This window comes from Neofelis nebulosa, chromosome 3, assembly GCF_028018385.1.
Source record: "Neofelis nebulosa isolate mNeoNeb1 chromosome 3, mNeoNeb1.pri, whole genome shotgun sequence".
NCBI classification, from domain to species: Eukaryota; Metazoa; Chordata; class Mammalia; order Carnivora; family Felidae; genus Neofelis; species Neofelis nebulosa.
In genome coordinates this window covers 50,661,085-50,949,442 of record NC_080784.1, presented here as the reverse complement: position 1 = coordinate 50,949,442, position 288,358 = coordinate 50,661,085, and the positions used below count along the sequence as shown (strand labels likewise).

The 288,358-nt window shown below is 39.4% G+C and overlaps 2 protein-coding genes, 1 long non-coding RNA gene and 2 pseudogenes across 10 annotated transcripts; 2 read left to right on the top strand and 3 right to left on the bottom strand.

The window, feature by feature from the left end:
* The first annotated feature begins 36,206 nt into the window (after positions 1 to 36,206).
* Positions 36,207 to 37,749, top strand: LOC131506792 (26S proteasome regulatory subunit 4-like; annotated as a pseudogene).
* A 74,467-nt stretch (positions 37,750 to 112,216) lies between these two features.
* On the bottom strand, positions 112,217 to 211,958 carry ELP3 (elongator acetyltransferase complex subunit 3). Its single transcript, XM_058720771.1, has 15 exons — positions 211,842 to 211,958; positions 208,693 to 208,792; positions 205,839 to 205,977; positions 188,423 to 188,493; positions 187,577 to 187,640; positions 186,117 to 186,185; positions 182,825 to 182,979; positions 166,168 to 166,329; positions 163,644 to 163,770; positions 153,098 to 153,291; positions 139,914 to 140,004; positions 137,147 to 137,212; positions 135,301 to 135,528; positions 134,290 to 134,371; positions 112,217 to 114,589 (listed from the first exon to the last, which is right to left on the bottom strand). The coding sequence occupies exons 1-15, from the start codon at positions 211,858 to 211,860 to the stop codon at positions 114,513 to 114,515; spliced, it is 1,644 nt and encodes a 547-aa protein (XP_058576754.1). The 5' UTR covers positions 211,861 to 211,958; the 3' UTR covers positions 112,217 to 114,512.
* Positions 193,882 to 202,719, bottom strand: LOC131506790 (general transcription factor IIF subunit 2-like; annotated as a pseudogene).
* Positions 211,959 to 212,061: 103 nt separating the features above from the next.
* NUGGC (nuclear GTPase, germinal center associated) lies at positions 212,062 to 267,418 on the top strand. 8 transcript variants are annotated; one of them, XM_058720762.1, is made up of 20 exons: positions 212,062 to 212,810; positions 220,629 to 220,750; positions 222,959 to 223,047; positions 225,748 to 225,852; positions 226,466 to 226,574; positions 227,391 to 227,613; positions 228,095 to 228,325; positions 232,457 to 232,666; positions 238,442 to 238,617; positions 240,178 to 240,196; positions 240,491 to 240,580; positions 248,870 to 248,975; positions 250,171 to 250,304; positions 254,438 to 254,602; positions 258,340 to 258,497; positions 260,181 to 260,319; positions 261,501 to 261,609; positions 262,320 to 262,456; positions 264,722 to 264,812; positions 267,175 to 267,418. In XM_058720762.1, exons 3-20 carry the CDS (start codon positions 223,005 to 223,007, stop codon positions 267,312 to 267,314), a joined length of 2,385 nt encoding a protein of 794 aa, XP_058576745.1. In that variant the 5' UTR covers positions 212,062 to 212,810; positions 220,629 to 220,750; positions 222,959 to 223,004; the 3' UTR covers positions 267,315 to 267,418. The 8 variants fall into 8 exon arrangements, with proteins under 8 accessions (XP_058576745.1, XP_058576750.1, XP_058576748.1 ...); XM_058720764.1 differs by lacking the exon at positions 212,062 to 212,810 and adding an exon at positions 215,350 to 215,469 and having other exon boundaries at positions 220,629 to 220,737; XM_058720761.1 differs by lacking the exon at positions 212,062 to 212,810 and adding an exon at positions 215,350 to 215,469.
* On the bottom strand, positions 252,379 to 261,117 carry LOC131506788 (uncharacterized). The gene is made up of 3 exons (XR_009259140.1): positions 260,374 to 261,117; positions 258,336 to 258,689; positions 252,379 to 252,624 (listed from the first exon to the last, which is right to left on the bottom strand). It is a non-coding gene; the product is annotated as an uncharacterized LOC131506788 (long non-coding RNA).
* Positions 267,419 to 288,358: the final 20,940 nt, after the last annotated feature.

Sequence of the window (288,358 nt, the reverse complement as noted above, 5' to 3'; positions counted from 1 at the left end):
GTTTCCAGAAAGCCCCCAGAGATGAAGCTGAATGGGCAGATTGCACCAGGTGGTGAAGAGTTTTTATGCTAGATTGAGAAGTTAAGATCTTATCTGAATGACAACTTTAGACATTCCTAAGGACAGAGATCAAGATGAAGGCTCCTCAAATAAGAAAAGAGGTGTTTCTTGAAGTTTCACTTTGAAAAGATTCCAAATAATAAAACTAGAGCCACATTGATAATTCATCTCAATGGGATCTGGGACTAGGGTTAATCCCAAGGATCAGCTGGAGATAGGGATGCCGGCCAGATGTGCTGTGGGTTGACTGACTTTTATTTATTTTTTAAAAAATTTTTTAATGTTTATTTATTTTTGAGAGAGAGAAAGAGACAGACAGAGCATTAGTGGGGGAGGGGCAGAGAGAAAGGGAGACACAGAATCCAAAGCAGGCTCAGGCTCTGAGCTGTCAGCACAGAGCTTGACATGGTTCCTGAATTCACAAACTGTGAAATCATGACCTGAGCTGAAGTTGGATGCTTAACCGACTGAGCCACCCAGGCACTCTGACTGACTTTTAGATGCTTGGCTTCTGTCTGTCAGAGCTTGACAGAACATATGTTTCACTCTGGTAGAATTTTCAGCCAGTTGAGCCAGAAAACTGGTGAATGATTTTTTCAGGCTGAAGAAACAATGTATTTGTCTTAATACTATTTTGAAAAAGAGCATCTAGTGGATTAAACATAATGATAATATAATTTCTGTTTTCTGATTTATTCATTTAAAAGTTAATTTTTGTTATGAATAAGCACACCCCTCTTTAAGTAAATTAGGAAAACACTAAAAAGTAGAAGAAAAAAGTCACTCATTATTACTTCCCAAGCAAAATACATTACTTTTTTTGATTTTTAAAATTTAAAAAAGTTTATATTTTAAATAATTTCTTATTTGATGTTGTTTCCTATTTGGACTGGCTGTTTGCAAATGTCCCCAGCTTATCTCAATGAATGTGACTTTTAAAAAAGTTGGACCTGAATTGATGACCTAGTTTAAATTATATTCAATTTGACAATATCTACTGAATGCCTGCCATCTGCACCGTTTTGAGTTAGATCCTGTGGTGGTTACAAAGATTAACAAGACATAGCACTTGACTTAAGTAGGTTATTAGCTAGTGAGACAGCCAGACCTGTGTAGAACACAATAGAAAGATAATATGGCGGTCAACAAAGAAACAAGCTAATTCCAGTTGAAATGTTTATGTGTAGGGTGGAAATGAAGTACACAAACAGAGGTTTTTGAGAAGTTCCATTGAGCTGGAACTGAAAGGGTCCCTTGGCATTCAAGTATAATCTGAAGAAAGGAGAGCAAATATGTGAGACCACATGGTACTGGTCTTGGCAAGTGTGGTCATCATGCTTGAGTAAGTCATGAAGTAGAGAATGGGTCCATCTGAATTCTGAGTGGCTCTCCCTGCAAAAAAAGAAGAGTCAGTGAAGGAGAAGAGATTATATTTCCCATGGGGTGTTGGAAAGCAGTGAGGGTCTCTGGGCACAGAAATGATGGCCAGGACAGGGAGAGGATGTGCAGGGAGAGTGATGTGTCAGGGAGGTAGGGAATGTATGTGTGTGCTCTTGTGTACACGTGTGTGCAGTGTGTGTGTATGTGCACGAGCTCATGTGTGCGCACGTGTGTATGTGTGTAAGCAGAAAAAGGGAGGGTGAGAGATTGATTTTTAGCAGTTGCTGTTGTGAAAAACATTTGATAAAGAGAGACTCTAAAGAGGATTCTAGAAACCTTTTCCTTTAAAAAAATTTGTTTTTACATTTATTTATTTTTGATAGAGAGAGACAGAGCACAAGTGGGGGAGGGGCAGAGAGAGAAGGAGACTTGGAATCTGAAGCAGGCTCCAGGCTATCAGCACAGAGCCCGATGTGGGGCTTGAACTCACAAACAGCGAGATCATGACCTGAGCCGAAGTCAGACGCTTAACCTACTGAGCCACCCAGGCACTCCTAGAAAGCTTTCTATATGACATACCTTATAAACTCCATAAGTCACTTTTTCTCACCTTTTAAGAGTATCCTTGAAGAATGTGGTGTCAGATAATTGCTGTTTTGGGATGAGTTGACATGCAGAGTCAGATGGCCCATTATAGTCTGACTTCCTGTATGCTTTCTAAGATTGGGCCCTGAAAACTTTCCATTGATTGAGATGTATTTTCATTTTCTTGTTCTCTCACACTGGGTCAGTTATCTATTGCTGTAGCAGAGCACCCCAGATCTCTGTGGGTAAAAACAACTGTTTTGTTGCTTGTGAATCTGTGGGTCAGGAATTTGGGCAGAGCTCTGTGAGGACGGCTCATCTGTTTCATGTGGTGTCATTTGAGATCTAATATACCTCCCTCACATGGATGGAGTCCCAATGTGGTTGTCAGCCCAGGGATCTTGGCTTCCTTTCCTCTCCCTATAATTTCTCATCCTTGAGGATCTCTCCCTCTATGTGGCCTTTTTCTCTGGAAGGAGATCCTGGACTTCTTTACATGGTGGTTGTGTCAAAACAAAGAGCAAGTGGAAGCTGCAGGGCTCTTAAGATCTAGAACCTCACAGTGTCCCTTCTACCACATTCAGTTGACCAAAGTAAGTATCAAGACCAGTCCAGATTCAAAGGATGGGGGAATAGACCCTGTGTCTTGGTGGGAGATGCTGAAACATGCTGTGGTCATGATTTCCAATCCCCCAAATTTCCCAACAGCATTCCCAGGGGCTTCTTTTTACCAGCCCTGGCCCTGCCCTCCCAGCGAAAGTCTCCAGGTTCTCAAGCAGGCAGCCTCAACCTGGGGTCCCACGCTTGCTCGACAGCCACCCCAAACCCTCTGCGGATGGGCTGGGGCCCAGAGTAGAGACTCCATATGTCGCATCTTCACGGGTCTCCTCTCCCCTTCCAGGGAAGAATTCAGTTTCCTGGAGAATTAGGACATCCCAAATTGTGTTTGGGTTACATATATATGTAGTAAACTCCTTTTTTAAAAAGCCAGGGACTGGGGCACCCAGGTGGCTCAGTCAGTTAAGCATCTGACTTCAGCTCAGGTGATGATCTCATGGTTTGTGGGTTTAAGCTCCACATCGGGGCTCTGTGCTAACAGCTCAGAGGCTGGTGACTGCTTTGGATTCTGTGTCTCCCTCTCTCTCTGCCACCCACCCCACTTGTGCTCTCTCTCTCTCTCTCTCTCTCTCTTAAAAATAAACATTTAAAAAAAAGGCAGAGACTAATAAACACAACATTCATGATGACGACTGCCTCTTGGGGGCTATGGTGAGGAGGCGGGGAGCTGGAATTAGGGAGAAGCTACCAGTAAAAAGATATATATGTGTGTGTGTGTGTGTGTGTGTGTGTGTGTATACATGTGTATGTGTATAAACACATACACACACACACACATCTGGGAAAAGTTCAAGCACTAGAGAAATGTACAAAATAAGTAAAAGTCTCCTTCCCTTCTCAATCCCCAGCCTCATAGGTAACTACTGTTAATAGTACCCTTCTGATAAATTTTCAAAAATATTTTATGCACATCTCAGGCAGAGGGAACATCCTCCATGGGTGCCCAGAGGCAGAAAGGAGCTTGGTGTGGCATAGAGCTGAGCAGCGAGTGTGCCTGGCGGAGAGTGAGCTGGGGAAAAAGAGGCATAAGGCCTTGAAGCCATGGTGGGAAGTTTGGATTTTAAGTGCACACAGAAGGGTTTCGAACAGAGGAATGAATGGATCTGATTTGCATTTTTACCAGGCTCATTTGGCTGCTGTCGCAGAAGGGCTTCAAGGGACTTCCTCTATCATTGACAAGTCTTTACAATTTCTGATTGAATTTGTAACCTATTAGCTCAATCGGACATCAAATGGGCTTTGACTTGCATATTCCCAGAATTAAAACTGACTTAAATTTAATCACTGATGTTTTCTGCTGCTTCTGATACAAGCACATCGCTTTGACTTATTTCTCTTCTATACTCAGGCACTTGTGTGTGCTCATTCTGGTTAGTCCAGGAAGACTCAAAAATCCCAGTGTGGGGCTGCAAAGTCCTTTAGGACTCCATGTAAGTGACACTCCTTCTTATCTCAGGGTCATCCTGGGTATCTTTTCTAAGAGCCTGGAACACAAACCCTACCCCTTGCCCACACTAACCTTGTCCATACAAGCCTTATCCATCTGTCAGCTTCAGCTTCACCTCACTTCTTTCCAGAAGCCTTTGCTTCACTCCAAAACACTCCCGCCTACTATGTGTGCCCAAACATCCTGCCCTTCTCCTTTGTAAGACTCAACACTTCTGCACTTATTTAATATCTGTCTTCCTTGTTAAGCAAAAGTTCCATGAGGCTGGAGTGTTTGTTTTGTTCACTCTTGACCATTCTCTGAAAGAATCGTTTTGTTGAAAAAATAGTTTCCCTGTTTATTGTTGTCTGTGTGGGTCTTGGGGCCTCGTCCACCTCATTTATCATTGTAGTGCAGCACCTAATAGGCCCCGACACAGAGTAAGCTCTTCCAGAAGTTATGAATGAGAACACAGGTGTTGTGGAAAGGGGGCGGGGGTGGAATCACTCATGCCTGTGTGCTGGTCCCAGGTCACCTCTTACAACCTCTTACACCTCTTAACTTGGCCAAGTCTCAACCTCTTGGAACCTTAATTTCTTTATCTGTAAAAGAAAAAATTAAGATGGACTAATTATGCTTCAGAGGATCGCTGTGAGAATCAAATAAGGTAATAATTGTAAAGTGGCTTATTCTCTTGAAGCCTGCTGAGTTCCCCTTACTTCCCCGTTTTAAGGATTGTAGGGTTCCCAGTTGGGAGGGTACTATGGCAACACTCCTGCCCTAGCCCTGCTGAGACGCATCACCTGCCAGAATCCAATTTCCTCTTCCTCAAAGACTTTACTGTCAGTCGCTGTCTCTTGGCCAATTTTTTCCCTAAGGAGTCTGCTCTCTGAGATGTGAAAATTAGCTCCTTCGCACCATTCTGGGGACTCCTACATTGGACCCTGCTGGTCACAACCAAAGGGGATTTTTTCCCCATGTGAAGGGTCCTAGGAGTTGTCTTGCAAACAGCACTAAATTATGGTGAGTGGCTGGTGTCAGTTTCATTCATTCAGCACTGCAGTCACCCTGTAAGCCTGATAATTATCTTCATTTCACAAATTTTCCCGTTGTCCCTTCTCAAAGCTAGAAAGTGGTGGCACCAAGTTCTCTGGTTCTGGAGCCCTTGCTCTCACCCTAAACCAGAGGGTTGATAATAAAGCACTTACCTGATGGTCCTGGGTGCTTGACCCTAGGGGGGAGTATGGAAATATCTCTGAGAGGAATTTATTATTTTATTTTATTTGAAATTTATTGTCAAATTGGTTTCCATACAACACCCAGTGCTCATCCCAAAAGGTGCCCTCCTCAATACCCATCACCCACCCTCCCCTCCATCCCACCCCCTGTCAACCCTCAGTTTGTTCTCAGTTTTTAAGAGTCTCTTATGCTTTGGCTCTGAGAGGATTTTATAGTGACAGGATATCAAGGTGAATTGACCTCATTTCCAAATTCATCTGATTGATTCACAATAAATGTCCACAGTTTTGATCTGGATTTTTGAGCCCTGCATGATTTTGATGATAGACTCCTAAGGCTGTGATTCTGAATTGATGGCTCCTACTTTGAAAAAGTGTGGTGTCTAGGGCCATCCAATAACTTCTGAGGACTCTTTGTTTTTGGAAAAGTGATCTATGGATGTAGTGAAGTGGAGTTCTTGGCCATAGTTTTCCTCATTGTTACAGCTTCTCTGCTGTCGAGGCCTCTCTTTGCACAACTTGTTCCCATCTTGGGCTCACTGGTGCTAGAAGAGCGTATTAGTCAAGGTTCTCCAACGAAACAGAAACAGAATACACATCTCTGTCTCTGTCTTTCTCTCTGTCATCTATTTATCATATCATCATATCATATCATATCATATCATCATATCATATCAATCAAACATATCTATCTATCATCTATCTACCTATCTATGCATCCAACCATCCATCTATTTAGATTTATTCTAAGGAATTGGCTGATGTGATTGTGGTGGCTGGCAAGTCTGAAACCTGTAGGGTAGGCTGGCAGGCTGGAGATTCAGTAAGACTTGATGTTGCAGTCTTGAATCTGAATTCCACAGGGTAGCAGGCTGGAAACTTAGGTAGAAATTCTGTGCTGCAATCTTGAGAAGAATTGCTCTGGAAAACCTGTCTTTGCTCTTAAGACCTTTGACTGATGCATGAGGTCCACCCATATTATGGAGGATAGTCTGTTTTATGCAAAGTCTACTGACTTAAATGCACTCATATCTAAAAAATAACTACACAGAAACATCTAGACTAGTGTTTGATCAAACAACTGGGTACTAGAACCTACCAAATTGACACTTAAAGTTAACCAAAAAAAGGGAACGTGGCACACTCTGACCCCAGTGTCTGTTGCTGCTATCCATGTTGGTTCTCCTCTCCCCCACCTACTACCAACAATTTTGCCAAAGTTTGGATGACTTCTTACTTTATTTTCTCCTTCCAGAATAATGATGGGGGCCCTCTCTTTGGCTCTTACATGTTTCCTGCCACCCCACCTGCTCAGCTTACCACCTACAAAGCTCTGAGGTTGCTCTAAAGTAAATCAGATCTTTTTGAATACTTCTATTTGCTATACCTGTCCGAACTTTTCCAATTAACTCTTTAGGAAACTTAGACTGTCCAAACCATCTTCTCAAAGTTTGTCCAGATACCAAAAAAGACAAGGAAAGTTAGTATTAATTCTGTGTTTATAGTTATTATGGTTAATATGTTGTGGATAAAAAATTATGATAAATAGATTCATACATTCACGTATGTTTATGAGTGTTCTATGGAATCCCTCTTTTAATCAGTATGTATAGAATATTTATAATATATTTATGCCAATTCTTGCATACATTTTTCTTGTAAATAATTAGAGCACTATTTTATAGGTAGCATATCTTTGCTTTCATGGTATATTAATGGTACTCAATCAACTTCCAGTTATAATATGGTTTTCACCTGGAAAATATAATCTGCTTTATGATCTGTATGAAATAATTTTCCAGAATTCATTTTAGCCATCATGTGGGTGTCTAGTGCACTTTTCACCTCTGACCTTGGACCTCCCTTCCTTATTCTACCAGAAGCTTAGCTTTCCTCTAGCATCATTGAAGGCCAGCATCTAGTTATCTCTGGTGTAGCTTGAGAGAAAGTGGCACAGATATATTTTACTACGTACCTATCCTGAGGATCAGATTTAATCCATAAAAATGGAATGTTTGCCTTCTAAGAAGAAATTTATATTTTTCTTGCTTTCAGAAGGAAGCCTCAAGCTAACATCCCTGTACATTTTAAAATGAAAAAGAGTCTTCAAACAAATCTTTGAATTCACCTTTTACAAAAAAGCCGTGGGTCCTCGTTACTAATTTATTTTGAAAGGAGCTTTCCATCAAATGGAAGCAGTGTTTGTGAACATTCTGAGTCATGGGAATGGTAAGGCAGTGCAGGGTGATCCCTGAACAAAGGGAATAATTGTTCAATGAAATTCAGATTCAGGCAGTTTTGAGGCATATGGAGCTTGGAAAGAGAGGTGTAGCAGAAGTCCAGGAAGACTTCAGAGAGAAATAAAACTGGCCTTGTATAGTTACGCTTGGTGTGAGAGGAGAGGGGAAGAAAAGCAAGAGCAAAGTGTTGAGTGTGGCTGAAAAGAGAGAGCTGGGAAACGGGCCCCACAACCTGGAGGGGGCTCACAGAAAAGGTAAACAAAGGTGGTGACGCTGGCTGTGGAGCCAAATGAAGGACATGATTTCCTTTACACATCAGGTGTAAGGGGGGGTTGGGAAAGGTTCTTGGAAGAGACCAAAAGAAGAGACTGTTTTGGAAGAATGAGTCTAGATGAATTTGAGGGGCAGAGATATATTTGAGTTATGCTAATATGGTAATTAAGGCTTAGTCTAGTTGGCAATCTGCCCAAAGACTCTACCCACACCAGAATCAGGACTCGAACTCATGTCCTTGGACTCTAGGTCTGGGTTCTCCTGGGTGGTGGGGGGGGGTTGGTAGAAAGATAGCAGTCATCAGGTACCTGACAGACACCTCCTCTAAGCAAGGCATGTGTGAGAGGGAAAGTCTGCTCATTTATTTCCTTCCTCATTCTGGAAAAAACTTGTTATTGTTCCTTGTTTTAGGATATGGTTCCCTTCACATGGGGCTTTTAAAGAATTAGAAATGTTTCTGGCAGGCAGCCCATTCCCAGATTCTTTCTCCCTTTAGTGAATCAAAAATCTCTATGGAAGGCAACACAGTTGAGGAGCTCCTAAAAACTGGATTAGGAAATGTGGAACATGAGAGGAAAAGGGTGTGGGGGTGCAGCATTTACTGATTGTTCTTTTTCATGGTGCTCAATCTTTTACACATTTGTACTCACATCACCCCATCAGGTTGATGGTTGCATCCTCATTTGCAGAAGAAGAATGAAGGCTTACATATCTTGGTCCAGAGCCAACTTGGAATTCTTGGCCATGAGTCAAGCCAAGTAAAAATTCAGAGTCAGAATTCAGATTCTCAAGATACCCGTACCTTTACAAGGAAACAAAATATCTGGGAAAACTCTTCCTCTTACAGTTAGGTATTGTATTTATGTTCCTTCTTTTCAAAAAAGAAAAAAAGAGTATATATATTTTTTTTCCTTGGGAGAGGAGAAGGTTCTGTGGAAAGAAGTAAGGGAGAGACTCAGTCCAGAATTTGGGGCTTTGGAGAATGGGGTTGTGTTTGTTTGCTCAGGGCTCCTGAGACAGTACCCGTTGGAGCTCTTAGCCATAAGACCTACAGAGGGAGAGCAGGATTCCAAAATCATCAAGAGGGAAAAACACAGGGCTTTAGGATTGGGGAAGTACACCCCTTGTACCGTTGTCTGTGTTCTGCTTTTATAAAGACTGGTAAATCTACTACTCAAAAGATGGGGAGGTACTCTTTACACTTAGAGGTATGGCAAAGAAGTAGTTAAAAGAGTGGTTATTGCCCTGTGAGTTGGGAGGACTCCTTTGCTTTTAATTTTGAAAATTTAAGCAAGTTTACAGATTAAAGAACCTCATAAATGAAACATTTTCTTTCTATTGCTACAGTTTCATCTTGGGTCTGTCAGTGCTGGTTGATTAATGTTTGCGTAGACACAACCTTTGTGGGTGCAATCATGTGTCCTGCTTTTATCACTTGGTATTTTTCAAACACATTCCCAGTGTTAAAATCATTTATCTATTTGACATTATTTGCAGCTTCAGAATAGACCAGCCTATTGATTTATTATCCTTTACAATTTCTCTAGTTTTGGTGGGGGTAGTGGCTGGGGGTGGGGAGTGGTGGTACATGTTGAGGTGAGTATTTGAGTTATTTCCAAACTTTCAGTTTTCTGTATGAAACCACCATGAACCTCTTTGTACAAATTATCTTTTTTTCTTGGGGATTTTCCTGGAGGCTCTTCCCCAAAGTAGAATTACTAGGTCAAAGAATGCAAACACTTTTATAGCACTTACTAGATGGTTTGTAAGTATTTTGCAAACAGTCATCACCCTCCCTTTCCCTTTCCTCCAATGATAGAGATATAGTTAGCTCTGTATTTTGTTCAAATCCTTTAGATTTTCCTATGTTTATCTTTTCTATTTTAACTGAAAATCAAGTAAAACTCAGATGAAAACGTATGTAAAAGTACCAAGAAATCTACAAGTGAGGATCGTTATGTTTAAGATCAGGAAAGGCAAGCGATTATATGCCTTGCAGGTGTCAGGCACGTCTTAAACTTCACCTTATTTAATCCAGTCTCATTGGATTATTATTTGACCTTGCGAGGTAGGAGCAAGAAGAAACTAAGATCCAGAGACAGTAGGTCATTTTCCCAAGTCACACAGCTAGGAAATGGCAGACACAGAATTCTAACCCAGGTTGGTTTGATTCTGAGTCCAGGCTACATCCAGGTTAGAGTCCTCTGGGACTGTTTGCTGTATCTCCCTGGCTGACAATAAATTGAAGACTTTTTATTGATTCATTGATTGCTTGATTGATTTTTTTCTTTTTCATTTTTAAAAAATATAATTTATTGTCAAGTTGGCTAACATACAATGTATACAGTGTGCTCTTGGTTTTAGGGGTAGATTCCCATGATTCATCACTTACAACATCCAGTGCCTATCCCAACAAGTGCTCTCCTCAATGCCCATCATCCATTTTCCTCTCTCCCTCACCCTCCATGAACCCCCAGTTTGTTCTCTGTATTTAAGAGTCTCTTATGGTTTGCCTCCTTCCCTCTCTGTTTGTAACTATTTTTTCCCCTTCCCTTCCCCCATGGTCTTCTGTTAAGTTTCTCAATTTCCACATACGAGTGAAAACATATGATATCTGTCTTTCTCTGACTGACTTATTTCACTCAGCATAATACCTTCCATTTCCATCCATGTTGCTGCAAATGGCATGATTTCATTCTTTCTCATTGCCGAGTAGTATTCCATTGTATATATAAACCACATCTTCTTTATCCATTCATCAGTTAATGGACATTTGGGTTCTTTCCATAATTTGGCTATTTTTGAAAGTGCTACTATAAACATTGGGGTACGTGTGCCCCTATGAATCAGCACTCCTGTATCCTTTGGATAAATTCCTAGTAGTGTTATTGCTGGGTTGTAGGGTAGTTCTATTTTTAATTTTTTGAGGAACCTCCACACTGTTTTCCAGAGTGGCTGCACCAGTTTGTATTCCCACCAGTACAAGAGGGTTCTCATTTCTCTACATCTGCACCAGCATTTGTTGTTTCCTGAGTTGTTAGTTTTAGCCACTCTGACCGGTGTGAGATGGTATCTCAGTGTGATTTTGGTTTGTATTTTTCTGATGATGAGTGATGTTGAGCCTCTTTTCATGTGTCTCTTGGCCATCTGGATGTCTAAATTGAAGACTTTTTAATGGAGGGGGGTTCAAGGTAGATGTGTTAATTTGCTACGGCTGTCATTACAAAGTACCATAGCCTGGGTGGATTAAACAACAGAAATTTATTTTCTCATTGTTCTGGAAGCTGGAAGTCTGAGATCAAGGTGTTGGCAGGGTTGATTTCTTCTGAGGCCTCTCTCCTTGGCTTGTAGATGGTCATCTTCTCACTGTGTCCTCATATGGTCTTTCTTCTGTGTGTCTGTGTCCTAATGCCTTCTTCTTGTAAGGACACTAGTCATATGGGCACAGGGCCCACTCTAATGACCTCATTTTAATTTAGGTTAATTTTTAACTGAATCTTTAGGAGATAATCTTTAAAGACACTATCTCCAAATACGGTCCCATTCTGAGGTTCTGTGGATTAGGATTTCAACATAGGAATTTGGAGGGGACAAAATTCATCCCATAACAGTAGATAGAATTAATTCCTTACTTCAGCCAATTTTAGTCAATGAAATTGTGTGTACTGAATTTATCTGAAACAGAACTACTTTATAATTGCATACTACCTTGGATTTACAGTGGATTACAGATTGGACACACCTTGCCATTTCAAGCCTTATTTAACAATGCTGTGAGGCATATAGGAGAGATGTTATTAATCTTCTGAAGAAACTGAGGCTTAGAGGTTTCATATGACTCATTCATGGACAGATTAAATTGGGTGTAGTTTTTGCTAGTCTTGCAGTAAAAAGTAAAACCTGGCGTTTGCATATGAAATGTATTGAGTACAATATATTGAGCTATTCTCCAGAATGCTGTACTATATACCTTAGACAAACTATTAAAGATGGGGGGGGGAGATAATCACAGTTTTACAATTTTAGGAAAAATATTCTCTGTAATTCTACTCCGAATACACCTATTCCCAGTTTTGTGTATTTTTTCTAATCTTTGCACATATTTTTACATAGTTGCAATTATTGTGTATAGCATCTATATACTGTTTTCACTGCATTTTTTTGGTTTTACTTTCTATTTTGAGATAATTGTAATTCACATGCACTTGTAAATAATACAGAGAGATTCCATATTCCCTTTACTCAGTCTCCCCCCATGGTCACATTTTATAAAAATCTAGTACAATATAACAACCAGGATATTGGCAATGATATAATCAAGGTACAGAACATTTTCATAGCCACAAGGATCCCTCATGTTGCTCTTTGATAGCCACTGGCATCTCCACTAATCTGTTCTATAATTTTGATTCTATTCTCTAATTTTGTTATTTCAAGAATGTTACATAAATTGGCTCATGCAGTATATAACCTTTTGATATAACCTTTTTGTTGCACATGTACATGTGTTTCTCTGGCATATATACACAGGAGTGGAATTTATAGAGTATGTGTGTCTTATACTATATAATAGCAACTTGTTTTCTAAATTGATTACACCAATTTATATTCCTACTGGCGATCTAATTTTCTACTGCTCCATATTTTTTTTTATAACATTTTATGTTTATTTTCTGAATTCTAATTTTTGTCTGTCTGCTGGGGGTGCAGTGGGTTCCCACTGCGATTTAATTAAAATTTCTCTGGTTGTTAATGAAACTCAGCATCTCTTTTCATATGATTATTATTGGCCTTTTGGATTTCCTGTTTTTGTGTGAAGCGTTTGTGTAATTCGTTTTAATAGTTCCTCCCACCCCAGCTTTGTCTGTGTTTTGAAGTTTAATTTTTTAACCTGAGGTTGTCCAGTTGCTCCAGCATCAATTGTTAAAAATGATATCATTCCTCTCTTGGGTTCCTAGGTGACCTATGTTGATATATGTTCCACAAGTACTTGAAAAGAATGTGTATTCTGTTGTTTGATGGAGTATTCTACCATTGATTGGATCCTGTTGGTTGATGGTTATGTTGAGTTATTTTATTTCCTTGTTGATTTTCTGTGTAGCTGTTCTATCAATTGTTGAAGTCTCCAACTATAATTGTGGATTCATTTATTTCAATTTTACCGGTTTTTGCTCTATGTATTTTGTTTTGTTTTGTATGTCTTCTTGGTAGATCGACCCTTTTATCATTATGTAAAGTCTCTGTCTCTACTAATTTTCTTATTTTGAAGTTTATTTTATCTGCTATTAATATAGCCACTCCTGCTTCTTTTTATTAATGTTTGAATCATATATCTTCTTTTTATTTTCAACTTGCTTGTTTCATTATATTTGAAATGTTTTCTATAGTCATCATAAAATTGGGTCATGTTTCCTAATTTACTCTGCCAGTCCCTGTCTTTTGATTGGTTGTCTGGACCATTTACATTTAAAGTAACTATTCAGATGTTAGGTCTTAAGTTTTTCATTTTATTTTTGTTTGTTCTTTTTGTTTTCTTTTCCCCCTCTGTTTTCTGTTTCCTTCCTTTATGTGGAACACTTGGACATTAAAAAAAATTTTTTTTTTCTAATGTTTATTTATTTTTGAGAGAGAGACAGAGATAGAGCACCAACAGGGGAGGGGCAGAGAGAGAAGGAGATACAGAATCCAAAGCAGGCTCCAGGCTCTGAGCTGACAGTACAGAGCCCCGTGGGGCTCAAACCCACCAACAGTGAGATCATGACCTGAGCCGAGGTCAGATGCTTAACTGATTGAGCCACCCAGGCACCCCACCACTTGGACATTTTTAAAAGTTTCATTTTTATGTTGTTTTCTGTATTTTATATGTTTATTTTATATTGTTTTTGTGTGTGTATGTAATACACAACTTATAACAGTCTTCTGGTATCAACACATTACCAGTTCAAGTAAAATGTAGAAACATTAGCTCTTTTAACTTTGCTTTATCTTTTTTGTTTACAATAGAATTGTCTTTAATACTTCCTTTACATACATATAGAATCATATCAGACAAATGTTATTATTTTTGCTTCAATCATAAAATATAATTTAGAAAATTTAAGGAGAGATGGAAAGTCTCTATTTACTAATATTTTTCTTTATCATGTTTTTTTCTTACTTCCTGGTATTCCAAGGGTTCTTTTTTTAAATTGTTTCCTTTCTGTTTAGGAAACTTCTTTAGCCATGAGAAATCCATTGTAATTTGAAATGTTTTCCCTTTATAGACAAGGTGTCATTTTTTCCCTCACTGCTTTCAAGATGTTTTCTTCATTTTTAGTTTTTAGAAATTTGACTATGATGCATCTTGGTATAGATTTCTTAAAGTTTATTTTCTTTGGGATTTGCTAAGTTTCTTGAATTTGTAGGGTTAGGTCTTTTGCCAAATTTGGAAAGTTTTCAGCCATTATTTCTTCAAGTAATTTTTCAGCCCAGCCCTTTTACATCTCTCCTGTTGAGACTCCAATGACAAATGTTAGATCTCTTGTTCTGGTTCCACACTTTACTGAGGCTCTGTTCATTTTTTGTCTACTCTATTTTTGCTTTGATGTTCAGACTGAGGAATTTCTTTTTTTATGTTTATTTATTTATTCTGAGAGAGAGAGAAAGAGCCTGAGTGAGGCGAGTGAGAAAGATAGAGGGGGAGAGAGAATCCCAAGCAGACTCCACACTGCCAGCACAGAACCCCATGAGGGACTCAGTTTCACTAACTGTGAGATCATGATCTGACCTGAAATCAAAAGTCAGATTCTCAACCTACTGAGCCACCCAGGTGCCCCAGACTGGGGAATATCTATTGTTTATATTCAAGTTCACTGATTCTTTACTGTTTCTCTATTCTGTGTTGAATCTATCTATTGAGTTATCCTTGCCCAGCCTTACTGAGGTATTAGTTGACAATTTAAAGTTACATATATGTAAGATGTACAACTCAATGATTTGGTATCCGTATATATAGTGAAATATTTACTATAAGCAGAGTACTTAACATATCCTTTATCTCATATTGTTATCATCTCCTTTCTTTTGTTTTGGTAATGAGAATACTTAAGACATACCCTGTTAGCAAATTTAAAGTATAAAATACAATTATTTATTTATTTATTTATTTATTTATTTATTTATTTATTTTTGGGACAGAGAGAGACAGAGCATGAACGGGGGAGGGGCAGAGAGAGAGGGAGACACAGAATCGGAAACAGGCTCCAGGCTCCGAGCCATCAGCCCAGAGCCTGATGCGGGGCTCGAACTCACGGACCGCGAGATCGTGACCTGGCTGAAGTCAGACGCTTAACCGACTGTGCCACCCAGGCGCCCCTAAAATACAATATTAACTATAGTCACATTGTTGTTCATTAGATCTCCAGAACTTATTCATCTTGCAAAACTGAAACTTTGTACCTCTTGACTAACATCTCCCAATTTTCCTTTCCCCTCATCCCTTTATAATCACCACTTTATTCTCTGTTTCTATGAACTTGACTATTTTAGATTCCACATGTAAATGAGACCATTAGTTTCAGATATGCAACATAGTGATTCAACAACTCTATACATTATAGTATGCTCACCAAAAATATAGCTACCATCTGTCACCACATAATGCTATTAAAATACCATTGGCTATATTCCCTGTGCTGTAAATTTTATACCCATGATTTATTCATTCTATAATAGTATTTCCCCCTTTCCTTCACCCATTTTGCCCATCTCTCAAACCCCCTCTCCTCCAGCAACTATCAGTTTGTTCTCTGTGTTTGTAAGTCTGACTTTGATTTTTGAGTGTTTATTCATTTGTTTTGTTTTTTATTTTTCAAAAAATTTTTTTTAATGTTTATTCATTTTTTTTTAACATTTTAACCATTTTTATTGTGGTAAAATATATATGAAATAAAAATTTACCATTTTAAACATTTTAAGTGTAAATTTCAGCGGTATTAAGTGTGTTTACATTGCTGTGCAACCATCACCACCAACCATATGCAAAAGAATAAAGTTGTACCTTATCTTACAACATATGCAAAATTAACTTTTCATCTTCCCAAACAAAACCTCATACCAATTAAACAATAATTCCTCATTCCTCTATCCCCCTAGCTCCTCACAATCACCATTGTACTTTATCTATGAATTTGACTACTCTAGGTACTTCATATAACTGGAACCACGAGGTATTTGTCTTTTTGAGAGACAGAGAGACAGAGCATGAATGAGGAAGGGGCAGAGAGAGGGAGACACAGAATCTGAGGCAGTATCCAGGCTCCAAACTGTCAGCACAGAGCCCTACGCGGGGCTTGAACTCATGGAGTGTGAGATCATGACCTGAGCCCAAGTCGGACGCTCAACTGACTGAGCCACCCAGGCGCCCCCATTTGTTTTGTTTTTTAGATTCCACATGTAAGTGGAAGATAAGGTAACACTAGATGTATGGATCTATTTTGGGGCTTTCCATTCTGTTCCATCAGGCAATATGCCTTTTTTTTTTTTTTAACACTATTACCCGTAGTGTTTTGATTACTATAGCTTTGTAATATATTGTTAAACCAGGAAGTGTAACATCTCCAGCTTTGTTTTTCTTACTCAAGATTGCTTTAGTTATTCAGGGTCTTTTGTGGTTTCATATAAATCTCAGTATTATTTTTATCTATTTCTATAAAAATGCCACTGGGATTTTGATAAGGATTGCATTGAATCTGTAGGTCACTTTGGATAGTATGGATGTTTTAACAATGTTGGTTCTTCCAATTCATGAACATGGGATGTCTTTCCATTTATCCGTGTCTTCTATAATTTCCTTCATCAATGTTTTCTAATTTTTATAGTATAAGTCTTTCACCTCTTTGGTGAATTTATTTAGGTTTATTTCTTGTTGCTCTTGCCATTGTGAATGGTATTATTTTCTTAATTTCTTTTTCTGATAGTTTGTTGTTTGTGTATATGGAAATGTGGTTGATTTTTGTATATTTATTTGTATCCTGCATTTTTACTGAATTTATTAGTTCTAATAATTTTTTGTTCAATCTTAGGATTTTCAGTGTACATAATCATATCTGCAAAAAAAGATAATTTAACTTTGCCTCCTCTGGTTTGGATGCCTTTAATTTTTTTTTTTTTTTTCTGTCTAATTGCCCTGGCTAGGACTTCTAGTACCATATTGGAAAGGAGTGTTGAGAGTGGGCATTTTTGCCTTTTACCAGATGTTAGAGGGAAATCTTTCAGTTTTTCCCTATTGATTTTGTTGTTATCTGTGGGTTTTTAACATATGGCTTTATTGTGTTGACACAAGTTCCTTCTATACTTATTTTGCTGAGAGTTTTAATCATACGTGAATGATGAAAGTCATTCATACCAGGAAGTAAGAAAAAACATAAAGAAAAATATTAGTAAATAGAGACTTTCCATCTCTCCTTAAATTTTCTAAATTATATTTGATGACTGAAGCAAAATTTATCAAATGCATTTTTCTGTGTGATTGAGAGATCATGTGGGTTTTCTTCTTCCATTTTGTTAATGTGTTGTATCATATTTTTTAAAAAATTTTTTTTTCAACGTTTTTTATTTATTTTTGGGACAGAGAGAGACAGAACATGAACGGGGGAGGGGCAGAGAGAGAGGGAGACACAGAATCAGAAACAGGCTCCAGGCTCCGAGCCATCAGCCCAGAGCCTGACGCGGGGCTCGAACTCACGGACCGCGAGATCGTGACCTGGCTGAAGTCGGACGCTTAACCGACTGCGCCACCCAGGCACCCCAATGTGTTGTATCATATTGACTGATTTCTGAATGTTGAGCAATCCTTGCATCTCAGGGGATTATTCTACTTCATCATGGGAATGATCCTTTAGATGTGCAGCTGAATTTGGTTTGCTAGTATTTTATTGAGAATTTTTACATTTGTATTCATCTGGGATGTTAGCCTGTAGTTTTCTTTTCTGCTAGTTTTTTTTTTCTTTTTTTTTTTAAATCTAGGTTTGGTATCAGGGTAAGTCTGACCTTATAAAATGAATTTGGAATGTTCCCTCCTCTGATTTTTTGGAAGAGCTTGAGAAGGATTAGTGTGAATTTTTCTTTATACATTTGGTAAAAATCCACCAATGAAGCTACTTGGTTCTGGGATTTTCATTGTTGGGAGATTTTTTTTAAAAGTTACTGATTCAATCTCCTTACTAGTGGTTGGTCTGTTCAGATTTTCTATTTCTTCATGAATCAATCTTAGTAGGTCATATGTTTCTAGGAGTTTGTCCATTTCTTGTAGGATTTCCAATTTGTTGGTATGTAATTGTTCATAGTAGTTTCATGATCCTTTGTATTTCTGTGGCATTCTGTATATTCCAGTTACAGCATCTCTTTCATTTCTAATTTCATGTATTCAAGTTCCTTTTCTCTTCTCTGTATGTCTCTTTGGTGAGTCTAGCTAAAGGTTTCTCAATTTTGTTCATTTTTTCAAAGAGCCAGCTCTTATTTTTACTGATATTTTCTACTGTCTTTTTTAGTCTCTATTCATTTATTTCCACTCTGATCTTTGTTATTTCCTTCCTTCTGCTAACTTTGGGCTTCATTTGTTTTTCATTTCCTAGTTCCTTGACGTGCTAAGTTATTTGCGGATCTTGTTTCTTAATGAGGGCGTTTATTGCTATAAACTTCCCTCTTAGAACTGCTTTTGCTGCATCTCATAGGTTTTGGTATTGTAATTCCATTTTGATTTGTCCCAATTTTGATTTCTCTTTTATTTTTTAAATGTTTCATTCATTCATTCATTCATTCATTCATTCATATATTGAGAGAGAGGGAGAGGAGAGAGAGAGAAGGAAAGGGGCTGAGAGAGAGGGAGAGAGAGAATCCCAGGCAGGTTCTGTGAGGTCAGCACAGAGCCCAACATGGGGCTTGATCTCACAAACTGAAAGATCATGACCTGAGCTGAAATCAAGACTTGGATGTTTAACCAACTGAACCATGCAGGTGCCCCTGATTTCTCTGTTGATTTTTTCTTTGAACCATTGGTTTTTCACTAGCATGTTGTTTAATCTTTACATATTTGTGAACCTTCCAGTTTTTTCTCTGTAATCAATTTCTAGTTTCATACCATTGTGATTGGAAAAAACACTTGATATGATGTTAATCTTCTTAAGTTTATTAAGACTTGTTTTGTGGTCTAACATGTGATCTATCTTGGAGACTTTTCTTTTCTTTTTTTTTTTTTTTCCAATATATGAAATTTATTGTCAAATTGGTTTCCATACAACACCCAGTGCTCATCCCAAAAAGGTGCCCTCCTCAATACCCATCCCCCACCCTCCCCTCCCTCCCACCCCCCATCAACCCTCAGTTTGTTCTCAGTTTTTAACAGTCTCTTATGCTTTGGCTCTCTCCCACTCTAACCTCTTTTTTTTTTTTTCCTTCCCCTCCCCCATGGGTTTCTGTTAAGTTTCTCAGGATCCACATAAGAGTGAAAACATATGGTATCTGTCTTTCTCTGTATGACTTATTTCACTTAGCATCACACTCTCCAGTTCCATCCACGTTGCTACAAAAGGCCATATTTCATTCTTTCTCATTGCCATGTAGTACTCCATTGTGTATATAAACCACAATTTCTTTATCCATTCATCAGTTGATGGACATTTAGGCTCTTTCCATAATTTGGCTATTGTTGAGAGTGCTGCTATAAACATTGGGGTACAAGTGCCCCTATGCATCAGTACTCCTGTATCCCTTGGGTACATTCCTAGCAGTGCTATTGCTGGGTCATAGGGTAGGTCTATTTTTAATTTTGTGAGGAACCTCCACACTGTTTTCCAGAGTGGCTGCACCAATTTGCATTCCCACCAATAGTGCAAGAGGGTTCCCGTTTTTCCACATCCTCACCAGCATCTATAGTCTCCTGATTTGTTCATTTTGGCCACTCTGACTGGCGTGAGGTGATATCTGAGTGTGGTTTTGATTTGTATTTCCCTGATAAGGAGCGACGTTGAGCATCTTTTCATGTGCCTGTTGGCCATCTGGATGTCTTCTTTAGAGAAGTGTCTATTCATGTTTTCTGCCCATTTCTTCACTGGCTTATTTGTTTTCCGGGTGTGGAGTTTGGTGAGCTCTTTATAGATTTTGGATGCTAGCCCTTTGTCCGATATGTCATTTGCGAATATCTTTTCCCATTCCGTTGGTTGCCTTTTAGTTTTGTTGGTTGTTTCCTTTGCTGTGCAGAAGCTTTTTATCTTCATAAGGTCCCAGTAATTCATTTTTGCTTTTAATTCCCTTGCCTTTGGGGAAGTGTCGAGTAAGAGATTGCTACGGCTGAGGTCAGAGAGGTCTTTTCCTGCTTTCTCCTCTAGGGTTTTGATGGTTTCCTGTCTCACATTCAGGTCCTTTATCCATTTTGAGTTTATTTTTGTGAATGGTGTGAGAAAGTGGTCTAGTTTCAACCTTCTGCATGTTGCTGTCCAGTTCTCCCAGCACCATTTGTTAAAGAGACTGTCTTTTTTCCATTGGATGTTCTTTCCTGCTTTGTCAAAGATTAGTTGGCCATACGTTTGTGGGTCTAGTTCTGGGGTTTCTATTCTATTCCATTGGTCTATGTGTCTGTTTTTGTGCCAATACCATGCTGTCTTGATGATGACAGCATTGTAGTAGAGGCTAAAGTCTGGGATTGTGATGCCTTCTTGGAGACTTTTCTATGTGTGCTTAAGAAAAATATGTACTTTGCTGTTCTTTGATGGATTATTCTGAACATATTTGTTAAGTTCATTTGATAAGGTATAGTTTATTTCTAATATTTCCTTATTGACTTCTGTTTGGATAATCTATCCATTGATGAAGGTCAAGTATTATAATCCTCTGTTATTTTTGTATTGCTATCTATTTCTCTCTTTAGGTCTGTTAATATTTACTCTATATATTTAGGTACTACTATGTTGGGTGCATGAATATTTACAAACACTATATCCTCTTATTGGATTGACCCCTTTATCATTATATGATGACCTTCTTCGTCTCTTATTACAGACTTTGTCTTAAAGTCTGTTTTGTCTGATATAAGTATAGCTACCCCAGATTTTTTTTGGTTTCAATTTGTCTGAAATATGTTTTTCTATATCTTCATTTTTAGTCTGTGTGTGTCTTTAAAGCTGAAGTGACTATATTACAGGCAGCATATAGATAGGTCTTGATTGTTATACATTCAGCCACTTTATGCCTTTGATTGGAGAATTTAGTCTGTTCACACAGTAATAAGTAATAAGTAATTATTGATAGCTATGAAATTATTGTTATTTTGTTAATTGTTTTCTGAATGTCTTTAATTCTTTTGTTCTTTTCTTCTTCTCTTATTCTCTTCTTTTATGATTTTATGATTTTCTATAGTGGTATGCTTAGACTAGATGCATGCAGAACCAGGGTCCAAAGTGAGGGTGTGTGTATGTGGAGTAAATGTGTCTCCAGGGTCCAGGACACAGGTGCTCCCTCTATAATAGTGGCTCCATCCACTGAATTTTTGTTTGATTATTTTACTTTTCAGTTCTATATTTTTTATTAGATTCTTCTTTATATTTTCTATTTCTTTCTTGAGGCATTCTAATTTTTGTTCCTTAAAGTGCATTTTAAATTGCTTATTGAAACACTTTTATGCTGTCTTTTTCAACATCTTTGTCAGATAATTCTAACATCTCTGTCATTTCACTGTGGTCATCTATGATTTTTTTTTTTTTAGATCTTCTTGGTTCTTGGTAAGACAAGTGATTATTTTATTTTTTGATGTTTTTATTTATTTTTGAGACAGAGAGAGACAGAGCGTGAACAGGGGAGGGGCAGAGAGAGAGGGAGACACAGAATGTGAAGCAGGCTCCAGGCTCTGAGCTGTCAGCACAGAGCCCAACGCAGGGCTTGAACTCACAGACTGTGAGATCATGACCTGAGCTGAAGTCGGACGCCTAACCGACTGAGCCACCCAGGCACCCCAAGACAAGTGATTTGTAATGGAGATATTCATTTGGGTATTATGTTATGAGACTGAATCTTTTTAAGCCTTCTGTTTTTGCCTTCCTCTGACACCACTCCATTAAGTGAGGGGAGATGTTGCCTCACTATTTCCAGTGGAGGTAAAAGTCCACATTCCTCTCAGCTTCTGATGATACCTCAATGGAGATTTCCTCATTACTACTGGAGACATGTAATAGCTGTATCTTCCTACTAGGCTTCTGCTATTACTAACTTGGCTATGAGAGGCAAGAGTGCCTTGTTACTGCTCCCCATGTAGTCTCCACTGACACTTTTAATGGGGGAACTGGTTTTGTTTCTGAGGTATGGTGATGAAAGTCCTGATTCTCCATGAGGAAAGCTCTGATAGCATTCCAGAGGGGAGAGGCAGGGTGCTTCTTTACTACCAGGTAGGAATAGAAGTCCAGACTCCCAGTATAGTCTCCGTTGACACTGTGGGGAGGGGTGGTGGTAGTGAACACCATTATCCCCTGGCAGGGTTGAGCACCCTGGTCAGTACTCAGCCTTTTCTGACACCACCATGGTTGAACAGGGTATGTGTTGGAGTGCCTTGCAACAGCCTGGCAAGGTAAAAATCTAGGCTCTCCATTTGGCCTTTGCTGGCACGGGTGGGAGTGGGGCCACACTTTTTAAAGTGGTGTTTCACTGGAGAAGAGTGATTCTAAATGCTTTCTGTCTTACTAGGCTGCTGTTTACTGGTTTTGGATAGAGAGAACAAGCTTTTTTTTGAGCTTTTTCATCTGCACTCATTTGTGTTTCTGAGTTGGTGGCTTCTTAGCTCCAGGTCTGTGATATGTGAAGCAAAAAGAAAACCCAGGGAATACACCACTAGGTTTCTTAGTAACCAAAGTCCCTACATATTTGACCATATTGTCTCCACCTTTCAGGGTCTTATTTTTTTTTTCCATATATAATGTTCAGAGTTTTAGTTGTACTTACCAGCAAGGATAGGGAAACGTCTGTCTTTTCCATCTATCCAGAAGTGGAAATCTCTACTGCAGATTATATCACACAATAGTTTATTTTTCAACATTGTCTTCATGACCCCAATTTTTCTATATTTGAGGTCCATCCCTGGATATATCTAAAGCTGGAGTTTGTTCAACATTTATTTTCGTATGGGTTTCTCTCCAAATAATGGCTTATACATTTTATACATTTTCAAAGCATTTTTGTAACCCATTTTGCCTTTCTAGCTTTGCTTTCTTTAGCATAAAATTTCTTTCCCGACATGACCAAATTCCTCTGACTTAGTAGAATGCTACCTCTATCTAAAAGTAGACTCTCTCTTCTGAACTTCTGTATCTGATCTGTTCTTGTGTTCTAGCACCCACACCATCCTTTGTTGTTTCTGTATTTCACATTTACCTTTCTGGACTACACATTCCTTGAAGGTAGAGACAGTTGTGCCTTTTCATCTTTCTATGCTGCATGTACTCACTGGTTAAGTTTTGTTTTGTTTTAAGAGAGAGAGAGAGAGGGCACAAGTGAGCGAGGGACAGAGAGAGACAGAGAGAGGAAGAGAGAGAGAGAGAGAGAGAGAGGAGAGAGAGAGGAGAGAGAGAGGAGAGAGAGAGACAAGCGCACCTCATCCAGGGCTCTTGCTCACTGGATGTGGGGCTCGTGTTCACCTGATGTGGGACTTGAACTCACAAACTGTGTGATCATGACCTGAGCCAAAGTCAGATGCTTAATGACTGAGACACCCAAGACATCCAAAACTCATTATATTATGTGAATGAATCAATAATCTTATCTGACCCCTTACCTTATGTGCTGTGAGGTAGACAAGATTTACTATCTTCTCTACCAAGGGGGTTTCCATGTGCTCCCAATATGTGTATATTTGACTTTGAGGAGATGTGGTAGAATTCAAGGAGAAGGACCTTTGTGGTCAGACAAGTTTGCATTGTAACCTGGTCTCTTCTCTTACTGTGACCTCAAGTCCCTCAACCTCTTAGAACCTCCCTTTTATCATATGTAAAATGTGGACAATAACACCTGCCTCTCAGGATTGTCCAGGGTTAAATTAAATATTATTTCTTTTATTCTGTCTGTTCACTTTACTTTGTTACTTCATTTTTATTCAGTGTCTCTGCACTAAATAATTTGCCATCACTTGGGAGTTTTATGTAAGGCCTTAAAAAAACACTTCTTACTCATTATTTGCTCCCACCTCCACCTGCCCCCATACTCCTTGGAGTAAAAGATGCCGAGCTTTGGGACTCCTCAGCAGCACCTGAGAGGTTCCTGAACCTCACAGATAAGGCCAAATCTTTCTGTATGCTCCCAGAGGGAGAGATAACAATAGCTCTATATACAATGTTACTGTTAAAATGGTGCATTGTAAAATGAATCTCCTTGTAACTGTAAGTGAAAGAACAATATATCTCTTTGGGTTTCTTTCTAAGTGTCCTCTTCCTCATTCAGATATCCTTACGATTGTATCAATACTTTTTCTACAGTGGAAAATGGGATCAAAGTGAAGGTCTGATTCCCAGAGTGGCATTAATTTGTTGCATTAATTGGTTGCAATAATACATGATTTACTTTTTATTTTATTATCAGGATGCTAGTAAGATCAATTCTTTGGATCGAAGACTGACTGTCTATGGGTTTTTAAATGGTTTGACCTTGAGCATAGGCCTGACGGAAATAGACTCAAGATATAAAAATCTACCTACCCTCACCCTCTCTCTCAGGAAAGGAGCTGCAATTCATATCCACAGGCAGATCAATACTGTTGTGTCTTCAGCTGTGCACATTTTTCACACAACAATTGTACCCATAGCACTTACGCCTGAGGGAAGTCCTGTAATTCCAACTGTTTCTTTGGCCAGTTGAGGAACGTAAAACTGTATATTTCCCAGACAAGGATGTATTCTGGTGCAGAAGGTGAGAGGGTATGTTGGTACCCTATGGCTACTGTATCAAACTATTACAAACTTGGTAATCTAAAATAACAGAACTTTGTTCTCTTACAATTCTGGAGGTTGGAAGTTTGAAATCTATTAGGGTTGTGCTCCTGTAGGGGCCCTAGCAGAGTCCATTTCTTGACACTTCCTGCATTCTTGGGCCTGGGGTTGCCTCACCCCAGTCTCTGCTTTCATCTTCACATCATCCTCTCCTCTGTGTGTCTGTGTCTTCCCTTTTGTCATCTTTTTTTAATGTTTATTTATTTGAGAGAGATATACAGAGAGAATGGGGGAAGGGCAAAGAGAGAGGGAGACACAGAACTCGAAGCAGGCTCCAGGCTCCGAGCTGTCAACACAGAGTCTAATAATACAGGGCTCGAACTCACAAGTGGTGAGATCATGACCTGAACCAAAGTCGGACGCTTAACAGACTGAGCCACCCAGGCGCCCCTCCCTTCTGTCTGTCTGAAATCTCCCTCTGCGTTTTTCTTGCAAAAACACCTGTGGCTGGATTTAGGGCCCACCCGAATAACCCTCATTTCAAGATCCTTAATTATATCTGCAAAACCCTTTGTTCCAAATAAGGTCACATTCACAGGTTCCAGATTTGATATAGATGTCTTTGGAAGGGTCACTGTTTTACCCCACCACAGAGGACTAAGAATGACTTTGAATTGAATAACTTGTAGATATTTTCTCATTAGCTTCATGCTTTGATGTTTGGGATGCAGCAAGATCTACTCACATACTAGACAGTTCCTGGGAAAGTACACAGTTATGTAACTAATATTGGCACTATAATTCTGATGATTTCTCCAATTCTGACAGTGAAATCTCACTGATTATAAATATCTTGTAATATGTGTGATTTCTAGGACTCACAGTATGCAAAAAGGAAACCCTTCATTGTTTCCCTTTAATTTCTATCTCAAGCTTCATTTACCTGACTGAAATTCAATCAAGCCACTTCGAAAAACTCAACCTCTTCAGTGATTTCTCAGTCCTTTAAGACTTAAAGTTAGTTAAGGATTTCTCCCACTCTGCTTTCTTCTCTGCAGGATTGATTCTAATTCTCAGCTTAGGCATGCCAAAGAGTGTAATTGTTTTGTTAGCTTTCAAATCCATACTACCTGCACGGAAAACCAGCATCCTTACTTAGTAGCTGTGCAATCTGGGTGCTGCAGATTGGGTTCCCAGGGAGCAGACTATGAGATGTGAGAGATGTTTGCTAAGGAGTGCCTTTAGGGTCAATACTGTTGAAGGGTGGTGTAGGGAGCAGGAGTGGACACAGGAAGATGTCCAACTGAGATGCAGGCTCAGTGGCGGCTTTGGTCAACCCCACAGAGAGCTCTGGAGCTAGGAAAGCCTTCAGAGCTGCCCCAAGTTGAGCCCAGATAGCCAGATCTTTATACTGTCGCTGGCTAATCATTGGATGTAAGCTGCCCTGGGAAGAGATGTGATCTCTGGCAAAGCAGCTCTCTGCAGTTGAGGCAGAGTCCCTTAAGGGGCTGACAGTTGAAAGCTAACTGCCAATAGCCACCCAGTAGGTGCAGATCTAGGTGATGATTTACAGGGTCCACTACAGCCCATTGCGCTGCTTGGAAACACTTTCCCATCTATGTGTGGGATGCCAGTGTACTTCTCCTCCTGGGGGAAATTTATAAGGGGAATGTTTCTGGGAGGAACTACAACACTACTTCTGAACTGGCCTCCGGGCCATGCTGACACTCATCATCTCCCTCTTCTGCTCTCCGTTCTAGGTTACCCTCAAACTCAGCTAGCACCTTTGCTGGTCCCAGTGGCTACCCTGGTAGCATAACACAGACTCTCACCTCTAAGGGGGTCTGAGCCCTTGTCACCAAATCCCACTCAGGCTGGGATTCCTGCACTTGTCCATTTTTGTTCGTTCATTCTTTCTTTTTCTTCTTTCATTTTTTCAAGTTTTTATTTAAATTCCTGTTAGTTAATATACAGTGTAATATAGTTTCAGGTGTAGAATTTAGTGATTCATCACTCACATACAACACCCAGTGCTCATCACAAGTGCCCTTCTTAATGCCTATCACCCATCTAGCCCACCCCCCCTCCCCAGTAACCCTCAGTTTTTTCTCTGTAACTAAGAGTCTGGTTTGCCTCTCTTTTTTTCCTTTTCCCCCTATATTCATTTGTTTTATTTTCTAAATTCCACATATGAGTGAAATCATATGATATTTGTCTTTCTCTGACTGACTTATTTCACTTAGCATAATACTCTAGCTCCATCCATGGCATTGCAAATGGCAAGGTTTCATTCTTTTTGATGGCTAATATTCCGTTGTATATATATATATATATATATATATATATATACACACACACACCACATCTTCTATATCCGTTCATCTGTTGAAGGACATTTGGGCTCTTTCCATAGTTTGGGAGTTGTTAATAAGGCTGCTATAAACATCAGAGTGCATGTATCCCTTTGAATCAGTATTTTTGTATCCTTTGAGTAAATAACTAGTAGTGCAATTGCTGGATTGTAGGGTTTTATTTTTAACTTTTTGAGGAATATCCATACTGTTTTCCAGAGTGGCTGCACCAGTTTGCATTCCCACCAACAGTGTAAGAGGGTTCCCCTTTCTCTACATCCTTGCCAACATCTGTGTTTCCTGTGTTTGTTCCCTGTGTTTCCTGTGTTCAGGGTCTTTTGTACTTCCACACAAATTTTAGGATTGTTTGTTCTAGCTCTGTAAAAATGCTGGTGGTATTTTGATAGGGATTGCATTAAATGTGTAGATTGCTGTGGGTAGGATAGACATTTAAAAAAGTTTGTTCTTGCAATTCTAAAATTCATATGGAACCACAAAAGGCCCGAATAGCCAAAGTAATTTTGAAGAAGAAGACCAAAGCAGGAGGCATCACAATCCCAGACTTTAGCCTCTACTACAAAGCTGTCATCATCAAGACAGCATGGTATTGGCACAAAAACAGACACATAGACCAATGGAATAGAATAGAAACCCCAGAACTAGACCCACAAACGTATGGCCAACTAATCTTTGACAAAGCAGGAAAGAACATCCAATGGAAAAAAGACAGTCTCTTTAACAAATGGTGCTGGGAGAACTGGACAGCAACATGCAGAAGGTTGAAACTAGACCACTTTCTCACACCATTCACAAAAATAAACTCAAAATGGATAAAGGACCTGAATGTGAGACAGGAAACCATCAAAACCCTAGAGGAGAAAGCAGGAAAAGACCTCTCTGACCTCAGCCGTAGCAATCTCTTACTCGACACTTCCCCAAAGGCAAGGGAATTAAAAGCAAAAATGAATTACTGGGACCTTATGAAGATAAAAAGCTTCTGCACAGCAAAGGAAACAACCAACAAAACTAAAAGGCAACCAACGGAATGGGAAAAGATATTCGCAAATGACATATCGGACAAAGGGCTAGTATCCAAAATCTATAAAAAGCTCACCAAACTCCACACCCGGAAAACAAATAAGCCAGTGAAGAAATGGGCAGAAAACATGAATAGACACTTCTCTAAAGAAGACATCCGGATGGCCAACAGGCACATGAAAAGATGCTCAACGTCGCTCCTTATCAGGGAAATACAAATCAAAACCACACTCAGATATCACCTCACGCCAGTCAGAGTGGCCAAAATGAACAAATCAGGAGACTATAGATGCTGGCGAGGATGTGGAGAAACGGGAACCCTCTTGCACTGTTGGTGGGAATGCAATCTGGTACAGCCACTCTGGAAAACAGTGTGGAGGTTCCTCACAAAATTAAAAATAGACCTACCCTATGAACCAGCAATAGCACTGCTAGGAATGTACCCAAGGGATACAGGAGTACTGATGCATAGGGGCACTTGTACCCCAATGTTTATAGCAGCACTCTCAACAATAGCCAAATTATGGAAAGAGCCTAAATGTCCATCAACTGATGAATGGATAAAGAAATTGTGGTTTATATACACAATGGAGTACTACATGGCAATGAGAAAGAATGAAATATGGCCTTTTGTAGCAACGTGGATGGAACTGGAGAGTGTGATGCTAAGTGAAATAAACCATACAGAGAAAGACAGATACCATATGGTTTCACTCTTATGTGGATCCTGAGAAACTTAACAGAAACCCATGGGGGAGGGGAAGGAAAAAAAAAAAAGAGGTTAGAGTGGGAGAGAGCCAAAGCATAAGAGACTGTTAAAAACTGAGAACAAACTGAGTGTTGATGGGGGGTGAGTGGGAGGCAGGGGAGGGTGGGGGATGGGTATTGAGGAGGGCACCTTTTGGGATGAGCACTGGGTGTTGTATGGAAACCAATTTGACAATAAATTTCATATATTGAAAAAAAATGTTTGTTCTTCCAATCTCACATCTGTCGGAATGGCTAAAATGTTTTCAATCCATGAGCATGGAATGTCTTTCCATTTCTTTGTGTCATCTTGACTTGTTTTTTATCAGTGTTTTATATTTTTCAGAGTACAGATCTTTGATCACTTTGGCTAAGTTTATTTCTAGGTATCTTAAGGTTTTTGGTACAACTGTAAATGGGATTGATTCCTTTATTTCTCTTTCTGCTGCTTCATTTTTGGTGTATAGAAATGCAACAGATTTCTGTACATTGATTTTGTATCCTGTGACTTTACTGAATTTGTGTATCAGTTCTAGCAATTTTTTGGTGGAGTCTTTTGTGTTTTCTACATAGAATATCATGTCATCTATAAATAGTGACAGTTTGATTTCTTCCTTGCTGATTTGGATATCTTTTATTTCTTTTTTTTCAATATATGAAATTTATTGTCAAATTGGTTTCCATACAACACCTAGTGCTCATCCCAAAAGGTGCCCTCCTCAATACCCATCCCCCACCCTCCCCTCCCTCCCACCCCCCATCAACACTCAGTTTGTTCTCAGTTTTTAACAGTCTCTTATGCTTTGGCTCTCTCCCACTCTAACCTCTTTTTTTTTTTCCTTCCCCTCCCCCATGGGTTTCTGTTAAGTTTCTCAGGATCCACATAAGAGTGAAAACATATGGTATCTGTCTTTCTCTGTATGGCTTATTTCACTTAGCATCACACTCTCCAGTTCCATCCACGTTGCTACAAAAGGCCATATTTCGTTCTTTCTCATTGCCATGTAGTACTCCATTGTGTATATAAACCACAATTTCTTTATCCATTCATCAGTTGATGGACATTTAGGCTCTTTCCACAATTTGGCTATTGTTGAGAGTGCTGCTATAAACATTGGGGTACAAGTGCCCCTATGCATCAGTACTCCTGTATCCCTTGGGTACATTCCTAGCAGTGCTATTGCTGGTTCATAGGGTAGGTCTATTTTTAATTTTGTGAGGAACCTCCACACTGTTTTCCAGAGTGGCTGCACCAATTTGTATTCCCACCAACAGTGCAAGAGGGTTCCCGTTTCTCCACATCCTCGCCAGCATCTATAGTCTCCTGATTTGTTCATTTTGGCCACTCTGGCGTGAGGTGATATCTGAGTGTGGTTTTGATTTGTATTTCCCTGATGAGGAGCGATGCCGAGCATCTTTTCATGTGCCTGTTGCCCATCCGGATGTCTTCTTTAGAGAAGTGTCTATTCATGTCTTCTGCCCATTTCTTCACTGGGTTATTTGTTTTTCGGGTGTGGAGAGCTCTTTATAGATTTTGGATACTAGCCCTTTGTCCGATATGTCATTTGCGAATATCTTTTCCCATTCCGTTGGTTGCCTTTTAGTTTTGTTGGTTGTTTCCTTTGCTGTGCAGAAGCTTTTTATCTTCATAAGGTCCAGTAGTTCATTTTTGCTTTTAATTCCCTTGCCTTTGGGGATGTGTCAAGTAAGAAATTGCTACAGCTGAGGTCAGAGAGGTCTTTTCCTGCTTCTTTTATTTCTTGTTGTTGTCTAATTGCTGAGGCTAGGACTTCCAGTGCTCTGATAAATAATAGTGGTGAGAGTGGACATCCCTGTTAATTTCCTGACTGTAGAGGAAAAGCTCATAGTTTTTCCCCATTGTGGATCATATTAGCTGTGGGTCTTTTGTATGGCCTTTATGATGTTGAGGTATGTTCTCTGTATCCCTACTTTGTTGAGGGTTTTAATCAAGAATGGATAATGTACTTTGTCAGATGCTTTTTTTCTGCATCTATTGAGAAGTTCATATGGTTCTTATTCTTTCTTTTATTAATGTGGTATATTACACTGATTGATTTGTGAATATTGAACCACCTTTGCAATGCAAGAATAAATTCCCCTTGATCGTGGTGAATGATTCTTTTAATGTATGTTGGATTCAATTTGTTAGTATTTTGTTGAGAAATTTTGCATTCATGTTCATTGGGGATATTGGCCTTTAGTTTTCTTTTTTAGTGGAGTCTTTGTCTTGTTTTGGGATCAGGGTAAATGCTGGCCTCGTAGAATGAGTTTGGAAGTTTCCTTTCATTTCTATTTTTTGGAATAGTTTGAGAAAAATAGGTATTAACACCTCTTTAAATGTTTGGTAGAATACCCCTGTGAAGCCATCTGGCCCTGGACTTTTGTTTGTTGGGAGATTTTTGATTACTGATTCAATTTCTTTGCTGGTTATCGGTCTGTTCAAGTTTTCTGTTTCTTCCTATTTCACCTTTGGTAGTTTATATGTTTCTAGGAATCTATCCATTTGTTCTAGATTACCCACTTTGTTGGCATATAATTTTTCATAATATTCTCTTATAATTTGTTTGTATTTCTGTGGTGGTGTTTGTTATTTCTCCTCTGTTATTAGTGATTTTATTTATTTGGGTTCTTTCTCTTTTATTTTTGATGGGTCTGGTTAGGAGTTTTTTAATTTTATTAATTTTTTCAAAGAACCAGCTCCTGGTTTCATTGATTTGTTCTACTGTTTTTATAGTTTCTATATCATTTATTTCTACTCTAATCTTTATTATTTCCTTTCTCCTGCTGGCTTTAGGCTTCAATTGTTGCTCTTTCTCTAGCTCTTTAGGTGTAAGGTGAGGTTATATATTTGAGATTTTTCTTGCTTCTTGAGGTAGGCCTGTATTGCTATATATGTCACTCTTATGACTGTTTTGCTGCATCCCAAAGGTTTTTGACTCATATTTTAATTTTCATTTATTTCCATGTATTTAAAAAATTTCTGGTTTAATTTCTTGGTTGACCCATTCATTCTTTTTTTTTTTTATTTAAAAAATTTTTTTTAATGTTTATTTATTTTTGAGAGTGAGAGAGATAGAACACAAGTGGGGGAGGGGCAGAGAGAGAGAGGGAGACACAGAATCTGAAGCAGGCTCCAGGCTCTGAGCTGTCAGCATAGAGCCTGATGTATGGCTTGAACTCACAAACTGCAAAATCACAACCTGAGCCAAAAATCGGACGCTCAACTGACTGAGCCACCCAGGCACCCCACCCCCATTCATTCTTTAGTAGGATGTTCTTTAACCTCCATGTGTTTGTGGCCTTTCCAATTTTTTTCTAGTTTCATAGCATTGTGGTCAGAAAATATGCATGGTATGATCTCAATCCTTTTGTACTTGTTGAGGCCTTATTTGTGACTTAGTATGTGATCTATTCTGAGAATGTTCCCTGTGCACTCAAAAAGAATGTGTTTTCTGCTGCTTTAGGAAGAAATGTTCTGAATATATCTGTTAAGTACATCTCGTCTAGAGTGTCATTCAAAGCTCTTGTTTCCTTGTTGATTTTCTGCTTAGAATATCTGTTCCCTGATGTAAATGGGGTATTAAAGTTCCCCACTGTTGTTGTATTATTATCAATGAGTTTCTTTATGTTTGTGATTAATTGATTGATATATTTGGGTGTTTTAAGTTGGGGGCATAAATATTTATAATTGTTAGATCTTCTTGTTGGATAGACCCCTTTATTAAGATGCAGTGCCCTTCTTCATCTCTTGTTACAATCTTTGGTTTAAAACTGTCTGATATAAATATGGCTACTCTGGTTTTCTTTTGACATCCATTTGCATGATAAATATTTCTCCATCATCTCACATTCAATCTGCAGATGTCTTTAGGTCTAAAATGAATCTCTTGGAGTGCCTGGGTGGCTCAGTCAGTTAAGCATCCTACTTTGGCTCAGGTCATGATCTCACGGTTCATGAGATCGAGCCCCGCATCAGGCTCTGTGCTGACAGTTCAGAGCCAGGAGCCTGCTTCCAATTCTGTGTCTCCCTCTCTCTCTCTGCTCCTCCCCCACTCACTCTCTGTCTCTTTTTCTCAAAAATAAATAAACATTAAAAAAAATTTTTAAATGAATCTCTTGTAGGCAGCAAATAGTTGGACCTTGTTTTTTTTTAATCCATTTTGACATCTTATGTCTTTTGATTGAAGCATTTAGTCCGTTTAAATTCAGAGTAATGATATGAATTTAGTGCCATTTAATTACTTGTTTTGTCATTGTCTCTGGATATTTTCTCTGTTCCTTCTAGTATTTGTTGCTTTTGGTCTTTCTTTTGCACTCAAAGAGTCCCCTTTAATATTTTGTGCAGGGCTGGTTTAGTGGTCATAAACTACTTTAGTTTTTCTTTGTCTGGGAACTCTTTATCTCTTCTTCTATTCTGAATGATAGCTTTGTTGGATAGAGTATTCTTGGCTGCAGATTTTTCCCATTCAGCACACATGATATATCATGCCACTCCCTTCTGGCATGTCAAGTTTCTGTGGACAGATCTGTTTCTAGCCTTACTGGTCTTCCCCTACAAGTTAGGGACTTCTTTTGTCTTGCTGATTTTAGGATTTTTTTAAATCTCTATATTTTGCAAATTTAATTGCAATATGTCTTGGCATTGGCCTGTTTTTATTGATTTTGATAGGAATTCTCTGTGCTTCCTGGATTTGGAAGTCTGTTTCCTTCCCCAGATTGGGGAAGTTTTCAGCTATAATTTCCTCAAATAAATCTTCTGCCCCCATTTCTCTCTTTTCTTCTTTTGAGACCCCTATAACACAAATGTTATTACATTTCATGGAGTCATTGAGTTCCCTGAGTCTACTTTCATGATCCAAGATTTTCTTTCCCTCTTTTGATCAACTTCATTATTTTCTATAATTCTATCTTCTATATTACTTATTCATTCCTCATTGTGGTCAGTTTTATATCACGGTTATTGCATTTTTCATTTTGGCCTGATTGGTTTTAAGCTCTTTTATCTCTGTGGTAAGGGTATCTCTGATGCCTTCTACGCTTTTCTCCACTTGATCTTAGCCAAAAGGCCGAGAAGCAATTCTATGCTTTTCTCAAGTCTAGCTAGTATTAAGATTGTTGCTTTAAATCAATCTAGGTATGTTGGATTAAGCATACTACTTATATCTGTTTTGATTAGATCCCTGGCCATGACCTTTTCTTGTTCTCTTTTGGGATGAATTTCTCTGTCTTTGCATCTTATCTAGGTCTCTGTATTCTTCTGTGTGTTAGGAAAGCCTGTTATGTTTCTTGATCCTGAGAGTAATGGCTTTATGAAGAAGAAGTTATATAATATCCACACTTATAGGTTATATAATGCCTAGCACTTCAGGAAGTGTCTCTGGTGTATGTTGTGTGCATTCTGCTATTGTGTTATTGCTGCTCTATTCCTCAGGTCAGTCCTCTGCAGAGTTTATCCTTGCTGATGGTGGGGAATGTTTGGATCATGGCCAGAGTATGGTGTGTTTTAACTAGGTGTGCTCTGATATAATTGTTAAAAGAGATATGATACTATTTCCACTAGAGTTGAAACTTTGGAGAATTCTATGGTCAGTAGACATGTTGCATGTGGGAGTTTGTGCTGGTCTTCTGGGGGAAGGGACCCACTGCACTGGTTCTTAGGCACACTTGCCCAAGAAAAGCATTGCCAGGATAGTACAGGGGGGTGGGAATAGGTTTAGTGTAAGCAGATTAAGCAGCCAACGTTGGTACTATCCTGTTTACTGAAGTTAATTTATGCTGAGGGGCAGGGGAGAGAAATGGTGCTAGCCAGCTCCTTTGTCCCTGGAGAGGCAATGCCACCTCTCTCAGATGTGCTCCGAGAAGGAGGAATCTTCTCTCCAAGTGCATCTCAGACGATCCTCAGACGATTATGCCTTCTGCCCCCAGGTTACTTGCCTGCCTTCTCTACAGGAGCACTGCAGCACTTTCAGGGCTCTACACCAGGACTTCTAAAACTACAGCTTTTAGATTTAGATTTAGATTTAGATTTAGATTTAGATTTAGATTTTATGGTTGCAAAAACTCATAAAAATCAGCCCCTCTTATTTTCCCAGTCAATGACTTTGTGGAAGTGTTTTCCTTGTGTGATCCTTTGTGCACTCCTCTCTCCTTTCTCTCTTTTCTCTCTCCATGACCAGGGCTCTCTCCCCTCTGCAGCACCCACAATCCATTTCTCCCCCAAAACATGTCTCCACACCTCCTACCTTCCATGATGTGGCCTCTTTTCTCCCTCTAGGTGTGCAGTTTGTTCTGTCAGTCCTCAGTTTCATTTGTTGGGTATTTAGAATGATTTGTTATTTATCTAGCTGTGTTCAAAGAACAAGCAAGCCCAGGGTCCTTCTACTACTCCGTCACCTTAGCTCCCACCCACACTTGTCCATTTTCTATCCAAACTGAACAAAGGAAATGCACCCAAATGGATCCTTTCTCCCTCCATTTTATCACAGCAGACATATCCTACTAATGATCAGTGTCAATTAGCCTGCCAGACCAAAACCAGATAAGAACACCACCAAAAAAAAAAAAAAAAAAAATTACGGGCTAATTAATGTCTCTGATGAATATAGATGCAAAATCCTAACAAAATATTAGCAAACTGAATTCAACAATACATTAAATAGCTCATACACCATGATCAAGTGAAATTTATTCCAGGGATGCAAAGATGGTTCAACAAATCAATCAACATGATGTACTACATTAACAATAAAATGAAGGATAAAAATCACATGATCATCTTAATATATGAAGAAAAGCATTTGACAAAATTCAACATTCATTTATGATAAAAACTCAACAAAATGGATATATAGGAATGTACCTCAAGATAATAAAGACCATATGTGATAAGCCCACAGCTAACATGCAAAATGGTGAAAAGCTGAAAGCTTTTCCTCTAGTTAGGAACAAGACAAGGATGCCCACTCTCACTACTTTTATTTAACACAGTATTGGAAAGCCTCATCAGAGAAATTAAGCAAGAAAAAAGAAATAAAAGGCATCCAAATCAGAAAGGATGGCATGATTTACAGATGACATGGTTTTATATATAGAAATCCATAAAAACTCCATGAAAAAACTGTCAGAACTATTCAACAAATTCATAGTATAGTCACAGGATACAAAATCAATATATAAAATCTACTGTTTCTATACACTAACACTGAGCCATCTATCAGAAAGAGAAACTAAGAAAACAATCTTAATTGCATCAAAAAGAATAAAATACCCGTTTGAACGGCTGAAGCAAGACGTGTCAGAGTCAGAGTGGTGATCATGGCCCTGGAGGTGGCAAGAAGGATGACAAGGACAAGAAAAAGAAATATGAACTTCCTGGGGCACCTGGGTGGCTCAGTGGGTTGTCTGACTTTAGCTCAGGTCATGATCTCGCAGTTCATGAGTTCAAGTCCCACATCGGGCTCTGTGCTGACAGCTCAGAGCCTGGAGCCTGCTTCGGATTCTGTGTCTCCCTCCTGACTCATGCTCTCTGTCTCTCTCTCTCTCTCAAAAATAAATAAACATAAAAAAGAAATAGGAATGTTCTGTACTAACTAGAGCGGGGAAAAAGAAGAAGAAAACAAAGGGACCAGATGTTGCCAGCAAGCTGCCACTGGTTACACCTCACACTCTGCTGGTTAAAATTACTGAAGTTAGAATTAAAGACTGTCTTCTCATGGAGGAAGAATTCATTAGAATTCATGAACAAATGAAGCCTTTAGAAGAAAAGCAAGAGGAGGAAAGATCAAAAGTGGGTGATCTGAGGGGGACCCCAAAGTCGGTAGGAACGTTGGAAGGGATCATTGATGACAACCATGTGGATCATCGTGTCCACATCTGTGGGCTCAGAACACTATGTCAGCATTCTTTACTTTGTAGACAAGGATCTGCTGGAACCAGGCTGCCAGTCCTTCTCAACCACAAGGTGCATGCCATCATAGGGGTGCTCATGGATGACACGGATCCCTTAGTCACAGTAATGAAGTTAGAAAAGGTCCCCCAGGAAATCTATGCTGATACTGTGGGTTGGACAGCCAAATCCAAGAAGTTAAGGACCTGTGGAGCTTCCTCTCACTCATCCTGAATATTATGAAGAGATGGGTATAAAGCCCCCAAAGAGGGCCATTCTCTAAGGTCCACCTGGCACAAGTAAAACCTTATTAGCCAAAGCAGTAGCAAACCAAACCTTAGTCACTGCCCTAAGAGTGGTTGGCTCTGAACTTATTCAGAAGTACCTAGGTGATGGGCCCAAACTCGTTTGGGAATTGTTTCAAGTTGCAGAAGAACACGTGCCATCCATTGTATTTTTTGATGAAATTGATGCTATTGGAATAAAAAGATAGGACTCAAATTCTGGCGGTGAGAGAGAAATTTAATGAACAATGTTGGAACTGTGGAACCAGTTGGATGGATTTGATTCAAGGAATGATGTGAAAGTTATCATAGCCACAAACTGAATAGAAACTTTGGATCCAGCACTTATCAGACCAGGCAACATTGACAGGACAAATGAGTTCCCCGGCCAGATGAAAAGATTATGAAGCACATCTTTCAGATCCAGATAAGCAGGATGACGCTGGCTGATGATGTAACCCTGGATGACTTGATCATGGCTAAAGATGACCTCTCTGGGGCCAGCATCAAGGCAATCTGTACAGAAGCTGGTCTGATGGCCTTGAGAGAACATAGAATGAAAGTAGAAAATGAAGACTTCAAAAAATCTAAAGAAACTGTTCTTTATAAAAAACAAGAAGGTACCCCTGAGGGGCTCTACCTGTAGCAACCACATTTGCCTTCAAGGAAGTGGTCAGGAGTGTCCCGACTCTTTAGAGGGATGAGGTTGGGGAAGTTGTCCAGAGGAACCCATGTTCCAGTTGATCTTTCTTAGCAAAACCTCCTGTGTACATTTCTAAGTGTTGTGTGTAGAATGCCCACCAGGCTGCCTTCATCTGTTGGCCACGTGCAGTGCCCTCCCCCGCAATAAAGTGAGCTCCTCCTAAAATAAATAAATAAATAAATAAATAAATAAATAAAACCTAAGAATAAATTTAACCAAGGAGATGAAAAACCTATACACTGAAAATTATAAGACATTGATGAAAGAAATTGAAGAAGACACACATAAATGGAAAGATATTCCATGCTTATGGATCAGAAAAACTAATATTGTTAATATATCTATGTTACTCAGAGCAATCTACAGATTCAGTGCAATCTCTATCAAAATTCCAAAAGCATTTTACACAGAACTGGAACAATCTTATAATTTATATGAAATGAGAAAAGACCCCAAATAGATAATGAAATCTTGGGTAACAAAGCAGGAGGCATCATGATACCTGTTTTTGAACTAAATGACACAACTATAGTAATGAAAACTGTATGATATTGGCAGAAAAACAGACACATAGATCAACTGAACAGAATAGAAAAACCTTGAAATAACCCACATAGATATGGTCAATTAATTTACAATAAAGGGGCCACGATACAATATGGAAGGACAGTTTCTTCAAAAAATGATGTTGGGAAAACTGAACATCCACATACAAAAGTATAAGACTAGACTATCTTACATCATATACAAAAATTAACTCAAAATGGACTAAAGACTTGAATGTAAGACCAGAAACCATAAAATTTTTAGAAGAAAACAAAGGCAGTAGACTCCTTGACATTGGTCTTAGAGATGATTTTTTGAATCTGACTTTAAAAGCAAAAGGCAACAAAAGCAAAAGTACAGTTAATTCTGAACTGCATGGGTCCACTTACACATGGATTTTTTTCAATAAACACAGTACAGTACTATAAATGTATTTTCTCTTTCTTATGATTTTCTTTTATTAAAATGTTTATTTTCAGAGACAGAGATCAAGCACACATTGGAGAGGGACAGAGAGAGAGGGAGAGAGAGAGAGAATCCTAAGCAAGCTCCACACTGTCAGCAGAGAGCCTGACATGGGGCTCGATCTCACGATCCATGAAATCTGAGCCAAAATCAAGAGTTGGTTGCTTAACCTACTGAGCCACACAGGTGCCCTCTTTCTTATGATTTTCTTTTCTCTAGCTTTATTATAAAAATATAGTATACATGTATACAAACATACAAAGTAAGTATTAATCAGCTATTTATGTTATCATTAAGGCTTCCACTCAACAGTAGGCTGTTAGTAGTTACATTTTTGGGGACCAAAAAAATCCACACATGGATGGATTTTCTACTGTGTAGGGTGTCAGTGCCCTAACCTCCACATTGTTCAAACTCAGCTGTGAACAAGTGTAGCTATATCAAACAAAAATCTTCTGAACAGCAAAAGAAACCATCCATAAAATGAGGAGGCAACCTACTAAATGGCAGAAGATATTGGCAAATAACATATCTGATAAAGGTTAATATCCAAAATGTATAAAGAACTCATACAATTCAATCACAAAAAAACAAACAAACAATCCCAAACAATTAAAAATTGGGCAGAGGATCTGAATAGTCATTTTTCTGAAGAAGACACACATATTACAAACATGCACATAAAAAGATGCTCAACATCACTAATCATCAGAGAAATGCAAATCAAAACCACAATGAGGTATTACTTCATACTTATTAGAATGGCTAATATCAAGAAAATAAGAAATAACAAGTATTGGTGAGGATATAGGGAAAGGGACCTCTTGTACATTGTTGGTGGAAATATAAATTGATGCAGCCACTATAGAAAATAAAAAAGTTGCAAATACAACTAGCATATGATCCAACAATTCCACTTCTAGGTATTTATCCAAAGAAAATTAAAACAGTAATTCAAAAAGATATATGCACCCTTCTGACCTTTGCAGCCAGCATTATTTACAGTAGCCAAGATATGGAAACAACCTAATTGTTCACTAACGAATGAGTGGATAAAGAAGATTCCATATGATGGAATACTACTTAACCATAAAAAGTTACATCTTGCCATTTGAAACAACATGGGTGAACCTAGAAGGTATTATGCTAAGTGAAGTAAGTCAAACAGAGAAAATGCCATATGACTTTGCTTATATGTGGTCTAAAAAAACAAATGAGAAATCAAAACTCATAAATACTGAGAACAGAATGGTGGTTGGCAGAGGGGACCTTGAGGGTTAGGGAGTATGTGAAATGGGTGAAGACAGTCAAGAGATACAAACTTCCATTTATAGAATAAATAAGCCATGGGATGTAATGCTCAGTATGGTGACTGTAGTCAATAATATTGTATTGCATATTTGCAAGTTGCCAGGAGAGTAAATCTTAAATGTTCTAGTCACGAAAAAATTTTGTGACTTTATATAACAATGGATGTAACTAGACTTATTGTGGTGATTATTTTGCAGTGAATACAGTTATAGAATCATTATGTTGTACACCTGAAATGAATATAATGTTATGTGTCAATTGTACCTAAAAACATAATAGCCCTGCCAGACTGGTGTCTCCCCTTCTTCCCTGGTGGTCCTTTGGCTCAATTTGCTGAGATACACAGGTGGCAGTCACAGCTTAAACTTGAAGGGATTTTTGCTATGTCTCCTGGAAGAGATGTTCTCCCTTTGGGAACCAGGAGTTGAAGAGCCCAGAGTTGTGAGGACAGGAAGCACAAATTCCCTATGTGGTTTACTGAATGCGGTGGTAAGTGATGTCACTCATTGGTTCCCAAGCCATGTATTCTTTCTTTGAGGGCACAGCCCCATATAAGGGTTTTGATTAAAAGTGGGTACTGCTTTGGGGGCACCCCATCATCTGAAATTATTACTGGCCAGCTTTGGTATCCAATTTGCCATTAATACCAGGCCCTATTCCCAGCAGAGTGTAATCACTGGGCACTGTTCCCTCTAATCCTGTCAGGTGGCCTGAGTAGTTTCCTCACTTGTGTGCACTATCAATGCTTTGCTGAATACTTGTGGGAGACACTCTGCAGAGCTCCAGAGTTCTCTTCCTGTACAGCTCTGTGTCCTACAAACTCTAGCCTCCTTGGTCTCTCTAGATTCTCTGGTCTGTCTTTCCAATTTAGGAGGTCTGCTAGGTTTTATCTGATCCCCCACCCTTCACCATGACTTGGAAACTGTCCCAAGGCCTTATCTGGGGCAATTGTAGGGCTTACCTATTTATTTCCTATCTCGGAGAGCACTCCTTCCCTACCTGATGTCCACTCTCTTGAAAATCATTTTTCATGTATTTTGTCCAGTTTTTTTTGTGGTTTCGGAAGGAACAGAGGTCTGTGTAATTCTCAGTGTGTGAAGAATTTAACTGGGGTTGTGTAAACCTCAATGTTCTCTCCAGTTTCTCTATCACTCCTTTTCCATTGGATCAATGTCAGCCTGGGATTTCCTGGCCTGCAAAGCAAAGGCTCACAGGTTAAAATAATAGCAGGACAATAACAAACAAAAACAAATATTCCTTAATGACATCTTTCCTGAGGAAGAGATGCAGAAGATTCTGTTGATTTCTAAACCCTATTTATTCTTGGTTTTGTTTTGTGGGGGAAATTATCCAACCACACACGTGAGGAACAAAATTGCCCAATTTCAGGAACTTCAAATGTACCTAAGGAGAGTCCATTGTGCCCCCTGATGCTCTCTCCTCTCAGTAAGATCCATTTCTGCTTGCTTTAATATATAGAGAGTTTAGTTTTTGTTTGTGTATTTTGATCTTTATAGCCCAGTGTCAGTCTCTGTAGTATTGCAGGCACTTTCCTACGTGCCTCACTGATGCAGGGGAGAGAGAGAAAACTGGCCTGGCTCCTAGTGGGGTTCCCATAAACCCTGTTCTCTGTGGGCATCACAGGGAAAGCAGAGGCTAGAACCCTGAGCATTTGACCCCTTACAGCATCTCTGGCTGTTTATAACCTATTCTGTGGCATTGAACTGATATAGAAGTGAAAGCCCAGCTTCTTTGAACTAACACTGTAGGAGAATGAGTGCTTTAAGTGGACTTCACTGAAGATTCATTTTGGTTGATCTCCAAATAGCTCAGGGAAAAAATTCAACATTCAGCTAAAATGGAGGCAGAAGCCTCCTATCTTACTCCTATATTGCTATCATATAGTAAGAACTTAGAGGATATAGAATGAATCCGACATTTTATTAAAAATTTAAAATTCTAGGGGCACCTGGGTGGCTCAATGGTTGAGCATCCGACTTGTGATTTCAGCTCAGGTCATGATCTCATGGTTCATGGGATTGAGCTCCGCCTGGGGCTCTGTGCTGTCAGCACAGAGCCTGCTTGGGATTCTCTCTCTCCCTCTCCCTGTGCCTCTCCCCCCTCCTCAAAATAATAAATCAACATTTAAAAACTTTTAAAATCTAAAGTTCCACTTATAGTGAAAAACATGCATTTATTGTGTGTGGCTCAAACAGCCATATTAAAAATTCTTGGCATTTTGATTAAACACACATATGTACCTTGCACCATTACAATTGCACATAACAATTTAATTTTTGAAAATATATTGTTTAGATACATCACAAGTTCTGTTAAACATAAGTACTCACTTTGAAATCTGATACTCAAGGTGTGTAATTTGCCTGTACACAGGTAAGCTGATGGTTCAATATGCTTTAGTTGGAGGTACAACAGATCGGTTGCTGAAGTTCTGAATTTCCTGGTAGTGTCCATCTTGTACTTTGATGACACCCATAGAATGCTTAAGGGTACTGAAGTTTAGGAGATAAAGGCCAGAGTGTGTTCACTTACCTGCTGAATCAAACTCATGCATAACACGATAAATAGTACTTAAAACCTTCTTTAAATTACTGTTTCCAGATCTGCCCCAACCACAGAGTGTTCTTGCTTTGGGAACAGAAAAGAGAAAGACACCTGTTGAGCATATTTCTTTTTCTTTGTAGTGTTCCATTGAAGAAAAAGACTAAATTAGTTTGCTTTCTTTCCTGAATGATGGCAATTTCAGGAAATCCTGGAACAAATTGTTTCCAACTCAATGAATTCAGGTGATTTTCTTTTTTATTGTGGTGGACATTGGCTTAGGCTAAGCAGATGGACCCATATGCAAAAAAGTCTCTGTATATCTGATCTAGGTCTTATATACAAGCCCTACTAAGCATTTGCAAACACTTTTTGGCTATATTTGACTGTTTAATTATACTTAGTTTAAATTATACTTAGTACAGTTTGGAAATTTCTTACAAAATTAAACATACTCTCACCATATGATATGCAACAATCACTCCATGGTATTTAGTTAAAGGAGTTGAAAACTCATGTCTACACAGGTATCTGCACACAGATATGTAAAAGTGCTTTATTCACAACTGCCAAAACTTGAAAGCAACCAAGATGTCCTTTGGTAGGTGAATAGATAATAACCTGTGGTACATCTAGACAATGGAATATTATTTAGTGCTAAAAAGAAATGAGCTATTAAGCCATGAATAGATATGGAGGAAACTTAAATGTATATTACTGAAATAAGCCAATCTGAAAAGTCTACATACTCTATGTGATTCCAACTATATGGTATTCTGGAAAGGCAAAGCTATGGAAACAGGTAAAAAGATCAATGATTGCCAGGGATTAGCAAGAGGGAGGGATGAATAGATAAAACAGAGGATTTTCAGGGCAATAAATACTGTAATGATGGATATATGTCAGTATATATGATGGTCCAAACTCATAAAATGTACAACACCAAGAGTGCACCCTAATGTAAACTGTGTACTTTGGGTGATCAGTGTGGCTTATGTGTGCCAATGGAGGTTCATCAATTGTAACAAATGTACCATTCTGTTGGTGTACCACTCCCCATAATAGGGGAGGCTATGCATGTGTGGGATTGCTCTGCCCTTTTTACTCAGTTTTCCTGTGAACCTAAAACTGCTCTAAAAAATAAAGACTATTTGAAAAAGATACTTAATAGTGAAATGAAGGATATTCCTACTGTTAAACACCTAATCAAAACTCCTCTTTCAATAATCTGATTAAACTATGGAATGCTAATGCAAATTATTTTATAGAAACACTTGAAGGGGGAAAAATCAAATGATATTTCTAAATAACATTTTATTTAAAAAAAAATTTTTTTTACGTTTATTTATTTTTGAGACAGAGAAAGACAGAGCATGAACGGGGGAGGGGCAGAGAGAGAGGGAGACACAGAATCGGAAGCATCTAAATAACATTTTAAAGGGAGATAAGTTGATCAGCCTCTGAAGGTTAGTGTTTCCTACACTGTCATCTTTCTCCCCCACTGGGATGTGGCTGGACCATGACACTGAATTTATTACTTTTGTGTTTTTTTCAATACTGTTGGAATTTTCCACGTCATCTTCCTCGCAGATTGAGTATGCTCTCATTCTGTTAAGAGCAGGATTAGCCCCAAACGACTACTGTATGAGTTTGCTTAGGCTGCCCTTTTATAGTACCACAGACTAGGTGGCTTCAACAACAAATTTATTGTCTCAGAGTTCTGGAGGCTGAAAGTCCAAAATCAAGGTGTGGGCAGGTGGGCCTCTCTCCTTGGCTTGGTGATGGCTGTCTTCTTTGTATGTCTTTAGTTAGTCTTCCCTCTGTGTGTGTCTGTGTCCTTTATCTATCTATCTATCTATCTAATCTATCTAGTTTTTAAAGTTTATTTATTTTGAGAGAGAGAGAGAGTGAGCAGGGGAGGGGCAGCGAGAGAGGGAGGGAGAGAGAGAATCCAAAGTAGACTGTGTTGACAGCAAGGAGCCCAATATGGGCTCAAATCATGAACTGTGAGATTATGACCTGAGTTGGGCCTCAAATCATGAACTGTAAGATTATGACCTGAGTTGAAACCAAGAGTTAGACACAGGTGCCCCCTAATCTCTTATAAAGGCACCAGTCATTGGAGTAAGGCCCACTCTGATGACCTCTTTCACCTTAATTACACCTTTAAAGACTCCATCTCCAAATGCAGTCACATTCAGAGGTAATATAAAGCTCCTTTTTTTTTTTAACGTTTATTTATTTTTTTGAGAAGAGAGAGACAGAGCATGAGCGGGGGAGGAGAGAGAAAGAGGGAGATGCAGAATCTGAAGCAGGCTCCAGGCTCTGAGCTGTCAGCACAGAGCCAGATGCGGGGCTCGAACTCACTGACCACGAGATAATGACCTGAGCCGAAGTCGGATGCTTAACAAACTGAGCCACCCAGGCGCCCCCACATTCAGAGGTAATAGGGTTAGAACTTCAACATATGAATTTTGGGAAGATACAGTTCAGCCCACAACAGCTAGGTTCTGACCCAAGCTAAAGGTCTATGGGGTGTGCTTGGAGAGTTCATGACCACTCTGTGTTACAGTCAATTTTTCTGAGAAGGCACCCTTTTGTTTGTTTGTTTGTTTGTTTGTTTGTTTGTTTACAGATGAGACAACTTGTTTTTGGATGTGTTTAACCAAGAGTCTACAACTACATGTTTGCAGTGATAAATATGGAAACTGAGAAGTTTGCTGAGCTGGTCCCATCTCCACATTCATCCAGGCAGATGGCACATGCATCATACCCATCTCCTTTCTGGAAATTACATAGACAACGCCTCTTAAGATGATCTTTATAAAATATTTCTTCTAGTTGGATGTTTGTCCTGGAAAAATTGTGTGAATATGAAAATGAGTGTCAGGATGAGATGAATGAATTAAAAAGAAGGAAGAATTCCAGAAGTCAGCTTAATTCTGGAACTGAATCAATGTCACTTCTTTCTTCATATGTGAATTCATCTTTCATAGAGTTACCTGATACTTTCCCAACAAAGGCAGATGGAATGTCACCTTTTCCCCCCAAAACACATTATGTGGATTCCATACTAATTACTTCAACAGTATCAATATTGTGAACTATGGCTGCTTTGTATCCTGTTCTCTGTGTATTTAAAATCTTAATATCAAAATTACCCTTGATAGAACTGGGCAGAGAAATACAAGATGAGCGTAGAGCATCTTGAAAGCAGGGAAGTAAGGAAGTTCTCACTAAAGAAATAAAGTAAGGAAATAGTAAGGAAGGAAGAGACATGGAGAGAGAGAAATAGAAATTGGAGGTTGGGGGAAGAGTGGTGGGGAAAAACAGAGGGAAAAAAGGAAAGAAGAAAGAAAGAAAGAAAGAAAGAAAGAAAGAAAGAAAGAAAGAAAGAAAGAAAGAAAGAAGGAAGGAAGGAAGGAAGGAAGGAAGGAAGGAAGGAAGGAAGGAAGGAAGGAAAGAAAGAAAGAAAGAAAGAAAGAAAGAAAGAAAGAAAGAAAAGAAGGGATGAAGGATGGGGGAGTGTCAAAGGGACACAGGAGCCAACCAAAAGAACTCCCAATGGCCAAAGTTAGAAAATTTTGAACAATAACAAAAAATGATAGTAATGGATTATAACACAAAGAATAAAGTAACTATCCATTAATCTATACTGATATAAATGACTAAAGAAATAAATGGAGAAGGGACAAATCTTCCTTAAAGAGAATACCAAATTATATATGTGGATTCTCCTCCTTCCAGGAGGTGGATCTTAATTCCCCCACTCTTGAATGTGAGCTAGACTTGGCGATTCACTTCCAAAAAATTGAGTGTAGAAAGGGAAAAGTCAGTAACTTTACAGTGGAGAATCCTCGTGGGCATGACCTTAACCAAATGATCAAGGTCAACATCACCAGTGATAAATTGTGTTGATGTGTATTCTTTGACATGAAATGATGAGAACAGCACTTTATATCTGTGGCGTTCTTGCCAAACCCATAACCCCAGTCTAATGAGAAAATACCAGACAAACCCAACTTGAGGGACTTCTACAATATACCTGACCTTTCAAGTTACGAAAACAAGAAAAGACTGAAAAACTGTCACAGAACAGAGGAGACTAAAAAGGCATGGTTCAAAGCAGAACCCTGGATCACATCCGGAGACAGAGGGCAGACATTAATGGAAAAACTAGTGAAGTTCACATAGTGTCTGTAGTTCAATTAATAGTATTGTACTAGTGTTAATTTCTTAGTTTTGACACATGTACCATGGTTAGGTAATGTGTTAACATTAGGGGAAGTTGGATGAGGGGCATATAGGAACCCTGAACTATCTTTGCAACTTTCTGTAAATTGAAAATTATTCCAAAATAAAAATTTAATTTAAAAAGTTACACATGAAAAGCTGCTCAACATCACTCATCATGAGGGAAACACAAATCAAAACCACAATGAACAATCCCCTCACACCTGTCTGAATGACTAATTTCAAAAAAAACAAAAAATAACAAGTGAAGGATGTGAAGAAACGAGAAACTTCATGCAGTTGGTGGGAATGTAAATTGGTGCAGTCACTGTGGAAAACAGTATGGAGGTCTCTCAAAAAATTAGAGATAGATCACCTAGAATCCAGCGATTTCACTGGATTTCCAAAGAAAATGAAAACACTAACTTGAAAAGATATTTGTATCTCCATGTTCACTGCAGCATTATTTACAATAGCCCAGATATGGAAACAACCTAAGTGTCTATCAATGGATGAATGGATAAAGATGTGATACACACAAACACAGATACTCTGAACTGTCATTCAACCATTTAAAAAAATGACATCTTGCCATTTGCTACAATATGGACTGTGAGGGTATTATGCTAAGTGAAATAAATCAGACAAAGAAAGACAAATACCGTATGATCTCACTTACATGTGGAATCTAAAAAACAAAACAAAAACCAAGTTCATAGATATAGAGAACAGATTGGTGGTTGCCAGAATTGAGGGGTAGAGGGAGAGAGAAATAGGTGAAGGGGGTCCAAAGGTACAAACTTGTAGTTACAAAAGAAATGTCATGGGGATATGATGTACAGCATGGAAACTATGGTTAATAATACGTATTGCACATTTGAAAGTAGCTAAGAGAGTAAATCTTAAAAGTTCTCATCATAAGAAAAAATGTATTAATTATGTATGGTCACAGATGTTAACTTACTGTGGTGATTATTTACAATATATACAAATATTGAATCATTTATGTTGTATACCTAAAACTACTATAATGTAATACCTCAAGTTTAAAACAATCCAGGGAAAGATAAAAAATTATAATCATTTTTCTAATTAACTCAATGACTATCCTAGTGTTTTTTCAGTGGTGAAGGTGTTGTAAGCTTCTTCTCTGGTTCTAAATTAATCTCTGGTTCAAGCCTTTAGCCTAAAGTCTATAACCAAATCTTGCTTAGGGACATCAAATGTCTAAGGTGCATTTTCAAAACTACACTAAATATGTAAAAATATCTCCATCTAAGGTCAATAGGTTTGAGAATACAAGGTGTCAAACAGCCATAATGGCCTGTATCTCAGTGGGCAATAGCATTAACATTGCCAGAGGGATAGCCCCAGAACACAAATAAGGTTGCTTGGCCATATAGCTACAGGAGGAATCTCTGCCAGGACTTCAGGATAAGTGTCCACACTCGTTGCTACAGCCTCAAGAGCAAGCCTACAAATGAATATTATTATATTTTTGTTGTCGAAAGTTTCTAACTCAAATTCTAAAAGTATAACACTCTAGTGAAGGAGTAATAATATTGCCTCGCACTTAGCAACTACATTCTTGCTCTTATTGCTATGCTATTTGCAACACCAAATAAGTGCTGGCTTTTAATGGCACATCAAAAAAATATAATTAATCCTTTTGTGGTGAGCCCTTATAGACAGTTCCCCTTTTGAAGCCAACATTGTGGCTGGATCAGCTCTCGTGGTTCCTGTGATTGCAAGATATACCTCAGCAACAACGATGAGAAAACTTTGAAAACACAAGGTACTCTGGAAGACACCTGGGGTCTCATCACCTTGCTGAGCCCTGCAGGACCCTCCAAAGGGCCCACACCTGTGCCTCATGACAGAGCAAGCACATGGATGCCAGCTGGCCAGAGAGCCAGGCACCCTCATTTGGGAATAGCAACAATCAACCAAGACAGGGACCAACATATTTTGGATTTTTTTCCCCTAGAAAAAGCAAATTCTGTCATGGAAAGTTCTAAAATACATGATAGCCATTTCCATGCAGTATACTTTGCTACCAAATAACCCCATGTGCTTAGAAACAAGAACTCGGGCTTTAAAAAAAAAAAAAAAAGCAGATCACAGACCTTGTGAATGAAGCCCTACGCTATCTCAGTGCTTATAGCAGCATCCTGGTTGCTGTTAAGCCTCACAGGGAGGAGAAGGTGGTTTGTCCTGGGCTCTAAGAGGAGGAGGTGATGGCAGGAGCCCAGGTGAGTGCATATGGCCACGATGTTTAACATGGTAGGGCATGGAGTCCCTCCATCCTGCACAGTGTGATGTGTTGATGGTACACCTGTTGAAATGTTGCTTCCTCCAGATCTGATCCCAGAACTCTGCAGGATGGCTCTCAGAAAGTCTTGTTCCAGAACGGAGGTATTTCTTAAAATAAGACGTGTGTTCTAAGTGGCTTGACCACCAGCCCAGAGGCAAGTGCACGGCAGAAAATAGTTTAGTGTTTTAATTATATTTTCTAGAAGTAACTCGATACCTAGGGGTCATAGCTTAGGTGAATCAAAAAGCCCTCCATCTTTACCTGCAGGCAGCATTCTCCAGTGAGTATGTTTACACAACTTTTGTTTAATATGTCTGTTTCTCTAGATCCCAAACTATAGGGAATTGTTTTCTTAAAGAATTCTTATGAAGTCTGTTGTTTTCAGTTTGATGAGTAAACAAAAAAATGTGTTTTGGGTACCCCATTTTTCTCTATCATGTTCTTAATGACTTCATATATTTTATATTCTTTGTACCTGAATCAAAGATGATTAATCATGGATATTATAGCACATAATTTGGGAGTTTTACTCTCTTAAGAAATTTTTGAGAGCCCAGAAACAGAACCACCTGTGTATGGGAATTTCTTGCTATTGCAAGTTTGGAGGTCTAAAGTTTGTTTTGCACTCATGGCCTCTTAAGGGTAGGCCTGATTTTTTTTTTTTTCTATTTGCAATAGAGTCCTAAAATATTATCATTTCAATGTGTAACCAATGTAAAAAATTAAGATATTCTAGCTTCTTTTTTTACTGAGTCTTTGAAATCTGGTGTTTATTTTACACTTCCGGTGCATCTAAACCTGACCATTTTGACTAGCCCCATTTCTGGTGTTCACCACCTAAATGAGGCTGCCTAGTTGTAGACGTAATTCTCAAACATGCCTTGTTTGTTTGCTTCTTCACCCTCAAGTCTGTCTTTCAACTTGATGGGAATCACCTGGCAACTGTGTTACGTTAGAGTGGTTAGTGGTGGAGTAGATGGTGGCAGTCCTAATCTGATTTGGCTGTAGTGCTGATTCCCTCTGTGTAATTAAGGAACTTGGGTGTACTAGTGAAGCTTTTAGGATTTAGATTCTTGGTTCAGCTTTTCCGACCCAAAATTTTATGCTACTTCCTCGTCTTTGTTCTCAAACCAACTGTTGTCACCTGTGCTCAACTCTTCCTCATAATCCTCGCTGAATGCAGCAAATAAACACCAACACGTGCTACCACTCCAACTTGTCCAACCATTTTCCTTATGACGATGGTCTCCAGTGGGCACTTGGTCTACCTTCCAAGTTATCCCAGGTGACAGTTTCACCAATGGTTTACCAAATGTTGGTTTGGCCTATGAAATCTATTTCCTGGTAGCTTGCCCTCAATTGCTAAGTTACGGTTACATATTTTGGTTTTAGTATGGCAGCACCCCACTTCAGACCAGGAATTTCTGATAGGGGGTAATGTTAGATGCTCTAGCAGTCCCCCCAAATTTCCATGGTTTTACATGATCAAAGTTCATTTTTTTCTCGTATAACAACACAGCTGGTGGGAATGAGGCTCTGTCTGTCTTGTGGATCCCAAATCCCCTAAGGCCTAATAATTCTCTGCTTTCAGCCAGAATGGGGGAAAAAAGGGAGTGTAGGGAAAGTATGAGTACTTAAAAGTCTTGGCCTGAAATTGACACATTGCTCACATTTCACTGATTAGAAAATAATCCCCTGGCCACATGAACAGCAAGGGAAGCTGGAAAGGGTAATCTTGGTACCCAGGAAGAAAAGGAGAGCTTGGGTTTTGTTGAGTGGTAGGCATCCTTACCATATGAGTGAAGTTGGCATTTAACATCCCTTTGCATACTTTTTTTTTTTTTTAAGAGAGAGAGGGCAAAAGTGGGGGAGAGGGCCAGAGAGAAAGAGAGAGAATCTTAAGCAGGCTCCACGCTCATCATGGAGCCCGATGTCAGGCTCCATCTCATGACCTGAGCTGAAATCAAGAGTCAAATGCTTAACTAACTGAGCTACCCAGGCACCCTTCTTTTTCATACATTTCTTGTCTGGTGTTTGGTATTCAAGGTTAGATTTGATTGTGCTAGTCCTAAAAAGATATAAATTGGGAGTAGTAGTTCTTTTTTTGAAAGAATTTGGGGAAGACTGAAATTTACCCATTTTTTAAATGATTGGTAGATTTTTCCACTCAAGTGCTTTGCTTCTTTGTAGAAAGAGTTTTAACCATTGATTCAGTTTGTTAAGTGGTTATGGAATGATTCAGGTTTTCTATTCTTATTAATTTTGGTAGGCTCTACTTTTTAAAGAAATTGATCCATTTGTTTTTTTTTTATGTTTATTTTTGAGAGAGACAGACAGACAGATACAGAGTGTGAGCAGAGAAAGGGAGGCACAGAATCCAAAGCAGACTCCAGGCTCTGAGCTGTCAGCACAGAGCCTGATGTGGGACTTGAACCCACAAGCTGCAGGCTCATGACCTGAGCTGAAGTTGGACGCTTAGCCAACTGAGCCACCCAGGCACCCCAGAAATTGATCCATTTCAATGAATTTTTCAATGAACTTGATAAATATGCTCACAATATACACTCCATGTCTTCTTTTATTTCTGCAGCATTTGGAAGTGTTTCCATTTTCATTTCTAGTATTTATCTACCTCTTTTAGGAATGTAGTTGAGGTTGTTCTCCAGCAAGACCAGGGTATAAACCAGGAAAGGTGAAAACATGGAATTGATGGCCTCTAACCCTGGAGGGAAGGGCAGGAATCCTGGGAGACAACTGTGTGATGGCCTCTGAAAGTCTCAGCCCACAAAGGAGAAGAGGAGTAAGGGTGGTGAAAAAAAGAGGGAGACAGTTCACTGAATGGAGAGTATGACTAAAAGTTTGGGGGGAAAGGCAGATCATTAAAGAAAATGAACTGAGAAAATATAAGGGATAAAACTGCACAAGAAACATATAAGCCAACATAAAATGTGACATAATTATAAGGAATTAATGGGGTGTAAAAATAGAGAATCTTATCTTTCCTCCATGCTAGAGATACTGTCTTTCAAGTGGACCGGTGTCATAAAATTGAATCCACAGAGGAATCAATGTAATTCTAACAATGCCATGCAGCCCAGCATGGGAAAATATTTGTATAACCATAATAATAAAATGCTTTTATGGATTTCAACTTAGAGAGTGCGTAGGGATGGGCAAACACTTCATTGAAGGACAGAAGTAGAGTTTAATAAGCCTTGAAAAATATTCTAAAAAGTAAAAACTACAGTTATTCTCATAATGTACATCTTTATACATATGTCCCATTATTTCTTTAGGATGAGTTTCCAGGGGCTGGGTGTCTGCAAATATGGGTGTACACTTAGAATTAATACACTCTCCTTAGAATTAAATCACCCTCTGGAAAAGTGCACTAATTCATAGTCTCTAGGATGTCTCCCTGATCCTATCTGCTTCAGTTCTAGGAAATCCTCAGATCTTCTGGCCTGTTTATGGTATCCTTCTCTGTTTTCCAGCCTTGCTACAGTTAGTTCCCTGTCTATTACTATTTAGTGGAACATTTCAAAGGATTTTTGCATCAGGCAGGAGTTGGAGCATGTGTCCTCAAATTACCATCTTGAAAGCAGGAGGCCCCTGCCAGCTTTTTAAGTGTAAATTTTTTTTTCTTCCTGATTATAAAAGTAATGCATGCTCATTGTAGAAACAGTGTGAAGTGAAGAGAAAACACCTGAGCTTTCGAAAAGGCCTAGAAGTGGGAGCATACTGGCCAGGGCAGTCTGTTCTGTGGAGAGTGGTGAAGAGCCTTTTTGGTGTCTCATCTGCTGGGGCAGGGAAAGGAAAAAAGCCACCTCTTTCTCCCTCTTGTTTGCCAAAAATATTAAGAGACCAAGATCATCCGGTTTTGCCTGGTAATTTTCCCAGTGGAAGCAGCAAGGCTTTATTTTGGTATCTTCCTGTGATCATTGGTGCTCCTACAATTGGGTTTGCCCCAATGTCTTTCTTTGGCCTCCCTGTACTCCTGAGCAGTGAGCCCCATACCCTGGAACCCTGCTGACTGTGCCTGTTCCTTCCTGCAGCAAGATCATTCAGCTGGTTCATTTAGAACTGCTAATGACTTAGAAATCTATATGAAACGTATGTTACATCAGCCTGTGCCTGATGGATTGCCACCACCACGGGGAGAAAAGGAACTCTGCTAAACCAGTTAGATCCAGACTTGATTGGTAAAGAACCAGATGTCCTCAGGGGCTCGAGCACCCCTTGGAAGTCTGGTGGAACTCGACCTGAAATTCTTTCCACAGCCTTGGATTTTCAGTTTCCATACACTTCCTGTCTTTGTTCTCTTGTGGTTTTCTTCTCTGTTCCCACTTCACATCAGCAGCCTCGATTCACAGACATCTGACACATTCAGTAAGTGAAGTTTCATAGGGAGAGACCATTTCCAGCACCACTCACCTCCAACCTTGTCTTTTGTCTTTACTCTCCCTCACCCCCCATGCCTCCCTACCCTCACACCTGCTCAACCACCCATATGCAGGGCCTTAGAAAGGGCAACCCATCCAGGCTCCCAACCATTCACATTACACCAGATTGCCTATCCCCAACGCACTGAAATCCCGGTGAATTAAAATGTCTCCATCTTGTTTTTTTTTACTTTATTATTTGAAAAGAATGCTCTTATGTGATGGTTGGTTTATATGTCACCTTGGCTGGGCTACTGCACTTAGTTATTTAATCACTGATCTAGGTGTCTCTGTGAAGATATTTCACAGATGTGGTTAACATCTACAATCGGTTGACTTTAAGGAGACCCTCGATATGGGTGTGCCCCATCCCATCCGTTGGAGGCTTTAAGACCAAACACTGAGTTTTTTCCTGACAGGAAGTTCTGCCTCAAGACTGGAACGTTAACTCCTGTTGGAGGTGCCAGCCTGTCAGCCTGCCCTACACATTTTGGACTTGCCAGACTCCACAATCATGCAACCCGATTTCTTTTTCTTTTTCTTTTTCATTTAATTATTTTTAAATTTTTTTTCAACGTTTTTTATTTATTTTTGGGACAGAGAGAGACAGAGCATGAACGGGGGAGGGGCAGAGAGAGAGGGAGACACAGAATCGGAAACAGGCTCCAGGCTCCGAGCCATCAGCCCAGAGCCGGACGCGGGGCTCGAACCCACAGACCGCGAGATCGTGACCTGGCTGAAGTCGGACGCTCAACCAACTGCGCCACCCAGGCGCCCCTCATTTAATTATTTTTGAGAGACAGAGCACAAGTGGGGAGGGGCAGAGAGAAGGAGACAGAATCCAAAGCAGGCTCCAGGCTCTGAGCTGTCAGCACAGAGCCCTACGCTGGGCTCAAACTCACAAACTGTGAGATCATGACTTGAGCTGAAGTCCGATGTTTCACTGACTGAGCTACCCAGGAGCCCCCTTACAACCTGATTTCTTAAAAATAAATCACTTTACACACCCACACACACCTATATGAATATTTCTTGTATGAATGTATATCTTCTATCTATCTGTTTTTTCTTATTGGTTTTATACACATCCTATTGATTCTATTTTTTGGAGAACCCTGACAGATATACCTTGTGTATTTGTTGCAATTCATAACTGAAGCATATTTAGTATAGACAATTACAAATCAGAGGAAAAATCTTACCAGCAATTTTACCACCATCAGAAAATAATCACTATCAACCTTTGAAGAGCTATGTGTAGGTGTACATATTTCAAAAAGGTGTATTTTACACTTTTAAAAAACATGTTAATTTTTATTTTGCAAGAGAGTGAATGGGGGATGGGGAAGAGGGAGAGAGAGAAAATCCCAAAGAGTCTCCATGCAGAGCCTGACACGGGGCTCGATCTCCTGAACTGTGAGATCATGACCTGAGCAGAAACCAGGACTCAGATGCTTAACTGACTGAGCCACCCAGGGGTTCCTACACATTTTTATAAATAGCTTTCCCACTTAATATATTATGAATAGCTTTCTATGTCATTAGGTACAGAGATACATAATTTTAAATGGTTGCCAAATATTACATTGCTGGCTTTACTGGAATTTCTTTAGTCCTTCTAGTATTGGAAGATTACATTGTCGATTTTCATTATTATAAACAAGGTTGTAAAAAAACATCCTTGCACATATATCTTTGTGCCCTTGGTCTATGATTTCTAAAGGAAAAATTGTCCTGGCCACCCTCTCATGCTCCCACACACCCATAACCCCTGAGGATATTTTCTATAAAACAGTGATCTGCTTGGGCTGTTGACCTAAGTGGGGCTCATACATAGTTAGAGCTGGAAAGACCTTACAGATCTGGTCAAGCCTCATCATTTTCTCATAAATGAAGGCCATGAGAGGGGATGTAATTCCCCAATGTTACATAGCCAGCTGAGCACTACTGATCAGGGCCCAGAACTAAGTTTCACTAAATCTGTGCTTTAAGATGAATTGAGTGCATTCCCTTCAATTGGTGGATTTTATCTCTGCAGAGCACTACGCCCTGTTTAGGTAATATCCTTCAGTTGTGTGAAAGTCAACATTCAGGGAAAATGTCTTTAGCATTTTGCCCCAGGGAAGCCAGCCCAGTGAAAGATGAAAGAGAAAAACTCAAGTTCTCAATTTCTGAGGACCTAACTTCTGTGACTTTTTGATTAGGTAAACTATCCTGCAGGCAAGATAGTGGTTGCTGCTAAATCAATGTGCACAGTAATTATTCATGACAATAAAATATCCTTTTTATTAGGCAAAAAAGTTTTTACATTATAAAAATAATATATGGTCTTGAAAGCCAGGCATTTTGAAGAGTAGGAAGAAAACAAATTTTCTGTAGTCCTATCATCTAAAGATGTTAATATTTTAGTTAATTTATTTCTAGTTTTTGTGTGTTTGTAATTTCTATAATATGAAGTTATGAGAGTCTATATGGATTTCTTCCTTACTGTCACATTGTAAACATTGCCTTTGTTATTATATAGTCTTCATAAATATAACTTTAATAACTGCATAATAACATTAATGTGCCAGTGTAGCATTCCCCTATTATTGGACACGTGGTTGTTTCTACTCTTACACTGTGGGAGATAGAGACGGGGACAGAAAAAGGTCCTCCAAAGGATGTATAGGTTGGTAATGGTGGAAATGGTATTTCAAGGTTAACGTGTATTGGTAGCCCTCGGCTGCACTTCTGTTCAATAGACAGTAATAACTAGAAATAAGATAACCAGGATAATTCTAACCTGACATTATTCTTAGAGTCTTGAGCAACTGTTTGAAGGAGGGACTCTTAACATTCCTATTCAATCTAAGGATTTAAAAAAAATGATCACTTGTCCTGTACATTAAATTTGCAAGATTCTTTATAGGCTGATAAAGTCCTTACAGCCCCATTTTGTAAAACTGTCCTCTGCAAATGAATTGCCTGGGAAATATGTTAACATTTAGACTCCTGAGCTCACCTGTAGAAAGTCTGATTTGGGATTAGGATGGGAGCTGAGGATATACATTCTTATCCAGCACTTCAGGTGCTTCTAATACAGGTTAGACATCAGCCCACCTCAAGGAATTATGATGCTTGTTAGTGGAGTATCTTCTGCGAGATGGATGGGTACATGTCCCACATGTTCAAGTCCATTCACCCACAGAATATTTCTCCCATGCCTCAGCAGTTAGCGATGAATCAGATCTTTCCCCCCATACAAATGCAACTTATCCTTAATTGCAGCTGACATTTTACATCAAGATTAAGTTATAAATGATAGCAGGTATTACTGACTATCCCTTCTGTGGTAGGTATAAATCTAAACATTTTTTCTTAGTTTCAGTTTATTAAAAGGGAGAATTAGACCCTTTGTTTCACAAAATTCACCATAGTCTTCTATTGGACTCTTTTCAAGCAACGATTATGCTTTGACTAGATCTTAGAGTGGTGCACACTGTAAATATCTGTCTTTCCTATGAGCCCCCAGATTACATGAAGACAGAACTGTGGCCAATTATAACAGAGCAATGTTCTGTAGCACAGTCCAAAATAGACTTGTCCATATTACTGAAGTCACAGCAGTAGGAGACATGAAATGTAACCCATAGTTCAGGGCCTTACTAACAGATATGGCCAACTGGGCTAAAAACAATGGCCATTAAGAAAAAATGGACTCAACAACAAAAAGACAATGCTAAAAAATGGGCAAAGGGCTTGGGTAGACATCTGTCCAAATGGACAATAAATACATGAAAAGATGTTTAGCATCATTATTCATTAGGGAAATCCAGATCAAAATCACAATGAGATACCATTTTATACCCACTAAAATGGCTATAGTGATCATCATCATCATTATTATAAAGAACTTAAGTATTGGTGAGGATGTGGAGAAATTGTAACCCATTGCTGGTGGGAATGTAAAGTGGTATATATAGCCTCTGTGGAAAATGATTTGGCTGTTCCTCACAAAAGGTAGAACCGCCACATAACCCAGCAATTACACTCTTAGGTGTATGCCCAAAAGAATTGAAAACAGACCCTGAAACAGATACCTGTTCACCAATGTTCACGGCGGCATTATTTACAGTAGCTCAAAGTTGAAAACAAACAAGTGTCTGTTAACAAATGAGTGGCTAAACAACAAATGGTATATACATCCAACTGAAAACACTCCGTCCTAAAAAGGAATGTAGTTCTGGTACATGCTTCATGTGGGTGAACCTCAAAAGCATTATGCTAAGTGAAAACAGGCAATAATAAAAGACCACCTATCATATGATTCCATTTATATAAAATGTCCAGAACGGGCAAATCAGTAGAGAGACAAAATAACTGAGGGCTGGGGGGGTGGGGGGGTGGGGGGGTGTGGTGGTAGGGGGATAAGTAAGATATTCGGGTTTCTGTTTGTGGAGATGAAAACATTCTAAAATTGATCATGGCGATGGATGTGCAATTCTGTGAATATGTTGAAAAGCATCGAATTGTACATTTTAAATGTGTGAAATGTACGGTATATAAATTATATTTCAACAAGCTGCTTTAAAAAAGGAAGAAAAATTGGCATAAATACATTTATAGCTTAAATTCCAGGGGCGCCTGGGTGGCTCAGTCGGTTAGGTATCCGACTTTGGCTGGGGCCATGATCTCGTGGTTCATGGGTTCAAGCCCAGCATCAGGCTCTGTGCTGGCAGCTCGGAGCCTGGTTTGGATACTGTGACTCCCTCTCTCTGCCTCTCCCCCACTTGTACTCTGTCTGTCTCTCAAAAATAAATAAACATTAAAAAAATTAAAAAAGAAAAAGGCTTAAAGCTTATATTCCAGATTCAGAGGGATTTAAAAAAATCAGGATAACTATTGACATGGAACTCTGCTCATAATTTTATTTAAAAAATTTTTTAAAAACATTTATTTATTATTTTAAAAAAAATTTTTTTTTCAACGTTTTTTATTTATTTTTGGGACAGAGAGAGACAGAGCATGAATGGGGGAGGGGCAGAGAGAGAGGGAGACACAGAATCGGAAACAGGCTCCAGGCTCCGAGCCATCAGCCCAGAGCCTGACGCGGGGCTCGAACTCACGGACCACGAGATCGCGACCTGGCTGAAGTCGGACGCTTAACCGACTGCGCCACCCAGGCGCCCCATAAACATTTATTTATTATTGATAGAGATAGAGCATGAGCGTGGGAGGGGTAGAGAGCGGGGGGAGACACAGAATCTGAAGCAGGCTCCAGGCTCTGTGCTGATAGCACAGACACGGGGCTCGAACTCACCAACCGTGAGATTATGACCTGAGCCCAAGTCGGATGCTTAGACAACTGAACCACCTAGGCGCCCCAGAACTCTGCTTATAATTTTAAAAGAAAAAGAGACAACAGAATACTTTAAGAAAACAAAACACCCAAAAGCTATGTATTAGTGCACAGCTCGTTGTCCAAAAAACCTACAAGCTGGCATTAAGTTGCAAATTGATATTAGATGATGAGAACTGGAAATATTTTCTTTTGCATTTTGGCTAAAGGTACATGCTCAGGAGAATGTTTTCTGACCTCTTCCATATATATACGTGCCTGTGAGTGCACATCTACATGTATTGTGCATATAAATTTATGTATAACCTAAGATGCATGCATATACATGCAAACGCTATGCATGTTTTAGATATTCACATGCAGAGATCTAAAAATTGCTGGCCAGATCCTTTCTTATTCCTTTGTGGCTGAACTTGTTCTCCTTACTTGCATTCTGTGAAGAATGCTCTTGATTATGTGAATAACCATGAGCAACTGGTGGGCCTTGTATGGAAACTTCCTATACACAGCATCTAATCCCTTCTGGGTTCCAGCTCCTGTTTCCCTAATGTCTTTCACAGTCTGGCCAATCCACTTGTTAATTCAACCAAAGAACCGGTGATAAAAGTTTACATCCTGAGACTTTGAATGGAGCCCATTAGAGTGGGAAGGAGTGGAAGGAAAAACATAAGGAGAAAAACAATTTTTCAGAAAAAGATTTTTTGCCACATTTTGGTGGTTTGGTTTAAAAGGTCGGAAATGGAGCACACACATTCCTGTAGGTCCCAGGAAGAGCCTGATGTGTGTGAAGAACACTGTGCCTCCTGGCCCAAGAGTTTTTCATGTAGCTGTTCATCTGATCCTTTGTCATAGAGGTATGCACTATTGTTTCCACATGACCTGAAGTATTGTTCTTAAAATCTTTGCCCTTATGATTTTTTAAATAGACTTTCTTTTCTAGAGCAGTTTTAGATTCACCACAAAACTGAGCAGAAAGTTCAAAGTTCCCTTATACCCCCTGCCCCACACACTCACAGCCTTCCTACAACCACCGTGCCTTACCAGAATGGTACATTTGTTACAATGAATGGGCCAACATTTACACACCATTGTCACCTAGAGTCTGTGGTTTACAGTTGGGTTCACTGTGGGTGTTGTTTATTCTATGAGTTTGTCCGTTCTAGTATCATCCAGAATAGTTCCACTGCCCTGACAATCCTCTGTGCTCTACCTGTTTATCCCTTCCTCCCCCCAATCCCTGATATTTTTACTGTATCCGTGGTTTTTGTTTTGTAGATTTAAAAAAAAAAATTTTAATACAAGTATAATGAACATACAATGTTACATTAGTTTCAGGTGTACATCATATTGATTCAACAATTCAGTGCATTACTCAATGCTTAAACACAGTGAGTGTAGTTATCTGTCAACAAAATGGTATTACAATATTACTAACTATATTCCCTATGCTGTACTTTTCAGCTCTATGACTTATTTATTTCATAACTGGAAGTTTGTACCTCTTAATCCCCTTTATCTATTTCACCCAACCCCCTACTTACCTTCCCTCTGACAACCATTAGTTCTCTGTATTTAAGAGTCTGTTTATTCCCTTTTTTAGATTCCACATATAAGTAAAATCGTATGGAACTATTTTGCTCTTATTTCACGTAGCCTGATATCCTCTAGGTCCATCATGTTGTTACAAATGGGAAAACCTCATTCTTTTTTAGTGCTGAGTAATATTCTATTACATGTATATACCACATCTAATTTATCTTTTCATCTGTCAATGGACATTTGAGTTGCTTCAATAACTTGGTTATTGTAAATAACTGCAAAAACATAAGGGTACACATATATTTTTGAATTAGTGTTTTCTTTTTCATTGGGTAAATAACAATAGTGGAATTACCAGGTTGTATGGTAGATCTATTTGTAATTTTTTGAGGAAACTTCATATTGTTTTCCACAGTGGAAATTTACATTCCCACCAACAGTGCACCAGGGTTCTTTGTTCTCCAAAATTTCACCAACACTTGTTGTTTCTTGTTTTTTTGATTCTAACCATTCTTACAGGTGTGAAGTGCTATCTCATTATAATTCTGATTTGCATTTCCCTGACAATTAGTGATGTTGAATGTCTTTTAGTGTGTGCATTGGATATCCATATGTCTTTTTGGAAAGATATCTATTCAGGTCCTCTGCCCATTTTTAATCAGGTTATTTGTTTTTCTGGTGTTGAGTTCTATAAGCTCTTTGTATATTTTGGATATTAACCCCTCATTGAATGTATCATTTGTAAATATATTCTCCCATTCAGTAGGGTTGCCTTGTTGTTTGTTGATGGTTTCCTTTACTGTGCAAAAGCTTTTTATTTTGGTGTATTCCCAATAGTTTATTTTTGCTTTAATTTCCCTTGCCTCAGGAGATCTATCAAGAAAAAATGTTGCTAAGGCCAATGTCAAAGAAATTACTGCCTAAGTTTTATGGTTTCAGGTCTTACATTTAGGTCTTTAATCCTTTTGGAGTTTTCTTTTGCAGAAGATGGAAAAAAATGGTCCAATTTCATTCTTTTGCATGTAGCTGTCCAGTTTTCCCAGCACCATTCATTGAAGAGACTGTTTTTTTGGGTTTTTTTTTTTTTTTTGCCATTGTTTATTCTTGCTTCCTTTGTCATAGATTAATTGACCATATAAGCATAGGTTTATTTTTGGGTTCTCTATTCTGTTCTATTGATCTCTGTGTCTATACTTGTGTCCATCTCATACTGTTTTGATTACTACAGCTTTTTAGTATATCTTGAAATCTGGAATTCTAATACCTCTGGTTTTGTTCTTCTTTCTCAAGATTGCTTTGGCTACTCAGGATCTTTTGAGGTTCCAGACAAATTTTAGTATTATTTGTTCTACTTCCGTGAAAAATATCTGTAGTTTGCTTTGGTAGTATGGATGTTTTAACAATATTAATTCTTCCAATCCATGAGCACAGAATATCTTTTCATTTGTGTCATCTTCAGTTTCTTCAAATAAATTTTCTATCCCCTTTTTCTCTCTTTTTTTAAGGATCCCTATAAAGATTTGGACCATTGTGTTTTGATTTTTCTCCATCTATTTTTTATTTCCTCTTTGATTTCTTGGTTAGTTCATTCATTATTTGGTAACATGTTGCTTAGCCTCCCTGTATTTATGTTCTTTCTGGAGTTTTTCTTATAATTGACTTCCAGTTTCATACCACTGTAGTCAGAAAAGATGCTTGATATGATTTCAATCTTGGATTTATTGATACTTATTTTGTGAACTACACGTGATCTATCCTGGAGACTATTCCATGTGTACCTGAGAAGAATTTGTATTCTGCTAGTTTTGGATGAAATGTTCTGTATACATCACTGTGTTCATCTGGTCTATTGTGTTGTTCAAAGCCACTATGTTCTTGCTGACTTTTCTCCCTTCTGTTGATGTAATTAGGACATTAAAGCCCCCTACTATTATTGTATCACTGTCAATTTCTCTGGTTTTATCTGTTAATCATTTATGTATTCAGGTGCTCCTATGTTGGATGCATAGATATTTATAATTGTTATATCCCATTGTTGGATTGTTCTCTATCATTATGTACTGTCCTTCTTTGTCTCTTGCTGCAGTCTTTAAGTTTATTCATTTTTAGAGAAAGAGAGAGTGTGTGCATGCATGTGCAAGCAAGCAGGGAGGGGCAGAGAGAATCCCAAGCAGGCTCGGTGCTGTCAGTGCAGAGTCTGATGTGGGGCTTGAACTCACAAACCATGAGAACGTGACCTGAGCTGAAGTCAGACCCTAACCGACCCAGGCCCCCCTATGGTCTTGTCTTAAAGTCTACTTTTTCTGACACAAATAGCTGGGATTGCTACTCCAGCTTTTTTTCTTTTGGGGCTTCCATTTTTATGGTATATGATATATGGTATATGTTTTTCCAGCCCCTCACTTTTAGTCTTTAAGTGTGAAATGACTCTCTTATAGGCAGCAGGTAGATGTTTTTTTTTTTTTTTAATCCATTTATGTCTTTTGACTGAAGTATTTAGTTCATTTACATGAAAAGTCATTATTGATAGTTCTGTACTTCTTGCCATTTTGTTACTTGTTGTTTGGTTGTTTTTGTAATTCTTCTTTGTTCTTTCTTCTTCTCTAGATAGTTTGATAGCTTTCTGTAGTATTATGCTTGGATTCCTTTCTCTTTATATTTTGTGTACTATTATAGGTTTTAGATCTGTGGTTACTATTAGGTTCATATATAACATCCTATGTGGATAGCAGTCTATATGAGGTTGATGGTCACTTATGTTCGAGTACATTCTAAAAGCACTAATTTTAGTGCTATTTTTTATTTCCATGTTTTATGTATATGATATCATTATTTACAACCTTTTGTGTATGCCTTGACTGATTTTGATAGATATAATTGATTTTACTACTTTTGCATTTTAACTTCCATTCTGGTGTTGTAAGTGATTAATCTACTACTTTCATTATATGTTTGTATTTACCTATGGAAAATTTTCCTTTCATAATCTTCTAGTTTTCTTTCCATTCAAAAGTTTTCTTTAACATTTATTGTAAGGCTGGTTTAGTGGTGATGAACTCTTAAATTTTGTTTGTTGGGAAACTCTTTATCTCTCCTTCTCTTCTGAATTATAAACTTTCTGCACAGAGTAATCTTGGTTGTAGGTTTTTTCCTTTCAGCACTTTGAAAATATCATGCCACTCCATTCTGGCCTGCAAAGTTTTGCTGCAAAATCAGCTGATAGCCTTATGGGGTTTCTATTGTATGGAATTGTTTTCTTTTCACTTGCTGCTTTTTTTTTTTAAGTTTATTTATTTTTGAGAGAGAGAGAGAGAGAGAGAGAGAGAGAGAGAGAGAGCACATGAGTAGGCAAGGGGCAGAGAGAGAGAGAGAGAGAGAGAGAATCCCAAGAGAGAGATCCCATGGATGTCATGAACCATGAGATCATGGCCTGAGCCGGATCAAGAGTTGGACGCTTAACTGACTGAGCCACCCAGGTGCCCCTCTTGCTGCTTTAAAAATTTTCTCTTTGTAATTACTTTTTGCCATTTTAATTATTATGTGTCTTTGTGTGGACCTCCTTGGATTAATCTTGTTAGGGATTCTCTGTGCCTCCTGTATCTGGATGTCTGTTTCCTTCCCCAGGTTAGAAAAGTATTCAGCTATTAATTCTTCAAATATTTTCAGCTCCCACCCCCCACTTCTCTTTCTGGAATCCTTATGATGTGAATGTTATTATACTTGATGATGTCCCAGTTCCCTTACTCTATTTTCATTTTTTAAAAATTATTTTCTTTTCTTTTTGCTGTTCAGCTTGGTTGCTTTCTGTTACCCTGTCTTCCAGGTCACTGATATGTTTTTCTGCATCCTCTAATCTGCTGTTGATTCCCTCTAGTGTATTTCAAATACTGGTTCTTTATCTGTGACTGATTCTTTTTTATATTTTCTGTTTGTTGATGTTTTCACTGATATCCTTCACTCTTTCTTCAAGTCCAATGAGTATCTTTATGACCATTACTTTGAATTCTTTATCAGGCATATTGCTTATCTCTTTTTTTTTTTATTTTTTTTTAAAACATTTATTTATTTTTGAGACAGAGAGAGACAGAGCATGAACGGGGGAGGGGCAGAGAGAGAGGGAGACACAGAATCAGAAGCAGGCTCCAGGCTCTGAGCCATCAGCCCAGAGCCCGACTCGGGGCTCGAACTCACAGACCGTGAGATCGTGACCTGAGCTGAAGTCGGACGCTCAACCGACTGAGCCACCCAGGCGCCCCTATTGCTTATCTCTTTTATTCAGTTCTTTTGCTGTCATTTTGTCCTTTTCTTTCATTTGGGACATACTCCTCTCTTCATTTTGTCTAACTCTCTGTGTTTGTTTTTATGTGCTAGGGAGGTCAGCTACATCTCCTGGTTTTGAAAGCAGTGGGCTTATGCATAAGAATTCCAGTGGTGCCCTGTAGCACCATGCCCCTGGTCACTAGAACCAGACACTCCAGAGTGTCATCTACTTGGGCTGCATGGGCCTTACTGTTGTGGCTGAGCTGTGTTTGTCTTCCGTTCTGTCAGCTGCATTGACTACTTTGCCTGCTGTGGGCACACTGGACAGAATTTGGTCCCTGCATTGTTGAGGGTCCTGTCTGAGGCCAACAGGGGCTTATAGCTGGGCAGACTAGCACTCAGACTTGATGTCTGTGTGTAGTCTCTCTACCACAGATGGAGTCACACTGAACGGCAGGGTGCTTTCCTTACACAGTCAGCTAAAAGGCTTGGCTGCTGCAACTGGGGTTGTGCTGATGTGTGGTGTTATCTCCACCTCTTTCCTGGGCAGGAGTTACTTTGGAGTTGTACCAACCCCTAATGGGGTTGCTTGCAGGGTATGGCAGACAGAAGTTACTTTGGAGGGACACCTTGCAAGGCAGGTGGGTTAGATGGAACAGATGCACAGGAGAAAATGGAGGGTAGGCACATCATGCTAGCAAGATATGTGGAGAGCGTTAGCACTGGCTCCCATAAGTGTCTAGCTATCTAGGCTGGAGGGAGGGGAGAAATCTTCTTAGAGAAGTCTCCTGAAGATCTCTACCCCTCCAGGGCATGTTCAAACTGCTGCCTTTATACTGTGTCTTGGCCAAGTTATTTATTATAATTGCTCTTTAAGGGAAAAGTCTGTTTCTTAAGCCCCACTGTTTTTTCAAAGCTGGATATTATTGGGACTTGTCTGACAGTACTGGTCTCCATCCAGAGCCTGGTGTGGGGTCTGATCCTTTGGCTTCTCCATGCTTGGTTGTGTCCCACTCGTTTTAATTGGTTCCCCAGTGTTTAGTTCCAAGTTGTACCTCCACCCCTTCTACCCTTTTCAGTGTGGCCTCTTATCTATGATTAACTGTGGAATGTCTGTTCTCCCTGACTTTGGGTTACTTTCAGAGCTAGTTACACAGATCTAGCTGTTATCTCATGTGTCCATAGGATGAGGTGAACTCAGGATCTTCCTACTCTCTCATCTTCCCAGAACTCCTTACTGTGTCCATAGATTTGCTTTTCCAGAATGTCATATAGCTGAAATCATACATCATGTAGTCTTTTCAGATTGGCTTCTTTCACTTAATGATATACATTTAAGATTCCTCCATGTCTTTTCATTTCTTTGTAGTGCTGAGTAATAATCTACTGTCTGGATGTATCATAGTTTATTTACCTATTCACTTACTGAAGGGCATCTTGGTTGCTCCCAAGTTCTGGCAATTATGAATAAAGCTGCTATATATATCCATATGTGGGCTTTTGTATGGATGTGTTTTCAACTCCTTTGGATAAAAACAAAGGACAGCGATTGCTGGATTGTATTGTAAGAAAATGTGTAGTTTTGTAAAGAACTATCAAATTGTCCTCCAAAATGGTGTACCATTTTGTACTCTCACCAAGAGTGAATGAGAGTTCCTATTACTCTACATCCTCGCCAGCATTTGGTATTGTCATTGCTCTGGATTTTGGTCATTCTAATAGATATGTCGTGGTATCTTATTGTTTTTATTTATTTATTTTTAAAGTAGGCTCTACACTTAGTGTGTGGCTTGAACTTGCAACCCCAAGAACAAGAGTCACATGCTAGAGCCAACTGAGCCAGCCAGGCACTCCTCATTGTTTTTTTAATTTATAGTTTCTGAATGTCCTATGATGTTGAGTATCTTTTAATATACTTAAATGCCACTTGTATATCTTCTTTGGTGAGGTGTCTGTTCAGATCTCATCCCCTATTCCTAATTGGGTTGTTACTGTTGGATTTTAGGTGGTTTTTTTTTTTTTTTGGTATAGTTTGGGTAAAAGTCCTTTATCAGATATGTCTTTTAGAAAATTGAAGTATAACTGACATACAATATCCTATTACTTTCATACATATACCATAGTGATTTGATATTTTTATACATTAGGAAATTGTCTCTATGACAAGTCTAGTTACCATTTGTCACCATGTAAAGTTATTATAATATTGTTTATATTTCCTATGCTGTACATTACATTCCCATAACTTATAAGTGGAAGTTTGTACCTCTTAATGTCCTTCATCTATTGTGCCCATCCCTGGTAACCAACAGTTTGTTTCCTGTATCTTTGAACTTGTTTCTGTTTTGCTTTGGGTTTTTTTGTTTGTTGTTTTTTATATTCCACATAAGTGAAATCATACTATACTTGTCTTTCTATGTCTGATTTATTTCATATGAATACCCTCTAGGTCTATTCATATTGTCATAAATGGCAAGATTTCATTTTTCATGGCTGAGTAATGTTCCATTGTGTGTGTGTATATGTGTGTACATATAAATAAATACACACACACACACACACACACACACACACCGTGACTTATTCATTTATCTATCAATGAACACTTAGATTGTTTCCTTATCTTGGCTATTGTAAATAAATCTGCAGTGAACATAGGGATACATATAGCTCTTCAAGTTGGTATTTTGTTTTCTTTGAGTAAATACCCAGAAGTGAAATTGCTGGATTGTAGGGTAGTTCTATTTTTATTTATGTATTTATTTTTTTGAGGAACTCTCACATTATCTCCCATTGTGACTCTATCAATTTACATTCCCACCAATACTGCATGAGGGTTCCTTTTTTCCACATATTTGCCAACAAAGATACTTTTATATACTAGCCATTTTGATAGATGTGAGGTGATCTCACTGTGGTTTGATTTGCATTTCCCTGATTGCTGGTGTTAAACATCTTTCCACATAACTATTAGCCATAGGTAAGTCTTCCTTGGGAAAATGTCTTTCAAGTTCTCTGCCCATTTTGTAATTGGGTTTTTAATTAGTGTTTTTAATAGTAACTTGTGTAAGTTCTTTATGTATTTTGGATATTAACCTCTTATCAGATGTATGATTTGCAAATATCTCTCATTCAGTAGGTTGCCTTTTTTTGCTAATAGTTTCCTTCACTGTATAAAAGCTTTTAAGTTTGATTTGATGTAATCTCTTTTTTAAAAATTTGTTTCACTAGACCACTTTCTCACACCATTCACAAAAATAAACTCAAAATGGATAAAGGACCTGAATGTGAGACAGGAAACCATCAAAACCTTAGAGGAGAAAGCAGGAAAAGACCTCTCTGACCTCAGCCGTAGCAATCTCTTACTCGGCACATCCCCAAAGGCAAGGGAATTAAAAGCAAAAGTGATATCTCCAAGGGATACAGGAGTACTGATGCATAGGGGCACTTGTACCCCAATGTTTATAGCAGCACTCTCAACAATCGCCAAATTATGGAAAGAGCCTAAATGTCCATCAACTGATGAATGGATAAAGAAATTGTGGTTTATATACACAATGGAATACTACGTGGCAATGAGAAAGAATGAAATATGGCCTTTTGTAGCAACGTGGATGGAACTGGAGAGTGTGATGCTAAGTGAAATAAGCCATACAGAGAAAGACAGATATCATATGGTTTCACTCTTATGTGGATCCTGAGAAACGTAACAGAAACCCATGGGGGAGGGGAAGGGAAAAAAAAAAAAAAAAGAGGTTAGAGTGGGAGAGAGCCAAAGCATAAGAGACTGTTAAAAACTGAGAACAAACTGAGGGTTGATGGGGGGTGGGAGGGAGGGCAGGGTGGGTGATGGGTATTGAGGAGGGCACCTTTTGGGATGAGCACTGGGTGTTGTATGGAAACCAATTTGACAGTAAATTTCATATATTAAAAAATAAATTAAAAAAAAAAAAAAAAAAAAAAAAAAGCAAAAGTGAATTACTGGGACCTTATGAAGATAAAAAGCTTCTGCACAGCAAAGGAAACAACCAACAAAACTAAAAGGCAACCAACGGAATGGGAAAAGATATTTGCAAATGACACATCGGACAAAGGGCTAGTATCCAAAATCTATAAAGAGCTCATCAAACTCCACACCCGAAAAACAAATAACCCAGTGAAGAAATGGGCAGAAAACATGAATAGACACTTCTCTAAAGAAGACATCCGGATGGCCAACAGGCACATGAAAAGATGTTCAACGTCGCTCCTCATCAGGGAAATACAAATCAAAACCACACTCAGATACCACCTCACACCAGTCAGAGTGGCCAAAATGAAGAAATCAGGAGACTATAGATGCTGGAGAGGATGTGGAGAAACGGGAACCCTCTTGCACTGTTGGTGGGAATGCAAATTGGTGCAGCCGCTCTGGAAAGCAGTGTGGAGGTTCCTCAGAAAATTAAAAATAGACCTACCCTATGACCCAGCAATAGCACTGCTAGGAATTTATCCAAGGGATACAGGAGTACTGATGCATAGGGGCACTTGTACCCCAATGTTTATAGCAGCACTCTCAACAATAGCCAAATTATGGAAAGAGCCTAAATGTCCATCAACTGATGAATGGATAAAGAAATTGTGGTTTATATACACAATGGAATACTACGTGGCAATGAGAAAGAATGAAATATGGCCTTTTGTAGCAACGTGGATGGAACTGGAGAGTGTGATGCTAAGTGAAATAAGCCATACAGAGAAAGACAGATACCATATGTTTTCACTCTTATGTGACGTAACAGAAACCCATGGGGGAGGGGAAGGGAAAAAAAAAAAAAGAGGTTAGAGTGGGAGAGAGCCAAAGCATAAGAGACTGTTAAAAACTGAGAACAAACTGAGGGTTGATGGGGAGTGGGAGGGAGGGCAGGGTGGGTGATGGGTATTGAGGAGGGCACCTTTTGGGATGAGCACTGGGTGTTGTATGGAAACCAATTTGACAGTAAATTTCATATATTAAAAAAAAAAAAAAAAAAAAATTTGTTTCAGCTTTTTTTGCCCTTGGCCTGAAGAGACTGATGCAAAAAAAATACTGTTAAGATTGATATCAAAAATCTTACTGCCTATATTTTCTTCTAGGAGATTTATGGTTTCAGGTCTTACATTCAAGTTTTTAACCTATTTTGAATGTATGTATATGGTACAAGATAATGGTCCAGTTTTATTCTTTTGCATATAGCTGTCCAGTTTTATCAACATCATTTATTGCAGACACTGTATTTTCCACATGGTATATTCTTGCCACCTTTGACATAGATTGACCATATAAGTATGGATTTATTTCTAGGCTCTCTATTCTCTTGTATTGATCTATGTGTCTATTTTTGTGCCAGTACCATATTGTTTTGTTGACTATAGTTTTATAATAAAGTTTGAAATCTTGGAATATGATGCCTCTAGCTTTGTTGGGCTTTCACCAGATTGCTTTGGTTATTCAGTGTCTTTTGTGGTTCCATACAAATTATGTGATTGTTAGTTCTGTGAAAAAATACTATTGGTGATTTTGATAGGGATTGCACTGAATCTGTAGATTGCTTTGGGTAGTATGGATGTTTTAGCAATATTAATTTTTCCAAACCATGAGCATGGAATATCTTTGCATTTATGTGTGTCTTCTTTAATTTCTTTCATCAATGTCATAACATTTTCAGAGTGTAGGTCTTTTACCTCCTTGGTTAATTTTTTTCTCCTTGGTTAAATTAAAAAAAAATTTTTTTTGAGAGAGTGAAAGTTGGGTAGGAACAGAGAGAGAGAGAGAGAGAGAGAGAGAGAATGAGAATCCCAAGCAGACTCCATGCTGTCAGTGTGGAGCCTGACACAGGGCTTGATCTCATGAACCATGAGGTCATAATCTGAGCCAAAATCAAAAGTTGGACACTTAACTAACTGAGCCACCCAGATCCCCCTTTGGTTAAATTTATTCCTGGGTATTTTATCTTTTTTAGTGAGATTCTAAGTGAGACTGTTTTCTTCTCTGATAGTTTGCTATTAATGTGTATAGACACAACCAATTTCTGTATGTTAATTTTATATTCTGTGACTTTATTGTATTCATTTATTAGTTCTAATAGTTTTTTGGTGGAGTCTTAAGAGTTTTCTATATATAGTATCTTGTCATGTACAAATAGTGACAGTTTTACTTTGTACTTGCAATTTGCATATATGTCGTTTCTTTTTCTTGCCTAATTGCTATGGGCAGGACTTCTAATATCATATTGAATAAATGTGGTGAAATGATCATCCTTGCTTTGTTCCTGGTGTTAGAAGAATGGCTGTCAGCTTTTCACCATTAAGTATGATGTTAGCTGTGGATTTGTCATATATGGTCTTTATTATGTTGAGGTACATTCTACCTATATCCACTTTGTTGAGAGTTTTTATCATAAACTGCTGTTGAATTTTGTCAAATGCTTTTTGTACATCTATTGAGGTGATCATATGATTTTTTTCCTTCATTTTGTGAATGTAGTGTATCATATTGATTGATTTGTGAATGTTGAACAATCTCTTCAGTATGTTGTTGAATTTGATTTGCTAACATTTTGTTAAGGATTTTTTTTTGTTTGGTTCTGGACTTCTGTTTTTTGAGAGTTTTAAATTACTGATTTAATTATACTACTTGTAATCTATTCAGATTTTCTTCATGATTTATTCTTAGAAGATTGTGTGTTTCTAGGGATTTATCAATTCTAGGTTTTCCAATTTGTTGGCATATAATTGTTCATAGTAGTCTTATGATCCTTTGTATTTCTGTGGTGTCAGTTGTAACTTCTCTTTCATTTATTTGGGTTCTCTCAATTCCTTAATGAGTCTGCCTACAGGTTTATCTCCATTTTGTTCATCTTTTCAAAAAACCAGCTTTTAGTTTCAGTGATCTTTTCTATTGTTTAGTCTCTAATTTATTTCTGCTCTGGTCTTTATTATTTCCTTCTGTCTACTACCTTTGCACTTTGTTTATTCTTCCTTTTGTAGTTCCTTTAGATGTAAGGTTAAATTGTTTATTTGGAATTTTTCTTGTTTCTTGAAGTAGGCCTGAATTTCCCTCTTAGAACTGCTTTTGTTGTGTGCCACAGGTTTTGGGAAGTTGTGTTTCCATTTTTATTTGTCTCAAGGCAATTTTTCACTTCCTCCTTGATTTCTAGATTGATCTATTGGTTCTTTTTTTTTTTAATTAAAAAAAATTTTTTTAACATTTATTTATTTTTGAGACAGAGAGAGACAGAGCATGAATGGGGGAGGGGCAGAGAGAGAGAGGGAGACACAGAATCCGAAGCAGGCTCCAGGCTCTGAGCCATCAGCCCAGAGCCTGACACAGGGCTCGAACTCACGGACCGCCAGATCGTGACCTGAGCTGAAGTCGGACGCTCAACCGACTGAGCCACCCAGGCGCCCCTGATCTATTGGTTCTTTAGTAACATGTTGTTTAGTCTTCTCATGCTTGTGTTTTTTCCAGTTTTGTTCTTGTAATTGGTTTACAATTGATTTAATACTATTGTGACTGGAAAGGATGCTTTTTATATGATTGCTGTCTTTTTGAATTTATTGAGGCTTGTTTTGTGGGATAAGATGTGATATATTCTGAAGAATGTTCTGTGTGCACTTGAAAAGAATGTATATTCTGCATTTTGGGGATGAAAGGTTCTATTATATTTATTGAGTCCATCTGTCTAATGTGTCACTTAAAGCCAACGTTCCCTTATCGATTTTCTGTCTGAGAGATCTATCCACTGAATGTAAGTGGGATATTACATTCTCCTACTATTGTTGTATTACTGTCAATTTCTGCTTTTATGTCTATTAACATTTGCTTTATATGTTTAGGTCCTCCTACATTAAGTACCCAAACATTTATGCATGTAATATCCTCTTCTTGGTTTGGCTACTTTAACTTTATGTAATTTTCTTCTTTGCCTATTACTACAGTCTTTGTTTTAAATATTATTTTGTCTCTGGGGCACCTGGGTGGCTCAGTTGGTTGTGTCCAACTTCGGCTCAGGTCACTATCTCACCATTTGTGAGTATGAACCTTGTGTCAGGCTCTGTGCTGACAGCTCAGAGCCTCGAGCCCACTTCAGATTCTGTGTCTCCCCCTCTCTCTGCCCCTTCCCTGCTTGCACTCTGTCTCTCTCTCACTCTCAAAAATAATAAACATTAAAAAAAATAAAGTTTATTTTGTCTCATATAAGTATTGATATTCCACCATTCCAACTTTCTTTCTATTTGCATGGAATAACTTTTTCCATTCCTTTACTTTCAAGTTTGTGTGTTTGGATCTGAAGTGAATCTCTTGTAGGCAGCATATAGATGGATATTTAAACAATTTTTTTTTAATGTTTATTTATTTTTGAGAGAGAGAAAGAGTCTGAGTGGGGGAGGGGCAGAGAGAGAGGGAGACAGAATCTGAAGCAGGCTCCAGGCTCTGAGCTGTCAGCACAGAGCCAAATGTGGGGCTTTAACTCACCAACTGCAAGATCATGACTTGAGTTGAAGTTGGACACTTAACCAATTGAGCCACACAGGCACCCCTAGATGGGTCTTAAAAAAAATCCATTCGGTCACCCTGTATCTTTTGATTGGAACATTTAGTCTGTTTACATTTAAAGTAATTCTTGATAGGGGCACCTGGGTGGCTCAGTTGGTTAAGCATCCAACTTCAGCTCAGGTCATGATCTCACACTGTGGATTCAAGCCCCACATGGGGCTCTGTGCTGACAGCTCAGAGCCTGGAGACTGCTTCAGATTCTGTGTCTCCCTCTCTCTCTGCTCCTCCCCTGCTCTCTCTCAAAAATACATAAACATTAAAAAAATTAAAGTAATTCTTGATAGGTGTGTATTTACTGTCATTTATTCATTGTATTGGAGTTGTTTTTTTAGTTCCCTATTCCTTTCTTCTTCTCTTGGTCTCTTCTCTTGTGGTTTGATGATTTTCTTTAGTGTTATGTTTAGATTCCTTTCTGTACGTGTGTGTGTGTGTGGGGGGGGGGGTGTGGGTGTGGGTGTGTGTGTCTATTGTAGATTTCGGTTTGTGATTACCATGAGATTCATATATATTCAGTCTATTTTCAGCTAATAGTCACTTAAGTTTGAATGCATCCTAAAGGAATTACATTATTACTCTTCCCACGTTTTATATTTTTGACATCCTATTTTACATTTTTATTGTGTGTATCTCTTAACTACTATAGTTGATTTTACTATTTTTTTCTTTTTACCTTTGCACTAGTTTTTTTTTGTTTTTTTTTTTTATTTTAAAAAAAATTTTTTTTTCAACGTTTTTAATTTATTTTTGGGACAGAGAGAGACAGAGCATGAACGGGGGAGGGGCAGAGAGAGAGGGAGACACAGAATCGGAAACAGGCTCCAGGCTCTGAGCCATCAGCCCAGAGCCTGACGCGGGGCTTGAACTCACGGACCGCGAGATCGTGACCTGGCTGAAGTCGGACGCTTAACCGACTGCGCCACCCAGGCGCCCCCCTTTGCACTAGTTTTTAAAGTGACTGTTTCACTGACTTTATATTTGCCTATATATTTGCTTGACCAATGAGATTTTTTTTCTTTCAAATATTTACTTATTTCTAGTTATTCCCTCTTCTGTTTAAAGGAGATCCCTTAACATTTTTCATAACACCAGTTTAGTGGCAATGATCTCCTTTAGCTTTTGCCTGTCTGGGAAACTCTTTATCTCTCTTTCAGTTTTGAATGACAGTCTTGCTGGGTAGAATAGTCTTGGTTGTAAGTTTTTCCCTTTCAGCACTTTATTTTTTTGAAGTTTATTTATTTTGACAGAGAGAGAGAGAGAGAGAGAGAGAGAGGAGGGGCAGAGAGAGAAGAGAGAAAATCCCAAGCAGGTTCTGCACTGTCAATGTAGAGCCCGATGCAGGGCTCAAACTCATGAACTGTGAGATCATGACCTTACCTGAAATCAAGAGTCAGACACTCAACCACCTGAACCACCCAGGTGCCCCTGCTTTCAGCACTTTAAGCCCTTCCACTCCCTGCAGGAAATTCAGCTGATAATCTTATGGTGTTTTCTATGCATGAGACTATATTTTATCTTGCTGCTTTTAAGATTCTCTCTTTCTCTTTTTAAAAATTAAAGTGTAGTTAACATACAATATTAAATTAGTTTCAGGTGTATAGCATAGTGATTCAACACTTATACACATTATGAAGTGATTACCATGGTAAATCTAGCTACCATCTGTCACCAAACTTATTACATATTAACTGTATTCTCTGTGCTGTACATTGTATTTCTATGCCTTAATTATTTTAGAGCTGGAAGTTTGCACCTTTTAATAGCCTTTCCCTATTTTGCCTATCTCCCACCCCCATTCCTTTGGCCACCAGTAGATTTTTCTTTGCATCTAGGATTCTGTTTCTGTTTTTGTTTATTTGTTTTAGATTCCACATGTAAGTGAAATCATATGATATTTGTCTTTCTCTGATATATTTCCCTTCATGTAATACCCTCTAGGTCCATCCATGTTATCACAAATAGCAAGATTTTTATTTTTTATTTTATTTTTTTAATGTTTCTTTGAGAGAGAGAGAGAGAGAGAGAGAGAGAGAGAGAGAGAGAACGTGAGTGGGGAAGAAGGGCAGAGGGAGAGAGAGAGGGAGAATCTGAAGCAGGCTCCACAGTCAGCACAGATCCCAACACAGGCCTCAATCTCATGACCATGAGATCATGACCTGAGCCAAAATCAAGAGTCAGACACCTAACTGACTAAGCCTCTCAGGTGCCCCCAAAACTTTTTTCTTATGGCTGAATAATATTCCATTGTGCATGTGTTTGTGTACATACATATGCATATACACACACACACAGAGATCTACCACATTGTCTTTAGTCATCCATTCAGGTTGCTTCCACAGCTTGGCTATTGTAAATAATGGTACAGGGAACATAGGTTGCATGTATCTTTTCAAATGAGTGTTTTCACTTCTTCATAGAAATACCCAGAGGTAAAATTGCTGGATTGTATCAGAGTTCTTTTTAATATTGTGAAGAATCTCCATACTGTTTTCCACAGTGGCCGTACCAATTTGCATTTCTACCAGCAGTGTGTGAGGGTTCTCTTTTCTCCACATCCTACCAACACTTCTTGTTTCTTATGTTTCTAGGCTTCTATGTTTCTTATGTTTTTTATTTTAGCCATTCTTTCAGGTGTGAGGTGATATTGTTATTTTGATTTTCATTTCCCTGATGACTAGTGATAGTGCACATCTTTGCATGTGTTTGTTTGTCATCTTTGTGTCTTCTTTAGAGAAAGGTTTACTCATGTCCTCTGCCCATTTTTGAAGTAGATTGTTAAGATTCTCTCTTTAACTTTTGCCATTTAAATTTAAATATGCCTTGGTTTGGATCTCTTTGGGTTCATTCTGTTTGGGACTCTGTACACTTCCTTGACCTGGATGTCTGTTTTCTTCTCCAGATTGGGAAGCTTTTCAGCCATTATTTCTTCAAATACGTTTTCTGCCCCTTTCTCTCTCTTCTCCTGGGACCTCTAAAATGCAAATGTTAAGGTGCTTGATGTTGTCCTAGGAGTTCCTTAAATTATCCTCATTGGATAATACCTATTTTTCTGTCGTTCAGATCACTTATCTGTTCTTTATCATCTAGTCTGTTGTTAATTCCCTCCAGTGTATTTTTTATTTTAATTATTGTATACTTCAGCTCTGATTGGTTGTCTTTGTTGAGTTTCTATTTCTTATATTTCAACTCTGTTGAAATTCTCACTTTGTTCCTCCATTCTTCTCTTGAGTTTGGAAAATATCCTTATGATTATTTGAACTGATTGTCAGGTAAGTTACTTATCTCCATTTTATTAGCAGTCCCCCACCCACCACCACTTCCAACGTTTTATCTTGTTCTTAAATTTAGAATATATTCCTCTGTCTCCTCATTTTGTTTGACTTTCTGTGTTTGTTCTATAAATTAGGCAGAATTGCTGCTTCTTCCAGTCTTGAAGGAGTTGCCTTGTGTAGGAGTATCCCCTTTATAGACTGCATGTGCCTCGTGGCTTTGGCAGGTCAGGTGAAGGCGAAGCAAGCATAATCTGGGGGTCATGAGGTGCTCTGCACTGGGGTTGCCTTGGTGGGACGGCTGGAGCTGGAGCAGGTATATGCCAGGGGGATCCTGGTGCACACTGCTCTGGGGCCATTTTAGCTGGAGAGATGGATCAGGCACTGGCTAGGTCTGTCCCAGGGCATGTCATGCCAGGGCTGCCTTGGGATGGATAGAGCTGGAGCAGGTATGGGGTAGGGGAGTTTCCTGGGACCTGCTCTGCTGGTGCTGCCCTGGTAGGATAGTTGGGTCAGGCACAGTCTGGGGGTGGGTCCTGGAACATGCTGTGCCAGGGCTGCCTTGTGGGGAAGGCCAGAGCTCATACAGGCTGAGGGTCTGGGGTGTGCTGGGGCAGTATTAGATGGCTATTATGCAGGGACCCTGCTTCTTCATGAGCTGTCAAGGTGGAGGGGGGATATAAAAAATGGTGCTCATCAGCACCTCCAACCCTAGAGAGAGAAATTCCACCCATTTAATGGAGACTCTCATTTAGTGAACTCACACCCTCAGTTCTGTCTTTTGGAATTTTTTTCTCCCACCATGTGGCTCATATTCTCATTCTTATGTTACTGTCTTTCTCAGAGCAGAAGTTTTTAGTTTTAATGAATTTCAGCTGTATCAATTCCTTCACACATCGTGTCTTTGGTGTCATATCTAAAAACTCATCACATACCCAAGGTCATCCAGGTTTTCTCCTGCTATTTTCTAGGATTTTCGTAGTTTTGCATTTTATGTTTAGATCTCTGATCCATTTGGAGTTAATCTGTGGGAAGGATATAAATTCTGTGTCTAGATTAATGTTTTTGCATATAGATTGCTGGACCATTTTTGGAAAAAAAAATGTTTAAAGGAATGTTTCTTTTCCCTTCAGTGCGGGCCTTTTCAAAGTCACATCATTCTAATAATTCTTAAACAGTTTTCAAACACAGAGAAAGGTTTTTTCAGCCTCAGTCAGGGACATGAATTTCTTGCTTATCATTTAGAAACAGCGTGAGCGAGAGCCAAGCACAGATCTGTTCTCTTGTTGATCTGATTTTCTTTTCTTTTTGAGTTTGGTTAGTAGCCAGGCAAGGCAGGGCATTTATCAGTGACAACAAGTTTCAGGTAAACAATGAGTTGGGGAAAAGATTACTGCTGATTTTCATTTAGCCAGCAGTGGCAGCTGTTGTATGGGGTCAGAAGCACAGAAGCAGATCCTAAATTGTCTCTGGAAGGGAAAACACAAAGTAGAAGCTACTGAGCAGGGCAGGAGGGGGCATTGGTGATTCAGTGTTTTATGGCTCCTTCTCTGTGAGTCATCACAGAAGCAATTTTCTCAAAGGAATGGTGAGGAGTGTTTGAGGAATGGGACCTGGTAAGTCAAGCCAAGCCTAGTTCTGCAAAGTGAAAAAATGACACTGAAGGTGGGCCAGGCTGGTGCTCCTTTCCCTCAGGAGGTGGGGGTGGATGAGTGAAATTTCAACAGAAAAGTAGTGTGGGACCTCTCCAATGGTGCACTGTCATGGACTATGACTGTAGTGGTAGATGAGGTGGTAATCATCAGCAAGATATGGAAATAACTTTTCCTTATCAGTCCTACTTTTCTTATGTCTCTATTTCTTTCCTGGGTTTATTCCTTCATCTTTCCCCTTTTCTTGCCCCTCTCTTTCTACTCTGATTCTCACACAGCTCCCTCCCTTGCTGTAGATTGGAGTTTTCACTGAGCCTCCAGCTCAGATTAAATTGAGTATCTGCTCTGAGCCCAGACACTGGACCACCACTGGGCATTGGGGAAGAGGGAGAAGAAGAGGTAAAGAAATGTACAGTGGTGTCCTCTGATGTGGAGAACAAAGGGAAAAGGAAATGTAGATAAAATTAAATTTCCTTACAACTTGCAGCCCATTGACAAATACTTAGATTGGCAGAGTATGACATTCCTACAGGAACTCCCAACTGTGTTAATGTTAATGCTTTGCTAGAGGCAAAAAAACATTAGCTTGACAATAGCCAGGCCTCCAGGATCCTGTAAGTCATCTTTAACACAAGCAAATTCTTATGGAAACTTCCTTTGTCCCTAACCACGCCCAACCCCCCCACCCCCCCCACCACCAATTTAAGCATATAACCAATTGCTCCTCACAATCCTAGGGCAGCTATTCCTGCCCCTAGGTCCTGTTCCTGTGCTATAATAAAACCACCTTTTGTGCACTGAAAATGATCAAGAATTCTTTCTTGACTGTTCACTGCTGGACCCCACATCACATCACCTTCTTATCCGTGGGGGATATGTTCCAAGTCCTCCAGTGGATGCCTGAAACTGCAGATAGTATTTAATGCTATATATACTATGTTTTTTCCTATGTATACATACCTATAATAAATAAAATAAAGTAAAATAAAAATAAAAATAAAATAAAATAATAAAGTTCGATTTATAATTTAGGGGCAGTAGGAGAGTAACAACAAGAATAATAAAATAGAACAATTATAAGAATATACTGTGATAAAAGTTATGTAACTCTCTCAAAATATCTTATTGTACTGTGCTCACCCTTCTTGTGATTATTGGAGATGATAAAATGCCTATGTGATGAGACAAAGTAAGGTAGATGACTTAGGCATTCTGATGTAGCATTAGGTTACTATTGACCTGATAGTACATGAAATGGAGAATCATCTGCTTCTGGACCATGGTTGATTGGGGTAACTGAAACCATGGAATGCAAAACTTCAGACAATGGAGGACTACTCTATAAGACATAGTACCTTTTACAGAGATCTTGGAGTGGGAAGATGCAAGACATACCAATATCACCATTTGATATCAGGATCATTTCTTAAAATTATGGTGAAAAATATAATATTAGATGAAAAAATGCTCAGCATCACTCATCATCAGGAAAATGCGAATCAAAACCACAATGAAATATCACCTCACAACTGTCAAGAATGGCTAACATTAACAACTCAGGCAATGACAGATGTTAGCAAGGATGCAGAGAAAAGGGAACCCTTTTGTATTGCTGGTGGGAATGCAAACTGGTGCAGCCACTCTGGAAAACAGTATGGAGTTTCCTCAAAAAATTATAAGTAGAACTGCCCTACAACCCAGCAATTGCCTACTAGGTATTTATCCAAACAATACAAAAAATGCTGATTCGAAGGGGCACATGCACCCCAATGCTTACAGCAGCACTATTGACAATAGCCAAAGTATGGAAAGACCCCAAATGTCCATCAACTGATGAATGGATAAAGAAAATGTGGCATGTATATATACATACACACACACACACACACACACACACACACACACACACACTGGAATATTACTTGGAGATAAAAAAGAATGAAATCTTGCCATTTGCAACAATGTGGATGGAACTAGAATGTATTATGTTAAGCAAAATAAGTCAGAGAAAGACAAATATCCTATGACTTCACTAATATGTGGAATTTAAGATACAAAACAGATGAACACAAGGGAAGAGGAGCAAAAATAATATAAAAACAGAGAGGGAGGCAAACCATAAGAGACTCTTAAATACAGAGAAGAGACAGAGGGTTGCTGGCGTGGTGTTGGGTGGGAATAAGGGTTAAAGGGGTGAGAGGCATTAAGGAAGACACTTGTTGGGATGAGCACTGGGTGTTATATGTAAGTGATGAACCACTAAATTCTATTCCTGAAGCTTTTATTACACTATATGTTAACTAACTTGTATTTAAATTAAAAAAATTAAAAACTATGTAATATTAGATTTCTGGGGAAGATAGAGGAATAAAAGGACTCTAAGCTCAGTAGTCCCATGGATAACACTCATATAAATCTAAATAACCCAGAAAATGATCCAAAGACTGGGAGAACAAACTCCATAGTTCAATATAAAGAAGAAGCTACATTGAAGAGAGTAGGAAGGGTGGAGATGCTGTGGGGAACTAAACCCCACAGGTGTGGTCAATAGAGGGAGAGAGCCACCGGCCTAGAGAGAAGAGAGAAACAGACTATTACACCAGAGAGTCTGCATAGGGAAGGCAAATCCTCATAACATTTGGCTTTGAAAACCAGAGGGGCAAAGTTCATGAGTTCTTACAACCAACAGGACTTAAAGTCTGGAACTTCAAAAATCAGCAGGCTCAGCTCTGGGAGAGCTGGGAGGGCAACAGAAAATGGAGTCCTTACCCTTGAAACAGCACAACACACAGCCCATGGAGATTACAGTCTGAAAAATGCCTGAGGTATATGGGAAGGAGTTATTTACTAATCTCAGAGAAGCTGAGGGAATTCTCTAGGGACAAAGGAACTGGCAGGTGCAATTTCTCTCCCCTAGCTGCAGTATAAACACAACTGTAGGAACCAGCACTGTGCAGACACTCCCTACTTAACTTGCTTACACTGTGCCAAGCCACCTCCAGCCAAGCCTCCCTCAGTGTCTGTGCTGTGGTCCTCTCCCCCAGAAGACCAGTGCAAACTTTGCCAACATCACATCTCCCAACCATATACCTTCTGTGGGGCCTTGGTTCCAGTGGTGGCTGATCACTTCCTGTGAAAGACTCAGGCACCTTGTTAAAACTGCATGCCCCATCCACAACTTTCAAAGGCAAGAGATGTAGCTGACTTTTGTAACAAGAGAAACAGACCAAATGGGAAGACTGAGGAATGTGTCCCTAATGAAAAATGAGACAGGGGCACCTAGGTGGCTCAGTCAGTTAAGAATCTGACTTTGGCTCAGGTCATGATCGAATGGTTTGTGGGGTCAAGCCCTGCATCGGGCTCTGTGCTGACAGCTCAGAGCCTGGAGTCTGCTTCAGATTCTGTGTCTCCCTCTCTGCCCCTTTCCTGCTTGCACTCTGTCTCAAAAATAAACAATAAAAAAATTTAAAAAAACAGGAAAAAATCACAGGAAGAGACTCATGGAGATAAGCAAAATGGAGATAAGCAAAATGTCTGATAGAGAATTTAAAGTAATGATTATAAAGATACTCACTGGACTTGAGAAGAGTAGAGGACCCTTATGAAAGATTAAAAAAAAGAACCAGTCGGAGATGAAGAACACAGTACTTGAAAGTAAAAATACTAGATGGAATAAATAGCAGGCTAGAGGAAGCAAAGAACAAATCAACCTGGAGGAAAGAGTAATGGAAAGTAATCGAGCTGAGCAGGTGAGAGGGAAAAAAAATATGCAAAATGAGAATAAACTTAGGGAACTCAGTGACTCCATCAAGTGTAATAACATTCACATTATAGGAATCCTAGAAGAAGAGAGAAAAGAAGATAGAAAATTTATTTGAAAAAATAAAGCTGAAAATTGGGGGAAGGAAATAGAAATTCAGATCCAGAAGGCAGAGGCACAGAGATCTCCTAATAAAATTAACCCAAGGAGGTCCACACCAAGACACACAGTAATTAAAACTGCAAAAAGCAGTGATAAAGAATTTTAAAAGCAGCAACAGAAAATAAAATAGTTATATACAAGGGAAACCTTACAAGGCTGTAACCTGATTTTTCAGCAGAAACTTTAGAAGACAGTGACACGATATATTCAAAGTGCTGAAAAGGAAAAATCTGCAGCTAAGAATTCTCTATCCAGCCAAGGCTATCATTTAGAATAGAAGGGGAGATAAAGAATTTCCCAGACAAGCAAAGTTAAAATAGATCATGACCACTAAATTATCCTTGTAAGTAATATTAAAAGGGACTCTTTGAGAAGGAAAAACCATAAGTAGGAGTAAGGAAAGTGAGAAGTAAAAAAGCAGTAACATAAATGTATCTGTAAAAATCAAAGGATTCACAAAATAAAAGGATGTAAAGTATGACACCATATATCTAAAACATGGAAAGGAGAGGAGTAAAGAATAGGCTCGAACTTAAGTGACCATCAAGTTAATATAGACTGCTATAGGCACAGGATTTTGTATATAAATATAATGGTAACCACAAATCAAAAACTAGTAATATATCCAAAAAATAAAGACATAGGGATCCAAGCATATTACTAAAGAAAGCCAACCTAGAGAAGACAGCAAAGGAAGAAAGGAACAGAGAAGATCCACAAAAATAAACACAAAACAAATAACAAAATGGCAATAACTACCTATTTATCAATAATTACTTTGAATGTTAATGGACTAAATACTCCAATCATAGAGTAATGGAATGGATTAAACAAAAGAAAACAAAACAAAAAACCCATCTATATGCTACCTACAAGAGGCTCATTTCAGCCCTAAAGACACATGGAGATGGAAAGCAAGGGGATGGAGAAACATTTATCACACAAATGGATGTGAAGAGAAAACCAAGCTAACAATACTTGTAACAGACAAAAATGACTTTAAAACAAACACTGTAATGAGAGAAAGAAGGACACTGTATAACCATGAAGGGGACAATCCAACAAAAATACACAATTTAAAATATTTATGCACCCAAAATGAAAGCTCCTGAATACATAAAACAGTTAATAACAAACATAAAGGAACAATCTGATGATAATACAATAACAGTAGGGAACTTTAACATCCCACTTACATCAATGGACAGACAATCTAAAAGGAAAATCAATAAGGAAACAATGTTTGATTTTGAATGATACACTGGGAGAGAGGGACCTAAGATAAATTTAGAACATTCCATCCTAAAACAGCAGGATACACATTCTTTTCAAGTGCACATGGAACATGTTCCAGAATAGATCACATATTACATAACAAAACAAGTCTCAATAAATTAAAAGAGATCGAAGTTATAGCATGCATCTTTTCTGACCACAATGCAATGAAATAAGAAGTCAACCACAAGAAAAATCTGGACAGATCACAAATACATGAAGGTTAAATAACATGCTACTAAACAGTGAATGGGTCAACCAAGAAATAAAGGAAAAAATCAAAAAGTACATGGAAACAAAAATGAAACAAAAGGGTTCAAAATCTTTGGGATGCAAGCAAAAGTGGTTCTAAGAGGGAAATTTACAGAAATGCAGGCCTAACTCAAGAAGAAAAATCTCAAATAAACAACCTAGCCTTACACCTAAAGGAGCTAGAAAAAGAACAAACAACACCCAAATGCAGCAAAAGGAAGAAAAAAATAAAGGTTAGAGCAGAAGTAAATGATATAGAAACTAAAACAAACAAACACAAGAACAGATCAATGAAACCAGGTGATGGTTCTTTGAAAAGATAAATTGATAAGCCTCTACCCAGACTCATAAAAAAAGAACTCAAAATCACAAAGGAAAGAGGAGAGATAACTAACACTACAGAAATACAAAGGATTATAAGAGAATATTATGAAAAATTATATGCCAACAAACTGGACAACCTAGAAGAAATGGATAAATTCCTAGAAACATATAACCTACCAAATCGGAAACAGGAAGAAATAGAAAACTTGAACAGACTGATTACCAGCAATGAAATTAAATAAGTAATCAAAAAACTCCCCACAAGTAAAAGTCCAAGACCAGATGGTTTCTCGGGTGAATTCTACCAAACATTTATAGAAGAGTTAATACCTATTCTTCTCAAACTATTCCAAAAAGTAGAAAAGGAAGAAAAACTTAGCAATTCATTCTATGAGGCCAGCATTACCCTGATACCAAAACAAGATAAAGACTCCACGAAAAAAAGAGAACTATAGGCCAATATCTCTGATGAATATAGATGCAACACCTCAACAAAATATTGGCAAACCAAATCCTACAATACATTAAAAAAAATCATTCACAACAATCAAGTGGGATTTATTCCCAGATTGCAAGGGTGGTTCAATATTTGTAAATCAATCAACGTGATACATAACATCAATAAGAGGAAGGAAAGAACCATATGACCATTTCAATAGATTTGAAAAAACATTTGACCAAGTACAACAATTATTTATGATACAAACACTCAACAAAGTAGGTTTACAAGGAACATACCTCAACATAATAAAAGCCATGTATGACAAACCCCTAGGTAACATCATACTCAATGGTGGAAAAACTGAGAGCTTCCCTTCTAAGGTCAGGAACAAGACAAGGATGTGTAATGCCTGAAGTTCCAAAACCTCCCACAAAAGACCACCAGAGTCGTAAGTCAAAGCCAAGCGGCAAGGGTCGTTTATTGCAGGTTCGAACCTGGTCCTCTGCGCACTCGTCGCCGGTGACGCAAGAGGCCACGATCAGGGTTGGTACAGCGTTTTTATAGACAGAGACAAATAGCACAGGGGAGGTTTCAAATTATGAGGGGCCTGATTAGTTGATTTTAAAGTAAGGACATTTGTTGTTCTCTGATTGGGCGTCCTTTGCCCTTTGGCGGGAAGGCTTTGTTCTTTACTTGTGGAGGGAGGAAAAGGGGGAAGGGGGAAAGGGGAAGGGGAGGAATGTGTTGAGCAAGCAGGTTTACAGAAGCGAGAAATGCTGGTTAGTTTATGTACAATCACTCATTCCATTACATATCAGACTACATTTAGGAAGTTTTACAACCCATTCTACTACACAGCGGGTTACATTCAGGAAAGGCCTCACAATGCTCGTAGCAAACAGCAAGCAAAACAGACTTCTCAGCAATTGTATTTCTTATCAAAGATCCATAATAAGCAGAAAAGAGAACCTAGCTTTAAACTAAGGCAGGGCTGTCATTTGGATTGTTCCTTTCAGATGTTCACTCTTAACCACATTTACCCACATAGTACTGAAAGTCCTCACAGCAGGAATCAAACAATGTAAAGAAATAAAAGGCATCCAAATCGGTAAGGAATAAGTAAAACTCACTTTTGGTAGATGACATGATACTATATATAAAAAACTTGAAAGACTACACCAAAAAAAATGCTAGAACTGATAAATGAATGCAGTACAGTTGCAAGATACAAAATCAATGTACAGAACTCTGTTGCATTTCTATACACAAATAAGCAGCAGAAAGAGAAATTAAGAAGAAATTTCTGTATACAGTTGCACCAAAAGTAATCAAATACCTAGAAATAAACCTAACCTGGGCACCTGGGTGGCTCAGTTGGTTAAGTGTCCAACTTTGGCTCAGGTCATGATCTCGTGGTTCACGAGTTTGAGCCCCATGTCAGGCTCTGTGCTGACAGTGCCAAGCCTGCTGGGGATTCTCTCTCTCCCTCTATCTCTGCCCCTCCCCTGCTCGCATTCTCTCTCTGTCTCTCTCTAAATAAATAAATAAATAAGTAAACTTCAAAAAGTCCTAGAAGAGAGCACAGACAGCTCAATGCTCTTTTACATTGGTCATAGCAACGTCCTTCTAGATGTGTCTTTTAAGGCAAGGGAAACAAGAGGAAAATAAACTGTTGGAATTACATCGAAATAAAAGGCTTCTGCACAGCAAAGGAAACAATTAACAAAACTAAAAGACAACCTACTGAATGGGAGCAGATATTTACAAGTGACATATCTGATAAAGGATTAGTATCCAAAATGCATAACTTCTACAACTCAATACCAAAAAAAAAAAAAAATTGTCCAATTAAAAAGTGGGCAGAAGACATGAACAGACATTTCTCCAAGAACAGATGGCCCACAGACACATGAAAAGATACTTAGCATCACTCATCATCAGGGAAATGCAAATCAAAACCACAATATCACCTTACATCTGTCCAAAAGGCTAAAATCAAAAACACAAGAAACAAGAAGTATTGGTGAGGGTGTGTACTGTTGATGGGAATGCAAATTGGTGCAGCCACTCTGAAAAACACTATAGAGGTTTCCCAAAAGTGAAAAATAGAACTACCCTATTGATGCAGTTTTGGAGTAATGGTGGGGGTCCAGAGCTGATGGCCAAGAAAGAATTCTTGGGATCTTTGGTGCAAAAAGGTGATTTTATTAAAGCACGGGGACAGGACTCGTGGGCAGGAAGAGCTGCACTGGGGCTGTAAGTAGTAACTAATTATATACTAAGAAGTAGAAGGAGGTAAAGGCAAAAGGGAGGTTTCCAAAAGGACTTTCATATGCTAAAGAAGACTCAAATGATACCGGAGGCCTAGCTATTGTCAAGCTAAGATTGTTTTTCCCTCTAGAAAAACATTAACATTAAGACAGTAGGGAGTTTCTGGAGGAATCTTATACTCTATATTTGCCTCAAGTATTTGTCCTTGGGCTGCAGGTTATAAGGAAATTTAATTTTATCTACCATTTTCTTCTTGCCTTTGTTCTCCACATCGCAATGGAGGGGAGGGTGATGTTAGGGCTCCATAAAACTGAGTCTATGGGTTTCTGGAGGTTAGGCTATTGATAAGATTGTCTTTTTTTTTTTTTTTGTCATTTACTAAGGCTTTTGTAAAATGATGGAGACTCCTGTCCTGCATGGCTGTAATCTCTATCAGTTAACCATAGTTTTAGCCTTTCCTTTGTTCTTGAGCAGCAAGGACTACCTGAGGAATATCACACATATCCCCTCTGAGGGCAGGGGGTAGGTTGCTAGCTTGTGCTTTGCCCTCAGCTTGCTGAGGTTCCTTCATCACTATGATCTGGTAATTGCACTACTAGGTATTAACGCAAAGAATACAAAAACACTAATTTGAAGAGATATAGGCACCCCTTATATTTATAGCAGCATTATTTACAGTAGCCAAATTATGGAAGCAGCCCAATATCCATTGATTGATGAATGAATGGATAAAAAGGAAGTGGTATATATATATATATATATATATATATATATATATATATATACACACACACACACACACACAATATACATACACAACAGAATGTTATTCAGCCATAAAAAATAATGAAATTTTGCCATTTGCAATGACATGGATGGATCTAGACAGTATAATACTAAGTGAAATAAGCCAGTCAGAGAAAGACAAATACCATATGATTTCACTCAAATGTGGAATTTAAGAAACAAAACAAATGAACAAAGGGGGAAAAAAAGAGGTAAGCCAAAAAACACTCTTAACTATAGAGAACAAACAGATGGTTAACAGAAGTGAGGTGCGTGGGGGGATGGGTGAAATAGGTGAAGAGAATTAAGAGTACATGTACCTCGGTGAGCACTAAGGTATAGAATTGCTGAAGCAATGTATTGTATACCTGAAACGAATATAACACTGTAAGTTAAGTACATTGGAATTAAAATTATATATATATTAAATATATATATATATATTTAAATTATATATATATGGAATTAAATTTATATATATATATACATGTATATATATATATGTATATGTATATATATACACACACACACATGTGTGTGAAATGAAATATATATATATATATATATATATATATATATATATAGTGTGTGTGTGTGTGTGTGTGTATGGCATTAAATTTACCATCAACAACTTTTAAGTGTGCAATTCAGTGGCATTAAGTGTATTCACATTGTTGTGTGACAGATCTTTAGAAATTTTTCATCTTGCAACACTGAAGTGTGATACTCATTAAACACTCATTCCCTCCTCCACATCAGGACAGGTTTAATATCTATCCTGACAACCACAATTTCAGAAAACAAGCAATTGCATTTTCACCTTTAAAAATATTAAGCATATATATTGATATGCTTTCATTTTCACTGAATATCTCTGAAAAGATGAGTGGTTGCTTTTGGGAGAGGGTGGGGTGTCTGGGGACAGGGTGGTAAAGGAGGTTTATTTTTCATGACATATCCTTCATAGCTTTGGAATTTTGACAGGTGTGCCTGCATATCTAATGAGTAAAGGCTGAGAAGAGAAAGAGTTCAAGTCGTGTGCACCACAGACCCTCTGTTAAAGAACAAAAATTTAATGGAGTAAATTTTAAAGGTCTAATTGGCTCTATTAAATGATTCATGAATGAGGCAACATCCCATCCAGCAAGTAGAGGGGTTCCAAGGAGGGGTACAGAATGGAAGGTGTTTATAGAAGGAGGGCAGAGCAAGATGTTACTAGCCAAAGAACAAGATTGTTCCAGGCAAGGCTGCTTTTCCTTAGGGGGAACGGCAAGAATTCTCATCCTGCAGATTACCTCATCGTTCGGGGGTGATGGAGAGGGCCCATGTGGAGGATGCACTGGCGCTGTTAGAAAAACTCCTGACTGACCCGTTAAGACTACATTTCTGGAGGAGGTGCAAACTGCAATTAGATTATATATGAAGCCCTGATCTGGGGACTCTGTCTAAGTGATAGCATTTTTGGCCTGTGGTTTTCTTTTTATTATAAAAAAGTGGTCAAGGCAGTGAAAATCAAGATGATTGCTAGAGAAAGTTCGAGGAAAGCATTCAAAAGTTGGCTACATAGGCAGTGGGGAGTGGGGAAAGGCAAGGAAGAAAGCAAAGTCCATAGTGACTACAGACTCAGTCTGGGCAGTTGGAACGATATTGAAGCCATTAACAGAAATAGAAGTCAGACAGGGCAGCACTTTTATGGGGATGGATGGGGTCAAGTTTAATTTCAGATGACTTTAAGGTAACAGTGGGCCATTACAGTAAAAATGTCAAGAATGCAATTGGAAATGGGTGACTGGAGCTCATGAAGAGGGGACACGATTGTCACTAATAGAGTCACATTGCACCTTAGAGCAGAGTGGATGCATTGTCAGTGTGGAAAGGGGACAGGAGGCAGAGGGGAGGGCAGTGGGGGTGTTCAGTTGTACATTATAAAATGTCATAGAAGACCAAGGAAGGTGGGAGGGGTCATAAAAATCCCAGGCAAAGAGGCCCAGGAGGAAAAACTCAGGAGAAAGGCTGCCAGAGTTCAAAGTAGGAGATCAATGTTGACATTTTAAAGCATAGACAAGTTTTTCATAAAAACACTTGAAGTAAAATCTCCCCCACTCACAATATTAAAAGCAAGCTATAAAATGTAAAGCATCTTTGGTTAATTTTGTGTTTGGCAAGACAAGTGCAAAAAGATTCAGAAAAATAACATTTGGATTGACCACAATACCCTCAGCTTCTTTATAGTGTCTCCCTAATTCCACCACAGAACAAGGACCGCCATGTTTGCCATTCTTCCAAAGAATGGCACTTCCAGAGGCCTTCTGGGTGCTGCCTGGGCTCTGGGAATACAAAGGTGAAGGGGGTGTCTGGTGTCATTGAGCCTGAGTAAGCTGGGGTTAAGGACGCTGCATTTGCAGCTCTGTGATCCCTCCCCCATCCTGCCCTTTGCTGCTATATTTTGAGTCCTCAGATGCCTTCTCTCCTTCACCTTTGTTCAGCCTATTGCTTTCTAAAACTGGTCTTTTTATTGTCTCCCCAGCTCCAGTCACCTCTAGGACGCATGCTGCAGCCTGTGGGATTCCCTTAGCCTAGAATTCTCTCTGCAGCATCTTGTTCCTCCTCATGCCCACCCCTTCCCCATAGAAAGCTTTCTGGATTCCTCCTACTGAGTGTACACCCCCTAGCTTTCTGTAGATTTCCTACCGTCCAGATCTTGGTAATCAATGAATGCCCTCAACTGGTCTCCGATGAACAGTTTTTGAGTGTTGACTTCCTCAAGGTAGCTAAACCTGCTGTGTAATTTCCAGGTGAGGGATAAGAGTGTTAATGGAGATTACAGATTTTGAGAAGATGTTGTGATTCCCTGCACTTTTTGCATATGAGGTGTAGAGTCTAAAGATGAATATTCAAAATTCATCCTATTTTTAACCCTGTTAATGAAATTTCCTTAAGTGTTTTAAATCACATTCAGGAATTCGTATCAATTCAGTATACTCGATTTTGTTTTTATGCACTTCAAATGCTGGACTAGTCAGCTTATGACCTCAACAACATTAATTCCCAAGTAATTATTTTTAAAAAATGTTATAATCTAGGGTCACCTGCATGGCTCAATTGGTTAAGCGTTGGATTCTTTATTTTAGCTTAAGTCATGATCTCATGGTTTGTGAGTTTGAGCCCCTTGTCAGACTCTCTACTGCTTGGTATTCTCTCTCTCTCCCTCTCTCTCCTGCATTCATTCTCTCTCTCTCTCTCAAAATAAATAACTGGAATTTAAATAAAACCTTTAAAGGAAATCAAACTTTAAAAATCTTATAATTTAATACATAAAAATTTCAATATAGCAAATCTCAACTTAAATATTCCAGGATTATGTACAAATATAGTCAAATTCTCTCACACCTTCCCACTTAGAATCATGTCTAGAAACCAACTCCACATTTATTTATTTATTTATTTATTATTTATTATTTGGGGTTTACTCTTTTTTTTTTTTAATTTTTAATTTCCATCCAAATTAGTTAGCATATAGTGAGTGAAACAATGATTTCAGGAGTAGATTCTTTAATGCTCCTTACCCATTTAGCCCATTCCCCCTTCCACACCCCCTCCAGTAGCCCTCAGTTTGTTCTCCATATTTATGAGTCTCTTCTGTTTTGTCCCCCTGCCTGTTTTTATATTATTTTTGTTTCTCTTCCCTTATGTTCATCTGTTTTGTCTCTTAAAGTCCTCATATGAGTGAAATCATATGATTTTTGTCTTTCTCTAATTTCACTTAGCATAATACCCTCCAGTTCCATTCATGTAGTTGCAAATGGCAAGATTTCATTCTTTTTGATGCTGAGTAATACTCCATTGTATATATATACCACATTTTCTTTATCTACTCACCCATGGAGGGACATTTGGGCTCTTTCCATACTTTGGCTATTCCAACTGCACATTTTAAATTGGAATCACAGACTAATCTGTCATGTAATCTAAAATGTCAAATTCTCTGAAACATGACACTTTAAACTCTGAATGCAGACTGTCCTTAACCCCAAAGTATTGATAGTAAGAATTTCCTTTCGTTGTAAACTTTTCTGTTGTTAAACAATTTCACACATTACATATTCCCAGTCTGAGGACTGAAGGCTGATTCTGCCGTTACAGAGCAATGTCAGATTCCATACCTGTCACCAACAGGGGTAATCGATGACTAAACCAAAAATGGTAGTTAAATATTTGTTGTTCATTTTTCTTTCAGTCTTCAATTTAAAGTGGAAATCTAGTGTTGTCTATGCTAATCAAATAGGCTGACTGAGCAGATAGAGCATGACCATAGCTATCTTGAAGGAGTCCAGCTGATGGAAGGTTCTCAAGGGACATCCATGAGTTTTATGATCTCTCTCAGGTAATACAATGTCCCACCTTTTCCTTGAGCCCCTCAACACAGTCCTAGTTCAATAATGAGTATGTCCTGTCCCATACACTATCCATGGTTCAAAGGTGTGACCTCTGCCCTTTCCCCAGTGGGGGCCTGCTGCACTGGGGTGTCAGTGCCTCCTTCCCCCCATGCCCCACTCCCTGCAAGAGGAAGGCAAGAAGAAGGATTTTAATATGATAGGCCTGTCCTAAGCTGGCTTTGTGCTCTCTGGGCCAGCAGAGGGTTAAGCCAACGTGACAGAACATCATGCATCTCTATTTTGGTTGGCCACTTATTCTTTCTGTAGCCCTTGGAATCTGGAAGTGCTTTCAGTTTCTCCTAGCTTAGACCTATTTGCCCCAGGAAGCCCTAGTTACCCCATGCTTCCTCTCCTGTGTGGCTTGCCTCTGGTTCCTGGAAATACTCAAACAACTGTATCCAGACACATCCTGAGAACAGGCGTCCTTCCCTCATCTCCTTCCTTATTCCTATTCCTCTCACTTTCCCTGGAGGGGCTGTCAGAACCTTTCACATTTCCCTGGAGAGAGATCCCATGCCCATGCAGGGGGGGCACATAACTAGCTTTCCAGGATCCTGTTGAAGCTTTATTTAGGAGAGGGGCCACCCTTCACCTCGCTTCTTTGAGGAAAGGGATGGATCTCTCTTTTTAAAAATCTTTGAAAAATTATCTCTTCATCTGCATTTGGACTTGCTATGCTCCTGATCTGGATGAGAGGTTTAAGATGAGTGTAAAGATCTCCAACCATGTGAGGCGAGTATCTCATTTGGACAGTTCCCTTCTCAGGACTCTGCTGTAGCTTCCGTTTTACCTTTTGTTATACAGACCAGCTCAGCTGGCATCATCAGAAAGCAACTTTCTTTCTTTCTTTCTTTCTTTCTTTCTTTCTTTCTTTCTTTCTTTCTTTCTTTCTTTCTTTCTTTCTTTCTTTCTTTCTTTCTTTTCTTTCTTTCTTTCTTTCTTTCTTTCTTTCTTTCTTTCTTTCTTTCTTTCTTTCTTTCTTTCTTTCTTTCTTTCTTTCTTTCTTTCTTTCTTTCTTTCTTTCTCTTTCATTTATTTTACCACCATTGCCTTCACAAGTCTCCATCCATCTTCTTCCCTGCCCCCCAGTGACATCTCAGATCCATGATTTCCCTGTTTTAGCTATAAGAGCTGTTTCCTTTGTTGGCATTAAAACAAACAAACAAAAAAACAAACAAACAAAAAACAGTTCAAGTCAACAATGCAATGTACCACCCAGTTCCAGACCTTCTCCTCCCCTAGCCGTGAGGAAGGGACCTAGATGTCCTGTCACTCTTCTCCATTTTGCTCTGTCACTGTACCTACCTCAAGGTGGGAGGCTCCTCAAAGGTGTGAGGGGGACAGGGGCCATAGAAGAGAAGGGGTAAAGCAGTCTGTGACAGAAGGTGCTGTTATAAGCCCACCAGGCACCTTTTACTCTAAACGCATGAGGTGCATTTCTGGGTCCTGGGAAGACTTTTGCAAGGACTTTTATACCACACTGCTTCTTGCTATCTGGCAGATTATTTCCCACCCTGATCCTCCCACCCTATCTGTATCTATAGTTTCTGCTATGGTCTGAATATTTGTGTCCCACCGAATGCATAGGTTGGAATTCTAACCCTTACTGTGATTGGTATCTGGAGGTGGTGCCTCTGGGGTGATTAGGTCATGGGGGTGGAGTCCTCATGAATGAGATTAGTGCTCTTACAAAGGAGACCCCAGGGAGATCCCTTGTCCCTCCTGCTGAAGATGGCCATCAGTGAACTAGGATATAAGCTCTCACCAGACACCAAATTTGCTGGTGTTTGATCTTGGACTTCCCAGCTTCCAAAACAGAAATAAATTGTTGTGTTTAAGCTACCCAGTGATATTTGTAACATGGACTAGAACTGTCTCTTCTTGTCAACTCCTTTCATTTCTGCAGACACTCCTCTTGGGAGGACTAACTTCAAGATGTCTCAAGCAGTCTGTGTTCCTGGGTCTGTGTTTTCATGAGAACATGTTCATCCTTGTATTGGTACTCCCCACTGTCCCCTCTCCTCTGTTGTCCTGACTATCCCAGTTGGCTCCCTCTTGAGAATTCTCCTTCAGAGGTAGGCACTGGACTTCATGTTCAATATATCCCCTGTTTCTTCCACAAACCCTTTCTCACCATGTATACCTTGGTGGACACACAGAAATAGGCCCATAGGTTTCTACAGCTGGAGGGAGGCATGAGGCTCCCCTTTCCCAGGCACCCGCATCTTGCCTAGTGGTTCTCTTGGAGACTCTTCAGCTGGTTTGTGGGAGACCCCTGTCTCCCTCTTTTCCCATGAATTCCCTTCCAATAATTCTCCTTTTCCCATTTCAGTCTCCCCTTTTTAGGCTGAGGGTGTCCAGCTAGATGGGTTCCGCTCTAGTTTATTAAACCCCTCTAGTTGGTCGAATCTCCATTTTCTGTAGAAGTAGAGTCTTCATCACTATCATCCTCAGCTTGGAGACTTTGGCCAAAATTCTGAGACAACAGGAAGAGTATCCCCAAATCTTGCTTGAAACACATACTTACGCCATAGTTTTGGTGGTTCTTTTTCTTAAACCATCTTTACTCATTTACGTTAATCCCTTGGCCACTGCGGGCATTTGAAATTTATCACCCCTGCTCTGTAGTTTTATATATTAAAAAAAAAATTGTTTGATCTTACTCTGACAAAGATGAGTTAGTCTCTCATTGCTATTGTGTTTTGTCAATTTTTCCTTGCAGGTATGGCTTTTTGTTCTTTTGCAAAAAAGGTTATCTGAAACTTGGAAAGGGGTAAAAGAGATTACTAGGTGTTTTTTTTTCAGTGCAATGCTGGCCTTAACTCTACTTACTAGGTATTTTCTAGGTCTGATAGGGCAGAAGTTAACTTTTAAATGGTTGTCAGGTAGAGATGGAAATAACTTCTAAGCAGAGGAACAGATAACCCCAAAGTTTACAGTTTATGGCCCTGTTGGACATTAACTAGTGTTGTATCTAACTCATATCCTATTAACTGTATGTACATATCTAGCTTCTCAGATGGTCTTTTGATTGGTTTTATATTTTTCTGGTTCTCTCATTAATTAGGTAGTTAAATAAAATCTTTGACACATGTTCTCTTTGTATTTGCCTGGGAGTCCAGATTTTACCTTTTTGAAAATTATACTTTAATCATTTATTTATTTGATACTTTTATGTGGTACATAATAATTGATGTCAGTTATGACCTCAGTGTGGAACATCAGCTCTTTTGTGATAAAGTTTTGTGTGTTTAATACTTTTTGTCTCAAACTCAGCTTTGTCTGATATTAACATAATTCTGCTTTTGCTTTTGGTTGATGTTTAATAATCATGGGTTAAATTTAATAGGTTAGATACTTGTTAATTTCCATCTTTCTGAGCCACTTTACCTTAAATATTTCCTATTCAGGATTTACTTGAGCTATATTATTTGACCTAATGTGAGTTTGTTCTATTTACATGTTAAAATTAAAGCATGTGTTTGGTTTTAATGCTGTTATCTTCTTATTTTGTTTTATCTTCAATTCCTCTTTGTGATTTTCCTTTATCCCTTTACTTTTTTTAACAATTCTATTTTCCAAAATAAAATCAAGTAAAATAAATAGTGCATAAAAGTCTGTATGCCTCTCAGGTCTCCTGGTTTCTTCAGTCTTGTTTTCCAGAGGCTCATGGTCTTTTCTGTACCCTTCTCCCCTGCCATCTTCTTTGCATATTGGACAATTATAGATTATTTTTAGTTTTTCTGTTAATGACCATTACAACTTTGTCCTCTGTTTCTTGATTTGTCAAGGTAAAAAGTGAAGTTGAGTCTATTGATTCTTGTTATTAAATATGAGAAAATCAGTGCACTCATATTTATATCTTCCTTCCCTTTGTTTCTTATACTTCCTAATTTTTATTCATAGTAAACTGTCCCAGTACATTATGATTATAATTCTCTTACATTGTATAGTGCTTTTCTTTTTAATCCATTTTAATAAGTGGGAAATATATCATATTTTAAGGCATATAAAATATATATAAAGTATGAAAAGGAATAAAATAAACACCTGTTCTTACCTTATCACAACTTTATTATTATTTTTTAAACTTTATTTAAATCCAAGCTAATTAACATATAGTGTAGTAATGGTTTCAGAAGTAGAATTTAATGATTCATCACTTATATATAACACCCAGGGCTCATCCCAACAAGTGCCCTCGTTAATGCCCATCACCCATTTAGACCATCCCCCTACCCACTACCCCTGCAGTAACCCTCAGTTTATTCTCTGTATTGAAAAATCTCTAATGGTTTATCTTCCTCTCTGTTTTTATCTTATTTTTCCTTCCTTTCCCTATGTTCATCTGTTTTGTTTCTTAAATTCCACATATGAGTGAAATTTGAAGTCTGGAAATCATTCCACTCTGACTGACTTATTTTGCTTGGCATAGTATACTCTAGTTCCATCCATATTGTTGCAAATGGCAAGATTTCATTCTTTCTGATGGCTGAGTAATATTCCATTGTATATATATACCATGTCTTCTTTATCCATTTGTCAGTCAATGGACATTTGGGCTCTTTCCATACTTTGGCTATTGTTGATAGTGCTGCTATAAACATTATTTTGCTTATGTTTCCCTTGCCTTAGGAGCCATATTGAGAAGGATATTGCTATGGCCAATGTAAAAGAGGTTACTGCCTGTGCTCTCTTCAAGGATTTTCTTTAAGTTTATTTATTGAGAGAGAGAGAGAGAGAGAGAGAGAGAGAGAGAGAGAGAGAAAATGTGAGTGGGGGAGGGGAAGAGAGGGAAGGAGAGAGAATCCTAAGCAGGCTCCATGCTGTCAGCACAGAGCCTGACACAGGGCTCAATCTCACAAACTCTGATATCATGACCCAAGCTGAAATCAAGAGTCGGACACTTAACTGACTGAGCCACCCAGGTGCCACTGTCTTCTAGGATTTTTAAGGTTTCAGTACATACATATAGGTCCTTAATCCATTTTGAGTTTATTTTTGTATATGGTGTAAGAAAATGGTCCTGTTTCATTATTTTGCATGTAGCTCTCCAGTTTTCCCAGCACCATTTGTTCAAGAGACTCTCTTTTTTTCCATTGCATATTCTTGCCCCCTTTGTCAAAGATAAATTGGCCATATGATTGTGGGTTTATTTCTGGGCTTTTTGTTCTGTTCCATTGATCTTTGTGTCTATTTTTGTGCCAGCACCATACTGTTTTGATTACTACAGCTTTATAATATAACTTGAAGCCTGGAATTGTGATACTTCCAGTTTTGTTTTTCTTTTTCTTTTTTTATTTAAAAAATTTTTTTAATGTCTTATTTATTTTTGAGATAGAGAGAGACAGAGCATGAGCAGGGGAGGGGCAGAGACAGAGGGAGACACAGAGTCCAAAGCAGGCTCCAGGCTCTGAGCTGTCAGCACAGAGCCTGAGGCAGGGCTCAAACTCACAAACTGTGAGATCATGACCTGAGCCGAAGTCAGATGCTTAACTGACTGAGCCACCCAGGGGCACTTGTTTTTCTTTTTCAAGATTGCTTTGGCTATCCAGGGTCTTTTGTGGTTCCATACAAATTTTAAGATTGTTTGTTATAGTTCTGTGAAAAATGCCATTGGCATTTTGATAGGGATTGCATTACATCTCTAGATTGCTTTGAGTAGTATAGATATTTTAACAATATTTATTCTTCCAGTCTATGAGCATGGAATATCTTTCCATTTCTTTGAGTTGTCTTGAATTTCTTTCATCAGTGTTTTATGGTTTTCAGAGTATAGGTCTTTCACCTCTTAGGTTAGGCTTATTTCTAGGTATTTTATTATTTTTCGTGCAACTGTATACAGAAATTCCTTCTTAATTTCTCTTTCTGTTGCTTCATTGTTTGTGTATGGAAATGCAACAGATGTGCACGTCGATTTTATATCCTGAAGCTGGACTGCATTCATCTATCAGCTCTAGCACTTTTTTGGTGTAGTCTTTCAGGTTTTCTATATATAGTATCATGTCATCTACCAAAAGTGAGTTTTACTTATTCCTCACCAATTTGGATGTCTTTTATTTCTTTACGTTGTTTGATTGCTGCTGTGAGGACTTTCAGTACTATGTGGGTAAATGTGATTAAGAGTGAACATCCTTGTCTTGTTCCTGACCTTAGAGGGGAAGCTCTCAGTTTTTCCACCATTGAGTATGATGTTACCTATGGGTTTTTCATATATGGTTTTTATTATGTTGAGTGTATCATAAATAATTGTATGTAAACCTACTTTGTTGAGTGTTTGTATCATAAATAATTGTTGTACTTGGTCAAATATTTTTTTTCAAATCTATTGAAATGGTCATATGGTTCTTTCCTTCCTTTTATTGATGTGATGTATCACGTTGATTGATTTGCAAATATTGAACCACCCTTGCAACCTGGGAATAAATCCCACCTGACTGTGGTGAATAATTTTTTTTAATGTATTGTAGGATTTGTTTGCCAATATTTTGTTGAGGTTTTACATCTGTATTTATCAGAGATAGTGGCCTACAATTCTCTCTCTCTCTCTCTCTCTCTCTCTCTCTCTCTCTCTCTCCCTCTCTCTCTGTTTTTGTGGAGACTTTATCTGATTTTGATATCAGCATAATACTGGCTCATAGAATGAATTTGGAAGTTTTCCTTCCTTTTCTGTTTTTAGAATAGTTTGAGAAGAATAGGTATTAACTTGTCTTTAAATATTTGGTAGAATTCAACTGTAAAACCATCTGGTGCTGGACTTTTGTTTTTTGGGAGTGTTTTTATTACTGATTTAATTTCTTTGCTGGTTATCAGTCTTGTCAAATTTTCTATTTCTTCTTGTTTCTGTTTTGGTAGGTTATATGTTTCTAGGACCTTCTCCATTTCTTCTAGGTTTTTCTATTTGTTGGCATATAGTTTTTCACAATACCTCTTATAATTGTGTTTCTATGCTGTTGGTTGTTATTTCTTCTCTCTCATTTGCAAGTTTATTTACTTGAGTCCTCTTTTTTTCTTGGTAAGTCTTGTTAGGGGTTTATAAATTTTATTGATTTTTTAAATTTTATTTTTTATTTTTTTAAATTTACAAATTAGTTAGCATATAGTGTAACAATGATTTTAGGAGTAGATTCCTTAATGCCCCTTACCCACTTAGCCCATCCCCCCTCCTACAACCCCTCCAGCAACCCTCAGTTTGTTCTCCATATTCATGAGTTCCAGTTCCTGGTTTCATTGATCTATTGTTTTGTTTTAGTTTCTATGTCATTTATTTCTGCTCTAACCTTTATTATTTCCTTCTTTCTGCTGGTTTTACATTTTGTTTTTCTTTTTCTAGCTCCGTTAGGTGTGATGTTAGGTTGTTAATTTGAGATTTTTCTTGCTTCTTGAGGTAAGCCTGTATTGTTTATACTTCCCTCTTATAACTGCTTTTGCTGCATGCCAAAGGTTTTGGACCCTTGTGTTTTCATTTTCATTTGTTTCCGTGTTCTTTTACATTCTTTTATATTCTTGTTGACCCATTTGTTGTTTAGTTGCATGTTTTTAACCTCCATGTATTTTTGCTCATTCCATATTTTTTCTTGTGGCTGATTTCTAGTTTTATAGCAGTGTGGTCAGAAAAGCTGCATGGTATGACTCTGACCTTCTTGAATTTGTTGAGACTTGTTTTGTGGCCTAATATGTGATTTATTCTGAAGAATGTTCCATGTGCCTCTGAAAAGAATGTGTATTCTGCTATATTAGGATAGAACGTTCTGAATATATCTGTTAAATCCATCTGGTCCAGTGTGTCCTTCAAAGCCATTGTTTTCTTGTTGATTTTCTGATTGGATGATCTGTCCATGCTGTAAAGTGGGTGTTAAAATCTCCTACTATTATTGTATTATTATTTATTAGTTCCTTTATTTTGAAATTAACTGTTTTATGTATTTGGTTGTTTTCATGTTGGGTGCATAAGTATTTATAATTGTTCATCTCATTGGATTGCCCCTTTTATTATTATATAGTGTCCTTCTTTGTCTCTTATTACCATCTTTGTTTAAAAGTTTATTTTGCCCAATATAAATATTGCTACGCTGGCTTTCTTTTGACTTCCATTTGCATGATAGATATTTTTCCAGACCCTCACTTTCAATCTGCAGGTGTTTTTAAGCCTAATATGAATCTCTTGCAGGCAGTATATAGATGTGTCTTTTTTTTTAATCTATTCCGTCATCTCATGTCTTTTGATTGTAACGGCTAGTCAATTTACCATCAAAGTAATTATTGATAGATATGTATTTGTTGCCATTTTCTCTCTTTGGTGATATATTTGGATTCCTTTCTCTTTATTCTTTGCATATTAGTGGTTTTTGATTTGTGGTTACCATTAGGTTGGTATATAACATCTGCACATAGCAGTCTGTAATAACTTGATGATCATTTAAGTTTGAATGCATTCTTTACTTCCCTCCTCCTCATGTTTTAGGTATATGGTGTCATTTTTACCTCCTTTTATTTTGTGGGTTCCTTGACTGTTTTTTACAGAACTATTCATTTTTACTGCTTTTGTGTTTCTTACTTTCATACTGCACTTTTATTCTTTCCACTTAGAGTCCCCTCTAATATTTCTTGCGGGATGGCTTAATGGTCACAAACTCCTTTTTATTTTGTTTGTCTGAGAAACTCTGTATCTCCCCATCTATTCTGAATGATAGCCTTGCTGGATAGAGTGTTTTTGTGTGTTGATTTTTCCCAGATATATCATGCCACTCCCTTTTGGCTTGGAAAATTCCCACTGAAAAATCCTCTGATAGCCTTATGAGGTTTTCCATATATGTTAAAGTCTTCTCTTGTCTTGCTATTTTTTATATTTTTCTTTATCACTATATTTTACCAGTTGAATTTCAATATGTCTTGGTGTGGATCTGCTTTTGATTTTATTTGGAATTTTCTGTGATTCCCAGATCTAGCTATCTGTTTCTTCATCCAGTTTAGAGAAGTTTTTAGCTGGTTTCTCTTCAAATAATTGTTCTGCCCCTCTTCTTCTTCTGGGAATTCTATACTATGGATGTTATTACATTTGATGGAGTCACTGAGTTCCCTAAGTCTATTCTCCTTTTGCATAATTCTTTTTTCTTTTTCCAGCTTGGTTACTTTTTATTACTCTATCTTCTAGGTCATTAATTTGTTCCTCTGATTCTTCCAGCCTGCTGTTCATTGCATCAGGAACATTTCTAATGTAATTTATTGCACTCTTCATCTCTGATTTGTTCTTTTCTACCTCTGTGTTAAGGGTCTCACTGATGTCTTCCACTCTTTTCTCAAGTCCAGTGAGTATCCTTATAATAATTGCTTTAAATACTCCATCAGGCATTTTGCTTACATCTGTTTCACTGAGATCTCTGGTAATGGCCTTGTCCTGTTCTTTCATTTGGGATAAATTTCTCTGTCTTCTCTTTTTCTCTAAGTCTCTGTGACTGTTTCTCTGTGTTAGGAAAGTGAGCTATATCTCCTGTTGTTGAGGGTAATGGCCTTATGAAGAAGAGGTCCTGTAGTGCCCTACAGTATAGTGTCCCCTATTCCCTAGGGACTGGCACTCCTGGGAGTGTCTCCAATGTGTGCTGCATGTGCTCTGCTGTTGTGTTCTGGCCACTCCATACTTCAGGCCAGTCATCTGTGGAGGCTCTTTTTGTCTGTTGTGGGCAGTGTTTGGTCCCTGGCCTGAATGTGGCATGTTTTTACTAGGTGTGTTCTTGTCTGTTTGTAAAATGAGACCTGTCACCACCACCACCGCCACCAGCACTGAGACCCCCCAAAACTCCTGGGTCGGGAGATGTGGTTTTGGCAGGGGTTTGGGTTGGCCTTCTGGGGGAGGAGCCCCACTGTACTGGGACTGAGGCAAGTATGACCAGGGATGGCGGTTCCACTGGAATGCAGGGGGCAGGGCTTGGTGTAAGCAAATTAGGTAACTAGCGTGGGCATCACAATGGGTCCCACAGGTGGCCTTATGCTGAGGATGGGGTAGGGAAATGACTCTGGACAGTTTCTTTGTTCCAGAGGGGATTCTCCATGAGTGCTGGCTTCTCTGGGATGCTCTCTGAGATGAACAAATAACCTCCCCACTGTGTGCCCCAGGTGATCTTCAGATTGATGTTTCCACACTGTATGTCTAGGGGCTGTTTATCACTCCTTCACTCCTTCACCCCAATGCCCTCCTGGCTCTATCCAAGCCAAGCCCACTGACCTTTAAAACTTCAGGCTTTAAGCCCCACGTGACTGTAAGAACTCCCTAAATTCAGGCCCTCTCACTTTTCAAGCCATTTGCTATGGGGGCTCATTTTCCCTGTGTGCTAGTCTGTCTCTCACCCTTCTCCATTACTGTGGTTCCTTCCCCACTGCAGCAGCCATAATCCATTTCTCTCCCAAACTACATCTCCACACTTCCTATTCAGTGTGGCCTCTTATTTATCTTTAGCTGTGGAGTTTGTTCTGCCAAACTTCAGTTCAATTTCTGGGGTATTTAGGGTGATTTGATAGTTATCTAGTTGTATGTGTGGGATGAGGTGAGCCTAGGGCTGCCACCTTCCCCTCCACCTTTCTCATTTCTTAATGTGTTTATTGCTAGGAACATCCCTCTTAGGACTGCTTTTGCTGCAACTCATACATTTTGTTATGTTGTGTTTCCATTTTTGTTTGTCTCAAGGTGCTTTTTTATTTCTCCTTTAATTTCCTATTTGATCTATTGGTTGTTTGGAAAAGTTTTATCTCATTTTTGTTATTCATGTGTACTAGAAGTTTTCCTCTTCGTATTGATTTCTAGTCCCATACAATTTTTGTCAGAGTAGATATTTGGTATGATTTCAATCTTCTTGAATTTGCTAAGACTTTTTTTGTGGCCTAACTTATGGTCTATCCAGAAAATGTTCCATGTGCACTTAAGAAGAATGTGTATTCTACTGTTGTCTGATAGAATGTTCTGCATGTATCTGTTAGGTCCATTTGTGTCTATAGTGTTGTTAAAATCTGTTTTATTATTTATTGTTTGGATGACTACTGAAAGTGGGGTATTAAAGTCCTCAACTAATATTATTGTTTAATTCTCCTTTGGCTTTGCCAGTTTTTACTTTATATATATAGGTTCTCTAATGTTGGGTGTATAAATATACAATTATATTTTCTTGATGGATTGACCCTTTTATATAATGGTCTTCTTTGTCTATTTTTTATTTACCATTTTTAGTCAAGGTATATTTTGTCTAATATATGTGCTTCTGCTTTTTTTGGTTACCATTTTCTTGGTAAATCTTTTCCATCCCTTCACTCTCAGTCTATTTGTGTCTTTAAAGTTAAACTGAGTCTCTTATAGGCAGCATACTACTGGATCTTGTCTTCAAAATGCTTTCAGCTATTCTATGTCTTTTTAGTGGAGAATTTAATCCATATACGTTTAAAGTAATTATTGATAGATAATAGTCATTTTATAGTCATAAAAATTTTATTAATTGTTTACTGGCTATTTGGTAGAATTGGTGTTCCTTATTTCTAATCCTGTTGTCTTTCTTTGTATGTTGTCTTTTGGCATCAGTATGCTTTTACTTCTTTATCATATTCTTGTGTGTAATCACTATAGGTTTTTTTCTTGTGGTTACCATGAGGCTTACATAAAATGTCTTGAAATTATAACACCCTATTTTGAACTGATTAAAAGCTTCAATAGTACTCCTAAACTTTATTATAATTTTACTTTTCTCCCCTGTCACAATTTAGGTTATTGATGTTACGATTTATTGTGTAACCAATAATAGCTTATTGTAGTTATGGTTATATTTACATTTCTTTTTTGACTTTTAAACTATCATTATAAGTGAATTATGTACCACCATTACCATATTATAGAATCTAACTTTGACTATATACTTATCATTACTAGCGAGTTTTATGCTACCATTTTATGTTTTTATGATGTTAATTAACATCCTTTTACTTCAGATTAGAGACCTCCCTTTATCATTTATTTATAAAGTAAATATAGTTTGGGGAAATCTTTTGTTTAGGAAAATCTTTATCTCTTCTTAATCTCTGAAGGACGGCTTTGCCAGGTGTTGAATTCTTGTTTGGCAGTTTTTTTCTTTGAATATTTTAAATATCTCATCCCATTCTCTCCTGGCCTGAAAAGTTTCCATTGAGAAATCTGCCAGTAATCTTAGAGGGGTTCTCTTATACATAACTTCTCTCTTTTCTCTTGCTATTTTAAAAGTTCTTTGAATTTGACTTTTGATAATTAATTACAGTATGTGTTGGTGGCCTTTTTCAGGTCCAACCTATTTGGGATCTTTTTAGTCTCATGGATTGATGTCCATTTCTCTCCCCAGGTTTGGGAAGTTTTCAGCCATTATTGTTTTCAATATGCTTTGTCTCTTTTTTGAACTCTTCTCTTTCTGGAATTCCCACAATGTGGGTATTATTTCTTTTTATTGTGTTCTATAAATCCCATAGACTTTCTTTACTTTTTCCCAATTCTCTTTTCCTTTTCCTCCTCTGACTGGATAATTTCAAAGGTCCTGTATTCTACACCACTGATTCTTCTGCATGGTCAAATCTGCTTTTGAAGCTCCATATTGAATTCTTTACTTCTCTCATTGTATTTTTTCAGCTCTAGATTAAAAAAAATTTTTTTGATGGTTTCTACTTCTTTCTTGAACTTCTTCCTTTTCATTTTCCCTTAATTTCATTTATTTGTGTGTTCTAATAGTATGCTAAGCTTCTTTAAGAGAATTATTCTGAATGCTTTGACAGTTCATTGATCTCTAATTCTTTAGGTTCAGTTATTGGAGCTTTATTAGTTTTCTTTGGTGGTGTCATGTTTACTTGATTTTTTTTTTTTTAACAGTCCTTGATTCCTTACACTGGTGTCTGTACATTTGGGTAAGTGATCTCCTCTTCCAGACTTTACAGATTCCCTTTGGCAGAGACGGTTACTTACCAGTCAGCTCAGTTTGGGTTTCTGGATATGTGTGCTGGTAACTTCCTTGGGCAGATGGAGATTGCTAAACATTGCCTATTTTTTTGGGTGAGGCCACTGCCTAAACCTCTGAGGTTGGTGGATGTGTCACTGGCTTAGAACAGTTGGCTAGGACTCCTGCCTTGGTTCCCTGTAGGATGAGATCTGTGCCTGCTGGGTTCTCTAGTCAGGCTTACTAGACGGTTAGGACTGGGTACTATACCCAGAAGTAGATAGAGCTATGAATTCTCTTCCCTGCTCTGGCAGTGAAGCAGGATGGGCCCCAGGGCTTGCATGGCTCATCATTTGGGAATTTGAAATGGCAAGACTGTGCACTGAATTTCCTGGCCAGATGGGGCCACTGGTTTTGTTCTTCAAATGGGGAAAGCCACAGGGTACTCTCTGTTCAAGTGCCTCTGTCAGCAGGGCCTTATGCAGCTTCCCATATGCCCTGGTTAAGTTCCTGATAAGGTGGGATGAAAGCTGTACTTAGCAGCAGGTGAGGATACAAATTAGTTTCCCTGTCCAGACAGAGTGGGGAACCAGCTCCAAGATCAACAAGGCTTTTTTGTGGTCTTGCCTCATGCCAACCGATGCCCCAAGTTTCCTGGCCAAATGGTGTCCCTGGCTTTGCTCTGTGGATGATCAGTTCTGCCTGTTATACTCTCTGCTAGAATGTTGCTGGGCTACACAGCTTCCAGGTGTTCTTGTCAGGTTTTCTGGTCAGGAGGGCCCACAAGCTACACTCAGCAGTGAGCTGGGCTATGATTCAGCTTGTCTGCCTGGGCAAAGCAGAGGAACCCTCCAAGCCTGGCAAGACATTTGTTTGTGTTCTTGACTCAAGCCAACCTGCTCTCTACGTCCCCTGGCTGAATGGTGCCACTGGATTTGCTCTGTAGGTCAGTTCTGCCTGCCATTCTCTCTGCTCAGCTTCAGCATGTTGGGTTATGCAGCTTCCAGGTGTTCCTGATCAAACTTTCTGGTTGGGAGGGGCCAGAAGCTACACTCAGCAATGGGTTGGGCTACATATAACTCAGCTCCCTGAGTGAAGGCAGAAGGACAAGGCCAGTAAACTTCATTTGGGGACCTGAATGAGGTAGACTTGCATCCGGCTGAATTCCCTGGACAGACTGTGCCATCTTGGCTCTGCAAGTGAACAAAGCAGCGGCAGTCATTGCTACTACTAGGTGCCGCAGACATGAACTGGGTCTGTCAGGACCCTAGTGTGGGTGGTTGTGAGCTCTTCCCCCTTCTCCATCACAATCAGATTCCCAGGGGTTGAGCCCCTCATATTTCCCTGAAATCCCCACAGGGCTCCCAGGAAGAGACCCACAGTGCTGGGGAAGCTGGGTGTCTGCTATAGGCTTTCTTTTATCACTGGAGGAACCACAGACTCAGGGCAGACCTCTTGGTGTGGTGCTGTGCCAGCCTGGGTGAGGGGCAATACAGTCCACATGTACCACTCCTCTTACCCTTCAAATGCAGCCTGTCTTGGTCTCTTGTGGTGCAGAGGATGGTTCAGCCTTATCCCCATGTTCTAGAATTCTCTCAGTGGTGTGCTGCCTGTGGATAATTGTTAGCTGTCCTTCTTGTGAAGGGGAGCAAGTCAGGAACAACCTACGTCACCATCTTGTTGATGTCACTCTCCCCTGTTGTCTCTTCTTATAAGGACACTAATATTATTGGATCAAGGCTCCACCCTTATGACCTCACTTTGCCTTAATTACCTCATTCAAAGGATCTATCTCCAAATATAGTTACATTGGGCTTCAATATATGAATTTTGGAGGGGGGATACAAACATTCAGTCCATGACACAGGGGCTTAACCAATTTTGCTGTGGAGGGGCCATTTGGGCTGTTTCCCGAGGAACTCCAAATGACAGTCTCTTTTTTAGGCCCTACCTCTAGGGCTGGTTAGATTCTCCAGAAGAGTCTTTCAATTTCTAGTCTGTAGGGAAACGTTTCAGCTGCCAGCATTCTGAAAACTGAGTTTCAGTACTCACTATTTGGTGTGTGTGGGTTGACTTAATCATCCTGTATTTGGTTATATTACCCCAACTTCAACTTTGCCTAGAGTTCTGTCATTCAAAGATCGTCAGTTTGACCCTCTTCAAGAAATAAGCCTCCTGGCCATTCGTGAGGTGGGAAACAGAGCATCTGCTTAATGCAGGGAGCAGGTACAGGGACCCAGGGGCCTACCTGATACCAATTGATTTCCATCGGTCCTCCTTATTTTGGCCTCTTCTCTTCCTCTCCAACAACTGCTGCTGTCAGTTCCTGTGGCTTTTGGTTTCTGTGGATGAACTGTATTATTGGCTGTGAACTTTCTCCATTGTTCAGTTTCTTTTTTTTTTTTTTTTTTAATTTTTTTTCAACGTTTTTTATTTATTTTTGGACAGAGAGAGACAGAGCATGAACGGGGGAGGGGCAGAGAGAGAGGGAGACACAGAATCGGAAACAGGCTCCAGGCTCCGAGCCATCAGCCCAGAGCCTGACGCGGGGCTCGAACTCACGGACCGCGAGATCGTGACCTGGCTGAAGTCGGACGCTTAACCCACTGCGCCACCCAGGCGCCCCTCCATTGTTCAGTTTCAACTGCTAAGTGAGTTACTACTATCCATCTGCTTTATAGCTTCCAAAATCTTATCACTTTCGTCTCTTCTGTTCTTCCTGTTGTATGAATTTTTAAAAATCCCATTTAGTCTGTGTGAGCTTTGGGTGGGAACAAAACTAGATCTGTGTATTCAGTCCTCCATTTTAACCCAGAAACTTCCATTCTTTTCCAAAGCAGTAATTTCTGGGGTTAGTTTCAGTTCTGTATTTAAATAGATTGATTCCTTACTGCTGGTTCTTTCTTTCCATATCTCCCCTAGTTTCAAGTTCTTTATTTGGATGTATCTCTTGGCTGCATTTCTTCATCAAGTAGTTTTTTAGGGAAGAGCTTACTGGCAGTTGTGCTAAGAGGTGGCTTGAGGTAGGTGGGGTGGAGGGCAGATGGTATCTTGTAGGAAAACGTAGCTTAAAAAACACCCTTTTCTAACCCAATTGCCAGCCTGAACCCTTTTGTTTAGAAATTTAGAGTCCTTAAGTCTTTGCAAGTTTGTGAATGCCAGTTTGTTGCCTTTATGTTCAACTCTTCACTTCCTAGTTTTGTGGACTTGGTTGACTTGTTTGGGACCTTGGTTTCTAGTTTGTAAAATGGAGGCCATAATTCCTCAGAGGGTTGTTGGAAGGGCAACACCAGGCCTATCTGTTCAACAGATACTACTTCCCTTTCTCTGCCCTGTGCCCCCTTCCCAGCATTCCTTCCTCCCTTTTCCTCAGATGGATGTAAAGGATCCTTTTGCCTGCTGCTTTAGCACCCCCAGTACGCAGTGGTCCAAGATGCTGTGGAAACAAGCCTCAAACCCAGGCAGCTAAAAGCCAGGCTGGCTCTTCCTAGAGGTTCAGGTGCTGAGCCCTTTCCACCTACCCTGGTTGGGACAGCAGCAACTGTAATCTCGTGCTCACCGCTGCTAACCTCACACACCGCTGCTAACCTCACAGATAAGATCAGCCCTGAGATAAGAGCATAACTTTCACTGCAGGGCTTTAGCGGGCAAAGGAATCTGATTCAAGGCAGTAACTTCCATCAGGGGAGAAAAGATAAGGTACGGTCACTTCTAATCTCAATAAGAGCATGTTCACGGTCTAGTGCCTTTCCGTGAACCAGCAGCTTGACATTTTCTATCATGGGACTTGTTCACAGTCAGGCCTGCCACTGCTTTCTGAATGAAAAAGGCCAAGTGCCAGACAGGTTTGCTTCTTCCCCATTTCCTACAAGGTGCGTTGTGAATGAAGGACTGAAAGACTTGGGGGTGGTCCATGCAGCTGCCATGGACGAATGAATGCTTGTAGAAAAAAAAATTTAAAGGAGCAAACCTTAGTGTTGAATCAACTTATGTGTGCAGCCCCCCTGCCTAATACATGATTCTAGCTATTGTGACAATGAGAATATAAGAGAACGGAAGACACGAAAGACCTGCTTCCATAAACTGTGGCATCTGCAGACAATAGAATAGTAGTTATAGTTCTATTCATTATAGGTAGCCATTAAAAAGGATTAAATGGATCTATGTGTACAGACACAGGAAGATGTTTACATTTGGTTAAGCTACCAAGGTTACAAAGCAACGTGCATAGTGTGAACATTTTGTGTGGAACTGATGATAAGCGTGTGCTCACGTGCAGGTGGATGGAGGATGTTCATCACAGTGTTTATTTTACCACGGTTATCTCTGATGGTGGATTTCAGGGGACTTTGTGCTTTACTGGTTCATTTCAATTAGTTATAATGAGAATATATAATTTTTAGAGCCAAAAGCTTGCTTATCTATTTATTTTAGCTATGTTCATTTAAATAAAAGCAGACTCTGCTTTGCATTCTCTCTTGACCTCATTCACTTCCACTATGTGCAATTTTAAAAACTGGGACAATAGGATTTTCCTCACCGGTTGTTTGTTGTGAGGATGAAATACTATGAAAGCCCACAGGCTTGTTGCTCAAAACCTGCAGGCTGAACAGCTTTAAACAGAAGAGGACTGAAATTTTTTTCCCCTTAAAACAGGAAATGTTGGGTAGAGTGGAGTGAGAAAGGCTGAGTCACTGACTTGTTTGACTCATATATTTATGTATTTATTTTTTTAAAGTTTGAGAGAGAGAGCATGTGTGCGAGCATGAGTGGGGGATGGGCAGAGAGAGAGGAAGAGAGAGAATCCTAAGCAGGTTTTGTGCTGTTAGTGCAGAGCCCCAGGTGGAGCTCTAACCTATGAACCGTGAGATCATGATCTGAGCCAAAATCAAGAGTCAGATGCTCAACCGACTGAGTCACTTAGGTGCCCCGAATCCTATATCCATTTAGTAGCTAAGATCAGGGCTGCCGTGCTTGGTCTTAGGGGCACTTTCATATCACAGTGCATGTGACCCTGACGCTTGAGGACTGGCACAGACTGGAACTGGGCGATGTGGCGGTCCTGCCTGACTCGAGGCTCAGAGGTGAAGATGCCTGCCCGAGTCCTCATTGGTCACGTGGGGGAGTCTGACATTCACCGTTAGAAGAGGACTTTTTTTTTTTTTCAATATATGAAGTTTATTGTCAAATTGGTTTCCATACAACACCCAGTGCTCATCCCAAAAGGTGCCCTCCTCAATACCCATCACCCACCTTCCCCTCCCTCCCACCCCCCCATCAACCCTCAGTTCTCAGTTTTTAAGAGTCTCTTATGCTTTGGCTCTCTCCCACTCTAACCTCCTTTTTTTCCCCCTTCCCCCCACCCCCCATGGGTTTCTGTTAAGTTTCTCAGGATCCACATAAGAGTGAAAACATACGGTATCTTTCTCTGTATGGCTTATTTCACTTAGCATAACACTCTCCAGTTCCATCCATGTTGCTACAAAGGGCCATATTTCATTCTTTCTCATTGCCATGTAGTATTCCATTGTGTATATAAACCACAATTTCTTTGTCCATTCATCAGTTGATGGACATTTAGGCTCTTTCCATAATTTGGCTACTGTTGAGAGTGCTGCTATAAACATTGGGGTACAAGTGCCCCTATGCATCAGTACTCCTGTATCCCTTGGGTACATTCCTAGCGGTGCTATTGCTGGGTCATAGGGTAGGTCTATTTTTAATTTTTTGAGGAACCTCCACACTGTTTTCCAGAGTGGCTGCACCAGTTTGCATTCCCACCAACAGTACAAGAGGGTTCCCATTTCTCCACGTCCTCTCAAGCATCTATAGTCTCCTGATTTGTTCATTTTTGGCCACTCTGGTGTGAGGTGATATCTGAGTGTGGTTTTGATTTGTATTTCCCTGATGAGGAGCGACGTTGAGCATCTTTTCATGTGCCTGTTGGCCATCTGGATGTCTTCTTTAGAGAAATGTCTATTCATGTTTTCTGCCCATTTAGAAGAGGACTTTCTAGTAAAGAATGGGAAGGGCCTGGGGTGGAGCCCAGTGCAGTGGGGCTCAGCAGATGCTAGTTCTTTCCCTTGAAGTTTTCCAGGTGGACAAAAAGGGTATTCTAGGCTTGTGAAGAGACAGACGTGTCATGCACATTTGGATATAAAAAAGCAGCCAGTTTGCTACTTCTTAATTTTTTTTTTTTTATGTTTTTTATTTTTTTATTTTTGGGACAGAGAGGGACAGAGCATGAATGGGGGAGGGGCAGAGAGAGAGGGAGACACAGAATCGGAAACAGGCTCCAGGCTCCGAGCCATCAGCCCAGAGCCTGACGCGGGGCTCGAACTCACGGACCGCGAGATCGTGACCTGGCTGAAGTCAGACGCTTAACCGACTGCACCATCCAGGCGCCCCCAGTTTGCTACTTCTGATAGGGCATGAATTGGATTTTAAAATGAGTTTCTTTGTAAGCTTAGTCTCTGGGACTGCCTTCACAGAATTAAAGAGAAATGTACTGGGGCGCCTGGGTGGTGCAGTCGGTTAAGCGTCCGACTTCAGCCAGGTCACGATCTCACGGCCCGTGAGTTCGAGCCCCGCGTCAGGCCCTGGGCTGATGGCTCGGAGCCTGGAGCCTGTTTCCGATTCTGTGTCTCCCTCTCTCTCTGCCCCTCCCCCGTTCATGCTCTGTCTCTCTCTGTCCCAAAAATAAATAAAAAGCGTTGAAAAAAAAAAAATTTAAAAAAAAAAAAAAAAAAAGAGAAATGTACTGCTGGTACGTGCAATTCTCATGTTTACAAGTGTGGCACCACCCTGCTTCACACCCCAAAAGGCAGCTAAGCTCCCTTGGAGGGACTCCCTAGGTGGACACAGCCACCAGCACACACGTGGGAGACTGGCCGTCCACATCATTCCGGGAAGCCCCCAGAATCACAGTGAGGTTTTAAAATGTTTTTTTGCTGTTCTAGAGTCTCAGCGAGTCTCTTGTCCCTCAAAGCATGGATTTGATGATTGGCAACCTGTGACTTAGATGAATGAACTCTTCCTTCCTTTAAAGAGTGTTCATTCATTCCTAAGTTTTAGAAACTGTATCTTTGCCACGCCCCTTCACTTGGTGATGACCTATTTTTAAAATCTCATTTTCTATTCAGATTTCAGTCTGCTTTTGATATGGCTTAATTAAAACAAAAACCTCTCCAGGTAATAGAACAAGGTGAACCAAAAGCTTTGGGCTTGAGGTGGCTGCTAGGGACTCGTTGAATATAGATCAGTAACACAGGCTGCAGCTTTATTTTTTAAATTTCTTTTCTTTTAATGTTTTATTTATTTTTGAGAGAGAGAGAACGAGCAGGGAGGGGCAGAAAGAGAAGGAGACACAGAACCTGAAGCAGGCTCCAGGCTCTGGGCTGTCAGCACAGAGCCCGACGTGGGGCTTGAACTCGTGGCCTGTGAGATCATGACCTGAGTGGAAGTCAGATGCTCAACTGACTGAACCACCCAGGCGCCCCACAGGCTGCAGCTTTAAAGGTTCCGTGCTGAGGCTGGCAGGATCCCACTTCCTTGATCTGTCTTAGGAATTGGCCCATGGGACTGGGGAGCACGTATCTCCGAGGGGGGCCAGGCCGTGGTTGTGCCAAGCACCACACACATGCCTAGAAAAGCCCTTGGCAGTCAGAAGAGCAGTTGAAGTTTCTAGTGGCAGAGAGGCTGCAGGAATTTTGCAGGAGCCCCCGACTGCCACCCCAACGCTCCCTGTGCAGATTTGAAAGTTCTGCAGCTTTCACACAAACTTAGGAGACTCATTCTGAAGGTGGCTGAGGACGTGCTGGAAAGAGGTATTCTTCCGAGCCCCGAGATGAAAATCCAGATGGAACATTGGCTGATATCCACTTTCAGAAACAGGCAAGTTCCTAGGCAATTTGTTTTAAAATCTTGCTCTAAATTATCATTTTAGGATAAGTTTACATTTTTACAAAAGATCTGTTTGTACATTACACATTTTGATACATTTAGGTAAATAGGACCTTGAGGATGAGAAAATGGAGGCCCAGAAACTCTTGTGTAAGCCAGGGTCACACTGTGGACAGAGGTGAGCCTGGGTCAGCACGCTCTCCATTCTGTCATCCCCAGTGGTGTGTGATAACAGCTAGTGTGGCGCATGTGCTGTTAGTTTGATAGTTTTGTTTTTAAAGGAAAAACAAGGATAATTGAGAAGTAGCTAAATCCCCTATACTCCCGGAAAGCCTCTGTAGCTCCACAAGCCCCCAAGAGAGCCAGTGTCATCTGCCCTGTGGCAGTGGGATGAAAAGGCAAACAGCACGAAGGAGGAAATAAATAGCATCGCAGATTGGAAACCCAAACCGGCAAATTCATAGCAAATGTCACTACATGTGTAACAGGGAGAGGGGAAAAAACCTTACATGAGTCTTCTCTATATGTTGAAGATTTTATTTTTCAGGGGAATCAATTCCATTTAATAAAGCTTTGTAAAATGCCACAGAAGCCAGGGGGCACAGGTTTAAGCCATGCTCTTAAGAATTGGCCCTCTCCAGGCTGGGTCTCTTCTGCAGATTACCTGGAAGTTACAAAGAGGAGTTCTTGAATACAAACCTTCGAAAAAGCCAATCTTTTTCCTATTTTTGGATTTGGGCCAAATGCAGAAAGTGGATTTTCCACTTTCTTGCTTTGATAGGAGTTGAACTCTTATCTTTTTTCATTTAAAACAAGCCAAAGTCCCTCTTAAAGAATCATAATGCAGGAAACCGCTTCTGTGGAAGCGAACCTTGACTTAGGGCCACACAAGCTCAGGCATGTGCATGTCAGACTCTGCCTGCTCAGGACACACAAGAGGGGAAACCAAATGCTGCTGCCCACGCTGTTCTGCAGTTGTCTAGAGTAGGGGGAGCACAGACAAGAAAAAGTGCAAAATAAAGGGTGTTTGTAAGGGCCCAGAGTGGATGGGGGACCCCCACATGAGAAACGCTGGTTTCAAGCTTCACACACAAACCTACAACTTCAATTCCTCTCTCCTCATCACACTGTTATTTCAAACATCAGCATGGGAATCAGAATTATTTCCATTAAAACAAGAGCTCATTTTCTTGTGCCGGAATGTATATAAAGGCCAGAGATCAAAGCCTGACAGTTTTCATGTTCCAGCCTTTTTGTCCCTACAGTATATAAATAACCTACTCCTAAGTTTACTCCTCAAATGATAATAGCTAGCTTTACTTCATGAATTATGGTGTCCAAATGAGTTGATTAATTTGCTTTCGTCACTGTGCATGAGTCATGGTAGATCAACTGCAGGCTTCATGCACACTTTAGAAACTGGATACATGACTCAAGAACACGCAGCAGCTCTGGGCACCAGGGGCTTGGTGGGCTTGGTCGGCAGGCGCCTGGCCTGGCCCTGAACGCAGTTTCCAGTCTCTGCAGCTGCAGGATGAGGGTGAAGCTCCTTGCCAGGGAGGCAGGGTAGGTCCATTTGTTTTGCTCGGCCTCTCTGCTGAGTAGTCAAGGTATCTTGAATCTTTATTTTCTGCCAGGGAGGACACTGCATCAAGGTGGGTCGGTGTGGCCATTATTTCAGCGTCTTTACCATGTACGGCCCTTGTAGTCTGTAGCCAATCTTTCTGTAATAATTCCTGGTGCCGACCCCTGTGAGGCAGCAGAAAACCAAAGAAAGAAGAGTATTAAGCGTAAACTCCTGTAAAAACCCTCAAAGGCCAGCAGATGCTCCTCTCTCAGCTCCACCCCCTCATATTCACAGACCAAATTCCAGTCCAGATCGAACCTCATTTTAACAAGTTTGGAACATTTTTATCATTTTGAATACAGGCTGTATTAAACCATAGAAACTTTGTATTTTAGAGCCTGTGTATTTCAGTCCTATTGGCACACCATGGGAGGAGGTGGATTTAAGTGTGACCTGTCCACATTCTAAATGGAACCAAACAGTATCACAGTTCCCCGGAAGGTGAAAGAGAGGGGAGACAGGGGAAAATGGGGTCTCCACAGAGCCTAGAGAGGGAAGGGGCACTGAACGAAAAGAAGCTGTGCTTCAGTGTCAGTGCAACACGCCCTCATCGTGAGCGACAATTTCAACAGAATATTGGTCACATTAAATTAATGCTACTTAATTTGCATTTTATTAAAGTTTTGTTTAACTGGCATATTTCTTTCATGTATGAACAGTGTAAGTACCAGAAGTTCATACCTGTTTTAAGTTTGCATGCATTTAAGCAACATTAGCTGATTTAAGTCAATACTAAAGATCTATGAACTTTTTTTTTAAAAGGGATCTACATATTAAGTTTGAGAAACACTATCCTAAGTGATCCCTCTAAATAAAATACTGTCCCACAGAAGATGCTGAGAGTTCACAGGAGGATAAATGCATGGCTTATAAGGAAGGTAGTGTCTACTGGCGTGGTTAAGAGGGGACAGGCTCTGGATCAGTTTGATCTGGGTTTAAGACCTGGACCCATTTTACAGGTCTGTGGCCTGGGTCAGTTACTTAATTTCCCTGAACTTTTTTTTTTTCCATATAATTTATTGTCAAATTGATTTCCATACAACACCCAGTGCTCATCTCAACAGGTGCCCTTCTCAATGCCCATAACCCACTTTCCTCTCTCCCACTCCCCAGCAACCCTCAGTTTGTTCTCAGTATTTAAGAGTCTCTTATGGTTTGCCTCCTTCCCTCTCCGTAACTTTTTTCCCCCCTTCCCTCTGGTCTTAAGTTTCTCAGGATCCACATATGAGTAAAAACATACAGTATCTTTCTCTGCCTGACTTATCTCATTTAGCATAATACTCTCCAGTTCCATCCACGTTGCTACAAAAGGCTATATTTCATTCTTTCTCCTTGCCAAGTAGTATTCCATTGTACATATAAACCACATCTTCTTTATCCATTCATCAGTTGATGGACATTTAGGCTCTTTCCATAATTTGGCTATTGTTGAAAAGTGCTGCTGTAAACATTGGGGCACATGCATCAGCACTCCTGTATCCCTTGGGTCAATTCCTAGCAGTGCTATTGCTGGGTCATAGGGTAAATCTATTTTTAATTTTTTGAGGAATCTCCATGCTGTTTTCCAGAGTGGCTGCACCAGTTTGCACTCCCATCAACAGTGCAAGAAGGTTCCCATTTCTCCACATCCTCTCCAGCATCTATAGTCTCCTGACTTGTTCATTTTGGCCACTCTGACCAGCGTGAGGTGATATCTCAGTGTGGTTTTGATTTGTATTTCTCTGATGAGGAGTGAACACTTACAGCAATGGCTAGATGATCTAGACAGAGAATCAATAAAGAAACAAGGGCCCTGAATGATACATTGGATCAGATGGACTTGACAGATATATTTAGAACTCTGCATCCCAAAGCAACGGAATATACTTTCTTCTCGAGTGCACATGGAACATTCTCCAAGATAGATCACACACTGGGTCACAAAACAGCCCTTCATAAGTATACAAGAATTGAGATCATACCATGCACACTTTCAGATCACAATGCTATGAAACTTGAAATCAACCACAGGAAAAAGTCTGGAAACCCTCCAAAAGCATGGAAGTTAAAGAACATCCTACTAAAGAATGAATGGGCCAACCAGGCAATTAGAGAAGAAATTTAAAAATATATGGAAACAAATGAAAATGAAAATACAACAATCCAAATGCTTTGGGATGCAGCAAAGGCAGTCCTGAGAGGAAAATACATTGCAATCCAGGCCTATATCAAGAAACACGAAAAATCCCAAATACAAAATCTAACAGCACACCTAAAGGAAACAGAAGCAGAACAGCAAAGACACCCCAAACCCAGAAGAAGAGAAATTATAATAAAGATCAGAGGAGAAATAAACAATATAGAATCTAAAAAAACAGTAGAGCAGATCAATGAAACCAAGAGTTGGTTTTTTGAAAAAATGAACAAAATTGGTAAACCTCTAGCCACGCTTCTCAAAAAGAAAAGGGAGAGGACCCAAATAGATAAAGTCACGAATGAAAATGGAATTATTACAACCAATCCCTCAGAAATACAAGCAATTATCAGGGAATACTATGAAAAATTATATGCCAACAAACTGGACAACCTAGAAGAAATGGACAAATTCCTAAGCACCCACACACTTCCAAAACTCAAACAGGAAGAAATAGAAAACTTGAACAGACCCATAACCAGAGAAGAGATTGAATCAGTTATCAAAAATCTCCCAACAAATAAGAGTCCAGGACCAGATGGCTTCCCTGGGGAATTCTACCAGACATTTAAAGCAGAGATAATACCTATCCTTCTCAAGCTGTTCCAAAAAATAGAAAGGGAAGGAAAACTTCCAGACTCATTGTATGAAGCCAGCATTACTTTGATTCCCAAACCAGACAGAGACCCAGCAAAAAAAGAGAACCCTGAACCTTTATTTTATCCTCTGTAATAATGTACTTAAGTTTTCAGGATGTTGAGTATTAAATGAGATAGTCTATGGAATGTGATTAGTGCAGGGTCTGAAAAAAGCCAATTCCTCAGAAACATTGGCTGTTATTATTCTTTTAAAGCTGTTTACGATCTGGTACCCAACTACATTTCTAGCTTTATCTCTTGCTACACCTCTCTTCTTAAAAATTATGCTTCAGCCTTGGTGAATTTTAAATTTTTTAAGTTCTCTGCACATGTCTGGCTCTTTTTCTAGCTTCCAGGTCTTTGCTTATGCTTGTTCCCTCTAGCAAACTAATCAAACCTAAGAAAGGGGTGGTGGAAACCTCCATTTATAGGTCAGAAGCACTGGTAACAACCTGGACTTGCAATTGGCATTTGAAGTGAGGACATTCTTGTGGGCCTGAGCCCTTAACCTGTGGGACCTGAAGCTGTCTCCAGGTAGATAGTGTCAGAATAGAGTTAAATTACAGGACACACAGCTGGTGTGGCAGAATTGCTTGATGTGTGGAAACACCCTACATTCGGTGTCAGTAGCATAGGTATTCAGAGTATCATGTGTAATGTGAATGAAAACAACTGCGGTTTTCTTTACAGTGTTCTGCCCCCCAGAACTCCCCACGGTGGACTGTGCCACTGTTGGCCTCCCTAAGTGGTACGAGTTCTATTTACCTTTTTCTTTACTTTGTATTCCTAGTGCTGAGTATTGTGCATGAAATAGAGACTCTTAAATACTGAGAACTGAGGGTTTGATGACGGTTTAAGGGGAAAGTGGGTGATGGGCACTGAGGAGGGCACCTGTTAGGATGAGCACTGGGTGTTGTATGGAAACCAATCTGACAATAAATTATATAAAAAAATTAAAAAAAACCCAAAAAACAAAACAAACCAAAAACCCAAAGAACTGTTAGCTCTTTCAAGTCTAGCCTAGTTCTTTAGCCCAAACATTTGCTACTTAGGAAAAGGACTTTCCCACCATGTTTTGTTTCCTATCTCCTTTGAAAGTTTAAGTGTTTAGAAAATTGAATTGAAGCTGACACAATGGAAGTAACAGTACTATATCATGTGATGACAGGTCACTGGACAATTTCCCTTTTAATTCAAGGATTACTGAGAAACCACAAGAGACTCCTAATGATAGGGAACAAACTGAGGGGTGACAGAGGGAGGTGGTTGGGAATGAACTAGCTGGGTGATGGGTATTAAAGAATGCACTTGTGATGAGCACTGGGTGTTGTATGTAAGTAATGAATCACTGAATTCTCCTGAAACCAATATTGCACTGTATGTTATCTAGAATTAAAAAAAAAAAAAAATAGGATTACTGATATTCTATCTTGCACAATTTCACCTTGTCTAGAATGTAATGATTACATTCTAATCATTACTTCTACTCAACATTGTGGCTTGGGATACAGCAAGAGGAAAACACACACAGAATACAGGTCAGATAGTAGCACACACCCACTGAATATAGGAAGACAGCTCAGAACCCCCAGAGGGGTACAACCACTTTATTGTTTGTACTATTTCCTAAAGCTCTCGTTCCATAAGCACATCCTATAACCCAGCAATTATATTCCTGAGTGAAGAGAGAAATGAATGCTTATATCCAACAAAAGACATTATTTATAATATCCAAACAGGAAATAACCCAAATATCTATCAGTAGTAGAATGGATAAATTATATTTTCACCCACAGAATGGAAAAAGGAACTATAGCTATCTGCAAGAACATGGATGAACCTCAAAGGCCTAACATGTATGAAAGAAAGCACATATGAAAGATCCCATCAACACAAAGTGCAGACACAGGTAAAGTTAATTTTATGGTCCTAGAAGTCAGAGTACTGGTTACATCTGGAAGATGGTATGAACTGAAAGAGGGAAGGAGAGTCTCCTGGAGGGCTGAAAAAGTTCCATCTTAATCTAATAGTTACATGGGAATATAATTCACATGCAAAAACTAATCAAGTGGTACACTTAAAATGTACTTTATTGCATATAATATCTCAATTAAGAAAAAGGCTCGGGGCGCCTGGGTGGCGCAGTCGGTTAAGCGTCCGACTTCAGCCAGGTCACGATCTCGCGGTCCGTGAGTTCGAGCCCCGCGTCAGGCTCTGGGCTGATGGCTCAGAGCCTGGAGCCTGTTTCCGATTCTGTGTCTCCCTCTCTCTCTGCCCCTCCCCCGTTCATGCTCTGTCTCTCTCTGTCCCAAAAATAAATAAAAAACGTTGAAAAAAAAAATTTTTAAAAAAAAAAAAAGAAAAAGGCTCAAGAGGGGCACTCCATTTTATAGATGTTTCAATGTGTTTTGAGAACTCAATTTGTCCAGAGAATTTAGGAAATAAGGTAGAAGGAATAGGATGAGTGGCTCATTCCACACTGAACCCTCAACTTGGACAAACCCACCACCAGGAGACCTCGGAATATACTTCTCCTATCCACAAAGAAGCTAGAATTCATAGCATCTCTCTCCATGCTAGCTGCTTCCCTTACTTAGAGTCCTGTTGTTCCGGTCGCCATGCTGTGCTTCATTTGACTTGCGTGTCTATCTTCCTAGAATGTAAGCTCTTTGAAGTCAATGACTTCCATCATTAGGAAGTGTCTGGCATATAATCAACTATTGTACTGTATTCAGTTATTATGTTGTATACATACAAAGAAATGTGCCCCTGAGGGATGTCTTTAAAAAGAAAAAAGAAAGAAAAAAAAATTGCCTGTATGTTAGGTGACAGGTAGTGAAAATGACTCAGTGTAAAAGGCATGAAGGGCAGGGCTTTATCTAGTTCTAGCTTTCTTACCTTGTTAAAGATTTAGAGGCAGCTTTCTAATTTATACTGTTATCTCTTATAAAGTTGCCCCCACATTTTAAAGACATAGCTCTGGCTTTTTATATTTTCTAATTTCACAAAGTAGATGCCATTTTCCATGGACTTAATTTATTATGGAGAATATGTAAAAGTAGAGGTGATGTATCGAACTTCCATATACCCATTACCCAGCTTCAACAATGATCAATTAATTCACCAGACTGCTAATGCTTCTAGCTTTCTACTCATGTGAAGTCATAAAATACATTGGGTTTCCTTCTGGTTCTGCTCAGCATGTTCACTGGAGGCATGTTTTAATTGCCTTCTTTCAAATAAAGATGGTGGTATCTCCTTTACCATTAATTACCAGACTGAAGGTGTACTGTTGGTCAAAGTGCATCCTAGAACAGCTACACCTGTTATCTGTCCACCATAACCAGCAGAGGTGAGACAGAAGCAGTTCCTTACATCTAACACAGGACAGCCCTCGGATAAGTGCAAAGTTCAACAGAGTGTGCCCTGATTTCCTAAGCTGCTGAAAAGAACAGCTTTACTGGGGTAACACTAAGCATTCCTCAGTCATGATTCCAACTGAGCATACAGACTCCCTGAGCTATTTCTGCCTTTATACAGGGCATGGGCCTTAGAAACCATTACAACTTGAGAAGAGGCATTCAGGCTTTGTGCTTTTTTGAAAGAAAGGTATATTTTCAGGCTCCTATCTTTGTTTCCACTAACATGCAGTAGCACGGAGATGGAAAATCTACTTCTGGACCCTTTGGGAAGATTTAAGTATTTTGGGGAAAGAAGTCTGACCTCCAGCGGGTCTGAACTCCAACCTCTTAAACAACTAAGCAAAAATACGCCCGTTTGTATTTCTTTGTGCCTCTTGTTTCTGGACAGCTTCCCCACCTCCATGCCCCTGCTGCATTTCTACAATCTGCAGAACAGGCTGGTAAAAGCATTAGCACTCTTAGCCAGCTTGGAGGAGAACAGGCCATCACTGGGGCTGGGTATGGGCCACACCCTGCTCCCCTCCCCTCACCCCTTGGGGCTGAGCAGGGCTCCAAACAGTCCTCCTCACAGTAACTTTCCTCTTGTTAGTCGGCCAACAGCAAGCAATTACATTTCACAGCTGACGTCTGCCAGCCTCCTGGACTGACGTAGGCAGACTGTGTCACAGGCCTCAGCGTTAACACTGCTCCTGCCCTTGAGAAGAGATGCAGTGGACTCTACAAGTAACTGACTTCTCAACCTGATCGCTTGGGTGTGTCTGCAAAGCCCGGTGGGCTAGGGAATGAGCAGGACTTGAACCGATATGCAGCAGTCCTCAGGGTGCCCTACTAGCATTGTTAGTAGAGCATTCAGGATGGGGAGGGCAGGGGGTGGTCCAAATTCCTGTTTTGTTTTATCCTCCAAGTTCTGCAACCCCCAACCCAAATTCACCTATATTGTGGGGGCCTTTTTCCTACCCTTGGAGGCAGAATACATGTTTTAGCTTCATTGCTTTGCCAGATGTGATATGATCAAATGAGATAAGGTGGAAAAAGAGTATCCAGACACGTGCCTAGAGTAATATTCTGTGATTTGGCTTTGGTCACCAGCCTCTTTAGCTACCTTCAGCCACATCACATTCCTGAAGCCAAACTTGAAAATATGTTAAATCAACCCTTTGAAACTTAAATCTGATTTTTCTGAGTAGGTACAAAAGATTGAGATGATGATTCATAATCATTAAAAAAAATCAGTGAAATAAAAAGAAACCGTTTTAATTACTTTTGGGTTCAATTAATCAACTATTTATTGAGTACTTGGTATGTGCCTAGCAGCGTTAATACAAGGCAAATGTATTCATTAGTTTCATTCATTTGCTACTAAAATGAGACTTTATTACATCTCATTGATCGCTTAGTTGGATGGCACTATTTCACTCTTCAACAATGCCCATGTAGGAGAGTTGGGAAAGGTTTTTATTCTGAATGTCTGAAAATGAACCAGTTAACTCAATGACCTTAAATCTTTGAAAGAGAGTTTTTTCCCCCTGCTATGTTATTTAAAAAAAAAAAAAAAAGAAACTTACAAAATTACCCACATGTAATCTTAGCTCTTCAAAGCAGCTGACTATTTCAAATCATTAATAAAGCACATTAGTACCTTATTCTCCATCATCCTGGATGATACAGAGAATATCTGAGTAGAGGTGTAAGATCCAACCTGCTACCCAGCAGCCTAAAATTCCTCTATCCATTCTGAAATGGCTATACCAAGGTAATAGCGAAGACAAAATGAACAAAGGATAAAAGTAGATAACTTGCATAGCAGTTACACAGAATTTAAATGAAACCTACTGTGGTAACTTAGAGTAGGATGACGGTGGTAGGTTATCTTACAGCTCTTAGATTTTTTTCCCCTCACACAGTGTCTGACCTAGGAGAGCCCACAAACTTCTAATTCAAAACTGGACTGGCTCTGTTCATATCAGTGCAAAATATCTGCTATGTCACAGATCATTCCCACTACTTTGCTCACGTCCCAAATCATTAGTGTGTCTCTGCAGAAGTTAAAGACTGTGCCATCTGCAACCTGGAAGGAAGTGGTATCCCTTATAGTTTTTTAAAAAATTGACTTTGAAAAAGCAAATGGTCAAATAGGAAACTCCAGAGATCAGTCCCTCCACTGAAACCACCATTAAACTGGAAAAAAATAGAACCAACCATTTTGAGACACTAGAAATTGATAAGACACTTATAGCAACCGGGGTGGGGGGGGGGGGGAGGGAGGGCACTTGATGAAGGAGCTGCTGAACTCTGAGAAGAGAGCAGCAGATGTAAACCACATACTCTCCCCCATTCCTACAGCAGTTAGCTGAAGCCAGCTAGCTGTGTATTTTGTTTGGTTTGGAGGCTCCTGGAGGAACTACTGCCTTTGCTTTGGCCTCTCCTTTCTGTTCTGGGTGTTTGTTGTAAGATTTGAAGAGACATACAGCACCCTCCCCCATTTTTAAAGATCCAGACATTTAAGAAAATCTCTGTCAGGTCACAGGCTGATTGCAGAGAGGACAGAAACTTTAGTGTCCACATGCAACAAAGAACTGACTTTACAAAAATAGTTTGGAAAAGTCACTACACAAATGGATGACTGCAGCCCTTAAGAGCAATCCTTGAAGAGGGGGAGAATCTTTTATATTATTCAAATGTGCAGTTCTCAACATCAACAACAAAAACAAACCCAGGAAAATAAGGCCATTCATGGGAAAAAGAGAATTTGACAGAAACTGTGCCTGAGGAAGCCTAGATACTGGGATTACCAGGCAAAATCAACGGTATTAAATATGCTCAGGAGCTAAAGGAAACCATGAACAAAGAACTAAATGAGCACAACCAACAAAAGAAAAATCACTAAGGGGGACTGTATCAAATTAAAAAGCTTCCATACAGCAAAATAAATAATCAACAAAATGAAAAGACAACCTACGGAATGGGAGAACATATTTGTAATTCATATATTGGATAAGGAATTTTATCTAATATACTTAACTCCTACAACTTAGTAACAAAAGTCAATCTGATTAAAAATGGGCAGAGAAATTAAACTGACATTTTTCCAAAGAAGATATCCACATGGCCAATAGGTACATGAAAAGTTGCTCAACATCACTACTCATCAGGGAAATGCAAATCAAGACCACAATGACATGACCTCATTCATACCTGTTAGCCTGGCCATCATCAAGAAGACAAAAGAACAAGTGTTGGCAATATGTGGAGAAAAGAGAATCCCTTGTGTACTGTTGGCTGGGAATGCAAATTGGTGCAGCCATTATGGAAAAACAGTATGGAGGCTCCTCAGAAAATTAAAAATAAAATTGCTATATGATACAGGAGACAAAATGTTCAATTCATCAAGGTTTAACAATTATAAACACACATACACCTAACAACAGAGCCCCAAAATATATGAAGCAAAAATGGACAGAATTGAGGGGAGAGATAAATAGTTCTACAATAAGAATTGCAGACTTCAACAGACATTTTCAATAATGGCTTGAAAAATAAGACAGAAGATCAATAAGGAAACAGAGGACTTGAAAAACACTTTAAACTGATTAGACCTAACAGGCATATACAGAACACATCACTCAGCAACAGCAGAATATGCATTTTCCACAGGGGACATGAAGCATTCTCTAGCTTAGATCATAAATCAGGTCATAAAAGAAAACTTAATAAATTTAAAAAGACTGAAATCTTAAAGTATGAAGAAAAGTATAAAGAAAAAGAGACTGAAATTACTAAAATTAGAAATGAAAGAGAAATTTATTTATAGAAATAAAAAGGGTTAGAAGAGAATACTATGAAGAATATTGATGTGTGTATACACTAACATACTGGATAACCTAGTTAAAATGGACAAATTCCTAGAAACACAAACTACAAAGATTTACTCAAGAAGAAACAGGTCTATATGGTCCTACAACAAGTCAGGAGATTGAATCAGTAATAAAAAACCTTCCAACAAAGAAAAGCCCAGAACTAGATGGCTTTACTTGTGATTTCTATTAAATGTTCATACACACACACATGCACACAGCATACACACGTGGAATATTGTTCAGTCTTAGTAAAGGAAGCATAATCTTTTAATGTTATAGTATGGATAAACCTAGAAGACACTATGCTAAGGGAAATAAGTCAGACACAAAAGGCCATATACTGTATGATTCCACCTCACAGAGACAAAATAGATTAGAAGTTACCAGGGGCTGGGGTGATGGGAGAATTGAGAATACTGCTTAATGAGGACAGAGTCTCTGTTTGGGGTAGTGAAAATGTTTTGGAAATAGTGGTGATGGTTGTATAACGTTGTGACTGTAACAAATGCCCCAAAATGTATACTGAAAAATGGTCATAACGGCAGGGGCACGTGAATGGCTCGGTTGAGCATCCAACTCTTGATTTCGGCTCAGGTCACCATCCCAGGGTCATGGGATTGAGCCCAATGTTGGGCTCTGTGCTGAGCATGGAGCCTGCTTAAGATTCATTCATTCTCATTCTCTTTCCCTCTCTCTCTCCCTTTCTGCTTTTGTAGGCCCCCCCAAAAAAAAATTTAAAAAAAACTTTTTTTTTAATGTTTATAATGGCAAATTTTATGTCATATACAATTTACTACCTTCCCAAATTGAGAAAACAAGACTTCAAGGTCCATTAACTATTTTCAGGTGTTTGTTTGGGGGCAGGAATGTGGATAAGGGTAGGATATCTTTAGAGAGAAACCAGCCCAAAGATGGTCTATATTCTATAACCTAGAAGAAAGGTAAGTGGCCAATATCATAGATCTAAAGGATTAAACATTTAGATAGGCTTATAAAGGGAAATACAGAAATGTCCTCATGGAAGAGAGATAGCAGACAAAAGGTCAGATGCAGGGGCTACTTGTGGGGGCCTGCCAAAGTCTACTTAGGACAGTGTTAGGTATAACTGTGCTGCCATGACTGGCTCTATGAAACCCTGATATTGGGTTTGGGACAAGAACTCTTGAATCTACATATGGCCAAAGACAGTCCATCCTGGGAGAAGGCTAAATGAAGTTTTCTGTAGAAAGGGACTGGGTAACTTAATCTCAAGTTAATGAAAACATATTTAACTTAGTAGGCAAAGGTGGCCACCACCAGATCTTCTCTTTAAAAGTGGATATATTTCCTCTCTTTTAAAATGTGGGCTGGCCCAATGACTCTGGTAACCAATAGAATGGGGCATAAGTCACATTGTGGTAGACAGTCTCTAAGAGGAGGACTCCCAAAGTCCCTGTCTACTGGTATTCAGTCTTGCATAATCCCTTCCCCTTGAGTGTGGGCTGGACTTGCTGACTTACTACTAAGAGTAGGTATAAGGACTGTAGCTCCCATCTCAAGGGGCCGTCTCTGTGATCACTCTGCTGAGGGCAGCAAGCTGCCACGTGATGAGCAGCCCTTTGGAGAGGCCTACATGGCATGGTGAGGAACTGTGGCCCTAAGACCAACAGCCCATGAGGAACTGAAGCCTGTCAAACCACATGGTAAACCCGGAAGTGGATCTTTCAACCCCAATTGAATCCTGAAACGATTACAACTCCAGCTGATACCTTAACTGGAGTTTTATGAGATACTTTGAGGCAGAGGTACCTCGCTAAGTCACTTCTAGATTTCTGACTTACAGGAATTGTGATGACCGCTTGTTTTCAGACATTAAGTTTTGTGATTATTTATTACACAGCAACAGATAATGAATATAAGATGTTCTGGGACTTCTAAGTGTAGTCTTTGCTCCCTTCCTTTAAGAGCCCAGCCTTCATGCTATGAGAAATGCAAGTCAGGTGGAAAAGAACCAAGGTGCTCATGCTGACAGTCTCAACTGAGCACCCATTACCAGCTAGAACTGAAACTCCAGACAAGCCAACCTAGTCACAGCTGATGGCCATTTAAGCCACCCCAGCCAAGGTCCTAGACATCATGAAACAGAAGTGAGCCATCTTCTCTATGCCCAGTTGAATTTCTGACCCACAGAATCACTAAGAAAATAAATTGGTTGTTGTATTAAGCCATTAAATTTTGGGGTGATGTGTTACACAACAAGAGATAACCAAAACAACCACTAATTAGTAGGATTTGCAGTAAGAGGTAACAGGGCACATAGGATATAGATCTGGGGCTTCTGGACTGCTTTACCAAACAACAGTGATTCATTCATAAATGGTGGATAAACCAGACAACTGGATGCTCAGGGAGGTAGAGGATTGGGGGCAGGGGGCATAAGGAAATATAATCCCATGGCCACAATCTAAAACCCTAAATCCATCAGTTAATGTCTCAGAAATGTGAGTTGAGTCAGAGACAACAGTTCAAGCCATGTGATAAGAAGAATAAGAAATTCCCTGTGTTATGTCTTGCTGGAATTAGAAATGCTTAAACTAAAAAGCTCTATAAAAACAGTATCTTGGTTGCTAAGGAAGGCAGCATCAATGTTTTCCAGAATTATTTAGTAATCTGCTCACCCAAAGGGGAAGAATCTGCCAAATCCTTGCCTCTAAGATCTAAAAGAGAAAAGTTTTATCAAAAATTGAGTGGATTATAACAATGTCAAATATTTATAGAAAAGAACAGTACTAACCACATGAAAGTTACATTGATAAGGAGTTAATACTGCAACAAACTAAAATCAGACATTGTGACGAACAGCAGATGATGAGAAGTCTAGACTAGACAACTCTGGAGAAGGCTTCCTTCCTCAGAAAAAAGCCGATGAAGCGTCTAACTTTACAACAAAGGCAGTCATTTATATCAAAGCACCCAGACCTCTCAGGAATATTATTAGAAGCCACATGATATAGCACTATTCCTCTTCCCAAGCAGAAGTACAGTCGTAATTCCCAATATCTATAAACTAAGAGGAACAAGAATGGGGAGAAAAAGTATACATATGTTAAGCATGTCAACATTAGCAGGGCTGTCCTCTGGGACATTAATGTACACATTTCTTTTTTTTTTTTTTTTTAATTTTTTTTTTTCCAACGTTTTTTATTTATTTTTGGGACAGAGAGAGACAGAGCATGAACGGGGGAGGGGCAGAGAGAGAGGGAGACACAGAATCGGAAACAGGCTCCAGGCTCCGAGCCATCGGCCCAGAGCCCGACGCGGGGCTCGAACTCACAGACCGCGAGATCGTGACCTGGCTGAAGTCGGACGCTCAACCGACTGCGCCACCCAGGCGCCCCAATGTACACATTTCTGAGATACAAGGATACTTGATAGCATGGACCTAGGAAGAGAAACAGCACTTGCCAGATGCTGTTCCTCCTGCGCCAACAAGCTACTACCTACTCCTATCACTAGCTTCTGCCTAGGAAACCTCACCATAAGATCCAAACAGTGGACACTCACCAGTGGCCTATTAAGGAATATTTGGAAAACATGCATTAGTTACTATAGTCATGAAATACAGAGAGAGGGATGGGTATAATGCACTTGATATGCAAAGTACTACAATCTGGTACCTGATTCCTCTACAAATGAATGAATAACAAATCAGGGAATGCAGAGTCCTGGGAGGAGCTATGCAAGGCTGCCTCCACAGTCCAGCTGCAATACACACACCAGTTGGCAAACATTTAGCTAATTTCTTATCTAGCAAAATAGTATTCCATATCATTGCTAGTCTAATGATTAAGAATCAAATTCTTGTAGCAATGCAATATTTTATGTTTTTATCTATTATCTTTAAACAGAAAGATATTACCCACCACCACAATACAATCCTATTGGAACATGCACCAAAAAAGAAATATGGGGGCACCTGAGTGGCTCACTTGGGTAAGTAAGTGGCCAACTCTTGATTTTGGCTCAGGTCATGATCTCATGGTTCGTGAGTTTGAGCCTGGCATCAGGCTCTAAGTTGACAGTGCAGAGCCTTCTGGGGATTCTCTCTCTCTCCCTCTCTCTCTGGCCCTACCCTGTTTGCACTCTCTCTCTCAAAAATAAATAAACATTTAAAAAAACATTTAATTGTTAGAATGCTAAAGTGGAATAAATAGAGGAATATACAGAACCCTAACAATGTGCATTTCATTAGGGGATAATTTATTACAAGATAAATTATGTAAAGGGATGAAACAGAAACTACAAAAGAGCACACAATCTTTCCCCTTCCTTTCTGAGAAGTCCTATGCACACAGCACACAGGCGGCACAAACTGGTTTGCATTTGGCAGGCTTCCTGTATCCTTAGCAAACAAATAAGCCAAAATGAGGAAAAGCTTTTCTAGGCATTTTGGTAAGGATCAAGAGTCCATTACCAGACACATCTAGTTACAAATGTACGCTTCTTTTCACCTAGATTATAATGCAGAGAATAAAACTACCTTCACCTTAAGTAAAGGGAGATGGGTTGCAGCCTGGAATACAGGTGAAGTTTCTGGGGTTCAGTAAGTAAATCTAAGCCATTTGTAGTTTAATGAAACCAAATGACTGTTATTTTCTGCCCACATATCATTAAACACTGGCTCTGGGGTACAAGACCATGAATTTCAGTCCCAGGAAACCATATTGGATTATGTAAGGCATAGGCATGTTGGTTTTTTCACTAGTAGGAATTGTAGATGTAGCTTTTAGAATCATATTCTGAGCATCATGATTTTAGAATGATCTCCTCTCCACAGTGACTTGTTTACTCACTCTATATTTAAGGTTTAAGGATTATTCATCCTATATATTTATCTTCCCCCCTTCTCTCTTCTTTGACTTTAAATGGGTTTAAAGAAAATGGCTAACAGTCTCTGACTTCAGTGGATTTCTGTCATCAACCATTCAGACATTTTCCTCATTTCTCACCATCACTGTGTGATCTATCAGCCTTGTACAATTCTTGGCCAATGGCCATATTAATTTTCTACTTGAAAGAACACAAATAGAATACTGCTTATGACGAAGGTACTAGGGGGAGCTTGGGAATAGCTGTTTGTCTTGATGCATAGTAATTAGCTTGGCAAACAGAAACAGTAACATGATTGGATCTGATACCTAGCCAAAACTGCCAAAAGAAAAAAAAAATCATCTGTTGGGTATATTAAGTGGCTTTTTAAATAGCAGCTATCAACAGTTATATTTGCCCTTTTGGAAATGGTACGGGCAGTGTAACATCAGAGATCTCCAGTTTCCATGGTGATTATTAGTGATGGCATTTCAAATGTTGTAGGTTAGGTTCTACAGTATAATCACTTGTACTTGACACCATAAGACAGGGAAGAGCAAAAAATGGCTTCATCCTAACATATTTAAAGGAAAGAGAGATAAAAATCCACATAGATAAACATCATGGCTTTTAAGTAGATACAATTTGTTAATCTTAAACAGGTGTATGTTGACAGAAGCTACATAAGCTGGTGAGAGATACTAAAGCACTTGGATATAATAGGGACTAATTAATTGCTTATTTAGCAGTAATTAACTGCCCACACATGTTATAAACTGGTTGTTCTTACCTTACTGGTTTACCCATTTTTTATGTACAAAAAAGATTATTTTCTTATTCTGAAGCAATTAATCATGAGTTGAGATATAGTCTAAGTAGAGAGAAAAATTTATCTTCCTCTGGAGTTAAGGATAATCTGTGGGGTGAAGATTGAGTTAACTGTGCAGCCCAATTTCAACACCCCTCAAGGTCCAGGCAGTAGTATCTCATACTTTCTTGATCTGCCCTCTCAACTCCGGTCCCTTGAACATAGGAGACACTCAATACACTTGGTGATTCTGATGCTGATGAAGCCAATCATTTCATTTTTGCTTTAATTTTCAAATTTAGAGTTGATGGTTAACTTTGAAATACAGTTTATTATGAAGACAATTATATATACTTAAAAAAATAGAATGAATAATCTAAAAGGTCTAAGTGCTTCATCTGACTCCAATAAACAAGAAAATTTTCAATTTCCTCAAGTAGCTATAAAATCAGTCTTTTAAAAAAGGATAAATTAGCTGTAAAATATTCAGTATATACCTTTTATAAACAAAATATATTGAGGTAACAAAGATAAAAACCAATTTGTTTTTAACAGGGAAAAACAGAACACATGGAGTCTGACTAGTGATTCAAATCAGATCTACTGTGCAGTTAATCATACTGTCTAGAGGCAGAATCAAAGATTATAAATCCAAATAACAGAAAATCTGCTGGCAAGTTGAGGGGAAGTCATAATGAATCAGAATGTAATTAAAAAAAAAAAACAACTCAAAAAAAAAAAAAAAAAAAAAAAAAAAAAAAAAAAAAAAAAAAAAACAACTCGACATAAGTGCATTACTCTTACAGTCACTGTAACCAGAATGATAAATGACCTGTCTCTCCCTTACTCAAGCCACTAGTTATGCCAGGACAGAATATGTAGGCCACCACTGTGTACAAAAGCCTGCAGACCAGAACAAGGATGGATTTACAAATCAAGGACAAGGTCAGAAAAAAAACATACGATGCTTAGGTCACAAAGTAGCACCAAATTGTGATGAAGTCAATATGTATCCACAAATCATAGGATAACCTAACCATGGGAAACTTTATCATTTTTATCATCAAATATCTAACATACAAGGAGACTAAGTGCAATTACTAATGAAATTAAAGGGCTTCCTAACATGGTTTCAGGAAAGAATCTACTTAAAATGTAATCAGTAAAACACAAGTGGTTATGTTGAGAACTAAAAGAGATGAAAACACTAAGGGGCAGAATTCTAGACTGCTAGAATTGTAGAAGATAACCTACTCCAATTTTTTTCAGTAAGGGAAGAATGGAGATCAAGTGAAATTATCCAAGATCACAAGAAGTGAGGGCTACGGTCAACACAGGAATAGAATCCAAACTCTCCCGCCACCAACTGTCTCTTCCTATACAGCACACCTAATGAAGCACTGTGAATAAACACAGTAGACAAGCACCACTGCGATCATAAGGAGATTTTCATTCCAAGGATCAAATTATGGAGAACTGTTTGACTTTTTACAAAAACTAATTTCACACACACACACACACACACACACACACACACAGTGCACTCAAAGCAGAAAGACCAAAGTGAAATATGAACAAACATGGAAGGACAAAAGCTACATAAGAGGTGATGATAATGCATACTTTAAATCTGTACTACTCCAAGTTCTGAATAATGGACATCTCAGGTGTCTGATTCAGAAACTTAACTGAACAATATGTTACTAAATTAGAGGAATAAAATGCATCATACATAGAGAAATATTCTTGGCTTTTTTCATTAGAAGGGTGATCAGATCTTGAGTCAAAGAGAAAGTCAAGGTACTATGTGCTTTCCCTAATAGAAAGCAATGACGCAACTTAGAGACTAGAGTGACAGGAAATAATGCTTCCTTCCTCCCACAGAACTCACTTTAGTTCCAAAAGACAATCCAGGACTGCTTTTACAGAAACCCACTAGCCCAAAGAAACCCCCTATACAGAAATCTAGTAGTCCTACTGTAGCAGCTAAGGAGAAAGGTTCTTCCCAGCTTTTTTCAGCAAGACTCTTATTTTAAAAATTCTACAAGCAGATGATCTGAAATTGAGCTATTATTTAGATTATGATAAAAAGCTAGAAAGAGGACAGATGCTGATTTCCACTTAGAAAGACACCCTGCTCATAAAAAGCAGAAACTAAGGCTCTTATGGGTGCCTGAATAGAACCTCAGCCAAGTCAGGGGCCCTCTCTGCATGTAACATTTCTACAAATGGATAGATATTATGAAGGTTAATGAAATAATGTGGAGAAGTAATAGAATACCAATGTTCTTCGGTTGTAAAATTGATTATGTTCCCACAGATACCAGAAAACCACGTGACTGCACAGTAGACTGCGGGTGTGCAGGCCCCACCATGGTCACAGAGAGTATCTTTCCCTTAATGGTTTGGAAGAGAATATGAAAACCTTGCCATTCAAAATGTGGTCTGAAGACACAATTAGCACAGGTATCACTGTAAGTTGGTTAGAAATGCAGGCTCTCAAGCCCCACCCCAGACTGAATCTCCATTAAAAAAATTTTTTTTAATGTTTATTTTTGAGAGAGAGGGAGAGACAGAGCGTGTGCGCATGTGCGCGCGTACACACACACACACACACACACACACACACACACACACACGAGTGGGGGAAGGGCAGAGAGAGAGGGAGACAGAATCAGAAGCAGGCTCAAGGCTCTGAGCTGTCAGGACAAAGTCCGATGCAGGGCTTGAACCCACGAGCAGTGAGATCATGACATGAGCCAAAGTCAGAAGCTTAACTAACTGAGCCACCCAGGTGCCCCCTGAATCTGCATTTTAACAGGATCTCTGGATAATGTACAAGCATATTAAAGCCTGAGAAGTACTGTGCTGAACACACTGACAGTGCTCTAGCGAAAGGGACTGCTGAATGTCAGGTGCTTTCAACCCTTCACAGGTGTGTGTGTGTAGAGTAAGTCTCAAGTCAGGCTGGACCTCTTCGGGGAACAGGAAAGGTTGACTTCTGGACACCACAGGTTACAACTGAGACGTAAACATTTTTTATTACAAATATCAGTATCACTTAGGTGAGCCTCTTTTTAGTGAAATTAAGGTAACAGAGAAAAATATATAAAGCTAGCTATGTTAAGAAATGTTTTACTAATCCATCTGGATAATGCCAAAAACCATAGCCAGACTAAATGATTAAGTGAGCCTGGGTCATTACATTTTCATAATTATAATCATTAAAACCTGGGCAAGGGTGTTGATTTATTGATTAGCAACAATTTATTGATTTTTTTTTTTAAAAACGCATTTCAACTTTCATTTTCAGAAAAGATTATTTACAAGATCTTAAAAGAATCTGCTTTAAGAAAGGAGCATGTTTTCTAATGGGAAAATAAACCTGGAGGAAAAAAAACCCTACATTCTGATCATGGCTTTTACCACATTAGCTTCTTATTAGGAATAGCAATTTTTGGGATATAGTACTAAACAGTAGGAGTGAAAGGGTATCTATATTATTTCTTTTTCTCTCACACTAGAATTTCCTTTTTGTGCCCACTTCCCTTTGTGTGATGTCCCACACAAAGTATGGGGAAAGCTGCAAACAAGGGAAAGCTGTTCCCTGAAGCAAAGTCACTGAGAGCAATATTTATGGAGCAAAGAACTCTGCCTTTAAATATCTTGTACTGGCAACTGAGGTTCCATTTTAACTTTCTGAACAACAGTGTTGATAACAGCCACACTGGTTTACTTTTTCTTGGATCCATATCACCAAATTTCAATTTCCCAGACAGAGTAACTGGGCACAAAGCACAAGAGAGGAAATGACGACTAGTGGGGCAGACAGATGACTGGTGTGACAGCAAGAAAGATAGGACACCGATTACTGGTCTTGCCACTCGGTGCTTCTGAAAGCTCTACTCCACCAGACTGCTTACAGGAATTCTGTGTGTGAGCACAAGTCTTTTACTGTTGTACTTGGCCCAATCCTGACTAATCATAAATAGGGGTAAGAGAGGCCTGAGATAGTTTTAACTGTGATACCAAGTTAAAATGTGAATGAATCATGAATTTTGCTCTCCTCCAGTTACCTGATATAACAGCTATTTTCCCAGATCCGTGTTCTTCTCTAGCTATTCTTTCTGCCTCCTCCATCAGAAGCATGCCAAATCCCTGGAAGGAGCAAAGGAGGGGATTAGGGAATTGAGAAGAAAGGAAGTCAGTAAGAGGGGTCTGTAAAACAAAAAGGCTAATATTTAGTAGTTGCTAAAATCTGCTAAAATAAGAGTGACAAAAAAAAATGCATGGGAGTAAGAAAAGAGAAACCATTCAATTATACCAAAAATACCCTGTAGCAGACTAGTAAAAAAGGGAATAATTTTGCAACAAAAGCCATCAAAAGGTATTCTGTGGATGATGTAATCTCATCACAGCAAGGGGGCAATTGCCTCTCAACTTCCTGTCTCTTTTTAAATAAGTTCTAGGCAATCTCTAGGTGATGAAGTCTGGGGCATCTAATCTTGTATCTATTAGTCACCCCTACAATATCTAAAAGGTTTTTGAAAGCAGGCAATATTCTTAAATCACTAAGTTTGGGGTCTACTCTGTACCCACCAATAGTGGTTTTTAAGCCACTTCCTGGAAATTTTAAAGAGTGAGTTATTTCTTTATTTAGGTTGTCTGTGGGGAGTGGAACAGCATTCCACTACATGTCAGATACAGCTTGCATCTATGAAGACCTTTAATATTTCACAAGTGCTTTCACATTATCATCTGCTTTGATTTCATAATACATAGCTGCTGAATCATATGAAATTGCTGGTATTAGGCCATTTCTGACTTTCAAAAATAGCAATTTCATATGGTTCAATCTAATACTATATTCGACCTGAGTCTCCAATTTGTCTCTCGCTCCTCCTCCTTCACACTCAAAAGAAAACATCTCTGAACATACAATATTAGTTCTTCAGTTTCTGTCCTTGCCTTTCCCCCTTCTTCCTTCCTCCTCTGCCTCTGCCCGCTCCTTCTGCCCATTCCTTTTCTCTCTTCCTCCTTTGGGCAAGTTTCTAATTATAGTCAAATAGAAATGGAATACAGGATACCTGATGCTGAAATTTAGTAGGATCTCGACTGCTCACAGGGACTACACTTCCGTACACATGCAGCTCTCGAACTATGGAAACACCTCCAACCAATTCAAAACGGAAGGTTTCTTCCGAACATTTTCGTAATCTCAGGAGGCCAATCAGAATGTCTTGATCTGGGTCTTCATATGATAAGAATGTTTCCCAGCCACCATTCGCAACATAATCTCTCCTTACCAATTCAACCTGTTTAATAAAAAGTCACACACACAAAGTTTTTTAAATTAGAGAAAATTCATTTTTATAATTGTAAGTATTTATTTAGGTTAATACACACAATTAAGGATAACAAATAATCACAATTAGGTTTCTTTTTACTTGTCTACTTTCAAATATCAATGATTAAGAAAGAGTTCATGCCTTGTTCATGGAATATTATAAAAGGAAAACAATTCTATAATTGCATAAATATTTGAACTTCATTAACCTTGAGATTCTTACAGAGATCTGGCTCAGTAAATGCTTCTATGTACTTAAACCTCTGATCCTCCATGAAGAGTCTCGAAGGTAAAATTACATATTATGTCACATGCATAGCTCTTGGGAGCACCACTGAGCCCCAGAACTGTTAGGTCCTCAATGGTTTCATTTTCTAGCCTTTACTTCTTCCACTAAAACCTGATTTAGGGGGAAAAATGTGTTACTGGTCACTTGTTCCTTGATGGGCTTTTAAGAAAATATGGCATCCCACAGGGCCCTTAAAATATGACTAGTTATAAGATTAAACATTAAAGAAAATTCAAGAACTGGAGAGTAGCTTATGGGGGAAGCTCTGTGGTACCAATCTACATAGGCTTTTGACTCTTCAACTCATTGTTCAAGTGGCCCTTGAATTTTGCATCTGCATAAGCAATATGTAACAATATTCAGAGACAAACCTACATATGTGGGCATGGTCACACTCAGACACATTCTGAAGATAGGCTGACTGTACCAGTAGTGAAGTGAACAATTCAGACCAATGCTTAAATTTCCTCTCAAACTTAATGTTTACTAACTAACTGGATTGCACAAGAATTTGGAAAAATGATTAACTGTGCTTGGGTCTGCTTTTTTCTTCAAAAGGTCCCAGATGTTAAAAACATCAATTAAACAAACCATGCATTTTGAGAACAGAAATATCAATGCAGGTGTCATCTAATCTCTCTCAAGTAGGGTTCCACAAAAGAGCTAATCCCCACAGAAAGTTTGGCATATAGCTAGGCATTATAGGTACATAGGAGAGAAGTTAACTCATTACAATGACTACTTTTAGGCATCAGGCTTAAGTTTTGTGGAACCCTTATTGACAAGGGCCCTGAATTCATCTGATTACCACCAATGGGCAATAATTTTAATAGTTGTAGTACCCACAAAGATAAACAGATCACATTCAGCTCTACCTGAAGGTAGCCACTAGCTGTATGTAGCTATTTATATTTGGATTAAAATTAAATAAAATTTAAAACTCAGTTCCTCAGTTGCACTGGCCACTTTTTAAGTACTTACCATCACATGTCACATTGGACTGACACCACATTGGATGGCACACATTATAGTTTGCAACCCTGCAGAAGGTTCTAGTGGACAGTGCTGATCTAGAATGAAGTTCAGACTTGGTTTTCCTAACCTGTCTCTTCTACAGTTCAGCCACCCTCATATTTGTCTTTCCTGTCTTAACATCTATATTTGATCCTCAATTACTCTTTGCTTAGTTTACTTATTAACTTCTAGGGATCAGTCCTGTTGGTCAGAAAGTGTGGGTCCAGGTCTGAAAAAAATTTATGAACAGGACCCAATCTCTCTATAAAATGAAGAAACTAACCTGGTATGGCCGTACTTTGTGATGAATTTCTTGGATTCCAACCTCTCTGGTTCTCACGTCTCGACACTGAAGAAAAAAAAAGTGGAGGAAAGGGGCAAATACAAAACTGGGTTAACTAATTCAATTTTTATTCATACCTTTCCACCAAACCCTGAGCTCAAAATTAAGTTTGGACATAATTTACAATGAGATAATAAGAACTAAATTTAAAAATAAAACCATCTTTAATAAATCTGAGGATAGGGGAAAACAAAGTATGAAGTTAGTATAGTATTGCTTTACAAACAAGCTTAGAATTCAGAGATCAATATATGATACCCAAATAACATATGTCCTAAAATCTGGAAATAGTTTTTTTTACCCAGGGGATATAGCTGTACCTATAAGTAGAACCCAAAACTATGTATACAGAAGAGTAAAAAGCAAATTCCTAATTTTTAAATATCTTCATCATTTTATGGCAGTTAACATTTTTAGCATTACCATGCTTGTATCATTTAGAAGTTGGAAAGACTGCTGTGGTACTTTTTCTTTTTTTCAGAGAAGGGCACTGTGGGAGAAAGGATGGGAGGGAGGGAGGAAAGGAAGAAAAAAGATGGAACCTAGAGCTATTTATTATACATCTGAACCACAGTCACAAGAGCATCACTAGGAGGCTGCAGATGATATACATGCAATGCTTCTTGTATGGCCAAGCTTATGTGATAGGACTCTCACATCTTTTTTTCTTCTTCTTAATGTTTATTTAAGGGGGGAGGGGAGAGAGGGAGGGAGAGAGAGGGAGAGGGCAAGAGAGAGTGAGTGAACACTCAAGCAGGGGAGGGGCAGAGAGGGAGAGAGAGAATCCCAAGCAGGCTCTGCACTGTCAACGCAGAGCCTGACACAGGGCTCAAACTCCCCAACCGTGAGCTCATGACCTGAGCCGAAATCAAGAGTTGGATGCTTAACCAACTGAGCCACCCAGGCACCCCGTGACCCTCACTTCTATTCCACAATACAGTATACATAACTACATAGCCTGACATTTATAATTACAGAGTCATTACAGTATTCCATTATATATCCCATGGTATATTTTCCCATACAGAACTGTAAAAATTATTTTCAGGATTCTAACATTTTCTACCAGTGAGAAAAGATCACCCTAGGAAATGTGATGTCATGCAAGCTATACTACTAAAACAGCATTATTTATGAATTGCTGTTATATATGTAAAGAATTCCACGAGAAAGATAAGAGCTCACTATTCAGTTTTATAAAAACAAAGCTATTTCCATGTTCCAGACATGAGCCCAAGATAATAATGCTTTAATGTGGAATCCATGAACTCAAAAATTATATAGCAAACAAAGATCACAAGTCTCTGTAATTACAAATCTATTACATTTAGATGTTGTCTTTTAGCTACAGCAGTTCTATACAGTAGGTTGCATGTGAACAAGCTATAGTTACATGCTCTTAACACCTGCATGCCTTTTTGGTGGTGGTGGTGGGGGTGTTATGAGAGAATGCTTTTTAAAAGCAGAGATTGGTGTGTGCTCATTTTCTGGTAAAGACAGTCTGTGAGCTAGATGTCTTTCAGCTGTCTTCAGTGTTTAGACTCAAACCCAATTTAAGAGAGAATATAAGGGATACAGGGTTAACAACGATAGCTAGATGATGAAATTATCAGGATAACCAGGTCAGGTCAGTCACTTTGGCTGTGGTATTCTCAGAGGAGAGAGGTGCTGGAAGACAAGGACAGCTGGAGACTGGGAAGAAGAACGGGCATAATACAGACTTGTCTGCTTGTTTGGTGCTATTAATTACTCTGATTACTGTATTTGCTATTTTTCCAGAACTTGAAATTGTCTTTTTTTTCTTTCTTTTGTAGAATAAGCTGATCATGTTCACAAACTCTCCTTTGGACAATTTTCTGAAAAGGTTTCTCTATAACAATTTGACTGAGAGAATAAAATGTCTTGGGCAGGTGCACAAACATGACATGCAGTCTTCAAAACGATGTCTCTCAAAGTCTGTATTGTTCATGAGAACATCCCACAGCTCCATTCCAGACCTAGTGAATCTGAATTGCTGAAGGCAGAGCCCAGCAATCAATGCTCAGGCCTTGACCCCACTTCTGGCTTTTCCTCTTTAGCAGCTCTAAGAAGGAGTTTCTAGGGCACTGTGAATTTATGTTATAATCACCTTACTGTGATTTATGAATCATGTGCAGAGACTGTTAAGTTGCAGATTCCTGGGCTCTTCTGCATGTGCAAGGCCAGAAGAAAGAAGGTGTTTAGTAAATATCTGAAATAAGTAAGTACTTTAAAAAACATGGGGGTGGAGCAGGGCAAGTGACACTGGAATATGTGGGCAATAGCACTGTTTCGTAATCATTTTACACAGGTAATCCTGGTGTCTTCAAACATATACTCATATCTTCTATCTCCACTAGTCAAAAACTGAACACCCAATACTTCAAAAGAAAAAAAAAAAGAAAAAAAGAAATACTTCAAAATTTAAAAAAGAGAGTTGAGATCATAGTTGGCATCTGGCACCCTTAAATCGACAAATATGCTCTTTTAGAAGCAAGCAGAGGGGTGCAAGGGAGAAGATGCAGCCTTTGCAACCACTGGTTTCCACTTCATGTTTTATATACACCTAGTAAGAATGCCTTCAGTATATGAAAACTTTTTGACCAAACTTGGGAGTCTGTGTGTTCCAAAGTTAAGTGCCTTGTGTTTCAGATTACTTTGATCTCAACAGTTACTGTCAGACTCTTACCTGTATTCCAAGGTCTTTCATTCTTGCAAATGCCAGCTCTCTCAAATTACCATGCTCTACTCCTGAGCTGACTAAGGGCATTGGAATATCTCTGCAGAAAAAAAAAAAAAAAAAAAATCAGCTGTTGCAATATATAAATCATTCTCTACAGCAGAAAGGCAGGGATATTTTAAAAAAGGAAACAAAAAAACCCAAACATACAAAAATCTACAGAGGAGATCAGAAAAGAAGAATATTCTAACCAGGAGGCAAGGTTCAGGGCTTCTCTGTCCCTCAGTTTTCCCATCCATGAAATCATGATTTTCACCAACCACTCAGGGGTTTTGTGAGAAACACCTGATGGAAATCATTTTATAAGATTACAAAGTATAAAACAAAACTGATCATTATCAGTAATGATTTTTGGTTGAAGATATATATGTACTAAACAAAACAAGAAATCCAATATGTCTAAAGAGGAGAAATAATTACTATTTTTTAAATGTTTATTAATTTTTCAGAGAGAGAGAGAGAGCGCACGCACACGTGCATGTGAAAGAGCACTGGGGGACGGGGCAAAGAAAGAGAGGAAGAGAGTGAATCCCAAGCAGGCTCTGAGCTGCCAGCATGGAGCCAGATGGGGGGATCAATCCAAGGCCATGAGATCATGACCTGAGCTGAAATCAAGTTGGACATTTAACCGAATGAGCAACCTAGGTGCCTCAGAATAACAATTATTATTAATGCACTACTTTATTGATGGCTTATAAACACTTTCCCATACCCGTTGCTGAATGATAAGTAACCAGGAAGCTCAAAAGCCTGGTTTAGCCAACAACTGGACTTAAAAAGAATATATTTTCCCTTGTTTCATATAAATCTAAATTAGAAGCAACCCTGCATTACAAGAGTTACAGCTTGCCTAAAAATGAGTGGAGAAAAATTCTATTTCCTGCCATCAACACAGCATAAAGTGCCAGGCATCAAGTAGATGTCAGTCAAACCTGTAAGTTATGAGTTTTATTTTGGTAGCCCCAACACCCTCTTTTAGACAGAAATCAGCATCTAAAGATAAAAGTTAAAACAAATCTGAAGAATATACTTAGCATATCTGTTTCCTATTCAAAGACAAGTCCCCAGTTTGTTTTGTCTAATATTTGGCTCATTAGAAGAAAGACTTGAAGAATACACCAAATATCCTTTCTTCTCATTTTTGCTTTTGAATTATCTCGAGTCTTTTTCTTCTCTTTTTACTTATCCCTCCAAATGTTAAGTACATACAATTAGCTAATTCACCCATTCAATTCCAATAAGATATTTCTCATTCACTCAAAAGGATCAAAGGCCAGTCAATTAACATTAAACCCTACACACAGGGGTGCCTGGGTGGCTCAGTAGTTGGCTAAGCCTCTGACCTTAGGTCATGATCTCGTGGCTCCTGGGTTAGAGCTCCACATCCCGTTGTATGCTGACAGCTCAGAGTGTGAAGCCTGCTTCGGATTCTGTGTCTCCCTCTCTCTCTCTGCCCCTCCCCTGCTCATGCTTGGCCTCTCTCTCTCTCTCTCTCTCTCAAAAATGAATAAACTTAAAAAAAAAAAACTATACACAGTAAATCTATTAGGCTCTGGAAGCCAATGGAGTTTCCATTAGACACTATATGAAGCAATGAAAAGCCAAAATTCTTTAAGACAATGAATGACACAACAGGGAGTTCAAAGTTAGAATGATATTGAATAAATATATTTTAAGTGATTAGTTAATATATGTGGTTTACTTACAGTTTTTTAGTAAAAAAAACTTTCTATCTTTGAAACTGTAATTTCTTTTTTTATATAGCTTATTTATTTATTTTGAGAAAGAGAGAACATGAATGGGGGAGGGGCAGAGAGAGAGGGAAAGAGAGAATCCCAGGTAGGCTCTACACTGACAGATGTGGGGCTCAAACTCACAAACCATGAGATCATGACCTGAGCTGAAATCAAAGAGTCGAATGCTTAACTGAGCCATCCAGGCGCCCTGGAACTATTTTCTTAAACTCAAATACATTTTAAATTAGTAATCAGATGCAACTAAATGAAGGTTACTGAAGTAAAAAAATATGCTTTATTTCAGCAAGGAATGTGCAAATATACTGTTTTAAATATTTTGCTGTTTCATATTACATAAACCAAAGTTCAAGTCTTCTAAATGCCCTTTTATACCCGGAGACATTTTACAAATAACTTACAAATATCTGTACTTTCACAACTTAAAGTAAAATTTAAAATCCTGTTATACATGACATGAAATTAATCTGATAAAGTCAATGGCAATCACTGTTAGTACCCGTTATGCGACAGATACTTCGATTCTTGTTACTCTCTGCACTTAAATTCCATAAAGGTACCTTGCACACTGAATTCACAAATACTTAAACACAGCTCCTGCAGAAAATGCAGGGATAGGTTTCTGTGAACCTGTGGTCACATTTTCTTCAACTGATCAATACATAACTCTGTTTTATGTGTTTCTTTTTAAAGATACTTTATTTAACATATAACAGATTTATTAACATAGTACTTGTGGGTAGCAGCAGTATAATTCATGTCTTAATGAAGCTTATCCAATATTCGTTTTCTTCAAAGGCTCATCACAGCCTTCTTGTGCTTAGGAATGCTAGATAGAAAGCATTTTAGCGCTTTGCATGGGGCCACTTTAAACAGCAAAATCAACACAAAGCACAATAATGTGAAAAATGGGTTAAGCAGATTGCGAAAAGGATGCCTGTTTACAGTACGAGGGCTGAAACAAGCACACAGTATCAGAACAAAATCTTGTTCCTCATCAACCGTTCAACTACTAGTCTAACATACACCACTGACTCTTGTTTCACCATCTCAATAATGGCTGTCAAATTGGTGATTATCATCCCTTCTGCATTTCTTAGTTGGGCTTGTAAGGAAGAACTTCCTCTTCTCCATTTATTTATTTATTTATGAACTCGTGGACTCCTATTCCATTCAAAGAGCTGTAATCTGATACTAACATTATTTATTTTGCTTAAATTAGATTTGGTCAGTAGGTGTGTATTCAGGCTGGTTTCTGGGCCTTTTTGACATGTCCTCATTCCTTGGATATTTCCTTACTTTCTGGAACAACAAGATGTTCCAGGTTTATCTTGTACGTTTGCTGTCCCAGCCCTGGAACTGGCCATTTTTCCAAGCAGCCCTGATTCTTTTAAGTGGAGAATGGTATTTATAAACCAAGATCTGGGCACTGTGTTCATTACTACTGAGGTATCATTGCTTCTAGACTCTCAGTATAAACAACCAAGAAATTTATGTATGTATTATGTGTATATATATATACACACACACTCATATATGTATGTACATGCATGCATATATATGTTTATATATCCATAACTATATCTATATGTAAATTTAAAAGCCCCATGAGTTCATGCTGATAATTACAATTCTAATCCAGCATTCAACTTTCTACCTTTCAGTGTTTATAAATCCCTTCAGACAGTGAGAAATCTGGCTCTTTTATCTTTAATGTATTTACATTTTTGCTAAATCAAATAATTTATTTGCTCAGTATAACCAATCTCCTAACTACTCAAGCTGCTACCACTGTACTCCCTACCTTTACTCTCCCTTTCTTCAGATGGCAGACGGTTAATGCCTCCATGGCATTGCCTCCATGGCATGGTGATGGGAAGGAGAGATGGGAAGGGAAAGGAAGATGGGCTCTATAAGTATTTTTAATAATGAACCAGTACTTTCAAAAGACCCTAAAATTTTCAAAAGAAGTAAACTCTGTAAGGGATAGGTTTTATCATATAGTGTTGTTAAGCAGAATTATATGACAGAAAGAATTACCAGCAGGGCTGGCTAATAGTTTGTGGGGCCTAGTACAAATGACAAGAGCTTCTTGTTAAGAAATTATCAATAATTTCAAGACGGTGAAAGCAAAGCATTAAGCCAAGTTCCAGGCCCTATGAGACTACATAGGTCATATGTCCCCAAAGCTGGCCAAATCAGGGCCAAAGCACAAGTCAGAGAGGACCGAGTAATACAGGGCTTTATAATGATGCAGACAGTTCATAAATGTCCTTAAATTCATGTCTGTCACTACAAAACCACAACATGGTTTTAACAGTCTTTGGCAGTGACGTGCCTCGAGTATGCCAGGTGCTAGTTTTTCCTCATTAAGGAATAGAAATGTGGCAATCTCCACTTTCAGTGATAAGGTCTTTCTCAATGAAAATGAAGGGCCAGAATTCTATATATCCTGAGCATCCTCTATACACAAAGTAGTGTAGTAAATAATCTGGAATATATAAACAGATATTGTTATAGTCTTCTAGGAGTTCAAAGCCCAGGTGAGATTACTGACCATCTGAACTCCATCTAGGTAGGAGTTAAAATTATTTTTAGGTTTCTCAATTTGTTTCAATCTAGTTTCACTTTCTTGGCTTGAAGAGAGATTACATTCAAGAATATTTATTCACTTTTCTATTTCAACAGGTAACATTTTAAGTTCAGAGGTGCTAATATTTGCAATTTGCTCATCAAAAACCTTTCAAAGTGATGTCTAGAGCTTTTCTGGTCTGAAGTTTCTCAAGCTTCAGAAGCATGTTTTGGTTGCAAATTGGTATTCCTATTCTAATGCTTCACAGTGACTTAAATATCACATGGAGGCCAACAGCTGTCAAATAGCCTGCAGGAAGCAGCACTTTCCTGAGGCTCCATCATGTGTCTGGACAGAATTTTACATTTAATCATTCACTGCACCCTTCAAGGCGGCAATACAGAATCACTATTAGAATACTGCTTCATAAAAATACCCAGTAAAATGTTATTGACCCAAGTGTCATAAAATTAAAAGTGTAAATTAGTTAAGGTGGGGAAAATGTCCAATTAAAAATATCAAGCAATGTATCTGTAAAATATAGTATTTTTAAAAAGCCAAGTATAAAACATTGTGCTTTCATTTTATTTTTTTATTTTTATTTTTTAAATTTTTATTTATTTATTTTTGAGACAGAGACAGAGCATGAGCAGGGGAGGGGCAGAGAGAAGTGGAGACACAGAATCCAAAGCGGGCTCCAGCCTCTGAGCTGTCAGCACAGAGCCCGACGTGGGGCTCAAACTCACGGAGTGTGAGATCATGACCTGAGCTGAAGACGGACGCTCAACCTACTGAGCCACCCTACTTTCCTTCCTTTGTCCCTCCCTTCTAACACCTGTCTGAAAAACATTTTTCTTCTCCCTGTATGTTTAGATTCACAAGTCGATACTAAGTATATCGCCTGTCACTGGCAGAAGTTGTCACTGGGTGAACCTACATAGGAAGAGTCAGATATCCTAAAGGCTCAGAGCATGAAGACACGTATGATTTTCCTTTACTATGATTTAAAACAAAAATAAACTCTAATTATTAAATTACCCAGATTCTATACTCTGGGAGGAGGCTTTTCCCCTTTGCCAAAGGTTTCTTTATCAGTTTTCTACATTCTCCAAATTGCTCTAAAAGTTTAAAACTGAAGCTAGAAGGAATGTTGGTAAGTCAAAACCATATGATTCTCTCTTCCCAAATCAGGTTTCTTAGTCACTTAACACTGTGTAGAGACCCAGCCTTCTCTTGTACACACTGTGTACAATGTTTGAGTTACCCACTAAAACTTTCCTTAGCACCCCTATTTTCAAAAATTTACCATCAGCTATTGATATCAGTTTCTTTTCTTTTCTATATTTATTTTTGAGAGAAAGAGACACAGAGAGAGAGACAGAGCATGAGTAGGGGAGGGGCAGAAAGAGAGGGAGACACAGAATTAAGAGCAGGCTCTAGGCTGGCAGCACAGAGCCTGACGTGGGGCTCAAACCCACCAACCATCAGATCATGACCTGAGCCAGTCGGACGCTTAACTGACTGAGCCACCCAGGTGCCCCACCAGTTTCTTTCTAGAGGTCCAGATATACCAAATTTGAGCTATAACCAAATATAAACATGAGTAAATGGAATTTAAGGTTTTTAAGCAGAGGCATGAACCTGTTTTACAAGAACACAGCTATCAGACTGTTACTAAGTGTGAAGTGTACTATGTGAACACAGACATGGCTTTTTGTCTCCCTAGCCTTTGTATTTATCGAGGAGAGTGAAGATAATTCAAAAGGGCTCTGAAAGATAAAAGCAAAATTAATGAAATTTTCTTTGAGCTACCGCAATAAAAAGTACCATCTACTTTATGATCCAGATTCCTGAATGGCAAATTATATATAAACCGACAACTGATTTAAGAAGAAACACAATAATCAGTTATATGAAGAAAATGTTAATCTTCACTAATTACTACAGAAATACAAATTAAAACCCCTGGGTAAATAAAAAATATAAGTATTCAATTCCATAGAGATAACTATTTATTACTCTAAATTGGTAGATTATCCAAATCCCTTTGGAAAACCATATCAATATATAAGCAAAAACTATAACTCCCCTTGTTCCAGAAAGTATATTCATCATCATCATACAAAGATGCTTACTTAGTTCCTTTATCATGAGTAGTCCTAGATTATACTAGTCTAGTAGATTACTTCATCAAAAGTAGAAAGTTCCATGTACATGGATTTTAGCTGTAGTGGAGGTCAGGATAATGACTGCAAAGCAAAAACCCTTGCTTGAGGAAAGCATCGGCCTCCTAGAGACTGGAAAGCAAGGGCTTTGGATGAATGCACTAACCTCTGCCGCTAGACTTCTTCCCAGCCTGTGCTCTTGCCTACAGTCTTAGACCCGAACCTTGGCCTCCAGCACTCGTCCCCTGCAGACTGGCTGCCCCCACAACCCACATCCTTCTATCCTGGCCATTTCTCCCACCTATTGGAGTTTTGTGCAATTCAGAGCTTAATAAACTGACAACTATTTGCATAGCCTTTAGTCAATGGGAGATTTTTGTTGAAAAAAAACCAAGGACATCCCTTCAGTCCTGAATAGAGTTTTACTCTTAATTCCTAGTTTGCTACTCATTAAATGTGTTAACAGGACTCTTAAAGCTTTATTATTTAAAGAATTTTTTTTTTTTTTTAACGAATTTCTACACCCAATGTGGGGCTTCTGGATTGAGCCAGCCAGGGACCCCCTTAAAATCTTATTTTATTTTAGCTTTACATTTCGGAAATGGTGAAACATATATCAGTTCAATTAAATAAGTAATAACCATGAAAAAAAAAGATGAAAGAAAAAAAAAAAGAAGGCTGGAAGCAACTTACATGTCCAACATTAGGGAACATTTTACTAAATGAGACAAAATGCTAGACTACTGTGCTGCCATTAAAATTTTAACTATGAAGATTACTCTAAGCCTTTAATAAGAAATGGACACAGAAATGCAAACAGAATATTTGCCAGTATATAAAATGTACTGTTGTGTAAAGATGCATTTCAAATATACAAGGAAATTTTGGGAAAAATAATATTATTTATGTATATTAATATATGTATGTTATTAATACATATTTTAAAAATGTTTTTAAAGTAGCTTTATAAAGAAATTATTTTGGTATGTAAATACAGTACCGTATGGCTGGAAATTAAGTAGGAAATGTAAGCTCTGGATAATTAATAATATTCTACAAACTCTGTTGGAAAAAAGTATAAAATCACATTCTCAGAAAGAAATGTCTTGGGAATCAATGAACAGTGGTACATAGAAGCACTCACTACCCTCAGCACCATGAAAATCTAGGCCAGAATTTCAGTGATTATTGACAACAAAAAGCATGTCAATATAAAATAAATTTGAACAACTTTTTATGCAGTATATACAAAGAAAATATGTAAATAAAAATGGGTAAAAAGTAGCAAAATATAAATCTGAATGAATTCCTATGTAGGTAGCGACAGTAATAGTTCAGTAATATTCAGTGCAAAACATAAGGTAACATATTTGAAGGAATTCTGTCCACGCTTACAGGGAAACCAATGCTTTATTTAACATTAGTCCACAGTAAGCTACATGAAACAAAAGAATTCTAATGGAAACTTGTTTAATAATAGCATAGTTGTATAGAAACAAAAAAATATAAAAATAAAATAGAAAGTATCATAAAGATTTTAATCTTTATTCTAAAACACCTAGAAAATAATTGCATTCAAAATTAAGTGAAGTATCAGTCCCAAAGCATGAAAATCTGACATCACAGGTAGACTCTGGATGACTCTCTCTACCAAAGGCATTTGCTGTGTTAGGAACTAAGTCATCAATCACTATCTTGAAATAAATTCTGAGTCTGAGATATTACTAATTCCACATTTTTATTTTTTTTTATTTTTTTTTTTTTAAATTTTTTTTTTAATGTTTTTTATTTATTTTTGGGACAGAGAGAGACAGAGCATGAACGGGGGAGGGGCAGAGAGAGAGGGAGACACAGAATCGGAAACAGGCTCCAGGCTCCGAGCCATCAGCCCAGAGCCTGACGCGGGGCTCGAACTCACGGACCGCGAGATCGTGACCTGGCTGAAGTCGGACGCTTAACCGACTGCGCCACCCAGGCGCCCCACTAATTCCACATTTTTAAAGAGATTGAACCTCGTTTCACAGCATTCCATTAAATTTTAATCCCCTGCCCCACATTTGTAAAGTAATAAGAGTGTCAATTCAAAATCTTAAACCCACACCCACCCGTACCATTTGCCCTGCATAAACCTCTTAAGTGATGTACTGACAGAAGTAGAACTGACAGTATGGCCTGTTGGCATTAGAGCTGAGGAACTCTTCTACTGCCCGATTCTCCAGAGAGAGCTGTAATGGGGTCATCACAGACAGGAAAACTGAGAACAGGGAGGTTGTTTTCATCAGCCTCAGGTTGGTTATCCACAACATTATGCCCTTCTCATCATACAACTTTTGGTTGTATAATACCCATGTTCTAAATTCTTCTGGTCATGACCCCTTTACAATTGTCCTACAGAGATTATTTCTGCTGCTCTGGTTTTCTTAAAGTCCTTATCTGCTCAGTTGGTGGTAGGCCAGGATAATGTCCTATGGTTATATTTCATGATCTATAAAATTAAGCTTTTAATGTTATAGCACTGTCTCTGTTGCCTTTGACTCACTGGTACAGGAGTAGGAAATTTAAAGCTGAAAGTGAAGGGGGAGAATGCAAATTCATCTGATTGTGTGACCTATACCTTGTTACTTTTGTTAAGAAAACTATGGTGTCTTCGGCTATGAAATTTCTATCTACTCTGTGATATTTGCTGCCATTCTCTGCTGGTGGGAAGTTATTATCTTCAGTGTTCTCTGGTTGCCCTGTAGTGTAAGTGCTTGACATTAAGTTTTTGATGTCAGAAGAAATCCATCCTGAATAAACACATTGCCACTGTATGACACAGCTACTTGCTAAACAACCAGATAAGGAATAAGGCTGCCCTTCCCCCCATGAGGTTCCCTCTTTCACAAAGCCCTGGGTAACCTAGATGACTGACCACCTGAGTGGCCCCATTTCTTCCTTATCACACCCTAATTCCCATTCCTATTCTTTAGCCATAAAGAGTGAACCCACAAAGCCCTAGACACTACACCCTTGGATCCAAATAAAGGCCGAGGTCCAGGTTCATGCCTTTCCCTTCCTACCCCACAACCTTACTGTGTACCCCTCAGGTTTTCTGGGTACATTTGAGTAATAAATGTTGTTTCTCAGGGCGCCTGGGTGGTTCAGTTGGTTAAGCGTCTGACTTGACGCTTAGCTCAGGTCATGATCTCGCGATTCTCGAGTTTGAGCACTGCGTCGGGCTCTGTGCTGACAGCTCAGAGCCTGGAGCCTGCTTTGGATTGTGTCTCCCTCTCTCTCTGCCCCTCCCCTGCTCATGCTCTCTCAAAAATAAACATTAAAAAAAATTTAAATGTTGTTTCTTAAAGTCCCCCTGATGGTTTTTACTGAGGTGCATCCTATCATGATAAGCAGTTGAAAAGCTGGTCCAGCAACATGGTCCCCTTGGGGGAAATGTCTGTTGGGGCTCACTATGAGTAATAGGGGCCAGCTGAGTGCCTCAGGTACTCAGAGCTGATAGGATTGCTATCATTAACACAACGGAGAGATTTGTTGCCATGCTCTGCTACTGGGAAGTAGTATCTTCACTTATATCTAATTGTTCAAGTCAGTTAAATGCAAATAATCTTTTCCTTTTGTCTTTGTTAATACTACTTATTACATCTTTGTTTTTAATACAATAGTATTAGTTTACATTTTTTGGAACAATCCTAAAGTTACAGAAAAAGTCCCAAGTGTATTTCCTTAAATTATTTGATGGAAAATTGGGAACAAGCTGTTCCAACACTCCCAGCATACTTATAGTAGTTCCTATGACAGGGATCCTCTCTTACATAAGCATAACATGACCATCAAAATCAGGAAATTAACACTGGTACTTCACTACTGTCTAACCCTAGACTCCACTACAGGCTCACCACTGCCCAAATAATGTTCTTTATACCGAAAGGATCTAGTCAGAACCTTGTGTTGTATTTAGGGGTTGTGACTTTTTTAGTCTCCTTCAATATGAAACTCTTTCCTTAATTCTTATAATTTTGAAGATTTCAGGCTTTTTAGAAAATCCCTCAATTTGGGTTTGTCTGATGTTGCCTCATAATTAAATTCAGATCATGGCACTTTGGCTGAGTCACACAGAAGTGACTCTGTTTTTGTTTTGTTTTTTTTTACATTTATTTATTTTTGAGAAACAGAGTGAGACAAAGCGTGAGCGGGGGAGGTGCAGAGAGAGAAGGAGACACAGAATCTGAAGCAGGCTCCAGGCTCTGAACAAGTGGCCAGCACAGAGCCTGATGCAGGGCTCAAACCCACGAACTGTGAGATCAGGACCTGAGCCGAAGTCAGATGCTCAACCCACTGAGCCACCCAGGTGCCCTGAAGTGACTCTATTTTTAATACATACTATCAGGTGGCACATGACTGTGCCTTGTACTATTACTGATGCTATTCACCTTAACCAGCTGCCAGTCTTCTCTAAAGTTCTTTCTTTCTGCTCTGTAATTACTAAGCATGTTGTAGGGAGGTACTCTGAAACAATGTGCAGTCAATTCTCGTTCTTCACAGTAATTATGTTCTACAAAGTTGTCGTGAACATTAAATTAGTGAATAGTAAGACATTGCTCCGAGGGGAAAAAACAGGGCTAGGTTCCTGTGAGCCTCTGGACACAACATTTTCATTAACTGACCAACATACAACATTGTTTCACACGTGTTTGTGTTTAAGAACACCATGTATTGCGGACAAACTAACACTGAACTCCCAGCCAATAGTGCTATAACTCAAGGCTGAATGAAACTTCTCCAACAAATGTATTTTCTCTATAAGGCACATGAGAGCCTTCTTACACTACACAACATTTCAGTACTACTTATGGGCCATTTTAAACAGTGAAATCACCAAGAAACAGCACAAAAAATGCAAAGAATGTAGTACTAAACAGGTTATGAAAAGGACACACACACACACACTATACTTATTATTTATTACATTTACAATTATTTCTGTATCTACCTATCTGTTGAAAACCATGAGTTCACACCAATGTCTCCTATTCTAAAACACCACGGGGCACATTCTTCTTCCTTTTTCACACTGTGATGTCCTTTTCAGGTAACACAAAATCTAGCTCCCATTAACCTTAATATTATCTACTTATTAGATCAACCCTCTGCAAGTAACCAATCTTTTGTTGCTGTCCTCCTCTCTGCACCCTGACATCCTCCTCGCTCTGCTCAGCCCTCAGTGAGAATGCCTTTTCACCACATTTGGTATGCAAGAGACCACACTGTTCATACTGCCTTGTCCACAAGAGCAGCCTACACATGCTGCTCTGAGCCTGTGGCCCCCACGTCTGTGCAGATGCCTGCACTGTTCAGCACCTCCTACTGCCTTTTGAACTGAACGGTTTCAGAAGGGTTGAAAAAGAAGGGGGAAGACAATGCAAACAATTTTGGCAGCTGAATTTCCTTCAGTATTTAAAAAAATAAATTGCCGAGATCATCTAGGCAATTTAGATCCTTAAATTGGGCCAATAATATAAAAAAAACCTAAGAAATCACTATGTTGTGGCAGAAGTATGGTGTGAACATCCTTCAACTTTTAAGCAAATCCATTTATGCTCTTGATAATTTTCCTTTAGTTGATACTTCTGTTTGTTTTCAGTATTGTTTTATATTATCAGGGAACACAATTGTGCTCAGTAGAGTAACAGTCACAGCAATTGATTGCACATGCATTTACTAGTCACCTTTTCACTGTGTATTTGTACTACTAGAATCTGGGCAGGTTTTGGCAAGGTGGTGAAAATGTGCCTTACTGACCAGTAAATACAGGAATGGCTTTGTCAAGATTGTAGGTAGATAGGTAACTTTTTGGCTCCTAAAACTTCTTCAAGGTTATGTTTCTTGTAAAAAAAAAAAAAAAAAAAAGTAATAAAGGCCAGGAATGCAAATGAGATCTTTGTTTTTCTCTCCTAGGAAAAAAGCAGTTAAGATGATTTCCTTCATGCCATCAGGAACAGGTCAGTCGTTCTCCACACTTACATTAATATCTGGAAAGAATGGAATTGTTGCTACTCTTTCTTTTTTCTTCAGAGGCTCTACAACAGGGATAACAGACACACGGCTACACCTCCTCCTTCCGTCCTCACTACTGTATCTAGTCATCAGCTCCTAGAACCAAGCATCATGCCTGTTACCATCGCAACACCATCTCCTGGCACATCAATCAATGGCGAGATGAATACATGAATAAGATACTGGCAAAGTGGCTTGAACACACTGTCCTTTCATTTCCATCCCTATGTACTTACAGCATTCCAGGGTCCCATTTTTGATTAAAAAAAAAAATTCAAACCCCTCAATATTAAATCAGACTATTCTCATTTTAGAAATTGTAAACAAGGGGTGCGTGGGTGGCTTAGTTGGTTAAGCATCAGACTTTGACTCAGGTCATGATCTCATCGTTCTTTGTAGGTTTGAGCCCTGTGTCGGGCTCTGTACTGACAGCTCAGAGCCTAGAGCCTGCTTTGGATTGTGTCTCCCTTTTTCTGTCCCTCCCCCAATTGCACACTGTTTCTCTCTCTCAAAAATAAACATTAAAAGAAAAAAAGAAACTGTACACAGACTCATCACTGATTATTTCTGGCAGAAAAGATAACACACTACCTCTGCACTCGGTATACTCGGGTCCATGGAGGCACAAGAGCAAGGATCCGAGCCACCAATTCGATCAGGTCACTAGGAGAATAACTTTTATATCTTCCTGATTTCCAGAGCTCATAAAGCCCAGTTCCACGAATCACCAGGGTAGGGTAGAGTTTCAAACCATCAGGACGAAAAGCAGGGTTCTCAAAAAACTCCTGTGAATGGAGAACAGAAAATTACCACTCCGTTAGTTCTGCAGAGATTGGTGAAGTTTCGGTGGTCAAGTTTCAGTCCTGGGCCAAGTTCTCTCACATACCTACACAGTCCTTAGACTGCTTTTCCTTTCCATCAAGGGAGAGGATGCAGACAGAACAGAAACTCATTGTTTTCACAGCCTCACTGAAGCAAGCTGTGTGTGTGCTGGGTTACAAAGCCCTCGTTAATCCAGCCCCGGTCTATTGCTGCAGTCTCAGCTCCTGCCACCCTCACCACCTTGCCTTTCTGCCTTTGCGAAGGCAATTTCCTCTGCCTGGAAAGGACATCAATTTTATTTCATCTAGCTAATCTTCAGGTCTCAGCATGAATGCCAATTCTTCAAAGAGGCCTTCCTGACCTTCAAATACAAGTTGCCTCCCTTAAAAAATATTATATTGTATTCTGTATTACTGCTTGCTTAATATCATCACACTGATAATTTATCTGATGCCTGCCTTCACCTCTAGACTGTTTCTTTCCTTAATAATAGATTTAATTGTTTAAACTTCTAAAAAGTTGTGACAGAAATCATCACTTGCCTGCAAAACCTAAAATGCTTACCAAATAGCCCTTTGTAGGAAAAGTATGCCAATCCCTGGATATGACTATTTTGTCTTCAGGCCAGCTGGCACTGTTCCTAACCTGGGATACACACTATTTGTTATCTAGACACTGAGAAATACATCTAATTTATCTACTCTGACATAGTCATTTCCTGTACTATATCATCCCAGCTGGCTTTATTTGGGAATAAAGCAAGGAGACACCACGCATTACCCTTTCCATGACTTTGCACTGCTCATTTGCTTTTAATTTTGCACAATGTGTGATGGAGGAATGAAGGTGGACTCAGTTTCCTCTAACCCCACCCTGGCATTAGTATCTATAAAGCCAGCAGTACTGCACCTTGTGAAACCATAACAATGCTTTTTATTTCGTGCTACATTCTTGCCAAGCTTTCCATTGCTTAACTTGCTTTTCAAAGAGATGTAACTATAGACTTTTCGATCTCTCTCACTGATTTGTGTAATATTCTTAAATGCTATATTCTTTGTGCATCATTTGGTCCTAGGGATATTCTTCTGTAATTGCAATGTAATTTTCCCTGTAACATTTATATATTAAAGATTCATCAGGCCTTTGATAGTTTATAGCCACCCAAAAGAATACATATGCAAGTCATTCTGTACCTAGTTTTGAATCCATATTAGAACATGGTATTTCAGAGGAGCAGTTCAGGTGCTTATATGATAAGTTTAGAAGGTAGATGGGCTGATAAGAATGATGATAGACGAAACTGGTTCTGGACTTCTGGCTAAACATGGAGAATTAAAATATGTGTTTCCTTCTTTTCCCTCCAAAACCACAGTAAAATAACAGAGATGATTTTTTCAAAAAGTGTAAATCCAGAAGAACAAAGAGAATATCAGAGGAGATGAAGGTGGAGGGGAGAGAGGACTGGCCCAGTGATGGTAATACATTTTTGAAAGACAAAAATGAAGACTGGTAAATGACTTTGCAAGTATAGAAAACTGTAAACAAAGTATTTGCAAAAGGGGATACCAATGAAAGACCAGCTCAGTTACACTACAGTCCCAGAAAGGCTCATGAGTCAAAAGTACCAGGAACCAGGCAGGATAGAAGCAATCATGGCATCAAAGTGTATACATGGAGGGATTTATCCCTTATTCCTTTGCCCTTCCCATAAGAATTCTACCTATTTGTTCCCTGAAGAAACTGCTGGATTCTGAAATTCCAGGTACAAAGGAAAGTCTGGGTGGGGATAAAGGCTGGAAACAGGGAGATTAAGTGAAAGTCAGCACACTGACTAGTGGATTCCCTGCCTTGCTCCCCTGATGCCAGCAGTCAATTTTCTATGACCTATTCATACTGCCAGCCCCCAAACAGGAAGTTGGAGAGTTCATCTCTGGATTAATCAAATGGCCCTAAATAAGAGTTCAAGATACTGACATTCAAGTACTGCTCTTTTAGTCCCTTACTTTTAAAGTATGACCATTTGGCTAAGGATCACCAGAAACTTGCGGAAAGCCTAGAAAAGAAAGGGCAGAACAAAACAAAAAGGAAAAAAAAAAAGGAACTGAGAGGAAAGAGGCATTGTGTAAAGGAGAATAAAACTTAAAAAAAACAAAACAAAAACCTTTATAATTTCTTCAGAGAGATAAGAGAAAATATATTACATCCATTAAACACGAATAAAATGCTAGAGAAAAATCAAACAACCAGGATGTAAGAAAGAACTTTTGAAAATCAAAGCCATTACAAAAATTAAAACATGTATTAGAAAAGTTGAAAGACAAAGGTGAGAATATAAGAAGAAAGCAGGAAAAAAAGGACAAATAGGTAAAAAATTTATGAAAATTCTTGATGACGAATATGAGATCTAACATTTGCTTAAGAGGAGTTTTAGAAAGAGAACACAGAAAATGAAAGGGGAAAATTATCCAGTGGTACAACAGATGACAGACCCTTCAAAATCTAGCACAATTAGTTAAAAAAAAAAAAAAAAAAACTCTTGCTAAGATACATTACTGTGGAATTTCACAACATATGGGATAAAGACAATTTCCTAAAATATTCCAGAGTAAAAAACAAACCAACCCATCCAGGTTACATACATTATAGGATTAAAGAGTAAGGAATATAGGATGAGGAATAAAAAAGATATTGTGCTCCTTAAGAGCTGTACGAAAAGCTGCACGGCAGTGGTGCAATGCCTTAAAAAAATTATTTTACAGAATTCTGTAAGTGTGAAGGTAGAACAGAGCCATTTTTTAGCACGCAAAAGGCTTACTTCCCATGATGAATTCTTCCTCAGGAAGCTGCTGGAAAATGTATTTTAGTAAAGTCAAGGAATAAACCAATAAACAGGGTTAACTTGGAATCCAGAAAACAAAGTATCCAAGCCACAAGAGTGGTGACAAGAAGCCCCCAAAGAGGACACTTGTGAAGTAGGCATAGAGAACTGCCAGTTCAGTTTGGAGTTGGAAGAGGGGACATCCAGGAGTCATGGTGCTAGCCTAAAAAATTAACTGACAGAATATCTAATAAGTTAGGACACTGATAGAGAGGCTTTACCATTGGGTGGGTACATTTGAAAGTTACAGGTGCACAGAGAACAAGGTAAATAATAATAATTTAAAAAAAGACAACTGTTAACTCTAGAAAGAAACAAATGGTTGTTCAAGAAAAGAACGTTAGTATATTTCGTGGCTCCATGTCAGTAATCATTTATGTAAAAACTGTAATGTAAACACTGACCATTAACTACTAATGTAACTAATGTAACTAAAATAGTGATGTAACAATATTGGGAGAATGGGAGCAGAGTATTAAAGAATGAACTTTTCAAAGACTATAACAGAAAGACAAGAGAATCGATCTAAAACTGACAATCAGGAAAAAAGCAATCCAAGCCTGGTGGTAAGAAATATAGACGTAAATACCAGGGCAACAACCCCAGCTACAACAGTTGAAAGTGGCAGAGGACTACTGTGTTTGTCATTTTACTATGTAACAGCTTTTCTATGATAGGGATAAAAAACTGAACGTCATTCTGGTACCATGTGAATGGCAAGTAGAAGGGAACACAGCTAGTGGCAGGGCGACTTAGCTGAGGAGCCGTTTCACTGTGCAGGTGAGCTGAGGAAAGTATGAACTCCAGTTGCGGCAGTGGGATGAAGAGGACAGGACGACAGCTTTGAAAGATACGCAGAGGGAGAAACTGACAGAATGTCCCGTGGAATTCGACTCAGGGTATGAGGGGACAATCACAGCAGCAAAGATTTACTGAGCACTCACTATGTGCCAGGAACTTTTCTAAATGTGTTGCATGTATTTTCTCAGCAAATCTTCATAATAGGTTGATACTATAATTAATATCATTTTTGAGATGAGGAAACTGGGGAACAAAGCAGTCAAAACAGTCTGCTACTAAGTGGTGGGGCCAGGATTCAAACTGGACAGTCTGGCTCCAGAGTCCAAATATTCTCTACCTGCTCCTGAATGATTCCTGAATTTCTGACTAGGGAGAGTATATGGATAAAGGGGCCACCAACTATGATAGGAAATACAAGAGGAAGGGGGAACAGATAAATATGTCTATACTGGACATACTAAGTTCTAATTACATGTATGGCATCTGGTGCTAGTTGAAGAGTATTAAGTAACTGGTCCTAGGAGCCTAAGGCTTCAGGCTGGAGAGAAAATGAGGCTCACCAAAGCATACGTGGTCAAGTTAGAACAACAGAAGAAAGGCAATCATACAGAACAGAGCAAAAGATGGAACCTACATCTAAATGGAGGGAAGAAAAAGAAGATAGGGCAGAAAGAGGAACAGTCCTGGAGGTAAGAAGAGAGCCAGGAGATAGCAGAATCACAAAAGCCAGGGAAATGAGAATCCCAAAATGGAGACACTCTTTAACAATAACAAATGTTAAGACTGAATAACATGACAGGAGAGAAATATTCTTTGTGTTTGGAGATTAGGAAGTATTTTACAACATTTGAAAGAAGAGTTTCAGTGGGACGTGGAAGCCAGATTGCAGCGGATTTGAGAAATGAAGGGGAGGAGGAGACAGAGACACTGCAGCGTTTGTAAAATGACCTGGGTGCACTCAAGGAAAAGAAAAGAGGGTATTGCTGTCTTTCACTGTAGTCACAATTTGACTTTTAAAATGAGACATGTATTCCTTTGATACAACTAAAACATAACTAAAAACAGAAAGAGGTTTAAAGTTTTGTTTAAAAAAAACCTCAAAATGGATAAAGGACCTGAATGTGAGACAGGAAACAATCAAAACCCTAGAGGAGAAATCAGGAAAAAAACCTCTCTGACCTCAGCCGCAGCAATTTCTTACTTGACACATCTCTAAAGGCAAGGGAATTAAAAGCAAAAATGAACTATTGGGACCTCATGAAGATAAAAAGCTTCTGCACTGCAAAGGAAACAAGCAACAAAACAAAAAGGCAACTGACAGAATGGGAAAAGATATTTGCAAATGACATATCGGACAAAGGGCTAGTATCCTAAATCTATAAAGAGCTCACCAAACTCCACACCCGAAAAACAAATAACCCAGTGAAGAAATGGGCAGAAGACATGAATAGATACTTTTCTAAAGAAGACATCCAGATGGCCAACAGGCACATGAAAAGATGCTCAATGTCTTTCCTCATGAGGGAAATACAAATCAAAACCACACTGAGATATCACCTCACACCAGCCAGAGTGGCTAAAATGAACAAATCAGGAGACTATGGATGCTGGAGAGGATGTGGAGAAATGGGAGCCCTCTCGCATTGTTGGTGGGAATGCAAACTGGTGCAGCTGCTCTGGAAAACAGTGTGGAGGTACCTCAAAAAAATTAAAAACAGACCTACCCTATGACCCAGCAATAGCACTGCTAGGAATTGACCCAAGGGATACAGGAGTGCTGATGCATAGGGGTACTTGTACCCCAATGTTTACAGCAGCACTTTCAACAATAGCCAAACTATGGAAAGAGACTAAATGTCCATCAACTGATGAATGGATAAAGAAATCGTGGTTTATATATACAATGGAATACTACTTAGCAATGAGAAAGAATGAAATCTGGCCATTTGTAGCAACGTGGATGGAACTGGAGAGTGTTATGCTAAGTGAAGTAAGTCAGGCAGAGAAAGACAAATACCACATGTTTTCACTCATATGTGGATCCTGAGAAACTTAACAGAAGACCATGGGGGAAGAGAAGGGAAAAAAAAAAGCTAGAGAGGGAGGGAGGCAGACCATAAGAGACTCTTTTTTTTTTCTTTCAATATATGAAGTTTATTGTCAAATTGGTTTCCATACAACACCCAGTGCTCATCCCAAAAGGTGCCCTCCTCAATACCCATCACCCCCCCACCCCCCGCCCATAAGAGACTCTTAAAAACTGAGAATAAACTGAGGGTTGATGGGGGATGGGAGGGCGGGGAAAGTGGGTGATGGGCATTGAGGAGGGCACCTGTTGGGATGAGCACTGGGTGTTGTATGGAAACCAATTTGAAAATAAATTTCATATTAAAAAAAATAGAGTTTTGTTAAGATCCAACTTGACTTGTATTTCAACACCATTCAGGTCACACACAGTCATTCATAGTCAGACTTCCCTTCACCTAGAAAAACTAACATAGAAAGATGCCATGGAAGGGGTGCTTACCTAAGAGCTTGGAGACTCACCACTGACTAACAGTTACTTAATCTCATGGAGCCTGTTTCCTCAACTGAGGAGACTATAACAGGTGGTCTTTTCTGAAATAATACTCTTCTTAACCTGTACCCTATGACACTATCTTAAGTAATAAGCCTTTAAAACAAGGCATTAAAAACAAAACAAATAATAAGAAATGCCTCTAGCCATCCCTGCTAAACAGTAACTTAATCACATTGGCTTTGGGGGGAAAAACAGCTCAGTGGGGGTGGGGGGGGGGAACTTGTGAGTGTCCAGCATTAATGGACTTTGAAAGACTTCTGGTAACTGACAGGAGATTCTGAAGAGAAATTTTTCCTAAAGAGAAATAGACATTCTTCATGCATTTTTAGCAATCTTAGCTTGGATATCCAAGAGCAGTCTAATTTTTAAATTAATAAAACACCAAACCAGCTAAAAGTTATTTTGAGTAATAAGTAAGCTCTATCTGAGGATAGGTGGAAAGGGCGAAGAAAAAAGAAAACTTCATTTCTGAGTTACTGGAAAATAGAAGTAAGTGCTATGTATCACACACAGCTATACGCTGTGCACCTACCACTGGATGAGAGTGTGAATTTGCAATAAACAGATGCAAATAAACAGACACTAAGAGTAGTGACCCAGAAATGACCTAAACAGCAAGGTGTAAGATCTAGACAATTTATAACATGTATACTGTTAAGCATACAACCCAAGATACGGCTGTGATAATCTCAGTAGGCTGGGTAGTAGCTTTATGGATCCGTGCCAGGAAAGGCTATCCTGTCCTCTACAGAGATAACATTTTGTAGACTTGTGTAATTATACCAGCAGAACCCCAATTTAGCAACCTTTCCTATGGAACAAAACACATTAAGGAAAATATATCTGTGGGTTGCTAATGATGTGACAATAAAATAAAGTAGGGAAAAAAGTTTTAAAGTATAAAATATTACTGCCTACTAGTTCAGGAAAGGTTGTGAATTCCAAATAGACCCAAACAAGATTTCCTAAACAAAAACTAGTTTTAAAAGTTTTATGTGAATTTTTATTGGAGTGTATCTTAAATACAGAAAAGTACACAAACTCCAACTGTACATCTTGACAGATTTTTATAAATCATGTAACCAGCACCCAGATACTCAAATTAAGAAAAATCGTATCAAAACCTTAGAAAGGCCACCTCATACCTATTTCCAGTTACAATTCCACCCAAAGTTTTTGGACTTCATATTAACAGAAATGTGTTTTAGGTGGTCTTTTGGATCTGTTTTCTTTTGCTCAATTTTATGTTGAAGAGAGTCAGTCATGTTGTTGCATAAGGTTGTAATTCATTATTTTTTATAGTATTTCATTGTATGACTACATCACTATTTACACATTCTCTTGTTAATGGACACTTGGGTTCTTGTTGCTCTGATATTACCAACAGTACTTTGTAACCATGACTTTTGGTAAATATATGTAGGCATTTCTGCTGAGAATACATCTAGGAGTACAATTCCTAGGACATGGGTATGCATATGTTCATAATTAGCAGATAATGTCAAACAGTTTTTTTTTTTACCATGATATACCAATGTAAATTTACTGCCACAAGCAGTAAATGAAGAAAGAGTTCTAGTTGTTCCATACTCTTACTAACACTTGATTTTGTCTTTTTTCATTTTACCTCTTCTTAGCTTTTCTGTTAAGAATACAATAGGAACGCATCATAGTTTAAAATTTCATTTCTTTGAAGATTAATGACTTTAACAACTTTTAAATATGTTTACTGGCTGTTCAAATATTGTATTTCTGTAGTAGTGCCTGTTCAAGTGTTTTTGCCCATTCTCTTATTGAGCTTTCTGCTTTTTTCTTATTGATTTGTAGAAATTATTTAAGATAATTTTAAATTAATTTTGCAGAAAATTTTTCTCTAGAGAGAAATAGGATTTCTCATGTTAGCTCTATTTTGTCACTCATTTATGTGCTGGGATGTAGTCAGAAAAGAAATAATATAGTGTTCATATTCTCTTTGATTTTTTCTGAAAAGATTACAAACAAGGAAGACAGATCTGTTTACATGAAGGGTTATCTTTGCAATATTATCACTGAACTTTTCTTTATTTTGAAGACACTAAGGAAAATGAATAGTAAGGCTCCGCTATTTGCTATTATTTAAAACATGCCATAATTTTTTCCCCAAGGATACTTAAAGTTATGAATTCTAGCTATATCCCTGATTAACCTAAGAGCTGTGCTAAAGAAAAGTGTTTCAGAGGACTTTTAGGCTTGAAGCCTGAGTACCTGGCTATTAACTACTGAGGAGAGGTTATTAGATTCAAAATCTACACAGCTAACACGGGGGAATTAGTAACAGGGACATTTATGAATTAGTACTATCTTCAGTTGTAATTCATGGGCTTAAAAATAAAAAAAATTTAAAAGGAAAGAAAGAATTATTAATGTCACAAGTAAGGCAAAGTGAATTCCATTTTTCTAAATAGAGTAAAATATTTTTGTGAATAAAATAACTTAATACTTTCATCCTCTTCTCTCCAAGAATATCCCTAAGGCACTTTCCCTATCTGAGAATCTAAAGGAAAAAAAAAAAAAAAGTTCTTACCAATCTCATTTCCCAACATGTGACAGAGAGTAAAAACAAACAAAAACCCAGCCAACCTGGAGTTAGATATTAAAATATCAAAGAAGAGAAAACCCAGAAAAAAACCCAAACATTTTCTTTCACTATTTAAGGAAATCCTGAAAGAGAAAGGCAGTTCTAAATTCAGAAGCATCTGAAGAAATCATAAATAAATAGGATGGATTTGACAGCAGATACAAAAGTGAAAGGCCCAAGACAGGCTGGGTAAAAATGTGTAACAACTATAAAAACAAACAAGGAGGGGCGCCTGGGTGGCGCAGTCGGTTAAGCGTCCGACTTCAGCCAGGTCACGATCTCGCGGTCCGTGAGTTCGAGCCCCGCGTCAGGCTCTGGGCCGATGGCTCGGAGCCTGGAGCCTGTTTCCGATTCTGTGTCTCCCTCTCTCTCTGCCCCTCCCCCGTTCATGCTCTGTCTCTCTCTGTCCCAAAAATAAATAAAAAATGTTAAAAAAAAAAAAAAAAAAAAAAAAAAAACAAACAAGGAATCTATAATGTCCTTACCTAGAAAGTTCATCTAAATTAACATTAAAAATAGTCATATCCAATAGAGTAATTGGTCAGAGAACAAAAATGCACAATTCTAAAAAGATGAATTATGATTATTGCATGCAAACCTAAAAAGCGTATTAATATAATTACAAAATACAAGTTGAAATGACATTTTTATCCACTAAATTAGCAAATATAGAAACATTATAACTATGTGTGTATATAAATATATAAACAGGAGAGTGTTACTTGGGGAAAAAATAACCCTGCTAAAGTGAGTATAAATTGTTATAACCCTCTGAAAAGCAATTAAGTAATATGGAGAAACTCTTGAAGTGTTTATACCTTTACCTGACAATTCTACTGCAGGGAATTTATCCTAACGAACAGCCCTAAATACTACAAAAAGTTATAGGCATCAAATTGTTTACCTGCAGTGCTATTTACAATACAAAAAACTGGTAATACCTTCAATTTAAAAAATTTGGAAGTAGTTAAGCAAAGTAAGGCATATTTATTCAATGGAAATTAAGCACACATTTAAATATGTTAACATTGACTAACACAGATAAATGCTTATATAACATTAAGTGAAAAAGCAATTAAAATAATTACTTATCATATATATGCCAGTTTGTCTGTGTGTGTGTGTGTGTATGTCTGTGTGTATATCTATATCTATCTATCTATCCATCCATATATATACGTCTGTGTGTATATCCCTCTGAAAAGCCTAAGCATAAAAAAATCCTAGGAGGAAGTACATTAAAATGTTAGGGTTTTATTTGGTGTGGGCACTGTGAAGAATGACTCTTCTTTGTTTACAGTGTTCTACTCTTCCATAATAAGGACATATTGCTTTAATAATGGGGGAAACATTAGCAGCAAATAATCACAAAGAGCAGAAGGGGTAGAAGCAGCATGCAGAGGCAGCCTAAATCAGCCTGGTTGAAGACAACACTTACTGTAAACTGTTCAATGTCCCTCTCTAGTCCCACATTTGGCAGATCAGGCATCATATGAGCCACGACTTTGAAACCAGAATCCTTGGCTAGGTGAAATGACTCGCAGACTGCCTTCACAGTGTGGCCCCTGAGGAAAGAAAATTCACTACCTGTTACACAAATAAAAGGGCAAGAAGGTTAACACAAGGAACAGAGGAAAAACGATCTATAACAGTGGTTTTATAATGAAGACTAATATGGTTGGGGAATAAAAATCTCAGAAAATCATTTTTATGTCTCTATCTCTGAGAAGGCCTGGAAATAAATCATTTCACTTCTGAGATATTTCTCAGAAATTCCTCATGTACCTACTCAAGGTTCTGACAGTAAATGACTGGGGTAACCAGAGTTAATGTCTACTAAAATTATTTGGTTTAGCATCATCAGCCAAAGTAAGGTTACTAATATACATATTTAAGTTAAAAAAAAAAATAATGGGCTCAAAACCAGGCAGAAGCAGCCTCTTGTGATGCTCTTTCCTCTAAAAACCTTTTGAAATTATTTGTAGAAATAAATTAGGTGTCATAGAGTGACACCTATGTACAAAATAGATTTCACTCTGGTGGTCTGCAAGGTCCTTTAAAAATGAGAAAAGTGAATGATTTAGTGACAGGGCAGAATCATTTGCGGCCAGCTGGATAAATCATCTTAACATTCCAGTATCACATCCAAGTAGGAAGCAAGCCCAAGAACAATTTGGGGCTACTAATGACTGAAGCCCTATGTCAATCCTTTCATCTCTGAGACATTCCCATTCACCACAAAAAATTCCTAGAAACATGGACTCCAGCCCACTCTGGATGTTCCCATCCATTTCCAATCTCTTTTTGCTAATCATTTCCCAATTTATATGACTAGGCCAGGCCTCTCTCCTGACACACCATCCAAATATCCAGTACTCTAAAACTGTACTGTCAATTGTACAATACCACAGTCTCTAGGCACAGTCACTCAGTTTATATTAATTAATTAAAATGAAAAATTTAGTTCCTCCTACTACCATATCGGACAGCGTAGGTGTAGAACACCTTTCTTCTTTAACACCTTCTTTAAACACCTTCTTGTTTAAATGAGTGCAACAGTCTCTTAACTGGTCTTCCTTCTAGCTTGTTCTTCTTAATCCACTCCCATACTGTGATCCTTACAAAGGGATCTTTCTAAAACGTAGGTATGCTCCTATCACAACTTAGTTTAGTCTGTCCTCAGATTAAAGCCCAAACTCCCTGGGCTGACTTCTAAGGTTCCTCATCATTTGGCCACCCTGGCTTACCTTTGCAGCCTCACCTCTTACCACTCTCCTATCTCATGCTCTATGCTGTAACCAACTTAACCTACCCCGAATCCCCGAAATATGCCATATGCTCAGGAGTTTGCTTGTATGCTTCTTTCCGCTTGAAATAATCCTCTTCCCCACCTAAGTCATACTCTTCCTTTAAGCCTCAGGTCTGACGTCATTCTTTTCAGAAAGCCTTCCTGACCTTCAAGAGACTCTTCCCATCTCCACAGGTATGACTCTTGATTACAGCAGCAGTCAAACCAGTGTTTCCGGTTTAAGACTCCCCCTACAAGAGTGCATTCTACTCAGGTTAATCTTTCTTAAGTCTGATATCTGTGCAATTCTTCCCTGTGTTCAAAAGTATCTAACAGACCTCTATTACCTAAAGGAAAGATTCCTCCCTCCTCAGCCTGGCATTCTTCCTGGTTGTTTCTAAGATGCTGACTGGTGTAAGTTTCCCTAGTTCTCTTTTACTTCCTTCTCCTACCACAACCCCCAGTCATGTCTGCCCCTCCCAGTAAAGCAGACCCAACTCAACACATACCAATTCCCTGAAGCCTGTCTTTACACCTACAGTCAATGATCTGTGCTGCCTAATAAAGTCCTACAATCTTTTGCTTTTCTCTAATTCACCAATTAATCATAAAGTTCCTTACACAGCTAACCTTTCATGTGTGTCTTTTCTCCCCAACTTAGTGATCTATTTCTAGAGTTCTAGAAGAGAGCTTCATAGGGCTCTATCAATCCTTATTTCTATCCTTCCTTACCTCCCAAATTTCTCAAAGCTTACAACCATTGCCCACCAACCTTTCATTACTCTGCCGACTGGCATCTGCTTCACAAAAACTAATCTTTTAAATATCACTTCGACTTCCTTCTTATTCAAACCCATGCTCCTCGCCTTCTCTCCAGCTTTAAACAACTGACCTTGAGCCCTGCCTTTTGCTTTCCATATGGGAAAGGCTGTTTATGACAGGAAGAAATAAGAGCATGTTTACAGGCTACTGGAAAAGAGCCAGTAGAGAAAAGGCTGGAAATCAAGGAATGGAGATGGAATTAAGAGCAGAGATAGAAGAATGACTCTGAGGAGAAGGAAACCTATCCATCCTTCTCTAAGATTGGTAGCAAGGTGGAGAGAATGAGTGTGAACATAGATATAATCAGTGGGAGTAGAAGAAGGCTTGTGCAAAATCATTTGCCCCATCTTACCTGTTGGTATCTCTGGCCACATCTTCATAGACACTCTGTACCCCAATCTCTAGCCTTGTGCAGCCATAGGTCAGCATGTCACTTAAATGCCGCTTCATACAGTAATCTGGTCTGGTCTCAATTGTAATACCAATACACTTTGTGAGGCTTCTCTCAGAATACCTGTAGAGCAAATCTAAAAGTAAACAACTTGCCACACTTTAGGACATTTGCTCCCATTTAAAGGACTGTCTTCTCTTAGTCCTCCCAGTATAAGACAGTTATTAAGAGCATGGCCTCTGGAGCCAGACTGTCTGAGTTCAAATCCTAGCTCTGCTACTTCCTAACTATGCAAGCAGAAATGTTATTAACCTCTCTGTGCTTTGGTTTCATCATCTGCAAAATGAGGCTAATAGTACCCATAGGACTGACATGAGTTAACTAGCATACAGTAGTGTTAGCATCATCATTATCATTCTTATTCTCCCATAGTATGCTGCAACCATAATCTCCTTGCAAGCAGTGATTTCAACTGTGAAAACCCCAGCAACCGTTTTTCATACAAGTGAAAACTATTCTGCCTTACTTACTTCCCATTCCATATTTTACAGTCGTATTAAAGGAAAGAAAAAAAAAAAAGGGGGTAAGGTATGTATAATGATCATAGGAATATTTTAGATAAAATGTCTTCTATATACACACAAGTCATTCTGCCAAGTCTATTAATCTTAGCAATGGTTTACAAAATTAGGAATCATTTTTCTTGTTCACTAACACCAGATATCAAAGTAGTGAATAATACTTTAGATTCAAGCTGCTTGAGTTAATGGCCTTACTGCGGGCCCAAAACCCAGAGATAAAAGTGACCTGCTGGGCGCCTGGGTGGCGCAGTCGGTTAAGCGTCCGACTTCAGCCAGGTCACGATCTCACGGTCCGTGAGTTCGAGCCCCGCGTCAGGCTCTGGGCTGATGGCTCGGAGCCTGGAGCCTGTTTCCGATTCTGTGTCTCCCTCTCTCTCTGCCCCTCCCCCGTTCATGCTCTGTCTCTCTCTGTCCCCCCAAAAAAACTAAATAAAAAACGTTGAAAAAAAAAAATTAAAAAAAAAAAAAAAAAAAAAAAAAAAAAAAAAAGTGACCTGCTAAGGGGGCTGCTGATGTGAGGGGATAGGAGCAGACATTTTATAGAGGCCACTGTGGCCAAGCACTATGCTATACGCTCCATCCATACAGAATGCTCCATCAGCTCTATGAAGTGTGTCCTCTCATCTCCATTTCACAGATGAAGAAACTGATGTTCAAAGAGATGAAATACCTTGCCAAGGGCACAGAGCTCATAAAGTCCAAGTCAGGATTTGAAATTCGATCCACCTGACTTCTAAATCCTTATTCTATATTTCACTTTATCCCATTGCTTAGATAATTCAGTATGGAACATCAGACTTCTCTTTTCAACTTCTCTAGTGTCCTAGAACCCAATGACTTTTTTCGGTGCACCCTTCCACGGCTTTCTCAATTTTGGGGGAGGGTGAGGGAAGCCTCTTCTTTTATTTATTTTTTTCCATTTAATTTCCTTCCTTCCAAAAGAGTTCATAGCTCTTTCTAGAAGTATAAAAATCATAAAATTTCCACAATTTTGTAACTACTCCTTTAGGTTCATTTCTTCATTGTCAGTAAAAATGGATTCACTTAATAACAGTTATTAACAAAGTTAAGAATCACTGAACTGGGAGGACTAATTCTAAAATCTTTCATTCTCAACATTCAAACTCTTCTGCAGTGTTTATTACTGTATTCTGTAAGGTTTTACACAGGATTACCAGAGGCAACAGGACTGAAAGTAAACAAGTAGCCCAAAGTTACTAAAAAAATGTAACATAAGACAGAAAAAGAGCTCAGATTTTATCAAATCTTGCCTAAGACAGGATACCAAATCATTCCGCTTTTTTGAAATGATTAAATCAGAAAGTCTCATGCCTCTCAAATAGGTGGGTACCAAGACCTGCAGTAACAGAAGTACAATTGCCATGGATAAATGTAACCTTCTTTGAATTACCAATTGTTGGGTTTGGGGAAAATTATTTAAAAAAAATTAAAACAAATATTCCAATATTAGAATCAGGCATTCCAAATTTGCATCACAAACATATATATATATATATATATTTTTTTTTTTTTAATTAATTATTTAATATATGAAATTTACTGTCAAATTGGTTTCCATACAACACCCAGTGTTCATCCCAAAAGGTGCCCTCCTCAATACCCATCCCCCACCCTCCCCTCCCTCCCACCCCCCATCAACCCTCAGTTTGTTCTCAGTTTTTAAGAGTCTCTTATGCTTTGGCGCTCTCCCACTCTAACCTCTTTTTTTTTTTTTCTTCCTTCCCCTCCCCCATGGGTTTCTGTTAAGTTTCTCAGGATCCACATAAGAGTGAAAACATATGGTATCTGTCTTTCTCTGTATGGCTTATTTCACTTAGCATCACACTCTCCAGTTCCATCCACGTTGCTACAAAAGGCCATATTTCATTTTTTCTCATTGCCACATAGTATTCCATTGTGTATATAAACCACAATTTCTTTATCCATTCATCAGTTGATGGACATTTAGGCTCTTTCCATAATTTGGCTATTGTTGAGAGTGCTGCTATAAACATTGGGGTACAAGTGCCCCTATGCATCAGTACTCCTGTATCCCTTGAATAAATTCCTAGCAGTGCTATTGCTGGGTCATAGGGTAGGTCTATTTTTAATTTTGTGAGGAACCTCCACACTGCTTTCCAGAGCGGCTGCACCAATTTGCATTCCCACCAACAGTGCAAGAGGGTTCCCGTTTCTCCACATCCTCTCCAGCATCTATAGTCTCTTGATTTCTTCATTTTGGCCACTCTGACTGGCGTGAGGTGATATCTGAGTGTGGTTTTGATTTGTATTTCCCTGATAAGGAGCGACATATATATATATATTTTTAATGCTTATTTTTTGGAGAGGGAGACAGAGTGTGAGTGGGGGGGAGGGGCAGAGTGAGAGAGGAAGACACAGAATCTGAAGCAGGCTCCAGGCTCTGAACTGTCAGCACTGAGCCCAACACAGGGCTTGAACCCACGAACTGTAAGATCATGACCTGAGCTGAAGTCGGACATTTAACCGACTGAGCCACCCAGGCATCCTACAAACCTCCCTATTAACTGGTAGTGTTATAAAGCCTCCAGTATTTCTTAAAAGGATGCCGCTGAGTTAGGAAGCTCTGCAGCACAACAGAAATTGTTGTGTGCAACAGAAATTGAATCACTGGGTAAAAAAACTAGAGGGTGGGTAAGTGCAACTCTGTCTAGAGGAAAGAGAAAATTACCGGCTAATCTTTCTATTGCACAGGTCATCTAAGGCATACAGACATACAGAAGAAGCTGCTGCAGGGATGATAGGGTCTCTTCGTAAGTAGGCGGAATATAGTATAAAGACAGAAACAAACCCTATTCTCAATTTAATTCCATTTCAAAAATGTGTTTCCTTTGGAAGGAAATGTCATTACCTTTATCAGGCAAAGAAATGGAGGAATTAAAAAATAATTACAGTTTTTAAAAGCAAACACTTCATGTTCACAAAAAGCTTTTACCACTATATTCTTTTTAGAATTGTATTTTCATTTGAAAAGCAATTAAGCAGAAACTCTTATCAAATTTGAATGATAAAAACAATGAAGCATTGCCCTAAAGAACAGAGTATAAGGTCATCTTTCCTATAAGATCACTGTATTTTTATTAGGATTTTTGTTAATGTTCTTTTTAGGCCTACAGCCACTGAACCTGCCTCTTCATTTAACAGAGGTATAAAGATATTAATGATTGTTCTGTAAATATTTACATACAGGCTTTCAACTACTCTAAGCAAAATACAGCTTTCATGGCCTGCTCTAACATTCTGTTATTATTTAGGTAGCCATCCAATAGGATGAGTCTCTTTTAGTACCTAGCTCAACCCCCATACCTTCCCGGGGTCAACAGAAGTCTTAACCTCTTGAGTACCTAGGAAATGTGCCAAACATTTTCCAACCTTGATCATAAACCCAGGTCTTCTGGTTCCAATTCCACTGCTCTTTTTGTGATATTACAGGGTCATCTTAAATAAATCTGGAGACCACCAGTATGGGGCTACACATAAGTGCATCCTACACTTTTTTTGTATGCCACAGTAGTGGCACCAACTACAAAAGATGCTAATATGCTCTGCAAAGCCAAATGTAACTTAATAACTTATGTTGACAGTATTTTTTTTACAAGGTTGGGGGGGTTGAGTTGAGATGGGACAATACCTTCAGAATTTAAAGCACGCAAAAACTAAATGCTACCCAGCCTTCAAAATATAACTTAAATTACAGTTCTCCTTCCCCAACATCTTCCCAGAGCCTCGCATAACTTTGTAACCCCACTCCCAAAGCATCTTGCCTATGATATGAACACAGTTTGCCATGTTATTTGTGGATGTTTGTGCATCTAGACAGGAGGTTCTTGGAAGGCCAGTAGGCTCGAATACATTTAGAGGTAACTGCTTTAGGGCTTCTGCACTAAAAACTCTCCTTCAATATAAAAAAATACAAATATGAAGAATGAATAAATGAATCAGGCATAACCAAAGACACAGAAGGTCTCTCTTTACTCCCATGGCAGCCTCTAGATAATTTTGCTGGTTATCTTTCCTCTTACAGAGTCAACCCTAGAAGGTGCCTAGCACTAGACCAGGTATTCTATAGAAAGTAATAATACAGTGGCGCCTGGGTGGCTCAGTTGGTTAAATGTCTGACTCTTGACTTTGGCTCAGGTTATGATCTCGCGGTTTGTGAGTATGAGCCCCACATCAGGCTCCATGCTGGCAGTGTGGAGCATGCTTGGGATTCTCTCTCACTCTCTTTTTCTGCCACTTCCCAGCTCACTCACCCACTCTCTAAGTAAATAAATAAACTTAAAAAAGTAACAATACAATAATTCTTGTGCTAGAGATGCTAATCTAGCTGCAAGAAATAAGACACACAGATAAAATCAAGAACTACCTAAGAACAAAGAGCTAAAAGTGGCAGAAATATAAACATACATTATTTCTGGGTTCTATTTATAGGAAGAAAAAAGTGAACTATAATAGTGATTATCCATGGGGTGCCTGGGTGGCTCAGTCGGTTAAGCATCTGAAATGGCTGAGGTTATGATCTCACAGTTCATAGGTTCCAGCCCCACACGTCAGGCTCTGAGCTGACAGCCAGGGTCTGGAGCCTGCTTCAGATTCTGCATCTCCCTCTCTCTGCCCCTTTCCACTCATGCGCGCGCGCTCTCCCTCTCTCTCTCTCTCTCAAAAATAAACATTAAAAAAATAAATAGAAATAACTATACCTATTACTAACTCCTTGGTTGAGGGACCCCAACCAAGAGGACACTGAAGGAAGGCAGCAATTCAATGTTAAAGTCTCTGTTATCTTCTGGAAACTACATGAGTCACTCCAAGAAGGCTACGGGTATCAAAGACCGCTTCTCATTGCTATCAGTTCGTTGCAGTCCTCTCTAAAAAACCTCTGTCATCAATAAAGGTGGCTATGTCTTAGTCTAGTCCTGTGTGAAATCTCACTACAGCTCTAGGCCTAGGTTCCTGAAAGCCCTACAGAACCTTTCCTACATAGACCTCGCCCTGCTCAAAGCAAACTGCAAAGTAAATAAAAATGGTACATAGATGGAATGTTAATTTTCATTTGTCATAATGTACAAACTCTCTTCTCTATCTACAATCCCAAAATCGGTAAGTGGAATTTATAAACTTCTTTGGACAACCAAAGATTTGTTTGAATTGCCAAATAACATCTGGGGTTACTGGTACAACTGGTACAATTCCTCAGTAGTAGTGCCACAGAACAAATTCTTTTTGATATAATCATACTTGGAAAATTTCTCAATACAACTTTATGCTCTGTACAATGCTATGCTGGTGGTATTCTAGACTTATGAATGACCGATTTGGGTGTTTGATGATTTAAAAATAATATTTTTTTCTTTTTTTTTTTTTGTTGACACAGTGGTCAAGTTTGCTTCCTAGATATTGATTGTTATGTCAAATGACCGATAAAACAGTAAGGTTCTACCTAACACACACCAAGGAAACAAACAGAATTTTGATTTTTAAATGAGTACAACTTATGAAAAACTAACCTGATGACTTTGTGTTTTAGGAACTAATCAGGGACCCTTGATCCCTATCATGTTAGTTGACAAAGTTTAAGGTATATTAAAAACAACTCATAACATTTTGGGTTCTGTTTCTTGCAACAGCTGACAAGAATGCTATCAGACAGTTAAGAACTAACAGCAAAGCATTATTAATAGACAAAAATCACAATTATTACACATTCTTTTAACATTACATTCACATTCAAATTTAAGGACTATATTCATAAATGCATTATAGAAAAGTTGTCATTGTCAGAAAATGACTGCTATATGAAAAATAACTTGCAAACACATCTTTTAGATAAACATTCTCATTCCAATAAAATTCTTCAAACCACAGAATGTCAGAGAAAGAAGTAATTTTAGAGATAATATAGTCCCACCTCCTCATTTTTATAGATGAGGAAACTAAAACACAGAATACATAAGTGGCTTAAATTAGGTAATAACCTAAGATAATAACAGAAATAAGTCTGGAACCTAAGTCTCCTGATTCTTCATGCACAGTTCTTTACACTATGGTTATTTAATAATGTTTACTTAGTACTTTCTATCCCTAAGACATTGTGCTAGATATAGGCACAATGTGTCTCTTAAGAAAACATTCCCTATTAAAGGAAACAGGGAAAAAGTGCATTATACAGAATTAGACAATAACAGTATTCACTAAAACTATTATTTTTGGCTACTGAAAACCAAAGTGAGGGGATGATTAAAGTAGTAGATGCAAATATACTCACAACAATAATTACAGTAAATGTTAACAGATTACCCTCCAGTTAAAAGACAATATAAAAATGAGTGAAAACCAAGACTCAACTACTATAGACTGCTGTCTAGAAGAAACCCACTTTCAATATAAAGGCACATATGGGTGGAAAGAAAATGGATGGAAAAAGTAATACATAGGGAAAACAGTAAACACATGAAGACTGTAATAAATTAACATCAACTAAAGGAAACTTCAGGGATAAAAACATTTCATAATGAGTAAAAGCTCATACATAAGGAAAAACACAGAAATCATAAATATGTATGCACCTAATAATTGAGTCTCAAAATAAATGAAATAAAAATTAACAAAACTGAAAGGAGAAATAGAGAATTCTTCAATCCTGATTTGAAATTTTAATATCACTCTCTCTTAGCAACCGATATAACAGAAAAAAGTAACAGTATCAATCACCTGAATTTAACTGATATTTATAGAACATTACATTGAACCAGTGTAACTGATATTTATAGAACATTACATTGAACCATTGAAAGAATACATATTCTTTCAAATATACATAGTATGTTCATCAAGTGAAACCATATATGCCGGGGCCACAAAATGAGTCTCAATTAAAAAAAAAAAACAAAACAGGGGCACCTGGGTGGCTCAGTCAGTTAAGCATCCGACTTCAGCTCAGGTCATGATCTCGTGGTCCGTGGGTTCGAGCCCCGCGTCGGGCTCTATGCTGACAGTTCAGAGCCTGGAGCCTGGTTCAGATTCTGTGTCTCCCTCTTTGTCTGACCCTCCCCTGTCCATGCTCTCTCTCTGTCTCAAAAATAAATAAATGTTAAAAAAAAAAAAAAAAAAAAAAAAACTTAAAAAAATTAAATTATATAGAATAGGCTCTCTCTGATCCAAATGGCATTAAATTAGAAATTGACAACAAGATATCAAGAAAGACTCGCTTTTGGTAATTTGGAAATTAAAGAACCCATTTCTATATAACTCGTAGGTCAAAAAATATAAAGGACTTAAAAAAATATTTTGAATGGAATAATAATTAAAATACAACATACCAAGGTTTGTGGGATTCTGTCATAATAATGCATAGAGGAAAACTTAAAGCATTGAATACTTACATTAGAAAAGAAAAAAGGTCTATAATGAAGGCCAAGCCTCTATACCTTACTAAGTCATAGAAAAAGAACCATAAAGTAAACCCAAAGAAAGTAGAAGACAATAAAAAAAAAAAAGTAAAGCAGAAATCAATGAAATAGATAACATAAAATCAAAAGTCAGTTCTTTGAAAAGAATAACAAAATTGATAAACCTCTAACTAGATTAATCATGAAAAAAAGAGAAAACACAGATGATCAGAACCAGGATTGAAAGAAGGGTGATCACTAACATTATATAGACATTAAAAGCATAAAAGGGAATATTATGAACAACTTAATACCAAATAGTTTGACAACTAGGATGAGGTAGACAAATTCCTTGAAAAATACAACTTACCAAAATGGACACAGATGAAACAGAAAATCTGAATATCTCTTTCTTTATCTATTAAAGGAATTGAATCAATCATCCAAAATTCTCCCATAAAGAAAACACAGCCCTGGATAATTTTACTGGTCAGTTCTAGCAAACACTTATGCAAGGATTAACATTCATTTTATATGAACATTTAGAAAACAGAGGAGGGGGGACGCCTGGGTGGCTCAGTCAGGTAAGCATATGGCTTGGCTCAGGTCATGGGTTAAAAGTTTGAACTCTGCATTGGGCTCTGGGCTAACAGCTCAGCCTGGAGCCTGCTTTGGATTCTGTGTTTCCCTCTCTCTCTGCTCCTCCCCTGCTTGTGCTCTGTCTCTCTCTATCTCAAAAATAAACAAACAAACAAAAAAGAAAACAGAGGAGGGAACACTTCCTAACATGTTTTATGGGGCTGGCATAATAACACTAATACCAAAACCTAACAAAGAAATTATAAAACAGGAAACAACAGACCACCATCTCTCATGAACATACACACAAAATCCTTTCCAATGTATTAGTAAAATGATATATAAAAAGGATAACACATTATGACCAAACAGGTTTATCCTAGGAATGCAAGGTTAGTTTAATATTAAAAAAAAAAAAAGTAATCTACATGATCAGAATAAAGAAGGAAAATTATGTGATCATTTGAATAGATACAGAGAAATCATTAGACAATTGAATTAATGATACAACCTCTCAGCAAACTTCTTCAATAAAGGTATCTATAAAAAAACCCCTCAAGTAACATTGCAGTTAATACTGCAATATTAAATGTTTCACCTGTATTACCGGGAATAAGACAAAGAAGCTTACTCTCACCACTTCTATTTAACACTGTACTAATGTCCTAGCCATTACAATAAGGCAAGAAAAAGAAAAGCATGAAAATCCAAAAAGAAAAATTAAAGCTCACTTTATTTGTAAATTAAGTGATTGTTTATGAAGAAAATCCTAGCAGATTTACAAAAACAACTTTTAGAACTACATAGTGAAATTAGTAAGGTAATAGGATACAATGTAACGTACAAAAATCAATTACATATTTTACACTATCTGTAAAACAATTTGAAAATGAAATTTTTAAGAAGTTCAATTTCTGTAGCATCAACAAACACAAAACTATTTTGACATAAATTTAACAAAAGGCTAACAACATCTCTACATTGAAGATTTCTATGAGAAATTAAAGAAGACTTAAATAAACAAAGAGACAGACGATGTTCATGGATCAGAAGACTCAATATTGTTGTCAATTTTCTCCAAACTGTTCTATAGTTTTAATACAATCCCAATTTTCTCACACTTTTTAGCAGAAGTTGACAAGCTGATTCTAAACTTTACATCGTAGAGATGCAAAGGAAATAGAATATACAAGACAATCTTGAAAAACAATGACAAAAAAGACTCACAGTACCTGACTTCAAGATATACTATAAAGCTACAATAATCAAGACAGTGTGTTACTGGCATAAGAACTGAGAAATAGATTAGTGGGACAGAACAGAGCCCAGTTCCACATGTATAGTCAATCAATTTTTGACAAAGCCACCAATATAATCCACATAGGAAAGGGAAGTTTTTAAACAAGCAATATTGAAACAGTATCTACCTACAAGAGGAAAAAAGAAACCACAAATCCTACCTCACAGTATATATAAAAATTAATTCAAGATAGACCACAAGTTTACATAGGCAAGCTAAATACAAAAAAAAACTGTAACTGCAGGTAGAAGAAAACACAGGAGAGAATCTTGTCATGTATCTTCTTGGGAGTAAGCACAAGTTTAACAAAAACAATACAGAAAACAATAGCTATTAAATAAAAAACTGCTAAATTAGACCTAATCAAAATAAAAACTTCTGCTTAAAGTTGTCCTTAATATAATGAATACTCAAACCACAGACTGGGTTTTCATATTTGTCAAATACAGATCCAACAAAGGACTGGTATCCAGAATTTAAACAGCCCAATAAAAAATGGACAAAAGAGTTTGACAGACAGTTCACAAAGGAAATATATACAGAAAACACAAGCATATAATAAAGTGCTCATCATCATTAGTCATCAAGAAAATGTAAATTAAAGCCACAATGAGATACCATTACACACCTACTAGAACGGCTAAAATTAAAAAGACTGACAACACCATATGTTGGTGAGGATGTGGAACAACCAAATGCTCATACATCACTGGTGGGAGTACAAATGTTACAACCACTTTGGAACAATGTCTGGCAGTTTCTTAAAAAATTAAACATATGATGTAGCAATTCTACTTCTAGCTATTACCTGACAGAAATAAATACTATATTCATAGTAAAACTTGTATGAGTATGTTCACTAAAGTTTTATTGTAATAACCACAAACTAGAAACAGCCCAGTGTCCATCAATAGAATGGATAAACTGTGGTCTATGCATACAGTGGAATACTACTCAGCACTACAAGGTAACAAAGAAATACCCAACAACATTGATGAATCTCAAAATATTATGCTCAGTGACAGAAGAGGTACACAGAAGAGTATATACTATATGGTTAATATGGAAGGGAAAAAGGGAATAATGATTGCCTGTGGGAGGTACAGGTGAGGATTTAATGGGAAGAGGAATGAAGGAACCTTCCGGGATGTTCTATATCTTAACAGAGTTTTGATGCACAGGTATATGCATTTATTAGAACTTGTCAAATGGTACACTTAAGATCTTTGCATTTCATTGTATGTAATTTTGCTTCAAAAGATAGCAACAAATGAACTAGTTAATGATGTACACGATGACATATTTGGAAAGAAGTGTACTGAAGTGTACAACTGACTTCGAAATGCTTAAAAAAAGAGGGATCCATGGAAGGGTACAGAAATGAATAGTTGGATAAGTATGTGATAAAGCAAGTACTGTAGAATCCAGGTGACAAGTATGTAGTACCTGACAAGTTCCTTCAATTTTTATTTGCTTCATATAAAATGTTGGAAGAAAAACAGCATCATAGATGACTGAGATTATTTTAGGTCGGACTGCCAATGTTAAGGATTCTGGTCACCATCCATGAAAATCTGGTTGACCAAGAGAGAGAGTAAAGGCAGTAAATATATAAAGTAAGGGGTGGGGAGTATTAGAGCCAAAGCCCAGAAATGCAAGTCTGAAACCTGCTGGAAATAATGCCCAGGGCACCAAGGCAGAAAATAGTCACTTGCAAGCCTTAGGAGATTTGCTTTTGCTTTCTTCCTAACTTCTGCAAGTCTATGAAACTGTCTTCTAGGCCTAGTATCCAGCAGTAAGCTAGCACTCTAGCTCTCTAGCTTTTTTCCAAGACACATAAGGACACAGCTGGAGGATTTAAAGTCATTGATGAGGGGCAAAAAAGGAAGGAACGGAAATGAATTAAAAATTCCACTGGGAGAAGGTATGACTCACCCACTCCTTGATGGGTAACTGCCCTTCGAAATAGCATCTTTTGAAAACAGCCAAGGAGCATTAAAGATTGAACATAAAACTGCTTCTGGGCAGGACTGATTAAAGAGGAATAAAACTATTTTAAAAGGTTACTCTGAGTTATTTGGCAATATTTATTTGCATTCCGGTGAATGGGTGACTCAGATCCCATTGCCGGTCCTTTTCATCTCCAGAGCTATGATTTTTAGAGGACAATAGTCACCAGTAATTGTTGCTTTCTGGAGACAACTGAAGTCTCAGTCTAGCTGAAAGAAATGAGTGATTATCACTTTGCTTGATTTAATGCGCCTTCACAGAAACCCTATACCTGCTTTATCCTTGAACTCTATTTCACTCAGCTTTTCAATTTTTCTATTTGCAAAGATATAGCATACTTTTTGCTACTAACTTGCTATAAATAATAACCAGGTTCACTTTTGGGGGCTTTTCCTTACCTTAACTTTTAATCTTTTAAGTAAAAAGTAAAATAATCAGGTTTAAACATGGTCTAAACTTTGATTGGATTAGACATAGGATAGCAAAGGAGGCTAGCACGAGCTAATAACCTCTAATTTGACCGAATACTGTAACCTTAAACATTGACTCATCTGTCACTATGTAATTTTTAACCTAATTTAAAATTAGTCTTTTAAATAAAAACCTCTGATACACTAATGAAAGTATTACATCTGTGTAGTCAGCAAGTACAAACAACTAATATCAACTAACACTAAAATAAAAATGAAGTTCATTACTTTACATCTGAAAAAGGTCAGCCACACTGGGTGACCCAAACAGTCTTCACAAATACCCTCAGTGAAAGATAATATAAAGAACGGCAAGTTAAAGATCACCTCCAAAAATGTGAAGAAAACATATTATGTACAAAACATAGTATCTCTGGGCTGTTCTTTATTTCACAAAATGTTAACATTTGAAAATGGTTTGCTATGTCTCTAGTTCTATAGTACAAACCAGATTACTATTTCTTTGAACTATATAACAACATTTCCCTAAAAAACAAAATACCACCTTCATTGTAGGGCGTTAGTAGTAAAAATTTACCTTAACAAAGCAAACAAGATGCCACAAATCAGCTTTTTTTCAGATTATCTCATAAAAGTATAGAGACCAGGAGAAAAGAGCAAAACATGTCAAGTGTGGGTTGGCATGATTCAGTGTAACATTTATGGATGGTTTTAAGGCTCCCAGATTGGACTTTTATTGTTTCCCAAGAGTCATTCATGAGATCTGTTGCAATGAAGGCTCAAATCATATATAAATTTTCATCTGAAAGTAAAGTGTTTGTTGCCCTCTTGAGGTAAATTCAAGAACAGAAACAAAACAATGCTGGCCTTGCCTAGTCCATTACAGAAAGGGGCTTACTTTTCCAACAGGCTTTTTGGCTTTTTCTACAAACATATCATGATCTGAAGCTGGATAGTTGTAACGTAAACTCTATTTTTACCCCAACAACAGACAACTTACAAAAGACACTAGAACATTTCTGTAAAAATAAAACTAAAACTTTACACCAAGAATAAGCAAAAATTTTTAAGTTTCAATTGATAAAAATGTCAAACTAGCTATATCCTAAAAATTCATTAGGCAGATCTCCAGTTAGCCTAGCTCACCTGACCCAGGGGACCCAAACTATACACTGTGAAAAGCTTTGTGGCAAACTTTTATGGGGGCTGGGAGGGTGGGGCAAGTCCAAGATATGTATATTCAATTCCACCTACTAAGCAAGGTTTTCAGGGTGCCTGGGTGGGTCAATCGGTTAAGCTGTGATCGGCTCAGGCCGATCTCATGATTTGTGAGTTCAAGCCCCAGACTGGGCTCTGCACTGGCAGTGTGGAGCCTGCTTTGGATTCTTCGTTTCCCTCTCTCTCTCTGCCCCTCCCCTGCTTGCATACGCACACACTTTCTCTCTCAAAAACAAAAAAACATTTAAAAAAATAAGCAAGGTCTTCAACACAATAACAGCTGCACTGAGAAAAGAGTATATGATATATAAGCGTGGGTACAAAAAGTCAATGGTCTTGTAGATTATCTCACCAGGGAATTCTCAGAGTTAAATGAATTTTAGTAACTCTGAGGTACTGTTGCCATTTCAGTATCATGAGGCTTTGAACTAATGAAAGTTGTTTTCTCTCAAACTGCATTTTACACTAAGCTATCATTTGATTTTCGGTATTATTATGAAGAATGGGTTGGGTTACATCATTATTCCTCTAAAGTTTCAAACACTTCAGCGTTTTACTAAGCATGACTTAATATTCACGAATAATCAAGATTTTGAATGAGCAGTAAAAACATGGTTAGGGGTGCCTGGGTGGCTTAGTCAGTTAAGCCCCTGACTCTTGATTTCAGCTCAGGTCATGATCTCATTGTTCGTGAGTTTGAAGTGCGGAGACTGCTTGGGATTCTTTCTCTTTCTCTCTCTCTCTGCTCCTCCCCATTTGCTCTCTTTCTCTCAAATATAAATAAACTTAAAAAAAAAAAGTATGGTCACCATCTTATCTTGCTACTAAAGCCCATGTAGGAGGAAGAGATCACACCAGCCAGTTGTTGTTAAAAACCTAGATTTGTGGACATACAATTAACCTACCACATTCTCTAGAGGCAATCAAACAAATTGCCGACGCCAGGCTTGAACTCATGGACCGTTGAGATCATGACCTGAGCCGAAGTCGGATGCTCAACCGACTGAGCCACCCAGGCGCCCCCAAAACAGGGATAATTTAAATACCGAACTCAAATATTTACTGTGAGTTTTAAATAAATGCTTATCACAATGCCCAGCCCAACCATAAATGTGCTCCTTTACCCCCATTCTCCTATGTCCTTTCCTCCTCAGCTCGAACTCATGCCTATAATAATCATCACTCTCACCCCCCTTTCATATTTTCTATGCATTTACATTTATGTGGATATACACAAATATGATAGATCCATACTGTAAGAATTGCTCTAAAAATTGCTTTTTCACATAATATACCTCGGAAACCAGCAACTCTCCCACATTAGGTGATCTTATCCACTTGCATGGCTATAAATGCCATCTGTGGACTGATAATCCCAATTTCGCATTGCCAGCCTGGATGTCTCTTGTACAGCCTACCTGACATCTCCACTTGAACATTTCCTAGGCATTTCAAGTTTAATGTATCCAAAGTAAAACTCTTGATTTTCTCCCATAAACCTGTTCTTCCATGTCTTTTCCATCTCAGGATATGGCGGCGTTACCCATTAACCATTTCCTACAACCAAAAGCTAAGTGTCTTCTTTGATTCCTTCCTTTCTTACCCTCAACCCAATTCAAAGTCCTGGCATTTGCAACAACAAAACAGAACTCTAATCCATCCTCTCTTCTCCATCATCACTGCCACCACCCTGAAGTAAGCTATGATGGGTTTAACAGTCTTTTCATCTGGCTCCTCACTTTCACTCTTGTACTCAGCTAATCCATTAGCCAGACAATAGACAGAATGACCTGCTTATCAACCTGAAATGTGTCACTCTCCTGCTTAAAACCATTCATCTACTTCCTACTGCATTTCAAATAAAACTTTAGCTCCTCAAAAGCATTCTATTCTCTGGCCCAGACTTAACTCTTTAAGCTCACCTTAAGACATTCTCTTTTGTTCACTGGAATCTAGTCACATTGGCCTCCTCTCTGTTCCTAGAAGACCCGAAAATCTTCCCCATTTCAGTGCTTCTGTCATATTTTTTTCTGCTTTTAGCCTGATTCCTCCTCATATACTTTGGGTCTCAGCTTAAACATTACCACTTCGTCTGGAGAAAAGTCTTAATCTCTATCACAGTAATCTATCTCCACCATAGCACTTCATGTTTGTTGAACTAGTAGAAATAAACACAAGGGCAAGGACAATACCTATCTTGTTTCACCATGCTGTTCCTAGTGCCTAAAGCAGTGCATAGCCCCTAGTGGGCCCTCCATAAACATTTGATAAATAAGAGGGAACAGTATATGGTAACTAGGCTTTCCTGAAACTTCTGAAATACTGTATATGAAACCTTAGTATTCTTTTTGCTAAAAACGGAGATACAACATATCAAAAGAATGCATAATTTTGTTTTGCCAATTAGAATGAAAAAGTGATCTCATTCATAAACAGAAATTTTAGTAGTTATTAATAATAGCTATTAAAAAATAACTTGTTTTGATTGTATGGCAGCTAAATGTTTCAGACAAAGTGTACCCCTAGTGTTCTTTTTGAGGAGGCTGAAAACTCAACTGGTCAAATCAAAACTACTCCTGTACTTTAGACCAGCCTAAGGTTGAAAAAAACCTTTAGTGATTTAATGAATCACTCTTTCTCAGAGAATACAAATGTCAACAAACCACACTCACTTATTAAGAAAAAACTATTAACTATTTCAATGAAAATAATCCTTTCCCACAAAAAAGAAGTAACTATGAGAACTAGGAATGTATAGGATGATGGATGTGATTGTGATGGATGTGAAAGTAACTGTGGTAACCATTTCACAATGTATATGTAAGTCATTATGCTGTACACCATCAACTTTTACCACGCCGTATGTCAATTCTATCTCAATAAAACTAGAAAATATATTTAATTATAACCCATCCAAAATATGCAAATAAAAATAAAATCCCCCCCCCCCCCAAAAAAAAAAAAAAAGAACTAGGAATGTAGATGTAGAACAAAAGGAATTCTCACAGGCTGCGGCTCAGGGGATAAACTGACAACCACTCTGCAGAATATGGTAAAATAAGGATTTCTTACTTGACTGCCTCGTAAATATTGTTGGAGGTATGTCCTGATAAGGCATCGTGTAAATTTCGAATAAAATAATCTCTGTATTCTTCTGGAAGGGCCATAAACGTTCCACCCATCACAATAAACTCCACTTTATCCACACTGTGACCAAGTTGTTTTAACTGAAACACATACAAATTCATCAGCATTAGATGGATATAGTCAATTACCCTAAGAAGGCACTGCAAATTTCTAATTTTATTTTGTAGATTGTTCATCAGTATAGTTTAAAAATGAAAAGCAATTAAACATATTTAGCAAAGGTTTGGATTAAAAAATAGACTCCAGAGTCTGAAAGAAAAAAAAAATTACTATAGCTCAAGGAGGCAAAGTGAGAATTAAAAACAATAAACAAGAAGCTTGACATCAATACCTATGTGGAAATTTAAAAACATGTGGAATATAAACTAGAAAGCAGTAAGGGCAAATATAATAATACAATATCCAACATAATAAATAAATACTTATTGATCATGTATTTTTTATGTCAGACCTTGTGGTAAGCCTTGGGAACAAAAACAGTGACTGTGCAACATAATCAGGGCTTGATGCCAATGGAAGAAAAAGAACACCAGGTTAGAAATAAAAATTAAGAATGCAGTTTTAAACCAGTTGTGAAGATTATGAGCACAGGTGGCATGGCTTTCTGGAGAAAAAACAAAATAAAAATCTGATTGATAAACTATAAAATATTATGTCTCTCTACTAGTGGAGAGAATGGTACAGATTTTTCATTTTGCCAACTATAATAAGCCAAGATTCTAAATTTTTTTTTTTTTTTAATTTTTTTTTCCAACGTTTTTTATTTATTTTTGGGACAGAGAGAGACAGAGCATGAACGGGGGAGGGGCAGAGAGAGAGGGAGACACAGAATCGGAAACAGGCTCCAGGCTCCGAGCCATCAGCCCAGAGCCTGACGCGGGGCTCGAACTCACGGACCGCGAGATCGTGACCTGGCTGAAGTCGGACGCTTAACCGACTGCGCCACCCAGGCGCCCCCCAAGATTCTAAATTTTAAAAACAGGTATTTAAATTTTGTAGGGTCCTTAAAAAGTTAAAAATAGAAATACAACATGATCCACTAATTACACTATTGGGTATTTAAAGAAAATAAAAACACTAATTCAAAAAGATGTATGTGCCCCTATGTTTATTGCAGCATTATTTATAATAGCCAAGATGTGAAAGCAACCCAAGTGCCCACTGAGAGACAAATGGATAAAGAAGATGCAGTGTATATATACAACGGAATATAACTCAGCCATTAAAGAAAGGATGACATCTTGCCATTTACAAGTGTACAATATGGATGGAACTAGAGGGTACTGTGCTAAGTGAAATAAGTCAGAGAAAAATAAATACCGTATGATTGCATTTATACGTGGAATCTAAACAACTAAAATAGATAAAAAGACGAAAGACCTATAAATGCAGAGAACACACTGATAGTTATGAGAGGGTTAAGTGGAGGAGGGGATGGGCAAAATGGGTAAAGGGCAGAAGATACAGGAATGAATAAATTATGGAATGAAGGAATCCAGTTATGGAATGAACAAATCATGGGAATAAAAGATACAGCATAGAAAATACAGTCAATGATATTGTAACAGCACAGTATGGTGACTGATGGTAGCTATACCTGTGGTGAGCACAGCATAACAGACATGTTGAAACACTATGTTGTACACCTGAAACTAATGTATCACTGTGTGTCAACTATACTTCAATTAAAAGAAAAATTTCTTGCCCTATCTCAGGCTTGAGAAAAACTGGGTCAAGTAGACTACTAAACTATGAACTCTAATTAATGTTCTATGTAAAGGATGTCTACACTTAATATGGACAAAAAGGCACCTTTTTAAATGTTTGTTTCTGACAACGGCAAATAAAAATTTATACATATTCGTATCTTTCTGTAATTGTATTCATATATACATATGCACGAAAATATACATGTAAGTATATATAAGTGTGCATGTAAGTATATAGGTAAGTATGTTTATATGTGTGTGTGTGCATGTGTGTATATATATAAATACTAAAAACAACTCTATGATTGTTCACAAGGGAAACACAACAAAATCATTCTGGGTACCTTTTTCAAAATACCTTGTCAGGACCCTAAACCAGACTTAATCAGAACTCCTGAGGTGAAAATCTGGCATATGTTTTGGAAAAGATACTCAGGTGATTCTATTGCATTTACAGTGAAGAAAAAAATCACTGCTGTATGCTAGTTTCTAAATCTTTTAAAACCCATTCTCTTTTTGGTAAACATAAACATTTTACACTCTACTGAAACATTTTAAATGAATTAAATATCATAGCTAAAAAAGAAATTGAAGCAGTGGTCAGTTTAGAACATGCTTTTCTAGACTATACAGGTTGCACCCAGGTGAGGTCCTCTCCTATGCCTGACAATCCTGATCCACACGTGCTTGGGTGACAGTGAGGTGAAAATATGAACTGGCTGGTATTCACCGATACTAGGTAAATGAACAGAGAAGAGACTTAATGACTATGGTATGTACTACTTTCCTTTTGAGATTCTGTAGTTGCCCTTCTAGGTGCTGTTACTGTAAAAATTATAGATGGTACTCACACTTTTTTAAATCGGACAAGTTTAAAATAAAACTATAAACAAGGAAATCTGTATTACTGTTCAGATTTCTCAAGCAGAGCAAGGCCATTTAAACAGTACTACTTGTTTTTCATCAGTTATATTGAAGTATAATTTACATACACTAAAATCAATTAATTTTAAGTGTACAACTGGAAGGGTATGGATGAGTGTTTACAGTTGTGTAACTCCCACCACAGTCATGATGTAGAACAATCCCAGGACTCCTAAGAGTTCCTCACACCCTTCTGCAGTCAATTCCCTATTCCCACCCTGGCATACCAGTCACAGTAACTTCTTATCTGGCTCATGGAAGCAAAAATTCAATCCATCCACCTACTGTCTAAGAACTTTCTCACATCTCCATCTGTAAATTTCATATGGTTAATGAGTCTGTATAAGTTGAAAGAAATTTAAAGAATATAGAACCCTTAAAGAAAATAATACAGTCTCTAAAGGAAGTAGTGATTTTGAGCTTGCTGGGTATTGCAAAATAGTCTTCCTCCCTCAGATGGATATTAAAAACTTACCAAGGGGACAGGCACTCTTTTAGTTATTTCAGGTTCAACTCAAATTAAACAATAATACCTTCTAAGTATGTACAAAAATCTAACTTAAAAATGCTTTTTAGAAACTTACCTGTTCTATTCGGTGTCTTGTCTGTAGATAAGGGTCATATCTAGCACGGATAGCTCGCATGGAGGTTGGCTAAGAGAAAAAGAGAAAAATCTCCTGCTGGGCCCACATTGAATAGAAAATAAAAAGTAGTTCAAAAGAATTATATTAAAAATAAAATTCTCTTGTGCTCCTTCCTTCCTTTCTCAGTTTAGGGATCAAAATACTGTTCTGAATAGCATCTGGCTAGTCTCCATCCCCACTGTCTTAAGATTCTGAACAGCAGGGCATCTCCTTGAATCATATTTATCTTTGTGTAAACACTTATGAAATCTCCAGGGTCACTTTCTGCTGGAGCAGAAAGGGGTGGCTAAGGGACAGAAACGAGAGGGAGCCTTTTCACTGAATAATTCCTTTTGTATTTTTAAAAATGTGAACTATGGAAAACAAGTAAAAAGTGAAATTCCATATATAAGAGAAAAAGTCCAATGGTTTTCTGGCTGCTGACCTCTTCCCGAAAAGGCTGACTGCTTCAAAAGAAACCTGCTTGCTGTTCTGCTTGCACTCTTGCCCCCACTCTAATCCTTTAACCACACAGCCATCAAATGATCTCTTAAAACCCTATACTGGATCGCATCATTCCCCTGCTTTCAACCTTAATGGCTTTTCATGACACCTGTAACAAAATCCAAACTCTATGTCCAGCTTACAACCTATTTCATCTGTCTCTCCAATCTCATCCTTCCCCTTACCCACTATGTCCTGGAACACCCCACTGTCATTCCTACCATGGCTCCTTGTTCTAGCTATCCTCTCTGCTGGGAATGCTCTCTGCTGATATTCTTGCATGGCTCCTTCTTGTCATTCAAGACTCAGTTTAAGTATCATCTCCTCAGTTACTTCCTAACTACCAAGGCTAAAGTATCTACTCAGTTTCTACAAACCTCACTTGATTTTACTTCTCTACTTAGCATTTACTGGTAGTACCTGATATTTTCTTCTTGTTTCTTTATTGTCTATCTCTTATTATTAGAATGTAAATTCCATAAGATTAGGGACTTTATCCATTTTTCACTGTTGAAGAAGCACTATGATATCATGGTGAGGAACACAAAATTCAAAACCTGGCTCTGTCACTAATTAGCAGTGTATCTCTGGGCCAATTGTTTAGGGCCTCTAAAGCCTGTTTCCTTATTCATAAAGCCAGGATAATAGTGCCTGCCTTCAAGGTGCTGCTATAAGGTTTAAAGTTGTGAAGACTTATAATAGTTTAACATACAGTAAGAACAAGTGCTTATGTTAAGTATTTCTCCAGTGACTAGAGCAATATACGTAGACACTCAGCAAATATTTAATGGATGAACTTCTGTAATCAGGAGAAAAATTAAAAATAAAAATAATTTAAGAAAGTCAGTACTTGTAAGAGCACACTATAGGTAAAGTATGATGTCAAACTTCCTCGGGACAACCTCATATTACTTTACCTCATATCCAGTATAAGACTGGGTTGAATATTCAAAATCTGAATCAGGTCCACCAGGGCAGTATCTGCCAATACAACCAAAGAATGAAGATGTCAGATACAAAATTTACTTCAACAGTCTAGTTCAAGTATCTGCAGTCTCCATAAAATTCTGAGAGCAAACAAGTTTCATATTCAAATCCTAATCGAAGAGCCTACGTTTAAAGTATCTACAATTAATATATTTTCTACTGACAAGTAAACACAATAAACATATGACGAACATCATAGTAGTCATTTTCAGAATATTGCAGTCACTATTATTTCAGAGATTTACACTTTTAGGGGCAAGTAACAGCACCTAACTTTTCCTAGGTTTAGAATGATACTCACAGTGCTCTCTTGGTAACTAAAGAAAATCTTTCATTTAATCTTCCTACCTAGAATCATGCATTCTGCCTATTTTTCCAATTATCTAAATTTAAGAAGTTTAAAGGTTATTTATAGAGATAACTTTTTAATTTGATTCTTTTCTGATCCAAACGCATTTGAATTGCTGACAGAATTTAGGCAGTTCATATCTCCTTGTTTCATTTATCAAGTTAATAGACTTTTAGTCTGTCACATTCTATAACAATGTATTTTTTATTGTTTACTGCAACATATTAAAATATATATTTCAGTTTTAAAGCACTGAAACATCCTATCAATGGCTGCTTGTTTCAGAGAACTAACTTATGCATCTACTGGATCAAAGTTTTAAATATTACCAGCATGCACTGATTAAGGCTCTAGGGAATTAACTAATTCAATTAAAGCGCGCACGCGCGCGCACACACACACGCTTGAAGAAAATCATCATACTTACACACATATATTTCCTGTAAAACTGATGTGTGGGCATCTGTGGGGTTTGCACATCACAGCCACAACAGCAATCTACAAAAGATTAATAAGAAAGCTATTATGGAATAATGAATACACAATGCTGGAGAGTGGTTATCTCCCAGGAGGGAGAGGAATGCAATCAGAGAATGGCACATAAGGGACTTCAAAGTATTGGTAATACTGTATTTCTTGAGCTGAGCTATGGGCATAAGGGTGATCTCTTTTTGATGTTTTTAGTCTCTAAAATATACATATGTATTTATATACTAGTTATTAAATAGTAATATTTTACAATAAATTAAGTGCAAAATAAGGCATTAATCATTTTCAAAGTCACAGTGATTCTCTTACTCTGATTTATTTTACTAAAATACCCTACAAGAAAAAAATTATGCAAGTCTACAAAATTGTATCTAAATGCATTAATTGAATATATATAAAACTGTAACTCAGCCTCCTCATGGACATATTAGATCTCAATATTCAGAGCAGACACTATTAAACTAGGAGCTACACTTCACAGAGTGTGTGCAAAATATTCTCAGAAGAGTCTGTCAGAGCCCTCCTGGGGTGAGGACATTATGTGCTTGAGAAAGAGGGTGATAACAGAGACAGAAGTATGGTTACATATGGGGGGAGTTGGCCAAATAAGGCTATAGACTAAGGTGAATGCAAGCCAGGTTTCTTACTATCAGAGAAGGAAGCTATAAATATAGAAAGGGACAGAACTTGGATGGAATGGAAGGTATTGCTGTGAACTCATAGTTTTCGATAAATACACTGATATGCAAATAAATATAAATGCAAAGGTGTTAGTATACGTATATGCAGGTGTATATGTATACATACAAATATACTTCCTTGCTTGGTCCACTAGAGGGTCTAGGAGCAGCAACACTCTAATAGCAATGAGTATATCTAGCACTCAGATCTTGGTTTCTAAATACCCATCTCCAGTGAAAGAAACCAGGGCTCTTTAGAGAAATGGCTGATTCCAGACCTGGGGCAAAGAAATGACAAAAGAGCCTGAAACATTTTATTATGACAGAAAGCTAGAAACTGCTCAAAGAATGATGGAGACATTTAAAAAAGACACAAAAACCAGCTTGAAAGGGCTCTCTCACTGGTCAAATCAAGGATCATTTGTACATCAAAATAAATAATGATAGTAACAGACTATAACCCACCAAATAGGAAACCATTAATCCACTCATACAAATAAATGAATGAGTAAACTGAAAATCTGATGAGTTACAGAAAACTTACATAGCTTCAAAGTACTTCACCACACAAAACTTAATTACAAAGTGGAAAAGATTAACTTCACAGAGGAGAAGCCTGGAAGACACTACCTTGATCAAAATGAACAATATCAGAAAGAAGAACAAAGATGGAGGTATCATACTTCCTGATTTCAAACTATACTACACAATATGATATTGGCACAAAAACAGACACATAGATCAAAAAAAGCAGAGAGCCCAGAAATAAACCCCTCATGCATGGTCAATTAATTTACAACAAAGGAGCCAAGAATATACAATGGGGAAAGGACAGTCTTTTCAATAAATGGTGTCGGGAAAACTGGACATCCACATGCAAAAGAATGAACTAGACCATTATCTAGCATGACACACAAAAATTAGTTCAAAATGGATTAAAGACTTGAATGTAAGACCTGAAACCATAAAACTTCTAGAAAAAAAATGCAGGCAGAAGCTCCCTGACATTGGTCTGGGTATTGAATTTGTGGATCTGACTCCACAAGCAAAGGTGACAAAAGTACAAAAATAAGTAAGTGGGACTACATCAAACTAAAAAGCTTCTGCACCATCATAGGAAACCATCAATAAAAGGAAACCATCAACAAAAGGAAAAGACAACCTACTGAATGGGATAAAATATTTGCAAGTCATATATCCAATAATTAATATCCAAAATATATTAAAAAACTCAACTCAATACAAAAACCAATCTGATTAAATAATAAGCAGAGAACTTGAACATTTTCCCAAAGACATACAAATGGCCAGCGGGTACATGAAAAGATGTTCAACTAATGTTGATGTTCACTAATTATCAGGGAAATGCAAATCAAAACCATGAGATATTATTGTTAGAATGGCCATTATGAAAAAAAAGAAGAAATAACAACTGTTGATGAGGATATGGAGAAAAGGGAACCTTCATGCACTGCTGGTGGGTATATACACTGGTGCAGCCACTACTGAAAACACTATGGAGGTTAAAATTAAAAACAGGTCTACCATATGATCTGGCTATTCCACTTCTGAGCATTTATCCTAAGAAAATGAAAATACTAATATGAAAAGATAAAAAGATATATGCACCCCTAAATTTACTGCCACACTGTTTACAATAGCCAAGATATGGAAATAACCTAATTACCCATCAATGGATGAATGGATAAAGAAGGTGCGATATAGATGTATATACAGTGGAATACTGCTCGGTCATAAAAAAGAATGAAATCTTGCCATTTGTGACAACATGGATGAACCCTGAGGGTATTAAATGGTAGATGAAATGAGTCAGAGAAAGACAATACCATACGACCTCACTTATATGTGGAATATAAAAGAGAAAACAAAACAAAACTCATATATACAGAGAACGGACTGGTGGTTATCAAGGAGGGAGGGGGCTGGGAGAGGGACAAAACAGGTGAAGTGGGTCAATTGTATGGTGATGGATGGTAACTAAACTTATTGTGGTGGTTACTTTGTAGTGTATACAAATATCAAATTATTATCTTATACACCTGAAGCTAATATAATGTTATATAGAAATTTTATCTCAATAAAAATGTTACAATAGCAATTTACCTCAATGAAAAGAAAGAACATTATCCATGACAGGACAAATTGAAACTATATATATATATATATATACACATACACACACACACACACGTATATATATATGTATATATGTGTGTATATATGTGTGTGTGTATACACATATGTATACGTATATATACACGTGTATATACACATACACACATATATATGTATATATACATATATACATGCACACATATATATGTATGTGTGTATATATGTATTTATATACACACATACATACACACACACACACACACACACACACACACACACATATACACACACACACCACCTGATAGGATACAATAAGAATACATTATCACTTCTGTGATGTTCCAATGCTAAAGATGTATAACCTGAACCTAATTATGAGGAAACATCTGACTAAGCCAAATTGAGGAACATGCTACAAAATAACCTGCCTGAAATCTTCAAAAGTGGTAAGGTAATGAGGGCAAGGAAAGGCAGGAAGTGCCCAGAGTGAAGAGACAAGACAACCAAATGCAACATGTGATTCTGAACTGGGATCTGTAGGTCACTACTGAAATAGTGGGTGAAACTTGAACGAGATCTGAGGATGAGATGACAGTATTTATCAGTGCTAAATTCCTGACTTTGATGCTGTATTGTGGTGATTTAAGAAATGTCCTTGTTTGTAGAAAATGCATACTAAAGTATTCAAAGGCAACTTACTTTGCAACTTACTCTTAAGTGGTTCAGGGGGAAAATGTTCTTTATATTGGACCTTCAACTTTTCTGTAAGTTTGATTATTCTTCATAATAAAAATTATTAAAATTTAAAGCATTAAATAGTGATCTACAGAAAGTCCAAAATTTCAAAAAAATTGCAATTCTGAATGAAAAATTTAGATTTTCAAACAAATGTTTTTAATACAAGCCACTGATGAGATCAGTCTAATTCAACAATTGAGGGCCCAGTACATGGGCCAGGTTCTGAGCTACACAGAGCAAATGGGCCTTGAGACCACAAAAATATTGCACTGTTTCTGTTCTGAAAACATACCTATCTAGGTGAGGAAGACACATAGAAAAAGGCTATTTTGGAACCACATGGTAAGAAGCATGTATAAAATACCAGGAATGCCAAAGAAGGCAATTAGCCCTGACCAGGGAAGTCAGAGAAGCCTTCCAGAGATGCTGATCAGGGTTAATTAAGTCAAGAGGATAGGGTAAGGTAGGGCCAGGGAAGTAAAGCACAGTAGTTTTCAAAGAGTTTTTAAGCAGTAGAACTCTCCTTTCAAGTAACATTTTACTTAAAACCTCAATTTATAAATGAGATAAAAGCTACAGCCCTGGGTGAAACAGCGATGTCCCTGCTCCTGTGGTTTCACTACTTATTATGCCCCACAGTAGCTTCAAAAGACTTCTACGGAATTCAAGTTTTATAGAGTACAGTTTAAAAATTACTGGTAAAATAGAAAAAGCGATGACTTCGGATTCAGTCAGAGAGATGTAAGTTTGAATCTTTTCTTTGCCCCTTACTGTGAATTTTCCTATTTGGTAAAATGTAAGCAATAGCACTTACCTCTCAAAACTGTTTTGAGGATTAAATCAGAAACACAATAGCCAGTATGTAAGAGGTGGGCAACATATGGTAGCTGTTATTATATTTAATATTGATAGGAAGAAGAAGAAGAAGAGGAGGAGGAGGAGGAGGAGAGTAATCATGGCATTCTAAGCAAAACAAACACAAAAACTCAAATACAAACTCAAAATGGATCACAGACCTACATGTAAAGTCAAAACTATAAAACTTCTAGAAGATAATACAGGAGAAAACATAGGTCACCTTGGGTTTTACAATGAGTTTTTAGATCAACACCAAAAGAAAGATCCATGAAAGAAAAAATTAGTAAGTTGGACTACATTAAAATTTGGAAGTTCTGCTCTGAGAAACTCTTAAGAGAATGAAAAGACCCATACTCAGAGAAAACATATGCAAAACACATGTCTGATAAAAGATATGTATCATAAATATACAAAGAACTCTTACCGTTTTAGAATAGGAAAACAACCCAATAGGAATAGAGCAAAAGATCCAAACAGACACCTCATCAAATAAGATATACCAATGACAAATTAGAATACGAAATTCTAGGTATTTACCCAAATGAGTGGAAAACTTAGGTGTACACAAAACTCTTCAGACAATGTTTATAGCAGCATTGTTCATAACTATCAAAATTTACAAGTAACCTAGATGTCTTTCAACAGGAGAATGGATAAACTGTGGTAAAGACAGTGGAATATTGTGCACTTCTAAAAGGAAATGAACTGGGGCGCCTGGGTGGCGCAGTCGGTTAAGCGTCCGACTTCGGCCAGGTCACGATCTCACGGTCCGTGAGTTCGAGCCCCGCGTCAGGCTCTGGGCTGATGGCTCAGAGCCTGGAGCCTGTTTCCGATTCTGTGTCTCCCTCTCTCTCTGTCCCTCCCCTGTTCATGCTCTGTCTCTCTCTGTCCCAAAAATAAATAAACGTTGAAAAAAAAAATTTTTTTTAAAAAAAATTAAAAATAAATAAATAAATAAATAAAAGGAAATGAACTGTATCAAGCCACTAAAAAGACATGGCATAGCTTTAAACGCATAGTGCTAAGTGAAAGAAGGCAATCCGAAAAGGCTATGCATACTGTTTGATTCCAACTACATGACATTATGGAAAAGGTGAAACTATAGACAGTAAATAAATCAGTGGTTGTCAGAAGTTTGGAACACAGTAAAGGATGAATAGGGGAGCTTTAGGGCAGGGGAAATATTCCATATGATCCTGTAATGGTGGATACATGACATTATGCATTTTCTAAAACCCAAAGAATACACACCACTATAAGTGACCCTAATATAAACTATAGGCTTCATTTAATAACAAGGTAGTAATACTGGTTTATCAATTATAACAAATGTACCAAATCAATGCAAGGGCAACCAGGGAAGGGAGGAAAGGAAGTATATGGGAACCCTGTGTACTTTCTGCTCATTTTTTAGGTAAACCTAAAACTGCTGTTAAAAAAAGTTAAAAAATCACCACTAGAGTAATAGCAGGAATAAAAGCATGAAGGATAGGATGCATAGCAGACAGGGAATACAGTCAGCTGTATATGTACCTCTGATACTTTTATATTTTTAATTTTTAAAAAATTTTTATTTTAATTCCAGTTAGTTAACATCCAGTGCTGTATTAGTTTCAGGTATATGATAGGGTGATTCAACAATTCTATTCATCATCCAGTGCGTGTCACAAATGCACTCCTTAATCCTCATCACCTATTTAACCCATCCCCCCAAACCCCTTCCCTCCTGTAACGATCAGTTTGTACTATATACTTAAAGTCAGTTTCTTCATTTTTATCTTTTTCCCTTTGCTCATTTGTTTCTTAAATTCCACATACGAAATCATATGGTATTTGTCTTTTTCTTATTTCACTTAGCATTATACTCTCTAGCTCCATCCATGTTGTTGCAAATGGCAAGATTTCTCATTTTTTATGGCTGAATAATATTCCAGCATGCATGCATGCGTGTGTGTGTACACACACCATATCTCTATCCACTCATTGATCAATAGACACTTGGGCTGCTTTCACAATTTGGCTATTGTAAATAATGCTGCAATAAACAAGGGGTGCATGTACCCTTTTGAATTAGTGTTTTTGTATTCTTTGGGTAAATACCCAGTAGTGTGATTCCTAGATCATAGGGTAGTTCCATTTTTAAATTTTTGAGGAACCTCCTTACTATTTCCCATAGTGGCTGCACCAGTTTGTATTTCCACTAGCAGTACAAAAGGGTTTGTTTTTCTCCACATCCTTGCCAACACCTGCTATTTGTGTTGTTGATTATAGCCATTCTAACTGGTGTGAGGAGGTAACTCATTGTAGTTTTGATTTGCATTTCCCTAATAAGTGATGATGAGCATCCTTTCATGCATCTGTTGGCTATCTGGATGTCTTCTTTAGAGAAATGTCTGTTCATGTCTTCTGCCCATTTTTAATTGGATTATTTGTTTTTTGGGTGTTGAGTTTTACCAGTGCTATATATATTTTGGATACTAACCCTTCATCGGATATGTCATTAGTAAATATCTTCTCCCATTCAGCAGGTTGCCTCTTAGTTTTGTTGACTGTTTCCTTTCATGTGCAGAAGCTTTTAATTTTGTTGTAGCCACAACAGTTTATTCTTGCCTTTGTTTTCCTTGTCTCAGGAGACTAGAAAAAAGTTGCTACGGGTGATGTCAAAGAAGTTGCTGCCGGTGTTCTCTTCTAGGATTTTTATGGTTTCAGGTCTCACATTTAGGTCTTTAATCCATTTTGAATTTATTTTTGTGTATGGTGTAAGTGGTCCAGTTTTCCCAACACCATTTCTTCAAGAGACTGTCACCCAATGGATATTCTCTCCTGTCCTATCAAACATTAATTGACCATACAGTTGTGGGTTTATTTCTGGGTTTCCTATTCTGTTCCATTGATCTACATGTCTACTTTTGCGCCAGTATCATGCTGTTTTGATTACTACAGCTTTGTAATGTAACTTGAAATCTGGAACTGTGATGCCTCCAGCTTTGCTTTTCTTTTTCAAGACTGTTTTGGCTATTTGGGGTCTTTAGTGATTCTATACAAATTTTAGGATTGTTTGTTCTATTTCTGAGAAAAATGTTATTGGTATTTTCATAGGGACTACATTAAATGTGTACATTGTTTTAGGTGTATAGAGATTTTAACAATATTTATTCTTCTAATCCGTGACCATGGAATGTCTTTCCTTTTGTCACCTTCAATTTCTTTCATCAGTGTTTTACAGTTTTCAGCATATAGATCTTTCATCTCTTTGGTTAGGTTCATTTCTAGGTATTTTATTATTTTTGGCGTCATTGTAAGTGGGATTGTTTTCTTAATTTCACTTTCTGATCCTTCATTATTGGTGCATAAAAATGCACCATATTTGTATCTTGCAACTTTAACAAATTTGTTTATCAGTTCTAGCAGTTTTTCGGTGGCCTTTTGGGTTTTCTACGTAGAGTATCATGTCATCTGCAAATAGTGAAAGTTTTACTTCTTCCTTACTGATTTGGATGCCTTGCATTTCTTTTTGTTGTATGATTGCTGCTGCTAGGTCTTCTAGTACTATGCTGAATAAGAGACTACATCCTTATCTTGTTCCTGACTTTAGGGGAATCTCTCAGTTTTTCCTCATTAAAGATGAATGTTAGCTGTTGGTTTTTCCTATATGGCCTTTATTATGTTGAGGTATGTTCTCTCTAAACCTACTTTGTTAAGGGCTTTATATCATGAATGTTGTATTTTGTCAAATGCTTTTTCTGGGTTTACAGAAATGATCACATGGTTCTTTTCCTTTCTCTACTGATGTGATGTACCGTGTTGATTTGCGAACACTGAATCACCCTTGAAATCCAGGAATAAATCCCACTTAATCATGGTGAATGATTTTTAATATATTGTTGGATTTGGTTTGCTAGTATTTTGTTGAAGATTTTTGCATCTATGTTCATCAGGAATATTGGCCTATAGATCTCTTTTTTAGTGGTGTCTTTATCTGGTTTTGGTATCAGGGTAATATTGGTCTCATAGACTAGACTTGGGAGTTTTCCTTCCCTTTTGTTTTTTGAAATAGTTGGAGAAGAATAGGTATTAACTCTTCTTTAAATGTTTGGTTTGCCTATGAAGCCTTCTGGTCCTGGACTTTTGTCAGGAGATTTTTTATTACTGACTCAATTTCTTTGCCGGTAATTGGTCTATGCAAATTTCTTCCTGTTTCAGTTTTGGTAGTTTATATGTCTCTAGGAATTTATTTCTTGTAGGCTGTCCAATTTGTGGGCATATAGTTCTTCATAATATTCTCATATAATTGAATTTCTGTTGCTTTGTTATTTCTCCTTTCTCATTTGTGATTTTGATTCCTTTCTCCTGTTTTTCCTTGATAAGTCTGGCTAGAAGTTTATCAATTTTACTGATTTTTTTTCCCAAAGAACCAGCTCCTGGTTTCATTAATCTGTTTTATTGTTTTCTTAGTTTCTATATCATTTATTTCTGTTCTAATCTTTATTATTTCCGTCCTTCTGTTGGTTCTAGGTTTCATTTGTTCTTTTTCTAGCTCTTTTGGTGTAAGTTTAGGTGGTTATTTTGAGATTTTTCTTGCTTCTTGAGGTAGGTCTGTATTGCTATAAACTTCCCTCTTAGAACTGCTTTTGCTGCATCCTAAAGGTTTTGGATCATTGGGTTTTCATTTTTGTGTTCATGTATGTTTTATTTTTTCTTTTACTTCCTGGTTGGTCCATTTATTCATTGTTTAGCACGTTATATAACCTCCATGTATTTGTGGTCTTTCCAGATTTTTTTCTTGTGGTTGATTTCTAGTTTCACACCATTATGGTCAAAAAAGATGCATGGCAGGTCTTCAATCTTCTTGAATTTGTTGAGGCTTGCTTTTTGGCCTAACGTGAACTATTCTGGAGTATGTTCCATGTAAACTTATTTTTTATTTCTCTTTATTTTTTATTTATTTCTTTCTTTTTAAATTCTATTTTAGGATGGAATGTTCTGAATATATCTGTTAAGTCCACCAGCTCCAGTGTGTCATTCAAAGCCACTATTTCCTTGTTTCTGGTTGGATGATCTGTCCAATGATGTAAGTAGGCTGTTAAAGTTCTGTACTTTTATTGTATTACTATGGGTTAGCTCTTTATGTTTGTTATTAACTGTTTCATATATTTGGGTGCTCCCATGTTGGGTGCATATTTACAACTGTTATATCTTCTTATTGAATGTCTCCTTTATTATTATATACTGTCCTTGTCTCGTTACAGTTTCTGTTTTAAAATCTATTTTGTCTGATACAAATACTGTTACTCTGGCTTTCCTTTGACATCCATTTGTATGATAGATGTTTCTCCATCCCCTCACTTTCAGTCTGCAGGTGTCTTTAGGTCTAAAATGAATCTCCTGTAAGCAGCGTATAGGTGAGTCTTGTTTTTTAATCCATCCTGTCACCATACGTCTTTTGATTGGAACATTTAGTCCATTTATATTCAAAGTGATTATTGATGGATATGTATTTATAGCCATTTTATTACTTGTTTTGTGGTTGTTCCTGAAGTTTTTTTCTGATCCTTTCTTTTTTCTCTTTTATGGTTTGCTAGTTTTCTTTAGTGATATACATTTGGATTCCTTTCTCTTTATCCTTTGCATATCTATTAGTAATTTTTGATTTGTGGTTACCATTAGGTTTGTATGTAACATCTACAGTATATAGCAGTCTATATTAAGTTGATGGTGGTTTTAGTTTGATTCCATTCTTTACTCCTCTTCTCTACAAGTTTTAGGTATATGGTAAATATTTATATCCTTTTATTTGTGAGTTCCTTAACTGATTTTTGAGACAAATATTCATTGTTACTGCTTTTGTGTTTCTTACCTATATACTGCCACTTTTGGTCTTTTCTTTCCACTCCAAGAGTCCTCTTGAATGTTTCTTTTAAGGCTAGTTTAGTGGTCACAAACTCCTTTAGTTTTTGTTTTAGAAACTCTTTATCAAGTCTTCTTCTATTCTGAATGACAGTCTTACTGCATAGGGTATTCTTGGCTGCAGATTCTTCCTATTCAGCACTTTGAATATCATGCCACTCCCTTCTGGCTTGCAAGGTTACTGCTGAAAAATCTGATAGCCTTACGGGTTTTACTTGTATATAACTGTGTTTTCTGTTGCTGCTTTTAAGATTTTTTTTTAACCATTACTTTTTTAATTTTAATTTTAATTTTAATTTTAATTACAGACTGTCTTGTCTTAGATCTGCTTTTGTTGCGGGTTCTCTGTGCCTCCTGGATGTAGATACCTGTTTCCTTCCCCAAATTAGGGAAGTTTTCAGCTACTGTTTCTTTAAATAAATTCTCTGCTTCCCCTTTCTCTTCTTTTTCTGAGCCTCCTATAATATGAATGTTAGTTATTATGTTTGATGGAGTCACTGAGTTCCTTAAGTCTATTCCAATTTTGCATAATTTTTTTTCCTCTCTTTTGTTCAGCTTGATTACTTTCCATTATTTTGTTTTGTAGGTCATTAATCTGTTCCTCTGCTTCTTCCAGCCTGCTGTTCATTCCATCCAGCTTGTTTCTCATTTCATTTATTGAGCCCTTTATCTCTGCTATGTTATTCCTGAAATCTGTGTCAAATATCTCACTCACGTCTTCCAGTCTTTTCTCAAGTCCAGTGAGTATCATTACAATCATTGCTTTAGGTGTGTTACTCATATTTGTTTTGCTTAGATCTCTGGCCATGGCCTTGCCCTGTTCTTTCATTTGGGATAAATTTCTCTGTCTTCTCATTTTGTCTAAGTCTGTGCCTCTTTCTGTATGTTAGGTAAGTCAGCTACATCTCCTTTTCTTAAGGGTAATGGCCTTATGAAGATGAGGTCTTGTACTGCCCTGCTGTGTACAGTCCACTGTTCCCCAGGGCCAGGTGCTTCTGGGAACGTCTCCAAAATGTGCTGCATTTGGTGTGTTATTTTGTCCTGGCTACTCTATACTTCAGGCCAACTGTCTGCAGAGGCTCTCTTTGCCTTTTGTGAACAGTGTTTGGTCCCTGACCTGAATGTGGCGTGTGTTTTTTTTTTTTTTTTTCCAGAAAAAGGAATTTTGGCTTTTTATTCCTTTTAAGACTTTCTGTAGTTAACTTTTTTCTTGCTTTACCATTCACTTTGGATTTGCATTACCTCAACTCTGTGGAGATAAGACAAGGACAGAGAGTCCTCATTTAGAAATCATTTCCTAATTTTACATTTTAAGAGTCAATATTTAAAAAAGAAAAACCTTCTTAACCTCCCCAACCCCACACCCGCTCCTGAATAATCTAGTTTAATGCAGGCCTATAAATTTTTTCATCAAAAAACACTTAAGTAACAAGAATTGTTGTTCAAAAAAATTTATGTAGGGAAATTAAATTTCCAGTCATTTTACCCCTATAAACAGATGGAACTCAAGTATTTGATATCAATGGTGTTTCCTTAGCACATCACCTTTTAGTTGTTCTGTTAGCATGTTGGCTGAGAGTCTTCTTAATTGCTCTTTTCTTCTCTTTGATACTGTCTATACTCTGGCTTCAGCTCCCATGTGTTTTTGTGGATTCCTTTTACATTCTGAACACCAATTTCTTTCAAGATTTCCTTTAGGTACCCCACAAGTTGTTTTGTGATGTCCACCAAATCCTTAAGATTGTAATACTGATGTTTCTCAAATGCTGAAAATAGCATGTCTAAAACATGTTGTTTATCAGCTTGAGCTCGTTTTCCATCTTTCTTTTTCCTTTCATATTCAATACTGTATTGATGATTAGCAACAGGTTTATAATTCGTTGTCACAACTTTGTCCAGTTGTGATAGCCTTACAGGTTTGGAAGATTCTTCTATTTTCAATCTCTTTAATCTCATGTAGTTTTCACTGGCAGCAGGTTGGCATTCAGCTCTTTGTACGACTATTCCTTCCAATGAAAGTTTATTTGATGAGCCTCTCAGTAAAGACTGTTAAAGTCTGTCCTCCAACACTTTGTAAGACAAATGGATGTTCTCTAGGAGTGCTGACAGAAGCTGGTTTTCTTTTTTTTTTTTTTTTTTTTTTTTTTTTTAATTTATTTTTGGGAGAGAGAGAGACAGAGCATGAACGGGGGAGGGGCAGAGAGAGAGAGGGAGACACAGAATCGGAAACAGGCTCCAGGCTCCGAGCCATCAGCCCAGAGCCCGACGCGGGGCTCGAACTCACGGACCGCGAGATCGTGACCTGGCTGAAGTCGGACGCTTAACCGACTGCGCCACCCAGGCGCCCCCAGAAGCTGGTTTTCTGCCAATATCGTGACTATTTGCAAGAGCCTCATTCAGAGTAAATGACACCTCAGTCCTTCCTTGATTCTTAGCAATCTGCAGTTTCCCAACTTTACCTCTTTCAGAGGCTTCGGCCCATTGCTAGGACGAGTATTTAGGGAAACTTGATGAGCCATACTCTGGTGTTCTGTTTGGCGCCGGTCAAATCGAGTTCTTCAAGTTTGGCCATCAGTCTGTTGACAGTAGAGGCGAATAGGCCAGAGCAGCAGCCCAGGAGCCTGGGGTCCTGTGGCATGAAGGACTGGGGAACTTGGTATGCCGCGACCAGAGGCTGACTGTGAAGAAGCAGAGTCCACCTGCCAGGATATTGGGAAATCCCCAGAAAGCGAATGTGGCATGTTTTAACTAGGTATACTCTGGTCTGCTTGTGAAATGAGACCTGTTGTCACTGCTGCCAGAACGGAGGCTCCACAAAAGTCCCAAGTCAGGAGACACAGTATAAGCAGGAGTATGAGCCAGTCTCGTGGGGGAAGGCACTGGCCACGCCAGGACTGAGGCAAGCAAGGCTGGGAAAGGCAGTTCCTGTGGAGTCCAGGGAGGTGGAGCTTGGTGTAAACAAGTTAGGTGGCGAGTACGGGCACTGTGCTGGTTGCTGCAGGTGGCCCTATGCTTATGCTGAGGGATGGGGGAAGGAAATGGCACTGGCCAGTTCCTTTGTTCCTGGAGGGGTTTCTCCTTGAACTCTGCCTCTCTGGGATATGCTCCAAGATGAGCAAACAACCTCCCCACTGTGTGCCCCACACACTCTTGATATTGCTGTTTCCATGCTGTACATCACAGGTTGTTTGCCTGCCTTCTAGGAGCAATGCAATGCCTTCTGGGCTCTATCCCAGCCAAGCCCACTGACTTTTAAAATTCCAGGGTTTAAGTCCTGCTGGTTGTAACAACTCCCAAAATTCAGCCCCTCTCACTTTCCAAGACTATTGCTGTGGGGATTTGTTTTCCCTGCAGGTTTCCCTGTGTGACAGTGTTACTCTGTCTCTTGCCTTTCTCTGTGACTGCAGCTCCCTCCCCACCACAGTGGCCATGATCTATTTATCTCCCAAAATACATCTCCGCACTTCTTACCTTCTTCAGTGTGGCTTCTTCTCTACCTTTAGTTGTATAGCTTGTTTTGCAATTCTTCAGGTCAATTTCTGAGGTACTTGGGATGATTTGATAGTTATCTACTTGTATTTGTGGAACGAGGTGAGTCAAGGGTCCTCCTGCTCTGACATCTTCCAACCTTCCCCTGTACTTCTGATATTTTTAACAGCTCACTCTGATGATATTGTCTTACCTGCACCAAATCCATCTTTGACAAAATAGACTAGTTAGGAAATGACTGAATAGTCTAAATAAGAAGTAATGAAGGCCAGAGGTACCTGGGTGGCTCAGTCAGTTAAGCATCCGACTCTTGGTTTTGGTTCAGGTCATCATCTCACAGTTCATGAGTTTGAGCCCTCCAAGAGGCTCTGTGCTGACAGCATGGAGCCTGCTTAGGATTCTGTCTCCCTCTCTCTCTGCCCCTCCCATCTGCTTGCTCTCTCTCTCTCTCTCTCTCTCTCCTTCTCAAAAATAAACATTAAGAAAAAAAAAAAAAAAGGATGGAGGCGAAAACATCCCTACTAGTGGTTGTGGAATGGACAATACATTTCACATCTTTTGGAAACCGAGTGGATGGAGGTACCATGAACTAAGATGGACGAGAAAGATGAATGAGCAATTTCGAGGTTAGTTTTGGTTATGTTATACTTGAGGGTATCCAGGCAGTCAGAAGAGAAAAGTTTGATAGGCCATTTGACATGAGCCTGAAGGTTAGGGAGAGGTCAGAGCTGGAAGTCAGCACATAATACTTAGAAATGTCAATGGATGAGAACACAAGAAAGGGCATGTACAGTACTAAAAACAGTGGAGCCAGGTCCACAGAAAACATCAATTTTTAGAGGCAAGCAGGACAAGAATAGATCTCAAAGAAAGAAATAATCAGAGGTAGGGTGAGAAGGACAGAGAATGGGGTCATGGAAGCCAGGTTTATCAGTCAGGTTGAAAGGTTGCTAAATCTTTGTCTTGCACAGCAGCAAGCTCATACCTAATGCTGAAAGCTAAGAATAGAAGACTTATCTATAAAGTGTGTTATTTAGGGATATGGAAGTAAATGCCAAGAAATCAGCTAAGAGTTAAAAGTGGTTGAGCTGAAGGGAAAAATGAGAGGTGAAGGGTTTGAAACTATAGTTGACCCTTGAACAAAGCAGGAGTTAGGGGCAATAACACCTCAACTCAGTTGAAAATTTGCATATAACTTTTGACTCCCCCAACACTTAACTACTTGAATAGTCTACTGTTGATTAGAAGCCTTACTGGTAAAAGAAACTGTCTATTAATACATATTTTGTATATGTATTATATGCTATATTCTTACAATAAAATAAGCTAGAAAAAAGAAAATATCAAGAAAACCATAAAGAAAATACATTTACAGTACCATATACATGGGAAAAAATCTGCCTATTAAGTGGACCCATGCAGTTTAAACCCACGTTGTTCAACTATATTAGTTTTTCTTAAAGAACCCTTTACACCAGGTATGAATAAATAAAACAAAAACACTGAAGTACAAAGGAGAAGAGACCAGGATTGGTGATACATTGTGTATAAAATTTTAGGGTTTAATTAGCCACAAATACAATCCAGGAGATATGGCCACCAAATAAGTCAACATAAACTGTAATTACTACAAGTATAATACTCCCATCCAAATAACAGACTGAAGTTCTATGATCATATCAGGAACACACAATTCAATTTTGAGTACCATGTTTTAAGAGGGTCCAAAATGTATCTTTCACACTTATTCTTTGCATCCTACAGCCCCTACCCTAATTCCAGCTCTTAATACATTTCACACCTAGATTAAACCAAGAGTATCTTAAATGGTCTTTTTGGCTCCAAGCTACTCTACATCTTGTAACAAAATTTTCTGAAAATCTGTTTTGTTCATATATCATTCTCCTTCTCAAATATCTTTAACAGTTTCTTATTATCCAGCTACTTTGCAGGACATTTAAGATCTTTTATAAGTTGATCCCAAACTAACTCTTCAACCTAATGTCCTGCTGCTTTCTCAAATGAATTATCAACTCTAGTCAGTCTGAGGTACTCATTGTTCCCTGCACATACCATACCTCTTATAACATCTCTATCTGCGCCTTAGTTCCCTGTGCCCTTGCTCCCATTACTCAAGACTGTTCTTCTCTGTTTATATGAGCACTATTTATATGCCAAGCAAATGCCATGCTTTCTGTTGGGCTTTCCCTAGTCTCTTTTACTACCAGGCCACCTTTTCCTCTGGATTTCTATAGAGCTCCCAATTATGTTAGTCGCTTCACAAATACCATATATAGAATGACTTTGCACCATTAACTATCTTTTATATTTATTTATCTTTTAAAGTTTATTTTGAGAGCGAGAGAGCACGAGCAGGGGAGGGGCAAAGAAAGAGGGAGAGAGAATTCCAAGCAGGTTCCATGCTGCCAGCACAGAGCCTAACGCGGTGCTCAATCTCACAAACCATGAAATTATGACCTGAGCCAATATCAAGAGTTGGACACTTAACCGACTGAGCTACCCAGGTGCCCTCATTAACTACCTTTTAAAAGTAACTTCTACAGGGGTGCATGGGTGGCTCAGTCGGTTGAACATCCAACTTCAGCTCAGGTCATGATCTCACACTCCATGAGTTCGAGCCCCGTGTCTGGCTCTGTGCTGACAGCTCAGAGCCTGGAGCCCACTTCAGATTCTGTGTCTCCCCCTCTCTCTGCCCCTCCCCTGCTCATGCTCTGTCTCTGTCTCAAAAATAAATAAAAACATTAAAAAATAAATAAAGTAACTTTTACAAGTATCTATTGTATTGAAAGCCATGAGCTTAAAATGGCCAATAATATTTATCATATTGTGACAGTCACCAAGCCTCAATTTATACTTTTTTTTTTTCAACATTTTTTTATTTTTTTTTTTTATTTTTGGGACAGAGAGAGACAGAGCATGAACGGGGGAGGGGCAGAGAGAGAGGGAGACACAGAATCGGAAACAGGCTCCAGGCTCCGAGCCATCAGCCCAGAGCCTGACGCGGGGCTCGAACTCACGGACCGCGAGATCGTGACCTGGCTGAAGTCGGACGCTTAACCGACTGCGCCACCCAGGCGCCCCTTTTTTTTAACGTTTATTTATTTTTGAGACAGAGAGAGACAGAGCATGAACGGGGGAGGGTCAGAGAGAGGGAGACACAGAATCGGAAGCAGGCTCCAGGCTCTGAGCTGTCAGCACAGAGCCCGACGTGGGGCTCGAACTCACGGACCGCGAGATCATGACCTGAGCCGAAGTCGGATGCTCAACCGACTGAGCCACCCAGGCGCCCCTCAATTTATACTTTTAAGGACATAAAAACATCATCTACTCCTTTAAGCACAATAAATGTTTTTCCTCACTATGCCCTCATAACATTCTGCACAGGTCTCTACTGTAGCACATGTTAAAATATATGAATTTTATTAAACCAAATCCTTCATTTTCACCTAACTGTGTATTACCTGGAGGCAAGGATTTCTGGCAGAGCAGATATGCAACCAATGTTTCGTGAATCAAACCACTCACCCCACTGGCAGTTCTGATGGGTTTTGCCTTTAACTTGGGGACCAAAACCTTTCGATACTGAGGTGGGACTGCAGCAATGATATCCACCAGGCGGGGCTGTGCTGAAAGGCCATATTTAGCAGCTGTCCTGGTTTTCACCCTGAAAGTAAAGCATCCATCATTATCAAGATCATAAGATTTCAAGACAATCTACCAAAAGAATGACCTATAAATAACACCATCAACTCCTGTCATCCCCCTATCCTTTCACCAGGTGACAACACTGGCTTTAACATTTGTTGAACAACAGGAGAATAGAAGAAAATCAGGAAAATGCATCAATGACTTCTTCTTACCCTGGAGTACCAGAAAACAAGATGACTACAGAAAGGGTCCCAGGATAGTGACAGAAGGTAGGTCTCACTCAAATTAGTGCTCCAGCTTCATAGAATTCTACCCTTTTCTCAACCTTAACACCATAGCATCTAGGATCAGGGTAATTCTGTTGCAAGGGACTGTTCACTATATTGTAGGATGTTTAGCAGCATCATTGGCCTCTACTCACCAGCACCCCACTTCCCTTTATAACAACTAAAAAATGTCTTCTGACATTGAGAAATGTCCCCTGGGATGGTGGGGGGAGGGGGGGGGGAGAATGCCTGGTTGTAAGCCATGGTCTTAGACCAAAAATAAAAACAATCAAAAAACAATTTAAAGGAAAGATATGCAGAACCAAACAGGAAATAAGGTACATACATTTTTAAAAGTGTTTTAAAATGTATTCTAAAATATTATAAACAACAGAACATAAAACATAAATACACTTTAAAATTTAGGAAGCAAACACTTGTGTTACTACACTCCAAGAAACAGAAAATGATCAGGATTTCAGAGGATCCATTTATCCCTTCCTGACTGTAACTCTATCCCTAATCCCTAGAAATAACCTTTAGTACAACTAATAATTCCTTGCTTTTCTCTACAGTTGAATCGGTTTCTTGTTTCTTTGCTGCTAGCAAACCCTAACAGTCACCTTAATTTCTGATTTTAGTCCATCTAAAATTATTGTGAGGTGTTTGCATCATTTTCAAGAACTGTTAACCCAGTACCTGATTCGTAGAGAGAACCTAAGTACTTGGTATGCCAGGAAGTATAAGGCATAGTTGTTTCATGCCCTATGTTGGCATTTTGCAGACAGGCATGCACAAAAATAAATGTGTAAGTGATAAAAACCTATGTGATACAACACACATACAATAATGAATGTGTTCAAAGCTCAAGAAAGGATCCCACTGTGTGCTGGGGAGATAGTCATGGAAAACAGGCACAGAAAAGAGTTGGCTTCAGACAGGCAGTAAAGACATGGCGATGCCACGGAGAGCAAACAGGTGGGCTTATGTGAAGCAGGAATGCACATATTTTAAAATATATGGGTAGATCTGACAGAAAGCAGATTTTCAGGGTAAAGGTACAGAAATTTAAAAAGTTGGGATAGTTGAAGCCAGATGGAGAGACTTTACATAATGGGCTGAGGAATTTGCACTTAATTCCATAAACACTGGGAACATGCTGAAAGTTTCTGTACAGGGAAATGACATGATAAAAGATAAAACGAGGAACAATTAACCCACTAAGGGATAAAAAGAGGCTGAAAGTATTAGCTACTGCAGTAGTCTAGAATTAAGTTTAAAAAGAGATGGTTAGGGAGTTGGCAGTGGAAATGAAAGGGAGAGTCATGATGAAGAGAGTAGGCAAAGTTAAATCCTAATTGGACCTAACGAAAACAATTTGAAGAGGACACTAGAGTTTCAAGCCTGGGTGAAGGTTAATACAATCAGGCAAAGAGTACATCTGCGTAGGGGCTGGTTTTAAGATGTTAGCGTTTACTTTAGATGTGCTAAATTAAAGAAACTGACAAAAATAAAAAGTAGGAATGTTCACTAGAAATAAAAGACTTGTATAATTAGGGGGATAGCCAACACAGACAGAAAAGAAACTTCTAAACACATGGTAGAAAAATCAGTAAACTATAATCTCATAGTCAAGAAAGGATACTTATTTACTCCTTTAGCAAAAGTTTATTAAGTACAATATTCCAAGGAAGTGAAAAAACACTGAAGTACCTCAAGTAACAGAAAATAGTCTTTAAAAAAAAGTCATGTGTGTGTGGTGATTAGATCACTGGTGAGTCACCTGAGAGCAGGGAGAAAACTCTTTCATTAGAGCGGATCTATATAGTGAATATCTAATGAAAAAAAAAGATGCAGAGATGAAGATCTACTCTAATTTGAGGATGTAGCAAAGTCAACACTGAATGTGACTGTGGAAAGGAAATAGATGAACATGTCGAAGAGGCTGTAAAGTAGGAAAAGATCATGGACCTCAGAGGGAGTATTTTCGTGAGAGACAGCTGCTGCTACTTCTGAGACAGTAGGAAGAGAACAAGGATGTAAAGTAATGCAGCAGAGAAGATAACATGGGCTCTGAAGACAGACGATCTAATTCCAAATCTCAGTTCTGCTGATTACTGAGACAGTAATCTGTCTCAGATTACACATCTGTCAAATGAGGGTGATATAAGTACCTACCTCACACAGTTTTTCAGAGGACTGAGTTAATACAGACAATGAACTACTAACAGTGATTGGACCATAGTAAGCATCCAATAAATATTAGGAGCTATTAATATTATTAGGCTATGAGAGAATTTTGCCATAAATGAGTGACAGGGCAGGGTAGAAAGCTAAATTTTCAACGAAAAACTAAAACATGAGACAGAAAACAAGAAGCATTTGATAATTTCATTAAAAAGGCCTACCACCTAAGAATAGGATTGCCTTTTTTTTTTTTTTTTTTTTTTTATAAATCCACTTACTTATTTAGATCGATGTCTTTCCCCTGTTCATGGGCTTCAATTAGTTGTTTAATAACATCTCCTATGGTCAGCATCATTAGCTCAGCAGGGCTGAGATCTCCTGGAAAGATATTTAACAGTGTTAAAAATCATACTACTCAGTAAAGATTTTTGTAATTATTTTTTCCTTCCAAAAATTTCCCAACCATCCCAGATGAATAGCTCAAGTTTACAAGACACCAACCTCTACTATTTAAAGTTTGATCATATCTTTTGTATCTTTAATTAAAACAAAACTGGCTTCACCTATATATGGGAAAAGCTCACTCTAGAAGCACATATACTATAAAAATGTCAGAACCTAATTGCATGAGAAAGCACCAAAGTGGTTAAAATAACTTCCCTTTATCTCCAGAATTATAATTACCTTTGGATGCATTACTTCATCTTACTCTCAGAATAGAATGCAGTAGATAGAACAGAAATATTTGCTTGTTTTGTGAAAATGCTACCAAGGGGTAACAGTGAAACTCAAATCCAGGTATCCACAGAAGTAATATTACAAAGCAATGCAATACTAGTTTGTAATACAAAGGATGTTAGTTCTATACTTGTACAGGGATCTTAATGCATCTCTAAGATATAGTCTGCTCACCATCACGACCTCCTGGCAACCGACACTTCTGTTCTCATCTAAAAGGCAATAGCAGAAACTGACATGTTTTTACTTGACCCCATCCCAATTACGGTTGATTGGTGCAAGGATGGGCACCTCTCCAGATCAGGCAAATCTGAGCTCCTTTCTCAAGGCAAAAACTGCCAGTCTCTCTTCAGTGATAAAAGCTGTGAGACTGCAGCTTGGGAACTGCCAGCAAACATACTTCTAGCCTGTAGAGAAAGCTAGTTGCACCTGCAAAGATGATGCAGTCATCAGAAAAAACTACAGATGAGAAAGCCCTGGCATTTATGGAGCCCTTTCATTTACTTTATCTCATGTGAAACCACACAACACTACAAGGTGGACATTGTTAGCCCCTTTTACAGATGTTAAAAATTAAGGGAAGTTAAGATGTCATTGTAAACGGCATAGTTAAGACTCAAATCCAGGTGTTTTCTCCACAACTTCCATGCTTTTTTTTCACTGTACCAAGCTGCCTCTAATTTAATGAAGCAAAGCTAACACAACGTGAGAGAAAAAAGTCCATGTACAATCAAAGGCTAAATGCTTTCCAAATCATGTAATTCAGCACTCCAGAGTGCCAAAAAAGGCACTGCAAGGACATGTAATAGAAGATTGATGATGGTGGTGATGGAAGAAGTGGGAGAAGGAGGAGAGGAAGGAAAGGGAGGGCTTCTTTCTTCATTAAGCCAAAGTAGCTCGGCTTTCACCTGTTTAATATATTGAAACACTATGTAATAATTAATTTGGAGAGGAAAAGGAGATTCAAGACATAAAAATAAAGATTTTAAAAACGAATTGTACAGCTCTTGAGTATATCAAAACAACTAGAGAAGTAAATTAGTAAGGAAAGGCTTTGTGGGGGAAATGGCATGGGGGTCTTTGAAGAAAGGGCAAAAGTGGACAAGCAAAACAGAGGGCAATCCAGAAGGAACAGTGCCAGGTACAGGAATTACCTACCTTTGTGTGAAGGAGTGTTGCCTAACTAGAATATAGCCTTTCTGACAAGGCTTAATAAAAAACATAGTACAGGTATGCTGACTACTAGGCAAGTCGTTTAAATGGACTGGATAATTATATAACCTCAAGTCTGGCAGTAAAAAGAGGAAAGTAGTGTTTAAAAAAATAAGTATACAAAGAAAATGATACAAAAATGATTCAGAAGGTGAAAAGAATACATATTAAGTAAAAGGCTCTAGAAAGGCAACAATGAAAAAATAACCCACAAAGATTTAAAGTAAAAACACTTGGACAATAGGTTCCTGTTCCCAGCCTCCAACACTCACTGGGTTATGCGATAATGGGAAGATCAATGACTTCTGTACCCCCATTTCCTTGCCTGCAAAATTGGGATAATACAATACATATTTGACAAGACTATTGTAAGAATCAACTGAAATAACATTATAGGAAAGCCAAAGTACTAGTCAGATACTAGTTATTGACGAAGGTGGGTTAGGATGATGATGGCCAAAATGATGACTAATAAACTATTTCAGGAGGCAGGACTTAGCGACAGATGAAGAGTGTAAAGCGGTCTGGCCTGACAGGCAGAGGAGCAAGGCAGAGGAAGAAGATTTGGGACATGTAGTTTGATGCCACAGGACAACTGAAGGTAACCTGGACATTTGGAATTGTTCCCAGAAATGGCAGTTGATGCCCAAAGCCATAGTGATAAAGATTTAAACAAACAAACAAACAAACAAACAAAAAACTGTGGGTTTTTTGGGTGCACACAGACAGTCTGACCATCAGTTCCAATTCCTATGTATAATTTTGGACTGGGAACGTTACTTAACTCTGAATCTCAGCTGCTTCTTCTGTAAAGGGGAAATGATACCAACTTCAGAATTATTAGCAAAGGCTCAATAAATAGCCTTTACTATGGCAACCACCAATCATTATTAGACTGCTCAACTGAGCGTACAGAGACAAGTTTAGAACTTGTGAGAAAATACTTGAAATTTGACTCCATCCTGTTGAAAACGAAAGACGGAATTGCTCCCGGCCAATTCAGGAGGTAATATAAATCGGGAAGAACTGTATGACTGTCCCACAGACAACCAAGGACTGAGTCTTTCTTTCTTTCTTTTTTTCTTTCTTTCTTTTTTTTAACTAAAACAACAACAGGTTAAACGTACCATAAAATCTTAGCAAATTAAGAGACCCGAGAGCACGTTAAATCGACCAACCACGTTGACTCCTTGTAAGGCATACCTTGGAATAAAGCTTTTCCTGCCATCTAAGCAAAAGACACCAAGTGACTGCCAAAAAAGAACAGAGTAACGGCAGGCTAGCTTAAAATGCACAATATGTAAAACGAGAAGATAGAGGACTGGAGCCGACACACAGACTGACCCTAAGGTGGCAGAGCGACTGGCTGAGGCAGAGGATTCCCGCGGGAAAAACTGCTTTCAGCACCTGACCGCCAAGGTGTTCGCCCCTCCCCTACTGCCCCGCAAACCCGCCCGCTTCTCCCTCCCTTCCGCACCTTTCCGCTTCTGCCTCATTTCTCCGCGGTAGTCGTAGCTGCTACCACACACACCGTGGCTAACAACTCAGACCTCAGGCAAAGTTGACAGCCACAAAGCAACCCCAGCCTGTCGTAAAACGACGGTCAACATATCGTAAAGCTGTTCCCAGAAGACGGCGCGCGCAGAGGCCCGCCCCGCCCCCCAGCGGCGGCTCGCGCAGCTGCAGGAGGCGGAGAAAATCTCCAGCCCAAGCAGCTCCTGCCTCGGATCTAAAGGCTGTAGAATGGGATCCTCTAAACGCCGAGGAGCGCATGGGCGCTAGAAAGCTCGACCTGGACAGAAGAGCGGCCGGACAGTGCTTATGTACAGAGGCTACGCCAGGCTTATTTAGAGAGGCTCCGTTTTATCTATTGCGTTTTTAAGCTAGCCTACCATTACTCTCTAACTTTTTGGCAGTCACTTGGTGTCTTTTGCATAGATGGCAGGAAAATGAGAGTGTGAATGGGATGGCTCTAAATAAGGGTACTTGAGCCCAGGGTCCTCCTCCTCCAGGGAGGCTGGGCTGGAACCTCGGTGGGAGATAGTGCGAGGACGAGCCCGCTAGTGTGGTGTAAACTAAATCCAGGGCCTGGTGGCTATTATCATATTTACACTGGAGATTCCCAAGCTTGGCTGCGTATTAGAATCACCTAGAGAGTAGTGAAATATTCCAGTGCCCAGATCACATACCCTACCAAATTAAATATCAAGGGGTAGAGCCAGTCATGTTTTAGAGATCCTTGGGTGAGTCCAATGTGCAGCAAAGTTTGGGAACTACTGAACGAGACCAGAAATGATCGTAACTTGAATCGGAGGAGTAAGCTGTGGAGATGATGAGAAGTGTTCAGATTCTGAAAATATTTTGGAGATTTCAACACGATTTCCCGACAGACCAGATATGGGATGTGAGAGAAATAAAGACATCAACATCAAGCTTTTGGATCAAGGTACTGGAACCATATACTTGCCATTAGCTGAAACGGAGAAATCTGTAGGCAGAGTGGGGTTTTGAGGGGGGTGTAAGGAGGTCAATTTGGATATGTTGTATTTGGGATGCCTAGTTAGCAGTAAGGCATGAAAAAGGTTCAGGCTGTACATGCCAAATGAGAGTTATAGGTATATAGGTGAAATTTAAAGCTATGAAACAAGGTGAATGTAGAAAAGAAAGAAAAGACTAAAGACAAAGCTTTGGGGCATTCTAATCCTAGCAGGTTGAGAAGGGGAATAACCAGCAAAGGAAGGGGAAGTGGTGCCCCCAGGGAGTTTAGAAGAAAACTAAGAGAGGTGCGGTTACCTGGAAGACAAGCGAAAGTGTGTTGAGGAGGGAGTGATCTACTGGGTCAAAGGCTGCTGAAGGATCAAGTCAGACGAGGGTCGAAAATTGACTAAGGTCAATGGAGACTTTGACAAGAACAGTTTTATGAAACTGTAGATGTGAAAGCTTGACTATAGAAGGTTTATGGTAGATTGAGAGGGGAGGAATTTGAGAGTGAGTTTACACAACTCTTGAGGGATTTTGCCTTCAAGAAGTACAGAGAAATGGGGTTGTAGCTGGATGAGAAAATGGTGTCAAAGGAAGTGTTTATTAAAACAATAAATAACATCCAGTTTTTATGTCAATGGGAATAATCCAATGGAGAGTGAAAAATTTTTTTAATTTTTTTAAATGTTTATTTATTTTTGAGAGAGAGAGACGCGGAGGGGCAGAGAGAGAAGGAGTCACAGAATCCGAAGCAGGCTCCAGGTTCTGAGCTATCAGCACAGAGCCCGACACGGGGCTCGAACTCACGGACTGTGAGATCATGACCTGAGCTGAAGTCGGACGCTTAACTGACTGAGCCACCCAGGAGCCCCAAGAGTGAAAATTTAATGAATTACAAGAGGAAGGTACTCTTCTTAGCACTGCAGTTGGAGAGAAGGGATGGAATCTGGTGCACAGGGGAAGGGATTCCCTTTTAATGGGTGCCTGGATAGTTCATCTATTAACAGGAAGGCAGAGCACCTGAATATAGATTCTGATGGAAGTTTTCTTTCAATTGCTTCAGTGTTTCCAGTGAATTCAATGAAAATGCAGCCTGGTAGCTTCCCCACACTTTTAACAGACCTAGCATTCAGGTGTCCAATACAGATATCAAGGACCACCATAAAGAAACCCAAGAAGCTTTAAAAATGATCAAAATTAATTTTAGTCATTAGGTATTTTAGTAGTGCCTCTGATTTCGAATATGGTTAACTGTATACTACTGTATACTGTATACTGTACCCTCAAACAGCCAGTAGGGGGAGAGCTAAGCATATGTGACATGAACAGAAGATTAAGGTGTAATTTTGCCCAGAAAGAGAAGTAAAGATCCAACATTAATGATGATAGTCACGTTGATTTTCTTTGCTTTGAGCTTTATACTGGTATTTCTATGGTTTTCTTATGGATGAGGCATATCATCTTGCTAAAAGTTCAAAACAACTTTTGAGATCACAGTCTAAATATTTATAATTCTTGTTGACCTCTTTGCTTTCTGAATCCCCGCTTTGGAATAAAAAATACCTACAGTTGCTGAGAATTATCCTAGTAACAACTGAGTCCACCTTTGAAGGTCAAACGTAACCTGAAGCGGAAGGTTAAAAAAAATAGCTTTTTCCCTATACTTGATGTGATTGTTTGGGTTGCCAAATACAGTAGAGTAGGTTCTACTTTCTTGTCCATTGGACAGCACTTTTTAAATATTTGTTTTTCTGGTTTAAAAAATATGAATATAAAATTAAGTTCCAGAAAGAGTTCTTTAAAACTGTATGACAGGGGCGCCTGGGTGGCTCAGTTGGTTGAGCAGCTGACTTCAGCTCAGTCATGATCTCATGGTTCCTGAGCTCGAGCCCCACATCAGGCTCTGTGCTGACAGCTCAGAGCCTGGAGCCTGCTTTGGATTCTGTGTCTCCCTCTCTCTCTGCCCCTCCCCCTTGCGCTCTGTTTCTCTCTCTCTCTCTCTCTCAAAAATAAATATTTAAAAAAATTTTTTTAAAAAACTATGACACTTATTTCTGCAATCAAACAACCTAGCGTTGTTTGGGTTTTGGTGAGTTGCAAGACTTTGTTATCAAGAATCGGTTTATCTTTACCATCTCACGTCATCCATCTTACCCAGTTGTCTTTGTGTTTGGGGGTGTGGGAACCAGTGCATTGTCTCTCTTGAGACTGGGGCATTTTTCCTAACTGCTCAAGTAAGTTAGATCCATCAGAATAAGTTTCCTCCTCAAAGAAAGGATGCTGCAGGGTTGATGGTGCAATTTATTTAGAAAGAATAAAAATGACTAATATCTGCCTGCTTGTAGGAATAGAGCAGAGAAGAATGTAAGATTCCCCAATTCACACACAATTCAAGTTTAAATGAAAGGGGAAAATAGCGTGAATCAGTTTCTGAAGGAGGAGATTGTCATAAATAACCCTCAAATGGCAAATCAGTTTCACTTCTGCTTGGGTGAATTTGGCTTGTGACTGTGGCCACAAAGGGTATATACCCCAGCTGGTTTCACATAGCTATACCAAGGCAAAGAAACGGCTACCATATCCTTTGTGGACTCCTAGAGCTGAAGCAGATAAAGTGACATCTGGTAAGTTGTATTTCTTATGTAATTTATGCTGTAACTTATGGTTGATTTAAGAAACAGGCTTTCGATTTACCGAAACATTGAGAAGATAGTACTGAGAGTCCCCATATAACCCACACCCAAGTTCCTCTCTTATCTTACGTGAGTCTGGTACATTTGTCACAATTAGTGAACAAATATCAATAGCATTAATATAAACTAAGGGCTGTACTCTATTCAGATATTCTTAGTTTTTATCTGCTGTCCTTTTTGTGTTCTAGGACACACATTACAGGTAGTGGTCATGTCTCCTTAGGCTCCCCTTGGCTGTGACAAGTTTCTCAGACTGTCTTTGCTTTGATGATCTTGATGGTTTTGAGGAGTAGTGGTCAGATCACCTGTAGGATTAACCTTTATTGAACTTTGTCTGCTTTTCTCATGATTGGACTGGAGTGATGGGTTTACGGGAGGAAGATCCCAGAGTTAAAGTGCTGCTGTCATCAGATCACATCAGGGTACATACAGACAGCATGATCGATGACTGTTAATGTTGACCTTCATCACCTGGCTGAGGCATGTCTGTCAGGTTTCTCTACTGGAAAATTCCTCTTTTCCCTTCCTTCCATACTGCCCTCTTTGGAAGGAAGTCACTCTGCAAAGCCTACACATAAAGAGTGGGGAGTTATGCTCCCTGTCCTCGAGGGTAGAGTATCTACATAAATTATTTGGAATTTTTCTGTATGGAAGACTTGTTTCTTCTCCCTCTCTTAATCTTCTTAAAGTAATTTTTTTTTCCCATGAAGGAAAGTGGGTTTTACTTTCTTTGTTGGTTTAAGTGAACTTTAAGGCTAATGCAAAGACCAATGAACTAGAATCTGGAAAATCAAGTTTTAGCTTGAATTTTACATAAGGGTATGATCTCAGGCCAGTCACTAAATTTTCTCCCTTCCAGAGACACAGCAATTTCAGTCATCATTAGGGGTAGTATTAATGTCATCTTATGCCTCATTAGCTTGGGCAAGCTTGGGGGAGCAGTATGAGAGGATTTGAATTCATTTTGTTAGAACCTGATAAGGCACATTATGAAAATATCTGCTTCTTTTACTTACCTATTCATCCAGGGGAGAAGGAAGGAAAAAATCATGCAATCCAATAACTCCTTTACCATAGCTACCCCTGGGGGCTGTGCTTCTCAGGTTGCACACATTAGCTCGTGTATTAATGCTGAAAATAGAACTCTTGTCCTTTGGGGGTTCGAAGGCCCTTGTTTCACTTTTGCTTCTGAGCTAATGTGTTTAAATTGCTTTTTTGGCACATACCTAGTTCGGAAGAGCAGTGCAATGTCCAATAAGTGGTTACGACGTGTTGCCAATACTAAAGGTACTTAAAACTTAAAAAGAAAGGAAATAAATCCTAAATGTCACCAACATTCCATAAGTTTATTAAGAATCTCCTTTTCCTTATTTCATACTCCAGCACCCCCCAGTGGGAGGAGGACAAGACCTTCACCAAGGGTTCTTGAAGGATGATGAGTTAGAACTCACAAGGTGATTGATCAGTGTGGACAAGAATGGAGTCAGTTCATCAGTTAAGGTGGCATATGTACCCTCAAAACTAGAGACTTGGCCCAGGTGAATACTAGTACTGACTTCTAGTTTAACTGTCTTCACCAAATATTCTAAAAATAAACGACATTTGTAAACATGCTGAAGTGCCTGCAGACAAACTGTGCATACAATATTACATTTAATCCGGGTATGTATTATATTTAATCCAGTGAACTCCTGATACGGGTATCTTTATATTCTAATTTTCTAAGAGGGGTAGGTGATCTGATCAGTGTTACATTGAAGCCCTGGAGTGTGATCCCCAAATTCAGGCATTCTGACTCCAAATCCAGAGTAATGTCCATTACATTTTGGAATGTAAGCCCTGTGTGTGCAAACACCCTCCCCATTTTGTTCCCTGATGTATCACCAGCACCCAGAACAGTGCATGGCACGTAATAGACACTCAGCAATTATTTGAATAGATGTATGAATGAATGTAATTGCTGCCATTATTAATCTTTTTTTTTTTTAACGTTTATTTATTTTTGAGACAGAGGGAGACAGAGCATGAACAGGGGAGGGGAAGAGAGAGAGGGAGACACAGAATCTGAAGCGGGCTCCAGGCTCTGAGCTGTCAGCACAGAGCCCCACGCGGGGCTCGAACTCACAGACCGCGAGATCATGACCTGAGCCGAAGTCGGCTGCTTAACTGACTGAGCCACCCAGGCGCCCCTATTAATCTTACCACCTAAGATACACTTAAAAGATACACTTCATTCATTCAACAAATATTTATTCAGTGCTTACTATGTACCAAGCCCTTCCCACATTCAGTAAAAGTAGGGAATAAACCAGTTGATGATAAAAATACCCCATAAAGGAAGTTTGCTAGGTTAGGCATTTTGATTTTTTTTTTTTCCCATTAGAGCTCCCTTGGGGGGTGGGGGTGGGGGACAGGCAGAAATAAAAGGAAAACAAGAATCATGTAGGAAAGGTTAATGATGTGAAGCAAGGTAGGGTGAGATGAGATTCTGACTGAAGGAAAAGAGCTAGGGGAAGAGAACAGGATGTTTGGAATTCTTAAACACATTCAATTCTGCATTAGACACAGAAGGAATGCAGTGAAAGTGTACTACTCAGTCTCTCTCTCTCTCTCTCTCTCTGTCTCTCTCTCTCTCTCTCTCTCTCTGTCACACACACACACACACACACACACACACACACACACACACACAGTCTTGTTTTACTTCTGAGGGCACTGAACAATGTTCAGGCAGTACCTTCAGTTTGAGTCCTAAGTACATTTTTATCAAGTAGCTACTCTGAGTCCTACTCTACAGCTTTCATTCCCAAAATGCTTTTGTCATGTATTTGAAGGAGCCCCTCATTTGTGAGCACCCTTCCCTCCACTCTTAAGCTCCAGAGGCTTTATTTAAATAGTATCTATGAGAGGCTGCTTGGTGGGAGGACGAGAACACTGACCTTGGAGTCACTCCAACCTTGGACAAGTTCCTTCCCCTCTCTGGGCCTCAGTGTCCATATCTCTACAATAAGGGGCTTAGGAGCATTCTTTATTTAATTACACTATATGAAGCTGTTCTAGTACAGGAATAACTGTTACATTTGTGTCACCTCTGTTACGTTTCTTTAAGAAAAAAAGACATTAAGCAAGTACAAACAGAAGAAAGGAGGAGTGGAAGAAGCAAAAATAACTGTCAAAAATCATAATTATTTAACAGGAAATGCATTCTGTGCAACCTTCCCATATCTAGCTAAATATGCAGAGTCTCATTTAAAAGATGCTATTCTTAGGCTCAGTGCACATGAATGTAAATACGTACTAAAAGCAAAACTTAAGTGCTAACCGCATAGTTGAAATACAAGTGAAATAAACCACAGGTGAATACCTCGCCTGTGTGAGCAATAAATTTGGACTCCTTTCTATTGCTTCTCCACAGAAGCCAAATTTTCACAAAATACAACCACCATTACTGCCCTTCCTTGGGGTAAAGTGGATCCCTACATAATCTGAGGAAGGACTATGCACCCATGGGTCATTGGCTCCTGAGAGTGAAATGAACCTGAAGTTAGAGACACCTTCCTTGTGCTACTTTTGATTACATAGGAGCCCTAATCATTGGTATGGTCTTGGTGTCAATGGCAGGTGACATTTTAAAATAAGAACTTTAATCCTTTTGGCATCCAACTAAATCAGAGAATCTTCATGGTTTAAGGACTTGTTCAACTCTCATTTATAGGTGGGAAAACTAAGCCCCAGGGTGATAAAATAACTTTTCTGAAGTCTTACAGCTCTTTTGACTGGTGGCAAAGCCAGCACTGTACTTTCCACACCTGATTTGCAGTTTATGGCCCTTCCTACCATCATTTAGTTTAGCTCAGTGACTATGTACGGAGTGTCTGTACCACACTACTCCTCTATTCACTGAAATATTTGTTTATAAGCTTTCCTTTTTAAGTGCCTGCTGTTTCCTTCATTCTACTTTCTCAGTCCTACTGTTAGTTATCTCTTTCCATTTTCCTGTGTCTTAGTTTGCTGATTAAATGGTCCCTTTCTGCCAATCTTTGAACACTGGCAGAAGGAACCACAAGCACACCTCAGATAATTTTCAATTTCTCCAAATTTCAGTTAGGGATCACAGATTACTCATGTACCATAGATGCTCCTGCATGGGAGGCTCATGGTTTGGTGTGTCCCCACTGTGTGCAGCTAAGCCCAGCCCGAACCCAGATAGTTACATGCTAACAGCCCTTGCTGGCCATTGTGTACAGTTGACTTAATAAATGACGTTAGATGAACTGAAGTTTCTGTGACCCCAATGGCAGCCAAAACCAGTGCCCAGGATTTGGTGAACATGTCTGCTTCTCTTCTAAATCTGCTGCTGTCTCAGATTGAAGGGCCTTATTCTCACTGTTCATATGGTAGTAACACTTATCAACTTCTTAGTCCTTTTGGACTTCATCTGACTCCACTATTTCTTCCTGGATTTTGGCTACCAGAACACAAGTTGCCCTGGAGGTCTACAGTGCATTTGTCTATTGATAGGAGCACACATTTTGTTTTGTTTTCAGTGATCTCTATGATACAGTGCCTAATGTTTTGTGTGACTGTGGCTCATTGAGCTGCTGATTTCAGGAAACAACAGATCTCTTTCTTTCTTAGGGGTAATTCCTAGCTCTGTATCTAAAGTTATTGATGGGGGGGTGCCTGGCTGGCTCGGTTAGTAGAGCATGCGACTCTTGATCTCTGGGCTGTGAGTTTGAGTTCCACATTGGGTGTAGAGTCTATTTTAAAAAAAAACAAAACGTTGGGGTGCCTGGGTGGCTCAGTCTGTTAAGTGTCCGACTTTGGCTCAGGTCATGATCTCATAGTTTGTGAGTTTGAGCCCCGTGTGGGGCTGTGTGCTGATAGCTCAGGGCCCGGTGCCTGCTTTGGATTCTGTGTCTCCCTCTCTCTCTCTGCCACACCCCCTCTCACGCTCTCTCTTTCCTTCAAAAATAAATGAACACCAAAAAAAAAAAAAAAGTAAAGAAAAATAAAAGTTATTGATAGGCGTTACCATATACTTACACACATTATAGCTCATCTATCCTTTGCTTTCCTATCTTACCTAGATCTTGATGTGGTTTGGCATTTCCAACTCAGCACTACAAACCAGGAACCGCTTGCAGCTCTCGTGAATTTTTGTGACCTCATAGAGGACTTCCACTGCCAGCTTTGCTGGTGAACACTTCAAGTAAGAATATAGGATCTGGGATTTGAAGAGGCCTTCAAGCTCATCTAGTCTAATGCCATTATTACGTGGTCATTCCGGTATAGGTTCAGACACATTTAGTGGCAGAAAAGTCATTACTTTCTAATGAATTTTATATGCACCTCTAAGGTAGTGTATTTGAAGACCACTATGAGGTCTTCTCCCCGTCTTCTGCCTTTGCCTGTGTCATTCCTTCTTCAAGTTCAGCTTTCGTGGTTCCTATGAAGTCGTCTTCCCTGTTGATGTTGTCCTTGTCTTCCCACTCTCCCCTTTATTTCTTAAGCCAGGATTCCAATTATATAAAAAACTAACATGGTTTAAACAAAAACTGAATAAAAACTGATTTGGTTTTTAAACATCCTTTGGTTTAGAATCTCATCAAGAGCTTCCCATCCATTATTTTATTTATTCATTCATTCACCAATTGTTGTCAGTCATTGCACTTCCTGATAGAAATGCAACATTGAAACAAATGTAGGTATGACCTCAGATAGCTCATGGTTCAGAAAGGAAAAAGGGACAAGGAAGCATGGTAACAGAGATGTGCTTGGAGCAGTGATGACACAAGAAGGGAAAGATTTGGGAATCAGGACACAGTTTCACAGAGAAAATGATAAAACAGGATCTTAAAGAGTAGGAATTCGCCGAGAAGAGCAGAAGAGTACCCCACATAGAGAGAACAGCCTATGCTAAAATGTATGGAATAGGACGCCCTGTCTTGGAGAACTGTAAGGAGTTTGGGGTGGTCTGAGAGGGAGCGTCAAGATAAGGAATGAAGAGATGAGGAACTCTGCCTAATGCTCAGGACCTTGCACACAGTAGGGATTCACACCACATCCAGCCAACACCCACCAAGTACAGAAACCATTTGGCCAGTTAATATCCACCAGCCAAACTAAGAATAAGAGGCTGTTTTGACTGAGGAGCTGTGATTTTCATTTGGAGTTAATATGTAAATGAGGCATAATCTCTCTAACAGCCTATGGGTTTAGTGGCAGTTGACAGATCAGGTGGGATTTTGCATTTCTCAGAAGGGCCAGTGACTCTCTGCTTTTGAAGTACATGGGTGAGTGATCCAAACAGCAACATCAGGTAAGGAGAGGAAGCACTTTGGGGCTCTCCCCAACTGTGTTGCTCAAATTCTCCTCTGTGTGTGGAGACAAAGAAACTCCAGGGTAGCATATCATTACCCAATGTCCTCTGTTCTGAGCCTCTATGGGTCCCATTCTCCCTCCACGCCCAATTTGTGTACCTATGGACTGGAGACAGGTTGGATTTGACATTTCTCCTTTTGGATGTGCCTCTCCTCCCCCAACCCCCCAACCCTTGCAGATGCCCTAAGCTATGGCACTGCATATAGACCTGAGCTGGGGGGGGGGGGGGGGGGAGGGGTCTTCCTCATTGAATTGGAGTGGGGTAGCAAGAAAGACTCAGAGAACCTAGTTATTGCATCTCTCCTTCCCCACTCAGTAGTTCCCAAAGCAACTCCAGGGAACCCTAGAAATATAGAATATTCCATCCATCTTCCAGATTCTTGCTGAGATCTGCTGGGACTAAACATAAATGAACCTGATTGGGCCACTAATACTGCACCCAAAGCAGCAAAGCCATATAATTTCAACTTTATGGTTCTGATCACTAGAGGTTTATTGTTACTTTAGAGTGTATTGTTACTAAAGATCTCAGATAATATCATTTTAAAGTTCTATACATACAACTATTATTGAAAACCAATGGTCAGGGGCGCCTGGGTGGTTTAGTCAATTAAGAGTCCGACTTTGGCTCAGGTCATGATCTCATAGTTCATGAGCTCGAGCCCTGTGTTGGGCTCTGTGCTGACAGCTCAGAACCTGGAGCCTGCTTTGGATTCTGTGTCTCCCTCTCTCTGCCCCTTCCCTGCTTGCTCTCTCTCTCTCAAAAGTAAATAAACATTAAAAAATTAAAGAGAAAAAAGAAAACCAATGGTCAAACATTGATTTTTGTCATGTTTAAAGCAACATGTAGTATACGAGGCATTGTGAGGAATTCAAAGATAAGTTAGAATGGCCATTGCACTTTAACAGCTTGGAATCTATTCGGGGAAACAAAGCATAAGCAGATTTACATGTTGTTGTTATTATTTTGCTTTATGTATGTATAATTTCTGCTGTTATTGTCACCCCCATCTTTGTACTTTGTATATATTTTTAGGCTGGTTCTCCTAAGTGGACAAAAGCAGGCATTTGCATAACAGGAAATGGAAGAAACTGAAGATTTTGTGGGTCAGGGACCACACCCAGGTAACATCCCTACAATATCCCCTGATGGAGTGCATACTTCCTATTTACCACTATATAATCAAGGGCAAATGGGTTGCGAGTATTTAACTGTAGTCATTGTTCCTTCCTCTTTATTCAGAAGCTGCTTTCTCATGACACAGTTTAATAGTGAATGAATATAAACTATTTCAAGAATTAAATAGCCTATTCATGATGTAGTGGATTATCTCACCAGCAATTAAATTTGAACATCTCTCCCCTTTTAAAGGGAGATTTCAGAAAGCCATCTTGGATTTTCAGAGGGTAGCCTCTCTGTGAATGGGCAAGGTAAGGCCCCTGGAATCATTTCAGGCACTGTTCTTAGAAGGGGAGATGTAGGGTGAATCCCCTTGGAGTCAGTGAGGTCAGCCTCCCTCCCTAGAAGGCTGGTGTAGGGTCCCTGGAGCCAAGGAGAGAGCCTTCCCTAGGAAGATGCAGGAAAGTAACCCCTGTGTGTAGAGAACAGGATGTATCACATGTATTTCCTCACTCACAGGGGATGAAATCCCTTAGGGGCAAGGAAGGTAGGGTTTCTGGGTCAGTGGGGTGGTGGCTAGCGCTGAAAGAGTGGAATTGTTCAGCTTGGAAGAGCCATGGCAGTCTCTGGCAACCCTCTGGATCAGCAATGAACCTGTATCTTGTGTTAGGTGGCTGGGGATCAGTTTTTTAAAGTGACACCTTGTGGCAGCAAGAAGTAACAGCGGCAGTAGACTAGGTTTACTTCTTTGGCTTGCCCCCACCCAACCTTACTGCTCTTTTTCTTGGGTGATTCAGTGTAAAATGCTGGGAAAGGGGAGGGAGTGCTTGAGCAATTACAGGGAATGAGAAGAGATGTGGCCAGTTCAGGCCAGTTCATTCCAGTTACAATTTAAATAGAAATACTACCCTTAAATGGTCTAAGTCCAAGATAGACTACTTTCTCCTTTCCAAGTGGTTTTTCATTTTAGCAATTGAAGCAAAAGTTTCACATCCTGCTGTTTTGTCTGACTTCCTAGCCTTTGCTTTAGTTGAGGAATAAGCTTTCAAGCTTTTATCAGATTTCTTGCCAGTTCCTGTAAAATTGAAATGAAGGCCATGGATACATGGGCATGTCCCTTGTTTTATGCATGTGGCTAAGATGTGCAAATATCATTCACACAAAAGATTTCCTGAGTTACAAAGTTGAGATCAAGGCCCGACATCCTTTAGTTTCCACACACAGATACCTTCTTGTAGCACAGACTAAAGTATTCATCAGCCTGTAGCTTGTCTAAGGTCCTGAGTGGTATATTCTTTTCTTCTCTGCCTCTTCCTTCTCCAGCTCCAACCACTGAGCCAGCAACTTGGTATTTAATTCTAATGCGGTCCTTAAACTAAGGCATGATGAAATCTTTGAGTTGAGCTGAGTTAAGAAGTTAGAATGTCTCAGATAGAGGGTCTGAAATACAAGCTCTTTCAACACCCTGTCACTGCATGAGCATATGAGGTGGCAGAGATTCCAGGTTTGGCAAACAGCACCTTTCTGCACTGCAGTACTTTATGGGGTGTGAGCTAGCTCCAGGACATGGCAGGATTTGTTCTGGAAGCCATAAGGCTGAGCAGAGAGGGAAGGCTGGCTGGACTATCTGGAAGACCTGCTGTCTGGAGCCCAGTAGTGGAGGCTGTGCCTTGCAGGTTGCTCTCCTGGGTCCTGATGTGAGCCTTCTTCTCTGTGGTTCTTCAGGGAATATGACCTCCCAATATCATGCTCAGCTTTGGGGGCTCATACCCTTCCATGAGCCATGACTCTTGAGGATCAATTCTTCAGGTTCATCTCATGGCCATTTCCCAAGGCACGAGCTAATCCCAGGAGCACTGGGTTAGGATCATTTCCAATGACCTTGACTCCAAAGACCCACTTATTGCCCTTTTCTAACCATGTAGATACTGCCAGGGGGTATTTTCTAAAACTCATCCAGAACACAATGTTTTGGTTGTACCCTTTCCAGAGAATTATGGACCCTACCAGCCCTTCACTTCATAACCAAAGGAAGCCCATTAAAGTGAATAAATCTTGGGAGAACTACAAAGTTTTGCTTCATGGGGATTTCTATTCTTATTTGTGTAAGGAAGCAGCTGCTAATGACTTTCAGTGAGGAAGGGGGAAAATTCTCCCAAATTTAATCTCTGAAGGGCGTGCACTGGTAGAACATCCTCCTGAATTATTACATTGCGTATATTTTTGTCAGCCCTCTCATCTCATAGATGGTCAAGAAATGGTTTGCCCTGGTCATGTGGCCGATTCTTTCCTCTGCATTCTGCTCCTGATCAATTTCTTTCCCAGTTTGAAACGACCTCCCAGAGGCCTTTCTTCACCCCACACTTAGTCCTCTCTTGGGTTTCTCTGTACACAATTGGCATATAGTGAAGAATATCCAGCCATTTTGGCTTCTTAGGGTTTCCAAACTTGTCATTTAATGTCAACATATGTTCTGGGGAGATATTTTGGACTCTGCACTTCAGATCTAGATGAGAAGTTCTGTGACTCCAGGAAGTAGGGACCAGACTGGAACGGCCCAATGGTGCCTGCTTCTGGAATGACTTTACGCTTACAGAGCTGGCAGGAGCCTTCTTAGATTCTTTGGGTTTGTGTGTTGATAGAGGTCAGGCAAGTATACTATGCCCCAGGATCTTTAATTTTATATAATCTCTGTTTATCTCTAGTTGATGATGATTTATTTAAAGAGCCAATGAAAAAAAGAAGACGTTCAGATAGAGACCAGCGGCTCCGAGCATTTCCCTCCGTGGAACAAAGTGCTCTTAAGGAATGTGAGTGTCATGAAACTGCTGTGGAGCTTGTTTTAATGTGGCTCTGTCCTTTTCCAAATGTGTCAAAATGCTCAAGGGAAGAGAAGGTCAAATTGGAAAGAAGGATGAAACATAGTCAAATCATCCTGATCCAGAAAAGGGGGCTTCAGAGTCTCTGCAGAGATCTATAATTTGACAATTCATCTGTAGGAGTCTCTGGATAGGAGGGCTGTTATCAGAATAACCTCTTCCTGATTAGAACAAAGATTGTGAAAATGGTTGATTTGGTACCTTGGTGAGTATTAATATGATGGCCTTGCAAGTTTTCTTTTTATGACCACAGGAGAGAAGAATCTAGAAGGGCTATAACCCATGACAAAGCCTATACTGACTTCTATAACAAGGAGTTTCAGAGCAGGCTAGCTCCTTGAGAGGCTTTCACAATCAATAATTGCCATCTCCCATGAACTAGTATCTGTAGTGTCAGATAACTTGCTTTCATGTTTAATTGGCTTTTCATTTCATTTCTTTTTTATTCCCTTTCTCTGACGTATTGAGCACATTGCTCTTTTGGAGACCTAGTACTTGATCCCTGCCAGGTACATCCCAGGTAATACATCCCTGTTGATTCCAGATGAAAAACTGGAGTCACGGACCAGAAGGGTTTTGAGCAATACTTATCAGAAACTTATTCATTCTGTCTTCCTGGATGACAGCATTCCTAATGGAGTCAAGTATCTCATGTGAGTCTGATATCAGCTATCATAAAATCTTCCTTCCATGTCTTTCCTTATGTTACTGTAGATGCTTTTCTCCAACAATGAAAAGGAATTTTCAATTAGAAACTAAGGAAAGGAGGCTAAAAAGTTATATAGCTATGGGCTATTATTGTTTATACTGATAGTTGACATTCATTGGGTTGCCACTGTTGCTAGATAACCTGCTAAGTACATATATCAAATTTCATTTAATTGTCCCAATACCCTATAAAGCAGGAACTATTTGTATCATCCCAGTTTTACTGAAATTGTGGTTTAGAGAGGCCAAGAAGACATTGACCAAAATCACACTGTTGGTAAGTGAAAGGGCATGAATCCAATCCAAGCTGTGTGAAACTTTAGCCTGTGCCCTCAACTGCTGGGCTCAGATGACTAGAGGGACTTGATTGGTGACAGGGCTGAATCTCCTGCTCAATAAGACTCTGTGTTGCTCTCAGCAATACTTTACCTCTGCCCAAACTTTATATCTAGGAACCAGACTATGTAATTTCCACAGGACACAAGCAAAATTGCTTCATACCTATATAGGAATTACAGAGCTTGTATAGAATTATCATTTCCAAGTAATGGTACTTACTTTTTGCATAATATTTTTTGATCCTCGTGACAACTATGTAGTAAACAGGAACTAATATTCTCCTTTGATCAAGAAAATAGTGGAGACTCAAAAAGATGTACGACTTGCCTAGGATTCGAACTCAGGTCCTTCATGTTCTGTTTTGATGCTCTTCCCACTGTGCTTTGCTGACCATGACAATGTACACTTAAAAACCAATCTAGAAACAGACTACTTGCCTTGATTGAAAAACCATCATTGGACCCAATCTACATTGGATTATTTGGAAGCACAGGGGCTGGGAAGAGCTCCCTGATCAATGCCATCATCCAGCAAGCAATGTTTCTACCAGTGTCTGGAGAAAGTATATGTACATCATGTATTGTACAAGTGAGCTCAGGCTGCTGTGAACAATACGAGGCCAAAATCCACCTTCTCTCTGACCAAGTAAGTGTCTCCTTCCTTCCTTGCTTCCTTCCTTCCTGTTTACCCTTCCTGTTTTTCTCTCTCTCCCTCCTCTCTTTCCTCCTTCCCCCTCTTCTTTCCTTCCTTTTCTCTCTTTCCTTCTCCCTCTCATTTAGAGATTAACATGATATTCTTTGTAAATAGAATTTAGGCCTTTGTTAAATGGAAAGAACATAGTACAGAATGAGAAAGCTCAGTGGAGCGAGATGGGGGTTTTAGCCCGCATCCTGTCACTATTGTTATGGGACTTTGGGCAAGCCATTTCCCTCTTTGGCTCCCCATTTCCTCACTGACAAAACAAGGGGTTTGGATTGGATGATCTCTTGTTGGATTAAATGATTTTAGATTTCCTGAATATGAAGTCTCCTCCTGCCACCCACTCCCCAGAGCAGTGGCCTCCTCCCTTTGTCGTGGTTTTCTGTATCTGTGTGTTGAGGGGCTTGGCCCTGCTCTCCCTTGGCAGGAGTGGAAGGAAGAGCTGAAGAACTTGACTACACTCCTGCACAGGACAGAGGAACTGGACAGAGAAGAAGCAGATGCATGGGACAGGGATGATGCAGTGGAGGAAGCCATTTGGAAGCTACAAATGCTTTATGGAAATGGGGCGGAAAGGAAGAACTATGAAGAGTTACTAAGGGCAAAGCCCAAAGGAAAGATTCCCACATCCAGAATCATCACCCTCAAGGCAGAAGAGGTAGCTTCAAGATTTTTTTCTTTATTTTATCATGTGTCTCAAGTATAATAATTGAATCCATTTAGGAGATTTGCTCAAGGCATGGTGTTTTTATTGGAAATAAGTTGATACCCAAATCAGAAGCATCCCTGACCAAGTTCTTTTTAGTTATTTATGGCTGTCAAATGAGAAATTTTAGTGTCTGAATGGGAGATCTTTTGTGCACAGGAAAGACTATTTATAGTTGCTTGAGGATTAATTAAGGATGCTTTGGGCTGCAGATGTTAAAAAAAAAAACACCCCATTTACAATGGCTTAAATGAATAAGGATTTATTCATTTTCTCACATAAGAGTCTGGAAGCGGTTGAGTTTGTGGGTTGGTTCAGTGGCTCAACAATATCAAGATCAACACCTCCTGAGTTCCCTTGGCCGTTCATCATACTTGTTGCCTCATAGTCACAAGATTGCTACTGAGGTGCTAGACTTCACAGCTGGCTTCATGGCAGAAAGAAAAGGATAAAAAGTTGGCATCAAACACATCTCCCCTTTCCTTGGAAAGTAAAAGATTTCTCAAAAACACCCCCAACAAATTTCTGGGTAGATTTTTTTTCAGAACTGGCCTCTGGTTCGGGCACATGGCCTTTCCTAGCTGAAAGGGAGTCTAAAGCAAGAAGCAGATGTGTTGCGATTGGCTGCCCAGACAGACAGACAAACACTATTCAGCTAGCACAGACAGAGGACAGGATGGATATTGGATATAGTAGAACAACTCTCTCCTCACTTTTATAATCAATATCCATCTTATTAAATTACATTTCATTGTAAATTTAAGACTTGTAGAACTAATGTGTAACTTATTGAAATTATATATTTAAAACCTAGGTTTTTTTTTTTTGTTTCTTAAAATTCATTTTTAAAATGTTGCTATTCTATTTATAAATCCGGCATTTTTTTTTTGTATAAAATAAGAACAATTACTTACACTTGTTCTAAAATTTAGCATTCAATTACATCCTAAATTTAACATAGCAAATCCTCCTTAAATAGCTCACACTACTTATATAATTAATCAAATTTCCTTAGACTTTATATTATAGTTCAAATTTAATATATTCAGTTCTCTCAAAAATTTTTAAAGACTTTGCCAGGCACACTTAGAAGTCAAATAAATGAAATCTTTCAAGTCACTTAGCTCTTGTATAGCTAGGAAATCAACAAATATAATAGTCACTTTTTATATTTAAATGGGTATTACTGTTCAGAATAATTACACTCCTAATGTCTAAAACATAGACTGAGCATGTCCAAAGAAATACAATGATTATAAAACTGATTACTTTATCTGCATACACACAACTTAACACCAACTAACTTACACCAAGGTATCAGTATCTATTTCTTCAATATTCTGTATTTAGAAATATCCCTTCCCAGTGTTACAAATTTAGGGTTGAAACAAGGAGTGGAAATATTCATTGAAACACAATTACATCTCAGTGAGTGAGGGCACAGATTGGGTTTGTGTCCGAGGTTCCAGACTACAATGAAGGAAGCTGAGTCTGCCTCCTAGAATGATTTATCCTGAGCCAGTTTATTGGGTTGAGCCTTCTTACACAAAGGGACTTCTCAAGCCCATGTTTGTTCTTTCACATTGCCCTTAATGTATCTGCTTTATTACTATTTTTTAATGTTTATTTACTTTTGAGAGAGAGAGACACACAGCATGAGCAGGGGAGGAGCAGCCTGAGAGGGAGACACAGAATCCGAAGTGCGCTCCAAGCTCTGAGCTGTCAGCACAGAGCCCAACGTGGGCCTCGAACTCACAAACTGTGAGATCATGACCTGAGCTGAAGTCAGCTGCTTAACCGAGTGAGCCACCCAGGTGCTCCTCTGCTTTATTTTTAAATATCTTAAAGAACTTTTATCATCATTTCTTTCACAATTTCCTGTTATTTGATTAGAATTGATGAATTCTGTGACTCCCTACACACATTGCATCAAATCCCTTGATTTAAACCCAACTCTTTTAAGAATTTCCAGTTTTGGGGCACCTGGGTGGTTCAGTCCGTTAAGCGTCTGACTTCGGCTCAGGTAGTGATCTCAAGGTTCATGAATTCAAGCCCTACATCAGGCTCTCTGCTGTCACCATGAAGCCTGCTTCAGATCCTCTGTCCCCCTCTCTCTATGCCTCTACCCCACTCATTCTCTCTCTCTCTAAAAAATAAATAAACATTAAAAAAAATTTCCATTCTTATCTTTCTTTCATGATTATTCTATAGATGTTTATTAACAATGACCACCAGGGACACCTGGGTGGCTCAGTTGGTTAAGCATCTGACTTCAGCTCAGGTCATGATCTCATGGTTGGTGAGTTCAAGCCCCGCGTCGGGCTCTGTGCTGACAGCTCAGAGCCTGGAGCCTGCTTCGGATTCTGTGTCTCCCTCTCTCTCTGACTTTCCCCTGCTCATGCTTGCTCTCTCTCAAAAAATAAATAAACATTGAAAACAAAACAAAACAAAACAATGTGCACCATACATCCCAAATCTCCCGTCCTTTGAAGTGGTAGCCCAGTAAAGATTTGCTGCCACACACATAGTTGCTGGCCTGAATGTGTCACTGTCTCAAGATATGTTTAGGTAGAAGAAACAATGGGCTGAGAACAATTCCCCATCCCACTCACCATCATTAAAACATTCTGGAAATGCCTACATGTCAAGATATTTCTTGTACTACGAGGAGAAATTTTAAAACCCAGATCAATTTTTAATTTGGCAAATATGGTCACCATATCACTATCAATTTTCTGTAGTTGGGGACTTCTGGTAATCCAAATGTTTGTATTAGCCATGTGGGAAGAATACTCTGTCTCCAGAATTTAGATTGCATATTAATTGATGTGGTTTTGGAGTAGGGGGGGGGGGTTGTCTGGAGCCGATGACCAAGAAAGAATTCTTGAGATATCTTTGGTGCAAAAAGGTGATTTTATTAAAGCATGGGGACAGGAAGAAGCAGAAAGAGCTGCATTCTAAGTGTGAGGAGTGGCTGATTATATACCTGGGAGTTGGGGGAGGTAAGGGAAAGGGGTGTTTCCAAAAGGACTTGCATATGTTAAAGAAGATTCGCAAGATACTGGAGGCCTAGCTATTGTCAAGCTAATGTTTTTTCTCTAATAATACATTAACATTAAGACAGTAGGGAGTTCCTAGAGGAATGAATGTTTTACTCTGCCTACCTCAAGTATTTGTCAATGGGGTGCAGGTTATAAGGAAATTTGACTTTACCATTTCCTTCTTGCCTTTGTTCCCCATATCACTATGGAGGGGAGGGGAATGTTAGGCCTCCAGGAAACTGAGTCTATAGGTTTCTGGAGGTTAAGCTATTGATAAGATTGCCTTTTTCTTGTAATTTACTAAGACATTTATAAACTGATGGAGACTCATGTCCTGCATGGCTGTGATCTCTATCAGGTAACCATATGTTTTTTGCCTTCCCTTCGTTCTTGGGCAGCCAGGAGTGGCTGAAGAATATCACACATATCCCACCAGAGGGGTGTGGGGGGGGAGGTGTTGTGAGGTATTAGCTTGTGCTTTGCCCTCAGCTTGCCTTTGGTTCCCTGATCATTAATCACATTAATTTTAGAATCAAAACGGGAGGTGCCTGGGTGGCTCACTTGGTGAAGCATCTGACTCTTTATCTCTGCTCAGGTCATGATCTCAGGGTTTCTGGGATCAAGCCCCACATCAGGGTCTGCACTGACAGTGCAGAGCCTGCTTGGGATTCTCTCTCCATCTCTCTCTGCACCTCGGCCACGCACACTCTCTCTCTCAAAATAAGTTAGAAAAAACTTAAAGAAAAAAGGAACTGAAAAGGAATTTAGAAGATGAAATTATTATCCAGTGAAACTATAGCTTTACTGAAGCTCTGTTCTAACTGACTGTGGTTTCTTCATCTGTAAATTAAGGAGCTTGCACTTTCTGATCTCCAGGGTCCTTTCTGGCTCTTGAAAACTGGATAAGGTCTTCTGGTGCCCATTGTCCAGTGCTGCTTCTTACCACTATTGGTGTACCTTCACTGAACCTGGATCATAGGCGATCCAGGACAGAGGAGCTGGGAGAATGTCTGGTGTGTGTGATTGTGTCCTTCTTCCTCAGGCAGAAGAGCTGTCTGTCAAGCTGGACCCTTACATCCGGACGCACAGGAGAGACTTGGATGGCGAATCAGCTGAGACACAAATTTGGCCCTTGATCAAACATGTGGAAGTGACTCTTCCCAAATCAGAGATGATACCAGAAGGGGTTGTGCTGGTGGACATTCCAGGCACCGGCGACTTCAACAGCAAGAGGGATGAGATGTGGAAAAAGGTGATTCTCTTTCACGTAGCTTCATGTCCTCTTTGCTTAACTCCTCCACCCTTTCTAAAGCAACCAAGGGGTTTTATGAGCTCACTGGAGTTAAATTCTTCTACTTTCTAGGTTCTAAGCCTCAGGGCAATGGCAGGATGTGTGTGGCCAGAGACACTGGGGAGAGACGAATCATGAGGCAGACCTGGAAGTTAGAACAAGAGTGTGTGATCAGGAGAAGGACCAGCAATAGATTGGTCTAGAAGGAAGCAGAATAAATACAGACAGAGGGGGAAAGGGAGGCCAAGAGTTGAGTACAAGGTAGAGAAGCTTACGGTCCAGCACCAAGAAATGAGGAGGCTGCTACCGTGTGTAGTTGCAAGGAACAGAGACCTGCTGAAGCAACCCCAAGTTAAGAGGCTAATCGGAAGAACATCAAAGGATCTCATGAGACACAGCCAGGCCTCAGGGCCACCTATCAGGATAAAAGCAGCTATTTTCTCTCTCTTCTTCTACATGGCTCTTGTGACTGTTTCTCTGTGCAGTTCTCTGCAGAGCCCTGCTTTTCTCTTAGTTTTCTCTACTTAGCCCTTAGGATCCATATTGTGAAAAATGACCACCTTAACCCTGTCTTTAAATGGAATTGTAGTTCATATGCCTACAACTCTCTGACTATAGTCTCTATGCCTTTTAGTTCAAATTCCTGAGGAGGAAAATGGGATCGATTACTGCCTAGCTAACTTAATCTCTGGATTAAGCATCTATCTTTAGTGCATGCGGTCAGCTGTGCTGAAGGTGATGGTTGAAATGAAAGTCTACCCCTTCAACCAAAACTTGGGTAGGGGTTCAATTCCTGGCAAATGAAATTAGAGCTGGCCAGGACCTCCAGATATGTCTACAGCCAGAGTAAAGCATTGGGGTAGTTAGATCTGTACCTAATGATTAGAGGTTGAAATATTTTAAAGAATTTATCTCTTTGTTCATTTCCTTTTCATTCATCAAACATGTATAATATGTAAGACAATGTGCTTTGCACTGAGGATGCAAAGATTATAGCTAATAATAATAATAATAATATACCAAGCATTTACTTTGTGCTAGGTACTATTCTCAGTGAAATAATTTGCCCTTTAGCACACTGGGGATTTTAATAAAGGCAAGATGGCTTAAGAGCCTTTCTGCTCTTAAACTCCACTGTAATCCTATATGGTTAGACAAAGCTAAATTAAAAGATGCAGAGCATGACCTTTAATGTTAAGAAACATGTGTGTGCATGCACATTGTGTGTGTGTGTGTGTGTGTGTGTGTGTGTGGTGTTAATAAATGTACAGCAAAAGTAGAAACCTGCCTTTAGGAAGGATACACACCCAACTGTTAACAGGAATTTCTGTGATTACCAGCACTCTTTACTACATACACCCCCATATTTTTTGTATATTGCATGAACATGTATTATCTTGACAGCTAAAAAGATGAAAGCAAAATAAAACAATGTTGAATGGGAAACAGAGCCTTCCTGCAAGGGGCTTAGAGTCTAATAGGAGAGAAGAAACCCACAGATGTCAAAATCCACAGCAGAAAGTGATGTAAGAGAAGTCCAAGGTGCTATGAACACTCACAGATAGAAATTACCTCCAAAAAGAGACCTCATTCCTTCAGCGAACACCCACTGAGCATCTACTCAATTCTGTATTGGGTTTTGGATAGAGAGAGACAAAGTCCATGCCCTTGGGAGTCCTATAGTCCAGAAGAGAATCAGTTAGTCGTATTAATTAACAAACCACATTACTTAAAAAGGAGAGCAATAGTAATGAATTCTTTTCTTTTTGTAATTGTGTTTGTTTTTAAATGCTTTACTACAAACCAATGTATGAACACCAATTCTCAATAACATCAATATACTTGAAAATTTATGTAAATGTGTAAATATTTATTTAGTATAACACAGTATAGTATAGAATATGATAGTATTATATGTGATTTAAAATAAAGAATAAGTGAACAAAAATGGAGTCATGTAAAATGGAGACTACAAATCCAGATGTCTATTTGGATGTGCATTAAACATATGGGATTTTTTAAATCAAAATATATTTTATTTATTTATTTTTCAGTAATAGAATTTAGTGATTCATCATTTACTTATAACACCCAACCAGTGTCCTCCTTAATGCCCATCACCCATTTACCCCATCCCCCCACCCAACACCCCACCAGCAACCCTCAGTGTGTTCTCTGTATTTAAGAGTCTCTCATGGTTTGTCTCTTTCTCTGTTTTTATGTTTTTTTTGCTTCCCTTCCCTTATGTTCATCTGTTTTTTATCTTAAATTCCACGTATGAGTGAAATCATGTGATATTTGTCTTTCTCTGACTAACTTATACACTCTACACTAGCTTATACACTCTAGTTCCATCCACGTTGTTGTAAATGGCAAGAATTCATTCTTTTTCATCACTGAGTAATAGTCCATTGAATGAATATATATATATACACATATATGTATATATGTATATATATGTATATGTACATATATATGTATATATGTACATGTATATGTACGTGTATATGTACATATATGTATATATGTGTGTGTATATATATATATATATATATATATATATATATACACACACACACACCACATCTTCTTTATCCAATTAATTCTTTTTGGATGAGAGGGAAACTTCAGAGAGGGCACTTAAGCCCAGCTATCACCAGAGAAGATTGTTGAGAATGGGACCACTGAGCACTATTGTAGGCCAGGGAGCAGCAAAGACCCAGAGGAATGAAGGAGCCACGTGTTGTGGGAAGCATGAGTCTTCCTGGGTGGCTGGAGGAAACAGGTGTGGGGTGGAAGGAGAGAGGCACAGAAGACAAGTTTGGAAAACTTAGGGATGGGCTTAAATACTACCCTTCCTGGGGAAGCTCAAAGGATAAGAAGGACTGGAGCATGTGATAGAGAGAGAAAGGGTGTCTTTAGGCAGAAGGAGCTCAGGAGCACAGGGGTGAGACATAAGACTGGAGCTGGAAGGGGACTGGGAAGGAGGGCTGGTATCGGTAAGTCATGAGCAACCCAGCACTGTAGAAGGATCCACTGGAGGATTTGTGCAGGTTTGTGCTAAATGAATGACTGAGGGCTGCAGAGCTCTGGACTGGATTTGAGTCAAGATCAGGATGATAGACTCAGGATGACAGCTTACAGATAATCAGCCTATGCCTGGATTTTACAGATAAGGAAATAAAGGCTCAGAGAAGGGAAGTAATTTGCCCAAGACCGCACAACTACTGAATGGCAGAATTTGAACCAGAGAGCAGGTTCCTACCTTCCCAGCTGAGGCTCTGTGTCTCCCCACAGGACCTCCCCTAACAGTTCTTTAAGATAAAGGCAGTCCCAGTGTCCTTCTCCTTGGTGGTCCGCTCAGGCCCGACCATGAGGGCCTTTGTTTCTACAGGGTCTCAGCTCTTGGAGTGGAATTGCCAACCTTGGCTAGTTCCAGGCTGGGTCCCGGGAGCAACAGCCTAGGGAGGCGGCTAGCCTCTCTCACCGGATGGAGCCATGGTTGCTGCCAGTTATGATACTCTGGGAAGCCAATCAAAGGCCACTCAGAACAGAGGAGCCAGCAGATCTGGCTCAGAACACCCGCTCTGAGGAGGTCCGGTTAAAGTGAAGGGACTGTTCCCAGCCTGCTCTGCTTGGCCTCAGCTCCCCTGCATTCTTGTGGTTTTGTGATATTCTCTCACAAGGAGTTACTAAAGACTCCCCTCTTTTCAGGGAGAACAGAACACCCTGCCCCCTCCCCTGTCTCTCCAGCTGCCAGCCTTGCCTTCCCTAAACTAAGAGTATTATGAATTTACATGTCCCTGGCTGCCACTTTGAAGTCCTGAGACTTTAGGCGTGTCACTTGAGCTGTGAGGCCTGTTCTCATCGCGGGGAGGGAGGATGTGGGGGTGGCTGTGGTACCACCACTCCTAAGCTCAGTTGCTCTAGGTTTGCTTTTTTGTGTCTTCTGCAACTCCAACTTTACCAAATCCCGGCAGCCAGAGCCTCTTGTAGGGTCTGAGACTTACAGGCCTCTTCTTATGTTAATAAACATTTATTAAGCACCTGCAGTTTGCCAGGACTCGGGAATACGAAGGTACAAGAGGCCCTGCCCTTCAGGAGTTTGGGGTCTGCTACTCTACAGTGTTCCACAGCCTGAGTGAATAGCTTAGTAGCTTCCCTAGTTAGATTGTAATTTGGGAAGTAGGAGGGAGCTGTTGATTTTACTTTCCTGCCTAAATGTGAGTCCATCCACATAGGGAGGAAGTTCAGGACCCATAGTCGTGTGGCCTTAAACTGGTCTTTTGCTTCTTGGGGCCTATTATCTTCTCTATAAAACAGTGATGTTTGTCTAACTCTAGAGATTTATGGTTTTAAAATAATGATCCATGAACAGAGGGTAGGTGATGTGGTGCAGGTGGGGGGCCTCTAAACCCTCCACCTCCAGTTCAACTAAAGCAGTTCAATTTTTAAAAACCAATTGGAATTCTTCCTCAGCTTTCATTTGAAAAAAGCCTCCACTGCTAAAAACAAACTCAAAACCCACTACTCTAGGTCAAGATTTCTCAGGCTCAGCTGACATTTTGGGCCAGATAATTCTTTGTTGTGGGGTGCTGACCTGGGCATGGAAGGATGTTTATAGCATCCCTGGCCTCCACCCACTAACACCAACGCCAAGTCATAACAATTAAAAATGTCTCCAGAGACTGCCATTCTCAGGTACAGAGTTGCCCTGAGTTACGAACCATTGGCATAAAGCAAAATGATGATTTAATTAGCAAATCACAAACTTGTTACACCTTTATGTGCAAAGTGCTGTCCTGAGGAACCTCAAATAAACTCAGTCCCTGAGCTGGAACAACTTTTCATTTATATGGAGAAGTAAGACCAGTGAAATAATATACCAAGAGAAATGTCACAAGGCAACACATAAAACCTGTCCCATAAAAGTTGCATAGCTAATAGAGCAATGATATTAATCATAAATTGTAATTTCGTGCTCATTGGCCTTTGCAACTTGAATCATAAGGTTTCTGGCTCCTTGCCTCCACATGGTGGCAGTGTGCTGAATAGGCAGGGGCAGTCAAATATCAAAATGATGCCCTGTGGTGATAACTTTGGGGGCAATGCATGACCAGAACCAGTTCTGGAAAAACAATAATTTTCCCTAGAAGACAGCTGAGGTAAAGCAAGCCAGTGATGGATCTGGGACTGGAGGTCTGATTTCTTGAATTCTGTCAATCACTAATGCCACAGACATCTATGAAGCCTCTATTAGGGCCAAGCGCTGTACTGGAGGTGATGTAGATTCCAAGCTGTAAAGTGTAGCCACTTCTCATCAGGTCCCTTGCGGTTGCAGGGCGGCGGGGAGTGTGCAAAGAACTGATCCTGTACAATAGCTCTGTGAGGTACAATGGCAGGTAAGTCCAGGTGCTTGCTGTAGGATACAGAGGAGGGGGGGCCAACCCACCCTCAGGTGGCTGTTAGCAGTCTCAAAGAGCAGATGGAAGTCAAGCAGAGGCTGTGTGGCAAGTGCAAAGGTCCTGAGAGATAAAAGAGCAGGTCACACCTGAGAAACTTCGAGAAGCTCAGTCTGGCTGGTACATGGAGAGTGCCGTGGGGAGAGGTGAGAGGTGGGACTGGCAAAGAGATGGGGCAGAACATGGAGGCCACAAATGATACATGAAGAGACCACGTCCTCTACAACTGAGACACCATTTATGTTCTTAAACCTGTTGTGGTTATGTTTCACAGACCATTGATAAGTGCTCAGTGATCTGGCTGATCAGTGACATCGAAAGAGTTTCTGGAGGGAGAGCCCATGAAGACCTTTTGAATGAGAGCATCAAAGCCTGCCAAAGGGGCTTCTGCAGGGACGTTGCCCTGGTGGTCACCAAGACCGACAAACTCCACCTGCTGGAGTATCTAAGGTACCATGCTGGGTTTGTAGGCCTGTGGGCTTTCCTCCATGGGCCCCGACTACTGTAACAACAGAGCCTTGACCCCTGGGCATTTCAGACTTAGAGAAGTGACTGCTGCGGATGAAAGAGGAGTCTGGGTGGCTTCCTGGGACATCAGGACCCTTGAGCAGATTGTCTTGGGAATCTAAACCGTTGGGGACCCTCCTCCAGTGAAGCTGCTTAATACTCAATAGGCTGTGGCCTATATAGCTCCAGGGGAGCCACTCATGTATATGAGATGCAAAGAGCACCTCCTGGAGGTGTGCAGTGTGATGGTCCTCCCCGCCCCCCACAGATACGGAAGTGTAGATGCCCCCACGGCTAGTTGGCACTTTGTATAGTACTGTCTGGCATGGTACAGCTTTGAAGTGTCAGATTCTGTTTCAGATTTTAAGCCCTTTTGGAGCAAGTTCTCCAAGTTTCAGAACTTTGGCCAAAAGTAGCAGGATTCTTACAGAGTCATACTCAGACAAAATTTTAATGGAAGGTAAGCATTTTAGAGTTTAATAGATGTTAAAATGTCCTGATTTTCATGTAGACCTCTGTACCCCCATACCCAGGAGAGCTATAATTTATTTTCTATATGGCACACTTTGAAGGTGGAAAGGAGGTGTTATTAACTCTTACAGAGAAGCAGCTGGTATAAACTGGTCTGTCCTGGGTGCACGGGGCATATGGTCACCAGATGTAACATTGTTAGTGCTTCTCTGCTCTAAAAAGAGGATCTCTACCTGTCATCTCCCCCACACCCACTGAAACTTGAATTCTCCAGGAATTCACTAAGCAGAGACAACTTCCTGGATGAAGAAATAGGCCAAGGCTTTTCCTCCAACTTCTCACTTTCATGGCCTAGGTTGGAACTTCAGCTTTGTTTGTTTTCCCCCCTGAAGATTCCCTTCACCCCACCCCACCCCCATAATAGTATCTCCAGTTCTCCCTTCCCATGCCAGTTCTGCAACTAAACATAATTCAGTCAAACTTATGAAACCTTTATTGAGCATGGTGGTAGGGGCTGCAGATTCAGAGAGGCATATTGCCTAGTCACTGAGATCACTGACTTAAAAGAGGGTTAAAGATTATAAGAGAAGGACACACTGGGGCACCTGGGTGGCTCATTCGGTTAAGTGTCCAACTCTTGATTTCAGCTCAGATCGTGATTTTGTGGTTTGTGAGATCGAGCTCGGTGCTGACAGTGCTGAGCCTGCTTGGGATTCTCTCTCTCTGCTCCTCTTTCTCTCTCTCTCTCTCAAAATAAATAAATAAACATTTAAAAAAAAAATAAGAGAGGGACAAAGTACTATGGGAGAGACTGGGCCAGTGGGCGAGGTCACGGAAAATTCTACCACCAGCAAAACATTGAGAAATAAAGACACTTTTTTCAAATGGACCCTGGAGGTGGATCAGAAGAGGGAACATGTGGACCAAAGAAAGTGTATGCAAAGGTATTAAGGTATATACTGCTCTCAGGGAAAGTTGAAAGACTGCCATGACACACAATAAGTTAAGTAATTGTTATAATTTTCATTTCAGGGAAAGAAAAGTGGGAAATGTAAGTATGGACTACTTTTATTTTTATTTTTATTTTTTGAGCTCTGTTGGGATATAATTGATATACAAAAAGTGCACACGTTTAATGTAAACATCTTAGTGAGTTTGGACATATGCGTGAACTAGTTATTTTTAAATAATACTTTTCATGATTAATATTATAAAATTTGAGCACATGCACACTTGTCTGGGCCAAACGAAGATACATTGCCAAAAGAGATGTGCGTCTTATCGCTGTATCGCTCTTGATAACCCTGGACTCTTTGCCACGCTTTCCTTTCTCTTCCCAATCTAGCAAGCTATTCAGAGTCAGCGAGAGGCCGTTTTAGAAAGAAATGAAGTGATAAAACTACAAAGGAATAGAATTCTCAAGGAAAAACTAAAGGTGAGTTAACAGATTTGCCTATGTATTTTTTTCTGTTTTCAACCACTCACATTTGTCTATTTGGTCTTGCATTGTAGCTATGCCAAAAGCTTTGGAGTAGACAGTTTGGACTTAACTTAGTTCTACTGATGAATAACTTTGTGACCTTAGGCAAATTACCATTCCTCTCTGAGCCTCCACTTTCTCATCTGTAAAATTGGGAAATGATAGTATCTACCTCCTGTGGTTGTTGGAAGGATTGAATGAGCATATGGTCTACTGAGAAATATGAGCAGGTAAAATCAGAGATCACCACACTGTTTGAGGGTGATCCGCTGTAGGAATGCATTGAATGCTGAGGGAAACACAGAAAGATGCACGGATCACACTGGCAGTCCAGGGCAGGTGGGGTGGTGGGGTGGTGCTGCAGAGAGGTGCAGGGAAAACTCACACTCTTGAGCAGAATTTTAAAGAGCCAGTAGTCGTTAGTAAGATGAACAAGCGAGAGAAAGGGCCTTCTGCAAGAGGTTTGGGAGATAAAGTCTGAGCTGTGTTTGTCAAACTTGAGAAATTGTTCTGCGGGAATCTTGGTGTTTTGTTAAATTATTTTTGTTATTCTATCACAGAAATCGTTATAAACATAAAACTCCTTACTGTAATAGTCTCTTACTACTATAAAACTGAAACCAATTTTAAGATAAAATATTAATGAAACACAGAAGTGGTACATCAGGGTTAGTATAATGTGATAGATGTTTTTGGTTTTGCTGAAACTAAATCTTCAGTGCTGGGTAATAGTGAAAACATATGGCCTGCTGTCCAGTTCCATATTTAATTGCATTCCATATTTTGAATTCAATTACGTTGATGCAGAAAATCATCTGATGTACAGTGTGGAGCTGAAACTTTCAAAGCTTTTGTTTCTAATTCAGAATAGTCAGATTTCATACTCAAGCCAAAATCTTTGACCAAGCAATTCTTGAATACTGGTTTTAATGAGGCAATAACTGAGGAAAGCTGTTCCTATTCTCTTTAATTGTTCTTGTTGGCATTACAGAAATATGCATTTAATGAGTGCCTGGTCATATTGTTTCTGGAAACAAAAACACAAAATACTTCAATACACAATCCACAACTATATTTATTGCTAATAATGCTAATGATAAATTTATTGCTAACAAATGCTAATAAATGTTGGTGCATATGAGATGGGGTCTGTACAACAGTGAGCCAGCTTGCGGGGTAACTGCAGTTCTGACTATTACGGTCAAGTCCTTTTGAGGTCTGCACACCCTCACCTCTGACGGCCAGACCATCTGATGGCCTTAATTCTCCAACCACTTTACTTCAGTCTGACTTAATACGAAAGCTTAACTTGTACTGTATGCCTTCTCATGGAGCAAATTTAATGTTAGTCATAGAAAATATGAGACACAAGTTGATTGTAAGATAGTCATTTGTATAGATGTCCATGCTTATTTTTTATTATAAAAATAAAAATTAGGAAACAATAGTATAGGAAAAATGACGGACCCCCGGAGGCTACATTTATGGACCTCAATTTGGAAATGCTATGTATTTTAGAAAGATTGTTATTAAGTAAAATGGATGGGGGAGGGGCGAGTGAAGGTTGGATCTGGGGAGACCAGTTTTAGGTTGTTCCTGTAATCAAAGCTGGAAGCGCTAAGAGCCTGAACTAGGCAGTCACTGTAGGACTAGAGGAGAGGAGATGCATTCAAGAGATGTTAGGGAGCTCACATCTATATGTCTGGATGACTAATTGTATGTGGCAGGTGGAAGAGAGCTGGGTGTTTGCATTCTCACGTATGTCCTTTTACCTACAGTATTTTACCTTTGCTTCAGAGTACCTGTAAAGAAAGCCATACTACTCCCATGTGTCTCCCTTTTACTCTCATGCTGGCAACACTCTCATAATACTTCTTCTTTTAAGTTGAAGTCGTTGATGCACAATATTATATTAGTTTCAGGCATACAGTGTAGTGATTTGACAATTCTATATAGTACAAAATGATCACCACAAAATAAGTCTAGTTACCAGCTTTTATTACAATATACAGTACTATTGACTGTATGCCCTATGCTGTACTTTAAAGCCCCATGACTTGTTTAGTTTGTAACTGCAATTTTGTACCTCCTAATCCCCTTCACCTATTTTGCCCATCCTTCCATCTATCCCCAGTCTGGCAACCACCAGTTTGTTCTCTGTATTTGTGAGTCTGTTTCTATTTTGTTTTGTTTGTTCATTTGCTTTGTTTTTTACATTCCACAAATAAGTGAAATCATATGATAGTCATCTTCCTCTGTCTGACTTATTTCATTTAGTGTAATATCCAGTAGGTGCATCCATGTTGTTGCAAATGGCAACATTTCATTCTTTTTTTATGGCTGAGTAATATTCCACTGTACATATGTATAACCTATCGTTTTTATCCATTCATCCATCAAGAGACACTTAGGTTGTTTCCATATCTTGCCTACTATAAATAAAGTCGCAGTGAAATAGGGGTGCGTATATCTTCTCAAATTAGTGCTTTCATTTTCTTCATACAAATACCCAGAAGTGGAATTGCTGGATCACATGGTATTTCATTTCAATTTTTAATTTTTTCAGATACCTCCATACTGTTTTCCAGAGTGGATGTACCAATTTACATTCCCACCAACAGTGCATGAGGGTTTCCTTTTCTCCACATCCTCCCTAACACTTGTTACTTCTTATATTCTTGATACTTGCCATTCTGACTAGTAAAAGGTGATATCTTGTGGTTGTAATTAGCATTTCCATGGTGAGTAGTGATGTTGAGTGTTTTTCATGTGTCTGTTGACCACCTATATGTTTTCTTTGGAAGAATGTCTATCCAGTTCCTCTACCCATTTTTAAAATTAATTAATTAATTAATTTATTTATTTTAAATTTTAGTTAGTTAACATACAGTGCAATATTGGTTTCAGGAGTAGAATTCAGTGATTCATCACTTACATACAACACCCAGGGCTCATGCCAACAAGTGCCCTCCTTAATGCCCATCACCCATTTAGCCTATCCCCCCACCCCCAGCAACCCTCAGTTTGTTCTCTATCACTAAGTCTCTTGTGGTTTGTTTCCCTCTCTTCTCTCCCCCTTCCCATATGTTTATGTTTTGTTTCTTAAATTCTGCATATGAGTGAAATCATATGGCATTTGTCTTTTTCTGATTGATTTATTTCACTTAGCATAATACATTCTAGCTCTATCCATGTCATTGCAAACAGCAAGATTTCATTTTTTGATGGCTGAGTAATGTTCTATTATATATAAATACCATATCTTCCTTATCCATTCATTAATTGATGGACATTTCCTCTACCCATTTTTAATTGGATTCTTTGTTTCATTTGGTGTGCTCTTTCATGAGCTCTCTATATATTCTGGATATTAACCCCTTATCAGACATATGATTTGCAAATATCTTCTTCCATTCAGTAGGTTGCCTTTTTGTTTTATTGACAGTTTCCTTCTCTGTGCAAAAGCCTTTCAGTTTAATGTAGTCCCAATCATTTATTTTTGCTTTTGTTGTCCTTGCCAGAGGAGATAGATCCAAAAAAATATTGCTAAGACCAATGTCCAAAAGTTTACTGCCTATGTGTTCTTTTAGGAGTTTTATGGCTTTAGGTCTTATATTTAGGTCTTTAATCCATTTTGAGCTTATTTTTGTATACGGTATAAGGAAGTAGTTTAGTTTCATTCTTTTGCATGTAGCTGTCCAGCTTTCCCAATACCATTTATTGAAGAGACTGTGTTTTCCCCATTGTATATTCTTGGCTCTTTTGTTGCAGATTAATTGACCATACAAGCATAGGTGTATTTCTGGCTCTCTATTCTCTTCCATTGATCTGTGTGTCTGTTTTTGTGCCAGTATCATACTGTTTTGATGACTGTAGTTTTGTAGTATAGTTTGAAGTCTGGATGCATGATACCTTCAGCTTTGTTCTTCTTTCTCCAGCTGCTTTCGCTATTTGGGGCCTTTTGTGCTTCCATTCAAATTTTAGTACTTTTTGTTCTAGTTCTGTGAAAAATGTTGTTGGTATTTTGATAGGGATTACATTGAATCTGTAGATTGCCTTGGGCAGTGTGGACATTTTAATGATATTGATTTTTCCAATCCATGCTAACACACTTAACAATACTTCTGATACCCGTAAGGTGCCTGGGTGGCTCAGTCAGTTAAGCGTCCAACTTCGGCCCAAGTAATGATCTCGCTGTCCTTGAGTTCGAGCCCTGCAACAGGCTCTGTGCTGACAGCTCAGAGCCTGGAACCTGCTTCGGATTCTGTGTCTCCCTTTCTCTCTGCCCCTTTTCCACTCATTCTCTGTCTTTTTCTCTCAAAAATAAATAAACATTGAAAAAAATTTTAAAAAAAACAACAATTCTTCTGACACCCATGTTGGGATTTTCTCCCACATCGAGCAATTCTCTGTGACACCAGCAGGGTATCTTGCAATTTAACTCAATCTGACAATATCTTCCAGGACATAGCATCAGATCCGATAGGTTAAGGGCTTAGTCCCACAAGACTGCCCCCTACTTTAAATGCCAGATGCAAACAGTAGGTCCTCAGTTTACTCACAACTTCTGTCTGACTTGGCTGCAAATTGAAGGTCCCCATGACCTTCTCCCCCTTGGGTTTGATTATTTGCTAGAATAGCTCACAGAATGCAATGAGAGAATTACTTACATTTACCAGTTTTTTTGTATAATAAAGGATATGATAAAAGATACAGATGAAGAGATCTATAGGGAAAGTTCTGAGAGGTTCCCAAATGCAAGAACTTCTGTCGCTGAAGAGTTGGAGCATATCACCCTCCTGATATGTGGATGCATTCACCAACCTAGAAGCTCTCTGAACCCCATATTGTTGGGGTTTTATGGAGGCTTTCTCACATAGGGCATCATCAATTACTCTATTTCTATCCCCTCTACCCTCTCTGAAAAATGGGGGGTGGGGCTGAAAATTCCAAACTTCTAATAGCTTGATCTTTCTGTGACCAGCCCCCACTCAGGAGCTCACCCAGAGTTGCCTCATCGGAAAAAAAAAAAAAAAAATTCTCCCATCACTTAGAAAATTCCAAGGGATTTAGGAACTCTGTGTCAGGTACTAGAGTCAAAGACCAAATATAAGATCTAGAGATGCTTCAGAGCACTGGGTGACTCAGTTGGTTAAGCGTCCGACTCTTGGTTTCAGCTCAGTTCATGATCTCATGGTTTGTGGGTTTGAGCCCCATGTCAGGCTCTATGCTGACAGTGCAGAGCCTGCTTGGGATTCTTTCTCTCCCTCTCTCTCTCTGCCCCTCCCCTGCTTGTTCTCTCTCTCTTTCTCTCAAAATAAATAAATAAACATAAAAGAAGAATAAGAGATGCTTCTAGTGCTCTTATCACTTAGGAAATGACAATGGTTTTTGGAACTCTATGCTGAAAACTGGGGTCAAAGACTAAACATTAGAACAAAGGATTCTCCTATCACTCCTAATTACAAGGAATTTAGGAGTACTGGGTCAGGAACCAGTGGCAGAGACCAACACATATATATTTCTTATTAATATTACTTATTTTTCTTAGTTTGAAGGTTATAATGGGCTCATGGCTTTTCATAGAATTATTGTGTTCTTTTTGATGTTCAAGTTCATATCTCGGCCAACGGAAGCCCATAATTTAAGCTGGATCTTTTTAGCCTTACCCAGACACTTTTAAAAACATTTTTGCTCTTTGGCAACAACAAAATACTCAGGCCCCTTTTATTTTTCCCTGCCCTAAGACATGGACCTACTACTCTCAAAGACACTTGGGTTTCATTTAGTAAAGAATAATATTAAAAATAAGACTTGGGGTGGTAGGGGTTCATATTAAATGATTTAATACAAGTGAAAGAAGTGGACAGGGTGATATCACTGCAAAATTATTTTAATGACGGAGCTAGAAAAGATAGATGTTTTGAAAATTGAGTCATGATTCGTATTACTGATCTCCAGCTTTGCTATCTTTTTGATGCCGCTTCTATCTAGTATCCCTTCTATTTTTTAAAAACTTTTTTAAAATTTTTTCATTTATTTGAGTGAGAGAGAGAGAGAGAGAGAGAGAGAGAGAGGGAATGAGTGGGGGAAGGCAAGAGAGAGAGGGGGACAGAAGATCTGAAGTGGGCTCTGTGCTGACAGCAGAGAGCCCGATGCAGGGTTAGAACTCAGGAATCATGAGATCATGACCAGAGCCAGAGTTGCTTAACTGATTGAACCACCCAGGTGCCCCTAGTATCCCTTCTATTTTGAGCTACAGGTTTCTTCTCTCTCATATACAAAATATTCTTACAAACTGTGGTAATAAACAATGTGTGTGAATTAACAGTGACTAATCTTTCCATAGGACAATTTGGTGAGTGTCCACTTACCTCTTGCTGTATCCAGCAAGATCGTATCCACCTACCTTCCAGCTGTAACGACATCTCTTTTATAATAAAATGGAACCTGCATACTGTAGTCACTTCACTGGCACCATAAAAATATTTCTCTGCACTATAATAACAAGCACAAAGGTTAACTAATCTTCAATGATTTTTAGAAGAGATATACAAAATTTAGAGCAAGGTTTTAAGTAATGTAAATACCTAGGCACAGCTAGGCATACTTCTTGCTTTCAACTGTTTTAAACCCTACTTAAATTTAATTCCGTATCAATTTTATCTTCCAGTGGAAGATAGTTTCAACTTTCCTAAACTGTTTTCCCAAAGTCAAAACGCTATCAGAAAGGAAAAAAGTTAATTGTGGCAAATCTTCTGTATAATTTCAGCCCTGTCTGCAGTGTGTGAGGCTTCTGGAAGCCTATCCAGGTATATCTATTCCAGCCTTGACTACACGGGCTTACCACTTGCCAGACATGTGGTCTCTGGACTCACTCAGCTCTTCTGTGTCTTTGCATCAGGAAGAGACTGGTGACTCTCTATGGTGTTCTACTGCCCCCAAACCTATGCACACACGTGCACACTTTGTGATTTTTCTCTTTTCTTTTAAGTGAGAAAAATGAAGATTATGGAACAATATTTATGTATACTTCTAGTATTACTTCTCTGTGGTGATGATTTTTCTAATAAAAAAACCCCATTTACTCACATTCTTAATTCCTTGCCATTTAAAACCATCATTTACTTAAACACTACTCTGCTTTTAAACGTGTCTGATTACTCACTAACCACCCAGCTAAGAAATTGTACTTTTTTACACAACCTTTGCCCAGTGTCGTGGTGTTTAGGTAAATATATAACAACCAGATCTCTGTTTAAAAATAAAAGAAGGAGGGGTGCCTGGGTGGCTCAGTCTGTTGAGCATCCGACTTCGACTTGGGTCACGATCTCTCTTGCAGCTCGTGAGTTCGAGCCCCGCGTCAGGCTCTGTGCTGACAGCTCGGAGCCTGGAGCCTGCTGTGGATTCTGTGTCTCCCTCTCTCTCTGCCCTTCCCCACTTGCACTCACTCTGTCTCAAAAATAAATAAACATTAAAAATTTTTAAACAAACAAACAAATAAATAAAAGAAGCAAACCCCAAAAGTCCTGATTTCTAGCACTTGCTGATTCCCACCATTGCCAATTTCAAGCCACCAGGGTAATGTCACTAAAGGTGGAATTGGGGAGAGCCATGTGCCGTGGCTCTCATGTGCTGGTGCAGCACATCACTGCCTTTGCTGGAGTTGTACTTTTTTTCTTACCATAAAGCCTGCGGTACTTTTCCCCTCTGTGAACACTTTGGTACACTTTAAACCATTTTCTCTATACATTTCCTTCTAGAATTGGTATTTTTATTTATTTTAAAAATCTTATTTATGTTGGGTGTGGGTTGAGAGAGAGAGAGAGAGACAGAGACAGAGACAGAGAGAAGGAGAGAGGGAGAGAGAATACCAAACAGGCTCCACACTATTGGTGCAGAGTGTGACATGGGGCTCGAACTCCCGAACCGTGAGATCATGACCTGAGCCGAAATCAAGAGTCGGACACTCAACCTACTGAGCCGCTCAGGCACCCCTAAAACTGCTATTTTTACCTCCTGAGAGAATAGTTTCCATGTAGCAGTTTTCTTACAACTTCCAACCTTATGAGGCCTGGACAGATAGGAAGACCTGACGTACAAGGTGTTGTGTGTTCTTTAAGGGGCTGTTGCAGCACCGAAAGTTAGTGAGCTGAAATTTGCGGAAGGCTCTTGTAAGGCCTGTGCATTATTTCCTTTACCATGTTTGAGTATTCTGTTCTCCGTGTGCCGCTCTCACTTCAGAGAAAACTGCCCGCCGACTCCAAGGTTCTGGAAGCCTCCGATCTCGTGTACACAGTCAGCGCCCAGGAGTACTGGCAACAGGCTCTTCTCACCGAGGAGGAAACTGGTAATTGATACATTTTTTATCTCAGTCTCTAAAATTCTCAAGATTGAGCTCTGAATTTCCCTCTCTAGAACTTTCTGCGCCACATTTCCAGCTTGCCACATTTTCTGTACCTATTAGCAAGTGTATTTGTTTTTCTCTCTGCATTGTGGTGCCTGAGACAATTCCTCTTTCATCCAAAGTCTACCAAGAGTTGGTAGAGGTCAGTGATTGGGTTGTCCTTTCTCAGTGTTTGGCTTGAGATTCCTCACTCACCCAGCTACAGGTATTAGTATTTACTGAGCTTCTGTTGTATGCTCTGTCTCTGAGGAGGAAGAAGCAGAAGACATGACCCCTTTCTTGTCAGAATTTAAAATCTACATGAGCAAATGCTAAGCCATGTGTAAAACATCAAGGTAAAAATAAAGCTTGGTTAAATGGTGCTGTGAGTACAAATCCAAAGAACCTAAAAGTCTGTGTGACTGGAGCACTCAGTGAAAAGTGGGCAAGCAGGCAGGACCCGAGCTTGATGAGACCTGCTTCGAGTTAGCAGGCATCCTGCTTTGGGTGAGACCTGCTTCTCTCTCTCTCTCTGTCCCTGGTGGGATTCCCTCTGTCTCTCTGCCCCTCACTCATTTTCACCCTGTCTCTCTCTAAAAAAAAAAAAAAAAAAAAAAAAGAATTTCCACTTATGGGAATAATGGGGGAAAAGGTAGGAAGAGTCTGTTACCTTCTGATGAACACAGCATTAGGACTAACATGAGTTTCTAAACCAGAATCCCACTCAGCAGAGGTTCTCATCCTTTCTACAGCAGGCATGAGCGATTTTCATGTTAAGGGTTATTTGATATAGATGGAGAAGTCTAGGGTGACTGAAGAGCTGAGTATCTCGGATTGTGGGCACCTTTGATTCAACTATTCTGGTAAGTAGCAGGCCAAAGGGAAGTGCCAATGTTTTTAAGCAGCCTGCACTTTTCTACTTACTTTGACTTGTACTGCTAAATAAAATTAGGAGTTAGGAGGCTAACTTCCTTATTGTTGATCCTAGACATGGAGAAAATACCCTCAGAAAAGCTGGTGTAGTGAGTGGGCAGTCAGCCCATGTAGGACGTCAACTGTGGTTAATTCAGACTGCCATTCTGATCTGTTAATTTTTGTGGATTCTATTTGCTGTGAACTCTGGCCTTTTAAAATGGTTTGTGCTGCCTGTGAATTCCAGAAATCCCCAAGTTAAGAGGCTATATCAGGAAAAGGCTCTTGGACAAGAAGAGGAGGATGGTGACCAAGTATGTTACTGAAGCCTTTGGTCTGTTGCTCCTCACGGACAGTTTCAACTGCATGGAAAACCTGCCGGTATGAGAGATACCTGTGCGTGTATATTCTGCCTCCCAACCTGAGCAGAACATTCCCTTTTGCAAAGCTAGAAAAATAACTTACGATAATTTTTCTTTTCATATCAAAGGAAGATACTAAGCCCAGAAATTCAAAGGGGACAAAAAGATAATTAGGGGGTTAAAATTGTGACATTTGAGTAAAAAAAGAAACAAATAATATTTTACATGGGTTGAGAGGAAAATGTAAAATCAATCAGCAGCTGCTTTTACCTCTCCTGAGACTTGAAGAAGATGGAATGTGTTTCAGTGATAACAGAAGTGATTTGTTTCAATCTAGTAGAATATTGGCAATTCTTGGTTATCCTACCAAGGAATGGCTCCAGTCCAAAAACTTTTTCATCTGTCTATGGATTTCCCTTATGCCTTGGTGCCATCAGAATCTCAAACTCAGAGCAGCCTAGCAAAATAATGTGAGGAAGGGATCTAGGAGGGACATTCAGCGAAGAGTTTATGTATTTATCTTCATGATCTAGAATGCAGACCTTCTGAATGGGCAGTTCAAAATTACTTTTCTCATAGTAATGGAAAAATTTATCTCTTTGGTGGGTGGCTCTTTTTTTTTTTTTTTTTTTTTACCCTAAAATAAGACGGATAGGCTGCTAGGTTAGAAGTTGGGGAGAGTTTGGGAGAAAGATCTGTTGCTGCAATCAGTCACCAAGTGCACTGCTTCTTTGTGAGGGACTGAATATACAAGTAGGAAGTCATATGTTAAACCAGAACTCTGGGGGCACCTGGGTGGCTTAGTTTTTTAAGTGTCTGACTCTTAGTTTTGGCTCCGGTCATGAGCTCACAGTTCATGGGTTCTGACCCTGTATTGGGCTCTACACTCGCAGTGCATAACCTGCTTGGGATTCTTTCTCTCTCTCTCTCTCTACCCCTCCCCTGCTCTCACTCTATCAAGATAAATAAATAAACTTAAAAAAAAAACCAAAAAAATCAGAACTCTGACTCACAGCCTGTAGCAACCTGCCTAGGAAACCAGCCCCTTATCTACAATAATGAGCTTAGGAAGGCAGCCTGCTATAAGTTAGACTCATAGGGAGTCAGACTGCTATCTGACTCCAAGAAGCTAAGCAATAATGTCTATAATAATTAGCCCCAAATAGGCTGATGGGTTAATAATCGACAACTTTCCTAATCTACATCCCTGCTTCCAGCCAGAGAAGCCAAATATGTACCCTACCGAATCATATAGGATCCTTGCTTCTAGTTAGCCCACCCACAGCTTCCCTGTGCCAGCGACCTCAGATGGGAGCATACCTGAAGACTTCCCACTCCTCTGCTTGCCTTTGAGTCTCTGCCAAACCCAAGTGATGGTGACTGACTCTTTTGCTACAGCAAGTTCTGAATAAATAGCCTTTGCAGGTTCTCATTTGGTTGGTGTTTATTTCCACACTTGCTTTCAGCCATCAGATTTGCACAGCCAAACTGTCCAATTTCTTGTCATGCAGAAGGAGGTAGGGCCAGAGAAAGTGAACCAGTAGGGCTCTATGAGAGTTCAAGGGGCTGGTCCTGAGAATGTGGGTAGGTATACCCAGTTTGGCCCCATGGAGTGGCCAGGAGGAGCAGATAATGGGGACCTGGCCTCAATGTGAAGAGTAAGCAATGCCAACTGTAGACGGCATCTGCAGTTTTGGTCAAATATCTACGTTAAAAAAATTCTATATAAAAGTGATATATAGAGAGAGATTCCCTGTCTTTTTCATCATGTTTCTTATGTCTCATTTTGGCTTAGTTCTGTGACGAAAAAAAAAAACAACCCAAAAACTAAAAAAAATAAAACAAAGCATAAAACAACCTCCTGGAATCTGAGATTCTCTAATTTGACTTTGTCCTCTGAAATACCAGGGAAGCATTTGACCTTCTAACTTCCCGAAAAAGTTCTTCAGGGTGAAAATCGCCTCTCTGCCCAGCAAAAGATTGCTTTTGGAAGTGCTGATGGAAAACAAATCAGATGTGGTGCTGTGTGCGGTTGGTTTGTTTTACAAACACAAGGACGAGGCATTTTGCAATCAAACTCAGCAGTGCCCCCCCCCCCATGCTCTCCTCTGCTGAGGCAGAGGGGCAGCCTGTGTGGGGATGAAATACCATCCTTGCAGCCAGACTGTAGGCGACAGCAAACACAGGGCAGGGAGCCGGTTGGCGCTTCTCGGGTAGCCCTTCAGATAGCCTTTTGCCAGCATTTTCCCTCAAAATTCTTTGGCCTCAGATATTGGTCTCAAGTCTTTGTTCATTGATGGAAAGTTGGAAGGCAAGAGTTTTGTCAGTTCCTTTGCATTCTGAAAAAAAAAATCAAACCTAAGAATGTGGTGGTATATCAGTTTTAAGATTATGATTCAAACCAAAAAATAGAGAGTTTGCATAGTTAGTGATTTTAAATGAACAGGGATCTAGTCATTATTTTTATGAATCAGTAGGAAGTTCATTATGACATCTCAGTGTTGAATGAGCCCTGTGTTTATTCATAGTAAATACCAGCTTTTCCTCTTCTAATTGTTCCTTTATTCCCAGACCTGCTCTTTCTTATCATTCTTTTGTTTATTCAACAAGGATTTGTTGAGGGTGAGCCTTTGTGAGAATCTTGCCCATAGAGTTTCCATTGGTGACTCCTTTCTTATTTCCTTTTGATCACCAGTGACACCAAAAACTCAAAAGAATCCAGAAGGCCTTCTGAAAGAAAAGTATGGCTTATAGAATTCTTACTGGTGAAAAACTATGGGAATCCCCAGGGTTCGCTGAAAGCTGAATAGTCTCCATAAACTTTGAAACTCGTCTGCTCTAAGACTTACAGAGTGTGGGAGTTTGAGGAACACCTGTTGTCCGGAACATTCAACCTCATTCACTTCAATACAATCAAGATCCAGAAAAGCTCAGTCATTTGTATAAGGTCACACATCAATTTGAGAGCTATTTCTGTCATCACATTTGGAATAGAATTTAAAAGCCCACGTTGTCTAACAGTCTCTCTGGGGCGTTCATTCACTCCAAATTGTTTGTCAGCCACAAATCCTGTGCCATGCATCAGAATAAACAAACATGAATAACACTGTCCGTGGATTCTTCAGTGAGTTCCAAGTCTAGGGAAGAAGATAAGGGATGGGACTGACATAGCACAGCAGGAGGAAGGCTGGAACACAGGGATGTACAAAAAGCAATGGAAGCATAGGAAAGAGAGCGCCAGTTCCACCACATGGGTGCTTTGGAGCTTTGGAAGGATGGGAAGCTTGTGCAAAGGCATGGGGTCACAAAAGGGATGACACATTTGGGAAATGGTAGCGCATTCAGGAGCAGATACCCTGGGATAGGATGACATCCTGGGCAAACAGAGAGCTGGTGGTGCTGGAGAAGTTGGTTGAGACCTGGCTATAAAGAGCCTTAAGTGCTGAGCTAAGTAGTATGGCTTCCATCTGCTGCAGGCACTGTGGGGTCCCCCAAGATTCTCACACAGGGAACAACACGACACAATTCCCAGTTTGGAACCTAGGGGTCAAGGCTACCTCTCCCTTGTATCATTTCAGTAGATCTTTTCCTCCTTGATTAGACTGTATTCTCCTTTGAAGAAAAGGCCTTGTCTTTATTGTTGTGTCCTGTAGCTTTGTTATTCAAAGTATGGCCCAGGGCCCAGAAGAGCAGCATCACCTGGGAGCTTGCTGGAAATGTAGAATCTCAGGTTTTGGGATTTGACCAAATTCTCCCTGTGATTTGCACACATGTTAAAGTTTGAGAAACACTATCCTCAAAAACTGTTTTGTGCCCAGTCAAAATCCACTAAATGTTAGTAGAATCAGATGTCAATGAAAAATATGTTTTAACAGCAATTGGATTTTTATTCTACTAGTTATTCCCTCGAAAAGCCTAATGGTTTACACGCCCAAAGTAAGTTGTAGGAGGCATATATTTATTGTGTTCTCCAATCCACAAAACTTAAGGAGATTTGTGCACTGTGAGATGCTTTACTGGGACAATAGAAATCATCTGAGGGTGATTAGCTCAGGCTAAATCTTGTGTTGGTGGATGAGCATAAAGGAAGCAAAGTTTGAGAGAAAGTGTCCTTAGGAGGTGGCCTTATGCTTCTCTGACCCTTGTCCCTAGAACGAATTCTTGCACATGAGTGGCCTGCGGAGATTTGTGGAAGAGAAGATACAGCTTCTGGAGAAGGTCATTGACCAGTGCTTTGCCCACATCAAACAGCCTCTGCAAGAAGGAGTCAGAAATGCCAAGGCTTCCTACCGACGGATCCTCGGGACATGCCTGGTGGTGAGTGACCCTTTCCAGGGAGGACCTGTAATTTTCGGTGACATCTGCCTTACCTCCAAGCTCTTTTTGCACTATTCCATGGCCTTTGAAGGAACTAAAAAGCTAAAAGAGAGTAGGAGAGGGTGAAAATTGCATACAAGAAAGCATGTAGTGAGAACTGCCCAATTGTACATGGTGAGGAAAGAGTGCATGGTTCAGTGGAGTTGAGCTGGAATTTCGGATCTGAGGTCTTTCTACCCATCATCCACTGTGTAGCCCTGGGTGAGGCCTGAAACCCATTTAAGCTTGTAGGTTTTTTTCTTCTGCAAAATGAGGTGCTAAATACTTGCCCTACCTATCTTAACAGGGTTGATATAAATGTCAATTCGATTACACAGTAAGGAAACATCTTGAACCCTCTCACTAGGCATGCAAATTGTTTTATCTTTTAATTACTTATATGGGCTTTCTGAGGGATAAAAATGTAAGTGCCAGGCTTTATTTATCTAAGGCTAAGGGGTGGGGGAAAAAGGTGTATCGTATTAGTTGGCTAGGGCTGCATAACATAAAATATCATAGACTGGGTGGTTTAAATGGCAGGCATTTATTCTGACAGTTGTGAAGGTTAGAAGCTCAAGATCAAAGCAGTGCAAGGTTGGTTTCTCCTGGGGCCTCTGTTTTTGGCTTGCAAAAGGCCACCTTCTAGCTGTGTTCTCCCATGGTCTTTTCTCTATGTGTGCCTCCCTGGCATCTCTCTCTCTTCTTATAAGGACAGCTGTCCAGTAAGATCAGGACCCACCCGTTAAGTCCTCGTTTAACCCTAATTACCTCCCTAAAGGCCCTATCTCCAAATATAGTCACATCAGGGTCAGGGCTTGAACATGTTGATTTAGAGGGATACAGTTCACTCCATAACACCTGTTAAGAGTAAAAAGTGATGAACAACACCGCTCATGTGACAAAGATGATACAGAAGTATCTAGAGCTGGGAGTAGCACCTAGATTGTATGTTGTTGCCATTGTTTTAATATGAGTTGGAAAGCTAGAACGTTAGCAGAGAAAAGGGGGTGTGTAATGGGGCTCTACGTTTCCGTGGGCTTTTTTATATACACAGATGATACCACCTTTCTAGCATATGATCTCATCTGGGTGTTCTTACCTGCATGGCTTTCGTAAGAGTTTGTTTCGGGATCTAGATCAGTAGGTATGTGCCGTGACTGGGATGAGAGGGAAGGAGATGCCTCTGGTATCGGACAGAGAGAAAACGCTAGAAAACTGAAAGCTAAAACAGTAAAGAAGTGGGAATGATCGTGGGGTCATCAGAGAGGACTCTCAGATTTCTGACATAGGAGAAGGGGAGGTGGCATGCCTTCCATGTGGAAGCGGGCAGCTGAGTGTCCGTGAATGTAGTATGTGCACCAGCATTCGCTCATGCCTTCAGCAAACGTGGAAGAAATGCTGACTCTGGTGCCCAGATACTGGGCATCACTGATTCAGTCCTCACAACAATTCCAGGTGGTAAACACTCTTATTAGTTTCATTTTATGGCCTTACAGAGGCTGAACAACTCGTCCGTGGCCACGTATGGGATCCACATCTACTGCAGGCCTGTCTATTTTCAGAGCCTGGATGCCCAACCCCTACACTTGCCTGTTGCATCTCTGCAAACGATTGCAGCTACTTGTGATTGCCAACCAGTTACGTGATTCAACATTTGTAAATCCCCACAAAAGTAGTGAAGTCTGTCTAATAGCCAGCATCGCCTTGCCAACTCTGGAGTGAGCCTCCTTAGGAGTGGGTCCTCTGGCCCCATTCTGGTGACTGTAACCCCAGCCAGTGCCTGACAGAGCCTCATGGAGAAGACCTGAGCCAGCACTGGCCCGGGCCCGCTGTTGGGAAAGGTCAGCCTGTGTATGTGGTCTTTCAATCCCCACTCGGCCACATAAGAATGGGCCTTGGGCCTGGACCACTTCCTTACCAAGAGATAAAGAGCCCTCACAGCCTGTCCTGGGCTTATCGCCTTGTGTAGAAATATTCTTTCCTGTTTTATGCTCAGTGTGTACTTCTTTGTTCTGCTTAGTATAGGCGGCCAAGGCCCTTGGGCTAGCTCCCAGTTTTCTGTATTTCAGATCCTGTGGGGGAGGGCTTGGGTCCTTCTACACTGTGGGATCCCATATCGTGGGATCACCTGCATTGGCTGTGTAGGGGGTCTGCTGGCCACAGGGACCCGTGTGTTGCAAATGGCTGGATCTTGTGCACACTTTTTCTCCTCTTGCTGTAAGTAAATGCTGTACTGCCTGAGCCTAGTGTGAATATTGTCTGTTCTCAGTGACCTTGAATCATGTACTTGTCTCTTTTCTGGGTGGTGTTTATCTACCTTTTAATGTTGGCCACACAGCCTGGCCATCTATTGAACAGTGAAACAGCAACTGAGCTATATCTGAATTCCTGACCCACAGAGCTGGTGAGAGATAATAAATAATTGCTTATTTATTTCATCAGGCCTGGGGTAAGTAAGTGACTCTGGGGAGAACTGTTTCTATATGATGGTAAAAGATCCCAGATCACCAAAAGTGAGTAAGTAGGTTCTGAGAAAGCAAAGGCACAAAGCGGAGACCATTCCTTTGAGACAATTTGCTCATAGAAGGAACATCTTCAGACCTTCGCTAGGATGTCATCCCGTGAACTGTCTCCTGTCTCACCAGTTCTTAAATGGTGTTTTTCTCTGTAACTACAGACATGTCTGAGGTGTCTTGGATAGGACACTTTCCTCTGTGATCAGAAATTTGGGCAAACATTATATGTTACCATCATATTATTATGTAACATAGTAAACTAACCTAAATATCTAACCAGAAGAGAATGGTAAAATAAATTGGGATACATCCACATGATATTATGTGGTTATTGAAACAATTTTTGCAAGCATTTACAATGACTTGAGGAAATGTTCATGTTATACTATTAAGTGAAAAGAGAATATTAAAATGAATATATATATATATATATATATATATATAGTATGATGCCAATTGTATTATGCTACATGACCATGCACTTGAAACAGATTTCCTTAAAGCATATATCATTGATTGATCACAAGGACCTCCACTAAAATTTTGGTCAGTGCAAATATATTTTTATTCCCCTTACTAAGAATCACCATCTGGCTAAGATTTATCAATGTCTCGTGTGGCTCTAGTTTCATTGTATTTTTTTGCCTCTGATTTTTGAATTTATTTCTCTGGGAAAAAAATGCTATGAAGATGTACAAATCAAATTACATTTTATTAGGCATTCAACAAAAAGTATTTAAAAACTTGGACTATGCTTGGAAGGTCTGAAACATATACTCCCAGTAGGGTCATAGCACATTTTCATTTAATAATTGTTCATTTAAGCACTACTTATGCTGTTGCCAGATGGTAAGAACATCAAGGCAGATAAGACACTCTTTGTGTCCACAACGAGCAGCTGTTCTGGTAGAGAAGCGCAATGAGTAAACAGATAAATAGAAACTGTATGAGGAGACTTGTGATCAAGGAAGCACAAGACGCTCGGAAGCCAGGGCAGCCGCCAACTCAGGCATGACTGCTGTGCCCTCTGTCTGGCTCAAGAGTATGCCGAAATATGAAGCTGTCCCTTCTCTTCCCTGTGATTCTTGGTCATAGCCTATGGCCAAAGGCAATACAATTCTGATCCTGTGACATTGTAGTTAATGTTTACTAACTCTATTAACTTATTGTTTAATTACCTAGAGGAGTAGAGGAAACCAGGGCTTTCATCAGACTCTGAAAGCTGTTTGCCTGAAAAATGGCATCTATGCCTCCAGGACTCTTGCAAGAATAGATCTGAACGAAGCCATCACTCAGCCCATCTATGACCAGATCGATCCCGTTTTTGGAGGCATTTTTAGGTAAAAGATCCTTTCTCTTGCCCCTTCGTGAACAAACATCTGAAGAGCATTGGGCTGGAGTCTCCGCTTTATAAGAATTTGTACTTTGGATCTGGAAGCGTGAAGAGTAGCTTGCAACTTGAGGAGGAAAGCTTAGTCTCTGGAAAAACACCAAAGCCTTCTTGGTTTGGTTAGTTAATTTCTCGTGGCGACCTGGAGTACAGATGGAGATGTTACTTTTAGACTAATATTATGATTCCCATTATTTTTCAAATATCTCATACATGCAGCAAGGGATACATTTTCTTATGGATCTGAGCCCAGGACAGGTTATTTTGGTTGGAGAGTGTGGAGTTAAGCAAACACATGGCCTTTGTAAATTTCCCCAAATGCAAAACTGCAAAGTGGCTGACTGATGACTCTGTGTTTGTTTTTGACATACTGCATGCTTGCTGACTTACTAGCTGTCTGAGCTTCATGGTGCCTCCTCCTTCCCTCCTTCCTTGACCTCTAATCCTTTCTTAGTGCAAGAGCCTGCCCCCAGTCTCCCTCCTTGGCCTCTGGCATTTCACCACCTGCTGCTGCTTGAACCGTTCTACCTTTGCTTGATTCTTACTCGGTGTTCCCCTTCTCTGCCCCCACCTTCCTTTAGCTCCTTTGGGGTCATGCCATTCCATCTACCCTATCTCAGTTTACAAGTCTGTAGGATAAACTCCAAATTATTTGCAATGGCATTCAAGACATCCCACCTGCCTCTAACTGGCCTTTCCACTCTATCCCAGTCCTATTGCTCAGTCCCAGCCTCCTGCTTCAGCCAGCCTGGAGGGTAGCAAAGAGCAAGCGAGATGTACCAGGAACTGTGCTAAGCTCTGTGCGCACATGATCTCATTAGATCCTCTCAATAACCCTTTGAAGGGCCTTCTGTCTATTTACAAGTGGACAAGCTGAGATTTAGAGGACTTCGGACAGCTTTCCCAATGTCAGTCAGCTCATAAGTAGAGAGCTAGGAGTTCAAGTCTATGCCCTCTCCTCTATAACCTGCTGCTTCTTCCTCCTGGGATGTTCTGAAAATTTTGTTCACTACGTTGTCCCCATGGGGAATAGCCCCTCCTTGTTTTCACTTCCCTAAATCTTATCCATCTTTTAAAATGTAGTTCAGGGGTGTCTGGGTGTCTCAGCCCTTTGAATATCCGACTCTTGATTTCAGCTCAGGTCACAATCTCATGCCCCATGTTAGGCTCTGCAGTGAGAGCCCAGAGCCTGCTTGGGATTCTCTCTCTCCCTCTCTCTCTCTGTCTCTCTCCTTCATTCTCTCTCTCTCAAAATAAATAAACATTAAAAAAAAATGTAGTTTAAGTCCCACACTTTGAAATGGAAACACCTTGGCAGTGGGAAGACTGACCTTTGAGGCTAAACAGATCAGTGTACAAAGCAGCCTGGCTCTGCACTTGCTAGCTGTGTGACTGTGAACGCAACAGCTGTCTTTTCTGAACCTCAGTTTTCTTGTCTGTAAAATGGGTTTCATAGACTTTTAGGTGCAGGACCTGGCACAGAACAGTGCCTGGCACCAGTAGGAATTCAGTACCTATTCGTTCTCATCCCCTTGTCTTAAAAGTGAATAAAAGGATACCAGCTGGTTTCCTTTTGTTTTAGCCCCACGGTGGCCACGTTGTCTCTTAACGTTTTATATTGTTTCTTCTGTAGAGCTGGAAAGCCCACTGGGTCAGCATTGCTGCCTCACGTAGAAGCTTTTAAGCACTCTCTACAGGAGAAAATGATGGAAATTGGAATAAGAAGTGGCTGGAAATATGATAGTTACAAAAAAAGTTTTCTGATCCAGGAGGTAAGATCCCTGTAAAATGAAGAGGGCAGTGACGTTGGGCGGTGGCTTTCTTACCAGCAGGATTCCAGAAGTATTGCATGTCTCTCCCCCCTGCTCTCCTGGAGTGCCAAGGTCTGGGCACGTCTTGTAGCAAGTGCTGTGAGACACGACACACAGTGTGTGGGGTGGCCCTTAGGCTGCCATGAGGATGTAGGACGGGACACCAAGCCAGCTCTATGCCACTGGGAAGCAACCAGCAGTAAGTGCCAAGGTTGGAAAGGAGACTCAGTTCCCAAGAAGAATATTCAAAGAATCTTTAGATGTACAAACATTTGAATCCACCTGTAACATCCACTTGTAACTGACCTTCAATCATTTCTGCCAATATTATGAAGTCATTATTCACAGCAATGAAGCTTAAAGAAGAGTCTTTTTTTTTTTTTTTTGTACATCATTTGTTAGTTTTGAGTACTCAAGACTCTTGTCTGTGACCCATTTTCCTCTAGCCTGTCTTAGTCTATTCAGGATGCTATAACAAAATGCTGTAAATGAGGTAGGGTATACACAACAGAAATTTATTCCTCACAGGAGGCTGGAAGTACAAGGTCAAGGCGCAGGCAGAGTTGGTGGCTGGTGAGGGTCCACTTCCCAGTTCATATATGATGGTCTTCTCACCATCACCTCACCTTAGCAGGGGCAAAGGAACTTGCTAGAGTCTCTTCTGTAAAGGGAATAGTCTCAGTTATGAGGGCTCCCTGCTCATGACCTAGTCACCTCCCAAAGGCCCCCCTCCTAATGCTATCACCTTGGGGGTTAGGGTTTTAACATATAAATTTTGGGTGGACACGAATGTTCAGTCCATAGTACAAGCACAGCCCGAATTACACAGCAACACTAGAGAACTATCCTGTGCTCACATCCTCCCCCTAAGAGGGCCTATTGACCACCTTGCACGTGCCTGAGTTCAACTCAGCAAATATTTGAGGCATTTGTAAGTGCCAGGCACAGTAGGAAACACTTTGAGATATAAAGATGCTAAGACACAGTTCCTGCCTATGAGAAGCTCACAGCCTCATTGGGGAAATGACATGGAAACAGCCAAGCATAACATAAAGCAGAAGGAAATGGTGGCCACACACAGGAACACCCGCTTCTATCGAAGGAATTGTCACAAATGGCCTTTTGTTAATGTGGATTCTCAGATAAGTGCCATCCTGGGAGGCCTGGAAGATTACATCCTCAGAAAGAAGAGGAGGATCTATGAGTCTCTCACCACCTCTGTTCAGAGCGACCTGAAGCCCTGTTATGAAGGTGGGCGCTCCAGAGGGCGACATGTCTATTTCCTCTGGGGTCTTTCTGTCAGCTCCTTCAGCGTCCTTTTCTTCTGCTCTCCTCTCAAAGTATTTGTCCTCCTGCGTCCTAAGTCCCTCTCATACTCTTAGTCCACAAATTGAAAACCAAATAACTTTAAGGGTCAGGGGACAGGTGACCCATGAATCAGTTTTATCTGTGTGTTTCCAGTGCTTTCTGCCCACCCTGTATCTATTCACCCTGCTTCTCTCTCCTCTCCTCGCTGCATCTCATCTGGTTAAACTATTGAATCCACTATCTGATTCTCATTCTTATTCCCTTTAAGTATTTGTAAACCTACCTTCCAGCTCCTTCTTGTTTTGGTGGTCCCATTGTTTTTTTCTGGTCGTGGTCGGGGGGGGGGGGGGTGCACGGGAATTTTTAAACTTCTGCTTAATTCATCCATTAGATTTTCTGAATGACAGTTATCTAAATTCTGAGAGTGCTGATCTTTTGTATCATATTATGATTAAACAATTTCCACTGTGTGGGAAATGGTGCCACATATATGAATATATGTGTGTGTGTCCATATGTATGTGTGTGTCTGTGTACACATACATATATGTGTGCATACATAGTTTTTGTTTGTTTGCTTGCCTTTCTTTCTGATGCTAAAGATTTCTCTGCAAGTCCTTGTTGTGGTGTGACTGTAGCTATCATTTTTGCCAGAGGCCGCTCAGATTGCTGGCAAAAAAGCATGTGAGAGAATGAAAGACGTCATCAGGAGAGGGGTGGACCGGCAGGTGGCCGAGGGCATGTTTGAAAGGGCTCAAGAAAGAATGCAGCACCAATTTCAACAACTGAAGGTATTCGACACCCACAGTCTGAATTCCAGCCCCAAAGAGGCTTCTTGGAGGGAGCCAAAGAAGCAGGGGCGGGCGGTGGAAGAGGTGGTAGTCATTCGGGTCCAGAAAGAGCTGATACCTTCTGTAAAGTGGCCCCAACTGATGCCTACGATGCCAGGAGAAGAGGCCAGCTGGCACTTGGCATTCCCCCTTCCCCGCCACTGCATCCTGGTGTTGGGGTCTCTCTGGGACTGTGACTTCAGAAATGCAGCCCCTCCGGCTCTCTCTCCTGTCTTTCCTCTTTACCAGGTCACCAGCAGAACAACGGTAATAGCCCGATAGGGGTCCTTAAGCTTTTGACATAGCTCATTTAACCCCCAGCAAGCCTGGGAGGTAGGGACTATTATTGTTCTCATTTTACAGATAAGAAAACTGAGGTAGAGAGAGAGAGAGGTATAGCGACAGGCTACATAGTTACTAAGTTGTAGAGCCAGGTTTGGGACTAGGTAACCCAGCTCCAGCGTCTCCGTCTCTGACAATAGCATAATCTCCAGATGGATTTTTTGAAATGAGGGAAATGTCTAGTCTACATGAAACATCAATAAATAAATGCCAATAAACTATCATAGGTCAGTCACCTTTGACACCTAGCATAGATTTAGGTCTGATTCTATCTCAGAAAACAGTTCTAAGAGTTTCCTTGAACCTAATGCTTCTGTCAAGTACACTTGAGCCATCTTGTCTCAGCTCTGGGTCTCTTTGCTTGCCACCCCCCTCCAAAGTAATAAAAATTCTTTGTTTTAGTCTGAGCCACTGTTGGCCTCTCCATGGCCATGTGCATTTCCAAATTCTTCTGCCTCAGTCCAGACTTAGCTGACCCTCTCCTAACCTGGCTACTTGTTATTTCCATTCACCTCTCAACCAACCTACTTCCTGAAATGTCTGCAACTTACTTAGGCTCAATCTTGTGTCCCCCACCCAGACCCCTACCCCCACCCCACTGCAGTTTTGGAAAAATACCATTCTCTATAATACAAAGTGTATAATTTCTCTCAGAATGAGCTAAGAGGTGTTTTGTTTGCCAGTAGCAGTTTACTTTCTGTCATTTAATATGTTATCATAGTCTACAAATACTTGCATAAAATTGGCCAAACTCTACAGCATGCAGTCCCCATTTGGTATATAGAAATTGGCCCTGGGGCACCTGGGTGGCTCAGTTGGTTAGGCGTCCGAATCTTGGTTTTGTCTCAGGTCATGATCTCATGGTTTGTGGGTTCAAGTCCTGCATTGGGCTCTGCTCTGACAGCACAGAGCCTGCTGGTATTGTCTCTCTCCCTCTCTCTTTGCTCCTTCCCTGCTCATGTCCCCCCTCTCTCTCACTCAAAAATAAAAAAACTTTAAGAAAAGAAATTAGTTCTTATCATACCCCCCAAAAACATTTCCACTAAAAAAAAAATGATTAGTACGTTGATCATATACAAATGCATCTTAAATGACAGAAATGTGGGAAGTTGAAAGTGGGCAAAGACACAGAGTGACCCCATTCCTTGATCTTATGGACAAGGAGGCTGAAGCCCAGAGGGCCTGTGTTACTAGCTCAAGGCTCACAGCTAGAGCTGGGACTAGAGCTTAGGGTTCTTGGCCTGGTGTGTTGAAGAAAAAAACGAGTCAGGAGACCCAGGCTCAAAATACTATGTCAGTCTAGATGAAAGAGTCAGGTGTTTTTCAGAGGTAGACAAGAGATGGTTAGAAGAGGGAAAACGGTTTGCATTCGTAGAAGGACGGATATAAGAAAGAAGAAATTTCTCAGGCAGTTGGGACGAAGAATCAGGAATGTCAAATATGATGTGCTGCACAAAGCAGGTATTCAATAAACATCTTTCCAGTGACTAAATGCACGATAGGCTCGCGGGCTAGTGACCAGCTCTTTTTCTCTTTTTCCATCTCTGCGATTGCTGTTTTCTCCCCACTGCCCCTCCCCCCCCCACCTCCATGAAGCCTCCTTAGCTCCTGACTCAATTGGTCAGCACCAGAGAGGTCCAATCACATACGAATCTTGATAGACAGGAAAGGAGATGCTGAGACAAGTAGGACCCCACAGAAATGTTGCTCTGAGGGTTCCTGAGCCACTTGCTGCACTCTAAAGTAGCCCACCCTTGGAACTGACTTTGATTTTGGCACCCCCAGTCTGCACAATTTGTGGGGCGTTGGTTGGGGTCCCTTTCCTAAGATAACTTTTCCTTGGACTGTGCCTTCCTAACAGAATGACCATGCTTTGTTGTATAGAATGGAATCACGGAGAAGGTGAAGGGAAGTATCGCCACCATGCTGACCCTTGCTTCATCCCAGGGGGATGGTCTCTACAAGGAGCTTGCAGGTAAATACATAAAACTTTTGCATAAGCGATGACCTTGTGGGCACCCCAGCTGTGGTTGCTCTTTGCTGGATTTAAAGAAATCAATTAGGAAGAATTTCCAGGGCATGGGATAGAGATGATGACGATGATGATGATGATGATGATGATGATGATGATGAAAACAATGACTACCCCACCCTTTGCTGAGCACCCGCCCAAGACCATGCATTATACTCGGGCTCTGTGTGCAGCATCTCGGATAATTCTCACGTTAGCCCTCAGAGGGAGATGCTGTTGCTCCCTTTTGCACATGCGGAAACAGAGACTCAGGTTAGATTATGTGCCCAAGGGTCCGTGGCTGGAAAGTGGCAAATTCAAATCGATACCTCTGCTCTGCAGTCTCCATAAATCCATTGTTTTGAGTACGTACCTTTTCATGAAAAGCCTCATATTCTGCTGGTGGTAGAGAAAGATTTCTCTTCATGGACCAGGAGCCTGAGAATGCAACAGCAGCTGCCAGCAACCATCTCTATTCCATGCCATGAGCTCCCCCAGGCCTCCCGGTGTGAACTGGAAGGTATAAACTGGTACAAAAAGCAATCGGGACATCTGTAGCCAAGTCAAAAATGCACATATCCTTTGACCCAGCAATCCTACTTCCAGGAATCTATCCTGTGGTATCCTCATACATGAGAAGAATGGCACGTGGACAGGGTTATTCAGGGCACCATTGTTTTAGGATGGCAAACATTGGAACAACTCCAATATCCATCAGTAGAGCATTGGTTAAGTTAACTTAGGTACACAACTAGGGTACAATTGTTAGAAAGAATAAAGTGGCTTTTTATACAGAGTTAGTGGTGTGAAACAATCTCCAAAACACGTAAAGTGAAAAAGAGCAAGGTGAAAAACTGTGTGGAATACATTGCCATCTGTGAGAGAAGAAAAGGAAACACGTATGTATATGCATACAAATTTCCATGGGATACACAAGAAACTGTCCACACTGGTTGTCTCTAAGGAGAGGAGCTAGGAGCCTGGAGGACACAGAGGACGGGAGACTTATTTTTCACTCCATATGTTTTGTGCTTTTTAATTGTTAAACTCTGCACACAAGTGCCTGCTGGGAAAAAAATGGATCTGATGCCATTGCTGTATATCATTGGATATGTCATGGTGAAAGTGGTCGGAGCTATTTCTAAAGTAAAAGCCACAGTTGCTGCTTCTAACCATCTGTCTTACACATATCTCTTGCTGTGGAAATAATTATTCCCCATCTCAGGTTGGTTAGACAGACATCTAACCTGTTCCTAATGGTCTCTTGGGAAGGTGATACAACACCCTTTCACTCTACTTTATGGGACTCTCTCATGACCTTCTGTCTAGGCCTTCACAGGAGCCTGTTTTAAGATTACAGTCATCCAGTTGTGTCTTCCTTAAAGAACTCCTGCTCACCAAAGGTCTTCCAACTATCTAGGTCTCCCACACAAAAAAATGTTCCCCTGAGTTTAATGTAAATTGCTCCTGCCATAATTTAAGATCATTTCCCTTTCTTCCCATCAACAATAAAATATATACTATGTAGGGAGTACTGTGCCAGAGGACAGAGGTCTAAAACAGTCCCTGCTCTGAGTATTACTTGGTTGGTAAAAAGATGTGTGAGAATATAAATTAAAATAGTAAAATGGAAATTCCCTCTTTCCTGGAGGAGACCAAGATTTTGATCTAGCCAGGCCTTCAACTAATTAGATGAGGCCCACCCACATTGTAAAGGACAGTCTGCTTTTCTCAAGGTCTAATGATTTAAATGTAAATCTCATCCAAAAATATGTTCACAGAAACATCCAGAATAGTGTTTGGCCAAATAACTGGGCACCATAGCCCGGACAAGTTGACACATAAAATTAGCCATTATAAGGATATATGATTGCAGATCACAACGTGAAAACCCGAGCTGAGATGTCAAAACAGCAAATTCACTTAGAATGAGAACTGCTGGGAGCAGGGGGATCAGGGGAAGGAGAGAGAAGCCTGGAGAGGACTGAGGGGGAGGTTTGTTGTGTAGGTGGGCTTGGTATCTCCTTCCCCTGAGCTCTTGTGAAGACTCGGTGATTTCCTAGATCATTTTATGTGTCGGTTTGTGTTTCTTTTGAAGGGTGACTGCTATGCTGAGATAAGCCTTAAGAGCCAGAATGCCCAGTTTGATCAGGCTTTTTATGCAATAAATTGATCAGATGGACCATCTGATCTCTAAGTCCATTCCAGATGTCGCATTCTGGGACAAGTGACCCAGGTCCTAGCAAGATTCTCAGGAGGTCTGTTTTCTGGGGACATTTCTGAAAAGGACACTAGCTCCTGATGCATGCTTTCTGCTCTTGTGTAGACGTCAAAAGTGAATACAAGGAGATGGAGAAGCTACACAGAGGCCTGAGGGAGGTGGCTGAGAACGCGGTGCTACGGAGAGGCATGCAGGATTTCCTTCTGAAGATGTCCCCGAGCAAAGTTGTTCCCCCCAAATCATAAACATAATTCATAGGGCTTAGCACCAAGTAGATGAAAAACAAGCCTGGAGCCAAACAACCAGAGTTACTTGTGTTTTTAAAAATCTAATAAAGAATATCTCCCAACTGTTTGGACTTTATATACAACATAAAACTCAAAATACTGTTACTTCTGGCATAAGCTGACCGCTGAATAACATTACTTCCTTTGTATTCTGTAGCCAAAAAGCATCATCTTGAATTCCTAATGGAGTTCTAAAATTTTAGGGACAAGAAGCTCATGCTTCCGCAAAGAAAAATATCAAAACATTGAACAACTTAACTATTATGGAAAAAAGCGTTGCAAAATAAAGCTTTAGGGACCTAATTCTACTTCCCATTTTAATATCTATGACTCTTTTGGGTAAGGAAGTAACATTGTGCCATGGAAACAACATGAATTAGAGAACAAATGAGAGACCTGGCTTTACCACTTCCCAGGAGTGTTATTTATGGTCAGCGCTTCTCAAACATTTTGATCTCAGGACCCTACACACTTGTTTGTGTGGGTTATAACTATTGATATTTACTGTATTCAAAATTAAAACTGAGAACAATTGGAAACAATTATTTACTAATTCACTTAAAATAAACTTATTACATATTAATACAAAAACGTATTTTTAAGTTTATTTATTTTGAGAGAGAGACAACACGAGTGAGGGAGGAGCAGAGAGAGAAAGAGGCAGAGAATCCCAAGCAGGCTCTGCACTGTCAGTACAGAGCCCAATGTGGGGCTTGAACTCACAAACCATGGGATCATCACCTGAGCTTGAAATCAGGAGTCAGATGCTGAACCAACTGAGCCACCTGGGCACCCCCCCCAAAACATATTTTTATGAAAAAACCATTTTCAAAAAATTTAGTGAGAAGAGTGACATTATTTACACTTTGGCAAATCTCTTTACTCTCTGACTTAATAAAAGACAGCTGGATTCTTGTATCTATTTCTGCTTCTGTCAGGACATGTTTTTGGTTGACGTATATGAAGAAAATATAGATTCACGTGGTATAGAGTTAGAATATGGAAGAATATTTTATTTACTTATTTTTTAAAAATGTGTTTATTTATTTTGAGGAAGAGAGTGAGCACAAATGGAGGGAGCAGCAGAGAGAGAGGGAGAGAAAGAATCCCAAGCAGGCTCCGTGCTGTCAGCACAAAGCCCCAAAACTGTGAGATCATCACCTGAGCTGAAAGCAAGAGTCAGACTCTTAACTGACTAAGCCACTCAGGCGCCCCTGGAAGAGTATTTTAATAGCCTTTTCAGATAATTTTTGTATATTTTTCTTTGATACAATAATCTTGATAGTTTCTTAACTATTCTAAGATAGTTTCTTAGAGGTTAGTCGCAGTATAGAATCTGAAACCATATTGGTGAACTTTGTCATATTCTGTTACATCAAATTGCATTTCTATCTCACAATTTGAATGTATCTTTTACCAAAGGATGATTTTGTGGCATTGGTCATTTTGAAAATATTTGTTCACTGAATTAAGCAGATCTTCCAAGTGTTGACACATTTAACTATATAATGTACTAAAAAAATCATATTTGTTAATATCTCTACCAACTTAATCAGGAAAGTCTTGAAGGATTTTTCAAGAAGCTGTCAAGTTTGGGACACCTGGGTCAGTTAAGCGTCCAACTTCAGCTCAGGTCATGATCTCATGGCTTGTGAGTTCAAGCCCTGCATCGGGCTCTGTGCTGACAGCTCAGAGCCTGGAGCCTGCTTCAGATTCTGTGTCTCCCTCTGTCTCTGCCCCTCCTCTGCTCATGTTTTGTCTCTCTCTTTCTCTCTTTCAAAAATAAATAAAAAGAGAACTTGTCAAATTCATGGTAGAGGATATAAGTTTTATAAAATTCTATTTTGTTCCTAAAAGTTTATCTTATGATTGCAGAAAATATTGTCAGTTGCCTTCTTTGAAGTGATAGGTATTTTGTTTATTTTTGAGAAAATGTCTACCACATAACCAAGTATGATCAACCATAGTTTGTCAATCATTATTTCAAGTAAAAATAGATTTCTATGGGAAAAAAGTCAAGTTCAGCTTACAAATCAACCATTCAAGTGTTTTTCTTTGAGGTAATAGAAGTGCCTTAAGTGTGCTCCCCTTTTGGTCACACAAAATAACAAAATAGCATCTATTTAAGGACCAATAATTAATGGAACTAATAGCTTTACTGTTTCATTAGGAACATTCTTAAGTGAAACTTGCTTTTTTTTTTTTTAACTGAAAGTACACAGTGAAAAATACAATAGTTGTTGTATAGTTGGTGCCACTACCTTGGTTCATGCTAAGGTGCAAGTGGTTTTACCCACCTTTGCTTTTAAACCTTTAGTGCTAGTGTCAACATGGTTAAAAAAAATACAAACAACATCTTAATATTATCACAAAAATAGTTTGACCTAGGAGACCCCCAGGAGTGTTTCAAGGGCCACACTTTGAGAACTACTGGACAAATTATTTAAATTGTGTGAGCTTATCTGTAAAATGGCAATATTAGTAATACTTACCTTGACACTTCTAGAGTTGTCAGGATATTTGAAATAATGCTTACAAAGTATTGACACATGTATTTAATGGCACTGGAAAATGGTTATTTGGGGGCAGAATAGAGGTGGAATTGTTTAGTGGTTGTTTGTTGGGAGACTTGAGTTGTGATCCCACCTCTACCCTGTACTAAAATGACTTTTGACAGTTCCTTAACATCTCTAAGATTTCATTTCCTCATATACCAAATGAAGGAAGTGAACTGGATGATTTAAAAAAGTCTTTTGCTGCTTTGAAATCCTAGGATTTTAAATCCTTCCATTTTTATTTTAACATTTTTTTGCCTAAGTGAGATAAACAAGTATTCATTCATGTAGGTGAGTTCAAGTCCTTGTCATTTTAAACTTCTAAACACACAGTTTGATTGTGCTTTACATCATTTCATCTTTTATTTTTCAAGGAAGGGATGTGGAAGACTTCTGCTTCCAGTCATGATGGAGCAATAGGGACCAAATTTACCCTCTGGTGTTAAGCTACTAAAAAAACAGACAAAATTTGTGAAACAACAGTTTTCAGATATAGGAAAATAGTACAGGACAATAATACCTGGAAGAAGGGAGACAAACAACGTAAGCCCTATAATTGCCCCTTCCTGCTGCCTACATAGAATTTCCAGGCCAGTGTACAGGGAGGGGGAGCCCAAACAGCCTGGAGGTCTCCCTGACTTGAAGAGAAAGAGTTCAGAGTTTGGGGAGTCCAAGGTGGTTAGAATTCATAGGGTAGATTACTGTGGGGAAGAGAGCTTACAGACAGAAAGCTCCAGATATATGAAGCAGAGCTCTCTTGAATCTTTAACTGAATACAGATTAGTACATGCAACTACCAAGAAACAACTACCAGAAAGGAGCAGGCAGAAAAATCCCCAGATCCTGCAGCAAGTTAGGAGTAGCTAGAGTGGAAAGACCTTCCTACACATGGGGTATCAAGTAGAGACCTCAGAAGAATATTGCCTTAGTAGTGGGTCCAAGATAGCCCTAGACCAAAGGCTGTGGTGAACCCACCTAACAGAGATTGAAAGCAGGCCTCAAAAGGATCAAAATCTTTACAATTAACTGCATCCTAGAACAAAACACAAAAACATTTAAAGGAATAAAAAATTCTAGCACCCAAAAATGGAAAATCCACAATGTACAGCATTAAAACAAAAATTACTAGGCATGCAACAAAACAGGGAAATATGACCCATAATGAAGAGAAAAATCAATAGAAGAGAGCCAGAAATGACACAGGTGATAGAATTAGTAGACAGGGATATTAAAATAGCTATTATAAATTTACTCTGAATGCTCAAGAGGATGGGATAAAGTATTACTATAATGAGAGAAATAGAAGAAATTAAAAAGACCCAAAGAAAACTTCTGGAGATTAAGAACTTAATGTTCAGATGGGATTAGCAACAGAATAGATACTATAAAAGAAAATATTCATTTAAAAAAGGTAAATATGTGAGGTAATTGATATATTAGTTAATTAACTTGATGGGGGAAAATTCTTTCTCAAAGTATGCATGTATGAAATCATATCAAAACATCAGGCTGTACACTTCAATTATCTTACAATGCAATTTGTCCATTATACTTTAATATAACTGAAAAAAAAGATTAGTGACAGAAGACAGCATAATAGAAAACAGCCAAATGAAACAGAGAGGAAAGAAGTTTAAAAAAAATAGTCTACAAATGAGCTATAGGACATCATTTCCTAAAATTTTTGAAGTTTATTTAGTTATTTTGAGAGTGGGGGAGAGAGACAGAGAGACAGAGAGAGAGAGCACATAAGCAGGGGAGGGGCAGAGAGAAGGAAAGACAGAATCCCAAGCATGCTTCATGCCATCAGTGCAGAACCTGAACTCACAAACTGTGAGATCATGACCTGAGCCAAGATCAAGAATTGGATGTTAACTGACTGCACCACCCAGGCACTCCATGAGCTATAGGACATCATTAAGCAGCTTAAAACATGTGTTACTGGAATCATAGGAGAATAAGAGAGATATAGAGACAATGAAAAAATATCTGAAAGCATTATGGGTGAGAATGTTTCAAACTTGATAAAAACTACAAACCTAGAGATCCAAGATGCTCAGTGAATACCTAGCACAAGAAACATAGAAAATCACACCAAGACACATAATAATCAAACTGCTGAAAACCAGTGAGGAAGAGAAAATCTTAAAACCAGGCAGAGGGGGAAATATTACATACAGAGAATTAAAGATAAGAATGACAGCAGACTTTTCATCGCAAACAATGCAACACAGAAAACAAGGAAGTAATCTCTTTAAAACAAAACTGTTAACTTAGAATTCTGTACTCAGAAGAAAACATTTTTTAAAAATGAGGTGATACAGATTTTTTTCAGACATTCAAAAGCTGACAGGAGTCATTACCAGAAGACCACTACTACAACAAATGTTAAAGAAAATCCTTCACTCAGAAGGATAATGGTACCAAATGAAAATTTTTATCTACATAAAAAAATCTTTCTCAGGAAAGACATAAAAGACTTGAACAACATAGCAACCAACTTTATAAATTGATATTTATAGAACACTCTACTCAACAGCATCAGAGTACATATTTATTTCTAGTGTACTCGGAACATATACCAAAATAGGATATATGCTGAGCTACAAAACAAATCTCAATAGATTTAAAAGTATTGAAATCCTACAGAGTTTATTCTCTGATCCCAGCGGAATTAAATTAGAAGTCAATAACAAAGAACTCTGGGAAATCTCCAAATATTTGGAAAGTAAACAATATACCTCTAAATAACCTATTGGCCGAGTAAGGGCTGTTCACTAACATCTTGCTGGATTTAGATCTCTCTCTCTGCTAAATCTTAATTTTGTCCAGATGAAATTACCTTGTTGTTATCAGAAGCCATGGAGTTAACTCCTGCCAAATCTTAGAAAGTTAGTCAGAGCTGACGCTGGCAGTGGGGCTATATTTTAATTACCTGAAGAATGTAACCAAGAGCTAATCTATCAGGAAGGCACCAATACTGGGTGGAGCGAAGAAATGGGGAAAAAGCTGGGGCAGAGTTTCGAGTTCTGGCAAGAGGCCTCAGGCTGATCCAGGAGAGAAAATCAGAATTGATGCCAGAAAGAAAGGAAAAACTTAAACACCAAAGATAGCATTGAGAAGAATACAGGAGACTCAGGAACAAGAGCTACTGCTTTGGGAGGTTAATATTAGGAGAAACAGTCTTTCCTCATGTTCCTTAGTCTAGCCCATGGGTTCTTTTAAAAAAAATTTTTTTTGTAACGTTTATTTATTTTTGAGACAGAGAGAGACAGCGCATGAACAGGGGAGGGGCAGAGAGAGAGGGAGACACAAGATCAGAAGCAGTCTCCAGGCTCTGAGCCATCAGCCCAGAGCCCGACACGGGGCTCGAACTCACGGACCATGAGATCGTGACCTGAGCTGAATTCAGACGCTTAACCGACTGAGCCACCCAGGCGCCCCTAGCCCGTGGGTTCTATCACGGGTTCTAAGTCATAGCAGATCCATCTTATTGGGAAAGGGGAGATTGGCTAAGATAGGCAGGATGCTACCATCAGAGACAGCAAGACTAAGGTTCAGGGGAGGCATTAGTTCTAGAGGAGACCAGGGAAGAAGGTATGTTGCTCAGAAGACTGTGAAGTGGGCAGAGAAAACAGTTTTTGAAAACGTAGCTTTAGATGCCTGCATAGTATTCTTTTTTTTTTTTTTTAATGTTTATTTATTTTTGAGAGAGAGCACGAACAGGGGAGGGGCAGAGAGAGACAGAGATATGGAATCTGAAGCAGGCTCCATGCTCCAAGGTGTCAGCACAGAGCCCGATGCAGGGCTTGAACTCACAGACTGTGAGATCATGACCTGAGCCAAAGTCGGACGCTTAACCAGCAGAGCCACCCAGGTGCCCCTGCCTGCACAGTATTCTAATGTATAGATGTACTATCATCGATGTTACCATTATTCTATTGTTAGACATTTAGATGGTTCTATTTTTCTCCATTGTAAATAACATTCAGAGAATATTCTTATACAGAAATCTTTGTCCCTATCTCTTATTTTTTTTCTTCAGGATAAATTTTTATGAATTTCATTATAGGATCTGTGTTTAGGAGCATTTTAAAGTCTCAAACTATTTCCCAGAAACACTGTCTACTTACTAGCAAGACTGAGAATTCCTGTGACACTGATTTTTTTTTTAACCAAAAATTGACATTATCCTTTTTTGTAGTAGGTAAATGGGATCAGATTTTTAACATTATCATCTTGCACAGCTCACTTTCTTTTTGACATTTTGCCTTTTTCTTTGAAAAATTTCAAACTTACAGAAAAGTTATAGTAATAGTACAATGAACTCCTATACACCATGTATCAACTTACTGACATTTTACTTGATCATTCTTTGTGAGCATGTACGTGTATGTGCTCACGTATACTTTTTCTGAACTATTTCAAAGTAGGATGCATATGTCATGTCCCTTAATATTGTAGTGTATTTCATAGAAACAAATATATTCTCTTACATCGTCACAGTACAGTGATGAAATTCAGGAAATTCAACATCCACACAACACCATCATCTTATCCACAGTCTGCATTCAGATTTCGTCAGTTGCCCAGTTACAGACTATAGAGCAATGAATGCTTTTAAGTAGGGCAACCAGCCCATGACCACCTATTCCAAGTAGCTGTCACATCTCTTTGGTTCCTTTAAACTCAGACATTCTTGAGGAATACAGGTCAGCTGTTTTATAAAAATTGGGGTTGTCTGCTATTTTTTCGTGATTACGTTTAGAATCTTTGGCTAGGTGCACCTGGGTGGCTCAGTCAGTTGAGTGTTCGACTTTTGATTTTGGCTCAGGTCATGATCCCAGGGTCGTGGGATCAAGCCCCATGTCAGGCTCCATGCTGAGCATGTGGAGCCTGCTTAGGACTCTCTCTCTGTCTCCCTCTGCCCCTCTCTGCTGCTAGCTCTCTCTCTCTCTCTAAAATAAAAAATATATATATATAATAAAATAACAGAATCTTTGGCTAAAAACAACCACATAAATGCCTTATCCTTTTTAATTAAAAAAAAAAGTCAAATTTTGCTGCTGGCCACTTGACAATGAGGAAGGAGATTAGGAAACTAAAATTGGATAGAGGTTTAACGGGGTGTGGAGGCAATCCCTCAATTCCTGTCCTGCAGGGTGATCCATAGGGAGGCTGAGGAGAATCAGGAGTAAGACTCCCAGTTGCTTAGTGCTGGAACGTCATCTGCCCACAGCTGCCAGTGACCACAGGTGGCACTGCTATGGATACTTGTACAATGTGGTGACGAGAGAAGGCAGTTGATTGACCATAGCTCCATTTCACTTTGTGGGGATCAGGAGGCAGATACCTTCCTATCTTCGGCTTCCCTGCCTCTCCAGACCAGCTGAACTACAGAGCAGCAAGGCAGATCTCTGAGAGCACAGTAGAGGGAGGGCAAGAGGCATGACCTTTGCCACTAAGGAGAGGAAACTGCCAGGCTAAGGCTTCCAGAAGCTCCCTTTCTCCTGACCTCCCTCTGTCTGTCCTCCTCACGTCCTTGCTTCAACAGCCCCTCTTCAGGCCCCACACACCCTCCTTTGGGAACTATACCCTTTTCCACCTTTCAGTGGAAAATTCCACAGCTCAGGCTTTAGCCAGAAAGTAATGGAAATGCTCCTTTGCCCAGATCTGTCGATTCTATAGTGGGGAGGAATGACCTCTACAACTCAGCCTCTCCACCAGAAGAATTGTGGCCTTGCAAATTGTCTGTGGGCAAGCACATTAACCCAAAGCAATTATTATTATTATTATTATTATTTAGAACCCAACACTTGTCTCATATGAGGAGAGCTTCCTCTTGGATTGTTTCTTGGCATGACTGTGTTAAGTCTCCTCTACGCCATCCTGTTCTGGGCTGATGTAACTGAAGCCTGAGACTGACTCTGTTACACCCATTTTAGCTGGGCCATGCTACCTTTAAGTAGCTTTTCTCCTATCCCCAGGTTTCTTCCTTGGGGGATACCACAGAATATATCCTGCCATAATTACAATAGTCATAAATGGTGATTGATTCATAAAAATGTTAAATTAAGGGACACCTGGGTGGCTCAGCAGGTTAAGTGTCCAACTTCAGCTCAGGTCATGATCTCACAGTTTGTAGGTTTGGGCCCTGTGTCGGGCTCTGTGCTGACAGCTCAGAGCCTGGAGCCTGCTTTGGGTTCTGTGTCTCCCTCTCTCTCTCTGCCCCTCCCCCACTAGCACTCACTTTCTCTCCCCCCCCGCCTCTTTCTCTCAAAAATAAATAAACATTAAAAAAAATTTTTTGATGTTAAAGTAAGCCAGTAAGTTCTGCTTAGGAAAGCAAGGAAATGATAATTTTAGAAAGCACACTATCCAGTTTGTAAAAATAATAATTTTCTGTGCCAAATGACATAAGGGAATGCGTTGTTTATGGCGTGCTTTGTACCTGGCAATGCTGGATAGATGAAATGTTATTATCGAAATACAACATCAGCACTTCCATGTCAAGACCATGGAGAAGAGTCTCCTCATTCTCTCTGAAAACATGGTATCATGTGCAATCAGTGTTATTAACTGACCTTTGGTTCTTTTGTTTCGTTTGCATTCCTCTCCATTCCGATTGAATTACCCAGAATAGTTTGAATTTGTGCTGGTTTATTTTCTTCTAGCTAAATACCATATCATGACTCAATATATCCTTCCTTCTCCTAACCTCACAGTTTAATCTGATTAGGGACAAAGAGAAAATTGATAATGATCCATAAAATCTGGATAAGACTGTGTTCCAGATACCATCCGTGATAAAAAGCACTTTAAATCTCTATTTAAAAAATCTTGCTGCATAGTCTATGTAAAAGTCCTTTCAATTTATTTTTCAGCCTGGAAGAAACATGAGGGTTCTTACAACCGGAAAGGGGACAAGTTATATGACCATGATCTTTATCTTTTGGCATCACATAGAGGAAAGGGCAGATTTTGCCTCAAGCTGGAAGATTAGAAAAGGCTATATATAGCTGGTAGGAAGAAAGCTGAGGATCGCTGTCTGGAAGACAAGTCCAAGGCAAGTGATTCATTCTCTCTCTCTCTCTCTCTCTCTCTCTCTCTCTCTCTCTCTCTCTCTCAGAAGTTAAAGCCTGTAGTAGAAAAAAAGTTTTTAAAAGCCTAGTAGAATAGTTGAAACTCTGGAACTACCTGTGTCTTAGAAAGAGTTCAGGGTGCATTAAACATTCCTACTCAAGCCCAGATTGGGTGGAGCTGCCATTAGGTAGCAGTAATTGGTTAAAAATCTATCCTCAAAAGTTATAGAGCAACTTCCAGCAGGTGATGGAGAGGGCAGGTCTTGAGTAGGTCTTCCCAGAAATCAGAGCTGAGTTGAAGCAGAGGGAAGGAGAAGGCTTTCACTCTACCCCAAAGACATGAAGAAAAGGGGAAGGACTCTCCACCCCTACCCCACCACACAAACACACACACACACACACACACACACACACACACACACACACTGTTGGTAATTGGCTGGGAGGGTATCTGTTTTTCCTTTCCCATTACCTACTTATCAACGTTATACCTAGCTAGCAAGTCTTTATTTTAAATTCTTTCCCTTCAGATGACTGGAGTGACTGGTTCAGAGGATAACCAGGGCAGGGATGTACAGAGTAGAAGAGAGGGGTGCTGGCTATAGGACCCAGCCACTGTGGGTAGACAAAAATACTCGGTTTGACCCATATGTGTGGGTGAGGGTTCCTACTCCCTCAGTGACAGGCATCTTCTTGGGGCTGGGCTTTGTGTTCTTCTCCTGCTAAGAACATGTCTGCCCCCACTTGGGGACGATGGCATTAAAAAGGGGAAAACTTACAGTCTTATGTCAGAAAAGAAACCAGAAGTGACCACATTGCCTTAGAATCATATCTGGTACCTACAAACAGGTGGTTACAGAGGGGTGGTGAATATGGGAACTGCCAACAGCTCCAGATTTGCAAGAATTGACCTCCTATAACAGGAATGGGGAACCTCTTTGACATTGTAATATGACTTTTGATTTAAGAAAAAAGCCAAGAAGGGACACACAAAGCAATAAGATAGAATCACAAAATATGATAATAATTTGGTAATACAAATATGGCCCACATATTTGCATACAGGCATGCACTTAAGAGATTGCATATACTAAAACTCTCTTTTTTTTGTTTTTGTGTTTAAAGTCCTGCTTTCTTGGGCATAGAGTTTTAGAAATACTGGTGCGGGGGAGGTGGCGCCTGGGTGGCTCAGTCAGTTAAGTGCCTGACTTGGCTCAGGTCGAGATCTCACGGTTCGGGAATGTGAGCCCCATATCTGGCTCTCTGCTGTCAGTACAGAGCCTACTTGAGATCCTCTGTCCCTCTTTCTCTCTGCCCCTCCCCAGCTCTCTCTCTCTCTCTAAAATAAACATTTAAAAAAGAGAGAGAGAGAAAATACTGGTGGGCTGATAAGCAAAAGATCAAATCAGATCCAGAATGTAGGAATTCCAGCTATAAAGGAAATCTAATTTTGCCTGGAAAAGGGAGCGTATATACTCTGTTATAAAATATGCTCATAAAGGCCACAGCCATAAGACAATCAGATGCATTGCAGTTTCTTTTCCAGTGGAGAGAACATTTTACACTTTGCCCATAAATTTCTACTTTCTTCTATTACTTGTTTATAACAAAAATGAGTCTTTCCATTTGGAGCCTAGAAATTGATGTTCTTCATAGAAACAGAAAATGATAACTGCTTAGATACTTAGTTATTGGTGATTCAGAATCTGGTTCACTAGAGTCTTAGTATGCTGAGGCTGCTGCAAGAAAATACCACAGACTGTGTGGCTAAAAGATCAGAAATGTACTTTCTCAGCTCCAGAGGCTAGAAGTTCAAGATCAAAGTGTCACCAGGGTTGGGTTCTAGCAAGATCTGTCTGCTCGGCTTGTGGGTGGCCACCTTCTTGCTGTGTCCTACATGATCTTCCTACATCTGCACGCCCTGGTGTCTTTGGCGTGTCCAAATTTCCTCTTTATATAAGGCCACCAGTCAGATTGCATTGGGGCCACCCTAACTAACCTCATTTTAGCTTGATTGCTTCTTTGAAGACACTATATTTATATACAGTTGCATTCTGAGGCAGCGGAGGGTTAGAGCTGCAATACATGAATGTGGGTAGGGGGAGCACAATTCACTCCATAACAATGGGCCAGTCTCCCCAGAACCGAGGGAGGCCCAGGGCAGACCTGGTCCAGGCCTCGGTGCTGGCCTCCAGGAGGTGGCTGCCTCCACACTCAGGACGTGTCCTCTTCACTGGTCCCTCTCTTCTAATTTGTGGTCAGCACTACCTTTCCACTAAGTCCTATTGAAGCTATAATGTATTGGAAGCAGTCCTTCCTCAAAAAAGTTTGCAATCTAGTGGACATGTGGGGATGACTTCTATAAACAAAGCCAAACCTAAAGAGAGGTGTAAAGAGTTATGGAGTTCAGTGGGGAAAGGGTGGTGGTTGCCTCGTGTCCTAGTCCATTTGGGTTGCTGCAACAATACCATAGGCTGGGTGGCATAAACCACAGAAATTTATTCCACAGTTTTGGAAGCTAGAAATCCAAGATCAAGGCGCTGGCAGATTTGGGGTCTGGTGACAGCCCGCCTCCTGGTTTATAGATAGCTGTCTTCTTGCCATGTCCTCATATGGCAAAGGGGGAAAAGCTGCTTTCTGGAGTCTCTTTTATAAGAGTGCTGATCCCATTGGTGAGAGGCTCACCCTCATGAGCTAATCACCTCCCAAAGGCCCCACCTCCTAACACCATCACGTTGGAGATTAGGTTTCAGCATATGAATCTTGGGGAACACAAATATTTGGTCCATAGCCCCCCAGGAGCTGCAGCCTCTTCCTGCAGAGCAATGATTCCATGACACAGTAGCTGAGCTGAGCTGAGCTGGTTCAAATCCCAGGCCCCCTCACTTCTCTAGGGCCTCCCCTTGGGCAAAGGGTCATGTTCTTGACATCAAGAGGGTGAGGAGCCAAGAGGTTGTGTCTTTGTTTAATCATGCAAATGTCACAGTAAAGACCTTCACAAGTAAGAGAATGAGAGAGGACGGGAGGCCACAGCTCCCCAGACTTACATGAGAATGCTCCACGGATGTCCTCTCTGAGACCATCTACCTGGGAGGGTAAGCTTCTCCAGATGAGTAGATTCATAAAATGCACACATCTAAGCCCCTCCTCCTCCTCCTCCACATACAACATCCATCCTTTTCCTTCCAGAGTGAGGGGATTTGGGCTACGCTGAAAAAGGGTATACATCTAGAGGTGTCCACTGTTTCTTCACTGGGTGTGGTAAACTTTCATGTGTATATGCAAGTGACTAGGAAGTCTTAAAGGCAAGTTCTGATTCAGCAGGGCTGGGGTTGGAGCTGGAGACACCGCCTCCGCAACAGGCTCCTGGATCTGCTCATGCTGTTGGTCTATGGACCACTCTTTAGGGAGCAAAGGTAAAGAGGAAGTCAAGATCCTTGGCTGAAGGGGATCTTTCTCCTATGCCTATACCAGTTACATCGCCTCTTCAGGCCACAGCCCCCTCATCTCAAAATGTGGTAATAGTGTGTCACTAAACTCTAAGTCCCTTCTGGTTCTCACATTCTAAGAGACTAACTTGAAGTTTGACAAAGGGGTAGGGCACTGTGTCCCAAATGGCAATGAGATTGGGTGAAGAATTAGGAAAGAATAGCACATGGCAGAGCTGCACGACTCCACAGAGTGCAACTCCCAGCAAATACGATGTGAGTAGTACCCCATGGATTTGGGCAATGGAGCAGCCATGGGGCCACCAAGCAAACCTTCCTATCTGTTTATTCCTTTAATTTTTGAATTCCCACACAATTCCTTTCCTTGTAGGATACATTGGTGATAATTTTAAGGGGATTGCTGTGTACTGGAAGAATCAATAATCTTCCAACAACCCACCAATGGTAGGTCCCCAGACTCCCTGAGACGGGCCTTACCCTTTCCACCAGAGAAGATTAGACATAAGAGGACATGGTGTCTGGAAGGGAAGTGTAGGAGTGACTGTGCAGTGCTTTGAATATACACCAAGCTATGCTGAAATATGAGACTGCGTGCTTGAATGTATTGAACTGAATAATGGAATGTCAGTGCCAAAGGGGCCCAGGAAGCCACCAGGACTCAGAGAGGCCAAGGTGTGGGTTTGACATGTCAGCATCTGGATTCCTGGTCATCAGTTCCTCAGCAATGTGCCTGTGGTCTCTGGAGATACTGTCACACAGTCTGAAGATCAGTTATGCAGTGGAATGTGTTCTGTGTGTACCCAAGGTCAGGGATGTGGTTTGATAGAGGACCCCTCAAAGAAGAAAACCTGACAACAGACCTTGCTACCCAGGAGAATGACTTCTAAAGGAGGGATCCTTCAATCAACACCCATAGTCAGAGAGCATAAAAGGTGGATAGAATGCCTCTTGATAAATCTCTGATTCAGGATGCACCTGCTGGGAATGCAGGCTCTGAGGAGGGGTGTGGAGGGAGAAGGGGCTGGATTGTTTTTCCATCTAGTGTGGCAGTAGCCAGCGACCCAAAGAATATGACCAAATGGAGAGCCACTTATGCTTACACAGATATGGCGCCTGCTGGCACAGTGGCTTTATCTGGTGACATAACATGTAGACACATGGAAATGCCAGGACGGAAGGGTTGCTCCTGAGCAGTTTTCCTGGCTCAGCTCCTGTCTCCGGCTGAGATCTGACCATCTTTAGTCTGCGTCCTCAACAGCTTCCCTCTACACATTCAAAGGACTGGAAGAGTTTCCAGAGAAAGACAATGAGCTTCACAAGTCTGTTCTCACATATGCTAAGATCCTGGTAGATGTGATCTGCTCTGCCAGGGGCATAGAAGCATGTGTATAGCAGAGAGCCAGTACATGCTGGGGAAGTGGCCAAAGCTGCCCAATCCAGAGAAGGGGAGAGACAAGCTTCAGCAAGAATTCTCATTCACCCTTGCCAAGAGCTCATCCTAGTGGATCTTAGGGAGCAGACACTTAATCCCAGCCAGTTTTAATTCTGAATCACTGCTTTTAACTTGGGTTTGAGGTTTCCATGCATAATAAGTTTCAGTTGGAACTGGGGAAGGGGAAAACTATTGATCTAGAGTGAATATATCTTGAGAAGTGCACACGTGTGCATACACTTTACAAGGAGCATGCTGAGGGACACAGGGAAAGAATCTTCAGTGTTGGCTACCCCCTATAAGCTGAACCTCTGCTGTGCCTCCCAGTGGAACACTCAAAAGCTCATGAGCAGAGAAGAGTCAGAAATGGTCTGTGGAAACAGTGGTCACATTATTCTGACACTCCCCCCCCCACCTTCTTTTGAATGAGGAAGGTAAAAGAGAAAGTATTTGGGGCACCTATATGAGCACTGAGGTAGGACTTCCTGAGGTAGGACTTCTCTGGTACTGTCCACCTTGCATCACATCAGCTCACGGTATTTGTGTATTAACACAGTGTATTTGTGTATTAATCACATCATTTATTTCCTATATTCTAATGCTTTGAAATCTGGGGCCTTGCTGACCCTGGAGGGACTACTCTCCACCCCAATTCCTAGAGAGAGTAGATAACTTACCTTTCAGTGAGTGTGCTTTTCAAATGCTAACCAACCAGTCCAGAGCCCACACTCCAAACCACCTTCTCTATTGGGCTCTATATCTTCTAATCATCCCAGGGTCAGATACCAGACAACTAGGGACAGGTCCCATGCCCCATATCCTGCTGAAATTATTCAAACTAGCTAATCTTTTTTTTTTTTTTAATTTTTTTTCAACGTTTTTTATTTATTTTTGGGACAGAGAGAGACAGAGCATGAACGGGGGAGGGGCAGAGAGAGAGGGAGACACAGAATCGGAAACAGGCTCCAGGCTCTGAGCCATCAGCTCAGAGCCTGACGCGGGGCTCGAACTCACGGACCGCGAGATCGTGACCTGGCTGAAGTCGGACGCTTAACCGACTGCGCCACCCAGGCGCCCCGTCAAACTAGCTAATCTTAAACCTTATTACCCTGATTTAATTTGTTCCTTCCCAAGGAAATCACAAAAAAGTCCCTTGACCACATTTCCTCCTCACTTCCTCTGCCTCCTAACTGACCCTGATACTTCCCAGGTAGCCCCCCAAGGTGTGGCATACCCTACTCTTTGAGAACTCTGAGTAACAAGTTATCTTTTCCGTGGCAGTTGTCTCCTTATCTGTTGGCCTTACCATACCACAAGTCTATTAATACCTTATATCTTGAAATTTTTCCATTCACATAGAGAAATTAAAAGATTCATGACATTTCTGTGGCTATGATGGAGAAATGTGGGTTGAATACCAAGAAGATAAACTGGCTGGGTTATAAGAACCAAGTACAGTTGCCCAGGGACTCAATATCATCTTGGGGAGAGAGCGCTGGTGAAGCCACCCAGAGCCTTGGTCCTGAGCTTTTCAGTGTATTATCAGTGGCTTGATTGTAGCAGGTGGAGGCTTAGCAGAATCGTAAATGACCAGTTGCTAGGATTAGCAATGACAAAGCTAGGATTAGCTAATACCAGGAAGATAGAATCAAAATTCAAAAGATCTCAAGAGATTGGAGTAATGAACTGAAGCTAATAAGATTAAATATAACGAGGGATATAAATGTAAAGTAGACTCTCACTCAGAATTTATGAGCCAAGTGCACAAGAACAAGATGGGGAAAACCTGGTTTAATAGCCCATGTGTAAAGGTGGTTTGGGTGACTTGGTCAACAGTGTGGGGTAGCAGTCAAGAAACATCATTTGGTCTCAGGCTGCAACAGCAAAAAGTTGCGTCCAAAGCAAAGAGGCAACTGTCTCAAGGTGCCATATTCCTACAGACCTGGATTCAGCGTTGCGTAGTGCTTCTCAACAAGCTCTTTGAGAAAGAATAGGCTGTTTAGAGAAGGGTGACAAGAATGGTAAAGGGTCTAAATACAGACCACGTGTAGAATGATAAATATGGTTCCTTATAAATTGGCTTAAAAAATCACAGGTGATAAAATCAATGGATTGGTATAAAATTATATGTGCAAAGAATTCTAAAAATTAAATAAATGAGATTTTTGGATAAATACGGCAAATTGAACACAAACATTTATCTCCTTTGCCTTTAGAATTCCACTAAAAAACCATAAAAGGGTTTTTGTATTTTGTTATTGTTGCTGCTGTTATTGTTGCTGCTGTTGCAGCCAAGAGCACAATAACAACGAAATTCTAGAAGCTGAAAAGCAGAAAAATGAGTGATGATAGCTTGGAAGTTTCAAGAAAATTGAACCTTAAGTTGGGAATGGGAAAAGCAGAGAGGCTGAGGAACAATCTAACTTGAAACATAATGTGGTTTTAAAACATAGCCCCCAAATGCTTTGACACGTCTTTGTCTTCTCCCCTTAATCTGGAAGGGCCCGTGACTTCTTCAGTCAACAGAGTATAGCAGAAGTGATGCTGTCTGACTTCTAAAGTGGATTCATGAAAGCTCATGCAGTGTCTGCCTGGTTCTCTTGGAACACTTGCTCTCAGGGTGCTCTCTCTCAGATCCCAGCTGCCCTGCTTGTGAGAGACCCAAACCACGTGAAGAGACCATGTACAGCTGCTCCAGTAGACAGTCGCAGCCCAAGTTCTAGATGAAGAAACCGTCTTGGAAATGGATCTTCCAGTCCCAGCTGTTTCAGCCTTTAACCATTTGAGTCACTTCTAGCCAATTTGAATTTGCCTGAGGCCCCAAACATTGTGTAGTAGAAAGAAACCGTCCTTGCCTGGCCCATCCACATTCCCATTCCATGGAATCCATGAACCTACTAAAATGGGTTTTGTTTTGTGCCATGAAGTTTTGGGATGATTGGTTACACAGAAATAGTAACTGGTACACACCATAAAACTCCCCCAAAGTCTTAGGAACTGACAGCACCAGGTACCTCTTGAACTGGGTTTGAAAGTGGGGCTTAAAACCAGATGATTATTAGAGAATATGCTGATTAAGTGTTTCAACTCCTAGTTAGCCTTTCTGACTGCACACTCCTGGGCGACTGTGATTTCCCACCCAAACACAAAACTGTAGGCTGGTCTCTGGAAGATGTCCGGATTGAGGGACATCAAGCCTGGTTATGTTGCACTGAAATCAAGTTGATTAAGTGCACATATGGAATTCTGAGACCAACTTGCCAGCTCTCTTTCCCCCTTCAGGTCCTAAAACATTGGCTGCCAGTCTTCGGCTCCCCCAAAAGAAGACTGAATATGATCAAACAACAAGAAAAAAAAATCTTAAAGTAAACATTGGGGGTTCCCTAGAACAACCCATGTAAATAACCCCACAGTGAAACCCTGAGTTGATGTGCCCATGTCCACAGAGCATTCAAATAGCTTCTTTTCGTTCTTCCCTCTTAAATATGAAGACACAACCAAGACTTTAGGGAAAAAAGTCTTTTGTGTGAAAGATAATGACAAAAACAAGCAGAATATATATGTAGCTTAGAGGAAACAGAGACAATTGTAGGGAAAAGAAAATATTCCTTAAAAATGATCCTTAAAAACAGCATCTACAGGGAGATCTGTAAAGATATTGCATCATGATACAGGAAAAGTGTTATGATGAAAAATTTATCACAGAATAAGAAACTCTTGGAAATTAAAAAAAAAATGTGCTGGCATAATTTTTTTAAAATGGAAAAGAACGTTTGAAATGTAAACTCAAGGAAATGTCCTCAAAAATAAAGCAAGAAAAAATGAGAAGATGGAAGCTGGGGGAGAAAAGCTGGGAAAATGAGAGATTCTGTCAAAGAAGTCCAATATCTAAATAACAAGTTTGAGAAAAAGAGAAGGGGGGCAGGAAGGAGGAGGGGAGGAAAATATGAAGGGAATAATTCAAGAAAATGTCCCAGAATGAAGAACCCAAGACTCTAGATTGAAAGTCTCTTTGAGTGCCTAGGATAATGGATGAAACCTGACCCATGCTGAACCTTATCTGCAAAATTTTAAAACACCGGGGACAGAGAAAATTTCAAACACTTCTAGAGAGGAAAAGAAGAAGGTCACATATAAATGTCAGGAATGGGAATAGTTTTGGACTTCATAATATTGGAAGGACAATGGTAGAATGTCTTCAAAATTTTCAGGCAATCTCAACTTAAAATTTCATACCTAGACAAACTATCAGTCAAGGGTAATGGTGAAAGTCTAAAGATATTTTCAGACATGCAAGGTCTCCATAAATGTATCCTACCATAAATGTGCTCCACCAAAACAGGGAAGTAAACTAGGAAAGTGAAAGGCAGAATAGTAAGAAAGCAGAGGCTCCAAACCAAGACAGAATCAAGGAGAAGCTCCAGGATTAAGGTGAAGGAAAAAAAATCTCTGGATAATAGCCACGGGCTAGGTGTAGAGAGCAATTGGTCCAGCATGAAGCAAATCAGAATGTTTAGGGGCGACATCTACAAAAATATAAACTAGAATACCTGATCTTTTTGACTACATCTAGAGGAAATGGATGAAAATGGTGTAGCAGCTGGAGTGGAGGAAATTGGAGAAGAATTGGTGACAGATAAATAGAAAACTACACAAACAGAAAAAGTAAGATTATTATTAGTTCTAGGAAAGATAAAATGTTTCAGAAGAAAATACAGTGTATGGCTTGGTTGTGAATAGTATTTATATAATCATAATAAAGTAAACTGAAAGATGATCTAAAGAAAAGTATGATGTAACTATACCAGGAGGATAGGGGAAGGAATGTGTGTGAAATGAGAAACAGCATAAAGAAAATGAACTCTCTTTTCTATAGTGGGACTTGATAATCCATGTAACAAAACAGAACAAAAATCAAGAAATAGCAGTATAACTGTGTTACTCCGAAATGTGGAAATAGACATAAAAAGTAACCATGCACCTATGGGAATTAGGACATGTGTATGAGAGAAGTTAGGAGCTGCTGCTTCCATAATAAGCCTGTAGAACTATTTGCTTATTTGAAAAGATTTTTAAAATGCATGCATGCCTTTCATAAATGTACAATCCAAATTAGAAAATGTCCATTTTGCGCTAGTCACAGTATGTATCATGCTTTAGGAAAGCAGAAAAATATTATATAACTTTATATTCTGGTCCTTCACTTTTTCCCTCCCTCTTTCTCTCTTGTTCCATTTATTTGCCTTGTTTTCCTCTCCTTTATCTCCATCATTCTTTCTCAATCTTTCTCTATCTTTTCTCCTTTTCTCTCCTTCTGGCTCAATATGCAGCCAAAATATCTTTATTATTGTTACTTATGAAATTTACTGAATATAATGTTTCCTGTTCTGAGTTCTTAATATGAAAAGCATGCGTGGAATGCCCTTTTTCTCTCCCAGCCCAAGCAATCTAAGCAACAATATTGGTTGTAAGTTACTTTCTATCAAGGTGGAGAAAATTTTTGTGTGAAAATGCTCTTACACTTGGAAGAGATATCAAAGGTCGCTGGGTCCAACCAGTCCCTGATGTAGAAGACCCCTTTGTGGTATTTCTGCCTCACACACACTCCCCAGGCTCTGATTAAACAGCGTGAGTGGGGAGTTTGCAGTCATCAGCTGGGACACCCAGATCCAGACAGCTCAATTGGGAATAAGAGATTCTACATGTTGAGTAGAAGTCTGCCTCGCCTTCTAGTATAATTAAAAAAAAAAAAAAAATCTTAACACTGCTCCCCATAACAGTCCTTGATATATCTGCAAACAGAAATCATGTCCCCTTGGGTGGGTCTGTTCTGGGCCAAACAGTGTTCTTCCCTGTTGGTTTCTGGATGCTTCATGTCCCTCGTCACCCCCATGGGCAACCTCCAAGCTGGGATTTAGTTTTTCAGTCAGAGGCACCTAAAACTGAACATATGTACCAGGTGTAAGCTCATCAATGCAGATTGCAGGAACTTTGTCATCTCCATTTTTCTGCTCACCATGCTTCTATTAATGCAGCCTAAGTTTTGAAATAGCTGTTTCTCTCAACTCTTACATCAACCTCAGTCATCTGAAATCTTAGTTTTTTTTCCTTATGTGTCCCCGAGAAGCCTGTTATTTCACATCTTGTTTGCAAGCAGATGAATTTTTCTGACATTGCTGTCTGCTATACATTTATTCCACTGAATTGTTTCCTCTGAGTTTTGGCCCAAATTCTCACCCTGTTTTGAGAAGTTTCTTATGATTCACTTGAATGAACATGTTTGGCTACAAATTACAAGTTGCTCACGTTAAAATTACTTAATCATCCCATTCCCAAACAAAATTTACATCATCTCAGCTCCAGGGCAGATTCTCTTGGAGCCCCTCATATATGACCCATTTTGAGTAAACTGGGCCATTAAATTTTATTACAGAAAGAGGTCTGAGCAAGCCCTTCTCCTGGGTCTCTGGCCTTTGCACCTCAT

Excerpts from the sequence above, each read along its gene's own strand:
- ELP3 (XM_058720771.1), bottom strand. Across the intron at positions 182,980-186,116 it reads CAAGACACCGAATAGAACAG|TTAAAACAACTTGGTCACAG; the intron begins GTAAGTTTCTAA and ends TATGTGTTTCAG. Across the intron at positions 134,372-135,300 it reads CTACTAAATTTCAGCATCAG|GGATTTGGCATGCTTCTGAT; the intron begins GTATCCTGTATT and ends TGCTCCTTCCAG.
- NUGGC (XM_058720767.1), top strand. The coding sequence starts at position 223,005 with ATGGAAGAAACTGAAGATTTTGTGGGTCAGGGACCACACCCAG. Across the intron at positions 227,614-228,094 it reads TCCACCTTCTCTCTGACCAA|GAGTGGAAGGAAGAGCTGAA; the intron begins GTAAGTGTCTCC and ends CTCCCTTGGCAG. Across the intron at positions 240,581-248,869 it reads TTCTCAAGGAAAAACTAAAG|AGAAAACTGCCCGCCGACTC; the intron begins GTGAGTTAACAG and ends CTCTCACTTCAG.